Source organism: Odocoileus virginianus, chromosome 11 (assembly GCF_023699985.2).
Source record: "Odocoileus virginianus isolate 20LAN1187 ecotype Illinois chromosome 11, Ovbor_1.2, whole genome shotgun sequence".
NCBI lineage: Eukaryota > Metazoa > Chordata > Mammalia > Artiodactyla > Cervidae > Odocoileus > Odocoileus virginianus.
In genome coordinates, this window is record NC_069684.1 from 28168319 (window position 1) to 28399155 (window position 230837).

At 57.3% G+C, this 230837-nt stretch overlaps 21 protein-coding genes and 1 long non-coding RNA gene across 51 annotated transcripts; 8 read left to right on the top strand and 14 right to left on the bottom strand.

Annotated features, from left to right (window-relative positions):
* Window positions 1-11891: 11891 nt before the first annotated feature.
* LOC139037466 (uncharacterized) lies at window positions 11892-16838 on the bottom strand. The gene is made up of 3 exons (XR_011490311.1): window positions 15293-16838; window positions 13565-14542; window positions 11892-13447 (listed from the first exon to the last, which is right to left on the bottom strand). It is a non-coding gene; the product is annotated as an uncharacterized lncRNA (long non-coding RNA).
* Window positions 14085-31781, top strand: TTLL10 (tubulin tyrosine ligase like 10). Of its 5 annotated transcripts, XM_020873707.2 has the most exons (14): window positions 14086-14234; window positions 16227-16669; window positions 17164-17244; window positions 17324-17456; window positions 17562-17680; window positions 17760-17889; window positions 18521-18592; window positions 19054-19139; window positions 19486-19657; window positions 20597-20768; window positions 21279-21419; window positions 30928-31044; window positions 31440-31481; window positions 31738-31781. In XM_020873707.2, exons 1-13 carry the CDS (start codon window positions 14134-14136, stop codon window positions 31443-31445), a joined length of 1773 nt encoding a protein of 590 aa, XP_020729366.1. In that variant the 5' UTR covers window positions 14086-14133; the 3' UTR covers window positions 31446-31481; window positions 31738-31781. The 5 variants fall into 5 exon arrangements, 3 of the variants coding, with proteins under 3 accessions (XP_070330214.1, XP_020729366.1, XP_070330213.1); XM_070474112.1 differs by lacking the exons at window positions 31440-31481; window positions 31738-31781 and adding an exon at window positions 31325-31392; XR_002309923.2 differs by lacking the exons at window positions 31440-31481; window positions 31738-31781 and having other exon boundaries at window positions 14085-14234; window positions 21260-21419; window positions 30928-31017.
* Window positions 31782-36897: 5116 nt separating this feature from the next.
* Window positions 36898-39923, bottom strand: TNFRSF18 (TNF receptor superfamily member 18). The gene is made up of 5 exons (XM_070474114.1): window positions 39770-39923; window positions 38784-38906; window positions 37793-37880; window positions 37420-37622; window positions 36898-37356 (listed from the first exon to the last, which is right to left on the bottom strand). Exons 1-5 carry the CDS (start codon window positions 39921-39923, stop codon window positions 37232-37234), a joined length of 693 nt encoding a protein of 230 aa, XP_070330215.1. The 3' UTR covers window positions 36898-37231.
* Window positions 39924-44669: 4746 nt separating this feature from the next.
* On the bottom strand, window positions 44670-50025 carry TNFRSF4 (TNF receptor superfamily member 4). 3 transcript variants are annotated; one of them, XM_070474115.1, is made up of 7 exons: window positions 47339-50022; window positions 46961-47086; window positions 46443-46550; window positions 46121-46187; window positions 45356-45552; window positions 45058-45186; window positions 44670-44965 (listed from the first exon to the last, which is right to left on the bottom strand). In XM_070474115.1, the coding sequence occupies exons 1-7, from the start codon at window positions 47478-47480 to the stop codon at window positions 44895-44897; spliced, it is 840 nt and encodes a 279-aa protein (XP_070330216.1). In that variant the 5' UTR covers window positions 47481-50022; the 3' UTR covers window positions 44670-44894. The 3 variants fall into 3 exon arrangements, with proteins under 3 accessions (XP_070330216.1, XP_020729437.1, XP_070330217.1); XM_020873778.2 differs by having other exon boundaries at window positions 46961-47083; window positions 47339-50020; XM_070474116.1 differs by lacking the exon at window positions 46443-46550 and having other exon boundaries at window positions 47339-50025.
* A 387-nt stretch (window positions 50026-50412) lies between these two features.
* SDF4 (stromal cell derived factor 4) lies at window positions 50413-63042 on the bottom strand. Of its 4 annotated transcripts, none has more exons than XM_020873738.2 (8): window positions 62930-63017; window positions 61346-61402; window positions 59612-59963; window positions 57571-57707; window positions 57161-57274; window positions 52057-52215; window positions 51683-51858; window positions 50413-50954 (listed from the first exon to the last, which is right to left on the bottom strand). In XM_020873738.2, the coding sequence occupies exons 3-8, from the start codon at window positions 59914-59916 to the stop codon at window positions 50778-50780; spliced, it is 1068 nt and encodes a 355-aa protein (XP_020729397.1). In that variant the 5' UTR covers window positions 59917-59963; window positions 61346-61402; window positions 62930-63017; the 3' UTR covers window positions 50413-50777. The 4 variants fall into 4 exon arrangements, with proteins under 4 accessions (XP_020729397.1, XP_020729396.1, XP_020729398.1 ...); XM_020873737.2 differs by lacking the exon at window positions 61346-61402 and adding an exon at window positions 62094-62325; XM_020873739.2 differs by lacking the exon at window positions 61346-61402 and having other exon boundaries at window positions 62948-63042.
* Window positions 63043-63228: 186 nt separating this feature from the next.
* B3GALT6 (beta-1,3-galactosyltransferase 6) lies at window positions 63229-64953 on the top strand. The gene has a single exon (XM_020873741.2). The coding sequence runs from the start codon at window positions 63234-63236 to the stop codon at window positions 64221-64223; it is 990 nt and encodes a 329-aa protein (XP_020729400.2). The 5' UTR covers window positions 63229-63233; the 3' UTR covers window positions 64224-64953.
* A 9855-nt stretch (window positions 64954-74808) lies between these two features.
* Window positions 74809-78850, bottom strand: C1QTNF12 (C1q and TNF related 12). The gene is made up of 8 exons (XM_020873785.2): window positions 78513-78850; window positions 76624-76740; window positions 76459-76543; window positions 76221-76372; window positions 75800-75908; window positions 75461-75551; window positions 75180-75258; window positions 74809-75008 (listed from the first exon to the last, which is right to left on the bottom strand). The coding sequence occupies exons 1-8, from the start codon at window positions 78678-78680 to the stop codon at window positions 74910-74912; spliced, it is 900 nt and encodes a 299-aa protein (XP_020729444.2). The 5' UTR covers window positions 78681-78850; the 3' UTR covers window positions 74809-74909.
* A 2789-nt stretch (window positions 78851-81639) lies between these two features.
* On the bottom strand, window positions 81640-93524 carry UBE2J2 (ubiquitin conjugating enzyme E2 J2). Of its 4 annotated transcripts, none has more exons than XM_020873811.2 (7): window positions 93327-93524; window positions 89417-89547; window positions 86922-86962; window positions 83470-83572; window positions 83252-83390; window positions 82888-82968; window positions 81640-82294 (listed from the first exon to the last, which is right to left on the bottom strand). In XM_020873811.2, the coding sequence occupies exons 2-7, from the start codon at window positions 89545-89547 to the stop codon at window positions 82010-82012; spliced, it is 780 nt and encodes a 259-aa protein (XP_020729470.1). In that variant the 5' UTR covers window positions 93327-93524; the 3' UTR covers window positions 81640-82009. The 4 variants fall into 4 exon arrangements, with proteins under 4 accessions (XP_020729470.1, XP_070330222.1, XP_070330221.1 ...); XM_070474121.1 differs by lacking the exon at window positions 93327-93524 and adding an exon at window positions 93171-93194; XM_070474120.1 differs by lacking the exon at window positions 93327-93524 and adding an exon at window positions 93016-93106.
* A 61-nt stretch (window positions 93525-93585) lies between these two features.
* On the top strand, window positions 93586-102905 carry SCNN1D (sodium channel epithelial 1 subunit delta). Of its 2 annotated transcripts, XM_070474118.1 has the most exons (13): window positions 93587-93841; window positions 93968-94094; window positions 98793-99172; window positions 99716-99923; window positions 100000-100181; window positions 100352-100440; window positions 100513-100676; window positions 100783-100881; window positions 101088-101205; window positions 101309-101387; window positions 101464-101521; window positions 101683-101928; window positions 102010-102905. In XM_070474118.1, the coding sequence occupies exons 3-13, from the start codon at window positions 98793-98795 to the stop codon at window positions 102304-102306; spliced, it is 1920 nt and encodes a 639-aa protein (XP_070330219.1). In that variant the 5' UTR covers window positions 93587-93841; window positions 93968-94094; the 3' UTR covers window positions 102307-102905. The 2 variants fall into 2 exon arrangements, with proteins under 2 accessions (XP_070330218.1, XP_070330219.1); XM_070474117.1 differs by having other exon boundaries at window positions 93586-93841; window positions 93968-99172.
* Window positions 102906-103111: 206 nt separating this feature from the next.
* Window positions 103112-117408, bottom strand: ACAP3 (ArfGAP with coiled-coil, ankyrin repeat and PH domains 3). The gene is made up of 24 exons (XM_020873803.2): window positions 117281-117408; window positions 113644-113701; window positions 112879-112998; window positions 112628-112681; window positions 111465-111523; window positions 110702-110885; window positions 110285-110329; window positions 110103-110198; window positions 109948-110022; window positions 109514-109525; window positions 108791-108903; window positions 108645-108696; window positions 108307-108407; window positions 108121-108232; window positions 107676-107884; window positions 107534-107603; window positions 107318-107412; window positions 107034-107239; window positions 106770-106874; window positions 105655-105753; window positions 105350-105570; window positions 105062-105171; window positions 104841-104951; window positions 103112-104706 (listed from the first exon to the last, which is right to left on the bottom strand). The coding sequence occupies exons 1-24, from the start codon at window positions 117325-117327 to the stop codon at window positions 104559-104561; spliced, it is 2502 nt and encodes an 833-aa protein (XP_020729462.1). The 5' UTR covers window positions 117328-117408; the 3' UTR covers window positions 103112-104558.
* A 453-nt stretch (window positions 117409-117861) lies between these two features.
* Window positions 117862-120780, top strand: PUSL1 (pseudouridine synthase like 1). 2 transcript variants are annotated; one of them, XM_020873764.2, is made up of 8 exons: window positions 117862-118086; window positions 118351-118408; window positions 118484-118671; window positions 118808-118957; window positions 119041-119211; window positions 119830-119884; window positions 119965-120127; window positions 120499-120780. In XM_020873764.2, the coding sequence occupies exons 1-8, from the start codon at window positions 118022-118024 to the stop codon at window positions 120522-120524; spliced, it is 876 nt and encodes a 291-aa protein (XP_020729423.2). In that variant the 5' UTR covers window positions 117862-118021; the 3' UTR covers window positions 120525-120780. The 2 variants fall into 2 exon arrangements, with proteins under 2 accessions (XP_020729423.2, XP_020729426.2); XM_020873767.2 differs by having other exon boundaries at window positions 117867-118086; window positions 120440-120780.
* On the bottom strand, window positions 120687-131316 carry INTS11 (integrator complex subunit 11). Its single transcript, XM_020873763.2, has 17 exons — window positions 131165-131316; window positions 130236-130333; window positions 129751-129824; window positions 129236-129464; window positions 124231-124329; window positions 124112-124146; window positions 123704-123842; window positions 123200-123264; window positions 122850-123039; window positions 122602-122685; window positions 122141-122230; window positions 121873-122035; window positions 121674-121781; window positions 121519-121580; window positions 121307-121449; window positions 121093-121222; window positions 120687-121003 (listed from the first exon to the last, which is right to left on the bottom strand). The coding sequence occupies exons 1-17, from the start codon at window positions 131190-131192 to the stop codon at window positions 120941-120943; spliced, it is 1800 nt and encodes a 599-aa protein (XP_020729422.1). The 5' UTR covers window positions 131193-131316; the 3' UTR covers window positions 120687-120940.
* Window positions 131317-131364: 48 nt separating this feature from the next.
* On the top strand, window positions 131365-135305 carry CPTP (ceramide-1-phosphate transfer protein). Of its 5 annotated transcripts, none has more exons than XM_020873833.2 (3): window positions 131365-131490; window positions 133485-133618; window positions 133760-135305. In XM_020873833.2, the coding sequence occupies exons 2-3, from the start codon at window positions 133497-133499 to the stop codon at window positions 134280-134282; spliced, it is 645 nt and encodes a 214-aa protein (XP_020729492.1). In that variant the 5' UTR covers window positions 131365-131490; window positions 133485-133496; the 3' UTR covers window positions 134283-135305. The 5 variants fall into 5 exon arrangements, with proteins under 5 accessions (XP_020729492.1, XP_020729493.1, XP_070330227.1 ...); XM_020873834.2 differs by having other exon boundaries at window positions 131379-131471; XM_070474126.1 differs by having other exon boundaries at window positions 131431-131452.
* Window positions 135306-136998: 1693 nt separating this feature from the next.
* TAS1R3 (taste 1 receptor member 3) lies at window positions 136999-140957 on the top strand. Of its 2 annotated transcripts, XM_070474123.1 has the most exons (5): window positions 136999-137510; window positions 137586-138368; window positions 138530-138733; window positions 138828-138948; window positions 139079-140957. In XM_070474123.1, exons 1-5 carry the CDS (start codon window positions 137097-137099, stop codon window positions 140041-140043), a joined length of 2487 nt encoding a protein of 828 aa, XP_070330224.1. In that variant the 5' UTR covers window positions 136999-137096; the 3' UTR covers window positions 140044-140957. The 2 variants fall into 2 exon arrangements, with proteins under 2 accessions (XP_070330224.1, XP_070330223.1); XM_070474122.1 differs by having other exon boundaries at window positions 136999-138368.
* DVL1 (dishevelled segment polarity protein 1) lies at window positions 140919-153238 on the bottom strand. Of its 5 annotated transcripts, none has more exons than XM_020873702.2 (15): window positions 152730-153238; window positions 147492-147561; window positions 147246-147367; window positions 146865-146950; window positions 146480-146618; window positions 146175-146268; window positions 145816-145885; window positions 145599-145738; window positions 145447-145523; window positions 145290-145357; window positions 145002-145154; window positions 144288-144419; window positions 143901-144068; window positions 143608-143814; window positions 140919-142238 (listed from the first exon to the last, which is right to left on the bottom strand). In XM_020873702.2, exons 1-15 carry the CDS (start codon window positions 152897-152899, stop codon window positions 141850-141852), a joined length of 2085 nt encoding a protein of 694 aa, XP_020729361.1. In that variant the 5' UTR covers window positions 152900-153238; the 3' UTR covers window positions 140919-141849. The 5 variants fall into 5 exon arrangements, with proteins under 5 accessions (XP_020729361.1, XP_020729360.1, XP_020729362.1 ...); XM_020873701.2 differs by having other exon boundaries at window positions 146480-146615; window positions 146865-146968; XM_020873703.2 differs by having other exon boundaries at window positions 145077-145154; window positions 146865-146968; window positions 152730-153237.
* Window positions 153239-155726: 2488 nt separating this feature from the next.
* On the bottom strand, window positions 155727-160496 carry MXRA8 (matrix remodeling associated 8). The gene is made up of 10 exons (XM_020873706.2): window positions 160025-160496; window positions 158931-158954; window positions 158438-158743; window positions 158235-158336; window positions 157639-158124; window positions 157332-157490; window positions 157143-157179; window positions 156987-157063; window positions 156810-156890; window positions 155727-156599 (listed from the first exon to the last, which is right to left on the bottom strand). Exons 1-10 carry the CDS (start codon window positions 160071-160073, stop codon window positions 156574-156576), a joined length of 1347 nt encoding a protein of 448 aa, XP_020729365.1. The 5' UTR covers window positions 160074-160496; the 3' UTR covers window positions 155727-156573.
* A 20908-nt stretch (window positions 160497-181404) lies between these two features.
* On the bottom strand, window positions 181405-185965 carry AURKAIP1 (aurora kinase A interacting protein 1). Of its 3 annotated transcripts, none has more exons than XM_020873714.2 (4): window positions 185855-185965; window positions 185409-185498; window positions 181675-182120; window positions 181405-181581 (listed from the first exon to the last, which is right to left on the bottom strand). In XM_020873714.2, the coding sequence occupies exons 2-4, from the start codon at window positions 185458-185460 to the stop codon at window positions 181480-181482; spliced, it is 600 nt and encodes a 199-aa protein (XP_020729373.2). In that variant the 5' UTR covers window positions 185461-185498; window positions 185855-185965; the 3' UTR covers window positions 181405-181479. The 3 variants fall into 3 exon arrangements, with proteins under 3 accessions (XP_020729373.2, XP_020729374.2, XP_070330228.1); XM_020873715.2 differs by lacking the exon at window positions 185855-185965 and adding an exon at window positions 185713-185848; XM_070474127.1 differs by lacking the exon at window positions 185855-185965 and having other exon boundaries at window positions 185409-185848.
* Window positions 185966-187566: 1601 nt separating this feature from the next.
* On the bottom strand, window positions 187567-195708 carry CCNL2 (cyclin L2). 3 transcript variants are annotated; one of them, XM_020873768.2, is made up of 11 exons: window positions 195389-195703; window positions 194849-194923; window positions 194458-194567; window positions 193563-193683; window positions 192556-192620; window positions 190008-190107; window positions 189722-189826; window positions 189498-189639; window positions 188904-189015; window positions 188733-188825; window positions 187567-188588 (listed from the first exon to the last, which is right to left on the bottom strand). In XM_020873768.2, the coding sequence occupies exons 1-11, from the start codon at window positions 195671-195673 to the stop codon at window positions 188234-188236; spliced, it is 1563 nt and encodes a 520-aa protein (XP_020729427.1). In that variant the 5' UTR covers window positions 195674-195703; the 3' UTR covers window positions 187567-188233. The 3 variants fall into 3 exon arrangements, with proteins under 3 accessions (XP_020729427.1, XP_070330229.1, XP_020729429.1); XM_070474128.1 differs by lacking the exon at window positions 188733-188825 and having other exon boundaries at window positions 195389-195704; XM_020873770.2 differs by lacking the exons at window positions 187567-188588; window positions 188733-188825; window positions 188904-189015; ... (1 more) ...; window positions 189722-189826; window positions 190008-190107 and adding an exon at window positions 190814-191978 and having other exon boundaries at window positions 195389-195708.
* Window positions 195709-197957: 2249 nt separating this feature from the next.
* On the bottom strand, window positions 197958-201098 carry MRPL20 (mitochondrial ribosomal protein L20). Of its 2 annotated transcripts, none has more exons than XM_020873733.2 (4): window positions 200939-201093; window positions 200743-200853; window positions 199978-200055; window positions 197958-198356 (listed from the first exon to the last, which is right to left on the bottom strand). In XM_020873733.2, the coding sequence occupies exons 1-4, from the start codon at window positions 201023-201025 to the stop codon at window positions 198183-198185; spliced, it is 450 nt and encodes a 149-aa protein (XP_020729392.1). In that variant the 5' UTR covers window positions 201026-201093; the 3' UTR covers window positions 197958-198182. The 2 variants fall into 2 exon arrangements, with proteins under 2 accessions (XP_020729392.1, XP_070330232.1); XM_070474131.1 differs by having other exon boundaries at window positions 198266-199215; window positions 200939-201098.
* A 5513-nt stretch (window positions 201099-206611) lies between these two features.
* Window positions 206612-209438, bottom strand: ANKRD65 (ankyrin repeat domain 65). Its single transcript, XM_020873732.2, has 3 exons — window positions 209194-209438; window positions 208428-208962; window positions 206612-207654 (listed from the first exon to the last, which is right to left on the bottom strand). The coding sequence occupies exons 1-3, from the start codon at window positions 209436-209438 to the stop codon at window positions 207247-207249; spliced, it is 1188 nt and encodes a 395-aa protein (XP_020729391.1). The 3' UTR covers window positions 206612-207246.
* A 27-nt stretch (window positions 209439-209465) lies between these two features.
* On the top strand, window positions 209466-215504 carry TMEM88B (transmembrane protein 88B). Of its 2 annotated transcripts, none has more exons than XM_070474130.1 (3): window positions 209466-209551; window positions 211767-212728; window positions 213543-215504. In XM_070474130.1, the coding sequence occupies exons 2-3, from the start codon at window positions 212453-212455 to the stop codon at window positions 213765-213767; spliced, it is 501 nt and encodes a 166-aa protein (XP_070330231.1). In that variant the 5' UTR covers window positions 209466-209551; window positions 211767-212452; the 3' UTR covers window positions 213768-215504. The 2 variants fall into 2 exon arrangements, with proteins under 2 accessions (XP_070330231.1, XP_020729394.1); XM_020873735.2 differs by having other exon boundaries at window positions 209486-209573.
* Window positions 215505-217767: 2263 nt separating this feature from the next.
* On the top strand, window positions 217768-225543 carry VWA1 (von Willebrand factor A domain containing 1). Its single transcript, XM_020873743.2, has 4 exons — window positions 217768-220458; window positions 221551-222108; window positions 223743-224021; window positions 224132-225543. The coding sequence occupies exons 1-4, from the start codon at window positions 220155-220157 to the stop codon at window positions 224467-224469; spliced, it is 1479 nt and encodes a 492-aa protein (XP_020729402.2). The 5' UTR covers window positions 217768-220154; the 3' UTR covers window positions 224470-225543.
* Window positions 225544-230837: the final 5294 nt, after the last annotated feature.

Consider the following 230837-nt stretch of genomic DNA (forward strand, 5'->3'; position numbering starts at 1 on the left):
CTCCACAGTTCTGGGTCCTCCCCAGCTACAGACCCCGACAGGGTCGACCCCTGCTCCTCCATCCCCACAGCACCAGAACCTGACCCACAGGCTCTCAGAGATGGGCAAGGCCAGGGTACCTTGGTCTCTGGTAGCCCAGTTGGGCAGAGGCTCTGCAAGCAGAGTGACCAGCCGCCAACATGCTGAGCACAGGAGCCCAGAGGGCTGACCACTGGATTTGGCGCCCTAGAGGCCACTGGGGGCCTCGATGTGTCTAAGAATGATGGACACAGGGTTTCAGACTTCTGCCCAGTGTTTTCTGGACACCGTGACCAGGTGTGGCCCTCAGGGAGATGGGCTTGAAACAACACAGGTGCTTCTGGGTCTCAGGCACAGGGTCAAGGTCAAGGCTGAGTCAGGCTGCTGGAACACATTGCAGCACTGGCACAGCCTGCGGGTATTGCCACCAGGCCCTGCCTAAACAATGGGGTCTGAGAACAATGTGGCCCAGGGCAGGAAGGCGGGAACGAAACAGTCAGGACTCATCTAGGAGGGCCAGAGAGAAGTCCCAGCACTGGAGTAACCCCAGCCTGCCCGTGGGCACCAGCAAGCCTTCAGGGCAGCGTGTGGGGCTGTGAGGGACCTGGAGTGATAGTTGCTGAGCTTTCTGGATTGAACCCTTTGGCCCTGAGCTAGGGATAGCCAACAGGTCCTAGGTCCTTGGGTCAAGTGGGAGTAGCTGAGGCCAAAAGGAGTGGAAAGGTAGATCAAAGGGTGGAAGAAAGAGGGTCCCCTCTCAGTGCAGCAGTTGATTACGGCAGGGCCCAGCCTCCTATGCTCACCTGTCAGCTCGGTGGGAGGAAGCGGCCTCTGCGGGGAATACCTGGCCCCACAGATCAAGGACAGGAAGCCTCCGGAGAGCAGGTCCAGGGGTGCAGGCACTGCAGTCCCACCCCTACCCTGGAGCACAGCTCCCCAGCCTGGCCTTCCTAGGACGGGGTCTCCATGCTTCAGATAGCTCCAGGTGGGAAGAGGTGGCCGAGCCATGCCCCACGGGGAGCCCTGTTCCTGGGCAAAACCTCCAAGTCCAGACCCCAGACACTAGCACCTGCCCTACTGGACCAGCAACTAGACCTTTCTCCCAGTTCCTGGAGCCAAGCTGCCTGTCTTCCAAGGCAGTACCGGTTGCAGTGACTGAAAGCAAAGTTGGCCACAGCCCCTCCCCAATCCAGGTAGGTCAACACCACTGACTTGGTGGAGGGTCAGGGAGGAGTGAGTGACAGAGCTTGCCCCCTCTGTGGGGGTGCTGACCCCAGGGACAGCTGCCCAAGTGGGCCCACAAGGGGCTGCTTGGTGGCCCCCAGCATCTACCCACACCTGCCCCAGGTATTTGCTATGCTGAGGTAAGGAGGTGAGTCAGAGGAGTTTGCAGAGGAGAAAGAGCCCGTCCCAACCGGAAGTGCAGGGACTGGTAAGGCGACTCAGTAAGGTGTCCCCTGGGGAGCCCAGAGCTGGCTAAAAGCTGAGAGAGGTCCCATTCCCAAGTCCAACGCTCAGGGGCTCCAGGGCCCTGCCCTTGCCCCAGCACAGTCGCAGTGGGAAGGCCATCCCTTGGCACCCGAGGTGGGACCCTCTTGGGCCTGGCTTCCAGGCTGAGGCTGAGCCCTGGGGGGCACAGGGAGGCTGCAGCCATCTGTGGCTGGCCGCCATGCAGGAAGTAGCCGCAGCCACAGCACAATGGCCCTTTGTCCTGCCTGCCCTGCCCTGTGAGGCCTCAGCCCCAGAGAGAGGGCTGAGGGGCTGGGGGCCAGCCCAGAGCTCAACACCAGCTCTACCACCAGCCCAATTGTGTCCCCAAGTTGGAAGGGGGGGCTTTTGTCACCCCTCCCAGGTCAGGCTTCCCTGTCCCTGAAGAGCCTGTCTTGCTGGCCCCGCCCCCTCCTGCTGCCATGGCAACATCTGCACCCAGCAGGTAGGCTGGGCCAGAACATTTGTCTGGTGGCCACTGGTTTCTCCAGGGATCCCAGCACCCAGTATAGCTGCTGCCTACGGGCTGGGACAACGTGAGCCTAGTGTGCTATGGGGCAGCACCCTGCTGACCTTTCAGGGCCTGGGCACCTGGTTCTCGCTCTCCCCTTGGAGGAGGCCAGAGGCTCTGGGCCTGCCCACCCTTACTTCCTGGATACGCATCCTGACCATCCGGGAAGCACTGCCCTAGAGGGACCAGGGCCTCTGCACAGGGAGGAGCCAACTGCTGCTCCACTAGGAGTGATGACCCCAGCTCAGGCCTTGAGGTGGCCATCAGCAGAGCTCAGAGGTGCCTGGGACCTCCACCTGGGCTGGTTAGGGTTGCCTGCAACGGGAACATCTCAACTGAACTTTTGTTGAAAACCGAGGGATGAAATGCGTGCAAACCTGCCAAGACCTCCTCGGTCATCTTGCCAGAACAGGGCCCAGTCTCACTCGGGTCATTTTTCCTTCTCAAGACTTAGGCAGAACAGACAAGGAGAGCACTGAGCGGTCACTGCAAGGTCAAGGGTGGGCAGTCAGCCAGACCAGAATAGCCCTCTTCAAAGTGATGTGCTGGGGGATGTTCCAAGTGGCTTTCACCATGGGGGGTGGGGGCGGGCCTGGCTCCTGGGCCACAGGAATAGCTGAGCTGCTTTCTGACTTTTCTGACCCTGGGCTAAAAGCAGGCCTCAGTGGCACCACTGTGGCCAGCTAAGGTAGCCTCCATGATAGGAGCTCCCCTTGCTGCAGGGAAGCTGCCCAGTAGAGCAGCCTCGGGAAGCCATGTGTGTGCCAAGGTATCTTTGAGTCTGGAGGAGCCTCTGAGTTGGCAGGAAAGGGTCCCCGCCTGGTGATGACATGATCAGAGCTGCCAGGCAGGCCAGAAACTAAGAGGACGTTTACTTCTGCCTCTTATCAGGCCAAGTAACAAGTCGACCCTCAGATGCTCCCTTCCAGGGGCAGGGGCTCCTCCCATAACTGTCTCCCTTCCTGGACCCAACTCTGTGCTCCTTCCTTGCAGAGCTGAGCAGGCCCTTGGTCCCCACCACATCCTGGCCCTCAGGGCTTAATGGAGAGGAATTACCCCCTGGCAGGCAGCACCGGGGAGGGCAGGTTGTGAAACTGAGGAGGAAGTCAGTTCAAACAGCCCTTCTTCCCACTTCTGTCCATTGACAGTACCTCAATCTCCTCAAAAGATGGTACTTATGGGATGCCTATGTCCTGCCTCACCCCTACACAAACGCAGACACCCGAGTGGACATCAGGGCGGGTGGGCATCATGACAATCCCAAGGAGGGGCTGGGGCCCAAGGGTTGAGGATTAGAAGTCACTGCTGCTCCCAGAACTGCCTTCCAGACACCCCACACCAGGCCCGGGGGGCCAGACCAGCTCCAGGCCGCTCCACATCCAGAGTCAGGGAGTGGAGCGGCCTGGAGTGTCCAGATGGCAGTGAACTCAGAACCAGGCTTGAGGGGCCCATGGCAGATTTCTGGATCCCCCACCGTGACCCCACGATTGATTCTGGGGGCCGTACCCTCCTCTGCATCCCCCACGTGTGGGCACAGCACCCCTTGGAGTTGTGCAGCTGCCAGGGAGCCCTCTGGGGGTGACTCAGCCCTCTGGCCTCATCCATCCCTGGAGGACAGCCTCTGGGCCACAGAGCCCCTCCTGGGGTGGAGTAAGGCCAGGGCCAGCAGCCCAGGGACAGCCCTGTCACATGAGTTTCCAGCACCGTTGCTGGGTTCATTATGGAGAGTAGCTGGGCCTTTGGGATCTCTCTACTGTTGGGCTAATTACTGGAATCACTGTCCTTTCATTACAGGCCCTTCCCTGGGGGCACACAGCAAGCATGAAGTCCAGCTGGACTGGGGCCCTGTATTTCCCACCCTGTGAACCCCAACACAAAACCTTGTACCCCAGTCTAGGAGTCTAAAATGTGGGCCCCGGGGGCTGCCAAGGCCTTAGTCACCTGGCAGACCCCCCACCCTTCTCAGCAGCTGGCTCCCCTAGCATGTGGACCGGTATGACACACGGCCTGATCTGGGCCACCTGACCGTAGCGGTGGGCTGGGGGCAAACAGGAGAAGGGTTCTGAGAGACCCACGCAAAGCAGACCCTCCACTTCTGCCACAACTGGGGCTGGGGGCCTGGGACCAAGAGGTCATTTCCAGTCTCTGCCCTTGGTCAGCGGGAGGCCACCGCCCCAAGGGTCAGAGGCATCGCCAGAGCCATCTGGGGAAAAGCACAGGTGCGGAGCATGACGCCCCCTCCACTCCCACTCTGGTTCGGCAAGGCAGCCCCAGCGCCTGGACAGGAGCTGCTGCCCGGCCGCCCTGGCCACCGGCTCACACACTCCAGTGCAGTCCCTGCCGAAGCTCCTTGCCCTGGTTTTTGTTCAACCTGGCCGGCGGGTGAGTTGGGCGAGGCGGGGGCAGGAATGTGTGCAGGCCCCGCGCCCGCCCGGCCGCTGCGTCACTAGCTGCCTCCCTCCCGGCCTATGAGAGCCCGGGGGACACACCTGTCGGCCGCCGGGAGTGGAGATTGGTCGGCCTGGAGCAGGCACCTGCGTGGGGAGGGGGGGAGGCCCTACATGTAAGGCGAGCCGGGGCCTCGCCGCCTCTTCCCAGCCCTACCCGGCGCCGCCTCCATTGTTCCCAGTCGCTCTCAGAACTTCCCCCAAGGCCCAGCAAGCCATCCACTGCACACGCGTGGACCTCGAGTTCCTTTGTGCGGAGTTTCCACCGAAGGCGGTGGGCCTCGGGTCTGCCCAGGCGGCAGGCAGTTCTCTCGGTCGGGCCGAAGCCAGACCTGGGCGCCGGGGCCACGGACCAGGGGCTGACAGGTACTTGGGGAGACTGGCGCCAAGGCGACCCTGGTGTCCACACAGAGGCCTGGTGGGTCCCAGATACAGGGGCCCAGCTAGGCTCGGGCTGTGGGCAGAGGCGGGAGGGGCTCCTACCCTACTCCTCCAGGCCCAGAACTTGTTGGGGCAGGTTGGTGCGGGAGGTGGAGGAGCTGGAGGCAGCCACCCTGGGCCGAGAGCCTCCCTCAGGGCCCTCACCACTGACCTGGGGAGGATGGTGTGATGGTGGCGACAGCCGGTTGGCCACAGAGTCCAGTGGAGCCAGGACTCGGGGAAGGGTGGCCCTTCCTCTCCGAGGAGAAGGTGGGCCTCAGGGGTCGGGAGAGCAGGCTGGGGGCCCTGGAGCCACCCCACGGCCCAGGGCAGTCAGCGTACACAGGCCACGTCCATGGGACCAGTACTGGGTGGTGGGGGTCTTCCCTCCCAACCAGAGGGCCACGAGACCTTCAGAAAGCCCTTTGCTGAGTCGGCCACTGAAGTGCCGGTTCTGAGGTGTCTTTTCACCCAGAGCGGGCGCCAGGGAGGCCTGAGACGCCGGCAGCTCTAAGCCGTTTCTGGGTTTCTGGGCTTTGCTCCTGGGCAGGGCTCAGTTTTGCCACTGGCCACATTGGGCTGGAGCCGGTCTGGCCCGGATTCGCTGCTGTTTACTACCCGCCCCTGTCTGAGGCGCCAGTGGAGCCGGAACCACCTCAGAGGAGGTGCAGGCCGGGTTGCCAGCGACGCATTATGGGGTCAGGTCCAAAGTCTGTCCTAAAGATCCTCTACCTAAACTCAAAGTAGCACCCTCGGCCGCACCCCCACAAACACCCTGTCCGGCAGTGAGGCCGTGGTGCCTCGGCCCCACACACTGGCCCTGAGCAAGCTGGCCTGAAAGCCTCCTTCACAGCCCAGGCATTGGCCTTCATGGGAAGGTTTGAAGTTTAGGAAATGAAACCTTGACGTGACAGAGGTTAACCATCTTCGAGACATAGTATAGAATTTACTGTTCATGACGAACGGAAACTTCTAGGGCAGAAGCACAGGATGTTTAATTAATCCACTGGGAGAACTTTCGGCCCTTTTAGGCTGAGCATCTGCAAAAATAAGTCCGGTTGGTTTCATTTTCCTTTTTTTCTAGTAATTCAGATGAAATGCTTTAAAGTTAGAGCCATTGGCAGCAGATTGAAATAGGCAAAAGAAGTGTATTCATGAAAATGGATGCAATCTGCTGTGCATTTTCAGGCGTGTTGGTCATCTGCAAATACCTTACTTAAAAAAATCTGGTGGATTTAGGAGTAGGTAAAATAGCCCACAGAAACTGAAGGTCTCCTGAGGAGCCTGGTCTGTCCTCTGGTGTGGGGAGGGCACCCCAAAGGGCTCAGGGGGGATGGCGGCCAGGCCTCAGACGCACAGCTCCGACCATACCTGCGTGCAGATGGGCCAGCTTCGGGCCACCCCCACCCCAGCCTCCCTGCCCAGCTGGCTGATCCGGCCGCGCAGAGGGGTTGGGTTTCTGTGCTTTGTTCTCTGCTCGGCCTCACCATTGATTAAGGCCCGTCGGGCAGGTTAACCAGCCTGCTGGTTTTTCACGCTGGGCTCGTGTTCCCTACCCCACCCTGTCCTGTGCAGGTGGGACCCACCAGACCCGGCAGGCTGGGTGCCCTCCAGGTGGGCTATTTGCTCTGCAAACAGGAGATGCTCTGATTCCTAGATGTCCTCAACCGAGCCGCGTTGGAATGGTGATGGTTAACCAGACCCCGCACCCAGGGACCGCACGCTGGCTTCATTCCTACCAACAACTGGCCAAGAAAGTATCATTGGGGGCACTTGGAAACAGGGAACATTTATTTTCACTTTTCATGTCAACCAGTAAGACTCACCGGCCTGCCCCAAGCCAGGTGCACAGCAAGCCAGGCCCTCGGCCCATATGAGAGACAGACTGAGGCGCAGGCCAGGGCGTTAGTCTTTTCTTGTGGAATTCAGGTTCTGAGTTTAGGAGGAGAGTGAGATTCTGTCCTGGGGCTCAGAAGGGAGCACTCTGCTGCCCACCAGCCCCAGGTCTCTTCCTCCTAGTGAAAATGTAACAGTCAATGTGCTGGTAGGGAGCAGACAATGGGAGTAGCTCATCCATCCTCTTGTAGGTGGGCCGGCCAGGGCCTATGGGGTCTCCCAGGCCCTCATTGGCCCCCTAGCATGGTTGGCCATGAGTAGCTGAGTGCACTGGAGGTCAGACAAGGGAGGCACCTGGCCCAAGTGATGGCTGCAAGGAGGGATCCTGGGCCCAGTCCCAGCCCCCATGGCCTGACCACTGGGAGTGGAGCCGAAATTTAACTCAGCTCTGAAGGTGAAGTCTAAACAACTTTACTTAGCTCAGAAAAAAGTGAACTGACTTTACAGGTCTGGGGGATGGACAATGAAAGGCAAGGTTGGGGCCAGAAGGTTGAAGGCCTAGATCCCAGCCAAGGGCACCACTCTCTGAGCCTGGGCAAGGTCACCTGGAGGGTCCAGGCACCTGTGAAGCCCCATCACTGTGTGTGTCCCCCAAAGGTAAAAGAAAGGCAAAGTGTTGGTTGCTCAGTTGTGTCCAGCTCTTTGTGACCCCATGGACTGTAGCCCACCAGGCTCCTCTGTCCATGGGATTCTCCAGGCAAGAATACTGGAGTGAGTAGCCATTCCCTTCTCCAGGGGATCTTCCTGACCCAGGGATCAAACTGGGTCTCCTGCATTGCAGGCGGATTCTTTACCATCTGAGCCACCAGGAAAGCCCCATGTCCCCCAAGACTAGGCCTAAGTCTGGTCAGGCCCTCTGAGAAATGTCAGCCCTTCTGGAGCATGAAGCCAGAGAACCAGGTGAACCCAGCTGAAGCCGGGGACTAGGTGGACACAGTCTTTGTTGTGGTCAGCCCAGGGTGGGGGAATCAGCACAGGGCTCACACCCTCTCCCTGCAAACTCTGTGGGTAGAAGATGCCAGAAAACTTCAGAAGCTGCTCTGGCCAGCTCTCCAGGCCAGAATGCTGCCTGTGTGGTGACAGAAGAGAGGACAGGACTCTTCAGATCCTCAGAGCAGTGTTGTGGGGGTCTCTCAGCTCCCTACAGGGGCCCCACATGCAGACTCTGAGCAGGGTGGGACCCCAGAGATGCCCACTTTCTCACCCCCCACCCTGAAGAGACGTCCTGAGGTGCCTTCAAGATTGGCTCAGTCCCCACATGTACCTGGGGGTTGTTGCCCTGTATTCTGTGTTTGGGGGCTGCTGTTCCACGTGCTCTGTGGCTCAAGCCACAGTGATTTCCAGGCAGTTTGGACAGGCTGCCTCTCCTGCACCCCTCCTGCAGGCCCGGCACCACCTCACCCTGGACCTCAGAGCCAGCAGTGGCCAGAACCCCAGGGCTATGCCACAGTAGGGCGCTGGTGACAGGCTGCTCAGTGAATGGAGGGACCCCAGGCCCCGGGAACATCTGCTAGGCTCGGTGATGGGGCCAGAGGAGGGCCAGGTCTTGGGAGCCACCCTCCATCCTGGCCCCAACCCACATCTGCGCTCTTGACAAAGGCATGGGGAGGGGCATGGGAGATTGTGTTTGGGAGCCTCAGACACACACTCACCCAGGACCCCCAGGGGCTGGGCCTTTCCCTGGGACCACCCGGAAAGAGGGTCCTGCCCTGCTCCTGCCCCCTGAACTCCCACAGCCTGTGGGCAGGACACCCTGGCCCCCTAAGTTGCCCACCCCATGCCCAGAGCTGGTGGTCCCACCTGGCCAGCCAGAGCTGACTGCGCAGGGAGATCACCTTGTGGTCCTGGCCCCTGGGCGCTTCCAGGCACTGCAGGCCCGCCTCCCCTGAGTGGGGCCCCCACAGAGGGGATTACCTGGTGCTCTGGTCCCAGGGTACACACTTGCTCCAGCCCCGGCCATCCTGGCCCCTCCCCACCTCAGTGCATTAAGAAACCCTTGTTGTACCTCAGGCTGCTGGATGCCCTTTCATCGAGTCTCCTCTTGACCCCAGCTGGGCGGCCCCAAGACCCAATCCGGGGTGGCCATCGCCATCTTACTGGGCAGCATTGGATAGTGTCTGGTCTCTAATACTGCCTGGTAATGATGACGCTGGGGCCCTGCTCGCAGCGATGGGGGCCGCCCTCCCGCAACTTGGCCCGCCCTATCCTCTCTGCCCAAGGCCCCACACTGCCACAGCCCCTGACACCCACAGTCAGCTGGCCCACACAGTCCTGCCCCAGTGGCTTCCAGATGCAGCTCCAAGGCAGAAAGTTGACCTGGGGCAGGGCCCTCCCCCAAGTCCAGACATGTCTGCGCCCCTTCTTGGCCCCCAGAATCAAAGGCTTCCTGCAGCCGTACCAGGCCCGCCCCCAGTGATCAGCAGTAGGACAGGCGGGTGTCTGGGCCCTGCCCATGGCACCCAAGCAGGTGCTGCTGCCACCACACCTGACAGGTATGGGTGGGACAGAACGCAACAAAAGCTTTGGAGGGTGAAGGCCCAGCTGAGCCCAGCTGGGTAGGCCACCTTGCAGACCAACAACATCTCCAGCCTTGGCCCCAGGTCCTCACCCCCACGCCTGGCTCTGGGAAAGTGAGGGGCAGCAGGCAGGCCTCCCTGCCTCCACTGGGCCCTGCCTGCAGAGGGTGTGGCACCCACATCCATCCCACATCCTTGGGCCGAGGCGCACCGGGGCCTCTGTGGACATCTTACCGGACAGTGCTGGATTTCTCGGCTCAACTCTAACACTGTCTGGTAACGATGTTCAAAGGTGACCCACCACCCGCCGGAAAGTGGCCCGAGGACACGTGGTCCTGAGCTCCTGGACCCCAGAGCTGGGACAAGGCCTGGTCAACTGGCGGCAGGCAAACAGCCTGTCTCAACTCTGCAGGCCGGCCCAACCAGGGAGACCGCTGCCAAGTCCAGGTGCAGGGCCGGTTCTGCCACATTGGGGCCCTTGGGGCTCCCCAAGAAACCCAGGACACCTGGACCTGGGAAGGGCCACCAGCCCGCAGGGGGCCCTGGGGAGTCCTGGCCTCTCGCACACTCATAGGCTGTGACTGAGCCTAGGTTTTCCTCACAGAGCGGCCAGCAGGCACGTCAACGGCCACACAGGGAAATGGCCTTCTGGCTGGTACAGAGCTGGCAGCCCTCGCCTTCCCTTCCTGGCCCGGCCCATCTACCACACAGAGTCAGATGTTCACTACGGGTGTCCAGGGCCCCCAACACATTGCCACTGTCCAGGCCCTGCCCTCAGAGGTCCCAGGCAGCTGGGGCTGCGGGCAGTGGCCTCTTGCTCCACAAAGGAGGCTACACTCCCTCAGGCCACTGGGACCGCAGGGAGCACAGGGTGCATCCAGGCGCCCAGTGCAGTGAACATTCCGTGCTGCTCTCCCCCCATCCCCCGAAGCCTCGTAGGCGAGACTGGGAACATTGTCCCAAATCGCTGAAGCCAGGATGGCCCTTTATTTTATCGTTCTGATCTGAAGCCAGGACACCCGCCCCAGACCCACTCAGCACAGGCACTGTGGCGGCCCTTCTGCCCTGGACCCCAGTGGCTCTCACAGGGGGCGGAGGGTCTGCCCAGCCCTGCTGTTACTCATTAACTGGCTGAGAGCCATTCAGGAAGCCGCAGGGTGCCACAGCCACCTTGACTGGGGATCCAGAGCAGGGAAGCCAGACTGCTCCCCAGCTGTGCTCTCAAACATGTGTGCCTGTAGGGCCGCTCTGAAGACAGGTCTTCAGGAAAGCTCTCCTTGGGGTGATCCTGGGCTGGGCCACCGGGCCTCCTGGGGCCGCTCCACAGACTAGGAGGCTCCAGGGGTCCTACCATCCAGCTAAACCCTCCTGCTTTCTCAAGGTGACGCAGGGCCGGTGGTGGGCGAAGCCCAGCCCCTCCCAGAAGGGCCACCGGACGAGACTGCCTGCACCAAAGCCGGCCGATGGGCGTCTTACCAGACACGGTTAGATCTGGTCCTTCTGTCTAATACTGTCTGGTAATGCCGTCCATCCCTGGCCTCATCACCGCCGCAGGAGGGCCCTCACCAATGCTGGGTAGAGGGGGTCCAGGGTCCGTGGGTCCCAGCAGTGCTACACTCCCGCCCAGGCCCAGGCCACACCTGACGCCCCAGCCCTGGGGCTTTCTGTCGCAGACACAATGGACTGTTGGTGTAATAAAGCATGGGGGCTCCTGTTCAGCTCAGGTGCACCGGCGACAGGCTCATGCTGTTGGCACTTCCACTGGGCCATGAGAGACCTGGGCTGCAGCAGCCACACCCCGGAGCCCCCCAGGAGCCTCTCCAGGGAGGCACCCTAATCGCTATGCCAGGAGTAGTGGGGGATGAGCAGTACAGGATAGAAGCAACCCCAGCTCCCTGTGCCCCCAGAGACACCCCAGGCCACCCTCTCCCCCACCCCAGGTGGCATCAGGACCCTGAGGGTGCTGGCCTTCCTCCCCTGGGTCCCCATAGACCTGACTTGGCTCTTGGGTGGTAGGGGGCCTCTCCAGGTACCAGGCCATCACACCCCACACCCAGGTACTGCTGGAAGGCCTGGTGGTCCTGCCCCATCCCCTCGGCTCCACATCCAGACATCGTCTGTCTACAGTGGATGCACTGTAGACATCCCACTCACAGGCTCACGGCTGTGACCTCAGAGCCTCTTCCTTCCCTGAGAATTCTAAGCAGGCCCTAGGGTCCCTTTCCATGGCTGATGCCTCTGACCCAGGCTCTGCGGCCAAAGTCAGGGTAGAAGGGCCCCTCTCTCTCTCCCTCCCTCCCTCCTCAGCGCCCACTCTTTCCTGAGTGCCCTGGAAAGCCGGTGCAGCTCCAGACACACTGGGGATGGGGGGAGGAGTGTCCCTGAAAAGGAGCCACAGAGAGCGAGAAGGCTCTGTGCAGGACATGTGGTCTGCAGGGCTGCCGGTGCTGCAGCAACCGGAGCAGTAGAGGGGCTGCAGAGGTGGGGTGGGGGGCAGAAGTGGGGGTGCAGCAGAGGCAGGGGGGATGGGTGGAGGGGATGCAGAGGTGGGGGTGGGGGGTCAGGGGTGGGGGTGCAGCAGGGGTGGGGTGGGTGAGGGTGATCAGGAAGGCCTCTCTGAGCAGAGGGACCCAGAGACCAGAGGCTGCATGAGGGCCACTAAGGAGGACTTCCAGCCCTGGCAAAGGTGCCAGTTCCGCGTGGGAGGCCAGGAAGACCCTCAACTACTGCTGCAGGAGGGGCACTGGGCCTTTTCCCAGAGAGGGGCTGACTGTCCCCTGCTGCCCTCAGGGTACTCAGCCCTCAGGGTACTCAGCCCAAGCACAGCCAAGCCTGAGGAGAGGGGAGAGGCGTCTGCCCTGTGAGGCTAGCCAGTTCATGCTGGGCTGCCTTGCTCCAGGTTGTAGATGTGACCAATGGCCTGTTGTGGGAAAGGCTGCCTCCAGGCTGGCTTCCTCACCAGCTTCAGGTTATAAAGGAGTTTTTGAGTCTGAGCTCTCCGTGGTACCACATGGGCAGGGGGCTGCCTCCTGAGAACCCATGGGGAGCCACAAAAGGAACGGGGAGGTGGGCTGGCCCAGCTCCTAGGAGTCTGGATCTCTAGAAGTGAAGGGACAGGGGCATGGACTCCTGGGGAGGACAGACTTCCAAAAGTCTTTGCTTGGGCCAGTGGGAAGACTGAGCGGCCTGCAGATGACCAGGGGCCCCCCTGCACACTCAAGGGTGCTTGTCCCCTGCAGGCCCAGGCAGGGGCCCACCGCCCTGAGGTCAGGATGCCCCTCAGACAATAGCTTGGCTGGGGGAGCTCTCTCCCCTCTCACAGACTAACCCTCGGGCAAAGAGATTTCAGACCACAGTCCAGCAGAACTGAGCCCCGCAGGCCACCAGCCCCTGGCACAGGCAGCACACAGCTGAGGGTGCATCAGCCTCTCAGAGGAGTCAGAAGGAAGGGCTTTGGGGGCACATTAATTTCCTGAGGTGGCCACAGCAAACTGCACAAACTTGGTAGCTTAAAACAACAAAAGTGACTTCTCTCATGGTCCTAGAGGCCAGAAGTCAGAAGTCCAGGTATGACCAGGGTCCCTCCTGCCTCTTCTGGCCTCTAGGGCTCCAGGTGTACCTCCACAGAGCTTGTGGACCTCCGGCCACTATCCCACCTTCTGCTGGCTTCTCCCCTCTGTGTCTCCTGCTCTCTGCCTCCCTCTCACAAGGACACTGGTCGCTGGATTTAGGGCCCAGCAGATAATCACATCTGCCAAGACCATTTCTCCAAGTGAGGTCACACCCAGGTTCTGGGCCTTAGGATGTGGATACACACTGCAGGGGGCCACCATCCACCCTACAGGAAGCAAGCAAAGGCATCCTAAGGGGAGACATGCTGCTGACCCATGCAAGGCTCTGGAGGGTGGAGGAAGGGGCCATGCAGGGCAGCCATAAGCCCTCCCAACGTCCCTGGACTCCCAGACCTGGCTGTCAGCCCCACCCTTGGGGAGGCATGGGTCTGCAGAGCTCCACTTTCCGTTTTGTTAAGTGAGGGCTCCACATGCTGAGACTGTGGTGAGAGGAGGTGAAGGGTAGCAGCTGAAGCACAGTGGGTCAGGCCTGCGGTCTGGGCATAGACTTAGGGATCTTGAGAAGGCTCAGGAATGACCCTGGAGGATGGAGAATCTGGGTGGGAGCTGTGCATGTAACACCCCTCTTCCAACCTTAGTCATTCCCTGCCCCCGCCCCCAGGCCAGCCTCCAGCCCCTCCCCATCCACCTGCTCACCTCTGGGCCACTGGGTTGTGGTTGCTGGGAGACGGTTGCCTGGTCACCACTGTTGCTTCCCAGGCAGAGCTCACACCACCTTATGGGGCAGGTAAGAGGGACAGGCAGGCCACAGCGGGGTCCTGGCTGGGCATGAAGGCTGGAGCCAGCTGTGCCGTGGTCCTTACCTGGCCCCCCAGCCCCCAGGAGCCTTGTGGGTCCTCTAAGACTCTGTCCAAGAGTATAAGGGAGGGGAGGGAGAGGAGGGGAGGAGGGGCCTGGCTGGGCAGAGCCCCCTCTGAAGAGGGCCCAAGCACCCAGGGCCATAGGGTGAGGAGCAGAAACGCTCAGGCCAGGCTGAGCAGGGTAGGCCTCCCGGGGACGGCAGCCCCTTAGGACCAGCTGCTTTGCTCAAGACCAGGTCTGTCTCCCTGGACTGAACCCCAAAAGGATGACCACCTAAAATCCACGGGGACCCACATCCCCCCAAGACAGCTTAACCCTAGCCAGAAAGCGCCACCCGGATGAGCAAAGTCAGTACTCAGTGCCCGTGTGGCCACGCGTATATCTGGGGATGGGCCCAGTTGGACATGGTGTCATCTCGTTTCTCGGACATTTCCTTCAGCTTCATCAAGGTCTTCCACTCGTCACACCAGGGCGCCGTTTCCTGCCGGTCTTTTTACCTGACCAGGTAAACGGCTTCTTTAAAAGTTCATTATAAAGTTGGGTTTCCACTGATGGTCCCTGCTCTGCTGCAGCCCTCTCGGGAGCCCTGATGCCATCCTGCCTGTGGGGCCGCAGTTGCCCAAGCTGCATCTGCCAGTGATTACATTCCTTGAACATCTTCCAGCAAAAGCTTTCTATTTAGAATGAGTCTGTCAGAGAGATCCTGAGAAAGGCAATTGTGGACATCCCCCAGTGGTCCAGTGGTTAAGGTTTCACCTACCAATACAAGAGTTGTGGGTTTGATCCTTGGTCCGGGAACTAAGATCTCACATGCTGTGGGGTGAGGTCAAAAAAAAAAAAAGGCAATTGTTCAATAAAGGCTCTGGGAGCTGGAGCTGTGACCCCCCTGATCCCGCCCACAACCCCACCAGCCATGTCCTACAGGCCAGGGACACCACAGTCATCACACGTGTGCATGTCCAGGGTAGGGGTTTTTCTTAATCTTTGTTCATTTGAATGACAAGAAACTGTAATTCATGGCCTGTTTAATTCTTTGCGGAAGTAATAAAATATACAGGGTGAAGACAGGCCAGAGGCCCAGGCTTACAAGGCTTGTTCTGAAACCCACACCCTCACACCCAATTCTGGGCTCCTGTTTCTGGCAGCACCCACTGCTGTGTCCAGATGACAGGCAGAAGTTAGCCAGTGCTGGGCCGGGGACTCCTTCCACACCCCCATGCTCACATGATAACCCCCAACAGTGCCCCTGGGGGTGGCCACTAGCTGGCAACAGCCTGGCCTTCCCATCCTCACTGTTGTCAGGCCAGCCCTCCTGGAATACAGGTGACGAGGCAAGTGTCTGCACATGTCACATGTAGGGACCGTCTTCACAGCAACCCCCTCAACTCTCTCTCAGGTGGGGAAACTGAGGCACAGAGCAACAGCCCAGAGAGCCCCAGCACCTTGTCCCCAGACCTCCGGCCACACTGGGCTGGCCGCAGAGCGTTACCTCCTGATCTGAGACTTCTCAAGTCTCTTTCCTTGTGTTCTTCTTCCCAACCCATTCCCCCGCCTTGAACTTACCACAAGGCTATACCGCGTTTTTAATTCCTACGAGCTGGTCCACCTTATCTGTCCCCGTGTGCTAACCGTCCAGCCCTCTTCTCGGGTGATGATGGCAGTCCTACCCTGGCATGTCTCCAGGGCCACGTCCCTGCGCCTTCTGCCCGCCCTCGCCACCCAGCCACCCTCTCCTCTCTGAGTCCGACTGTGCAGCTGCTATCTCTGTGTGTTGACCTCCTGCTCACACCTAGGGGGGCCTCTGCCAGGTGTCCGGGAGTGCTGGGGGGTAGTACTGCCCGTTATCCTCTCGGGGGCCTCCATCCCCAGAAGGTTTGGGTCTCAGGCAACGTGGAGACATGTGCAGACCACATGCACCGCCCCCCCCCCCCCACCGCTGTCCTCAGCAGGCACCACTCCCAACCCCAGTCATGCTGGGCGGGGCCAGCCCCACTAAGACCTCTCATTCTGGGAGGGGCAGGGCTGGGAAGGGGGCTCAAGGTCGTCCACATGGCTTGGCCCACTCTTGGCAGAAGGCTGAGACCCTCCCTGCACCCAGCCACTGCCCAGCCCCCATCACTGGGTTGACAACTGTCTCCAGTTTACCCTCTTCTGTCCTAAATGGGGACAAAGGTCTTGGTCAGCATCTCTAGGGTGACCAGTTGGTTTGTTTGCAAAGCGACTGTCCTCTTTGGAGGAGCCTCTCTGTGCCTGCCCACACTCCAGGTTGCTGGCCTTTCCACTGCTTATGGCTCTTCAGTTTCGGAAAACCCTACCCTCCTGAGCAGCCCCCAAACTGGGAAGGACCTGTCAAGGAACAGCTAAAATTCCCTAAAATGTTCCCAACTCAGCCACTCAAGAAAGGTGCCCCAGGGAGGCATCGTTCTAGGGGCAGGGCCCACAGTCCCATTGACCCTGGGAGAGGCCCTCTGAAGGCCGTTCCCCCCCAACTCCACAGGCCTGACAGCAGCCCTCCTTACAGCTGGCCCCACGGCCGAGTACAGAGACACCGACCACCGACGAACCGTCCCTGCAGGGGAGGACTCGCCCCAGACAGACAGGATGCAGAGATGGCCCTGCCCCCAAGGGGCACCCAGCCCCAAAGTCACCACAGAGACCGGAACCAGACCAGAGTCCAGCACTCCAGGCAGCACCCCTCCCTGCACAGGGCAGGCCCGACCGGGTGCCCAGTTCAAGAGCTAGGACCACAGGTTGCCCGCAGGGCCCACAGAGGAGTGTCTTCCCAGAGGTACCCCTGCCCAGGTACCCCAGTGTCCGTGGCCCGCAGCCACACCCACTTTCTCCACCGCCGAGGACTACCCCCTCGGACCCAAGTCGGCACAAAGAGAGGCAAGCGGTCAAAGACGGCAGGGATCCGGCGGGGCCACGCCCAGGCACCAGGTGAATGCAGCCAGGACCTTCCTGGGGACAGGCACCCCACCCCCAAGAAAGCCTTCTCACAGGGGACAACACAGCTCTGTCCTGGGAGAGCGGCTGGGAGGCGGTCACGTGAGGGGTATGAGATCCAGGCTGGCCTAAGTAGGGCAGAGGCCAGCAGAGTCAGGGTCTGAACAGGCATAAACAGGGGTCTACCTTGACTGACATGGGTCACCCATGACATCATGATGGACATTGTGACCCCCACCCTCCTGGCCATGTCCCTGCCTCACATGTGCCCCCAGCTCCAGCCTCAACCTCAGCCTCTGCCCCCTACCCTGTTGGTAAGGAGGGACACTGCCCACTCCAGAGCTGGCCCTTGATGATGGTGACTCTCCCCTCTTTCCTGGGCCTGAGATGGGCAGAGATGGGCCGAGATGGCTGGGGGACTGCCCAAGGGCTCCGGCCAGATTCTGAGTGAACGCCCTCCCCTCCATTTGAACCTACCTTGTTCACAGGCTGGGCCCATGAGAGACCCATGGGGAGCCACAGAGAGGAGGGGCTCCTGCATCAACTAAGCCAGCTGGACCAAGATGCAGGTGGGTTTGGGCGGGGCCCATCAGGGGGCAGGAAAGCTGCTGGATGGGCCAGAGGCTCTGACTTCCCACTTGCCCACAGAGCTGGATGACTCTGAAGCCATCAGGCCCCAGGCCGCCCTCCTGGAGAAACACTTTCTGGAGGGGGAGAAGCAGCCACCCAGCACAGGGCAGGGCCCCTTCTTCTACATCGGAGGGACCAACGGGGCCTCCATGTGAGTGAGACCTCAAACCGGGCCCTGCCCCACCACCCCCAGGCCCTACCCACCTGTGCTCCCCGGCTCCGTGGCCCCCAGGTAAGCACTGCTCTTCCCCTACAGAATCAGCTCCTACTGCAAGAGCAAGGGCTGGCGGCGCATCCAGGATAACCGGCGGGAAGACTACAAGCTCAAGTGGTGTGAGGTCAAGTGCAGGGACACCTACTGCAACTTCCGGGAAGGTAGGGGTGGGGCCGGGCTCAGCGGGCGGCCCTCAAACACAGGGTGCCACCGTGTGCTGCCCGGGCTCTGTTTTGCCAGGCAAGCAGCTGCTGTACCAGCTCCCCAACAACAAGCTCCTCACCACCAAGATTGGGCTGCTCAGCGTCCTGAGGGAGCACTCGAGAATTCTGAGCAAGACCAGCAAACCAGCCCCCTGCGCACAGAGCAAGTGAGCCACCTTGCCCCCCAACCCTGGCACCCACTCACCCAGCTGCACACCCCCACCCGATGGGTCAGTCCCTGTTCCTGACCACCCTCCACTTAGTCCATCCACCCACCTGCTTTCCCACTGACCCAGTTAATCTGTCTCCCCTCACCGACACCTGCCACCATCCACCCCCCCACCCCACGGCCTCAGCAGTCCTCACACGCCCGCCACAGAGCCACCCGCTGGCCTCCTGTACTGTCTCCACTGCCCACCACACCCCTGCTGTCCACCCCACAGCCATTCCTGCCCCTGGGCCTGCCCACACCACGTGCCCACATCGTCACTCACCTGTCCACTCCACACCCACTCACTGCCCAGCCATTAACATGTCTTCCCACTCATCCAACCAACCAGCCACCATCTGGTCGTCCACAAGGCCATCTTTACATCCTCGTGTCCAGCTGTCCACCTCCACCATTTCTGTCAGCAGCCCTGGACCACTGCCCTGTAGGCATCTGTCTGTCCATCACACCACACACCACCAGGCTACCGTCAAAGCCTCCACCCATGCCCCACCTCTCGAAATCCCCCAGCCATTCTCCACACACCGAGCAGCCACTCAAGCCAGGTCCTATGTCCCCCTGGGGTGCAGATCTGGAAAGGACATGATACCCGCCCTGGAACAGCTCCTGTGGATCAGCTCAGGACAATCGGGGCCACAGAGGTAGACGCACTCAGCCACTATGCCCTAAACTGAAGGTCAGCCTGGAGGTCCATGAAAGGGCTGAAAGGCACCCCAGGCCAGGGGGATCCGTGCCAACAACTCACTGCAAGCTGGTCAGTGTCCTGGCCTGGAGACCCAGCTCTGAACTGACCACTCCTGAAGACCTAAAAGCTGGGAGGTGGGAGGGGTCAGAGGCAGGTGAGGCGGCCTGCAGAGAAGCCAGGTGTGCCTGAGTTGGCTAGGAAACAGAAGGTGCAAAGGTTCTGCAGAGGGAAGAGCTGGGGTGGCAGATATGTGTTAGAGGACGCCAGAGGCTGCAGGGTGCCTGGAGCCCAGCCCCACTGGAAACTCTCCCTTCAACTGCCACCCCCCCGACCCAGATCGGGACCCCTGGAATGGTCAGCCAAGCTGGGGGGAGGGGACAACCCTCCCCGTGACTTCCCCACTCCCTGCTTCCCCAGGGTCCTGAAAATGGAAGACTTTTTCCCAGAGACCTACCGTCTGGACATCAGGGACGAGAGAGAGGCTTTCTTCACCCTCTTTGATGGTGAGAAGTCACTGGACTCCAGGCCCACTCTGGGGAGACCAGTGCAGGAATGGACCAAGATGGGAGTGTGATTAGGGCAGGGCCAAGGTCCTGGCAAGATTGAGGGAGGGGCATGGTCAGGGAGGGAAAGGGTGGAGCCAGCCTGGGTGAGGACAGGGCTGGTACTAGAGGCATGCTAGGGAGGTGTCATGGCTGGACCTTAGTGGAGGTTAAAGCCTGGCAGGCTCCAGGCCATGGCTAGGAGGAGTGTGGGCAGGGCTATGACTGGGAGAGCAGTCAGGGCTGGGAGGGGTGGGGTGGGGCAGGGCAGAATCTAGCCCGCAGGCTCAGATGGCTCTCTCTGCAGAAACCGAAATGTGGATCTGCAAGCCCACAGCCTCCAACCAGGGCAAAGGCATCTTTCTGCTCCGGAACCAGGAGGAAGTCACCACCCTCCAGGCCAAGACCCAAAGCATCGAGGACGACCCCATCTACCGCAAGATGCCATGCCGGGCACCCCAGGCGCGGGTCGTGCAGAGGTTTTGTTCATGGGCCCCATGAGGGGCGTTGAATGGGTGGGGCTGACCCAAGCCCGCTGGTGCCTGTGAGGGTCCTTGGGGGTCGCAGGGCCCAAAGAGGAGTTCTTCATAGTGGAAGATTCAGTGCCCCAAGCTGGGCCTCTGTGTAGCTAGGAAGGGGTGGAGTTTCTCCTGCTGTCAGGGCTGGAAGGAGATGTCCTGCACATACCACCCCCCACAACACACCACAGGCTCATGGACAGTGTGGGGCAGGGGGCACTCAGTTAGCTGTGCCCTGACCTGGTGCCTGCACACTGGCCTGCACACTGACCTGCAGGCAGTCCAGCCTCTCCCCCATTCCCCCTCAGCCAGCTGCAGCCTTCAGGCCCTAGGGCAGAGCTGACCCCCCACTCCCGGGCTTCCTCTGCCTCTGAGTGAGGTCCAGACCCTCAGCCTCAAACCAGAGGCACAGTCCGGCCTCAGAAAGTTCCCTTTGGACTTCCCTCTCCACCAGCGGGACCTCATTCCTGCCACAACTGCTGTCAGTCACCGTAAGCAGCTGCTCCCAGCCTCTGGGTCTCCAGACCTCAGTGCTCTCCACTGGGATATCCCTCCTTGTCTCTCCAAAGGCACCCGCCCTTTAAGGCCCAAGGTCATCTCTGCCTCCTCCTCCAGACAACCTTCCCTGACCATGAGGGCCAACCAGCTTCTGCCTCCCCAACTAACAAGAGCTGTGCCCTGGGGTACCCCAGTCATACACCAGCAGGCTGAGCTCTAGGGGCCAGGCCCTCCTCCCCAGTTCCCTGACCTGTTCAGGCTCAGAAATGTCCCCTGATGAGGGGACTTTACACTCAACTGGAGTAGGGGACCTAGAGCTCACAGCTGAGGCAGGTGGCAGGGGTGCTGGGGAACTAAGAGGTCCAGGTGGGGGCCCGGGCCAGGCTGACCACACCTCCCCAGGTACATCAAGAACCCGCTGCTGCTGGACGGGAAGAAGTTTGATGTGCGCTCCTACCTGCTCATCGCCTGCGCCATGCCCTACATGGTCTTCTTCGGCCACGGCTATGCTCGCCTCACCCTCGGCCTTTATGATCCCCATTCCAGCGACCTCAGTGGCCATTTAACCAACCAGGTAAATGCGCTGCACAGATGCAGCCTTGGACAAAATCGCTGTTCAAGAATATAGACAAGAACCCAGCTGTAGACACGGCCCAGGCCTGGAGCTGGCTCTGCCAGTGGTCAGCAATGCCTCTCACCTTCAGCCACAGCAGGCACCCTGTGAAAGGACTGAGAGCCATGCCCCACCCCCCGCTCCAGTTTGTCTCCCTCTGGGTGTGGATCAGGCACCACAGGGGTGGGAGCAGAGGATGAGGGTCTTGGTGAGGACCTCAGTGCAGAGATGATAAGGGCAGCTGTCTCCAAGGAAGGATATCAATGGGATGCGTCTGGGCAGCGGCCCCCCAGGGGGGTCTGGGGGGGCTTCTCAAGGGTAGGAGTTGCTGGGGGAGGGTCTCAGGTGGCAGGGCCAGCCCAGGGCGTCTAGGAGAAGCAGGCCCCCGTGGGGGTATGGCAGCATCAGGGTGATGATCTCCATTGGGGCCTCCGTGGGGGACGGGCCTCCAGTTGCTGCACTTCCCCGCAGTCCATGCAAAAGAAGAGTCCCCTGTATGTGCTGCTCAAGGAGGACACAGTGTGGAGCATGGAGCACCTCAACCGTTACATCAATGACAAGTTCCACAAGACCAAGGGCCTCCCGCGAGACTGGGTCTTCACCACCTTCACGGTTTGTGTGTGCCCTGTCCACTCGGCGAGGGGAGGGGATGGGGGTCAGGACTGGGTTGTGGGGTGCTGGGCCACAGGCAGGTCCCTGGGCAGGGCTGCTTCTGGGTGTGCCCCCAGCAGTTGACTCTAGGAGTCCTCTGCTCTCCCTTTCTCAAATGGATCATTCACACAAAACAAAGGTCACCCTGTGAAAGTGCACAGTTCAGTGATTCTCAGTGGATTCACAGAGTTGAACAATGATCACCACCCTCTGATTCCAGAACACTGTCATCTCCCACTGCCCTCCCCAGCCCCTGGCAACCACTAGTCCATTCTCCGTCCCCATGCATCTCCCTGTTCAGGATATGTCACATCAATGCAATCACACAACATGTGGGTTTTCCGGCTTCTTTCATTGAGCATAACATTTTCAAGATTCATTTCATTCCTTTTTATGACTGAATAATATTTCATTGTGTAAATGGACCATGATTTGTTTGGATAAATGTTCATCAGTTGATAGACATTTGGGTTGTTTTTATTTTTTGTCAATCATGAGTAATGCTGCTATGAGTATTCACATACACGAACAGGTATTTCAGTTCTCTTGTATACAGGTCTCGGAAGGGAATTGCATGGTCGCATGGTCCCTCTTATGTTGACCTTTTTGAGGAACTGCCAACATTTTCCACAGTGGCTGCAATCACTCCCACTCCCACCAGGAATGTCTGATGGTTCCAGTTTCTCTGTATCTTTGCCCATACTTACTATCTTTCTGTTTAATAGTTTAATATTATCTCATTACAGGGTTGACTTGCATTTTTCTAATGATAATGATATTGAGCATCGTTTCATGTACTTAGCCTTATCTGTATCTCCTTTAGAAAAATTTCTGTTACCTCCGTTGTCCACTCTTTTTTTTAAATTTTTTTTTCACTCTTTCTTTGTTAGGCTGTGCATGCATGCTTGCCTAGTCACTTCAATCATATCTAACTCCTTGCCGCCCTATGGACTGAGCCGGCCAGGGTCTTCTGTCCATGGTATTCTCCAGGCAAGAATACTGGAGTGGGTTGCTGTGTCCTCCTCCAAGGGATCTTCCTGACTGAGGGATCAAACCCATATCTTTTGCATCTTCTGCATTGGCAGGTGGATTCTTTACCACTAACACCACCTGGGGAGTCCCTGTTAGGCTGTAGAGCTCTTTATATATTGATTGCTATACCCTTATCGGATTGTGATTTGCAAATATTTTCTCCTGTGAGTTCTCTTTTCACTTTCTTGATAATGTCCTTTTTCATTTGTTTCACAACTTGCAGGATCTTAGTTCCCAAACCAAGGGTTGAACCGATGCCCTCTGCAACGGAAGTACAGAATCCTAACCACCAGACCACCAGGGGATTCCTGATAAGGTCCTTTTTTGCACAAAAGTTTTAAATTTTTATGACGTGCAATTTATCTATTTTTCTTTGGTTATTCATGCTTTGATGTCATATTTAAGAATCCACTGCCAAATCCAAGTTGTAAAGATACATCTGCAGTTTCTTCTAAAAGTCCTATGTTTTAACTCTGAGTTAATTATTGTGTATGGCGTGAGGTAAATGCCCAGCTTCAGTCTCTTGTGTGTAGCTACTCCATTGTTCCAGGACCATCTGTCAGACTGTCCTTGGCAAATTTTTGAAAATCAATTGACCAGATATATATGTGTTTATTTCCAGACTCTTAATTCTATTTTATTGATGTGTGTGTCTGTCTTTAAGTCAGCACCACACTGTTTGAGTTGCTGTAACTTCATTCTCTTTCTCTTTTTTTGGGGGGGCGGGGGGTGGGTGCTGTGCTATGAGGCATACAGGAATCCTACTTCCCTGACAAAGGATCAAACCCATGTCCCCAGCATTGGAAACTTGGGAGTCTTAACCGCTGGACCTCCAGAGAAGTCCCTCATGTGTTAAATGAATCACTCTTGCATTTCTGGGATAGATCTCACTCAGACATAGCATATTGTCCTTTAAATATGCTGCTGAATTGGGTTTCTGAGTACTTCATTTAATATTTGTGTGTACCCTCATAAGCAACATTGGTCCACAGCATTATTGTCTATTTGGTTTTGAACATGTTCCCTTCTATTCTATATTTGTAGTTTGTGAAATGTGCCATGTTAGTTGCTCAGTTGTGTCTGACTCTTTGCAATCCCATGGACTGTAGCCCATCAAGATCCTCTGTCCATGGAATTCTCCAGGCAAGAATACTGGAGTTAGTAGCCATTCTCTTCTCCAGGAGATACTCCTGACCCAGGGATCAAACCCAGGTCTCTTGCTTTACAGGCAGATTCTTTACCATCTGAGCCACCAGGGAGCCCTTAAATATTTGGAAGAAATCACCAGTCAAGCCACCTTACTGTGGCCTTTTTTTGTGGGAAGGATTATTTTTATTATTATTACTAACTCAACCTTTTTTTTTTTAGGTGTTTTTTTTTTCCATTTATTTTTATTAGTTGGAGGCTAATTACTTTACATCATTACAGTAGTTTTTGTCATACATTGAAATGAATTAGCCATGGATTTACATGTATTCCCCATCCCGGTCCCCCCTCCCACCTCCCTCTCCACCCGATCCCTCTGGGTCTTCCCAGTGCACCAGGCCCGAGCACTTGTCTCATGCACCCAACCTGGGCTGGTGATCTGTTTCACCCTAGATAATATACATGTTTCAATGCTGTTCTCTTGAAACATCCCACCCTCGCCTTCTCCCAGAGTCCACAAGTCTGTTCTATACATCTGAGTCTCTTTTTCTGTTTTGCATATAGGGTTATCATTACCATCTTTCTAAATTCCATATATATGTGTTAGTATACTGTAATGGTCTTTATCTTTCTGGCTTACTTCGCTCTGTATAATGGGCTCCAGTTTCATCCATCTCATTAGAACTGATTCAAATGAATTCTTTTTAATGGCTGAGTAATATTCCATGGTGTATATGTACCACAGCTTCCTCATCCATTCGTCTGCTGATGGGCATCTGGGTTGCTTCCATGTCCTGGCTATTATAAACAGTGCTGCGATGAACACTGGGGTGCACGTGTCTCTTTCAGATCTGGTTTCCTTGGTGTGTATGCCCAGAAGTGGGATTGCTGGGTCATATGGCAGTTCTACTTCCAGCTTTTTAAGAAATCTCCACACTGTTTTCCATAGTGGCTGTACTAATTTGCATTCCCACCAACAGTGTAAGAGGGTTCCCTTTTCTCCACACCCTCTCCAGCATTTATTGCTTGTAGACTTTTGGATAGCAGCCATCCTGACTGGCGTATAATGGTACCTCATTGTGGTTTTGATTTGCATTTCTCTGATAATGAGTGATGTTGAGCATCTTTTCATGTGTTTGTTAGCCATCTGTATGTCTTCCTTGGAGAAATGTCTGTTGAGTTCTTTGGCCCATTTTTTGATTGGGTCATTTATTTTTCTGGAGTTGAGCTGGAGGAGTTGCTTGTATATTTTTGAGATTAATCCTTTGTCTGTTGCTTCGTTTGCTATTATTTTCTCCCAATCTGAGGGCTGTCTTTTCACCTTGCTTATAGTTTCCTTTGTTGTGCAAAAGCTTTTAAGTTTCATTAGGTCCCATTTGTTTATTTTTGCTTTTATTTCTAAAATTCTGGGATGTGGGTCATAGAGGATCCTGCTGTGATTTATGTCGGAGAGTGTTTTGCCTATGTTCTCCTCTAGGAGTTTTATAGTTTCTGGTCTTACATTTAGATCTTTAATCCATTTTGCTAACTCAACCTTTATTTGTTAGAGGTAACTAAGATTATCTATTTCTTCTTGGGTCAAGTTTATCAGTTTGTCTTTCTAGGAATTTTTCCATTCTTCTAAGTTACCTAATTTCTTTGGAATATAGGTTGCTTATGGTATTTTATGAACTATTATAATCCTTTTCATAACCATTTTCATCTTTATGTAAAGTCTTTCTTTTAAAAACAATTTTTTTTTACTCTTTTGGCCACACCACCTGGCATATTGTATCTTAGTTCCCTGACATTGAAAGTGAAAGTGTTAGTCACTCACTCATGTCCAACTCTTCGCAACCCCATGGACTGAAGCCCACCAGGCTCCTCTGTCCATGGAATTTTCCAGGCAAGAATACTGGAGTGGGTTGCCATTTCCTTCTCCAGGGGATCTTTCTGAGCCAGGGATCGAACCTGGATCTCCTGCATTGTGGGCAGACTACCGTCTGAGCCACCAGGGCCAGGTATCAAACCCATGCCCCCTGCACTGACAGCATAGAGTCTTAACCACTGGACCACCAGGAAAGCCCCAAGGTCTTTCTTTCTGGATTTTAGTAATTTAAATCTTCTTTCCTCTCTTTCTTGGTCAGTTTAGCTAAGGGTTTGTCAGTTTTGTTGATTTTTTCAAAGAGCCAGCTTTTGGTTTCATTGATTTTCTCTATTGCTTTCTATTCTCTAATTCCACTTATACTCACTCTAATTTTTATTATTGCCTTCCTTCTACTTGCTTTGGATTTAGTTTTCTTTTTTTTTTCCTTAAGGTTGAAGATTGGGTTATTGATTTGATTTGAGATCTTTCTTCCTGTTTAATATAGGCATTTACAGTCATAAATTTCCCTTTGAGTACTGCTTTTACTGCATCCCATGAGATTTTGTGCATTCTGCTTTCATTTGTTGCTTAAGAATGTGTTATCTTCCACACATTTGTGAATTTTCTAATTTTCTTTCTCCTACTGATTTCTAATTTCATTCCGTTGTGGTCAGAAAACATACTTTACATGAATTCAACCCTTTAAAAAGTATTGAAACTTGTTTCATGTTTTTTGTTTTGGCTGCACTGGGTCTTCGTTGCTGAGTGAGGACTTTCTCTACTTGCAGTGAGTGGGGACTACTCTTTGTTGTGATGCACAAGCTTCTCATTGTGGTGGCTTCTCTTGTTGCGGAGTACAGGCTCTAGAGCAGGGACTCAGTAGCTGTGGTGTATAGATTTAGTTGCCCCTTGGCATGTGGGATCTTCCTGGTTCAGAGATCAAACCCATGTCCTCTGCCTTGGCAGACAGATTCTTAACCACTGGACCACCAGTGAAGTCCCTATTTTATGTTTCAACATACTCTCTATCCTAAAAAATGTTCCATGCACACTGCAGAAGAATGTGTAGTCTGCTGTTGAGTGGAGAGTTCTATAGATATCTTTCAGGGTAGGTGATTTATAGTGTTGTTCAAGTCTTGTATTTACTTATTGATCTTCTGTATAGCTGTTCTATCATTGAAAATGGCATAATGAAGTCCCCAACTATTATTCTTGAATCGTCTATTTCTTTCAGTTCTGTCAGTTTTTGCTTCATATATTTTCAGGCTCTGTTGTTAGGTGAATGTATAATTATTACATATTCTTGATTTATCATTAGAAAATATTCTTTTTTTCTTAATGTCTTCAATTTTCATCTTAAACTCTATTTTCTCTGATATTTGTACAGATGTTCCATATCTCTTTTGGTTACTTTTTGCCTGATATATCTTTTTTTTTATTCTTTGACTTTCAATCTATCTTTGTCTTTGAATCTAAAGTGAGTCTCACAGAAAGCATCTGGGAGGTGAGGGGATGCATTCTGCCAATCTTTGTCTTTTATTGGAAAGCTTAATCCATTTACATTTAATATAATTACTGATAAGTTAGGATTTACATCTGATCTTTTGCCATTTTCTATATATCTTATATCTTTTTGTTTGTTTCTCCATTACTACCTACTTCTGTGTTAAATATTTTCTAATGTACCATTTCTAGTATACATTTCTAGTATACATTTCACTATACATTTTCGAGTTATTTTCCTATTGCTGCCCTTGGGATTACCATTAACATCTTAATTTAAAACTATCTAGTTTGGATTCAAACCAAGTTAATTTCAATAGTGGTTTTTTAAAATTTTTTCCTATATAGCTCTATCTCTTCATTTATGCTGTTACTGTCCATCAGCATAGATTCATAGTTATTGTTTTATGCAATTGTCTTTTAAATAAAACAGAAGGAAAAAGGCAATTACCAAAAAATAAATGTGTAGTGTCTTTTATATTTAACTATGTAGTTACTTATAAAACAATGGGAACAGTGACAGACTTTATTTTCTTGGGCTCCAAAATCACTGCAGATGGTGACTAAAGCCACGAAATTAAAAGATGCTTGCTCCTTGGAAGAAAAGCTATGATCAAACTAGACAGTATATTAAAGAGCAGAGACTTGACTTTGCTGACAAAGGTCCATCTAGTCAAAGCTATGGTTTTTCCAGCAGTCATATATGGATGTGAGAGTTGGACCATAAAGAAAGCTGAGCGCCGAAGAATTGAGGCTTTTGAACTGTGGTGTTGGAGAAGACTCTTCAGAGTCCCTTGGACTGCAAGGAGATACAACCAGTCAATCCTAAAGGAAATCAGTCCTGAATATTCATTGGAAGGACTGATGCTGAACCTCCAACACTTTGGCCAGCTGATGCGAAGAACAGACTCATCAGAAAAGACACTGACGCTAGGAAAGATTGAAGGCAGGAGGAGAAGGGGACAACAGAGGATGAGATGGTTGGAAGGTATCACTGACTTGATGGACACGAGTTTGAGCAAGCTCCAGGAGTTTGTGATGGACAGGGAAGCCTGGCATGCTGCGTGCAGTCCATGGACTTGCAGAGTTAGACACAACTGAGTAACTGAACTGAACTGATGTAGTTACTTCATGGATGCTCTTAATTTCTTAATGTGAATTCAAATTATTGTCTAGTGTCCTCTCATTTCAGTCCAAAGGACTGTAGAAATGTTCTACTACTGATAATCTATGTTTTTAAAATTTGGGAATGTCTTAATTTCTTTTTTATTTTTGAAGGATAATTTTGCTGTATATACAATTCTTGGTTGACAGTTTTATTTTTCTTTCAGTATTTTGAACATGTCAACCCACTGCCTTCTGGACTCCATGGTTTTTAATGGGAAATTGGTTGCTCGTCTTATTGAGGAGCCCTATGATAAGTCACTTCTATTTGCTGATTTCAACATCCTCTGTTTGTCTTTGTCTTTTAAAAGTTTGCTTATAATATCATGGATCTTTTTGAGCTTATCCTACTTGAAGCTCATTGGCCTTAAATGTGTAAATTATTTTTCATCAAATTTGAGAAGTCCCACTACCATTATTTCTTTAAATATTCTTCCTGCCTCTTCCTTTACTCTCTTTCTAGATCTCCTTCCATAGATCTCTGTAACTTCATTTTTCTTCATTCCTTTGACTTTCTGTTCCTTAGACTGGATAATCTCAACTGATCTATCTTCAAACAACTCAAATGTCTTGTTCAATTATTATACTTTTCAACTCCAGAATTTCTGTTCAGCTCTCGTTTATAATTTCTGTCTCTTCACTGATATTCTCTATTGGTAAGACATTGTTCCTGTATTTTCCTTTAGTTCAAGTGAGGTCTTCCAAGGAAACATCAGACATCACAACAAATGACTATACTCCTCTGCCAAACAGATTAATCCTGCTATCTCCAGTACCAAGAATGTAGGCTTTTTTCAAGGCATTGAGCTGGGATGCAGGGAATAGTACTAGAACAGGTTAAACTACTACAAAACTTGCTGTTCCTACCAAGATGTGAGATTCTATTTGAATAAACATTCTTCAGGTGGCTGAACACTTTTGGTTAATTTCCAGCATTCTAAGGTTAATTTTGACAAATTTGGCCCAGTTGTTTTTATGGAATGGCTTATCTCTGGACCCCTTCTTCTGCCCATTTTGTGATGCTCTCGTCTCTCTTGATCCTGCTCAGCAAGGCTTCTCCCTGTTGTCTCACTGAAACGCTCACCAGAGTGACCTCCATGTTGTCAAACTCAGGGGTCAGCCCTGGTCCTCTTCTCCCTGACCTGTCAGCCAACTTTGGACATAGCTCCTCACTCCCCAAGGCTTCCAGGACCTTGCTCACTTCCTCTTAGCCCCCTGTGGGGCTCCCCACCATGGCCCTCTGGAGCCCAGTGTCCAGCCTGGCTCTACTCTTTATCTGCTTTTATCTACTCTTTGTCTTTATCAGATATCACTTGACTTTATTTTTTTAAAAACTCCTTATTTTGTATTGGGGTAAAGCCAATTAACAAACAATGCTGTGATAGTTTCTGGTGAATAGCAAAGGAATTCAGCTGAATCTATACATGTATCCATTCTCCCCCAAATTCACCTCCCATCCATGCTGCCACATAATATTGGGCAGAGTTATTTGTGCTATACAGTAGGTCCTTGTTGGTTTTCCATTTTAAATATAACAGAGTGTACATGACCATCCTAAACTCCCTAACTACCCCTTCCCCGCTCCATTCCACCAGCAACCATGTTTGTTCTCTAAGTCTGTGGGTCTCTTTCTGTTTTGTAAGTTCGTCTGTATCATTGCTTATATACGGGATGTCATATGACATTTCTCTTTCTCAGACATCCCCTGACTTTAAATTCCATCTAGGTACTTAAGATTCCATATTAAACATGGACCCTAACCACTCTTCTAATCTTGAACTAAAGCCTATCAGCACCCTGTCTGCAAGCTCACAGAGGTCTCAGCCTCCAGGGCCTCCTCTCCTTCTCGGTTGATGAGGGCTCCATCCTCCCAGAGTCTCAGACCAAACATCTAGAGATAGCCCTTCATTCTTGTTTCACAGCTCACATCCTTTCATCAGTTGCATTGGCTTTACCCCAAAATAGACCTAGCATCCATCCTACCACCTCGGCTTCTACAAGCCAGCATATTTGTCACCTAGACCCTTGCAACAGGCCCCTTCAGTCTCTCTCAGCATAGCAACCTGAGGACCCTGTGAGGGCACAGGTCAGATACGCCCTCCTGTGCACCACCTTCCACAGCTCTGATCTCAGGGTGAAAGACAAGGTCTTCCCACACCCTGAGAAGTGACTGGTGCCACTCCGGTCTCATCTCCTGCTGCTCCCTAGCTTGCTCCAGCCACAGCAGCATCACCCTGGTCCTCTGACACCTTGGGCTGCTCGAACTTAGAGCTGTTGCTCCCGCCAGGTGTCCCATCCCCATCCCACAGCTCCCCTCTTCCATCTTCACCTGTTACTCACTCTCTTCTCAATGAGGCCCACCTGGATCATACCCCTTTCCCCACCACCCCGAACCCCCCACCTCTCACCCTGTTTAGCTTCCCCTGCTTTAGCATGTGTGGCTTTGTGCACCATACAAAGTGCATAATGATTTACACATCAAGTTTTTTGTCTCTCCGACAAGTGAAGTGCTCAAGGGCAGAGACTCCTCGGAAGCTCTCTCCACTCTCCTGCCACACCAGTCCAGTACCTGTCACACAATAGGAGGGCCATACGTTTGTTGGGTGCATAAAATGAGAGTGAAGGAGTTTCTGGCTGTAAGCCTGTGACCCTGAAAATGTGACAGTATGGGCACGGTGGGAGCACAGGTGAGGGATGGGCTGTGGCTGCTCAGGCTTGGAGGGTGTAATCAAGGCCCACAGGTGACGTCCTATCCCCGCCACCCCGCCCCACCCACAGAAGCGAATGCAGCAGATCATGGCCCACTGTTTCCTGGCCGTCAAAGCCAAGCTGGAGTGCAAGCTGGGCTACTTTGACCTCATTGGCTGTGACTTCTTGATCGATGAAAACTTTAAGGTGCTGCTGAGGCTTTCCAGGGGGGTGGGCCTGGCAGGTGCAGGAGGCAGGGGCCCTCTGTGCACTCCTGACCACTCAGGCAGGCCCCTGGGGTGGGCAGTCAGGTGCCCTCCCTAGCCCTGGGGGTGGTGTGCCCATAAGGTTTCACTCCTCCTACAGCTGGGGTGTCTCCTAAGGCCAGACTCTCAGACCCTCAAGAGTCTCAGCCCCTTGGGCAACTGGGGGAGTGAGGTCATGGAAAAGAAGTGACCTGATGGTCACCTGGCTTAATGGGGACCAGGGTCTCAGCTTTCTCCTGGCCAAGTGGTAGGTGGGGCGGGATGCTGAGCAGTGTTGGGCCCAGGTGTGGCTGCTGGAAATGAACTCCAACCCCGCCCTGCACACCAACTGTGAAGTCCTGAAAGAAGTGATTCCCGGCGTGGTCATGGAGACCCTGGGTGAGCCACCCCCCAGGACCCTCAAACTGCCCCCCTCTGCCTGCACATGCTCTCTGCAAGTTCAGACGCCCACAAACCCAGTTCTCCAGCACCCTGAGGGCTGCGTGGCAACCCCAGCCTCTGCTCATGCCCCCGCCTCCCCGCCAGCGTGGTGCCATCCCACCCCTCACCACCCTGTCACCTCCAGACGGGGTGGGGGGGTCCCCCCACCGCCCTTCCCCGCTCCGCATCCCGATCACCCCCGACTCCTCCTCAGACCTGGCGCTCGAGACCTTCCAGAAGAGCCTACGCAGCGAAAAGATGCTACCACTGCTGTCCCAGCGCCGCTTCGTGCTCCTGCACAACGGCGAGACGGACCTATGGCCGTGCCTGGGGGGCTCCCGCAACGTCCCCCGCCCGCCGCTGCCCCCACTTCGGCCCACCTGCGACGCCGCGCCCCTCGAGCCACCCCTGCTCCGCGCCACCGACAGACCGGGTGCGTGCAGGCCCGCGCCACACCGGGGCCTCGGCGGAGGGCCAGGGTGGCCCTCCTCCGCGCAGCGGCGCCCCAGGCCTCCCATCCCCGCCCCCGACGGCGCCCTGAGTGGAGGCCCCGAGGCCCAGGGCGGTGAGCAGCCGCGAGTGGGCGACGAGGACCGGCTACGGGAGCTTTCCCCGGGGCCGGCAGAAGAGGAGCGCAAGAACGCGGGCCATCGCGGCTCCTAGCGGGCCAGCTACCAGCTCTCTCCCAGGGACCTATAAAAGCTACTTTGTTACAAGCACAGCCTCTGCCCCGCACGCCCGGCCCCAAGACCCCCGCTGGCAGCCTCCCTGAACCCCGCGAGCCGCTACTTCACTGCTGGGACCCGTTCTTGGGGGAACATGGGGGTCGAGGGATGAGCCGCCGAATCTGAACCCCTTACTTTGCCCACCATGGGCTGCTTTCATCTAGTGAAGCTCTCCAGTTTCTGGGCCCCCACGCGTCACCTATAGCTGGCCTCAATCCGGACCCTGGGCCCCTGCAACCTCACAGGTCACCTACCCCGGCTGCCTAGTCTGCGGTCCCTGGGAAAGGCAGCCAGTGTCTCCCAGGCAAGGGTCTGAGTCCCCAGGGGCCCCTCCAGATCCCCATAGGAGTGTTTTTTCACACCAGGCCCCACCCTGCCCAGGCTCAGCTCCTCTCTGGGGCTTCAGAGCACCAGGGCCCTGAGCTCCCCAACGGTGCCACGGTGGGAGCTATACAGCAGGCAGAGCATCGCAGAGGCCTGTGGTGGCTGAGGCCCAAGGACTCAGGCTGTGGGCAACAGGTGCGTGGGCGTGCAGGAAGGCGCCCTGAGGGGTGTGCCAAGCCAGCATGTCCCCACGTTCCTTGTGGCCCCAACCTCGAGGCTGCTGGGAGAAACCCGCTACCACCAAGCATCCTGGACCAGCCATAATCCCCTCTCCACACCCACCATCCCACACCGACCCCAGTCCAGACCCACCCCTATGCCCACGGCAGCTGGCACGGCTCCTCCTGCACTGCCTTTCACATACCCCGCCCTCCCCTTTCCCATCAGTCATCACCAAGTCACATGCCCTCCCCCTGCCTGCCCAACCTCACTCGTGACCCCAGTGGGCTCCACCACAGGTGGGAGGGGCTGCTGGGACCCTTGTTCTGCTCTGCATTGGAGTGCGGGTAGGACCTAAGGAGCAATGGGGCTTGTCTTCCCCTCCCCCATTGCCCCTCCCACTCCTTTCCCAGGGGAGCAAGGGCCAGAGCAAGCTAGAGGGCAGCTGAGCCACTGGCCAGTCCACGGAGATGTGCAGTCAGTCAGGGAGTCAGGGAGAGAAGAGCCAAATGAAACCTGGGGCTGAGAGGTAGAGACAGTCCTCCCGGGTCACAGAGCCAGTGAGGGCCCAGGCCAGGACCAAGCTGCCCTGTCACTTACAGCTCACCCACGCATCCCCACCACTGCACTCCCTCCTCGTCCTGCTGCTGTGGCCACGAGTGTAGGGTCCCCAGGCCAGAAGCACGCTTGTCACCGTGTGACAAGCCCACCCAGGGTGTCTGATGGGCTCTCCATGAGGCATCAAGCTCAGCACTGCCACTTCCGCAACCCAGTGGCCAGCTCTGCACCCCCAGGCTGGGGAGGGTGAAAACTAGTCTCCATCAGGGAGAGGTGGCCCCCTGGGTGGGCAGAGCGCACCCACATCAGAATCTTCAGGGTCTGTACCAGTCTTTCCTTACTGGGGTGAAGGTCACTGCACAGCCATGTCACTGCAGGCTCAGCCCCTGGTCGCCCCTGAGGGGCCTCGATGTACCCCGTGTCTCAGCCTCCAGGCCTCTTCTGCCCCTTCCTCACATCCTGCCCACAGGGCCTTCGCCCACGCTGTCCTGGGGCTCATGACTTGGCCCATGGTAGAACAGTGCTGCCCCCTGGATGTTCCAGCTCTCCTCCAGCAGGACTGATCCCCAGCCGGTCAAGGCAGTATCTGCAGAGATGACCCAACACTCGAGGGGAAGCTTGCCTGAGGCCTCCACCCTGAGTGGGTGCAGTGGCCCCCAGGGACCATGGTGGGGTGAGACGCGCATGTCCTTACTGGGCCCCCATCCCCAGGCAACCCTAAACCCTGGACTGTCTGTAGCTCTTGGGCCCCTGGTACCCGGAGAACCTGGGTGACAATAAGTGAAGTTATCTTGCTGCTCGTTCATCCCCAGAGGTGATGGCCACACCCTTGCCCCCCTCTGGATCCTCCTGCAGTCCCTGGCAGGAATATGTTTCCACTAAAGAGCCCACAGGACTCAGAGGACCCCCTTCAAACCCCTCTTCCTGCAATGTGTCTCCAAATAGAGGGGTTGGAACAGCCATGGCCCAAATAAATGTCTCTGGAAAGACTCCTCTCCATGGAGCATGGCCACTTATTGGGAAGTGGAGCCCTGAAAACCACTGCAGAGCCAGAGCTCAGCCCAGTTGCAGAGGAGAGGCCATGGTGCTGAAACCATGGTGGGGACTGAGGGGAGTGATGGCCCCAGTTCCAGGTCAGGGCCCTTGAATGGCCAGACTTAGCATCATGGACCTATCTGATTGGTGAGGGGGCAGGCAGGGGCCACCTGCCCTTGGACAGCCCCCTGAAGCTGCCTTAGGACTGGGGCCGAGGGAGGGCAGACATCCGGTTCTGTCTAGGACAGGTTCCCTCCCTATGCCCACTGTGGGTGGGTGTGTCTGCTTGGGAGGGTGTCCCACACTGTCTGAGTCCAGATCTCAGGGAAGGAGGGGGTGGGCGGTCAGGGGCCTTTTCAAACAAGGTGAGGTGCTGTGGCTGGGTGGGACGCTGCTGTGGCCGGAAGCACTTCTGGGAACAGAGGATGGCCTCTGGGCCCTTATCTGAGGCTGCACACACACCCTGGAGCCTGACCAGGGAGGAGCTAAGCAGCTGGAGAGCCTCTCTGGTTGCGGTTGGGGAGTTCCCAGGGGGGAGCAGCAAGGGGCTGGAGCTGGCCTGGGCAGAATCTAATCTTCGGGTCATTCTTGGGCTTGGTGACCTATACCTGTGCCCATTCCAGCACACTGGGCTGAGCAGGAGGGGGTGGGAGCCCCTCAACACACCAGCCCCCTCCGTCCCCCACATATCAGCACTCTTGAGTCTCCTGTGCCTCCCGCTGCCCTGAGCTCTGCCTCCCAGGCCCACCCAGGGCCTCCCTCCTCCCAACCTGGACTTGCTCAAGCCTCCCCTGGGCACACCCGGCCCTGAGCAACCCACCTGAGCCTCCTGCCTCCCCTTAACCGAGCCCCTCCACACCCCTTCCTGCTCTAGGATTTCAGCTGGGGCGCCTCAGTTCAACTCAGGTCCAGCCTGCTATCAGCTCCCAGGAGGCTGCCAGGGAGGGATGTGAGTCCAGGAGTGGGGAGAACAGGGAGTGAGCGGAGGGAGCTGGGGTGACCAGTAGTGGGCAGGCCTGGTGGGGCAGAGGCACTCTGTAGGGAGGAGGGGAGCGTGGAGGGTGGCCCAGTCCAGTGGCAGGGGCTCCCTGAGTCGTCCTCGCCACCCACCCCCCCGCAAGCCTGGCCTCCCTCTTCCAGGCCCTGCACTGAGCTGGGCAAATCCCCCTGTCCCCTTCCCGCTGCAGAGCAGGAATCCCCCACTCGCTCCACATCACCCCACCACCTGGCGTCACCTCCCCGCCCACGGGCTGACTTTCCGGGCACTCCTCCCACGCCGGCTGGCTGCCCGTGAGGACTTTCCGCGCTGAGTCAGCGGAACATGCTCCCGCCTGCGAGGCTGTCTAGGACCTGACTCCTGGCCTCAGCAGGGGGCTGAACCAGGGTGGGGACCCCTTCCTCACAGGTGGGGGAGGGGCAGTCAAGGGACCCAGGTGACAGCGATGAGGAGGGCCTTCCTGGAGGCGGGTGGGCGAGGGTTGGTGGGGGACAGGAGATCTAGCTTGAGGGCAGAGGAGGAGCCTATGGGTGTGGCAGCTGGTTGGCTCCCTGGGCCCCCAGAGCTAGGACCCCAGGGGCAGGCAGGGAGAAGCGGCTGAGGGGGTTGTTCTCCCCCTGTGAGTGGTCATAAGCCGGCCATGCCCCTCCTTCCAGGCGGAAGCAGGCTGTGCCCCACAAGGGGTGGAATGCAGGGCATAGAGCCCCTCTCCCCTCCACTTCCTGCTCTGAGCTGGGCCCACCTGCACCCCTGGAACTAGGTGGGGGTGGGGACTAGTGAATCAAGGGGCTCTCCTGGCCGCGTGCAGGTGGGTGGGGAGGGCTCGGTGAGCAGGGGAGAGGGGGACAGTGCAAGAACACTTGGGGCCACAGACAGCAGGGGGGCCAGGTGTACTGACACCTGGAGAGGGCCGCTGCCAAGACCAGTCTCCACTGGCCCGCCAGCCACGCCCTGGATGCCATGGAGACCTTATCAGACTCCCCAGGTATCATGCTGTCAAGAGGCTGAAAAACACTGCTCGCCTCCACTGGCCAAGACCCCAGGACAGTGCCCCAAGAGCGAGGGCCCTGTGAGGTGGTGGAGGCCAACAGGAGGGCTTGGGACAGAGGGCTAGAACCAGGCCATTCTGAGGCTGCCCACATCCACCAGGAAGTGTGGGCAGAAACTTACCTTGCCCCAGATTGGGGCCCAATGACCCAAGGGCAGGTACCCCACAAGGACCAGCAAAACGTGAAGCCAGCCTGGAACCAGAGTCTGGAGCACCCATGGCACAGAGACCCACACACACCAAGGACCCGGCTGCCCGAGCAACTGCCTGGCCAACCATCGGAGACTGAGTTTGGACAGGGCAGCCAAGAGGCACAGAGGGCAGGGTCCAGCAAAACTTGCGCCGAGGACTGTAACGGTCCTGCTTCAGCCCCACCCCCACTCCCACCTCGGCTAGGAAGGGACTGTGAGCATTGGTGGGGGAAAATCCAGAACCTGTCCCTTCTCCCCCAGCACACATCCACTTAGGTCACTGGACAAGCTTTTATTGAGTGCTGCCTGTAGCCAGGTCCTTAGCCTCCTGTCCTGGGAACCAGGGGCCCACAGATGCGGCCCCAGTGGGGCAGCAAGAGAGGGAGGCAGCCACTGTGCATCTGGGTCTTCCACGGGATCCAGCCACAGCTGCTGCCTCTTTGGCATGATCCAGGGCACCAGTCACTGTCACCATCCCCCACCTGCTTCCACCATCGAGGGGAGCAGGGCCGGGCCCAGAGCTGGGGCCCCACCGCGGGGCCCAGAGCCCTTGCTCCTGAGGGCCAGCCTAGGCCAGCTCCAGGGAGAGCCAGGCATGGGCCCTCCGCACTTCACACCCACAGGTCCTCCTGGTGGCCCTTGTTTTCTGACAGCCGCTCGCCCCGCTCCTCCTCAGGGAACTGGCAACTGCAGGTGTCCTCGGGCGGGGGTGGCGGGGCCTCCAGGAGCTGGGTCTCTGCAGAGGGGCTGCGATCAGCAGGCAGGCAGGGGACCCCCCCCTGCCCAAGGCACAACTGACCTGGGGGCCACACTCTTTGCCTCCTCAGCTGACAGATGTGCAGGCTCAGCTGGGTCACGGTCAGGGCCAGGATGCAGGCAGCCAGGGCAAGGATGACGATGGTCAGCAGGCTGGGTGGTTCAGTGGGCGGCAGCCCCAGGCTGCACACAGCATTGTGCGTCTTGTTCCCGGGGAACAGGGTGGGAAATCCAAGCTGGACGCAGCTGGGACACATGGACAGAGCCCTCGGTCAGCCCTCGGCGACCAAGCACTCCTCCGCACTGCTGCAGTCCTCTGAGCTGCTGGGGGTCACTGCACCAGAAAGGACAGCAGAGGCCCCGCCTTCAAGCCTGCCTGGACCTCCCGGCCACCAGCAGGCCCCACCAGCACTCACTCTGCCCAAGGTTTGCAGCGGCCCTCATGGCCCCCAGAGAAGGTCCCCACGGCACAGTCAACACACTCAAAGCCGAATTTGAAGTTGCCTGGAGACAGACAAACATACACTGGCTGCAGGGGTGACTGGGGTGGGATCCTGCTGGTGTCCAGTTCCCCAGCAGAAGGACTCCCCTGCCAACTCATCCACTTGACAGGAGCCTCTGGTGCCCACAGGACCTGGGCCTGGGATAAATCAGGTCCCCAATGTGCCCCTTTCTGGGGCAGGCTGTGACTCAGGGCTGAGTGGAGGGTCCCTGAAGGGATATGGAGGAGGGGAGGGACCTGCTTGGATGGAGCCGGGCGGGGGGTGGGGGTTGGGTAGAAGCCTGGCAAGAGCCAGGCTGGGCCTTCACTTGCTCCAGGAGGCTGGGGGGCAGGAGGCTGGTGAGGGCCCTGGAGATTGGGGTAAGGCTGTGCACCAGTCACCCCTAGGCTCCCCTGCCCCAAAAACCTCACACAGTCCCCTGCCGCCCTCACTCCCCCAGCCCCCACGTGCTCAGGCAGGCCCCACTCCCCAGGTAAAGAGCCCCCTAAGAGGATGAGATGCTCCTTCCAGAAAAGGGGCTGAACTCCAGACTGGGCTCCACATGGAGCATCAGGGTGGGTATAGGACCTGGACATAGTCTGAGCCAGGGCCTAAGAGCCAGACAGTCCTGGACACCCCTCTGTTCCTCACAACTGGCCCTGAGGGCATCATCTCTGGACAAAAACACCTAGGCCAAGAGAGCCACGCACACAGTGGGTGCTGTGCCTCCAGAGAGGGCTGAGATGCCAGAACAAGAGAACCGCCTGCCTGCCCGGGTTCCATAGGACCCCACACTGGCGCCCATCTGCCCAGAGGGTGTCCATACCCCCACTTGCAAGCATTCTTCCACACCAGCTGCTATGAGCTCTGGCTGGGCCCTGTCAATGCCCCTGGCCTGCACAGGCCACCCCCATCGACCACTTACCTTCAGGTTGCACTCCCTGGCCAGGAGGACAGGAGTGGTACTTGCAGCTCTTACACTGTGGGTCTCCACAGTGGAACTCGGGTTGGATACACTGACAGTCCGGCTCAGGACAGGTCCCCTCATCTGGGCAGGGAACAAGCAGCTCTCTCAGAAGCTGGGGGGAGCCCCCTCCCCAGGGCACCCCCTGTTAACCCCCAGGGAAATGGGGGGCAGGGCAGGGTTACCTCAGCTGGGCAGAGTACTGTCTGGGAACCAGGACCCTGGCTTTGTCCAGCTGTGCCCCTCCTTCCTGGGTACCCAGCTCCTTCACCCACCTGGCCTGGCTGCAAACCCCATTGCCCTGAAGCTGCTCTCACCCAGGGTGACCATGACTCAGTGTGACCCGGAGCCATCCCAATGGACAAGGGAGTCGCCTGGGAGATCTACTCCCTGCCCGCTTTCCATCCTGCATGGCCCTCAGCTGCCAGGACCCTCCAGGCAGCCTGCCCATCCCTCCGACTGCTGTCCACAGTGCCCATGACACTGAGACCTGAACTCTAAGAGCCCCTTACCACCCCCCAGGTCCTGGCAGGGTGACACCCTGGGTGTTTTCCCCAGGGATATTTGTCCCCAAACTGACCCATTCCACTTTTCTCCCACCCAGATATGCAGGTCCGAGGCAGGCAGCTGGCAGAAAGAGGGGTGCAAACCCAAACTGAGCCTGAGTGATGGCCATGGGCTCACTACCCATTCAGAAGGAACAGGGACAGCCCTCCTCCACACTGGGACCCCTGACCTGTCTTGGGGAAGGTTCCCACACTCCCTGCCCCTGCCCCACCTCCCGGCCATCATCCCCCAACCCCCAGTCCCCAATCCCCAAGCCACTTCTGCCTCCGCCGCCGCCGGGTTGCTCTGGGATCAGGGCTTTGGACCCAGAAAGCTTGCCCTGAGCACAGGGAGGCGCGCCGCGCTGCCGCCCTCCGCGCAGGGGCTCCCGCCTGCCTTACCTGGGGCGCAGCGGCAGCAGCGTGCCTGTGTCCCCGTCCCATGCAGAACTTGGCCAGGGCTGCATCTCAGATCGCCGAGGGGGCGCTGGCCCAGGCCCAGTGCGCAGAGCAGCGCGACACCGCACAGGGTCACTCGCGCGCCCCTCGCCCCCATGGCGTCCCCCTGGCCGCGCGCCCTGCCGTTTTAGGAAGCAGGCCCCTCCCAGACACGCCCAGATCCCGCCCCGCGGGCCGCTCCGCCTCGGCCACGCCCCAAAGAGGCCAGAGGAACTGTTCCCATGCGTGACCCCCGAGACCCTGCGACTCAAAATCCAAGGCGTGGGTGGAGGTTTGGGGCAATGAGACTGCTCTGGAAACTTCAGCGGCGAGGACGCGTCATCATTCGTCTGTCCAGAGCACAGGAGGACCCACTGGATGTGAACTACAGACTCTGGGTTAGAATGAAGTGTCAGTGCAGGTTTGTCTTTTGTAACAAATACACTGTCCTCAGGGTTATTGAATTTTGCAGTAAGGAGTTCATGATCTGAGCCACAGTCAGCTCCCCCTCTTGAGCTTGCTCCTTGGAAGAAAAGCTATGACAAACCTAGACAGCATATTAAAAAGCAGAGACATTACTTTGCCAACAAAGGTCCATCTTAGCCCCCAAAACTATGGTTTTTACAGTAGTCATGTATGGATGTGAGAGTTGGACCATAAAGAAAGCTGAGCACTGAAGAATTGATGCTTTTGAACTGTGGTGTTGCAGAAGACTCCTGAGAGTTCCTTGGACTGCAAGGAGATCAAATGAGTCCATCCTAAAGGAAATCAGTCCTGAATATTCACTGGAAGGACTGATGCTGAAGCTGAAGCTCCAGTACTTTGACCACCTGATGTGAAGAGCTGATTCATTGGAAAAGACACTGATGCTGGGAAAGATTGAAGGCAGGAGAAGGGGATAGAGGATGAGATTGTTGGATGGCATCACCAATCATGGACATGAGTTTGAGCAAGCTCCAGGAGTTGGTGATGGACAGGGAAGCCAGGCGTGCTGCAGTCCACAGGGTCACAAAAAGTCGGACATAACTGAGCGACTGAAGAGGGGGTATTGATGGGGGGAAGGTTCCCCCTCACTTATTGAGAACCTAAAACTGCTATAAAAAATACTTTTTTTAAAAAAATTCAAGGGATGGGAATTCCCTGGAAGTCCAGTTAATAGGACTCAGTGCTTTCACTGCCTTAGGCAGGGTTAGGGTTAGGGTTCAATCTCTGATCAGGGAACTATGATCCCACAAGTTGTGTGCAACCAAAAAAAGAAAGAAGAGCAGCTATCATCGTAGGCCACAGAGCAACTGACCACAGAGGACAAGACACCCAGTAGACCCATGTGTGAAGGTGACCTTGGGGGATTCCTAAGTGATCATGCCCTTTGGCCCAGGAATTCTTTTCCGGAAACTAAATGTGACCTAAATGTGTGTGCCTTGTCAGGGGAAACACCACTCGTACCCCCAGCCACATCACAAGGAGGGTGGGCGGGGGTGGTCAGAAATATTTTCTATGTAAAACCTGCAGCCACCAGGCCTGAAAGAACTGGAGTGTGGGTTGGTGCTGGATGTGGGGTGGCAGACAGTATCCTGAGTCATTGGGGGTGGGGCACACCCCCAACAAGGATTGCTTCCTCACTGTGCCCCTTGGCTCCTGGCTGACTCCCTCTCCACCTCCAGCTTCCCCAAGGGGGCCCTGTGAGGCCCCTCCAACACCCAGAGCAGGTGGGATGAAATCCCTCATCCTCTGAAGCCTCCAGGCCAGGGATCCCACAACCTCCCAGAAGTCCTGGGTTGCCAGCACTGAGCAGCCTCAGAACCTATTCAGGGGTCAGAAGAGTCTCTGCTTTCTGAGGATTAGAACAAGCCCCCCACTTCGGGAAATTAGGACAAGACTTCCCCACCCCCCCCCACCCCCCACTCCCCACACCCCACCCCACCCCCACCCCCCACCCCTCAGCTTGGCCAAGTGGATCTGGCCAGGCTCCAGACATCACACATACTGGAGGCTACAGCTGTGCTGACACCTGAGAGGAGGAGCCAGCAAGGAGAAACCAGTCACTGGCTGAACCCTGCAGAGGGAGGAAGGGCCGTCCAGGCTGCAGCCCTGACAGCCCTGCAGACTTCAACCCAGCTCTCCCCACTGGAATCCCATCAGCCCGTGGGGATGTGCTGGCCCCTGATGGAGCGCTTGAGCTTGTGAGGCTGAGAACTCAGCCTCCAGAAACACCAAGTGAACCCCTGAAGTCGGGAGGAAGGGCTGTCCAGGCTGCAGCTCGCTGTGAGACTCTCCCTTGTCTCTATGAACCTTAATTTCTTCACCATAGTTTCTGGGGCCCTGCTTCCTTCAGGAAGCCTCCCCAGATTGCTTGGCCTTCCAGTGGAAGCTTGATACAGGGGAAATGGGCAGAGATCCCTGGGAATGCTGTAGGGTGGGCAATGGGGGTCCCAGGAGTGTGATTTTGGTGGCACCCACAGGTATGTTGAGGGCCATGACCTGGTGATCAGGGCAGACCTGTGAAACTTGGTTTGAGAATGACGGGGTTTGTGACTCAAGTCCCAGGATGTGCAAGGCCCTCCTCAGAGAAGCAACTGGGCCCTGCAGAAAAGGGAGGGTCTCTGCGGGGGCTGTGGCTCTGGTTGCTAGAGGGCAAGGTGAGGCCCCTAGGACTGGCCCTCTCTGAGGACCCCCAGATTGCAGCTCAACTCCTAGATTGGAGGAGGCTTTGAGCCATCGCTGGACCCCAGGGCAAGGTGCGGAGTGGAGAACTGGACCTTCTGCCACTGCTCACTTTAAAGACCTGAACAGTCACGTCTGTACCAGGTTGGCATCACCCCAATTCTGGTAAAAGCCCAAGAAAAAAATGATAAATCCCCTAAAATGATGCTTGTCCAACCAGGTCCTCTCTATTGGCCCTTCTGGAAGCTGACCAGCAGGCAGGCGCCAGGGGGTAGCTGTCTGTGCAAAGGGAACTGCCACCTGCAGCAGCAGGAAACCAGAGGGAGGGTCGTGTGTGACAAGAGGCAAGAGTGACATCAGGGGTGGGGACCTGCGTCGTCTTCTGGTCCCCAAGGCTCCGGAAGGCTCCTCCTACGCGGCCGCAAACTGCGGAGTTTCTGTGACCTGGCACTGCGGGGGAGATCTCTATCTGCCAGCTGTATTTTCCAATACTTTTTGAGCAGCTCATCACATTTTTCATCACTTGTCTCAGCTCACACAAGTGATGCTCACTCAAGGGGCAGAGGGTCCCACATGGGGTCCAGGTGTTAATCAGGAGGGCTGAGGGGGGAGGATGGGGAGCCAGGTAGGGGACCTAGAGCAGGGAGGGCCCAGTGTGGGCATATCAGGGGGGTGTCTGTGGGCCAGGGGGCAGCTCAGCAGGGTTTAGGAGGCTTGGCAGCAGAGACAGGAGTGGAGAGTGTGCTTAGCGGCAGCATCAAAGTAAACTAAAAGTGATCAACCTCCGTCCGTCCATCTGTCAGCTGTTCAGAGGTGGAGCTGCCATGCAAGGGGTCAGGTAGGGGGCTCATGGCTGAGGAAGCAGGTGGGAGGTTTGGGGAGGAAGCCCTTTCCCATGACCTTCGACCTTCCAGGCCCTAAGACCCTGGGCTCTCCCCTAGAACCCTCCGGCTTGTTCCGTAGCCTCTCTGCACAGTCTCTGCGCTGCCCAGGGACCACAGGCCCCTGACCGGTGGTGCCAATTTGTTGCCCGTTCCAAGGGCACAGGGTGTGTGCGTTCACTGCTGCATCCTGAGAGCCTTCCAAGAACACATGATGGTCCCATTGTCCATTTCCCCAGGAGGCCACCAGGGGTCAGAGGTTTGAGGAGAGATGGATGGGCCTCCAGGGCAGCTCTGGGGAAAAAGCCAGCCCAAGAAACTAGGGGTAGAGGGCAGGACGGCAGCCTGACACATGTGGCAGGAGGATCTTCAACTGCTGTAGGACCCTCTTGGTGCAGCGATGTCTGGGTCCTGGCCACCCGGCAGGGAAAGGTATGAGAGCAAGCCAGGCGCTCATTTGCCAAGTGCACCAGGCGAGGTCTCGGGCTCTTGCCCAGATTTTCTCTGCTCCTCCACACCCCCAACAGCAGCTAGGTAGTCTTTTATTTCGGTTCATTGTAGCTCTGCAATCTGTCTGAACACTCGGGGTGCAAATGTCTATGGGCTGTGGAGAGTTTCCATACTGACCTGGGTTCCCTGAGCTGTTTAACCTGCACACCTCAAGTGAGCCCTTGGCCACTCGCCCCAAGTCCACACCTCTGCCCAAGCCAGGGCCGTCCCCAGTGCTGACCAGCAGGACTGTCTGACCATGCGGGTTTTACAGCCCATTCTGCTGTCCATGGACACAGGTTTCCCACCTGGGAACCTTTTCACATAATGGTGCCTGTTCTGTTCCCGCCCAGGGTAGATGAAGGATCAGCCCTGTCAGAAGACTCCAGTTTCCCTGAGGGCATGGAGCTGGTCTCAGGGGGACTCAGGGGCCCTGCAGGTGTCATGGGGGTCATAGGATCACCATACACTTGGGTCTAGCAGGGCATGGGGTTTGAGAAGAAACAGACACTTGTGCCTTCTCCTGGGAGGAGCCCCAGCAACCCGAGGGGTGGCCCTAGATGACCTTTGGGGCCAGGGCCTCAGAGTTCCCATCAGTACTCAGCCCCTGCCAGCCCCTCCCAAGTGGCCTAGGCAAGGTCCCTGGGTTAGGGTCTCGCGTGGCTGACAGGTGCAGCACTGACTCCCCAGGGCACTTATTTTGGCTCCCCCACCGCCTACAGGTGCTGGGATGTGCCCAGGGAACAGGACAGCAGCCCTGGGATCTGTGAGGGATCCAGGGGAGCCCCTGCCCACCCCCCAGCCCCAGGCAGCCCAGTCAGAGGCCCACATCTGCCAACGTCATTTATTGGGGGCCCACCCTGGGCGGGGAGTATGCACAGCATACGTAGCAGAGCCCAGGGCCAGCCCAGGAGCACCTAAAACGGCACAGGGCAGGGGTCAGGGCGCCACGTGCAGGGGTGACACGGGGGCAGCCTGCACCTGGGGGCCCCCACTGCCCCTCTGGGGCCCCAGCCTGGGGAGGGGTCACCGGCTCCCACTCCAGCAGACGTTGCTCAGATCTTGGCCAGGCTGGAGTTGGCATCAGTGTGCTCCTCTTGGATAGGGGTCCGGAAGCTGTTTCCCCCTAGGGAAGAGGTACGGGCGAGAGGTGGGAGGTGGGCAGGGGTCCCAATCCTTGGGAGGCCATCTGGTCTGGGGCCCACCACAAGCACTCACCTGGGGGCTTGGGGGTGTTGGTCAGCAGCCTCCAGGCCCTGTGGTGGAGGAGCAGGGCCAGTGTGGCAGCCACAGGGGCAAGGAGGCCCAGGCCCAAGCCAAGGCCCAGGACAGCGGACAGCTCAGGGGCTACAAGGAGGCAGGGCCTGCTGGGTGAGGTCCCTCAGAGGAAGGGACCCACCATAGGGAGAGCCCCACCAAGTCCAGAGGGAGTCTCTACTCCCATCCTCCTCACCCATCCCACTCCCCATTTGGGTTGCAGGGAGGGCCCTGCTGGGGCAAGACCAGGTCCCCTTACCCTTGGGGGTCTCTGTGTGGGGCATGGATGGCCCCTGTGAGGCCCTAGACCAGGAGGTGGTGGGCTTCGCAGTAGTGGATTGGACTGGGGGGCCCTGGGTCTCCCACGGTGGTGTGGCCGGGGGGCTCCTGTCCTCACAGATGGCGTCCGAGCTGCTATTGGCCGCCCGCAGTGTTCGCTTTCCTAACAAGGTGCAGCTGAGGGGCCAAGGGTGTTGATCAAGCCAGAGTCCCCCTCCTCCTCCCCCGTCAGTGGGATGGGCCCAGAACTGGGGCAGTACCAGGGAGATGTGGGAAGCAATAGTGGTCCACACTGGTCACTCAGGCAGCATCAGAGTCCAGGCCAAAGGCAGCAAGGAGAGGAGCCATGGACTCTGCCGGGGCCTCCTGCGCTTACCCTGCTCCCACCTGCACCTTCCTCTCCCAAACCCTGCCTACTCTTCCTGCTTGCACCAGCTCAGCCCGACCAGGACAGGAACCTCTCCAATGTGAGTGAGTGAGGCTCTCACACTCCCAGGGCCTCGGCTGGGGTCTCACAGACTCCCTACTATGACCCAGCAGGAAGGCCAGTGGGAGGCTGGGCCAGGGCCGAGCAGGGGTCGTGGTGGGGGCAGGGCCATCGCAGGGTGGGGCGGGGCAAGGGCCATGGGGAGTCAGGCCCAGGAGCTCCCAGCCAGCAGCTTCCTACTCCCAGACCTGACCCGGCTCCCAGACCCGGCTCCCAGACCCCAGGCCACCCAAGCCCTCCGGCCACAGGGACACTCACTTGGTCCAGGGCTGGCAGGCCTGGTCATTGCCCGGGGAGAAGTGTCCTGGTGGGCACGGGGCACAGTCTGCAACAGAGTCAGCAGGCTCTGCCCATCTGCCAGCCCTGGGATGCCCAGAGGCTCACTCCCCAGGTTCTCCAAGAGCCCCTCCCCACCTGCCTGCCACCCATGGGTCCTGACCTGGAAGACCCCCACCCCCATCTTGGTGTGATCTGCTGGGGAAGGGGCATTCAGCTGAGGCTGGGGTGGGGGCTCTGGGAGGAGCAGTGACAGCGTGTGAGGGACATGCTCCTTCCACATGGCTCCCAAGGCCCCCCTCACCAACTCCACGCTTGTAGCCGTAGCTGTCCTGGGGCTGGCTGCCCGGCCTGCAGCCACAGACCGTGTCTCTGGTTGGTGTGCATCTCTGCTTGGGTTCACTCCCGCTTCCTGGGGGTTGGGTGGGTGGGTGCAGTCAGTGGGGAGGCCAGAGCTGCAGAGCAGGCTGAGGATGGGGCCAAGGGTCCATAGCCACCTTCCTGGCCAGCAGCCCCTCACGGCTGGGCAGCTTCTGGTTCTCTCTCACCGCGCACGCCACATCCCTCCTGGTCACACGGCCCCAGGGGTCACCCGTGGCAGCTCTGACCACCCTTCCAACACCCCTCCAGTCTGCTCAGGACCCTCCGAAGCCCTTGACTCTGGGTCTCACCCCACCCCCCTCAGAGCCACGTGGCCCTGGCCCCCTAGGAAGGGGAGGTGCCCTGTGGGTCGTTTCAGCTGGCTGTGGGGCCCCGGGGGGCAGGGCAGGCCCCCGCCACGGTCGAGTCTTGACGTGGGTGCCAGGCACCCGTGGTGCTCACTCTGGCTGCACTGGGTGCAGGGCTTGCAGGGCTCGTAGTTGACAGCCTCATTGTAGTAGCCGGGCTTACACGGGCGGCACACTGTGTCCCGGTCATGGGTACAGCGGCTTTCCATCCCATAACCTGCTGAGGGAGGCCGGGGTCAGAGCCCTGCACAGCCCGGCGATCCCCCAGGAGCCCCACCCGGCTTCTGGCTGGCCCGTCATCCCAGGTGTGGCTCCAGATCACCCATTAACCCAACTACACTTGCCTCACGACACCTGCAGCGCGTGACCCCATCTGCAGGTTCCCGCCGCCCCATCCGTGTCCTCCAATCCTATCTCCTGGTCCTAGGTCCCTGCAGGCACCTCTCCCCCACTCCATGTCCAGGCCACTCACCTGGCTGGCACTCTTTGCAGCACCTGTTGCCACTGGGGTAGGTGTCCCCAGGACAGCGGGCCTGGGCTGCAGCACCCAGCACGAGCCCGAGGAGCAGGAGCACTGAGCCCGGCACCCTGGGCGGCTGGGTCCCCACGCACATTCTCAGCTCCTCTCAGCTTCGAGGCTCTGGGAGTCTGGGGTTTTTCCTTGCAGGAAGTGGCTATAAGAGCTGCGGGGGAGGGGTGGGGAGGGCGAGGAGGGGACTAGGAGGGCCCCAGGAAGCGCTGGAAGGTAGCTAGTCTGGGAAGCCCACTCCCAGCCTTCTTTTCTGGCCCTGGGGCCCCGACCCCGCAACAATACCCACAGGCCCCAGCTCAGCCCAGCCAGCAGCTGTGGTGTGTAGACCCAGGGCCCGAGGGGGACCTGCAGCTCCCCCAGCCCTGCCAGGCCCAGGCCAGTTCTCCAGTCCAGCTGGTCTGCACCAACACAGGACACTCTCACTCCTGTCTCACGGTAAAGTGGAGCCGGAGCCCTTTCGGCCAGGCATCTTGGCTGCCCCCCTGCCCTGCCTGGCCTAGCCAAGCTGCCCGGACCAGAATGGTCTTGGGATGCCTTCACCTGGCTTGCTGCTTCTAGACTCCCACTTTCTCTGCAGGGCCGAACCCTCAGGAGAAATGGGGGGGGGGGGGCGGGTCACAGCCCCACTGATGCCAATTCTCACCCTCCACTTCGCCAAAGGGTGCCCAGAGTCCGTGGGTGAGCCAGGGCAGCACATGGGGTCAGGCATCAACTATGGGGGAGGGGAGGTGGTACTGGGGGCTCTGGAGCATGGTCACCGGCCCAAGGGTCCAAAAGTAGCCCAGACCAATGCCAGCAGTTCTGATGGACTGGGCCCCTCCTGACCAGTACCCACAGTGAGCGCCAACATGGGCACGGGTGTGCAGGCGTGTGCAGGTGGGGGAGAGCAGCTGCATGTCCCTGAGCACAGCAGGCGTCAGGGGCTGAATTCACAGGCCACAACCCGCACATGGAAGCCCGACCCTCATGAGGCTTATACTGGAAGAAGGGGCTTCTTAGGGGGCAAGGATGGCGTGGTGGGGACACAGGTGGGCTTGTGTCCATGTAAGAGAAGGTCAGAGCACAGACATGCACAAAGGACGACCACATGAGGACACAGAGAACACAGCTGGCTACACGGCAACACTGGCCGTGCCCACACCTGGGTCTCTGATGTCCAGCCTCCAGGACTGGAAGAGGATAAGCTGCCCACGCAGACCCAACACATGCTGCTGGTCAAGCACTGCCGGGTGTCCTAGGCGTGATGTGTGCCTGGGAGTGTGTGTCAACCACGCGTGGCACGCATGTGTGGTGCTAGCCCCACGTGCCCGGACGTGTGTGTGCTGCCCTCGTGAACCCCTGGGCTTGTGTCTGGAAGGGGTGGCCCATGAGGACAGACCCTCTGCTCTGCCCCCTGGCTGGACAAGCGCTGCCTGTCCCAACACTCTGGAGGCCATGCCAGGCTCTCCCTGACCCCACAGCCACCTGGGTTCGGGGGGGGGGGGGGTGGACAGGAAAGACAAGCCCCGGGGCCCTCGGGACAGCAGGACGGCCAGTATGCCGTCACTGTGGGGTGTGAGCGGAGATGAGCACAGACACGCATGCACACATGTGCACATGCTTCCTCCCACACAGAGCTCTCATCCTGGTGCCCCACGGCAGAGGCCTTTCGTGTCTTCGGTGCCTTTAAAATCTGAACCAAGAGACAGGATTCTCTGCTTAACGGTTAACCTGACGCTCCAGGCGGGGAGCCTCCCGCAGGGGCTGGAAATCCCCCTCCTCCTGGTGGTGACGGGCACAGGTAAGAAGTTCCCTCCCCACCTGCAGGAAATTCCACCAGCTGGCTCTGCCCGCAGGGGCCACCGCAGGTCGCTGGCCCAGCCTCCAGAGAGGGAGGGTCCACAGGGGAGGGGCAGAGCACCCAGGCAGCCTGCTATACACGCGTGTGTGTGCAAGTATTGTACCCCTCTCCCACTGAAGGTGAGAAAAACATTTTTAAGACAAACTATAGCTTCTGAGATGGCAATAACTCAGGGCCTGGCAGCACCCTACTCCTTACAGGACCACCCCGCCCTCTGCCCAAGGCCCTGACACCTGCCGCACACGGGGTCCACATGTGGCAGCCCATGGACCTAGCTGATTGACATCTCTGTCCCAGCTAAGTTACACCTGCTGGCGGCTGCCCGCCCACACGCTCAGCCCCAGCCACCGCCATGGGCCCCGCACTCTGTCTCAGTTCTGAAAACATTCTTTCCTCTTGTTTGTCTGGAAACCAGCTCGGTCGCCGCGCCCTGCTCCTCTGGGGCAGCCCCTCCCCACACTGCTCGGAAGCAGGTCACATGGGCAGCTCAGGCTGGCCCAAATGCCCACCTGGCCGGAGCCCCCACCCCAGCCGAGGCCCACGCACACCATCTGGCCAGGTGAGCCATCCACTGAGGCCCCATGGGCTCAGGCCTCCGACGGTGCCCGGCAGGGGCCAGCTGGGAGGCCGCGAGCTTGGTGGTTGACCCTCCCTCAGTCATCTGACCCCCAGTGTGTCACCTCCTCCACCCCACACGGCAGCCACGCACCGCACCACGCATGGCAGAACCTGGGAAGGGGCCAGTAGAGGACCTGTTGCCTCATCTCCCCCACTGCAGGCTCCCAACTCCCCAGCCTCACCACAGCCCCCTGAGCTGCTCCTCCCCATCCCCCGCAGTAAGCCCCAGGCCAGGACTCCTGTGCTTTCCAAACTCTGTGAGTGCCCCTAGTTCTCCACCCCCATCCCTGGGAGCGCTCATCCTCAGAGCCCCCCTCCATCCTGAAGTCCCACTTCCTCCTGGTCCCTCCCAGGTGGCCTCACCCAGGCCTGGACTCTTGCTCCTGACTTTAAATTGGCAGCTGAGGCCCCACCAGATCACAGGTGAACGTCAACGCTAGGAAGCCCCGGGTTTTAACCAAACCGCCCACCGCAAAGCTTCAAGGGGAAGCCGCATGGCCACAAACGTCCAAAGTAATCATCTACGTGGTTTTTTTTCCCATCAAAAAAATGAAGCTGAGAGAAAAAGGCAACTATATTTTGAAGTAAATTAATGTGATTCCTGTCACCAATATTCATGCTCCTCAGAGACTGAAGGCCATGGGCTGGCAGCTCTCACAGCCCTACCCAGCACCCCACCCCACCCTGGCCACTGGCTGCCGGTTTCCAGCAAAGCTTCACCTTTCAGTTTTCGAGGGAACAGCAGGAGCTTCGTCGTTTCCCACGGTGGGGGAGCCCGCCGCCCTGATGTGGTCAGTGTCTCCGGCAGCAGGGCTCTGAGTTCTCAGAAGCGAGATACAGCGATTACACTGGAATCAGAGTGCGGGCAGCCCGCGAGGTGCTGCGGGGGGTGGGGAGGGGGGCGGGGGATGCGGCGGTGGCTCAGAACTCCTCGTGCACACTGCGGGCGTAGTCCACCAGCTTGCTGCCTGTGAAGAACTCACTGTACTTCAGCACCTCCTCGGGCTCCAGGTAGTGATTCTGGTTCTCGTCAGCGATAGCGATCATCTGCTTGGCCTCATTGAGGGCGCTGAACTCGTTCATGGGGTCCATGTAGTCCTGCAAGGGCAGCAGCTCAGCCCCAATGTACCCCAAACCCTCCCTGGGTCAGGGGCATCTCCTTATGTTCAGGCCACACCCAGCTCCGCAGCCAAGGCCCCCCTGAGGACACCCTGCACTCATGGGGCACCTGCGCCTCGGCTACAGCAGGCAGAGCCTGGCCTGAAACACCCATCGGCTGGTAGGACAGAAACTGTGGAGCAAGGAGGTGGGCCTGTTCTGGAAGGCGGGCACCAGGCTGGAAGTGGCTCAGGGCCAGGCAGCCTCCACCTGTGTGGGCACCTCCCTGCCCATATCAGGGTGTCCAGCCACAGAAAGGCAGGGGGAAGGGAGGCCCTGGAGTGGGGCACATGCACACCAACCGCCAGGACAGCAGTGCTGACAGGCAGGGGTTCCCAAACCAGACATCCTGCCAGCTATAAGCAGGGATCAGGGGATTCTGGAATAAAATACAATGACTCATCCAGCCACGGGAGCAAACAAGCCCATGCAGCACCCACACACGACATCAGGGAAGACACAGATGGGCAGGCAATGGGTCTAGCCTGTGCACAGCCCTCCTGCCCGAGTCTGGCCAGACTGCCCATGGGGGACAGCATACCCGGGCCCAAGAAAGGGAGCCCATGACATCGGCTGCATAGCCCAGCTCAGAGGCTCCAGTTCCCGACCAGTGCCCAGCCACAGCCAGACCAACTCTGCCTCCCCGCACAGGATGGCCCCACACCCACCTCCAACTCCGCCATGGTCACGATCCCATCGTGGTTGGCGTCGATCAGCTCCTCAAACTCTCTCTTCCTATCCCGCACCCAGCCGTCATCAACATCCTGGCCCTGCTGGTTCTCCACGGTGCCCACGGGCAGAGAGATGAACTCAGACAGCGAGAGCTTCTTGTCACCGTCCTGGTCTGTGGGACAGGAGGGCAGATGTCAGACTTCAGTGGGCACAGGACCACCAAGGCCACTCGGGAGAAACAACCAATGGGGCTTTGCCACCAGGTTTTTAGTTTGTGTGGTTTCAGCGTGACCGAGAACAGCGACCACACAGTCCCCCAGGCCACCCAGTCTAGGACCGGCCCAGGCTGACCTCCGCGGCCAGGCCTCACCCAGGTCCCGGATGATCTCCTTGACCATGAACTGCAGCATGCCACGACTGTGCTCGGGGTGCAGGAACGATAGGAACTCGCTCTCTGTCAGCAGCAGGTCCGGGGGCGGGTTGTCCGCCTGATACCAGCGGTCTTTGAGGTTCTCCAGGACTTCCTGTGCTGAGAGAGATGTGTCCGTAAGGACCCAGGCACACATGACCGCTGTGGACATCTGCAAAGTTCTGAGATGCACAGCCCAAGAGAAGGGGGCAGCTCGGGACACAGAGGTGCCAGGACAAGGACCTGGCCCTCAGAGGGGAACTCAGCCCCCAGAGAACAGATGCCCAGGCCCCCAAGACGCAGATGCAAACTCTCAACTAAACAGGACCCCCAACCCAGACACAGGCCCCTTCAGACACAGACCCTCCCCCAACCCCAATGCAGCCCCACTCCTACTCGCTCCTGGGCAATGGAAAAAGTGCGGCCGGCCGGGGCCGCCAGCTCTGCAGGAACAAAGGCACAGCATGATTCCCTTCTGTTTCCTCCCATTCACTGGGTAGTGCTCTGAAGGAAAACCCAGTCTCCAGAGATAAGTCATGTGTCCCCCAAGCGACACTCACTCCCCCTGCCATGAGAAGGCCCAATGCAGGGAGAGGGGACGCTGGGGGCCAGTGGTCGGCAATGACCTACGTGTCCAGCGGGGGAGGGGGAAAAGCAAGCCCAGTACACCCAAAGCCTGCAAACGAGACCTGATTTGGAAAGAAGGTCTTTGCTGATATAATTGGTGAAAGGTCTTGAGGTAAGACCACTGGGATTCAGGTGGGCCCTCAGCTCAGGTGTCCTCGTGCAGGAGGAGAGACTGGAGAGCAGTGGCCACGACCAGGGACCTGGCAGCACCGGCTGGAGGCCTGGAAGGAGCCTGTCTGAGTGCACTGGGTGCCCGTCTGGGACAGTGGCCTTGGGGACCCACAGTGGCTCACCACTCAGCCCTCCCCCAATGCACTCTAGGGCCTCCGGGTGCCCCGACACTGCCCTTCACTTCTGATCCCAGATCTGCGCACCCCCAGCCCAGATGCATGAGCACAGGGGAGTCAGTTGAGGGCTGTGCAGACAGAGACTCCACAACCTCTAGATCCAGGAAGGACACATCCCGACCCACACACACCTCAGGGAAAGGGTGCTGAGGACAACCAGGCAGAGATAACTGGCAGCTGCCCGAGAAACCAGCGCCAAATCTCCAATGCTAGCAGGAGGACCAGGCCCCCAGCCACCTCTAAAGGACACCTTCAGGGGACTGTCTGAACCACAAGACAAACAATGAAAACACAAAATGGAGACATATAAAAATGGCCAATAGCCATTTTAGGAAGAAAATAAGGTTTAAAAACAACAGCAGAACCAAAATCCTGGGTGACATCACCTGCACAGGAAGGGGGCATCTATTCCACCCAGGAACAGACTGAAATGCTCTCAACTTGTACTCTGTTAAGTTAAACGGGTATCATCCATATGAGCAGGAAAAAGTAAAGCTATAAGATACAAACCCCTGCCCACAACAAGCAGCCCTCATGGGCACACCTGCAAAGCTGGGCACCCCCTTCACACCTGTCAGGCAGCCATGTGGGGTCATGTGACTGCTGAGAAAAGGAAAGTGGGGCATCTAAACCCCACATCAGCAGAGGGAAAGATGAAAGGGAAAAAAAGAAATAGAAACAGTAATGAGCTTATCTCATGGATTACAAAGACAGACTGGCTCACAAAATATAGCTAAACTTCATGTAGCCCATGAAAAAAGGAAATGCTTTGGAAAGACCAAGCCTCAAGGGCAGTTCACAGTTGAATTCTACACAACATGTGAGGAGGAGGCCACATCAATCTCCACAACCTCTTCCAAAAGAGAGCACAGGGAACACTTCTTGACTCACTCTATGAGGTCCTAACAACAAACATAGAAAGCACACAACAAGAAAAGAAATCTACAGACCAGTACCTCACATGAATACAAATGCAAAACACTCAACAAAATATTAGCAAATCAAACCCAACAACGTACACAAAGATTACAATCCAAGTAGGATTTATCCCAGAAAGGCAAGGTTGGTTCAACATCTGAAACTCAGTCTGATATTCACATCAACATGCTAATGAAGAAAAATCACATGATCCTACCAATAGATGCCAGCAAATTTGGAAAATTCACAGTGCCCACAGGACTGGAAAAGGTCAGTTTTCATTCCAATCCCAATGAAGGGCAATGCCAAAGAATGTTCAAACTACTGCACAATTACACTCATTTCACATGTTAGCAAGGTAACGCTCGAAATCCTTCAAGCTAGGCTTCAACAGTATGTGAACCAAGAATTTTCAGGTGTACAAGCTAAAGTTTAAAAAGGCAGAAGAACCAGAGATCAAATTGCCAACAGCCACTGGATCATAGAAAAACCAAAAGAATTCCAGAGAAATATCTACTTCTGCTTCATTGACTACACCAAAGCCTTTGACTGTGTGGATCACAATAAACTGGAAAATTCTTATAAAGATGAGAATACCAGACCACCTTACCTGACTGCTGAGAAAACTGGACACATGTCAAGAAGCAACAGTTAGAACCAGACATGGAACAACTGACTGGTTCCAAATTGGGAAAGGAGTACGTCAAGGCTGTATATTGTCACCCTGTTTATTTAACTTCTATGCAAGACACATCATGAGAAATGCCGGGCTGCATGAATCAAAAGCTGGAATCAAGATTGCCAAAAGAAATATCAACAACCTCCGATATGCAGATGATACCACTCTAAGGACAGAAAGTAAAAAGGAACTGAAGAGCCTCTTGATGAGAGTGAAAGAGGAGAGTGAAAAAGCTGGCTTAAAACTCAACATTCAAAAAACTAAGATCCTGGCATCCAGTCCTATCACTTCATGGCAAATAGCTGGGGAAAAAGTGGAAACAGTGGCAGATTTTGTTTTCCTGGACTTCAAAATCACTGTGGACAGTGACTGTAGCCACAAAATTAAAAGACGCTTGCTCCTTGGAAGAAAAACTATGACAAACCTAGACAGCATATTAAAAAGCAGAAACATTACTTTGCCAACAAAGGTCAATCTAGTCAAAGTTATGGTTTTTCCAGTAGTCATGTATGGATGTGAGAGCTGGGCCATGAAGAAGGCTGAGCACCAAAGAACTGATGCTTTTGAATTGTGATGTTGGAGAAGACTCTTAACAGTCCCTTGGACAGCAAGCAGATCAAACCAGTTAATCTTAAAGGAAATCAACCCTAAAAATTCATTGGAAGGACTGATGCTGAAGCTCCAATACTTTGACCACTTGATGCAAAGAGCTGACACACTGGGAAAGACCCTGATGCTGGGAAAGACTGAGGGCAAGAGAAGGAGGGTGACAGAGGATGAGTTGGTTGGATGGCATCATGGACTCTATGGACACGAGTTTAAGCAAGCTCTGGGAGATAGTGAAGCACAGGGAAGCCTGGTGTGCACCAATCTATGGGGTCGCAAAGAGTCAGACATGACTTAGCAACTGAACAACAATGACAATGCAAAAAGCATCTGACAAAATCCATTCATGAACACTCTCAGTAGACTAGGAACAGAGAGGACTCATCACCTTCATGAAGAACATCCACAAAAAATCTACAGCTAAGATCATACTAATAATTAATGGTGAGAAACTCAAAGCTTTCCCACTAAAATCAGATTTAAGGCAAGGATGCTCCTTTTCACCACTGCTTTTCAACATTGTATTGGAAGTCCTGATGCATTAGGACAAGAAAAGGAATAAAAGGGACAATGATTGGCAAAGAGAAAATACACCATCTTTGTTCAACAATGTCACAACTGCCTGTGTAGAAAACCCAAAAGAACAGACAAGAAACTCCTGGAACCACTGAGCAAGTACAGCAAGGCTGCAGGATGGAAGGCAGACATACAAAAGCCAGTCACTTTCCTGCACACCAGCAAGAACAAGTGAAACTGGGAATTAGAAACTAAAGAGGAACTTCTCTGGTCCAGTGGCTACGACTCCATGCTCCCAATGCAGGGGGCCTGGGATTGATCTCTGGTGGGGGAACCAAATCCCAGATGCTACAACAAAAGTCTTGCAAGTCACAGCAAAGATCAAACATCCCCATGTGCTGCAACCAAGACCCGGCACAGCCAAATAAGTATTTTAAAACAATAACAATAAACCTAAAAAAAAAAAGCAAGTGCAAACAGAAAGAAGGCATGGCTTGCCACTCAGCAGCAAAGAAGGGAGTCCAGTCCTAGAAACACCAACCCTGACAAAGAACAGTGGTGCCCACAGTGCATCTACAAATACACAACACAGCAGCAGCGGCCCTCACAAAGCAGAGGCAGGCAGGGCCACAGACACCTGCAGGAGGCCATGATACATTCAACCCTGATGGCCAGGTGGATACGAGACAAACAGGGAGCATCACAGGTACAGGGACATGCCAGAGAAAGTCCATCAAGAGAAGACAACACACTGGATGACAACGGCGGCGATGACATGCCGAGGAAAAGACTGAACAGGAGACCACAGGTGGCATGCTGCGCTCTGACAATGCCCATCGAGCCAAACCTGACACCTGGCTGCGAACAAACCCCCAGGGAGGGATGGGAGGGCGCAGAGCTGAAGACAGTAACCACTAAATGTCGTAAGAATTCTTCAGTGATGCTTTAGAACTCAGCTAACAGGTATCAAATTTTGTATCAGTGAGACAGGTTTTTAGAGGAACTTCTCTGAAAAGCTAAGGGGACAGTTACATCTGTTGCCATACTCGGTACCACAGTCACCAGGCACCGCGGGCAAGCACCCCCACAACCTCACTGACTCTCAGGGTCAGACCTCGTCCAGGGTTGAGGACCAGTCCCAGCCGAGACCTGCTTCCCAGTGCTCTGGTATGTTCTGCCACCTCCTCCCCAGAGCTCAAGCCACTAGAGACTGCCATCTGTCCCTGGGCCTCCCCCACATCATGCCTGAGGGTCCTGGAAGCTCTGCCTAAAGACCCTGCAGGAACACGGGCTGTGGCCATGTCTCACCCATGCTCCTCCCGGCACCTGCACTATCTCGGCGCCACACTGGCCATGGAAGCCAAGCACTCACTCTCCTCATCGATGTTCAGGTCCCACTTATTCTTTATCTTTTCAGCAACTTCTCTCTCATTGTGGCCTTTGGTCGCCAAAAACTTCACCTTGTACTCATCCCAAGATACGTGGCCTGAAAGAGCAGACCAACCTGTTAGGAACTTTAACAAGGAACCTTTTTTAAAAAGAGAATTTTAGTTATTTTAAGTCATCGGTCAAAAATCCTTGTGCCACAGGCAGCTACAGAGGCAGAAGCAGCAAATCACCAGCTTCAAGCTTCATCCCTGAGCCCAGCCGTGGGGTCCTCATTTGCACAGCCAGTGGGCCGCCCTCCTCTCCCTCCCTCGTCCTAGAGCCCCACTCCTGCCCATGAGCTGTCCTCTGCTGGCAGCCTCGGCCCCTCAGGGTCAGGCCGTGGGCTGCCCATACCGTCACCATCAGGGTCCACGGCTCGGAAGTGCGCCCTGCTCTCGGCAACAGCCTCCTGGAAGTGTTCAGCGGTCTTCTGCATGATCCAGTTCTGCATCTCCTTGGCGCTGATCCTCCTGTCGGTGTTCAAATCCACCCTGCGGGCCCACAGGCTGTATCAGTCAAGGCCTCCAGGACCCCGATAGACAGACAGAAGGACGGCCAGAGGGGCTCCACAGGAAGTATGAAACCACCAAAAACAGGGACACAGGAAAAGTTGAGTAGATATGGGGGAATCAGGGAGCACGCTGGGCAGTGTGCCTGGTCCTACACCATCAGTCTTGGGACCACCTTGCTACAGGATGGGGAGAACCATCAACCCAGTTCTTCGGACCACACACTTGGGACGCAAGCCTAATGAGCCCCAGTAACAGGACTGGATTTCAGACACCAGAGGAAAGTCGAGTTGACACACAGATACAGCCAGCGAGACAAAGAAACAGCTGTAGATGCAGGTGTGTCGAGAGGTGTGCAGATGTGAGTGTGTACATGGCTAGTGCACACCCATGGACATGGGTCAGAATGCACATGCATGTGTGAGTTGGTGCACACAAATGTACACACAGGTAAGTATGCATAGATATGTTATCAAGTCCATGGAGAGGACTACAAGCAATGACACCCCAGCAGCAATGCCCACACCCACTGCCTGGTTCCTTATCTCTAAATCCCACTCTCCAATGAAATAAACTAGCACTCCTTGGAGAACTGTGGCAGGAACATCACATAAGGAAGTGAAGCTGGAGTGGCTGACAGTGCAAGAAAGGGAGGAAGTGCTCAAAACAAGGAGCTGGGGGTTGATGATGTCCTGATGGCCAAGGCTGGAACGGATGAGCAGTGAAGGCTGGAACAGGGGAGTAGCCAGACAAACAGCACAGAGCTGGGTCCCCTCTAGGGTGCAGAAACACACCCACAAGTCCGTCGTCCTCACGGAATTCCAGACTACACGGTGGGTCTTCCCTGAGCTTAGCTCCCACCCCCAGCAGGGTGGGCTGCCTCTCCCTGAGTGGCTGCCAAAGAGATCAGAGAACATGACAAGGAGTAACTCTCCTTGGCAGATACCACCTGAGCCAGGTGACCAGGCCTACAGCCCCCGTGATGTCGTGCAAAGTCAGGTGCCCTGATGTGATGTGACAAGAGGGCACCTCACTTCTGGGGTCTTCTTTCCACAACCCCTGTCCAACCAGGAGAAAACACAGCAGACAAACCCCAAACAGGGACATGCTACAAACACCAGAGGAGGCCTCCTCATAGCTGTCAAGGCCACGAAAAGGTAGGATCCTGGATGGGATCCAGGGCAGAAAGAGGACCCTTGGGCAGCATGTGACCTGAAGTCTGGAGTGCCGGGAACAGTAATGGAACGCTGTTGTATTTTAATTTCCACAAATGTGCCTCGGTTTGCAACTTTTCTAAAAATCTAAAACTGCTCCCAAAATAAAAACCTTGCATAAGAAGTGCTGTGGCAACATTACTTCTGCTTGCTCAAAACTAGGTCCTGAGGCTTCTTGTTTGCTCTGGTCCGGGCGGGGACAGGTGAGGAGACAGCAGTTGGCATGTGGGAAAAACACGGGGCCCCACGTGGGAGAGACGGGTGTGTGGGGAATCTGAGCAAGAAGGTAAATGCAGGCTATACACCCCCAGCCCCACGAGAACCCCACCAGACACAGGATGTATAACAAAAATGTACAGTGTGGAGCACTGTAGAGCACATCTGGTCAGCCCCAGGACGCCCGGTCCTTTGGAGGCCAGTTTCTGCATTTCCCCACGACTTGGGGGGTTCCCCATGACCTGAACCCCACTGCCACCCCTGGGTGGGCACAGGGCACAGCTCAAGGCTGCACATCCATGGCTCAAATGCTGCCAACTTCCCAAGAGCACGTGTCAAGTCTCTACCTCCACAACACGACACCAAGCAGGGACTCGGTACAAAACCAGGGTGGGACCAACAGAGGGGCTGAGGCCAGCCACTCCCATGCCCCCCGCAGTCCCCACTGACACCTACTTGGAGAAGATGACCATCAGCTTCCTCCGGCTCTTCCGAGGCTCTGCGTCCTCCTCAAAGTCATCCATGTCCTTGCCCAGGAAGACCTCCTGGTGGAAATCTTTGTTGAGGTGCCCATCCATCTCCAGCTTCACCCCATTCAGGTGGTCCGGGGGCAGAATTTCATTTTCCTCCCTATTACCTGCTCTCTCTCGAGCAGACGAGTGGTTGGCAGGCCGGGCAGATGCATCCATCAGAAGGACAATGCCCAGGAGCCAGAGGCAGCAAGGAGCCAGGCCACAGAGGGGGACCTGCCTGGAGGCCATGGCCTCCGGGTCTGCACTGAGGGACAGGCTGCAAGTGTGGCCAGGAGCTGTGGAGAGAGAGGGGGGTGGGTAAAGAAGCGGGGAGGTGGCGACCACAGCCACCCACCACATCAGGCACTGCAGAAGGCCTTGCGGCTCATCCAGCACAGCTGCCCGCGGCCAACAGCTTGAGGCAGCCAGGCCCCGACTAGCCCTTAAATGTTTACAAGAGGATCCAGAGCCATCAGCCGATGGAGCCCCAGCAAATGCTTGGCTAAAGAGATGCTTACTTGGTAACACGAAATACAAGTCCTCAGTTTCCAGGGCCCATGCTGGACGTCCTGTTTTTGTTTTCGCCAGTTCTTACTCCCTCCCCAAGGTACACCCTGCATCGCTAGCCCTCTCCCCCTTCAGGCCCACAGCCCAGTGCCCAGCACAGTTAGTCTCAACTTGCTGGCAAAGAAGCTGACCCCAGAGTCACAACTCACACTCCAGATGCCAGCTCAGCACTCAAGCCCTGGGACCAGAACTAAGGCACCAGAGCTCCTCAGCCTCAGGCTCCTGCCCAAAGGCTCTGTGACACCTGGGGCCAACAGAGCCCAAACCACCAAGTAGGGAGCCACCCCTCCCACTCGCCATCTCCGTGACTCTCGTGTACACACATGTTCACACGTAAACACAGCATGTGCATGCACATGAGGCGTGCACAAGTGCACCTGTGCACATATACACATATACGTACCTACACACATAAACCCACATGTGCTCACATGCACACATAATACATGTCCTTGCTCCAGGGTCCCTCCCACCACAGGACCACATAATACACGTCCTTGCTCCAGGGTCCCTCCCACCACAGGACTCCTCAGAACCTACGTGCCCCTTAACGTGTTCCTCTTGGAGCCTGTTCACCAGGCAAACACCTTCTGACCCTTCCAGGTGCCTCAGAGGTCCCCTCCAGCAGGCCTGAGAGGGAGCAGCAGAGGGAAGCTCCTCAAGCCAGGGTGCCCGTTGGCAGCCAAGCTGAGGCACAAAGGGTTCCTGAACCACAGTGCCCATCACCAGACCAAGGAGACCCCTGTGCTGGCCGCAGCATGACAGAGGCCAGAGCCATGGGCTCTCCCTGGCCGGCAGACACTTGCTTCTCTGACGCCTCTTTTCTGTTCTACATGCTCCTGGCTAATATCTCCCCTGGCAGGGGCACACCTCTGCACGTCACTCTGATGAGGACAGAGTAAAGAAACAAAGCAAGTAATTAAATAGTTAACCCCACTAAGGTATCATAAGTAAAGGAAAAAGTATGGGAGACCCCTGTAAGTTAATGATCACTTAAGAGAACAGGTCTGCCTAACCACAAAACCAAGCAGTCTCGCGTAGCAACAAAACCATGCAACAGAAGCACAAGACATGCCCCAAAGCAATAAAACAATGGTGGAATAAGACCTACATCCTGCCTGCCAAGTCAGGAAGTTAATGATTCCTAGGACAAGCTCCTCTGGGCTCACTAAAAACAAAAATATAAGGAAAAGGTCACATTATACTGAAACCTGATACGATTTACCATACTTAAGTTACCACCTTTTTACTCAGTCCCACTGCACCAGGACAGCCCCAGTATGACCACATGGGGGCAGGGCAACATGACCACAAGGGACAGGGCAGCTTGACCACAAGGGGATAGGACAGTTTGATCACGGGGGGACAGGACAGCGTAACCACACAGGGACAAGACAGTTTGACCAGCCAAGAAAAAGAAGGTCCCCGCCCAACATGGAGGAGGAGCTGATGATGGAGGAGTGGCGTCTACTCAAGAACAAGGAAGAAGATGGTCTTCTCTCCCTCCCCACTGTCCTTTGGCTATAAAAACGGAGTAGCTTAATTCTCAGGGCAGAGTCCCCTTGTCTACCTGCTTGTATCTCTCATAAACGTCTTACACTATAAACTCTTTCCTCACCTGTCACCCTGGGGATCACTGAATTCTTTCTGCGCCAGACAAAAGAATCTCCACTTACTAAAGACACATCTGTCGGTTTCATGTTCTCTGGGCCCAGGTGCTACCTGGACCCCTGGACTAGATCCTGCTCTCCTGGCTCAGCTAGCTCATTCCTTAGAGGGGAAACTGTCTCACGGATGGGCAGCCTTGCGGCCCTCTTTCCATGTTTGAGAGCACCTGTACCCTCCTCACCAGAACCCACCTGCCGTGCACTCTGTGCTGCCACCGTCCCCTCAACCACGCCTGCTGGAACTCCAGTTTGTCCCCCTCTGAGAGCACTGTCCACGCAGCAGGCCTTTCCACTCCACCACCATGTGTATGTTTCCGGAGTTCCCGAGCAAAGCAAGACAACTTCCTCCTGATCTAAACACCGCCCTTGTGACTCATGGCCATAAACACACAGGTGTCCTGTCCAAACGGACTGAACTTCACTTCTGGAAAGAACGGTCAATGCCAGACTCTGCTTGTCTTGATGGTCGTACAGGGGGTGTTATTTACTTGATATTTTGCACAAAGAGTAAATGACCAGGTAGGTATCAGATTAGGTAGACTTCCTCTCCTTGGTTCACAAAACCTTGTTTCTGCACCTTGTTAAGCACAGGAGTCAGTCGCTCACTTCTCTCCCGTCCCAGCTGAAGGGATTTCAGAGCAGGGGCTGCCCTACAGACTGGGGGACCCTCCCTGGGCTCCTGAACACCCCTGGGGCCCACTCTGTGAAACAGGTAAGGCCACCGTCGTTAAAAAGCAAACGGTTTTTTAATAGATCCGTCCCCGGCTTCAGGAGTCGCACATGGCGTTGGCAACGACAGGCCCAGGCCGAGCTGGGTGTCCCGGGCCTCAGGCGGATCGGATGCTCCCCACCCCCAGCACGGCAGGGCCGCGACCCCTGACCCCGCTCCAGCGACCCCCGACCCAGGCACCCGAGGGGCCCTGTCGGCGGTAGCTGCGGGCCGTCCGAGGCCCAAGTCGGCTTGCGTGCCCCCTTCCCGCCGCCCCGGGGCCGGGCGGGAGCTGTCACGCCCCGCGGCCCTCACTCACCGGCCTCCCTCCCCTCACCCAGGATCCGCGAGCGCGGCCTGAGCGCCCGCTACGGCTCCAAAAGGCCTCCGCTTAGGCCGCAGCCATCTTTCTTCCGGGAAGAGGTGGGTCGGGTGGGGGCGGTGCGAACGGCGCGACCTCCCTACGCCGACGCCGGCGCAGCCATCTTTTCCCCGGGCGGAAGCGGCCTCACAGCTCTCCGGAGCGGCCAATGAGAACAGCGCGGGGATACACGTAGCCCGGCGGCGCGGCGCGGCCCCGGCCCTTCCCACGCGCGGCCTCGTTCCGCGGCGCTCCCCGCGCAATGAAGCTGCTGCGGCGCGCGTGGCGGCACCGGACGGCGCTGGGCCTGGGCGGCCTGGCACTGGGCGGTGTTGCGCTGCTCTACCTGGCGCGGTGCGCCGCGCCTCCCGACCCCGCGCTCGCCGGCCCCGCCGCACCGGCGCCCGTCGGCCCGGCGCGCGCCGCCGCCTTCCTGGCCGTGCTGGTGGCCAGCGCGCCGCGGGCGGCCGAGCGGCGCAGCGTAGTCCGCAGCACGTGGCTGGCGGCGCGGCGCGGCGGCCCCGGGGACGTGTGGGCGCGTTTCGCCGTGGGCACCAGTGGGCTGGGCGACGAGGAACGGCGCGCCCTGGAGCGGGAGCAGGCTCAGCATGGCGACCTGCTGCTGCTGCCCGGGGTGCGTGACGCGTACGAGAACCTCACGGCCAAGGTGCTGGCCATGCTGGCCTGGCTAGACGAGCACGTGGCCTTCGAATTCGTGCTCAAGGCGGACGACGACTCGTTCGCGCGCCTGGACGCAGTACTGGCCGAACTGCGCGCCCGCGACCCTGCCCGCCGCCGCCGCCTCTACTGGGGCTTCTTCTCGGGCCGTGGCCGTGTCCGGCCTGGGGGCCGCTGGCGTGAGGCCGCCTGGCAGCTGTGTGACTACTACCTACCCTACGCGCTTGGCGGTGGCTACGTGCTTTCTGCCGACCTGGTGCGCTACTTGCGCCTCAGCCGCGAGTACCTGCGTGCCTGGCACAGCGAGGACGTGTCGTTGGGCGCCTGGCTGGCGCCAGTGGACGTGCAGCGAGAGCACGACCCGCGGTTTGACACCGAGTACAAGTCCCGCGGCTGCAATAACCAGTACCTGGTGACGCACAAGCAGAGCCTGGAGGACATGCTGGAGAAACACCGGACACTGACGCACGAGGGCCGCCTGTGCAAGCGCGAGGTGCAGCTGCGCCTGTCCTACGTCTATGACTGGTCGGCACCGCCCTCGCAGTGCTGTCAGAGGAAAGAGGGCATCCCCTGACGGCCGAGCTGGCCCACGCGCCCACAGGACGCCAGGGTCTCGACCCCGCCAGAAGCGGTGCTGAAAGGCCTCCCATCGGCCTTCCGCTGGCAAAGCTGACAGCTTCTGCATGGTCCTTAGCATGAGGCTGGCTCTCGAGAGGACCCGGTTTACCTGGTGACAACAGGCTCCCAGAAGATGCCTAGCAGCGGTGGATGACTCTAAACCCAGGAACCAGTCCATGCCCACCCGAGGGCATCTTCTGTGTCTGGAACCAGCATCGTGTCCAGGCAGCCCCATGGGGCATGGGGCCTGTTCAGTTACCTTCCTCTCCCAGGCTGATGCCAAGGAGCCAGAGGGTGTAGCTGGCGGGACTTGCAGGACCTGACTCCAAAGAAAAATTCCCAACCCCATCGGGGCAGGGGACAGTGTCATGTCCTGCAGCCACTGTACTGACCGTCCACCTGCACCAAGGGCCATGACCGCATAAACTGGGCCCTGGCACTTGGACACTCGAGGTGTGATGCAACCCAACAGTTTTTATTGAAGTTACTTCACCTTGTGCAGTTAGGTCATCGCTTGCGTCTCCTGCTGGTATCGTTTGTCACGTGTCATCTAGTATTTAAGTCAGTTGCGTGTGAATCAGCTTTCATGGTATTTTGGTCTGTGTCTGGAGTGAATTCGTGGTACGTGTAATTCAGAGCTTGCCTGTGATTTATTTATAAATTTTGTAACTTTTGAATAGTTTTAAGTTGGGAGTGTATGGGTGTCTGTATGTTTTAAGTTATTTAAGAGAAGACTTTTCTATCAAAACTTGGAATTTATGGATTAATCTATTTTTCCAGCTTGCGTTGTAGACCCATTGCTGCTTGAGTGTTGAAACATGGAAGAATTCAAAAGTATCTGTCGCTCTTCCATTTTCATGGTAGGTGACCCCACTTCCTCTCTCTAAAAACACTTCCCTTTCAGCCTTCCTCATGGCCACACAGGGCAGGTGTTTCTGGAAGCACTGACAAGCTTTCCCAAAGTCTGTCTTGACACAGCCCTGCTGGGCTACATCCCCTTGGGGGCAGCGGGTGTTCACAGCACCTTTGCACATACCCGAAGGTTGTTTTCCAGTTGATCAGTTGTATCTAACTTTGTGACCCCATGGACTGCTGCACGCCAGGCTTCCATGTCCATCACCAACTCCCAAAGCTTGCTCAAACTCATGTCCATCAAGTCAGCGATACCATCCAACCATCTCATCCTCTGTCATCCCCCTCTCCCGCCTTCAGTCTTTCCCAGCATCAGGGTCTTTTCTAATGAGTCAGCTCTGTTCCTTGTTAAACGTGGAGAATGAGCTCTATAGTCATGACTGAAGTCAGATAAAGTGGCAATGGAGGCCTCTCCTCAGCTGGGTGGATTCTGCATTTTCTGTCTGTTAACCAGGCCCTGCTGCCCCCTGCCTGCAGCCTGCTCTGGGGCACTGGGAACCAGACGGAGGGCACACACCTCTGACCCGCCCCTTGGCTGCCATTCTCAGGCTGTGGATTTTAAGAATGGGTGTTTTGGCCCAGGCAGCTCACACAGTGGGTGGCTGTCTCATGGCTCTGAAGCCTGGGGTTCTGCAATCGGGTGCCGGCGTGGTCAGGTTCTGGTGATGCTTTCTTGCTGCTGTGCAGATGGCCACTTTCCCACCACACCGTGGTTACAAGGTGTAACTGATCCGGCTCTGGTTACAAGGTGTGGGCTTTGCTCCAGAACTGACCATGTGGCTAGACAAGGATTCAGGGAAGGATCCAGGTTTTGGGGACACCAGGGTGAGCAGGATGGGGCCCTGCCCCCTGCTAGGGGGGCGCTGGGGGATGCTGACCACAGCAGGATGCTGTTCCTACTGACCGTATGGGATGATGGTCCTGGGATGTCTTGTCTCCAACTCAGGATCATTGGAGGAGTTGGGAGACACACATGTCTGTTTCTCAGGACAGGACTCATGGAAGCCCACATGGCCAGCTCAGAGCCTCTGGACTCTCAGATCCCTGCCCAGCACCAATGTCTAAGTGCATGCATGCTCAGTTGTATCCAACTCTTTGCGACCCCATGGACTAGCCCACCAAGCTTCTTTGTCCATCAGATTCTCCAGGCAAGAATACTGGCGTGAGTAGCCATTTCCTCCTCCAGAGGATCTTCCCGACCCAGGGATCAAACATGTGTCTCCCAAATCTCCTGCATTGCAGGCAGAGTCTTTGCCGCTTGAACAAGACTGCTTAGTAAAAAGTCTACAATTCCCGGCATCTGTGTTGGGGGCAGGGCACTTGTGAGCTTTAGTATTTAGTTGAACCCCCTGAAAGTGCCAGTGTGTAGCCAGTTTTGACCTTCAAAAGTACAAATTTTGTATTCATCCTAGAACATTAAATTTCAGAACACACTCTGGGCTGATGGTTATTCTCCACACTGTGGCTGATGAGATGTCAGCATGCTGGAGCTGAAGGCCAGGACCCCTTCCTGGAGCCCACGGACAGGCTACATGTGAACATCACAGAGCCCAGCCTGTCACAGACCTGGAGGAGTCTCCTGTCCTCTGCCTCTGCTCCTGTCCGCTGTCTGAGCTGCAGATTCTCCCGGCTAAACGAGCCAAGCCCTCACCCTCTGTACCCCCTGGCTCTGTCCATTGCCTGTGGTCTGACCGCAGTGCCCCTCCCAGGCAGCCCTCCTGGTCTGCACCTCCCACCTGCTGAGGCACTTGCCATGAAGTCCATGCTCTCTAGGCGTGTGTGCCCTGTGGACCTGGGGCCAGACCAGGTTCAGAAGGCAGCAGACCTTCGGGAGTGGGAAGTCAGACCACCGAACTGGTTTCTACAGGGGAATTTAGGATACAAGACACCTCAACTGCACAGCACACAGAGCCAAAACTCAAAGCTTAACTTAAAAATATATACAATATCACTAATTAATAAAATAGAGAAACATGGGACCTGAGAGTCTGGAGGAGGCCATGTGCCCCAGGATGGTCCAGATCCAGGGAGCAGTCCTGGGGCACCCAACTGCTGGGTCACCACACAGCCTCGACTGGAACCCCCCATCCACCTCACCCCTCTAGACACCCCCAAAGCCTGACTTCCACCTGATGTGACTCAGCAAGACCAGGGATGTAGTGGGCCAGGAGTTCGCCCAGGACACAGCTGCCAGGAGAGACCCTAGGACAGAAAAGGGGTGAGGCTCCCCTCAAGTGAGGCTGGAGGTATGCCCACCCTCCGTATTTGCCTTCCCAGCTTCCAGGCCCTGCAGTGCAGGCCTGTGTGCAGCTTGGAGCTGGAGGAGCCAGCCACCCAGCGGCCCTCTTGTCCCTGTGCACTGGCCAGCCCCTGATTCATCCCAGTGTTGCTGAATATACCAGGAGTAGACAGTAAGCTCTGGCCTTGGGAACGTCCCCCAGCCTCATGTGCACATGATGAAAATAGATTCAAAGATCCCTGGTGTTTCAAGAGCTGCAACCCTGGAAGTCTGTACCCCCTTGCTGGAAGCCTGGAAGGGAGATGTGGGGAGGGGGCGATGCAGCCGACCCCAAGATGCTGACATCGTCATGTGGGGTGGGGGTCCTTCCCCGACTTCACCACCTCCAACCAGCCACTGAGCTGTGGGGCTGCTGGGGACCTGTCCGGAATGTGGGACCAGCCAAGCCAGCACTTGGGAGTAGTAGGAGCCAGCGCTGGGACTTCCCTGGTGGTCCAGTGTTTAAGACCACTTCCACTGCAGGGGGCACGGTTTCCATCACTAGTAGGGAAACTTAAGATCCTGCATGCTGTGCTGTGCACCCAGCACATGGAAAAAAATTTTGTAATAGAAGCCAGCAGGGCAGCTGGGGACCCACAGCCACTGCCCCGCAGCCTGAGCTGGCACATTGTGGGCTGTGTTTAGCCCTGCTGCCTGTCCCTCGGCAACCCCACACTCAGGCCCCTTTCCTGGGCTCCTGGCTGCAGCCTCCTCCGCCCTCCACACCAGACTCACTCCTGCCCCAAGCCCCCACCAGCCCTGGTTTACTTGAACGTCACTTCCTCATCCTCGTTTGGGGTTGGTGTGGGGGTTGCTGTCCAGGTCACCCACAACTGCTCTCACTGGTCTCAAGCCTTCCTCGGTCATCCTGGGAGTGAGCTGTCCTAGAAGTGAGCCATCCTGGGAACCTGGAGCTCTTCACCTGCTGCCTGCTGGGCCCTACTGTTCAAAAGACACCGGCAGAGCTGGTGCTGCCGGGCACGCTGGGTCCTTGGGAGGGGCCTGGGTGGCTGCCCTGGCCTCCCCAGTGGTCTTCCTAGGATGTGTCCCGCCCCCTCAGACCTTCTCCACCCGTCTGCTTCAGTGTGTGGTGGGCAGCAGGGGTTGGGGGGGTGCGATCCCACACTTGGCTGCGCTGCATCCACAGAAGATGGGTTCAAGTCCCAGCCCAAGGACCTGGGAGTGGCCTGAGTGGGAAGTAGGGTCTTTGCAGGTGTAACCAAGGTGAGGACGGCAGGGGGCCTACTGCAGAATGACTGTCCTCATAGGAAGAGGAAGCAGAGGCTAGGGAGGAGAAGGCAGAGTCCAAGAAGGCTTCCAGGAGCTCCACCCCCAGTCTGCTGAGCCGTGGATTTCATCAGCGCACTCCAGAGCAGACACCTCAGACCGCTCAGCTGCTGGCCGGGCCCAATCTCACCACCTCTCAGGGCTCAGCACAGACCCAGCTGTCTGGGGGCAGGCTTCCAATGTCCAGGCTTCAGGGTGGGAGCGCGTGGCCTATGGCGACCACACTGGGGTCCCCACGGACTATGCCTCCTCTGCCTGGTCCCACATTCCCTGCATCCCTTGGTCCCCCACCCAATATCTGCAGGTCTCACAGGGGCAGTCAACCCTCGTCTCAGGCCCCCTGCCCCCAGCACACATTCACGTCATGAGACCACTGACTCTTGCCCATCCAGGGCCCAGGGAGCCCACCGCAGCTGCTGCAGACAGACCTAAAGCATGGCAGGTGCCCAGTCCCCCACGGGGCCTCCAGCATCAGAGAACCCAGAGTCAAGATCGCGTTCAGTTGCTGCTTGATGCTTGCACTCTTGTCCAGGGTCATGGCGAGGGGTGTGGGCTGGTTTCCCTCCCTAGAAACACACTCTGGGCTGAGCTGACATCTCTCTCCCACTCTGAGTCTAGGAAGCAGGTGAAAAGCCACCATCCACCCAGCCTCCTAGGCCTGGGTCTCCCCTGGGGGTTGCTGTCCCCATAGCCCTGGGACCTGGAAGACTGCTCACCTATCACCTGGCCTCTGTGGGCACCCACCAAGGCCAGCCCGGGCCCCCCAGACCACACCCTCTGTTCTGCTCCCACAGAAAGTGTGCATCAACCTCCCTCCACGCACCCCCCAGCTCTCCCTGTCCCCTCCCCCCACTGGCCCCCAGCACCCTCCTCCATCTGTGGATGGCAGTACTGGCTCCCAGCCCTCCACTCCCCACCCGCCCAGACCTTCCCACCCTTACACAGCCTTACCCCCAGCAGAGGAGGCACTATTCACCACCGCCACACTGCAGCCAGGAGACCCCTCCTCAGCCCTGACACTGGCCACCCCCCCAGGGTCCCCGGGTTCCCTCCTCTGCCGGGGTTCCCTGGAACCTTCCCCACCCTTCCTGATGACCCTGAGCCTCCCCAGTCATGGAGCCCACCAGAAGGGTGACGGGAAGAGAACAGGAGGCAAGGGGGAGACTGCCAGCCTCAGGCCCCTGCTCGGGCCACGGTGACCAGTGAGACCCTCCTCGTGGCCTTGTGGCCATCCTGTGAATCGTGGCTGCGGCACCAGCTCTGCCCAGGGCCCAGTTCTGGCAGGAATGAGCCAACATCTGAATCTTCACTGATGCCCCTCCCAGCTGCTGGGGCACCCGAACAGGACTCAGGGAATGAGTGAAATCAGGAAAGGTAAGCAGTTCCTGTGAGGCTGGGGCAGGGACCCCAAGGACCCTCCAACCTAGGCTAGGATCCGATCCCCCTCTGGATGTCAGCGTTAGTCACCCAGGTCAGAAGACTGCACACAGGTACACCCCCCCAGTCCAAGCACTGGCAGGCATGCCCCGGTCCACCGAGCCCCACCTGACTGACGAGATCTGCCCTCGCTGCCCCCAGGAGAGCCAGCCTTGGCTGGGGGGAGGGGAGGGACCCTCCTCACCACACCGTGCCCTGGGCTCACAGCTGGTGCCCCGTCGCCCCTGACCCCAGGTCCCAGCACTTCCCCTGCCCACAGCCCCTGGGGCCGGCTATGTCCACCAGACAGGGCTCTGCTGGCCGCGGTGCTGGGCAATGCTCAAGGCTGGGGAGGAACCCGGAGCCATGGTGGCCGTGGGGGCCTAGACGGGGGGTGACTCGGTCCCTTAAACACTGAACCTCCATGGCCCTGCCCACAGGACGGGCGCCAGGGCAGGTCTCGGTCCAGCGCCCACCTCCCGCTGACCCAGGGCCTGACCCGGTCTGGTGACCCAAAAAGAAAGAAACCTGAGCTCTGCCCCTCCCTCCAGTGGCGTCTGAGGGTCTCAGCAGCCCAATCCCCAAGGGGCTCCTGCATCCCTGCCACCATCGCCCATGTGGTGCCCTGCAGAGTCCCAGGCAGATCCCAGTCTGCCCCTCTGGCCCCAGAGGAGGGACAGGGAAGCCTCCAGAGTGAAGTCCAGGCTGATTCCGCTGCAGGGCCTGGAGCAGGGTGGCTTCACTTCAGGTAACACCCCTTCCTGTTCAGTTCTGATCTCACACACCCAGGCCTCTGGAAGGGTGTGGGCACAGGTGGCCATCTAGGCTGGCCTGGCCACCACCCCAGGTGTGTGTGACATGTCGGCTGTTGCAACACCAATGTTATCACACCAGAGGAGTCTGTGAGTCACTGCCCTAGAGCAGGTTGCATCCAAATCCTCCAGAACAAAGGTCTTTTGTCCCCGTGCCCCCACCCTCCCATCCCCCTACACACCGTGGGCACCTTCAGACGTACCCACAGATGCCCCCATTCTCCCAGCCCCCCGACCCTGTGGGCACCATCTGACGCACCCTCAGATGCCCCCAGCCCCCAGCCCCCTGACACCATGGGCGCTATCCGACATACCGTCAGATGCACCGAGGGGCAGGCATGCTGATAGAGGTGGTGGGCATAGACATGGACACAGGTCAAGGGGGAGGGTGTGCCCAGTAGCCAGCCGGGTGGGTTCCCCAGCCTGACTTGACCCAGCTCCAGGGGCTGAACTGGGGGAGATCCCAGGCTGCTGGAGGCCTCAGCTCCTGTATCAGCTCCTGGATCAGTCAGGTCGAGACTGAGCACCTCCAGGACCTGGGGCAAGGTTGGGCGGCCTGAACGTGGAGCCCAGAGGGCACGTGGCCAAGCCCAGTCAGTGAACACAGCCCCCCAGCACCCCTGAGCGAGGGCCCCTGGGCACAGCCAGGTCCCAGGTCAGACCACTGAGTGCCGGCTGGGGGCCTCAGACAAGATAAGGCTCCCTGCGGCCCCTGAGGAGCTTCTGCCCCAGGTTGGGGGTCTGGAACCCCTCTCCCTTCACCCAGAGTTCCTGTTCGTCGGGGAGTCCAGCTTTCAGGTTCCAGGGAACTGATCCCTCCCCACCGGGATCAGTGATGGTGTGGTCACCAGCCCAAGTGTCCAGAACAACAGCTCCCAGAACTGGACAATGCCAGTAGTTCTCCCAGTGCCAGGGACCCCGACTGCACTGACCTGAGCCCAGGGACTGCCTGGGCATGGGCACAGGCCACCGGCGCCTGGACACCAACTCTGCATTCACCCCTGGGGGCCCAGTGATTCCAGTTCAGGAAAGCCTAAGCCCCAGGGCAGAGATGGAGGACACACAGAGGCCCCCAGACACACCACATAGACACCGGGGACTTTGACGGGGTTCCACCTGGACCACAGAGTCACCATCACCCCTACCCTGACCCATCTGTAGCCCCCAGAGGGGACCATGAGGGTGGGGCCTGGAACACCCAGCCTGCCCACCCCTGTCCTCCCCATTTCCTGCCACAGCTATTCCCAGCCCCCAAGATAACTTGCCACTTTCCTAAGCCAGAGGCCCATTTCCTGTCTGCACTCCAACCAGATAACAGCAGAGGGTGCTGGGAGCAGGTTCTCACCCGACTGGGAGACACGCCGGCCCCAGAACCTCAGGGACAGCCTCAGCCTCAGGGCCAGGAGGGATGGTCAAGGGAAGCTGGCTACAGCCCCAGGCCCAGGGCTCAGGGAGTGTCTTCCATCCCAGGAGCCCTGGCATGGCCAGTCTGCAGATCAGCTCTGGCTGCAGGCAGATCAACGGAGATTGAGGGCAGTGAGCCCTAGAAAAGCCAGGAAGGTCAGCCCAGCACCTCCTGCGGCTCCAGGGCAGGGCTTGATCAGGGCTCAAGCTGAGGCTGCCCAGTGCAGTGCTGGCCATCCCAAAGTCCAGCCTGGAAAGCAGAGTCTGGGCCAGAAACAAGCCCTGTCCCCAGGCCCCCCACCCCAGACCCCAGTGAGCCCCCTACCCTGAGCAGCAACAGCTCCTGCAACCCACCTGAGGAGCCCCTGCTCAGGCCGTGTGGGTGTGACCCAAAGGGCCCAGGGTCCAGGGTCCTGCAAACCCCTTCAAGGCTCGGAGGCTTAGCAAACATCCCAGTTTGGGTCTGGCTCCAGCAGATGGCAGAGCTGAGAGATGATGCAGCTGGGTCCAGGGTGGAGTCTCCTGGGGGCTTTACCCTGCATTGGCCCCTTATCTGCACTGGGGGGTCAGCCTACGTCCTCAAGGGCCAGTGTGGGCCTGAACCCCCTGCCACCGCACTCAGGCGCCTAGACCCGCCTATAACAGCCACTGGTGCCCACATCAGACCCCCATTTCTTTGCTCGTGCACCCCCAGCGCCATGCTGGGGGCTCAGTTGGAGACCGCACATTCCGGGGGAATTACAGCTAAGTGGTTAATGACCTCCCATTAGGGGCAGAAGCCGAGAGGAAGACGAGACAGACCAGGAGGCGATGAAGTCGGGCGCCAGCCCTGGCCACCTGCCCAAGGGAGCCCAGGCAGCTGGCTCATCTGTCCTGTCCGTCTCTCTTCTCTTCATCTCCTATCTCCCACCTGTCACCCCAGCAGGGCCTGGGCTGACCCCTGTCATCACAACTCCAGGACAGGACCAAGTGAGGAGGCAATCCCTGCCCCCTCTCAGGCCAGGTAGGGTAAGGGAACTGAGAGGCCTCCTAAGCCAGAGGCCCATCTTCTGTCTGCACTCCAACCAGATAACAGCAGAGGGTGCAGGCTCTGAGCTGACTGGCAGACACGCCGGCCCCAGAACCTTAGGGACATTCTCAGCCTCAGGGCCAGGCGGGATTGTCAAGGGCAGCTTGGTGCCAAAGGACTGTCAGCAGAGCCCTGGGAACAGGGAGGAGTCTGGCTGTGCGTCCTGCCAGGCACAGCCTCAGTATCTCCCGTACACGGGCAGCAACACTGACCGGTACCTGCAGCCAAGCAGGACTCGGACAGACGGCAGCCCCAGGAAGCCTGGGTTCTGGGGCCCACACAGGCCCTCAGTGATGTGGAGCAGCGGCCCTGGCCTCCCCCATTCTCCTCCCCCACCCAGCAGAGAGACCCCAGCTTGGCACTCACACATCCCCCTTGCAGGGGTGGATACACCCGTCTCAGATCATGCCGCCGTGAGGCTGAGAACCACCCCCATACCCCTGGCTCCTGTTGCCACTGGGTGGGAAGCAGGGGGACGGGTCAGAGGCCAAGCCCGCGGCTGCAGGGACTGGCGCCTGCCCGGCACCAGAGCTTTCCTGCCTCATTACCCAGCAGGCTGCAGGAGAGTCAGGGGAGCAGCTGGTAACCTGCCCACTATCCCCCCACCCCCCACCCCTGCCCCTGAGCCCCTGCTCTTCCCTGCAGCCTTAGAAATGGGTCTCTGGGCCCCGTTACTGCAGAGCTGAGCGCCCCCTCACCCCCCCTCCAGGCTTATACAGAGGGGTCACGTGGGGCCGCCCTCTGGGGGCCCGGGGGCCAAGCAGAGATGGTATCTCGGCAGGTCTGCAGAGGCCTGAACGACCCACCACAATTTACATTCTTTAGTCTGAGTTTGCTGGGGCCACGGCGGGGGGGGGCGGTGTTGGGAGCCAGACCTCAGGGTGGTAGCCGCCAAGAAGGTAGTGAGAAGTCAGCTCCCTTAGGGAATGAGGGGATTTGAGAACCCTGGGGTTCATACAGGGGGCTGGCGGCCCCGTTCACCCACAGGCCCAGGCACCCTGGAGCACCCTGCCTCGCCCTGCATGCCCTGATATGTACCATCCTGTACCCCAACCTCGAGTCCTCCATGGCCCTGCGAATGTCCTCAGACTGCTGCCCGCTGAGGTGGGACCGGCCCGGGATGGCTGAGGGGCAGCCCCAGGTCATGGGCAGGGCCAAGTAGCGGCTTGAATGGACAGCTGTCTTTGTCCTCAGAGTAAACGTGGCCCTTAATAGAAGCAGGGGCTGTGGGGGCCACACCCATGCTGCCAGGGTGATTAGCCTGAGCCTCCACCACCCTGGCCAAGCCCATACCCATACCCATGGCCACTCTGCCCCCCCTCCCCTGCCCCTTCCCCGTGATGACCCAGTGACCAGGCAACAGTGGGGGCTGGGGGACATTTATTTATTGCTATGATCACAGGTCTACCAGTGGGCAGAGGGGTGGGGGTGGCAGGGTGACTTCTTTGAGGCCCTGTCCATCCCTCATGGGCCCAGGAGCAGGCCGGAGAAGCTGGAGCTGCTCTGCACAGTGAGAGCTGCCCCAGAGCCATTGTCCACGAAGACAGATGTGTACTGTCCAGCCTGCAGACACCCACAATGGACGTCACCACCCACGGGGCCCAGCCGCTCTGCAGTCGACACCCAGCCCCACCAGGTGGCCCCTCCCCAGGCCTTGCAATGCCCAGGCTGAGGCTTAGAGGTCCAGGACCCCACCCCAGTGGTCCCGACCCCCACCCCAGTGGCCCCCCTCACCTGCAACTGCAACAGCCCCTGCACATGCATCGTGAAGACGCTGCCACTGTTCTCCAGGCTGGAGATGGCCTCCAGGGACCTGAACGTGGGGTCCGGGGATGAGGGGCCAGGGCACAGTGGCTGTGGGGGGAACACCCCTGTCGCTGCCCAGAGACCTGTGTGCTCCAGCCTCCGGGCTCACCACAGTACTCTGTGTTCGTGGCAGCCCCCCTCTGTGGGCAAGGCAGTAGGCGGTCCCCTGCCCCTCAGGACACCCCAGCGACCCCCAGGGGCCCACTCACGTGTGGCGATGGCACAGGGACTCAATGCAGACCAGCACCCGCACTGTGTCCCGGGCCCTCGGCCGGACCCTGCCCTGCAGCTCCTTGGGATCTGGGGAGACAGGCCGGGTCTGCAGTGCCCACGGGGAGGATGGAACAGAGGGGCAGGGGGCTGGGGGCCTTCGGGGCAGACTGGGCTGGGGAGGGTGGGCATGAGGGCTGTCCAGTCCCCAGTGGGTGCAGGGCTGAAGCAGGAGGTGTCTCTGCAATGGGACTGAGGCCTGAGGTCTGTGACATTGGGGCCCACCTGGAGGGCCAGCCCCCCCAACCACCACCCACACCCTGGCCAGATCCACTCACCCACATGCAGGCTGGCGGAAAACTGGAAGATGGCGGTCACCGGGGCTGTGAACCGACCGGAGGCCAGGCTCAGGCCAGACCCCCGCAGGAAGGCACCCTGGGCAGCAGGCTGGAGTGGGACAGCATGGGGATGCAGCTACAGTCTGGAGCCTCACCTCCCACACCCAGCCTGGGGCAGGGGGGTGCCTGCAACCAACAGCCCTCAGCTCAAGCAGACCCCAGGTGGGCAGGACAGAAGGGTGACCCATGCATCTGTCCCCACCAAGACTCTGAGCACCAAGAAGCCCCACAAGGAAGGCATCTCTGTCCTGGCTTCCTCATACCCTACCCCAAGCCTCGGCGCTGTGTGTGGAGGCCCAGGGTTGCCCCGGGGCCGCTGTGGCCCGCTCTCCTGTGGGGCCCACCCACCACGCCCACTCACGGCCTGGAAGCCCTGCAGTTCCACCAGTGTCTTCTTGTCCACCAGCAGCGGGCCCCTCAGTCGACAGTGGAAAGCCTCGGCCACCAGCTGCCTGCCTATCCCCTCAGGCAGCACAGGGCCCAGCAGCCCCAAGGACCGATGCTCGGTGGCCTCTGTGGGGACAACGGTGCAGGTGTGGCTCGCGTCAGCATGGGGTTCTCTTCCACACCCAGGAGGAGAGGGGGTGGAGGGGGCCTACCCTTCAGCATGTCCTGGAACTCCCGCAGTGCAGACTCCTGGGGGGCCTCCACACCCGGGTGGCCGGGGGAGCCAGAGAGGCCTCGCTGGGGGAAGCAGGAGAAAATGAGGCTCCTGAGGGGGCACTCACAGCCACCCCGACCTGGGCTCGGATCCTGGGGCTCACCGATTTCTTGTCCTGGCCTCGGCACCGCTTCTTTGAGGGCCCATGATCAGGGCGCCGGACAAAGTTCAGCCACGTCACATGGGCATCTGTGAACTCAGGCCCTGAGGCCTCGGGCAGCTGAAGGGTCAGAGGACAAGGCTGTACGCTGACCACCAGGCCCTGCTGGGTCCTGCCCCACTACCCCCGGAGAACAACAGGAATCTTAGAGCCCAGGCTGCTGGGGTGGGACTCAATGCAGACACAGGAAATAGAGCAACAGGGCACCGCAGGGCTCCCCTGGGGCTCAGGCCAGGGACCCGTGTCCAGAAGCCTCCAGTCTACTGCCATGTTGGGACCCACATGGCCCTTCCTGCTGCTTTCTGTTCCCAGGCAGACAGGTACAGCTGTGTGCACATGGTCCCAGCCCTGCCTGTCCCGACAGAGGTAGCCCTGTCCTGTCCTGGCTGAGGCAGGCAATGGTGGACAGGAGTGTTTTCCAGAGTTGTACAAGGCTGCGGAGAGTGGGCACAGGTCCTGCTCTGTGCTGGGCATGCAAGCTGGTGGCCCAGGATCAGATGCTCCAGACATCTCTTGTACACCCCATTTCTGCACCAGGGCAGTCAGAGGGATAGGAGCACACCCAGCCCCAAAGTCAGGGCTGAGTGAGGGGGTGCAAGCTGGGGGTTGGTCCCTCTCTGTATCCAAGTCTCACACAGGAGGTCCACAAAGTGACCAGGAGCGCAGAATACACTGGCCTGGAGGGGGAGAGCTACTGCCACGAGGCCAGTGGAGCCCAGCCACTTCTGGAGAGCCAACTGTCCAGGCAGACAGGCCAAGGGGTCCTGACCAGGTCTGGGGGGCTGGGAGGGCCAGGGTTTCTCCCTTCTGCAGTCCACCTGTTCCTCCAGTCACCACAGACCTGAGCCATGGTGTGGGGTCCAGAGGCAGGGGGGGCAGGAGCCCACTCTCAGCAGGAAGAGCGGGTGTCCTGACACCTGCAGAGGGCTATCCTGGGGTAGGGGTGGCATGGTCAGGGACAGCCCTTGTCTGCCCCCAGACTGCCTTGCCATGGCTCTGGAGGGGCAGCCCAGGCAGGTGGGGCCAGGCAGAGCAGGAACTGCCCCCCAGGATCCTCCCCCAAGCAGCTTTCCCAGAGCTTGCTGGCAGCCCACTCCCCTGGCAACAGGGCCAGAGGACTTACTCTCCTCAACCTGCCCAGCTGGAATATGGGGCCTCAGGCTCCAATGGGGCGCGTAGGCCGAGAGCAGCTGGGCTGGCCGCCATAGAGACGCCGGTGGGAGGCGAAGGCCAGGATCAAAGGCTCAAGGGCTGGCAGGGGGCCTGGCCCAGCAACCGCTGCATCACTCCAAATCCAGCAGCCACCAGGCCCTTGCTGACAGGGTCAGTTCCTAGACCCCCTCAGGGAGCCCCAGCCCAAGAGGGTGGAGACCGCAGGCTGAAGCAGGTGCGAGGCGCTCTCTTAGAGGGGACGCCAGGGGGGTAGGCTGGAGCTAAGGGCCTCCCAGGACCCGGCCTCCCTCCCCATGCCAGAGGCCATAAGGGGTGCTGGCTACTCAGCAGTGGGTCAGGGCAGGGCTAGCCTTGGCCACCCCGGAAGCCAGAGTTGGAGCACCAGATTCCAGCAGGGGGTCTGAGCCAGCTGCCCAAAGCACCTCCCGTTTGCAGTCTCACCGCAGGGCAGGAAGTTACTCAGGGCATGATGGTCCTTAGGCTTCAGTGGGTTCAATGTAGCCCCCACAGAAGCCCCTCCATCCCCAACTCCCTCCCCAGGCCCAGAGAGGGTCCCCTGATCCACACTGTTATGGTTCCTGCCCGAAGTCCCACCCCACTCTGACAGCGGAGGCGGGCTGAAGGATGGCCCACGTGGGCCCGTAACAGATCATGCATACCTTAGGGAAGCCCAGTAGCCCCTCGCTGCCCAGTGTGGTGGCGTTGGGGGCTATGGGGCGCTGGCTGGACTGCCGAGGCCTCTTGGGCTCCCGCCGGGCCCCGTTGCCCCCGAGGAACGTGAGCTGTGGCCAGAGGAGGACTGTGGCGGCCACCCAGGCCCAGCGCATGTTGGCTGCTAGCTGCCGGATCCGGAGCCCGCAGCGGCTCAATGCTGTTGAGTCCAGGCAACCGGAGGCACTCAGAGTCTGGGTGTGGGGGCGCAGTCCCGAGGGACGCCTGACCGCCACTGGTGCATGTCTGCACAGGATGAGCTGGGCTAGTGAGGGACGCACCCCCGATCCTGCAGACTCCCTTGTGAGCAGTGCCCTCCCCGCCCGCGCTCCCCTCCTCCCCAAGGCTGGCGGGCTCCAAGGGGGCGGGCTCACAAGGGAAGAACCTCAGCCTCCCAGGCTTGGGGGCCTGCCAGGGGGCGTGGATGGGGGCGGAACCCCACCGGCAGACCACCCACCTACCACACAGCTGCTGTCCAAGGGGAGAGGTTGTGCACTCCCCACCCCAGCCTCTTCACAGTGGGGCCCAGCGACTCCAGGCGGGACACACTCTGTCGGGGTTCACAGCCCCTTGCTATGACCTCACAGCCTGTCCCTCTGGCCCTGCTGCCCCAGGCCGCGGTCCTGCTTCTGTGAGGGCTCCCAGCTGGTCCCAGCCTAGGTAACCCTGGGGGGTTCCTCCACCAGGGGCCAGTGGGGCTAGCAGGGAAGAGACCAGTTAACCTCTAAGCAAAGGCATGGCACGCAGCTGCCCCTCCTCTTCTTGTGGTGCAGGCCCAAATCTCACTGAGGGGTTGCCTTCACCCAGCTGTGCCCCTTGGGCCCTCCAGTCCCCAGGCCTGTCCCCCCACTGGAGGTCAGCAGAAAGCTGAGCTCCCAGTGGCCGTGCCCCGCCAGACGATCCACTCTGGCAACGGAGAGCAAGTGACAGTGGACAGGTCCCCAGGAAGAGCTGGGGCCCTTCCCTACCTTCCTACGAGCTGCAGGCAGCATGAAGCTGTGGCCAAGTGGTGTTGACAGGCCCTGGTGGGGGCCCAACACCTAAGACAGGACCATCCCCCTTCACCAGCTGCCCCTCGGCTAGTGCCACCTGGGGCTAAGGGTGGTCAGAGCTGTGGCTGACCTGCTGCTTGCAACTCAGACTTGAAAAAGGTGGGGTTCCCTGTCCCAGGGGCAGCACGGAAGACCGCTCCAGACCAGCACCCGCCCCGCACTGGCAGAAGTCCAGCACGAACAATGTGGGCAGGAGACAGCCAGTCCTGGGCCACGTGCAGGGTTGGCAGCTTCAGGCAGAACCACCTCAGAGACAAGCTGGGGGGGACGATGTGAGGAGTGTCCGCCCAAGGACACCTGTCCCACTCCTTACTCAGGTAGATGTGGTCACCTCCCAGGACAACAGCAGCCAGTCTCAGTGAATCCTGAGCTCGCCACTGGAGCCTCAGCTCTCTCAAGTGTCCAGCTGGTGAGCCTGGTCTCAAGGAGGTCACGCCACAGAAGCCCCTCTGCACCTGCCCAGTTAAAGCCTTCACGTGACCCTGGCCAACGCCCAGCAGGAAGGGACTGCCAGACAGACTCCTCCCCTCCAGGCTGAGCACCTGCGTCCTGCTGGCCCAGAACATGTGGACACACCAACTGTGCCAGCCTCCAGCAGTCCCCACGGGCCCCAGCCCCCCGGCTGACTGGGGTCAGAACCAGAGGGAGCCTGCTCTTGAGTTGTCCACGCCTCCTGGCCATAGCCACCAACTGCCCCCTGGAAGAGGCTCACGTCAGCTGACCTTGACCCAACAGTGAACACCCCAACTCCACACAGGAGGACAGGACCTTGGGAGTCCCCATTACAGCCCCCATCAGGCTGCCCACCCACTGCCCAAGGGAAGTGTCCCAGCCTCTCAAACCAACGAGAGGACAAAGTCATCTCTTATTCGGGGTCACATCAGACAGCAAGCCGCCATGGGCACCGGGGAGTCTCTGTACAGCATGGACCTGCTCCCACCGCTGGCTGAGGGTTTTTGAAAGTTAAGATTTCACACACAGGAAAAACGCATCTGCTCAATGTTCTGCCTCCTGAGTCCCTCAGGCAACATGGCACACCTGGGAGGGGTAGAGACCTCCACAGAGATGCCCTTGGCTGGCAGTGGGTGGAGGGAGGCCCAGCAGAGCCACACACGCCGGCAGCTGGGCCCTGCAGCAAGCATAGGCAACAGGTCCACTGTTGGTCACAGGACGCCCAGCTCCTCAGCACACACAGCAGCTCTGGCCCCACAGGCCACCTCAGCACTGGGTGGAGATGGATTTGTGGTTCACAGACACCAAGAGCACAGAATTGAGGAACAAAGACAAAATGATTTTTTTCACAGGAGTGGGTCAAATACACAGAAGTGGTAAATCAAAGAGCAATTTTAAGTTGATCAAAAAACAAAGAACGCCGAAGATGCATCAGTGCCCAGCTACACACAGTGAAGTCACCACCTGCTGCCTGGTGGCCCCCAGGCACAGCACCTTCCAAACACTAACTATGCAGGTGACATCATTAAGCAGAGACATAGAGGAGGAAGATGTTGGCAATTTAGGGAGTCATTGATCCTAAGCCTGAGAGGGTGCTCACCAGCCTTGCCCCTGAACCCAGCCATCCATCCCTCCTTCCCAGGCAGCCAGCCTCTAGGAACCAGACATGGATCTGCTGTGAAAGGAACTTGGAGCCTGTCTCCAGGGCAAACAAAGTTCTGGACCACAAGTGCGGAGCCTGTGGAGCAGGTGAGACCCAGGGAATGGGCTGAGGCTCTCCTCCTGCCACCAGCGCAGCACATGGAAAGCTGCAGGTGTGAAGGGAAGAGGGCAGTGTGGCCAGCTGGGCAAGACACACAGCTCAGCCTCAGTGAGAAAGCAGATTTTCAACTTCAGCACAACAGCCCGTGTGCTTCCCCAAGAGAAACCTGCTCATTTCTAGTGAACACAAGCATGTCTTAAACACTAAGGCCAGACAGAGCCCACACCCCCTGACCCACCCTTGGCCACCTGCCAGGCCCCAGCCCTGCCTGCCGGGTCAGAGTTCTGCACTAAGAACACACGCAGAGTGTTGGATAGGCATCGAGTTTTATATTTTTAAGTGACCAAATCTAATAAAATGAAAAACAGGTTACTAAAACAGGTCCAAAAGACAATACGGGAGATTAGCTATAAAACCAAAGCGTGAGGCCTCCTCGTGGATATGGAGCCCCGCAGCCCCTGCCGGATGCCATGGCGAGCATGGGGGCTGGGGATCTCACGTTTCCTCCAAATCCAAACTACACGCTTTGGTTCTTGTTTTCCTTTTAAAGGTTTTTAAAAAGCTAACCCCAGGAGTCAGCCAGGCCCGCCCTGTGCTCAGCGGCACGTCCAGCTAGCCCACGTCGAGCTCGGGCCCAGCGTCCTGTGTGTCCGACCCCTCTGCTGGTCGTGGTGGTGGCTCACTCCTGCGCTATGCTCCTCAGCACGTACTTGACCGTGTAGGCGAAGGCCGCAAACCCAACTATAACAAACAAGTTCGCCAGGGCCCCGCCCAGGAGTCCATGGTGCCGGTTGGCCTGCTGGAGCCCCGCCAGGTGCGGCCCGGCCCCCGGCGCGTGCCCATTGAGGAGCGGGAGCCCGTGCTGGCCATGGTGCGTCTCCCCATCTGGAACCACGTCCGGTAAGGGGAGAGCCTGGGGTCTGCTACTGAGTTCGTCTTGTGCTTTCTGTTTTTGCTTAATTTCCTAAGAGAAAAACAGCAAGAAACAAGGGTTGGTTTAAACAAGCCAGTTCCTTCAGTGCCTAGGAGGGGACTACGGTATACCACAGAGACCCTGCAGGGTCAGTGGTCTCCAGCTGCACCCATTTCATCCTGACAACTGTCCTAGAAGGTTGAGCTGCTGCTAATCCTAACAGACACAAGGACCTATGGGAACAGCCAGAATCACCATGCCTGTGCCTCAGGGACTGGGACTGAGCCAGGTCCGAGCTGCTCTGACCCACCAGGGCCCCAGCGTCCATGCAGCCCAGCCTCCCCTGCTCACAGCCACATTCTCTGCTCTGGCACCAAGACCAGGGAGTATGCCCACCCCTCACTCTTGGCCACCTGTGACCTCAGCAGGCCTTTCCCTGACCTGCCCCTATCTCCGACTCACCCTTCAGCCCCAAGGTGCCCCAAGGAGAGGGGCAGGTCTGCAGCACCTGCCTGTTTGCACCTCAGTTCCCCTCTCCATATTTGTAGCACAAGAACACACAGGAATACATTCTTTTGGAAAAAATAGAATCAAAGTGTTCCTGACTTGGGAAAGCAAACCCAATGGCAAACTCACTTTCTTACCTCCACAACTTCAGGAAATAATTCACAAAACACTTTGTCTTTTAAATTAAACACTAAACTTTGTGCAGCCAGTTGTCTTTTCTAGGAAGAAAAAGAAGGAAAATGTCAGCCTGATGGCTAATTTCAGTTTCTTCATGTTCCAGAAGCAGACTAAGGGACAGCTGAGCGACTAGTGTCTTCATGTTGTGGAAAGCAGTCCACAGCGTGCTCCTCAGGACAGACTGACATGGAGTCTCCCAAGGTCGTTTTTACCTTTCTGTATCATCAACTGATTTTAGACTTGATGCCAACTAATAACGGAGGAGTCCCTGTCCTAACTGGGCTGAGGAGACCAAGCGTCCTCCCTTACCCCCGCCAAGCTCACCGTGAAGTCTGATGTCTCGATGCTGCCCAGGGTGGGGCCCTTCTCCACCATAAAGCTGAGAAGCCCCGTCAGGATGGTGGAGACGGACCAGGCTGGGTTCCATGTGTCTGGGTGGAAATCCGTGATAGAAAGACACAGCCTGAAAAAGGGACCCAGTCAACAGGGCACAGGTTCCTCAGGACCCCAGTCCGGCATCCAAACGCACAGGGATGTCTTACCTTGTATTGCACTTAAATCTTCCATTGGGAGTTATCATATAAATACTAGGAGGTTTAAAAGGAAATTCTCTGGGAAAAATTAGTTTTCCGTGATAATAGCCACCTGCAACAGAAGAGAGAAGCAGCCTTGTCATTGCCACAGTAGAGGCAGCCCTCACAGTCCTCAGTCTCCTGCCCACCCTGCTCCTGCCCACCAGCCCTGGAACACACATGTCGTGCTGGCCATCTCACTGCAGCTCACAGACTACCAACCTAGAGAGGCCTTACCACCCACCTCACCCCAAGCCGACCGCAAGCCCCTCTTCCCCCATTGCACACCTCTCTTCCCGAGAACAGAACATTAAGACAGAATCTGCACAGGCTCCTCACTGGCCCTACCCCATATTCTGGTCCCCTCATTCCTGCACCTCTTGCCTCCCTTTCTCCACCAAACCACACCCAGCAACAGGTGAAAAGCCATCATTCCCCGCCCCCCCAAAAAATGAGTAAACAACAAAACGCTGACCCCTCCCCCTCCCTAAGCCCTGTGAGCTGCTCCCTCCCCTGGAGAGCCTCGGGCCCACCCAGACTGGCAAGGCAGAAGAACGTCACTTGACAGGACTTCCAGTAACATGCACCTGTCTGTGCAAGTGTATGCATACACAATGAGGCTTGAGGGAGCTGCCATCTTCCCACTGGGGCTCCCTGCTGGCCCCCAGCTCCACAGGTCTCTGCCCAACTCTCTGACTGCCTGGGGCACTCTCCCATGGTGGAGTGATGGAGGCAGAAGAGTGATGGCGGTGGAGGGGTGATGAGCAAGTGCCACCTGAAGCCATGTCTGCATGTAGACAAGCCAGCCAGCGAGGGATTAACTCTAGAGACAACGCTGGAGCACACCCGCACCACAAGCACTGAGAAAAGCCAAACTGGAAAAAGCGCAGGAGAAGGAAACAGGCGTTCAGCTCAGAGGATCAGGAGCACCCACGCACATTAGTGGGGACCACTAAGTGGGCTCCCCCCCACCCACCAACCTTCCTGGCCAATCCAGAGAGGCCATTCAGCAGCACCCGCAGCCGCTGGTCCCCAGCAGGAAGGCCTCCGCACGCAGTCACACACACTGAGGGGCTGGGGCAGAGCCACGAGCAGGGCCTGCAATTCTCCCAGCACCCAGATGCCTGCTTTCCACCGCAGAGCATCTATCGCAGGCGGTGCATCTGAGGGTGTGAGAGGCCGGGGCCGGGGGTGGGGGCGGGGGCAGCGGGAGGGAGAGGTCTCTCCTCTGGCTTCATTTCAAGGGTCCTGGCCAAGCCCTAGGACAGACACCACTGAGAGTGCCCGGCTCCAGAGGAGGGAGGCCTAGGAGAAGCACACCAGGGGCCACAGCAGTGCTGCCCCTGACCCACTGTCGGGGAGCTGAACCCGCACCTCCCTCCAGGGCCAGCACACCATCCAGTCAACATGATACCACCACGAGTCTCAGAACCAGGCACAGTGACTACTTCCACTTTATGATTTCAAAAAACCACTTTAGCTTCTCTGAGTCCCTCACCTTTCCATGTAAGTTTTAGAACCAATTTTTAGAATAAGCCTGTGTGCATCTACAGAACAGGAATTTAGGAATTTAAAGGAATAAAACCTCTAACACAAATCAACACTCGTGTGTCAGGAAGCCCACTTGAACTGTGAGCCTTGCAGGTCTGGAGCAGCACTGACAGAGCTCAGAGCAAATACGGGGTCAGCGGGCAGCTGACATGGGACCAGTCAGATGTGGACGTGGGAGAGGGGCTAAGGAGTCTGGGAGGGAAGGGTCAGAACACTCAAAAGTCAGAGGAGCAAACGAGGAGGGAGCCAGAGTCTACTCATAAGAATCCACACAGGCCCAGACACTGAGGCCCGAGAGCCGTCCATCACGTGCGGCAGCTGAGGGTCCCTTGGAGATCCTGATGCAGCAGAGTCATTGGAGGATCGCAGTGTGGACAGCAGGGCCCTGAGCTGAGGAGGGGGACAGGCACCAGGAGGGGCACAACAAGTGCTAGGGGAAGGGGGAGGGTAGTGGCAAGGTGGGCAGCAGAGAAAGCCCTCGTCTCTGAAGGAACCCTCCCGAGGAGGAAGTGGACTGTCCCAGCCCAAGGACCAGGAACAGCAGGACACACAGGAGAGCAGACCAGATGCAGGAGAGCAGAGTGTCGGGGCTGGGCTGGGGAAGAAGAAACTTTTATCGTCAGTCAGAGCAGCTGGGGGATGGGGAGGTTCCTGCAGTCAAGCCCCACATCCCTCTTATATGGAAAACACTAAATCCACAAAGAATAAAAAACCTTTAAACCCAGGCATAACCCTACTTGCGAAAGAACACTGCTTGTTCTTAATGTCTCTTTAAGTTTGTTAAAAACACAGCGTGTATTTGATAAGTACGATCCACACAGGCTGTCCTGCAGCCCATCTTCTGCCCTGTGGTCTGGAACCCCACGCAAAGCCATCATCAAGTCTGATACCCTGTGGTAAAAATGACATGCCTTCTGCACTGTTTCCTCAGGACAGGGGATTCCCAAGCCAGCAGAGTCCCATGAGGCTAGTGACGTTTCTGCCAGCCTACCCACAAGGCTTGTGAGTGGCTTGTGGGTCACCCCACCCTTCCTCCCAGCAGCACAAGTACTCTAGGGAAATCGCATACAGAACCCCATGGCAAGAAGACGCAAGCGGGCTGCTCCAGCCACCAGAAGTCAGGACCCAGGCCTAGAGAGCAGCCTGTCTGGCCACAGCTCTCCCCTAGGCTCCGGCTTCACCTGGAGGCTGCCTCTAGGGCTCAACTTGAGCCCTGGAGACTCGCTGACTGCCAGCTCCAAGGCCTATTCACAAACACCGGAGGCCACTGGGTGGCAGCATCCAACCTTGCCAAGCCCTGCGGGCCCCCATGTTTTATGCCCCACCAATACAACGTGCAGCTCTTGAGCTCAGAGGACACTGCACAGAGCAAGCACTTGGGAAATGACTTCCTTTTCCCTCAACAACGCACACGCTGGTCTTCCTCTTCCCCATCTGCTCTCCCAGCTCTGACTCCACTGAGATAGGAGGCTGAGCAAACTTGATACTTGAGCAGTCCCTGAAGACAAAGAGGTGATATGAAGTGAAGTGAAAGTCGCTCAGTCGTGTCTGACTCTTTGCAACCCCATAGACCATACAGTCCATGGAATTCTCCAGGCCAGAATACTGGAGTGGGTAGCCATTCCCTTCTCCAGGGGATCTTCCCAACCCAGGGATTGAAGCTGAAGATGGAGACACATCAGCAAAACCAAACTGTGAGCAAACACCTCTAGGATTTGGAGGAAACCAGAACAAGCTCCAAATGTGTGCAGTCTACTTCCTGCACATCCAAACCAGAAAGAGCATCACTGACAAACAGGAGTTTCTCGGGTAAGGTCTCTTTGGAACACAGACACTGCCTCTTGTTCATCTAACTCAGAGCAAAGACTTACCTTCATAGGGAGTCATCTCAGGGCCTCGGACCACATAGTGCCTGAGGGAGGAGAGAAAATGAGTTGGCTTTGGGGATGGCATCACTCCAAGGTTGGGGTTTTTAGGGCCCACCTGAAACTAATACACTCACAGACATTCAACAGGTGACTAAACTCAGCCAGCTACACAGCTCCCTGCCTCTCCAACAGGATCAGAGGCTATGCCCTCCAAATTTTCTACAAAGTGCCTCTGAATCCACAACACAGTATACAAAAAGCTAACCCTCTCTGACCATTAACATCAACTGACAATTTAAAAACTCACTTGGACCTCCCTGGAGGTCCAGAGGTTCAAACTCGGCACTTCCAATGCAGGGGGTGCAGGTTTCAATCCTTGGTTAGGGAACTTAAGATCCCACATGCCATGCAATGTGGGGGCAAAAAACAAACAAAAAAAAACCCCAAAATTCACAATTTATAGTTGAGATGTACTTGAAATCTGATGTTTTTTAGTGTGCCCAAATATCATGCAGTAGCTCACCAGGAAAAGCTGGAGACACGGAGAGACTGTGCCCCTGGCCCTGCCACCCTGGAAGACTCGGACGTGACCTCGAGAGCAGCTATCTTCAAGCAGGAGGGACAGGGACAGTTCGTGATGGTCACCAAAGGCCTCACACAGAGGGACCACAGCCCCATGGACTCTGCTCTCCACACAAATAAACAACACTTCATCTCTATGGAAAGAAGCATTGGAATTGCTCGATTTTTTTTTTTTTTTTTTGGCTGCTCTGTGTGATTGATGGGATCTTAGTTCCCTGACCAGGGACGGAATCCAGGCCTTTGGCAGTGAGAGCTGAGTCCTAACCACTGGACCATCAGGGAAGTCCTGAACTTACGAATCTTCAAAGAAAACAGAAAAGCACAAAGAAGAATACAGAACTAACCAGAAACACAAGACCAGACACAACTGCGCACACATGACTAACCACCTCTCCAAACACTACTTCCCACCAGGACGCTTTGACAACCCCTGCTCTCTACTGGCTGATAGGTCAGATTCAAAAAATACTGTCATCTTATGTCAGCAGACCAAGAACACACTGGGAAAGGTGGCCTTCAATTGGGGAATGTGGCCTTAATTTGTCACTGTTCCCAATTCCTGTGTCCAATCTGAGGACAACAGGAAGAGCTAGGCAAGCAGTGCTCTGAGAATGCCTGACAGACCCAGGGCAGCAGAGTGAGGAAGGCTGAGAGTGCAGACCTCTCCAGAAGAGTGCTTTCTTCTCCAGTGGCAGGGACAGACACCCCGGCTGGGAAGAGCACACACAGCAGGCCCAACACGGCCGTCCTCAGTGTCTGGAACTGGATGTCAGGGGATCTCATCACCTTAACGGCACCTCGACCGTTTGGGCAAAAATGTGGTCAGTGCTGAAAGGAAGCCTACTGTCCTGGGAGTATGGAATACTAGGGGGCTCCAGGCGGAGGTTCCTGTGACCCACTCCCCCTGAAATCTCTGGTGCTCAGTCCCAAAGGGGCTTCCCTAAGGATGACCCGTCAGCATACAGCTTGTCACAGCTCGTGGCAAGGAAGGGAAGCCTGTGTCTGGTCTCCAATGGACTCTGCCTCGCACCTCTCCCTCTGCAGTGGGTCTTCCTGGTGAACAGTAGAACCTGGGACCTGACCCCCACTCAGGAGGGTTCCCCACACGACGAGGATGTCCCCTAGACTGCCACAGAGCTCATCTTCCATCTGCTAGCTACATCCTGGGGGGGCGAGTTCTGCTGTGACATTGATGTCTCCCACACACACCAAGGCTGGACTCTCTGAGACCCTCTGCCCACCTGCCAGCACTGACCCTTCTCTGCAAGCCAAGGAATGTGGATCCAAAATCCTTGAACACCTGTCCGACCTGGAAAAGACTTTTTATTAACTCAGATCTCTTTCTTCTAGGTCTAAAATTTTTTTACAGTATTTAAGATCAAAACATAAAATGTTAAATACCCTCCAAACAGAAAAAATGCTCCTTGATGTTTCAGCCCTACACTGTTTCTCACAAAATCACCAGCACACCTGATAAGGGCAGCGCCTCTGTGGCACGGCAAGTTCCATGAAATGCATGTCCACAGGCACAGAGCAGGGTTCAGGACCCATCCCCCATCACAAACTTGCCAACGTAGGACAGGCCAGCTCACAGCATCAAGAAGCAAAGAACAGAGAAGGAGAATCAAGACAAGGAGCTTCTCCAACAGGCGTTGAGTCTGCAGGCCCCAAAGTCACCCCTAGGATGGACCCTCTCTCTGGCTCCAGCGTGCAGAGCTCAAAGACAGCCTGCCACATCCCAGGTTGCGGTCCATTGTGAAGACAACCAGAGAGCATCTGCAGGCCTCACGGTCCACTCACACCTGATGAGGGTACAGGAACCCCCTTCCCAAGCTAAGAGGGCCCCTCCGGCCCTAAGCCCGTCAAGGAGAAGCCAGGTGGCAGGTGGTACAGGGAAGGAGGTGGCAGAGCCTTACCACTCAAGGATGTTGGAAGGGAGGGGCTCGGCACAGATGTAAGGCACGGGGTCTTTCTTAATCCGGAGATAGTCCTGCTTCAGGCGCTGGGTCGCTGTCGTCGGTGCTCTCTTACCACTGTTGCTGCTCATCTGTGGAGACAAGTCTACACTGACACAGGACAGAGCAAGGCAGCCCCCACTGCCCACACCTCTGCCACCCAGAATCAAGGCCCCTGGGCCGCTCCAACTTGCCCGCCCTCTCAGACACCCATGAGCCTTGCAGAGTCTCCTTCCCCGTGTGTCCCAGCAGGTCCTTCGCCAATGTGACTTTTGTCAGATACAAAGGTTAAGAGAGACCCTGCAAACTCACCTGCATCCTTGAAGAACCTTGAGAGGGAGAAAGCCCTTGAATTTGACGGTCATGAGTGGAGGCGAGCTAAAGCCAGCCCCAGCCACCTGCCACGTGCGTGTCTCCCCCAGTGCTACACAGTGTGGTGCCATGTCCCTCCCAGAGCTCCTTGTTAAACGTTTCCCAGGACATTTACCACTGGCCACAGGGTGGTGGGAGGAACAAGGGAATTGAGGAAGAGCCTCTTTCTGGGACTGGAGAGAGAGAGGGGACCCCGGAGAGACCCAGACACACGTGCAGGACAGAAGAGGAAGCAGGAGCAGCTGGACAGGCAAAGGTTAGGAAGTGTGCTGTGACCAGGGCACAGTACCGGGCCACCGCAGGAGCCAAAGCACTGTGAATGGCAGCTGACGAGGCCGACCAGGGACTAGAGGCCAGGCCGTCAGGTGGCACCCTACAAAGTTTTTAGGCCCAAGTCTTAAGGCAAATCAGATCTTCCGTTAGAAAGGGCACTCTGGAGACCCAGCAGAGGATGACTGGGACAGACAAGATGGCACAGGACAGTTCTGAAGGCTGGGATGGGAGGGAGGCAGCAGCCATCATTCAAGGGAAGAGATCTGGCCTGGGTCAGGGGACCTGGGACACCTCAGCTCTGCTCCAGAGACAGGAAGGCGGGTCAGGGAAGTGGAAGACGGGCTCCCCACTCTCAGGGGCACCAGAACAGCTCCAGCTCCATCTACTTAACAAACTAGAACATCTCAGAGATGGAAATTAGGTGCATAAGCAAAAAAGTTCTTCTGCTAAAAATAAAGCAAGAAAGCCACTGGTGTAAAACGCGGTGGAGATGGAGGACACACAAGGTGTGCAGCACAGGATGGAAAGAAGAGAGGGGAGGCTGACTAGACAGGGCAGCAAGTGAGGAATCACTCTGCCCAACCTGTGTTTCCAGCCTGTCCCACCACAGCAGGACGTCAGCAGCCAAACCTCCACGCACACCTCCCAGCCAGTACCCACCTGGCACTGCCCCCCGCACCAGGCCGGGCCCCCCGCACCTCACTTGCACCTTTCCTCCCATCAGTCTCTGCTCACAGTGCCTCATCAGAGGCTATAGACTCCTGCCCAGTGCCCACGGGATCCGCCTCAGAGCACCCGCCCCTGCAGATGACAACCAGGGCCTGCTGTCTCACCGTACCCCCAGGGTGCCACAGAGGTCCCTCCACATGCCCAGCCCTGCTTCCTGCTCTGGGGTCCCTAGACCTCAGATACCCATATACCCCAACTCTCTCCATCCCACCACACTCCCGATGCAGGGACCACTACGCTGCCCATCAGTTATCACGAGACGTCCGACCAGCCTCTGGCTTCCAATCTCCCCCCATTTCAGTCCATCCTGTTCACTGAAGTCAACTGACCCTTCTCATCACACAGTTCAGGTCACAACCTTCAGGACTCACTCAGAACTGAGCAAATAAATGTCAACACCTCTGCCACCTGCCAAGTCCTCAGCCCCAGGCCACCCTCTATCCCCCAATTCGGACTCTCACAGCCCCCGACACTCCCACAGCCTGAGCCAACCCCGCCTCACCCCAACCACGTGGCCACACCCCAGCCCAGCCTCTACCAGAGGATGCCTTGCCAAGGCCCTGCCCAGTCCAATGCCCAACTCCCCTGGTCAAGTGCCTCCACATTCTGCTCTTTGCTGGCCTTCCTGCCACCCAGTTGCATATCGCACAGGTGCCACCAGGCCCCAGCAGACACTGCTGGCTGGGTTGCCCACTGCAGGTGGTTAGGGTCTAGCCTTATAGGGGAGCGCTCCCCCAGCACTACCCCCAAGTTCCAGCCAGAGACAGCAAGAGGGCCAAGTGGTTCGCCATGGCCAACATCTAGTAACAAACACCATGACAAATCAAAACCAAGACCACCACCCAGGACTTGTTTCCTTTAACTGTTCACCCTAAGTCTGACATTCTGCCACACACAAACCAATTCACTGGATAATTCAAACACACCTGTGCTTGAACTCAATTAAGTGGCCAACTTCAATGCTTCATGAAGGTTAGAGCACAGCCACACAAAACAAATAAAATAGATCCTGCCTGGGTCCTCACAAATGAACTTTCCTCTCCCTCTTGCTTTCGAAGTCAAAATCTTTAGAAGCCTACTTACAATTCAACTGCTCCGTTTATTAAAGGAAAGGGTTCCCTCGGCCTCACTCAGAGCACTGCCCTCAGGCCCCTCCAGGTGACAGGTGAGCCAGTTTCTCCCTCTTCCCCGGGCACACAGGGTGCATCTCGGGTGCTTCTACAGACCCCGAAGTTCATCTCAAGGCCCCTTTAGGCCAAGTCCCCACAGACAGAGCACAAGTGTTTAGGGAGACATTCAAAAATAAAACAACCAGCACAGTCCACATACAATACTTCAGTGCAGACAGCTTGAAGGCCAGTAGCCTGAACCAACATCCCGGCAAGAGTCCCTTCAGTACCACGTGGACACAGACTCGCCCCTCACCCAGCACTGCCCGCCCAGGGACTCTGGCTCCTTTCTCTCCGCCCACAGACCTTGGTCTGACCCACCAGAGTGCATGTGACACCCCGGTGCCCAGGACTCGCATGGAAGTCTCTCCCTTCACCAGTGGGATTGCTTCACAGGCTGGGTGGAGGCCCGCTGCTGATGGGGGCCACCGCACCTGTCACTCCCGCACCTGCAGGGACCGGCTCGGCTAAGGTGTAGCAGATGACAGTGCACCAGTTCTAGGCACTGGCATCCAACTGTACCTGCAGAGAGGCTGGGCTTTTCAAGTAAGCAAGACCCTAAAGTTACACCGAGAGTCCCTCACCCAGAGAGAACAGAGCCCTGACCACTGCCCAGAGAACTCTCAGGCCCTCACTAACTCCCCGGGGGCTACCCCGGGACCTCTCAAAGCATTTCCGGGCCGGGCCGGCGTGAGTTTGAGAATGGATGTGAACTAAACACAGACCAGCTAAGTGGTGTTAACTGGGAAGGGGCTAGAAGCATACACCTGGCCAGGGGTGGACCGGGACAGGTAGCTGGCAGACGGGGAGAGCAGGCAGGCACAAGTGACGAGCCACCCAGCATGGAGTTTCCCAGTCTGACCGCCCGAACTTTCTGTTTCCACCCCAGACGTTCATTGCTCGGCTGACTTAAGAGGCGGTATGGGGTCTTAACCGATCGAGATGAAGCGGCGGCGGCGGCGGGCTCAACGGCAGCCAACCCACCCCGACACCGATTCCCAAGATACGTTTACAAACCAAGCTCTACGCCGGCTCGTCCTGGCGGCGCCCGCAAGTGTGCCACTAACGGGAGCCTTTCCATGGGACGTCAGCCGTGTGGCCACCCGAATCCCCAAGTTGACCGGAGGGAGGACGACCCGGCCAGGAGCCCCGGGCGCCCCGCTGTAACAGACCTCGGGTTCCGCGCACAGAAGCTCCGGGCCGGGCTCCGCGAGCGCGGACGCGGGGAGGACGGACCGTGCGGAGGCCCCACGCTCCCCGCTCCGGCCGGCTCCGGGGGGGCGGACGCGCGGAAGAGGCCCCGGTGGAGGCCCGCGGCGCGCGCTCACCTCTCCCCGTCGCCGCGCGTGGGCCGCCGCCGCGCTCAGGCTCGCCGTGGTCGAGGCCGGAGCAGGGAGCGGAGAGTGGGGCCCGCGCCGCAGAGCTGCACCGCGCCGGGAGCGAGCCCACCCGACCGCAGCCGCTACCGCTACCGCCGCCGCCGCCGCTTTTGCTGCCGCCTCAGCTTCCAAGATGGCCGCCCACGGGGCGGGGCAAGCCCCGCTTCCAGTTCCGGGGCGCGGTTAGCTGAGGCGGCCGCTCTAGACGGCCCGGCGGAGGTAGCCTGCACCTCGCTGTCGCCTTTAGTCCCGGGAGGCAAAAGCAGTCAGCGCATGCGCACTGGCAACAGCGCCGAGGGGCGGAGAACAAGCTCAGAGCAGGTCTGACCCAATCAGCCACGGCTGGCCCTCCTGTGGGTCTCTCGGCCACATCGCTGTCAGCGGCCGCAGGGGTCCGGGGCACCCTGCACGTTCCCCTTCTCAAGATCCCCTGCCTTCCGCGGGAAAACAGGCTCAGTTAGAGGGTAACCCCCGAGATGCCGGGATGAGCCCCGCCCAAGTTCCCTGGTACCTCGACCCTCCCACCGCCCCCTTCCAAAGGATCGGCCCAGTCCCGCCTGGAGGACCCAGTTCTTGTGCCCACTTAACAGGGAAGCGCTGGAGGCAGTCCGCGTCCCCGGTGACCGAACCACCCGGGTCCCTGAGAATCGAATCCTGGTTGACCTTTTGTGACCGCAGTGATTGTGGAGCCAGGAGCCCCACTGGAACCTGTGCCAGGTGGGGTCCGGCGTAAGAATCCTGCCCAGCCCCTGCCCAGGGGGAGAGCTGTCCTCATAAAAAGAGTTGCACTGTTTCCCGACTGAATTTTCCGCCCAGCTCATGAATAGGGTCATTATGCAGCAGTGGACGCTGCACTGAGGCTCACTTCTGCTCCCACGGTCCCCTCCCAGGCCCTGGGGAAGGGGGAGGCAGAGCAGAGAGGTGGGCTGGCCAGGGAGGTCCCTGGGGAGCAGAGAGTATGTCTCTGGGACAGCACTGGGGCAACAGTTTGGAGCAGGTGAGGATGGCATATGGGTGGGGGTCTGGATAAGGGAGGGCTGGGCAGTGGGCAGGCCAGCACGCTCCTCACCACCCTTCCTAGTGAGTGGGGGCTGGGGTGTGCCCCCACAGGGCTGTGCCAGGGCAGATGCTGCACTGACTCTGAGACAGGCCTTGGTCATCAGCTGGGACCAATCCAGAGAGGCTGTCACTAGGTAGATCTGGGGTTCAAACCCCAAAGTCTCACCCTTGACCACAACCCTGACTACCTCTCAGTATACACCACCGGTCAATGGGGTTACTAACCACATGACGATTGACAGTAGACTCCAAGCTCCAATGGGTCCAGCCATGGCCACTGGCAGAGGGCAGGCAGGGGGCCATGATCGCCACCAAATCTGGCCTACCCAGGGCACCTCAGACACGATATGAGCAGTCACTGCAGGGCTGGCCCAGGCCCAGGGGCAGAAACAGAAGTGCCCATCGCCCCTCAGGCCAGCACCAGGCCAGCCAGCCTGGGGGAAGCAGCCTGCTACCTCCCCCTGCTGCAAGTGAGCTTCGCTGGCCCTGGCCCACCTTCCTCATGGGGAGGCTGGCGGTCCCAGGCCCCACCTCCTGCTGCCACACTCAGAAAACATCTCAGGCTTCCTTCTCTCCCCTGCCTCCTCTGGGCTCTGCCATCCCCACGCAGGGCGGGCCCAGCTGTTTTTAGCTTGAGGAGAGTTATGTAAGGGAGGCTGCCCTGAGGCACTGGGTGTTTCAAGCGCAGGTGTGAGAGAGACACAAGACCAGACCCTGAGCCCCACATGGGCAACATCACACAGTCAGCCCATCTCCAGTGGCCAGTACCTCAAGGAGCCCCCTCCTTGGTGTCTGGAACCCCTGCTTGACACTGCAGTCAGCACCTGGGGGACAGGGAGTTGCTGCAATAGCACTGAGGAGGCCTCCTACCTGTCAGTGGGCAGGGACTCCAGATGGCCCAGCCCCCCAGGCTGGGGAGGATGCCCCCAGCCCCCAGAATCTGGGATACATGCAGAGCCCATTGGCTCAGACTTCATGGCTGCTGCACCAGAATCCTTCCAGGGCCAACTCTTAGCTGTCTCTGAGGGTGGAGACACCCACGGGTGTGAAAGTGGAGCCCAGGGGACCCGTGAAGTGCTGGGTGCCCACAGTCTGGAAGGAGGCACATTGGTGTCCCTAGGTCCAGCTTCAGGGAAGGCCACTGCTTGAAGGCTCAATGGGGCCATGCTCAGCAGGCTGGGGCCAGCCGTCCCTCTGGGAAGAGGGTGGGGGACATAGGGCCCTAAATAATTTCTCTAATTCTCTCAACACACAGCTGTCAAGGAGCAGCCACATGAGCCCCTGTTTTGTGAGGAGCTGGAGATGCCCTGTCTGGTCCCAGCCAGCTCCTTCTGCTCCTCAAGGCGCTGGAGGAGCCTGGGGAGGCAGGAGAGGGGTCAGGCAGGGAAGGGAGGAGGGCGCTGCTAGCCTTGCTGCCACTGGACACAGTCTCTGTGTCTCTGACCTCCCAAAGGTGGGTTTTGGGGCCTTCTCAGAAGCAGGAAGATGGGGCTCTGACGCTGGCCCCGTGACATCAGTTGGTCTCACCTTTGAGTCTCGAATCTCAAGAGGAAACTCAGCCCCACTTTGTGCTTGAGGAAACGGGCTCAGAGAGGTTGAGTAATTTGTTCAACGTCACACAGCTGATGACTGAGGAAGCTGTGATTCGCACTCACACCTAGATGAGTCCAGGGCCAGCTCTTCCCTGAGCGTGACTTCCCTCTCCAGAGGTCCCCAACTGCCATCTGCCCCTTCCAAAGGCAGGAGGCTGATGACCTCACCCCTCCTCAGAGCCAAGCCCCCACCAGAAGGGCCTAGCGAGGATGGGGGCTTCCTCCCTCATCTCAGTATCCATTTGGAGTGGTCCGTCAGGAACACAGAGCCTGTGTGGGAAGGGCAGAGGGCCAAGCGGAGGGTCTGGTCATTTGGGATGGCGAGGCCCTGGCCTCATGGGGCCCTGTTGAGTTCCCCGTGGGTCCTCCTGGGGGCTCTCCAGCCTTTCACACACTGTTTGGCCCCAGGCAAGCACTCTGGGGCCGAGGATTTCAGCCGTGCGGTGGTCGACTTGGACCCTGAGTGTGATGTGTGGTTGGTGCAGAATCTTTGGGCCTCCCGGGAGGCTGAGCTGTGGGCACCACCTGCCCACCCAGGCCCCAACTCACTCCCACAGTAGGTGCCTGTCCCAGGGGCTGGGCAGCCAGCACCAGGGGACACCTGTGTTCTGGGAGTGGAGGCCCCTGCCCAGGGACCCCTGGCCACAAACACCTGTGGTTAGAGCTGGGCAAGTGGAGGTGAGCAAGCATTCTCCAAGGCCAGGCAGGAGGAGAGTGGACGGGGAGGGGGCCAGGCACCCCAGGGTCTACCAGTGTGGGGTCCCTCCTCACCCTCCAGAAACCTGAAGCCCCTCACCCACTGCCAGGGCCAGGCCCCCAGACCTCACTTCCAGAAACACGAGCAAGAGAGCCTTACTGAGGTGAAGGACCCTCATCCCTGTCCCAAAGGCTTCCCCTTCCGGGACCAGAGCAGGTGTGGCTGTCCCTGCCAGGCTCCGCCCCACCACCTCGCCCCAAGCCCAGCCTGTTATAAACAGGAGGCTGCTTGGCCTGCCTTGGGCCACAGCCCGCTTTGTCACCTGCTAGAACTGGCACCAGCACTACCACAGTCACCGCTGTTGCAGCCACCAGCACCAGAGAATGGATGCCCATGCACAGGGAGGGTGCAGCCTCGAGGTACCAGGGCAGTCGGGGTGGGCCGTCAGCAGGGTCTCCCCGGCTTGAGGTGGAGGGGTCGTGTCTCCCATGTTATCTGGAGCACAGGCACAGGAGGGGTGAGGGCAGAGGCTCCCATCTGCGCCTTTGTCATGCACCCCTTCTGAGAGAGGGCCTGCTGTGTGAGAGGAGTGTGTGTGTCTGTGCACAGCTGTGTGCGTGTGTGTACTGCATGAAAGGGTGACACACCCCCACTCCTGCTGTGGCCGAGGTGTCGGGGACCCCGCCCCCCATCTCAGGAAGCCACCCTCCTCCTGCCTGGCAGCCCCAGCCAGGGTGGGAGGTGGCCAGTCTGGAAACATGGTTACTGGGGTCAGAAAGAACCTTCTGGAGGCCCTTATCCCTCACCTGTATCATGAAACTGAAGGTCCTGCTGCCTTGTGTGGGCTCCATGTGGTCACGGGACACCTGTGTAGGCAGCACTCTGTGCCATAGGGGGCCAATCAGCAGCACCCATGCTGGCACATTCTCCTGGCCTGGCTGCCTCCACAAACCTGAGGCCTGGGCTGACCACCGTCATCTCTTACCTGGGCCCCAGGCAGCTGGTGGGCACTGGGTGTCCAGGCCAGCATGTGCTGGATGAGACACACCAGGTCCTTCCTTGGCTCAGTCCCCTCCTCAGGTATCAGCCCAGGCCCGGTTGCCTAGAGGGGCCAGAACCCAGGAGGCTACACCCCAGGTGCGAGAGACCTAATGATTCAGACCAAGATGGGGACACTCTGGAAAGCCCGTAGGAAGCCCAGGCAGTGACTCAGTGTGTGTCCTGGGCCAGCCAGCCTGACCTGGTCTGGGCCCCACGGTCCTATGCAGTGAGGGACCAAGGTCCTGGGATGCTGGAGCCTCTGGGTGGGAGTAGGGCCAAGCAGGCCTCAGGTCAACCTCCCTGGGCCCCTCAGGTCCCCACCATGTCTGGCCAGACTGCTGCCTACTTTTCTGGAAGCCTGAGGCCCACAGACGGAGCATCCCTGGACTCAGCTCTGTGGACAACACCCCCACCCAGGCCCACAGTGCCCAACAGGCTATAGGCCTGACCCTCGGCCTTGATGTGGCCAGACCTGTGTGGCTCCATCGGCCCCAATCCAGCATGGCCATGCTGGCCACTGAGGCTTGTTGGAGGCTGTTGGGGCCCAAGTTTCAGTCAACCCCCAGTGCTGGGCCCCAGGCCCACTCAGAGCAGGTCACCTGGTTGCCCCTCACCAGAGGCCCCTGCCCACTTGGCAGATGGCAGCAGAGACCCACCCAAGCCTCCAGCCTCGAGCCACCTGCAGACAAGGCCTGGTGCAGCCTGGCGTCTATGTCCCCTGCTGACCCTGCCCCACCACCCAGGCTCGGCTCTGGCCATGATAAGACATGCCTGTGGAGGCTGCCTGGTGCCCCGCTTGTCACCATGGGAGTGGGGGCAACAAAGTTGGTCCCACGTTATGGACCAGCTTCCGATGGGGTTTTTATCAAGTGTCAGCAAGCCAGGCTAGGCCACTGGTGGCTGAGGGATGTGACAATTCCAGGAGTTCCAGGCAGGGAGAATGGAAGGCTGATGGCCCAGGTGGGGAGACCTGAGTGGGGTCAGGCCAAGTGGCAGGCTGGAGCATCGCTGAGTCTCACTTCTCAGATGCAGGCTGAAGGCACGGGCCAAACAGTGGGCGGGGGGCCAGGAACCTGGACGTGTTCCCAGGCACCCCCACCGACACTGCCCGAGGAAGAACGTGGAGAGAGGCTGGTAGAGCTGCACGCCTCCTTCAGGGAGCTGGTCACCTTCTTCTGCACCAACTCCACTATCCACGGCACCATCCGCCTTGTCTGCTCCAGCCAGAACCGCCTCAAGACGGCCTCCTGGGGGCTACTGCTGGCAGGAGCCCTGGGCCTACTCTACTGGCAGTTTGCACTCCTCTTCGAGCAGTACTGGCGTTACCCGGTCATCATGACAGTGTCCGTGCACTCGGAGCGCAAGCTCTTCCCATCAGTCACTCTGTGCGACATGAACCCACACCGGTGAGGGCTGGTCCAGCTTGGGGGCCCCTCCCCTGGTGCAGTCACAGCAGGACAACCCACCTCTTCCTGCTCTGTGCCCCAGGGGCAGGGCTAAAGGACAAGAAGAATAAGCTGAGTGTTACTGTGACCAGTGCCAGGCTGGAGGGACCTTCAGGAGTTAGGCAGCCCTGGAGGGGGAGGGGAGGAGAGCCAGGGGCTTTCCAGAAGAGCAGGTGCCCAGGAGAGGGGAGCAGGGTAACACTGCAGTGTAGAGTCAGCGGAGCAAAGACAGGGAAGGGCTGTGAATGAGCCAGAGGAGGATGGGGTCCCGGGGGTGGGAGGCAGGCCAGGTCCGGGGGTCTGACTTCCCTCTGAAGCCCCGGCTCTGTATTCAGAACCGCCTTCTAGGCTTCTGAGGATGGCAGGGGTTGGGGGGCTCCGGTCCTGTCCGTGATTTCAGGGTCAGTGCCTGGGGGCAAGCTTGGCTCTCTCCAAAGTGCTTGGCTCTCCAATGTGCTAAGGGGGCCTGGCTCTGACTCTCCCTTCTGCCCACCCTGCCCCTAGGCCACACTTAGCCCGTCACCATCTGCGGGTTCTGGATGACTTTGCCAGGGAGAACATCTACTCCCTGTATCAGTTCAACTTTAGCGACAGCAGGGACGCCCTGGGGGCCGAGGTCCCAGGTCCAGAGCCTGCCTTTCAGCTGGACCGTAGGATCCGCCTGCAGAGGCTGAGACCCTTGGATGGCCAGAACAGAGTGGGCTTCAAACTGGTGAGTGTCCAGCCCAGGGGGTCTGCATGGGGCTCGGGCAGGCCAGTCGCGCCCACACTGACCCCATGCCCCACAGTGTAACAGCACTGGAGGGGACTGTGTTCAGCGGGCCTACTCCTCTGGCATGGTAGCCGCCCAGGAGTGGTACCGCTTCCACTACATAAACATCTTGGCCCTGCTGCCCGCTGCCCATGAGGACAGCCACGGCAGCCACTTTGTCTTCTCCTGCCGCTACGACGACCGGGACTGCCATGCCCAGTGAGTACAGACCGGTGTTCGCTCCCCCCACCCCACCCAGTGGTCTGCCGGCCCCGCGGCTCCCTCCAGAGACAAGGCAGCTGTGCTCCCCTCCCCACAATCCCAGGCCACACACAGCAGGGTGATGGGTGGAGAGCGTGTGCTTGTCTGAACATGGCCCCTGGTTCCAGGCACTTCCAGACATCCCACCACCCCACCTATGGCAGCTGCTACACCTTCAACAGTGTCTGGGCCACACAACGGCCGGGCGTCACCCACAGTGAGTGCCAGCCGGGACTAGGTGCGGGCGGGGTGTCTGGGCTGACCTGGTCTCACCCCTGGCCTCCCCCAGGGATCAGCCTGGTCCTCAGGGCTGAGCAGCAGGACCACCTCCCTCTGCTGTCCACGAAGGCCGGCATCAAGGTCATGATCCATCCGCAAGACCACACTCCCTTCCTGGAGCATCAGGGCTTCAGCATCCGGCCAGGGACGGAGACCACCATCGACATTCGTGAGGTGGGTCGCCCCTGCCTCCAGACTCTCCGCCTCTGTTTCCAACCCTGGGTGGGGCGCAGGACCTCCAGCTCAAGGCAGCAGGACTGAGTAGCCCCCCTTCCCCCAGGATGAGGTGCACCGGCTCGGGAGCCCCTATGGGCAGTGCATGGACAGCACAGGCAGTGTGGACGTGCAGCTACTGTACAACACCTCCTATACCAGGCAGGTGAGTCTGGGCATGAGGGGCAGAAAGGCGGGGCAGGGACCCAGGGAGGGGCTGGGGAGTGGGTGGGGGAGACCAAGGCAAGGAGACCCTAAGGGACGCTGGCGGTGGGTGGGGGAACAGGCCAGTGGGAAGAAGGGGAAGCGGGCGGGCCAGGGAGAAAGGCGGCTGCCCCAGACCCCCAGCTTCAGCACCCTCTGTACCCCTAGGCCTGCCTGGTCTCCTGCTTTCAGCAGCTGATGGTGCAGACCTGCTCCTGCGGCTACTTCTTCTACCCTCTGCCGGCGGGGGCCGAGTACTGCAGCTACATGCGGCACCCAGCCTGGGGTGAGCTCCCCGCCCCGCCCCTACCAGCCTATTTGACCAACAGCAGACCTCCCCACCGCCCCTGGGTCGCTTCTCATAGGTTCACCCGTGACTATCTCCCCAGGTCACTGCTTCCACCACCTCTACCAGAAACTGAAGACCCACCAGCTTCCCTGCACCACCCGATGCCCGCAGCCTTGCAGGTGAGGGGGCGTGCTGGGCTCTGTTTGGTCTGCCAGGGGCCAGCACACAGGGGTGTGATGGGGCTGTCTCTCCCAGGGAGTCTTCGTACAAGCTCTCTGCCGGGACTTCCAGATGGCCTTCCTCCACATCAGCCGTGAGTCCCCAAAGCGGGGGTGAGGGATGGACAAGTAGGGAGATTATGGGCAAAGAGCCCTCCCGAGACTGGCCTCTGTCCCTGCAGTCCTGCCCTCACACCACCTTGCAGTGCCCGAGGGCCAGGAGAAGCTGCGGCCACAGCAAGTTTTGTGTGTGCAGGACTGGGTCCTGGCTGTGCTGGGTGAGCCAAGCCGACGGAACCCGTGGCCACCTTCTGCCTCCATCAAGTCCTGGCCGCTGCCCCTGCCCTCCTCGCCCTCCAGGGCCCACACAGAGGGCCCCACCAGTAGATCTGGGGCTCGGCCCCTCTCACCTGTGCCCTGCCCCAGGATCAGCCTGGCCAAGGTGAACATTTTCTATCAGGAGCTCAACTACCGCATGGTGAACGAGACACCTGTCTACTCGGTGAGCTGCCTCCTGGGCCAGGGCCGGGAGGGGGCTGGGGCCAGCGCCCGGGCCTCTGCTCACCACTGCCAACACCCACAGGTGTCACAGCTGCTCTCAGCCATGGGCAGCCTCTGGAGCCTATGGCTCGGCTCCTCCGTCCTCTCAGTCGTGGAGGTGCTAGAGCTGCTGCTGGACGCCATGGCTCTCACCCTGCTGCTGTGCTGCCGCTGGCTCCGTGGGTCTCAGGGCCAGCCCAGGGCGGCCACGAGGGTGCCCCCTCCAAGTCAGAGGCCAGCCAGTGGACCAGTGGCTGCAGGCACAACATCGAATGCCCCAGGACCTGGCTGCCTTCACCTCCCACGATGCTGCCGGGAATTTAGCAGGAGTCTTGGCTGAGTTCAGCCAAGAGTGGGCCCCAGAGACCCCTGACACCTGAACCAGTCTGAACCTGGCCTGATCCTGGGAGCAGCGGCAGCAGTGGGCTCTCCTGACTGCCCAGGGCAGGCCAGTCCAGCCCCGTGGGGCTTCCTGGGCCAACCAAACCAAACCCAAGGCCCAGGAAGCAGTAGCACCAGAGCTGGGGGGTGGCTTGCCGCCAGGTACAGAGCACAGAAGGATTTCTTGTTAGCCAAGCCACCCTGCCCTGCCCAGCAGTGGCCTCACAGGTCTCAAGGAGGCCCAGGGCAGGCAGGGAATAAGGGAGCATCCCCACCACTCTGGATTCTCGTGTTCTGGTCCTGATGGAGCATCTGCCCAACTGGAGGACTGTGTGCCCGTGTGTGGGGGGCACTCCACATGGGCATGTGTCTGTTTGGTGTCAGTGTCATATGTCCACGTGTTCCTGTGTCAACAGGTCTGTCTGCACCTACATGTAGATGTGTGCAGGCATCGGGCAGAGCCCCACTCAGCTCAGGGCCAATGGGAGGAAGGGCAGGGCCAGGCCCAGGTACTCAGTGACCTGGGGCCACTTTGCAATAAAATGATTTCACCTGGTGGCTACGGTGTTTTCTGCTGCCCTCCCCATCCCCTGAGTGAGCTGAAAACCTCCAACCAGATCGTACTGCCACATCCTCAGTCACAGATGCTGTGGGGGTTGTGGGGCAGGGGACTCGGGGCAGAGTTTGCCTAGGGGACAAGGCTAGGTCCAGACCATCCTCACCAGTTGGTGTCCATCCTAGAAAAGGGCGGGGCAGCCAGAGAGTCGAGTATCAAGAACTGATTTTAATCAATGGAGCCCAGGTTTCCACCAGGCAGGCCCCCAGTTTCCAGCTTACTGCACCCTTTGAGGGCACCACTGGTGCTGTCCCACACAGGGCCACCCCTTGGGGAAGGCAGGTGACCCCGTCCACCCCAGTTGAGACAGAGCAGAGTGAGACGGGTGAGGCGAGGCAGCGGGTGCAAGCGGCTGTTTATTAACTGTGATCTGGAGTGGAGGTGGATCCCGCCAGCTGAGGCCCTAGCAAAGGCCCTGGCGCAGGCAGTGGGGCAGGAGGTGGGGGCAGAGCTCAAGCAGGAAGAGAGGAAGGAGTTAATTCTGCTCTCTGGGGTTCACAGCCAGCAGGCGAGGGAGTTGGGGGCCCACCTTGCTGCCCATGGGGCCTCCCTGGGCAGCCTTTGCATAGTGACCAGCCAACTGGCCTTGGACTGGCTGAGGGTTCGAGTTGGGGAGAGGCCCAGCCACTGCCCCAGAGCTACAGGAAGGGGAATGCAGAAGGCATCAGAGGGCCCTGGGGGTGAGCTGAAGCCCCATGGGCTGAGCCAGGGGCAAGGCTGGTGAGGGGGCAGGGCTGAGCTGCAGAGCGCCCCCAGCAGCGGGCAGAGCTGGGGGTCAAGGTGGTCCTTGAGTCCAGAGAAAAGACGCGAGACAAAGTGAGAACGAGGTCATTGTAGAAAACCCCTCAGTCCGTGACAAAGGACATCAGATGCAGGGGTGGGAAGAGCGACGCACCTGCCACCCGCTCTGGGAAAAGGCAGGAACAGGTGGGGCTGCATGGCCAGCCACACGGCCTCAGGACGTCCGTGCCCAGTCAGGGCTGAGGCCCCAGGCCAGAGCCCCCAAGCACCCAAGAAGCCCAGCCTGGATGCTGGGGTCGCTAAGTGAGGTACACGGGTTGATTCCCTGGATGGGCGGTCCCTTCTGCCCTCACAAGGTGCCGGTGGCCAGCCACCAGCCCCAGGGCCCAGCGGAGGGGCTGGGGGCATGGGAGGGACCCAACTAGCAGGTCAGTGTCCTTGGGCAGTAAAGTGGGGGCACGAGGTGACACAGGCCCTGAGGGCAGAGTGGGGCACCAAGTGGCATGGGCCCAGGGATAGAGGGGCAGGAGGTGACACGGGCCTGGGGGAGTAGAGAGGAGCACAAGGTGACATGGGGCCTGGAGAGTGGTTTGTGACACGAGCAACTCAGGCCCCTTAGGGAGGTGTCACCTGAAGATACAGGGTCCCTGGAGGGGGGGAGTGATGCAACACCTCCTTTGGAAGACTGGAGCTTCAGAAGACTCAGTGCTGGTCCTGCTCTGGCCCGGGGTGGGGGCCGCTGGAGGAGAAAGGCAGAGCCGGCAGCAAGGGCTCCAGGAGCTCCAGAACACCAGTGCTCTCAGGAAACGGGCCTGTGGGGGGGCCTGTGGGGGGGTCCCGCCCACCCCGCTTCCCTAGCTCTCATCCAGGTGAAGGCTGATAAACTCCTGGATGCACCTGCGGTACTGGAGCTCAGTGGGGCTGCTGCCGGCCAGAGGACCCGGCTGGCCAGAAGGTGCCTCGGCCTCTCGCATCTCCTCGGCCATGCGCGCCAGACGGAGCCTGGAGGAGGGCGGGCCTTATGAAGAGCCTAGCCCGCCCCCAGCCCATTGAGTCCCAGACCTGAGGAGGGCGGGCCTTATGAAGTGCTCCGCCCTGCCCACAGGGTCCCCCACCCACACCGCCCTCCTGCTCACAGCGTGACGATGTCGGCGTTTGCTTCCTGCACCGCAATGCTCAATGGGTCCTGCTGAGCGTGGTCCAAGGCGTGCTGGTCCGCCCCCCTCTTCAAGAACAGGCAGACCTGGCTGAGAGCGGAGGGGGCAAGTCAGGTCAGGCCTTGGGTAGGTACTGGTGGGCGGGCGACCCGGGCCCATGGGGCGGGGGAAAGTGAGGGGATGACCAGCCCACGACTCACCCAGTACGGCCAAGGAGCGTGGCATGGTGGAGCGGAGCCCGGCCGTGGCTGTCTCTTTGGTTCACGTCCGCTCCGTTTTGCAGGAGGAATTCACAGACGATCAGGGAGCCCTGGGGGAGCCGGCGAGGGGAGGCGGTGTGGTTCAGATGGAGCCAAGCCGCGGGAACGGTTCCTTGCAGACCCCCCACCTCCCACCACGCCCCGACGCCTCTTCAAGCCTGCGCACCAAGGCAGAGCCGCTGTGAAGACGCTGTACCTGGGTCCGGGAGCAGCCGGGCGCCTACTTACCCCTAGCACGGCCTGCACCAGCGGTGTCTTTCCCTCGTCCTCCGCGTCAGCCCAGTTGACCTCCGCCCCGTGCGCCAGCGCCGCCGCCAGGGCGGGAAGGTCGCGGGTGCGCGCCGCGCGGTGCGCCAGCAGCCCCGGGTGCAGCTCACGCACGTCTGCCAGGCCCCAGGCCTCCGCCTCTCCGTCCGCCTCGCCGCTGGACTCCTCCGACTCTGCACCCTCTACGAGGACCGGGCGATAAGGGCCGGTAAGCCGTCCCGGAGCCGGGGAGGCGCAGGGCCGGGGATGGGGACCCGCGCACTCACCTTCCTCAGCGACGCGGTCCACCACAGAGCCCACGCCGAAGGCCAAGACATCTGAGCTGCCGTCAGAGCTGCCCCCTAAGCCGCTGTCGCTGCTCAGACCTGCAAAGTCCACAGCCAGAGGGGATCCTGAAAGCGTCTGGGGGAAGGCTGGAGGGCCGCCCACCCTCCCGGGGATGCTCCCTGGAGCAGGATCAGTCCCCACTCTGGGGGCAGAGGAGAGCCCTGCCCAGGATGGGAGGAAAGGAGAGAAAATCAAGTGACAGCTCAATGGAGTTAAGGATTAAGCGCCCCCTAGGAGCACAGTCGTGGATGTGATCCCCCCCTCGCTCAGGTGGGCCCTAGCAGGACGGATGGGCCGAAGCACCCCCATAATGCAAGCTGGGAGGTCTCCATCCAGACGCGGCCCCAGGCAGCAGGGAGCAGCACCCAAGAGCAGCCCTCACGAAGAGCCCGGAACAGCGAGGCAGCGCCCTCTGCTGCCCGAGGGCACCCACTCACCCCAGCAGCCCTACCAATTCTTGGCCCCCGTCTATGCCTTCTGTCCACACTGCCCAGAAAGGCAGCCCAGAGGCCCCGGGCCAGTGGATACTGATAGACACTTCACAGGCAGGCCCCGGGAGGGGACGGGGAGGGCCCCAACCTGCAGTATGTGACCCCCACCGCCACTCCAGGAGGAGCTGGAGAAGATGCACACAATTGTCTTTCAGGAGCTGGTCTGGCACACAGCTGTCCACGAACACACATGCATGTACACACACCCATGCATATACACACATGTACACACTCACATGTGTGTATCCATGTGCACAATCATGCCCCACACACATTCCTGTGTGCACACTGCACACGGCTCTCCCTGAGGGTCATGGCTCCAGCCTCCAAGTCAGTGGCTGAATTACCCCCAGCCCCTGGAGATACTGTCCCAGCCTTAGCCCTGCTTGACCCCCAGACTCTCCCCATCCCTATACCAGTCCCTCCTGCAAGGAATGCCCATCCCTCCGGTCCCTGGGTGAGTGGCCACAGCTGTCCCGTACTTGTCCACCCTCTAAGCGAGCGTGCCTGGTCCCTGCTCTGCTGCCCTGGATGAGCTGGGGGGTGGGCAGCAGGGGACTTACTGCGTGGGCCGGCCGCGGCAGCCCCTGCATCGAAGTAGGAGAAAAGGGAGTCCAGCTCATCCGGGCAGAAGAGTGAGTCCCTGCGGAACCTGGGCTCCACGGAGCCTGTGGCAGGGCAGTAACCGGGCCAGGCTGGGAGGTGGGCAGAGCTCAGGGCTCTGCTCCTTCCTCCCCCCGCCCCTGGCCTCCCTGGGGTTCATAGTCTGGAGGCTCACCCCCTGCCCAGGCCTGTGAGCTGGGGCGCACCTGCCAGCCCCCTCCCACCTGAGCACAGGGCAGCCACAGAGGGCAGAACGGGCTCCATCCGGACTTTGCTGCGGCGGGGGGCAGGGGCTCGGGGGGAGCTGTGGTGGCGCTGGCACTTCTGCACCCTCCAGCGCTGTGGGGCCTCCCGGGCTGGTGCCGAGGGTGGCCTCCGCACAAACTTCTTTTCCACATATTTGTCCTTGATCCAGGCCTCCTTGTCCTGTCTGGACCAGGACCAGACATGAGGCCGCACTTGTGGGCTGGGGCTCCCCAGGCCCTGCCTAGGCTACCCCACACCTCACCTGGGGCTGCTGGCTGTGGGCTTCTTGCTGCCCGGCCCCTCACACTGGGCCTCGTAGATCCGGTTCACGGTGCTGTTTCCAAGCTCACACATCAGCTGGCAGGAGATGGTGGGGCCAGCATCAGCCCAGCCCAGACCTCCCCTCAAGTGGGCAGACCTGGCTCCTGTCTCCCTCCCCCCACCAGTCTCCTGGCAGCCTGCAATGGCCCCCACACACCTTCAGCAGCTCCGGTTCCCATGAGTCCAGGGTCAGGGACCGCACCTTGGAGCAATGGACACCCAGGCTCCTGGATGATGAGAGAGGAAGAGTTAGGGTGTGGCTCCACCCCCACCCCCTCCGGGCCACCCAGGAGGCCCACCTGTGGATGCCTGAGCACTCGATGCAGAGCAGCACGCCCAGGTTGATGCTGGCCCAGCGTGGGTCGGGTTGGCCGCAGTCACCACACTGGCTGTTGCCGGCCACGTTCTGCACCCGCTGCAGCACGCTCTCACCCTTGACACTGCGTTCCCGAGAGTCCGTGGCAGAGTCAATGCTGCTTGTGGATGGGGACGCTGTGCGGTCCAGCCTCTGGTGACCGGGTGAGGGGTCACTCAGCCCTATGGGAGTCAGCTCCAACCCCAGTCTCCCCAGTGGAGGCCCCATCTTTCTCCCCAGATACAGGGGCCGACACAGGCCAGGGTCCCTGAGGCACGAGTCTGCACCCCCATGTATGCACACACACTCATGTGTGCATACACAGAATGCACATGTGTGCTGGTGTGTGGCCTGCGGGAGCTGTACACGCACGTGCAGGGAGGGCCCACCTCACTGTAGCAGCTGTCAGGGCTCTCCCGATAGGCAGAAGCAATGCTGGCTTGCACCGCCTGAACCCAGGCCTGCCGTAGTTTCTCTGAGTCGGCCTGCAGCATGCAGCTCCTGCAGGAAGGGGCCTGTCAGGCTGGGCAAGCAGAGGCTCCTGCCACATCACACCCTGGGCGGGACCTCCTTACTTGGTGGGCGACACGACCTCAAAGCAGAACCTCCGCTCGACGTCCTCACAGGGCTTCACAGAGCAGAGCCGGAGGTCGTCCACTACCACGGTCAGCACATCCTGCAGGCATGACCACCGTGGCCCTCGCACTCAGCACCCAGCTCAACCCCACCCTGACCACCCGTTCTCTGCTCTACCCAGGACACAGATTGCCTGGGGTTCAAGTGGTCTCTGTCCCTGGCCACTCAGGCTTTGGTGCCCATCCATGTCCTCAGCCCCATGATACCAACCCCCCCAACCGCCCACCCCCAGGCCAGGTGAGGAGGCCCAGGAGTCGCTGCCCTGGGCCCAGCGCACCTTGAGCTTCTTCTGGTAGACCAGCTGGCTGTTCTGGATGGAGAACCAGCGCCTAGGTGGGGAATGGGCCCGGAGGGGTCAGGCTGGGTAGGGCACCCTCCCTCACCTGTCTGCCCTGTAGTCCCCTGAGAAAGGGCCTCCCTTACCGGTTCCATGTCTTGAAGGCATTGCTGGCCCTCTTGAAGAGGTAGCCTTCCATCACTACCCCACTGGGTGCATCCACGTCAAACTCCACCTTGGGCTCATCGTAGGAGAAGTCCTGGGAGCAGTTGGAGCCCAGCCCTCCATGAGCACCCACCCACTGCTGTGTGGACACGGCTGCCCTCCCAGCCTCCCCACAGCCCAGGTTGAGAGGGTGGGTCTTCACAGCCACTTCCTGACCCAAACCCCATGGGGGCAGATGCCTCCCACCACAGCTGGGGGCCTGGAGCGCTCCGGCCCCACCCCCCAGCTCCCCCCGCCCGGCACAAACAGCAAGCTCTGGGTAGGATCAGGAAGGAAGCCGCCTCCCCTGTCCTCAGTCCCCCATTCATGTTGCCAGCTGGGCTGCTCCAGCCAGCCTGACAGAGCTCCATTCACACGGGCCGGGGAGACACTGAGCGTTGTCCTGTGTGTCCGGCAGTGGGAGAGGAGGCCCAGCCACCTGCTCCCCTGGCTGAGTGGGGGCGGGAAGGGACAGCTGCAGCTGCTCCCGAAGGGGACTCGGTCCCAGCTCAGCAGCCTCCGCTGGTGCTGGGCACGCCCCGGGAGGTGCTCAGGGTCGGAGTGCTGGGGCCGTGGAGGTGTCCTTGGTGCTGAAACGGGGCGGGGCGGACAGAGGCCCCACCCACCTGTCCCCCCACCCCACCCCCGGGTGGGCGCCCACTCACCTGCAGCAGCGTCTGAGGGCGGGAGCGGGAGGAGCGGGAGGAGGGAGAGAGAGAGCCAGTGAGTGAAGCCCTGCAGCCTCCTCCTGGGAACTAGCAGCTCCCACCAGCAGTCATCTCCGCCCAGGCCAGCGCCATGACAGCCGTCTGGCCAGGAGCAGAGAGGCCCCAGTAGGACCCTCCACCCAGCCCCAGCCCTAGCACCTGTGGGCTGAGGGGGCTGGTCCTGGCCTCTAAGTGACCTCTCACTGTGCTGAGACCCTGAGGGATGAGGACTCCCACCTCTGTCTGCTCTTCCAAGGAGGATCAGAATCAACCTGAGCATGGGCAGGCCTGGGGAGGGACGGGGAGTGTGTCTTTGTGGCGGGCTCCCAGGTCCACACTTGGAGAGGGCTGAAGGGCCCCTCCACAGGGAGGCCAGGGCTGCAGGGCCTCACCCGTTGTTGGATGGCGGCATGCTTGCGCTCCATCTCCCGCTTCTCCACTGCCGAGTCGATCACCAACTGGTCCAGCTGTGGGGAGGGGCACAGAGAGGGAAGTGGACCCCTTCCCCTGACACGCTGGCCCTGGCTTCCCCTCCCCGCAGGCTCACCTCGGCCGCGAGCTTCTTCATGTAGGGGTCCAGCTGGTGCAGCAGGCTGTACCCCTGCTGGAAGAAGCTGTACTGGGCATGCATGAAGGACAGCATCTGGGGGGGTAGGGACACAGGTGAGGCCCGGCCACCAGCCACAGCGGCCAGGGCCCCCACCGGGTGCACCCAACCCCAGCACTCACGGAATCCAGAATCTCAAACTTCTTCTTAGCCTGGAGGACATTGATCTGCCAAGGAAGGAGTGAACAGGTGAATATATCAGGGCTGAGCTAGGCCATGGCCTGGACCTTGCTCATGTCCACTCAGGGTGCTTGTGGCTCCCTGAGACCACCAGCTCATCTGATGCTCCCTACACTGGTACCCATATCTCCTCTCATGGTTTCTCCATGGACAAAGCCATGAACTCTACCCCCTGCTCCAAGCCCTCCTACAGCCTTCAGCCCTGGCTTGTCCCAAGCACGTCCCCACCTCTGAGCCTTTGCCCAGGGCATTCCCCAGTCCAGATCCCTCCCCAAGCATCTGAAGTTTTCTCAGGTCAGAGGGGCCCCTCCAGACACCAGGTCCGTGTCTGCAGCAACACCCAAGGCCCAGCGACTCACCTGGAGCACATAGTCCAGTGCCAGGTGGCGGAAACACTTTCGGGCGAGGATCAGGGCACCCGTAGCCTCCTCCACCTCGTGGGGCCGGTGCCTCGGGGCCTGAGCATTCCTCACCAGTGACAGCTCCATGTCCTCCCGAACTTTGTCAAACTGCTTCTTGGTCTCCTTGAACTTCCGCACATCCCTGGAGGCCGGCGGGTGTCAGGTCAGGGAGCCTGAGGAGGGGTGCACTGGGGTCTCCCCCCTTCAAAAAAGGCCCTCTTTCTGCTCCCAGCCCCTCTGTGCTCCACAACCTCCTTCCCCACCTCCCTGTCCTGGCCTCCCACCCCCCACAGCCAGCACTCCCTGCTGCCTCCTCCTCAGGTCCCTTTCCCAATCCAGGGCCCCCTTTCTCTTCACCACCTCACCCACAGGATTGATCCAGCTTGGGGTGACCCCTAGCCTTACCCTGGACTCCAGATGCTCCACTCGGGGGATCCCCAACTATACACACAGCACTGAGCTGAGACCCCCACCAAGTCCCCACCTCCTGCTCTGTGACCCCGACCCTGACCCTTCCATGGTCCTGCCTTCACCCCTGCCTGAGGGGCCCCTCACTGCCCTCTGTGGTCCCTGCCCTCCAGCACTGTTTCCTCAGCCCAGTCTTGGCCTACAATGAGCCCCCACCCAGAGCCTGCAGGCCTTGTGTCAGGGCCCCAGACTCTCTCAGCTCAAACACCCCAGCATGGGGGAGAGCAGCCAGGCCTCCTTTGGGGCCACTCACTCTTTGACGAAGTTGTGGAGCTGCTGCCGCACAGACCTCTGGGCCTGGTCAAACAGGATCTGGGAGCATAGAAAGGTGGAGGTATCAGGGACCTGCCCCCACATGACCCCAGAGGCCAGGCCCCTATCCCCTCAGGTAAGAACCAGAGAATGCCCTGTCCAGCCCCACTTAGGCCCCAGCTGGTCACCCTCACAGAGCCAGCCTCACAGGGTCCAAGGGACCAGGTGCAGCCCCCAGGCCTGGGTTGGTGCCCAGAGGCAACAGCTGTGACCACCTGCCCATCTCCCCCACTTGGCTCTCAGTCAGACTCGAGGCCCAAGCTGTCCCCCTCCCATGGCCCAGTCACAGCAGGCACACCCAGGGCCTCTAGTGACAGCCAGTGCCCTGGCCTGGGGAGAAGCCACCTTGAGGATGACCAGCCCTGCAGCTGGAAAGGTCCAGCTACGGCCGAAGCTCCTGAGTGATCTGGCCTGGGGGCAGGGTGAAGTGGTTGTTGGGGGCTGGAGGGGCCTCCCCCACAGCACTGACTGGACCCAGAATCAGATCCCCTCAACATGGGGAGAGGGCTGGGCCCTAACCAGAAGCAGACAGACACACAGACAGACTGCTGAGGCCGGACGAACTGTCCAGCACTGGTTTATTTCTGAACTTCCCCTGTGGGGGAGGGGCCCCTTGTTTAGTCTGAGGCTCTGGTTTCCAGGCCATGGTCTGACCACCCACATGGGCCTCATTCTGTTCTGTGTGTCCATGCAGGGGGCCCCTGAGAGGCTCAAGGTCAGGCAAACCCATCCCGGGAAGCCATGGGGTCAGCCTGGCCAATGACCCCTGTCTGATGGCCCTGGATAACCCTCTAAGGCATCTATGCCAAGCCCCCACCACACTCAGCCCCAGACGGGCAGGTTCCAGGCACCTCCCTGCTGGCTATCCAGCCCTCACCTGGGACACAGTAGAGTTTCAGCAATGTGGGCGCCCCCCGCCCCTAGACTGCAGGAGTAGAAACGTGGCCTCCCCCACAGCCCGCCCCTGCCAGCTCAGCTCTCCCAGAGCCAGCCCAGAGCCTTCCAGGCTGGGCGGGGCCTGCAGGAAGCCCAAGGGGTGGCTGCCTGGGAAGGGATGACAGTGATGATAAGCAGTGCCCCCCCACTACCCCCATCAGGGCTCACCATGTGGTAGGTGACCATCTCCTGCAGGCTGTCTCCAAACCTCTGCAGACATTCCTGGGGGTGGGTGGGGGAGACCCTTGCTTAAATGGGACTGCCATGCCCCCAGTGTCAGCACCTCCCACCCACTAGCCACAGAGTAACCCCCATGGCCCAGCACAAATGCCCACCTGCTCCCAGGGCAGGGGCACCCTCGAGGGGCTGCCTGCCTGTGCCTGCCCTGCCTAGAGGTCAGAGGTTAGCTGCCCCCTCACCGATATAACAGTGTCGCCCTGGCACTGCTGGGACAGGTCGCGGACGCCACTCACGAAGAGTCTGTTGGTGGTGACGTAGGCCTTGCCTGCCTCGATCATGCTGCTACATAACTTCACCAGCTGCAGACAGGACAGGACGGACGGGGGACACTCACGCCACCTGTGGCCCCAGCCCTCACCGCCACCAAGGCCAGACCACACAGGCTGGGACCCTGCCAGGGCAGCCAGAATTCAGCTCAGGGCCCATCAGTGCCCAGGACACAGCTGGGCAGCCCTAGGTGGAGAAGGAAGGCCACTGCCCGCCACCTGTCCTTCTGAGCCCACCTGGTGCTGGGGCAACAGATTGGCACTGCCCAGGCCTTGGCTCCACTGTGGGAGGTGGGAGCAAGAGAGGGAAGCCAGGAGCAGGGACCCCAGGGCCAGGGTGGGCATGCAGTCCTGGCCAAGGAACAGCAGGACCAGCCAGAAGGGGCTCAGGGATGCCACCCCTCCTCCCCTCCTGCCTGTGCCCCGGGCCCCTAACCCAGCTACTCAGAGGCACAGCCTCCCAGCAGCTGCCCCTGCCTCCCCCAAGACTCCCCTCCTTGGCTTGGCAAGAGGAAACCACACAGACACAGGTGTGTGCATGGCATATGCACCAGGACAGGCATGAAGGCCAGTGACAGCCAGGCCCACGTGCTACGCATAACACACACTTATGCTTGTATTGGTGGCTGTGAGTGAGCTGGACCGAGCCCTCTATGTGCCCCCAGGCCCTTCCCTCACCTTGTCCAGTTTGGCCTCGATCTCAACCACGTCCGTTTCCACCTCATCGATAGTTGCCCTGCGACGGGTACAGGGTGGCTGGAGACCCGCCTGCAGCGAGCCTCCCCCACCGACTTAGCTGGTCTTCGTCTCCCCAGGCACCTCCCCAAAGGGTCTGCAGTGGGAAGGGGCTGCTCTGTCGATAGCCACTGGCTCCCACAGGCCCACCTTCCTCCACGCCCCTCGGACAGACTAAGACATGAAGACTGGGGTAGGGGCATGGAAGAGGGAGGAGAGGGGCAGGACTAGGACCATGACTCCAGGGCTGCAGAGCCTCCAGGGCCCACCACCATCCCAGGCAGAGAGAGGCCTAGTCGGCTGTGATGCCCCCAAATGGGGTCTGTGGACAGGGGAGGGGGTGGTCCCTAGCACAGAGGGAGGGGCCAGGGCCCTGTGGAGGGGGACATGCAGGGCCTCGCTGGTCACTGCCCCCCGGCCCAGCCCATACACCTCTCCAAGGCTCTATACACCCCAGACCCCATCGGAGCCCCCAACCCTTAGCTTCAGCTGTAGCCCACTCTGGCCTGGGGCTGGCAGACCCTGGGGCAGACCTGTGTCAGCAGAGCCTGCAAACCTGGGGCTGCTCCCTAGCACAGTGAGACACCCAGCAGAGGCATGCCCCTACCTCCCGACTACTCCCGCAACCTCAAATACCAAGTTGGCCCTGTCTGCCTGGAGGGAGCAGTGGGTCAGACCTTGGAAGAGCCCACTTCCACTGGGGCGGCCTGACAATGGGGCTGCCTTGGGGAGGGAAGAGTTAACGATGACATCACCAGAGAAGCCAGTGGACAGAGAATCCCGGAAGGCGAGGCGAGAGGCAGATGGATCAGGCACGTGACTCCCCCCCCTCCAATGCTCTGGGAACAGGAAACTGGGAAAGAGGGCCAGGATCCCAGGGCTCCCCCCAACCCACTCAGCTAGTGAGCTGGGCCCATCTGGCTTCCTGGGGACAAGGGACAACGCGGAATGGAGCTCCGACCAGGGGCTGGAGGCAGCCTCTAGGGCCAGGACCAGGGTAGAGGAGGCTGTCCAGGTCTAGAGGCCCCTCGCTGCCCCGTGGCTGGTAGAAGAGGGCCATATTCCAGGGTTTCCCAGGCTTGGGGGAGAGGGACTTAGTCCCTCATGTGGGGGGCAGCTCGGTACTCCCTCAATTAGGAGCTGTGGGGGAGGGGGGGGTGCCAGGCTGCCTCGTCAGGGCCTTTGGAAGATCCCCTGTCCTCCTCCGCTCTGAGCAGCCCTTATCTCTGCCCCAGGGCTGAGGGGGTCTCTGAATTCCAGAGCAGGAAGGGGTCAGAGGGGACGTCTGCTTGGACCAGTGTTGGCCCACGCCCAGCAGGATGCCCAGCCTGAGACTACAGGATCCTGACCATCAGTGTAGCCTCTCCCCTCCCCCCAACCCAGGGGCCCAGGGCACAGAAGGACAACCCGTCAGGAGAGGATACTACAGAGCAGAGCAGAGACATGGCCCCTGGAGCCCCAGTTACCCCAACTGCCCTGGGCAGATGTGTGGAGGGCCATCACCCCCAAGCCAGGGGGGCAGGGAGGGTGACAATGTGCTCATGGGGGCGAGGTGGGCACTCAGCAGAGAGCACCAATGTGCTCATGGGGGCCCCATGCCCCTCATCTCTCTCCCCCCACCTCCATGGAACAAGGCCTCCTCTCCTGCCATCCCTCCAGGATTTCCTCAGCAGCTTGGACAGTAGGTAGGAGGGTGAGGCTGGTTTCCCCACCAGAGCCATGACTCAGCGCCTGAAGCCCCACCCAGGGGAGGGGGCACCATGAACAAGGGGTGGGCGGTGCCCCGGTGAGTCTGAGAGAGCCTGGAGCCCTCCAGCCATAGGCACCCAGGGCTGTGGGGCTCTGCCCAGGCCACAAGCATACAGACAGGGTCCCTCTTCCCCCGGGGCTGGGGTCACTTGGCCCTGTATCCTGATCACATTCTCCCACCCAGCTCTACCCTAACCCTGGCCCCCAAGCTGGCCTCCAGGAAGTCCGGGTTACATCCTCAGCAGCACCTGAGGGCACATGGACAAGGGAACCTCAAAAAGGCCTCAAAACCTGGTTAAATCTCAGCCCAACCCCGAAACCCACACAATGCAGCTTCTGTGGTCCAAGGTCAGGGACATCTCCCTGGCCCCCACCCTGGTGTCTTAGCTATGTACTTTCAAAGAAAACCTGGCAAAGCCCAGGCATCAGCTGCATCCACTGCCCCACTGTGGGTGCCCCCTGGCAAGCAGGCTAGTGTGGGAGGGAGGGCCTGGAGCTGCCCCACTGTGGGTGCCCCCAGCCTGGGATAATAGGTACCTGAGTTGCTCACATCCCACCCCGCCCCCCAACTGTCAGGAACATAAGATCAGAGAGCACAGAGGTGATCATTAGCCCTCTGCCCAGGGCCGGGGGCCACTCTCTGGTCCAGCCTCTACCCCTCATCCAGTCTTTTCTGGCCTTCATTGCTGACTCCCTGTGAAGCAGCTGGGCAAGGGGCTGACTCCAGGGACTCAGAGGTGAGAGCACTGATGCTGAGGCCCACCAGGCACCGCACACAGGCCCTCTTGCTAACACACCCCAAAGACCCAGCACACACACGTACACATGCACATGACCCAGCGCAAGTGTGCCAAGGCCCGACAGGCACATGTGCCATCAAACATGTAAGCACGCAGAAGCACAACACACACAAAGTGTGTACTCATGGATTTGCTGCATAAACATGCACCCTGTGCTAGGGTACACAGGAACAAACTAACATGTGCCTAGTGCCTTAACTCATCTATGCACGATAAACACCCACTCTATCTAGCAGCAGTCCAGGGGCGTAGCTCACCCACACATTCATGTCCAAGGTCTGGCACCTCAAGGGAGGGTGCAGAGGGGTAGAATTCACATGAGTGTACCCAAGCACAAGCATGAGCACCTGACACACAGGAGGTGCCCCGTTAAAGCAGATGCATGCACACCATGAACATGTCCACACGGATAAGCCCGCCTGCACTCGCAGGAAGGACTAAAAGCACAAACCCATGGCTGAGCACAGCCCAGAACCTCCACCAGTCTCTCGAATCCAGTCTGCTTAGGTAGCCCCCACCCTGCCAGGCATCTAGGTCACGTCTGCCAAGCAGCTGCCCCAAGCCCTAACTGTGGCTCCAGCTGCCCGCCCCCTTGACTACTCTGGGCACAGGAACCAAGACAGATTCCAGGGGCAGACACCCGACGCACCCAGACGACCCTAGCCAGAGTCGGGCTGCAGGGCCCGGCAAGGTCTCAGCCCTGTGCAGGTGGTCCGCAGAAGGTCTAGACACAAAGCGGGCGGACACTCCCACGGAGAGGTGGCCGCGCCGGAGGCCGCCCCGCCCCACGCGCGCACCCTTCGCGCGGGGCGACCAGAACAAGCGGCATCTTTTGTTCCGGGCTCCAGGGCCAGGGTTGCTGTGGGCTTTGTCCAAGGCGAGTCCTCCTGCTCTGGTCTCCAGCCCCGGCGCCGGGTACAAAGGCGGCACCGGCTCCCCCACCCTCGCCCCATCCCCCGGCGGTCCCGGGTGCCCCGAGGGGCTGCGAACCCGCCGTTCACAAAGGGCCGCGCCGCGCCCTGGGGGCGCACCTGAAGCGCGGCGAGTCCTTGATGCACTCCTCGAACTCCACCGTCATGGCTGCGGCGGCGCGCGGCGCTCACTGGCACGAGGACCACGGCGGCTCGAGCGGCATCCCCAGCCTGCCTGCCCGCCCGCCCGCCCGCCCGCGCCGCGATCGGCGCCCGCCCGCCCCGGAACGAGGCCGCTGCGCCACCGCCCCGCCCCGCCTGTCACCACCGGGGAGCGTCGCCAAAGTCCTCCGTCCGCGCGCGCCGCCCGCTGTCACCGCCGGGGAGCGTCGCCAAACGCTCCGACGTCCCGCCCCCTTAGTCCCGGCAGCGGGTCGGAAGAGTGGATGGGCCCAACAGCAGTCTCGGGAGCCGCCGGGCCGCGCGCGCTCCAGCGGTTCGGCCTTAGGCAACCTGGGGGATTGGCAATATGAGCTCATCCGGAGCGCGGCGGGAGGATTGGGGGGCTGCTAGTGGGGTGGGCGCGGGAGCTTGCGGGTCTGAGTGCAGCTGCGGCTGCGTTTTCCCTGGGTGGGCACTTTGCATCCGCTCCCTAAATCTAGCCCCGCCTCGGCTCCCCCGCCCTGGGCAGCCTTGCTAGGCTGCCTGGGCGGGGCGAGAGCGCAAGCGCAAGCGCCTGAGCGGCCAGGGGGCGTAGACAGACGGGGTTCGCGGGAGCGTAGCCCCACGTGCGGTCCCAATCCACCTGGCTCTCCGCCTCTCCCATTCGGTTACTGAGGCTCCACAGCATCCAGTCTGGCTATGGGCCCGGGCTCCGTGCGGGCGCGCTACCTCGTGTACTTCCAGTACTTGGGAACGGACTTTAAGTACGTCCTCTGGGCCTCCTACCCGTGCCCGCGACCCCCTCGTGGATACCGGCGCCGCGGGGAACACCCAAGCTCGAGCCGGAAAGCGGCCGTGGACTGGCGCCCGAGGGGATGGCGGAGGCTGAGTTTAGGGTCCTCACCTCCGGCCTCGGGCCCCGGTCGCCCAGGGCTGGAACAGCCGCCTTTGACCACAGAGGGCGGGGCGGGCGGGGCCCCGGGGCGAAGCAGCCTCCGCTCTCTAACTTCCACCTTCCCTACCTACAGCGGGGTCGCGGCCGTCAGGGGCGTCCAGCGCGCTGTCGGAGTCCAGAACTACCTGGAGGTGAGCTCCGCAGGCCCGTGCCCGGGAGGGAGGAGGGATGGGAGCCCGACCCATCTGTATCTTACACAACCCTAGGAGGCCGCAGAGCGGCTGAACTCGGTGGTACCGGTAAAGTTCACCATTTCCAGCCGCACGGATGCTGGGGTCCACGCTTTAAGCAACGCGGCGCACCTGGACATCCAGCGCCGCTCAGACCGGCCACCCTTCTCCCCTGAGGTCCTGACGGAAGCCCTCAACACCCACCTGAAGCACCCTGCGATCAGGTGAGCACCGCTCTCCTGGGATCGTACACTATGGGAGAGGTGGGAGGTGAGGACAGAACTCCTTGGGGTTGATGGGGGAGATGCCAAGGTGTCACATGACAGCGGCAGGGGGTCATTTCTGGTCTCGCTCCCACAGGGTACTACAGGCCTTCCGTGTACCCAGCCACTTCCATGCCCGCCATGCAGCCATATCCAGGACCTACCTGTACCGCCTAGCTACTGGCTGCCCCAGGCCTGACAGGCTGCCTGTATTTGAACGAAACCGGTGCTGGGCACTTCAGGCAGAGTGAGTGGTTTGAGTGAGCAGGGGGCTTGGCAGGCTTGCCTGGCCAGCCATTTGCTCCTGACCACTCATTTGGCTCCCTGCAGCTGCTTGGATGTGGCTGCCATGCAGGAAGCCGCCCAGCACTTCCTGGGGACACATGACTTCAGTGCCTTCCAGTCAGCCGGCAGCCCAGCCGCCAGCCCAGTGCGCACCGTGCGCCAGGCCTCTGTGTCCCCCGACCCCACCAGCCCCTTTATCCTCCCCGAGGAAAGCAGGTGAGAAGAGCAGCCCGCACTCTGGTCTGGAGGCTGCAAAGGCTGGATTTAGCTCCAGCACCTTCCCTAGTGCTGCACTTGGTGCTCCCTGGGTACCCACCCATCCAGCTTCTGGGGAGAAGAGGGTGCCTGTCAGCCATGGTGTGGGCCCTCTGGACCCATGAGCCTCAGTCCAGAAGGCAGAACACATTGCCTGCCCTGCCCAGAGCTCACCAACTCGTGGACGAATCCTGCTGGTCAAGGACAAGGTTCCCCTGGGGGAGAAACACCAAGCCGGTGGTTCTGGTCTAGGCTGACAAGGGTTGTTTCTACTGTCCCCCAACCCCAACCCCCCCACTGTCCCAGGGCTTCCAGCCATCCAGCAGCTACTGGATTCCAAAGCCCTCCCAGTTAGGCCCAGCCTCCAGCTCCTGCTTACGAGCCCAGGGCTGCCTTCCAGTTGCCCCTGCACCAGGACCTCGGCCCCGACAGCTCTACAGTCACCTCACAAGCACCAGTCATCTGGCTTTAGCCTCCCTTTCACTGGGCTCAATTACAGTAAAGCAGGGTGGGGTGGGGGGCGTTTGGACCCCAGGGTGGAAAGCCATAGGTCCCACTGTGAGGCGTCCGTGTCCCCAGGCGGTTGCAGTTCTGGAGCCTGGAGTTTGAGAGCCAGTCCTTCCTGTACAAACAGGTGGGCTCCGTCCTGGGGTCTTCCCTGGGGGTGGGGCCTGGGTCTCGAGCAGTTGCAGCAGTCTTTGCTTTGGGTCACAGGTGCGGAGGATGACTGCTGTACTTGTAGCCGTGGGGCTGGGGGCTTTGATGCCTGCTCAGGTGAAAGCCATTCTGGACAGCCGGGACCCCCTGGGGAAACACCAGAGCCGTGTGGCCCCTGCCCACGGCTTGTTCCTGAAGTCAGTGCTCTACGAAGGCCTTGGTAAGAGGAAGTGGCCTGAGGAGGTCCCTGCTTGTACCCTGAGCGGCTGACCCTGCCCAAGGCTAAGCCTTCACCAGGAGAAGGGTGCTTGGTGGCAGTGCCATACCCCAGGAAAGCCCAAAGGCAGCCTGGAGTGGGTGCCACAGCCCTTCAGCCAAGCCCCGTCCTGACCTGGCCCTGTGGGGAGAGACACCGAGAGGATGCAGACGGCAGCACTGGGTGGAGGGACATGAACTCTGGGGCAAAGGCAGGGGCTTGGCAGTTCCATGGAATGCTCTTGCCCAGCCCCTGCAGAGACCTTCTTGCCCCCAGGAGGACCTGGGGTCTGCCCATAGGTCCCACTTCGATGCAGCCTCCTTGCATGCCCTCAGAGACCCAGTACAGAAGTCACAGGTGACCCTCTGCTGCTCCGCTGCTTGACCCTGCCCTGCACCATGCAGCGACTACAGCAAGCCTGTACCTGCCACAAGTCCCCACCTCCCTGGGTGCCTGCCCAGCTGGGTTGCCACAGAGGAGTGGTGCAGGAGACAGGCGGAAGAATCAGAAAGGGAGACACCCAGACAGCCTGTGGTGGTTTTTATTGGAGATCAACACCCCAGGAGCCCCCACCCATCTCCTGGGAGGCCAGGAGGAGAAATAAAAGATGAAAAGCCTCTCAGATCCGTTTCTTTGGCCAAAAGCAACTTGAGCAGGTACGTGGCCCTGTGTTCTCTACACAGATGAGTGGTGAGATCTACACCCAAGGACACGGGGAAGACAGGGGCATAGACGGTCCTGGAGTGGAAACCAGGTCCCTCTACTGTCCACGGGGCTTCAGCTGGCCTGGGGCAGGCCCTTCTTGAGCAGAGATGTGAGGTAGCTTCCCAGCTCCTCGTCCTGCAGCCACAGGCAAGAACGGCTGTTGGTCTGTCCCCCTGACCCGCCCGCCCAGGGTGATAAGAAGACCCAATGAGTCCTGCCCTCACCTGGTAGGTCCAGGAGACCAGTAGCACCTTGGTGCCTGGGTCCTCAGAGTGGGCAGCAGCCTGGACTAAGATGGACTCCACGGTCACAGAGCCGTCAGGAAGGTGCTGCACGCAGTGGTCCTTGAGGACACTGCAAGGAGTCCCAGTGAGACCCGGCCTCGCACCCCCACATGTGCCCTGCACCCATGTCTGGAAGGGCAGCCATGGCATCTACCTCTTCAGGTGGCTGTACACGCGCATGGCCATCTCCTGCTCCTTGCGCGTGTCGTGCAGGTGCACACGGCAGGTGAAGCGCAGCTGGTGCTCGGCCAGGCCCAACTCCTTAAGGGCCTGCTCTGAGGACACGAGCCGGAAGTTCTGTGGGGCAAGAGTGGGTCAGAGCTGGCAGGGACAGCCCCCCAGCCCCACGGTGACTGCAGCACTCACGCTATCCTTCATGATCAGGGTGCCGTGCAAGAGCCGAGGCTTCTTGGCATCAGGGAGCAGCCCTGTGGGGACGGGGCACTGGTCAGTACTGTGAATGGGGCCACCTGCCCAGCAGCCGCCCCCCTACCCCTACCCCAGCTGGCCTTGCCGCTCACCCTGTGCCATCTCCCGCTTCAGCAGCCCCAGTGAGATGCCCACAGGGATGCTGGGGCTCGTGGGCAGTGTCACCGTCTCACCATTGGCCGGCATGTAGCAGTTGACCCCTGGCCGGGAGATGGAGAGAACCTCAGTCCAGGCTGGAGGGCCCCGCCTGCACTAGACCCCCACGCCCCTACCCTTGCCTGGACTGCCTACGGAATTCCTGCTCAATCTTCTGCTTCAGAAACTCCATCTTCTTGGCCTCGCCGTGCACCAGCAGCACATTCTCTGGCTCCGCCTGGCCCACCAGCTGCATGATGCCCTTGGCATCCGCGTGGGCGCTGAAGGACATGTACTCCACCTGCATCTTGACCTCCAGCTGCAACGTCACAGCATGTGGGCCATCAGCACAGGTGGTGGTTCCGAGGGCCTCCACCCACCCAAGTGGGATCCACAGGGCTGGTGGAGAGAGGTGAGGACTCACCACCTGCCGCCCCTCCATCTCCAGCTTGCGCTGCCCACTGAGGATCTTGTGACCCACGGTGCCCTGGACGCAGTAGCCAGGCATGATGACCTGTGGGAGGGATAGATGAGTGGCTCCCCTGCACCTCCTGCCTCGGGGCTTCCTCCTGGGATATTCCCCCCACCCACCCTTCTGCCCACCTGAACCCTTGAAGAAGGGCCCTCCCCTTCCAGGCGCACTGCAGACCCTGAAGAAGCAGGCTCAGTGGTCTCAGCACAAGCCCACCCAGGCCTGACCCCCATGACAGCACTCAGGAAACCAGGGGCCTTCCTGCCTGGTGCAGATGATCCAAGACACAGTTAGAGTCAGCCTGGGTCAGACCTCAGGCACCAGGATGCCAAGCCTGTCCCTAATGGCAGCAAGCCCCCAGCCAGGGCAGCCCCTGCACCCAAGGAGCCAGCCCTGGGGCCCAGACCCCTTACCATGTTCTTCTCATTCCCTGCCCACTTCCGGAAGATCTGTAGTGACTGGCCAGCATGCAGCATCCCCGGGGTGGCAAACACGACCTTCGGGGCAAATGTGGGGACAGTCAGGGCAGCAAATGCCCCCCTACCCTCAGAGCCTTCTGCCCTCCCATCTTCCTAGCACAGAGGCACACCGCACCCTGCAAGCGAGCCCGAGCCTGGTGGAACTCCCTGCCTGCCCCCCCACCAGCTGCACTGGGGCACACCATGGGTCCTGGGCTGTCGGCAAATGCCCGGTCAAAGGCCTTGATGTGCTTGAACTCAAACATGTTCCTCTGCACGAAGGTCTTCCGTATCTTCTGGTTGGTCCAGGGGATGAAGAGCTTGTAGTAGTGATTGGCCTTCTCTGTCAGGCCCGTGGAGAAGTAGATGGGGGCTTTCAGGTCCATGCGCTCCCTGTAGCCAGGACAGGGCATGGTGGGGAGACTGTGGGGCAGGGCCGGCCAGCGGCCCCCATGTGCCCTCAGTCTGGGTCAAGTCCAGTGCCAGGAAAGGTGTTCCCCCACCCACAGCTAGCAACACAGGGCTTAAAGCAACCATCCTGGGCTGCACCTACCAGAAGGTCTCGAGCAGGATGCAGAGCTCCTGAGCACGACCCAGCGCAAACACGGGGATCAGCACCTGTGGGGTGGGGCTGTGAGGCCAGCTCAGGCAGGAACCCCTGGCCATGCTGTCCCCCTCCAACTGTGTCAGGCCCAAACCTGCATACAGGTGCAGGCAGTTACTCCCTGTGGCCACCTTCTCAGAAGACCAGCCCTGCTGGCAGCTCTGGGGACTGGAGGCCCTGTGACAACTGTGTATAGCTCCTGTTCTGTCCCAGAAAAACTGACCAGTGGTCAGTGGACACTCTGACCACCCCTTCATTGGGATCTGAGGTATGAGGGGTGAATAAGCCCTGGCTGAAGGGTCTTCCCAGCACTGAGCAAACCTTCCTCCCTCTGTGCCCAGAACACACAACATCCCTGCCCTGATCACATGCCAGAAAGCCAAAAGACCTGTGCAGCATGGCCGGGGGACATGTGGCAAGTCCCACTGGGGCTCTTGTACCCTCGCCAGCTACCTTCCCACCACGCTCCACAGTCTCATGGACCTTCTTCAGGAAGTCTCGCTCCCGACAGCGCTTGGAGTCACGGATGGTGGTGGCGTAGGTGGACTCTGTGATGAGTAGGTTGGGGCGGCACTTATCAATCCAGGCGGCTCTAGAACACAGGTGGGCATGGCCAGAGGGAGACAGTCCACACGGTAGCTAGGCTATACATGGCCACGGCCCTCCTAGACCCTCTGGTGGGAAGCCTGCCTTCTCTGCACAGGCCCAGGCCATCAACTGTCACGGCAACGCTTGAAGGGAGATAGGAGGACACCCAGGGGACAGTGATACAGACCACTCAGGTACCCGACACACCCCCCGAGGGTCACTATACCCTTGCAGGGACTTCCATGAATGAAACAAATGCACAGGCCTACTTACCCCAAATGCCGGTCTGGGGTCATGTTGTAGTCCCCCTGGCAAAGAATGTGGTGATGAGGAGGGGCCTACTACCACTCCTCAACCAGGCAGCCCTCCCTGTGTCCTGAGTTTCCACTGACCGTGTACACCACAGACTCTGAGCCCACTTTAATCTGGAACATGGCCGCCCCCAGCACATGGCCCGCATAGTAAGCCTTGATTTCCAGCTCATCGTCCACCTGCAGAGAAGAGGGCTGACCTCAGGTCTGTGGGCTGCACTGGTCAGAGGGCAGGGAGGTGGAGTCTAGGGCAGCAGTGGGCATGAGTCGATGACATCATTCGAGCCTTTCACTATGCCTGTTTTTTTCCATATGCAACATCCAATTCTGGTCAGAAGCAACCGGACACTGGAAATGGGACAATAGGGACGGAAATAGGAGAAACAACAGTCTACAGAAGCAGACTCAGGGCACCTGGGGTTTTCAAGCACAGACTTTAAAAGAATTGTTTTTAACATTCAGAGAAAGAGAGAATTAAGAATATTAGCAAAAAAACTAGAAACTATTAAATACAAGGGAAATCTTAAAACCAGAAACTATAATCCAAATTAAGAATTCAATAGAGCCATACTACAAGGTAATCTACATAGTCAGTGCAATCCCTATCAAAATACTGGGGCCTTCCAGGTGGCTCAGTAGTAAAAAATCTGCCTGCCAATGCAGGAGATGCAAGAGATGGAGGTTTGATCCCTGGGTTGGGAAGATCCCTGGGAGGAGGAAATGGCAACTCATTCCAGTATTCTTGCCTGGAGAATCCCATGGACACAGAAGCCTGGTGGGCTGCAGTCCATAGGATCACACAGAGTCAGATATGACTGAGCAGCTGAGCACACAGCACATCAACATAACCATTTTTCACAGAACAAGAACAAATTTTTCACAGAACAAGAACAAATAATTTTAAAATTTGTGTGGAAACACAAAAGACCCTAAAAAGCCAAAACAATCTTGACAAAGAACATAGCTAAAGGAAACACTCCCCAATTTTAGACTATACTGAAAAGCTACAGTCATCAAAACTACGTGGTAAATGGAGAGAAAAATGGAGAAAAACAGAGCTGGAGTTATCAGGCTCCCTGAATTCAGACTACTACAAAGCTACAGTAATCAAAGCAATCTGGTACTGGCACAAAAACAGAAATACAGATCAATGGAGCAGGACAGAAAGTCCAAAAATAAACCCACACACTTATGGTCAATTAATCTATGACAAAGGAGGCAAGACCATACAATGGAGAAGAGAGAGTCTCTTCAATAAATGGTGCTATAAACACTGGACAGATACATGTAAAAGAACGACATTAAAACATTAACACCACATACAAAAATAAACTCAAAACAGATTAAAGGCCTAAATGTTAAAGAGCAGACACCATAAACCCTTAGAAGAAAACATGGACAGGATACTCTCCAGCATAAATAGCAGCAGTATCTTTTTGGGTCCATCTCCTAGAGTAATGGAAATAACAAAAGTAAACAAATGGGACCTAAATTAAACTCAGAAGCTTTTGCATAGCAAAGGAAACCATAAACAAAACAAAAAGACAACCTACAGCATGGGAGAAAATATTTGCTTATGATGAAACTGACAAGGTATTAATCTCCAAAATACACAAACAGCTCACACAGGTCAATTATCAGAAAAACAACTCGGACTTCTCTGGTTAGCCAGTGGTTAAGAATCTGCCTGCCATTGCAGGGGACATGAGTTCAATCCCTGATCCAAGAAGATTCCATCCACTACAGGGCAACTAAGCCCATGCACTACAACTCCTGAGCCCGTGTGCCACAACTACTGAAGCTCTTGTGCCCGAGAGCCCGTGCTTTGCAATGAGAAGCCACTGCAATGAGAAGCCAACACACTGCAACCAGAAAGCAGTCCCTGCTCACCACAACTAGCGAAAAGTCTATGCACAGCAACAAAGACCAGTGCAGCCAAAAACAAAAATTATTTTAAAAAATTAAAAAAAAAACCTTCCAAAATCCAAAAATGGGCAGAAGATCTAAACAGACATTTCTCCAAAGAAGACATACAGCTGGCCAACATGCTCATAAAAAGATACTTATCACTGCTAATTAATACAGAATTGCAAATCAAGAGTATAATAACGTACCACTTTATAAAAAAGTCTACAAATAATAAATGCTACAGAGGGTGTGGAGAAAAGTGAACCCTCCTACACTGTTGGTGGAAATGTAAATTGTTGCAGCCACTATAGAGAATGGTATGGAGGTTCCTTCAAAAAGCCAAAAATAAGAGTTGCCATATGATCCAGCAGTCCTACTCCTGGGCATACATACAGAGAAAACAATAATTCGAAAAGATAACATGCACCCAAATGTTTACTGTTTACTATTTACAATAGCCAGGATATGGAATCAACCTAAATGCCCCTCGACAGATGAATGGATAAAGATGTGGTATACACAGACACACAGGACTACTACTCATTTAAAAAATGAAATTTTGCCATTTATAGCAACGTGGATGGACTTGGAAGGCATTATGCTAAGTGAGATAAGTCAGATAGACAAATACTGTATTATATCACTTAATATGTGAAAAATAAAAAATACAACTAGTGAATGTAACAAAAATGAAACAGATTCACAGACATAGAGAACAAACTACTAGCAGGGAGAGGGAAGAGAGAAAAGGTGAGAAGCACGGGGGATTAAGAGGTACAGGCTCTTATGCATAAAATAAGCTACAAGGATATGTTGTACAGCACACAGAAGAGCGCCAATATTTTACAATAACCATACATGAAGTGTATATATATATATACATATATATACACACATACATATACACCTCATGAGAAGAGATGACTCACTGGAAAAGACACTGATGCTGGGAGGGATTGGGGGCAGGAGGAGAAGGGAACAACAGAGGATGAGATGGCTGGATGGCATCACCGACTCGATGGATGTGAATCTAAGTAAACTCCGGGAGCTGGTGATGGACAGGGAGGCCTGGCGTGCTGCGATTCATGGGGTCGCAAAGAGTCAGACACGACTGAGCAACTGAACTGAACTGAACTGATACATGAAGTATAGCCTTTACTGATTTCCGTCCTGAATATTCATTGGAAGGACTGATGCTGAAGCTGAAACTCCAATACTTTGGCCAACTGATGGGAAGAACTGCCTCATTGGAAAAGACCCTGATGCTGGGAAAGATTGAAGGCAGCAGGAGAAGGGGATGACAGAGGATGAGATGGTTGGATGGCATCACCGACTCAATGGACATGACTCTGAGCAAGCTCTGGGAGTTGGTGATGGACAGGGAAGCCTGGCATGCTGCAGTCTATGGGGTCGCAAAGAGTTGGACATGACTGAGCGACTGAACTGAACTGACTGATACATGAAGTATAGCCTTTACAAACTGTGAGTCACTATACTGCATATCTGCAACATATAATATTGTAAGTCAAGTACATTTCAACTTTAAAAACAAAATTCAACAAATGAATTTAACAGCACATTATATACAACCAAGAAGATAATTAATGAACTAAAATAAATAGAAAAGGCTATCCAGCATGAAATATAGACATGAGGACAATGGAGGGTCTGGAGGAGAAAGATCTCTATTCAGCCTGGAGGGAGCTGGGGGCAGCTCCAGGGCCTCACACCTGAGCAGGAAGGTAACAGGTAGAGCCAGCATGGCCACCTGCCAGAGTCTGCAGTAAAGGACAGAATCCCACAAGCCACCTGAGAGGATTCTCCTACAAACAGCAGATGGAAGATATGAATCCTGGTAGGACCTGCGGAAGATATGAATCCTGGTAGGACCTGCTGCCCTAGAATTCTGAACCTAAGGGAGAAAGTCTTTTGACAATAAAGGTGAAATAAACCCATCTGCAGACAAATAGAGTTGAGAGCATTCGTCACCAGCAGATCCATACTGATGTTCTTCATTGCAAATACAAAGTGAAGAACACGGGAAGGAGCAGGGACACAGCTAGGATAATGGAGATGGTACCTGGCAAATGGTGAGGGCCTTGGGGCCTCATAGGCTGACAAAATTAAAATCCTGCTAGGTGGAAATAAGAGCTGGTGAGTAGATGGGGGTAAGTGAATTTAAGATGCTCTGAGACGCTTTCATTGTCTAGGAAAGAGGCAAAAGTTCCAAGTACCTTAGAGCTGAGTTGTCATGGATGTGTTTTGTAATCTCTGCCACAAAAAGAATTACAAAAGAACATATAATTACTAACAAAATAAGAGGATAAGTGGAGTTTTAAAAACTCAGTCCGGAAAAAGACAATAAAGGAAATAAAACATAGAACAGGATGGACAAACTGAAAGTAAATGGAAAAAGATACACCTAAATCCCAAATTATTACACGTGGAGTACACACCTCTCCTACAGGACAGACCATCAGGTTGCATTAAACCCAAGCAGTGGAAAAGAGTCACATTTAAAATATGATGCAGAGGGACTTCCCTAGTGGTCCAGTGGTTAAGACTCTGCACTTCCACTGCAAGGGGAGTGGGTTTGATCCTTGGTCAAGAAACTAAGATCCCACATGCTACACAGTGCAGCCAAAAAAAAAAAAAAAAATATGCTGCAGAAAGGGTAAAAGTACTAAAAAGAGCAAGGATTCAAGGTGTGGGAGGGGTGAGCTTTCACCAGAAAGGCAAACTCGAAGATTAAAGCATTATTGAGGATACACAGAATGATTCAACTCAACAAAGGGTTCAACCTGAAAGATAAGATGACCCCAAATGTCAGACTCATGATAACAAGCAAAACCTAGACTCCTTAAAAGAAACAGACAAATCCATGATCCTTGTGATAAATTTTACATTTGATGTCACTCGCCTGCCTCAAGTCTTACCCCTCCAGCCTGAGTCAGTCCACTGCAACGAGCCCACACTCTGGTCTCCGACCAGCCCGGCCTGCCCCTATGTGCTCAGATGGCACAGTGGCCCTCTTTGGCCTCTTCCATGCTCTCAGGCAGAGCCAGGAAGTGGCAGGGGCCCTTCACAGTGCTGGATCTGAGCTGGGCCCCACGCTCACCTTCTGCCTCCAAGGGTCCCTGGGATGGCAGCAGAGTGAGTTGGGGGTGGGGGGGCTGACCTGCACCGTCTGGTGGAGGTGGACGGCCACCACTTTCTTCATGCAGTCCTTGATCATCTGGGACGTGAAGAAGTTGGCCTCGCCCTTCTTATCCACAGCGATCTTGCGGTAGTCTTCCAGCAGGATGGGGCAGATGGCCTGGGTGGGCTGGGTCATGTAGATGGGCCCATCGTAGCCCACCATCTCACTGAAGTAGGGGAGTGCCCCGCAGTGGTCCAGGTGGAAGTGGCTGCAGGCGCAGCACCAGTCAGCTGGATGCCCCCCAACCTCCCACCCAGCAACCCTACCCCCATTCCTCTGCTCACTGAGGGTCCACTGTGTCAGACATGGCCCTGAACACGGGAGAGGGAGAGGGCAAAAGGGACTCAGGCCCAAGTATCTAGCGACACCACCAGCAGGCAGTTACTGTGGGATCAGCTTCACATTTCAGAAAGGAACAAGAAGGGGCTCAGGGCAACATGAATCAGGATGCCACTTGGATGGGTGGTCGGTCCGGGGGTGGGGAGGGCACTCACCTGATGATCACGCAGTCCAGAAAGTCAGTCAGTCGGCCACTGCGGGTGATGTAGGAAAAGTCGGGGAAGCGCCTCTGTGGAGGGAGAAGTGGAAGTGTCAGGATGCCGCCTGCCCAGGGCTCAGGTGACTGTGGGGCAGCCGGGGCTATGGGGATGGTCCCTGGGTCTGGGTGCATTTGAGTCTGATAGCCACACCCACGCAGGCCACCAACTGCTCAGAACCCCTGAGCATGTAGGACAGGGGTCAGGCTGCTGAGCTAGTACCTGAGAGCTGAGACCCCACAACCGTGCCCTGGCTCCAGTACAGTCTGGCCCATGCAGGTGCTCCACCTGTCGGGTGACGGTGGGGGCTGCCCTCCTACCAGTGCCCACTTGCTCCCCTATTCCCCATCTGTAGTCAGAGCCTGAGACTCCGAGGCCCAGGTCCCTCGGTGATGACGCCAAGAAGCAGGCTGGATGCGAGGCTGCCCACCCTTGAGACTCACGTCGTCGCTGAAGCCCATGTGCATCCCACAGTCCAGCATGACGTTCTTGCCCGCAATGGACACCAAAATGCAGCTTCGGCCCACATCCTGGCCAGCCCCTGCATGGGAGGACCAGTCAGAGGCACGGGCATGCCCCCCTCTCCCCCACTGCCCAGCGAGGATTTGGGGTAAAAGCAGTAAAAAGACAGGACTGTTCAAGAGTGAGTGGTGAGAAAGGTGCCATAGGGGAAAAGAGGCTGGAAGGAGGACCCTGCAGAGGCCCCTGGGGAGGAACCAGGTGCGAGGAGAGCCTGGGGCTGAAGCGGCCAGAGGGGAACCGGAGCCAACAGGTATGAGAGGCGTGAGGACATCTATGGCGGGGCGGGATGCGTGCTGTGCCCCGGTCGGCCAAGGGCAGGCCACTGCAGCGGGAGGCTGGGTGGGCTATTCTGAGAGTGCACCACGGAAAAGAGCATGTGAAGCTGTGGGGGCAACCCTGCTAGAAGATGCTGCGGATACATGACCGTGGCAGGTTCCCGAAAAGCCCCCGGCACCTGTGCAGAGACCCTGGCTGTTCCGATTCTGAGTGACCTGCTGTAGCTCCTTCGCACTGCTGTACCGTTTGGGCCTTTAAACTATGCACTTGTATCTTTCGCAAAAGGCAAGCTGGGGGGCGGGGGACGACGTTGGTTTTTGTTTTTAACGCTGCGCGGGTCAAGCAAAACAAGGGCTGACTGACGTGGGGGGAACGGTCCACGGGTAAACGGATCGAGACATATGGAACAGGTGGAAGGCAGCGAGTGCGCGAACGCAGAGGCAGGAGGAAGGTGCACTAAACAGTGGCGCCGGGCGGGGGGCCGCGCGGCGAGGAAGACACGTTCAGGGGTCCCCGGACCTTCGAGCCCCCCACCAGCCTTTCTCGGCCGCTGCTCGCGCCGCCCAGCACTCACCCAGGGGCGTGACCCTGATCTCGGGCATCCTGTCGGGCAAGCCAAGCCAGCGGGCGGGACCCCCGCGGTCCCAGGAGACCCCGGTGCCCGAGACCCGGTCCCGGCCACGCGCGCCTGATTCGCGGCTACGCACTGCGCAGGTGCAATCCCAACGGCGCCAGCTTCCGGCGCGCCGGACGGAAACGCTGGCCCGCGCAACGGGCTTTCTGATTGGGCGGCCGGCGGCGAGGCGGTGGGACTGTGGCCGAGGGCCGGGCTGCCGGCCCCGCGGCTGCTGCGGCGGCACAGGTGAGCAGCGGCGGCACAGGTGAGCAGCGGCGGCGCAGGTGAGTGGAGCGCGACGGGCTCAAGGCGGCGCCAGGGAAACCCAGCCCAACCGAGCTGGGCCTGGGCCTTGCCGAGGGGTCGGAGCGGGACCCCCCAGATGTGGGAGGAGGCGGCCGAGGACCCGGCTCCAACGCTGGCTCGGACCCCGAGCCCCTGTCCCCTCCCTAGGGACTCAGCTGGAGCAGGACCCGCGCAGGACAGGGGCCATACCCTACCCGAATCCCGGGTCCCAGCGTGGCGCCACCTGGAGCCCCCTTCTCAGGCGAGATTTCCAGGACTTCCCCGCTCCCACCCGCTGGGCCTGGGGTGCCGGAGGGCCGCCCTCTTTTCCTGGGGACCTTCAGCTTGCCGTCAGCCTCAGGACGAGCCCTGACCTTGGGGCCATGGACTGCCCCAGGGGGAGCCTTGGCGATTCCCTGCATCACTCCCCCAGAGCTGGCAGCCTGCCCGACCCCGCTGCACCGCCACTGCCCTTCCTGTTGTTTCCAAGCTCTGAAAGGCTGCTGGCACTTCCCGTTGGCTGCTGGCTCAGGTTCCGGGCAGGAAAGCCAGGCCCACAGGATGGCTGGTGACCAGGAAGGTAGCCCTGAGGGCCTCAGAGGCCATCTGCTTGGTGGACAGAACACTGAGGCCCTGAGAGAGGGGAAGAGTATTCTGGAAGCCTCCCAATGTCTTCTTCCTGAGGCCAGGCACGGCTGTCCCACACACCTGAAGACGGGGTGAGCTCCCCACCTAGTGCCAGGCACGTGACACAGGCGTAGGGCCTGCAGGGCCTCAGCACCCACTGGGCCCCATCAGATGCTCCCAGCAACCTGGGTGGTGGGTAGGGCAAAGTGTGCTGGCCCATTTTCCCTAAAGCTGTGGGACAGGATCTTAGGTCAGTGCATGACTTGCCCATGGTATGGAAGGCACCCACATGTGTTCTCTTGGCTGGGCTCTCACCACAGCTCGAATGGCCTCCTCCCATGCGGGCTCTCACAAGACTTCCAGCACTGAGGGCCGAGGAACCCCTGTGCCCAAAGGGGTGAGAGCTTGCCCTGGACAATGAAATGAGACACAGCCTAGTCCCCAGGGCCCATCAGAGCCACACCACAGTGCCACCCTGGGCACCCAGGGAGACAGGGGCTGGGGTGTCCAGGGGCACCTGCTAACCTCGGGCACTTGGGTGTTTGTGGTGTGACTGTGGGAATGCCGGCAGAATCTAGAGGAGTTCTGTGGCCTGGGGCACTTCTGGAGTCCCTGGGGCCGGGGGAGGGCCTGTGTCCAGCCTTCCTTCTGTGTGGGACATGACATCTCCTTGCCCTCTTCCTACATTCTCACCAGGCTCCAGTTTCTGTAGGGGTAGAACATCTGGTGTCTGTCCTCTGGCAAACACTCACCCCCCACAGCCTCTGTTCTGGGTTTGGGGATATAGCTTCAAGCATGGAAGGGCATGACGCCCCCCCCCACCCCATTTCAGCCCAGTCTGTGTCTCCGTGGTTGTCATCCTTTTACTTGCTGTGTTGGACTTCCTGTCTTTGTTAAAAAACACACACACACACACCCACCACTAGGCTGTCACCCCAGTGGGCTGGGCTGTTGGTTGCACTCACAGTGCACCCAGGTGGCTGCCTGGCTCTGCGTGGGAACTCAGCAAATACTTCTCCAGTTAGTAGGAACAGACACACCCTGGAGAGACACAGGCTATAAACAAGCAAGAAAACCCAAGCAGAGATGCTCTCCACAAGTGAGATATATCAGGTTTGACAAGCCTGAGTTATGGGGGGCCATGCTAAAAGCAAAGGGCCCTGCTGTAGCCCAAGCAGAGCAAGGTTGCTTCTGGGGAGGAGGGGCTGACCTGGGGGTGGAAGTCCTCATGGGTTTTCACTGGAGAGCCATGGGATCCCAGCTGTTTCTTTCCAACTGCCTCCACTCCCCCTCCCCAAAATAATGACCCAAAGAGGAGCCTTCTCACCAGGAGACAACCCACAGCCCAACCCTCTGTGTGTTCCAGCTCCTGTTGAAAATGGATGACTTGGAGTCAGAGTTCAATCTGAAAGTCGTCCTGGTCTGTTTCAAGCAGTGTCTCAATGAAAAGGAGGAGGTGCTGCTGGAATACTACCTCGATGGCTGGAGGGGGCTGGTCAGGTGCGCGAGGGGCTTCCCCAGCCACATGTCCCACCTGTATCCCGTCGGTCCAGTGCAGATCGGCCATCCTCACTTGCGGCCCAGGAGGTGGGAGTGGTCTTGCCCACACCCATGCTGAGAGTGCCTGCTCTCTTCATGCAGGTTCCTGAATAGTCTGGGCACCATCTTCTCATTCATCTCCAAAGACGTGGTGACAAAGCTGCAGATTATGGACCAGCTGCGAAGCGGCCCCCAACAGGAGCACTACAGCAGCCTGCAGGCCATGGTTGCCTACGAAGTGGGCAACCAACTGGTGGACCTGGAGCGGCGCTCACGCCACCCCGACTCAGGCTGCCGGACGGTGCTACGGCTACACCGCGCGCTTCATTGGCTGCAGCTCTTCCTGGAGGGCGTCCGCACAAGCCCTGAGGACGCGCGCACTTCCGCACTCTGCACCGACTCCTACAATGCCTCGCTGGCCACCTACCACCCCTGGATCATCCGCCGGGCTGTCACCGTGGCCTTCTGTGCGCTGCCCACACGCAAGGTCTTCCTGGAGTCCATGAACGTTGGGTCCTCCCAACAGGCTGTGGAGATGCTAGACGAGGCCCTGCCCTTTATTGAGCGTGTCTACAACATCTCACAGAAGCTCTATGCCGAGCACGCCCTACTGGACCTGCCATAGGGGCTGGTGGGACCCAGGTTGGGTGGGCTTCCCCTGATCCAGAGGTGGGCAGGGCAGCCAGGACACATCAGTCCCACTATGGAACTTTCCGGGCTCCCCTGTGAGCTGAGCTTGTCAGGAGCCACTCAGATTGTGCGCACGGGCCACAGACGGGCTTCAACAGAGGAGGCAGACGTTGGCCATCTGCTCTGCGCCCGGCCTCTCCCTTGCCCAGGCATCTCATCTTTACCCTCTACCAAGTTACACCCGTGTAGTTAGGCCTCTCCTGGGTGGGTGAAGTGCTGGAGGCGGGGGCAGGCAGGATCAGTGTTCATGGAAAAGCTGCCCCTACTTGGGGGTCAAGTCTGTGGGCTGGGGGAGTCAGAGGGCCCGGGATGTAGTGTTTGCCCACCTGGGCTGCCTTGAGCCTTCTGTACCAGCTAGCTGACCCCAGGACAGGGAGAAAACCCCTGGGCAGGGGTCACCTTTGCGGGATTTCTCCCTGCCCCTGGCCTCCTTCTTAGCTAGGGGCGCACATGTCCTTGGCTGTGACAGCAGGACCTGAAGCCCCAAAGAAAGGCCTGCTCTGCCTCCACTGCCCTGCACGCACACAGCAGCCTTCTGCAGCCTCAAGTCTGCACAGCACAGCACAACCCTGGATGAGAATCCCTGGAACCCAGGACTCCTCTGCCCAGTGCTCGCTTCTCCCTCCTCAGTGTCTACACATCCAGATGCTGTGTCCCTTCTTCCTGGCCCCATACTGCTCTGTCCCCATGTACTCAGGAGACCTAGAATGACACAACATGGGAGGGAGCCTGGGCCACTTCGCCTCAGTGACAGGCTGACAGGTGACCACACCCAGCCTGGCCATCATCCAGTGATTGGGGGTCTGGTCCCCCCCACATCCTCTGTGAGCCCAGAATGTCAGGTGCCAAGGTGACAGTATCCACCAAGAGCAAATGTGTGTAAGTGAGCTTTCAGGGACCCTAGGCGCTGTAACACAGGTGATGGCTTTTCCAAAATAAAGAAATTGCACTTAGAAAATGAAGTATTGCGCTCCAGGACAAGGGTGCTGCCGGGCCATCGGCAGTGTCAACCACAGGAGCATGAGGCATGTCCTGGCCAGTGTTGGGGTCCTTCCCATCTTTGTGCAAGCTTGGTCCCTCAACCACTGCCAAGGTCTGAATTATCTTCATTGGACAGGTGAGAAGACTAAAGTCACAGAATCACCTGAGTGGCTGAGTTGGAAGCGCAGATCTGAGGTCAGCTACATACCCTGTACAGAGAGGAAAATCTGCCAAGTTGCAGCCAGGCCTGGACAGAAAGAGGACACGTGTCATGCAGGGTCCTCGCAGATGCTGCCTGATGGCCAGAGCTGAACAGCAGTGCCCAGCACAAGCCACCTCCTGGGATGCCGCTGCACCCTGTCCAGCTCTGGCCATATCCGTGGGGGCCAGAGCCTGGAATGTTACTGACAAAAGCCAGAGAGCAAGGGCTGCACGTGTGCCTGTGTGCATACATGTGTGCCGGTGTAGGCACTGTGTGTGTGTGTGGTGTGCATTCTGTGTGTGCTGTGCCTCGTGCGCCCTCCCCAAGGGTGTGTGATGTGTGTGTGTGTGTGTTTGTGGTGAGCGTGCCGTCCATGTGTGCCCTCCCCAAGGCCATAGGTACAGGCAAAGACCGGGTCCCTGGACCAATTCCATGAACGTCTGCCAGGCCCCACTGCACCCTCAAGGGCATCTCTAGCCTCCCCCAGCTCCCTTGGGTGCCTGTGGCCTGGTTTCAGTGAGGCCCCCAGCCCAGACTCAGGGAGACCAGTCCCCGGGTACCCAGTGGCTAAGCAGGAGCCACCAGCCTGTGGGTCTCAGGTCCATTGTCACACCTGGTGCTGGCATGACTGCTGCAGCCTATTTGGTTACAGCATTTCCTCCCTTGTTTGCATGCCTCCCCACCCAGGCCCAGCTGTGAGCTCTGTCCCTGAAGGAAGGCACCTGCCCTCTGAAGCTTTGGGGCCCCCAAAGCTTCTAGGCCACAGTCCCTCAAGGTGCACTGTTCCCAGGCAGGCTGAGGCCATGACCCCCACCTCGGGACCCTCCCCACACAGTTATGGGTGAGAGCCATGCTGGCCAGCTCTGTCCTTTTGGTTGCAGGGCTGCGTGATACCCCCCCTCAGGCTGCCCCTGGGCCTGCAGTCCACTCTGCTCCACCCCGACTATAGACAGTGCCTCTCTGGGCTGGGTGTGGGGTGGTGTGCTACCCCACTGGCACCTCCATTACTGTCTCACATCAGCTGGAGACTCCAGGCCCCTCTGTCAAGCAGATCCAGGGTGACCCCTCCATAACAGGTGGGTACCAGGGGTTTGGACACAGGTAGCAATGTCGTAGGCAGCAGCTGCTTAGAGCCTGCCTGCCCAGGTCACCATCACCTAGAGGGCCTGTTGGTGCCATCAGGATTAGAAGCCCAACATGAGCACACCTGAGGGGCCCAGGAGATGGGGGCAACTCCAGGGCCCCAAGGAGGCAGGTGAGCAGGCAAGCGCTTTGCTAAACAAATCCTGTGCCCCTCCCCACCTGACTCCCCATATCTGGGGCCCCATTCAGTCTGCCCACTTGCTACTGGAAGTGCAAGTGCAAGCAGTCTGTCCTGCTGCTGGAAGCTGCCACCTGCCATGCTGGGCCTGACTTTCCTGGGCCTCGTGGCTGCACTGGGTGTCAGGCTGGGGGCCCCATTGTGCCTGTCCCGGCAACTCAGCCTGCCGGGGGACTACGTTCTGGGCGGGCTTTTCCCTCTGGGCTCGGCCGAGGATACCGGGCTAGGTGACAGGATGCAGCCCAATGCCACCATGTGCACCAGGTAGGGAGGCCGGGAGTGAGGGCAGGGGAGGTGGGGCTGGGGGAGGTCGGTCAGGGGGAGAGGCGTCAGCCACCCGCAGTCCCTGTGGCCCCAGGTTGTCGGCCCCCGGCCTGCTCTGGGCACTAGCCATGATGATGGCTGTGGAGGAGATCAACAACGCGTCCACCCTGCTCCCTGGGCTGCGTCTGGGCTATGACCTGTTCGACACATGCTCGGAGCCCGTGGTCGCCATGAAGCCCAGCCTGGTGTTCATGGCCAAAGCGGGCAGCCGCAGCATCGGCGCCTACTGTGACTACACGCAATACCAACCCCGCGTGCTGGCTGTCATCGGGCCCCACTCATCCGAGGTTGCCCTGGTCACTGGCAAGTTCTTCAGCTTCTTCCTCATGCCCCAGGTGCGCCCCCTCCCCATGTCCCATCCTCCCACCCACCTCAGGAGCCTCAGTGTCAGGAGCCACCTTCGCCTGCAGGTCAGCTACGGCGCCACCACTGACCGGCTGAGCAACCGCGAGACGTTCCCATCCTTCTTCCGCACGGTGCCCAGCGACCGTGTGCAGGCAACGGCCATGGTAGAGCTGCTGCGGGGGCTACGCTGGAACTGGGTGGCCGCCGTGGGCAGCGATGATGAGTACGGCCGGCAGGGCCTGAGCCTCTTCTCCAGCCTGGCCAACGCCAAGGGCATCTGCATAGCTTATGAGGGCCTGATGCCACTGCCCCGTGCCGGCGGCACGCGGCTGGGCTCTGTGCAGAGCCTGTTGCACCAGGTGAACCACAGCAGCGTGCAGGTGGTGGTGGTGTTCTCCTCTGCACATGCCACCTACAGCCTCTTCAGCTATACCATCCACTACAAGCTCTCACCCAAGGTATGGGTGGCCAGTGAGGCCTGGCTGACCTCAAGCCTGGTTATGATGCTACCGGGCATGGAGCGGGTGGGCACGGTGCTTGGCTTCCTGCATCAGGGTGCCGAGATGCCCGAGTTCCGGTCCTATGTGCAGACCCGCCTGGCCCAGGCCGCCGAGCCCGCCTACTGCGCCTCACTAGAGGCAGGGCGGCTGGGTCTGGAGGAACACGTGGTGGGGCCACGCTGCCCGCAGTGTGACCGCGCCTCCCCGGAGAACGTGACCGATGGGCTGCTTTACCACCAAACCTTTGCCGCCTACGCAGCCGTGTATAGCGTGGCCCATGCGCTTCACAAAGCGCTGCTCTGCAACTCCTCGGGCTGCCCCACACAGGAGCCCGTGCGGCCCTGGCAGGTGAGGTCGCAGAAGCTGTGTCTCTTGGCTCATTCCCCAATCCACTGGTGCCCCTGAGGAGGAGGTGGGGGGCGGGGAGGGGGGGGTCTGGCCAGTGGCGACTCCCTGCCCAGCCCTACCATCCCGATTTCCCCACTGCCCCCTGATCCCCTCACTGCCAGCTCCTGGAGAACATGTACAACATGAGTTTCCGTGCATACAACCGGACCCTGCAGTTCGACACCAGCGGGAATGTGGACCTGGCTTATGACCTGAAGCTGTGGGTGTGGCGGGACCAGATGCCCACGCTGCGCACTGTGGGCAGCTACAATGGCAGCCTGGAGCTCCAGTTCTCCAACATGATCTGGCACACCCCGGGAAACCAAGTGAGCACCAGTCGTGTCCAGGGAGCGGGGGCGGCCCCCAGGGCTTAGGCCAGTGCAGCCAGCCATACAGAGCCTGAGCCCTGCTGCCCGCCAGGAGCCCGTGTCCCAGTGCTCGCGGCAGTGCAGGGAGGGCCAGGTGCGCCGCGTGAAGGGCTTCCACTCCTGCTGCTACGACTGTGTGGACTGCAAGGCAGGCAGCTACCAGCGCCACCCAGGTGAGCCCTCAGGGTCCAGCCCATGCTGAGGCCCAAGTGAGGGCGGGTACCACAGGGTCGGGTCTGGGGCAGAGGCAAGGCCAGGGAAGCCAGTGGCCCCCAGCATCCCCTCTCTCCTCCCTTGCCTCAGACGATGCCCTCTGCAGCAAGTGTGACCAGGACCAGTGGTCCCCAGACCGGAGTACCCGGTGCTTCCCCCGCAGGCCCAGGTTCCTGGCGTGGGGGGAGCCGGCAGTGCTTGGGCTGCTCCTGCTGCTGGGCATCGTTCTGGTTCTGGTGCTCATAGCCCTGGGACTCTTCACCTGGCACCGGGACAGCCCACTAGTTCAGGCCGCAGGGGGGCCCCGAGCCTGCTTTGGCCTGGCCTGCCTGGGCCTGGTCTGCCTCAGCGTCCTCCTGTTCCCTGGCCGGCCCAGCACTGCCAGCTGCGTGGGCCAGCAGCTGCTGCTTCACCTCCCACTCACCGGCTGCCTGAGCACACTATTCCTGCAGGCGGCCGAGATCTTTGTGGGCTCAGAGCTGCCACCCAGCTGGACAGACTGGCTCCACAGCCGCCTGCGGGGGCCCTGGGCCTGGCTGGTAGTGCTGCTTGCCATGCTGGCAGAGGCGGCGCTCTGCTCCTGGTACCTGGCAGTCTTCCCACCGGTGGTGGTAACAAACTGGCATGTGCTGCCCACGGAGGCACTGGTGCACTGTCGCGTGAGCTCCTGGATCAGCTTCGGAGTGGTGCATGCCACCAACGCCATGCTGGCCTTTCTCTGCTTCCTGGGCACCTTCCTGGTACAGAGCCGGCCTGGCCGCTACAACAGCGCCCGCAGCCTGACCTTCGCCATGCTGGCCTACTTCATCACCTGGGTCTCCTACATCCCACTCTTTGCCAATGTACACATGGTCTCCCACCCCCCTGTGCAGATGGGCACCATTCTCTTCTGTGTGCTGGGCATCCTGGCCACCTTCCACCTGCCTAAGTGCTACCTGCTGCTGTGGCGGCCAGACCTCAACACCCCTGAGTTCTTCTTGGGAGGGGGTCCCAGTGACGCCAGAGGGCAAGGCAGCAGTGGGGTCGGGGAGGAGACTCAGGGGAAAAACAAGTGACCCTTGAGTAGGTGACGTCACCCCAGTGAACTCAGACCTCGTTGAGTCACCCCCAAACCAAGTTTCCATGCAGCAACCTGCAGACTGTGCCTTAACTCCACTGAGACAGCCCTAGATTCTGCTCACTTTGACCCCAGAGTGACCTCCAGAGTGCATAAGCGGCCTCAGCCCAATGGGATCTCATCACCTGAGGCCCCAGAGTTAGGCTCTGTCTTGTCCTGACCGAGCCCTGGCCTACACAGGTGACCCAGCCCCCCTGTTCCGGTCAGAGGCCCATGGAGGGTTCTTGGGGCTCCATGAAGCTACACTGAGTGCTCAGGAAGACCCCAGGGGCCACATGAAGGCAAAGCTGGGTGTCACTTGCCTGCTTGGGCCCAGTGGGAGGCCCCCACCCAGCATCCTCTCCAAGCATCACAAGAGTGGGATGTTGGGAGGTGGATGGGGCTTTCTCAACCCCTCTGCAGGAGTGTGTACCTGACCTGGGCCCCAGCACAAGGCAGAGGCCTCCTCAGAAGGGAGGGGGCACCCATCTTCCTTCTCTCTCCCTGGCCAGTGAGCCAGCAGAATGGGGGCCAGTCACCTCCAGCACCACAGACAGAACCCAGGCAGGTGAGGGGGCGGGGTCAGCACTATGGCCAGCACCAGCCACAGGGACCCCTACCCCCCACCCCACCACTGCCCCAGAGCCAGGAGCCAGCACCACGGACAGAAGACTGCCTGCCAGGTCGGCTGTGGGCAGGGCCTTGGTGAGCTGGCACCCAGAGGACAGCACCAAGCCAGTCCTGGGTCAGTTCTCAGCTGGACCCTGGGGAAGCTGACCCAGCCCCTGCAGCCCAACCTCCTAAATTGGGGAAGAGACATAGGTCACACATCAGTCCCATAAAATTAAATGCTTTTTAGTGTTTAAAATAGCATTTACACAGAAGCAGCTCTATTAACTATCTGGACGACGCTCCCAACTGGATATAGTATCTACAGTGCAGACATGTGCAGGCCAGAGATGCCGGACGGAAGCGACGTGCATGTGTGCGGGCGTGGGTGGGTGGGAGGCCACCCCAAGATCGCGAGGAAGGCTGAGCTGGCCACGCCCTCTGCTCTAAACCCTGCCCCTGCAGCAGCTGTGCGCGTCTGTGGCCCTCACTCCTCAGGGTCCCCCATCCTGCCACCTCCCCCTCACTGTCCTCCCACACACCTCCAGACACAACCTGTGTCCCTGCAGGGGGGACACACGAAACTGTTCTGGTGGCTGGGGTAGGGGACAGCTGTCTTGGCTGCCACCCCACAGAGCACACAGGTCAGACAATAAATAAATAAATTAGATCCCTACCTTGGGCAGCCACAGAGGGACCTTGGGGCTATGATTCTAACCCCGAGAGGATCCCCCCCAATCCTGGCCTAGGCAAGATGGGTGGGGCCAAGGCCTAGTGGCCACCTCTCAGCTCAGTTTGAGGCCCCGTGCGCAGCTCTGTGGGCAAGCTGGGGTCCCTGAGGCATACGCCAAGAGGGGTGAGTCAGACCTGCCCGAGCACAGGGAGATGCCCCTCCTGCCCAGTGTCTGCACTGACAGCTCCAGCCAGGGGTGGATGAGCCGCCATCCAGATCACGGTGGTCTGGGCTGCCCTCAGCCCCTCCTCTCCAGCCTGCTGCCACTCTGTCCAGGCCCAGACCCCATGGCAGCAAGCACAGGTCTGACCTGGGATGGCTGCTAAGGCAAGCCCACACAAGCTCTAGGAGCAGGGCCCTCCTGCAAGAGCAGGACCCTGGGCCTCCCCACAGCAGGGCTGGGCTGAAGGCACTCTCGCCTGGTCACATGATATCCACGAAGAACTCACAGGGGTTCCCCATGGCTTTCTGGAAAGACTGGCGGCTGCCCGTCAGCTCTGGCGGGACAGCGGCCAGCTCCCGGACAGGTGGCCCCCCAGGTGGCCCACCCACCACCGAGTAGGCCTTTGTCAGGGGGTGCAGCGGGGGGAGCCCTGGGGCAGCAGCTGAGGCCTGGCTGCGCGGGCTGCTGCCACGGCTGAGCTGGCTAGGCGGACGCTCCCGCCAGCCACTGCTACCCGCCCCGCTTGGTGCCGTGTGGTCTGACTCGCTGCCACTGCCCCCAGCTCCAGCCGACCGGCTCTCCTTCTCACGGCCCAGGGCCCGACGGCTGCTCCCGCCAGCACTCCGGGTGGACCCACTGCTTTTGCTTCCTGAGGTCAAGAACAGGGTAGAGGAATGGTATGGTCAGTACTAGGCCTTCCCTCTTCCAAGACAGATGGCCATGGTCGGGACCGCCAGGGGCAGCACCAATGGTCCTGAGAGGGTACAGGTAGGGGTGGGCAGCCATGCAGACATGAGGGCCGGACTGGCCCAGCCCAGGGAAGCAGGAGCAGCTGCAGCAGGCAGAGGAGAAGAGATGCGGGGTGGGGCAGGGGCAGGGCAGTAGCAGACAGGCAGGGATGCTCCAGGGCCAGCTCGATCCCCACTCCTCACACCAGTGCCTGGACCGAGGGCCTGGTCTTGCAGCTGGGAAATGGAGGCCCAGAGGAGGCTGTGTGCCCGGGGCACTGCCAGCCATCATGGGCTCCCCACCCGAGACCCGCCTTTCATCTGCCCCCAGAGCCCTGGCCGGCTACTCAGCTCAGCCCCTCCTGGGCACTCAGGACATGTTGGGAACCTGAAGACGCCCACTGGCTGGGGACGTGCGGAGGGGGACGCCGAGCAGGACCCTGGCTTACCGGCCCCGAGGGTCCGCTCCGCTAGTCCTTCAGTCTAAGGCTTGCTCAGCACAAAGCAAGGGATAGAGGAGTTACACACCAGCGGCCAGGCACCCACACCACCAGCTGGGCCTGTGCAAGGTCCACCGGCACCCAACACGCTTCCCCTTGGACATTGCTGCCCCTGCTCCACTGTTCTCTCTCCCCCCATTCCCTCCTGTCCATCAAGCCACCCACCAGACCTTTCCCCAGATGCTGGGGGCATGTGCCCACTGGCCTCAGCACCCAACATGCTTCCCCTTGGAAACTGCTGCCCCTGATCCACTGTCCTCTCTCCCCATCCCCTTCTGGTTCCACCGAGTCACCCATAAGACCTCTCCCCTGATGCTTTTGGGGGCATGTGCCCATGGGCCTTGCTGTGCCCCCCACTCAGCCTCAGGACAGTGTCCCAACAGGTGCTCCTCTGTGACACCCCAACCCCACTGCTCAACTGCCCTTCACGGCCCAGCAGCAGGCTGCAGCTATCTGCGAAACTGTCACCTCTGCTCCCTGCTGTGCTACAGGTGCTGGGGGGAGGGTCTCAGGGCCCCTCTGCTGCTCCCCCACCCTGGGCCATCACATCCCATGCCCCCATTCCCACACCATCTCTCTCTGCCTCTGCCACATCTGGACCACCAACACACCCACACAACCCCTGAAGACTCTAGGCTCTTCTCTCCAGCCTCTGACCACTCACCCCTTTCAGAAGAAGCCACCCAGGGCCCGAGCACAGAGCAGATGGGAGTGCAGGGCAGGGGGCGGGCACGCAGGGCAGAGCCAGGCTGTGGGGGAGGGGGCTGGGCTTGAAGGTAGGGGCCCTCACCTTCACTCTGCTGACTCCCGGCACTGCCGCTGCCGTAGCCGAAGCCAGGGTCCTGATATGCGGGCGGGAAGCAGGGTGGGGGCCCCGGGTACTGGTAGGGGTAACCCTGACCCAGGGGCCAGGGGGCAGCCGGGTGGGGCAGCGGGGCCAGCGTGTCCTGATCGGAGGCCCCACTGGAGCCACTGTTGAGGTTCAGGGCGGCAAGATCTGCGAGAGGGGAGGGCAGAGGGAGTGCGGGTGAGGGTGGGGAGGGCGGCCTTCCCTCGGGGACTCCGCTCTGCAGCCCCACTCACTGCTGCACAGGTCCCCGAAGACGTAGTAGCACTGCTCTGAGAAGGTGACCTTGTTGACTGTGTGCCGCAGGAAGCCACGCTTCAGCATGCTGCTGGCGTACTTGCGCGCCTCCCGCCGCTCCCGGAAGCCCTCCAGGTGCGCGTACAGCCAGTCCACCACATCTGCCCCTGGGTGGCAGCAGGCGGCAGTCAGAGGCAGGGACCTGGTCCCACCCCCAACACCCTCCCCAACCCCCCACTAAACCCCCACCCCCACCCCGCCCACCACTTGCAGAAGCCCTCCAGGTGCACACACAGCCAGTCCACCACATCTGCGCCTGCGTGGCAGCGGGCAACAGTCGGGCAGGGACCCAGCCCCACCCCCACCCCCGGGTGCAGGAGCCTCACCGATGACAGCGTTGGCGATGGTGATCTTGAGCCACATGCGGTCCCGGATCTCCAAGCCCGAGTCCGGCAGCTGCATAACCCGGACGACAGCACCCATGTCGCTCTTCACAGTCAGCGGCGCCTCCTCCAGCTCTGCAAGGCACAGCCCCCCTCCTCAGCCCGAGTGGCTGACAGGTGGCACAGGGCCAGAACAGACCCCAGGCCCAGCCTGCTTCCCCACTTCAGAGGCCAGGCTCTGCTGGCCGAGCAACTGTGAGGCTCAGGGCCAGCGCTGAGTGGCCCCGCAGAGTCAGGGAGCAGGCACGGGGCGGGAGGGGTTTGGACCTTCATCTCCCACCCTGTCCGACCAGGAAAAGGCCCCCCTGGCCCTGCAGACCAGAGCCCCAGGGGCTGATATCAGGCGTCCTCTACCCCCTCCCCTGCGAGCTGGGGCTGTTAGTCATGTTAGTGGCAGGAAAGCAGGGTGAGTGCCCCACACAGGCACCTGCCTCTCCCTGCCCCCGCCACACAGACCCCAGGGCTCGCCGAGCCCCTCCAGGCATCTCCCACTCCCACTGCTAGGACAGAGAGCAGGGAGGAGGGCGGGAGCAGGCACCCTCGCATCCAATCATGAGGACCCGGCAGCACCGTGAACACTCAAGGCTGGCGTGGCAACCGCACCCAGTGTGTGCCTGGCCAGGGCCTTGGTTCCCAACCTTATGAGCTGCCACTTACGCGGAGCGCCAGGCACAGAGCTGGTTAGTGAGGAGGAGCTGGTGCGCGTGACGGCGCTGGAGCAGGGGCTCGTACCGTAGCGGGGCAGGGCTCCCGTCAACGCTGCCGTGTGGGACAGCCAGGCGGCTGGGTCGATGGGCCGAACTGGATCCGCTGGGCAGCCATAGCATGGCAACAGACGGACAGATGGACGGTGTGGGGGGAAGTGGAACACAGGACAGAGAAGAGGCCCTTCAGGCTGGGCTAGGTGCCCCACCCCCACCCCGCCGGCCCCAGGGGGTCACTCACCCCTCGGGATGGTGAAGTAGCTGCGGGGCGTTGGGTCCCAGCACTTGGCCACTGTAAGGCTGATGGGCCTGCAGGGTGGGCGGGTCACAAGGTGACCCAGGCAGCCCCCTCCCCTCCACTGTCCCACCCCTACACGCCTCACCCCCACACGCCTCACCCCGTCTGGGACACAATCTCCCGCAGGACCCGCACAGCATCATCGTTGCTCATGTTCTCGAAGTTGACATCATTCACCTGGGGGCAAGAGGTCAGCATGGTGGGTGGGGGTGCTGCTCTTCCCACCCCCCCAGAAGCTTTCCTGGCCCGCACCTGCAGCAGCATGTCTCCCGGCTCGATGCGGCCATCAGCAGCAACAGCCCCACCCTTCATGATGGAGCCGATGTAGATGCCACCGTCGCCCCGGTCATTGCTCTGGCCCACAATGCTGATGCCCAGGAAGTGATGCCTCTCTGCGGGGCAGGGGGGTGGTGAGCAGGTGTGCCCCCACCACCACTGTGCCCTGCCCAGCACCCCACAGAGGCCTCACCCATGTTGAGTGTGACGGTGATGATGTTGAGGGACATGGTGGAGTCCGTGATGCTGCTGAAAGAGGAGGCCTGCAGGGGGCGCCAGGTGAGGGGCTGTGAGTGGGACCCATCTGCCCACCCCAGCCTACACCTGTCCAGTCCACAGCTGCTCAGTCCACACCTGACTGGTTCACACCTGCCAGCCCACACCTGCAAGATTCACACCTGCCTGGCCCTAACCTGACTGATCTGGAACTACCTGGTTCACACCTGCCCAGTTCACACCTGCCTGGCCCACACCTGCAATATTCACACCTGCCTGGCCCACACTTGCCTGGTTCACACCTGCCCGGCCCACACCTGCCCAGTCTGCACCTACCCGGTCTGTCTGCCGCAGGCGCTGTTTCCGCCGCCGGCGCTTGTGTTTCCGGATGAGCCTGGAGGAGGTGCTCTGCTCCGTGGAGCTGCTCAGCCTGGGGGAGCCCAGAGTCAGGGTCTGGCCACCCCCCATATAGTTGAACTCAAAGGGGTAGAGGCAAGGCTGAACCTGAGGAAACCATCCCAACCCTGCAGGCAGTGAGCAGCCAGCAGGGTCTCCTGCCCAGGTGCACACGCCCATGCATACATATATGTGTGGTCCAGGGCACACATCCTGCCCCACCTTGCACCCTCACCCTCACCCACCGGCTTGTGTTGTCATCTTCATCCGAGTCGATGAAGCTGCTGGACTCAAGTTCACTGCTCAGCACGGTGGACGCACTGTCAGGGGGCAGCCCCAATTCCCGCCGCCGGTCCCCCCTTGGGTGCCCATTGGTCCGGGCTGCTGTGGGGACAGCAGGGATGGGGGCTGGCCATGAGATCCCCTGGAAGTCATGGGCAGCCCCTGCAACCTCAAGCACTCTTTCACCTGGGAGCTGGCAGGGTGACTGCAGGGCTGCTGAGGGGTCACTAGGATCCAGGGTATTTGGGTCTGGAACCTCTGCCAAGGGACCACCACTGGAAGGGGGGCCAGGAGGGGCTTGGGGTGCCCACGGGGGCCCCAGGGAGGTCCAGGGCATGGCCTCATTACCCTCTTCACGGTTCCGGCGTCGGGCTCGCTCCCGCCGGTGGCTGACCAATGACTCCGTGCCAGTCTCGTTGTCCATCCCATCGCGGCTGCCGGCCACATTCGGGCTGTGCCGAGGAGGGCTGGGCTGGGGCGGCCAGGCCACTCATGCCTCAAACACCCTCTCAGCTCCTCTCCTCCCAACGTCCAGTGGGACCTCGACTCCAGCAGAGCCCCCATCTACCCACTGGCCCACTCTGGGCCTCTCCACTTGCCCCTCCTCTGCTGACCAGCACCTACTGACCGTGGGTCCCTGCTCAGTTGCCCCTCCCCATTTCCAACAGGCTGGCAGGACGCAAGCCCTTCAGCTCCACTGGGCTCAGCACAGCCCCCCAGAATCCTTACTGGAAGGAGGGAGGCCGGGAGTCCCCGATGCCGCCTGTCCGCTCAAGAGGCGGGGGCAGGTCTGTGTGCCCATCAGTGCCCTGAGACCCTGCATCCGAGTGCGCACCCTCAGCCAGGACCAGCTGTGGACAAGAGCAGGGCTCAGGAGCCAGCATCCAGGCGACCCCGGCAGGGCACCAGGCATGGGCAGTACCTTCTTCCACTCCCACCAGCCCAGGGCCCTCCGCCAGCATCCCATGGACTCACCCAGGAGACCACACGGCCGTTGAAACAGGGTAGCTTGGCATTATCGTCAGAGATCTCCTCCTTTACAACCCTGCAGGCAGACACAGCTGTGAGGCAGCCACACTGGGGCCTGCTCCCACCTCTGGGCTCTGGACTAAGGCCCCCAGCTTGTCCGGGGTGTGGGTCACATGGGGCATCCGGCCACACACCCAGATGCCGGTCTGTGCGGATGCCCTCGCCCAGCACTTCCACTACTGGAGACTGTCACCATCCTTCCAAGGACCCCACCCAGGGCCCATGGGGCCCAGACACAAATGCAAGTATCCTCCTTGCTCTGTGTGACTCCCCCGGACTTCATATCGCGAGGGCAGGGCCCAGGTCACAGCAGGCTTCAGTACAAGTCAGGTGTGGGCAGACCCCCCGGGAGGTGCACAGCACACAGACCCGCAAGCTCACACTCCAGGAGCAGGCCACCACCCTCCTGACCTGTTGGCCCAGCCAAGGAGACAGAAACAGACCCCCACTCACAACACTGGCCCAACTTGAAGGGTGGCCAAGTGCAGGGCCAGCAGGGCCCATGGAGAAGCCTCAGGCCCTGAAGGTCAGCAAGTGTCACCAGCTCTACCACTGCCCAATGGCTAGCCTGGCCTGTCCCTTCATGCTGCCCCCAGCAGGTGGGCCTGGAAGGACAGGAGAGGCAGATGGCCGAGGCCCAGGGCAACTCTAACTGGGAAGGAAGCCAATGACCCTGGGGTCAGAAACAGGTTGGGGAGGTCCAGGAGTCAGGTTCAAAGGGGTGAGAAGGGCAGCAGGGAAGGGCCATGGGGCAGGGCAGACAGTGCTGTGGCCCAGACACATCCCACACTGTGGCCTCCCGGAGGCCCAGGGAGCAGGGTGGGCAGGGCAGGGCCGGCAGCAGGCCCCTGGGGCGCAGCCCTGCCCAGCACCGCAGATTTCCACACCTGGGATGAGGGCCCAGTGTAGAAACAGGAGTTGCAGACCAGGCAGGAAGTAGCCTCGTGGCCTATGGGCCCAGACACCTCAACTCAGCGTGTCCAAGGCAGCAGCAGGGGGCAGGAAGTCCCCAAGAGCAAGGCTCCAGTCCACCCCACCCACCAGGAGAGCCCCAAGACCTCAGGGCAGAGTGCAGAGAGGAGACAGGGCAGCCTGGAGGGGGCACTCTGCCAGGGTCCTATAGTGACTCCATCAGATGCCTCCCAGGCCAGCCACACAGGCACAGATGAGGTGGACAGAACAATGGACACGAGTCATTTCTCAGGACCCCCTCTCCCCAGTGAGGAACAGACAAAGTGTCTGCAGCCCCCATCACGCACCACAGAGCTGAGCTCTGGGGTGGCCGAGATCCAGCCCAAGAGTCAGTCCAGGAGACCACACAGAAGGAGTCACCACAGGAAGACCTGCAGTGGCCTGGGGACACCTGGGGTTCTGCCAGCTGCAGCCAGGAGATGGGGGGTTGCAGCAAGTCCTCCAGGGGGCCCAGCGGGCCCCGAGCACCACCTCTGAGTGATTGCAGCAAGAAACCCAAGGGGGAACCTGGTTCTCACTTCACAGTCCAGGTGGCCTGGCCAGCAGCCTCCCCTCCTTCCCTGCACTCATGACCCCGCCCTTTTGACTCATAGCACAAGGTCCATGGGGCTTCCCAGAGGTGGACACCTCAGGCGGCACCCTGAACCCCCACTGCCTGCACAGCCAGTGCCTCCAGGAAATTGGTCACCCAGAGCTGCCTGAGGCCCCCATGCAGCCCACCCACACATGAATGCCCCCCCCAGGGCCCAGAGGCCCTGCTTCCCCAGTCCTCCCCACCCTGAGAGATATACACCTTCTGGCTGGAACTAAAGGGCACCCAGCCTTCCCCCTGGGGGTCAGGGCATCGAGGAGCAGCTAGTCAGGATAGCCAGGAGGGAGGGGGAGGGGAAAGGCCTCGCCCTCCCCAGGGGCAAGCCCAGCATCAGGGGCACGGTGCTGCCCATCCCGAGTGATGGCCAGGAACAGGGACGAGGTTGGGGGTGGAGTTGGGGGAGGCCTCAACCAAGCCTGGGGAAATGCCCCCCAATCCAGAGCGCCTTCCCTGAGCCTGAGAGTACACCTCAGGAGCTGTGGTCAGCAAAGACATGAACCCTCAGGGTGGCCACCCAGGGGAACCTCTGTTGGCATATTGCCCCCAGCTCTGGGATTCCTGGTGAGACCCCTGATAACCTGGAACTTGGGCTGTCCAGCCCCACCCGCCACCCCCGCAGACGCACCCCAGCGAGGAATCTGCTCAGAGCAGGGCCCGTACAGAGCAGGGCTCCCTGCTCAGAGCGAGGAGCCCAGGAACTCCTGGGCTCCCAGAGACCCAGTGGGATGCCCCACCTATGTCCTCAGAGACACAGGGTTGCCCCAGGAATCAGGGTCCTCAGTTCCCACAGAGCCTTCATCTGTACCCCCACTGCCTCCTGACCAGGCTTGGGCTCTGCAGGCTCCAGGGTGAAGGGTCTAGACCCTAGACCCTCCATGCCTGACTACAAGCTCCAGGGGGTGAGGCATCTAGAACCTCCCAATACCAGGGGCACTGACTGCAGATGGCAGAGCTGCAAAGGGCAGAGTGGGAGCTCAGGCCACTTGGACCAGGCCAAGCGCAGCCCCCACCACAGCCCCCAGGGCCCACAGACAGATGGCCCTACAGACCAGAGCTCCTGGCCCAGAGATGCAGGGCCCAGGGCCACTGCCAAGTCCAGGGAGGCCTGGAGTCCACAAGGCAGTGGAAGCCTGTGAGCATGGCTGCACACCAAGCCCAAAGCTGAGCACCTCTGGGCCAGCCCAGCACAGGCTCTGAGAGCCTCCCCAGCTTCACTGGAACACACAGCTATGACCTGCATAGGAAGAGTGGGAGGGAGGCACAGGACTCTCTACCCATTTGCCAAAGATGCTCTACCCACTTGCCAAAGATGCTCATGGAGAGCGAGGCCTGGCCAAAGCAAGTGGCTATGACCACACCTTAGACTTAGGAAGATTTCCCTTCCTGGCCAGAGAGGCCAAGAACTGAGACGTCAGGAACAGAGGCCTTAGCAGGGTCAGGGACCTCACAATCACCAATCTGAGACCACCCCTCTCATAAGGGGGCCACTTCCCCAGCCCAGCCAGGACCTGCCCCCTCTTTCTCCAACCTCCAGCTATATCCATTAGGGAGCCAAGGTGAGGCTAACTCTCATTTATACTAAAGTGTGAGTGACTAATCAGACACTCCCAGAGGAAATTTATTCCACTGAGTAAATGATTCTACAGAATAAACAGAACCTGGAATTCTGTAGGTAGATCTCAAGAGAGGGAAGGAAGGAGGCAGATCCCCTCCAAGGGTCCCTGAGGCCAACAGGCCACCAATCACAGGTCTGGGGGTGGGGGTGGGGAATAAGATGAGCCTCCCCTGCCCTGTCCGCCCATGCCCACTGCACCTTCCAGAGTCACCCCAATCCCTCCCTCTGTCCCAGCCCAGCCTACCATCCTGGTCTTGTTCCCTCCCCCACATCTCAGTCATGCTCAGACAACCTGAAGAACTCCTACTCTTGCTTCAAGACCCAGATCTTGCCTGCCCACCATGACCTCCTGGGCCAGGGCATCCATGGGTCCTGAAAATCCTCTAGCAGGCACAGCCTCTGCTGGGAGTGTACCTCGAGTGGGGCAGGGGGTCTCTGCAGCTCAGTGGCTATTAGACACACGAGGAAGGTCAGGCCCCTCAGGCTGCACCCCAGATCATGGTCCGAGGGCAGCAACCTGGGGGGCTGGGCACACAGTGTGCCACACACTCCTCTCAGTGTGTAAAAGAGCACATGTGATTTCAGTAGTTTTTGTTAAAATGATAAACTAAGTTAAAAAACAAAAGCACCCTTTCACATACCTGATGCTCACAGCCAAAGCAGAGCAGGCTCAGAAAAGTGAGACTGTAGGCGACCAACCAGCTGAGGCGGGGTTTTGGGAGGGGGGGGGGCAGCCAGTGTCGAGGACCAGGCTCCCCAGTCTATGCCCTACCCTGTGAAGCCTGGCCTGGGGGCAGCTCCTAACCTGAGCCCAGCAGGGCTGGGGGCTGCCAAGGACCCATTCCCCGTTCTCTACCTCTCTCTGCAGAGAGACTAGACTGCATAAGACAGTCTAGTTGCCCCCATGTCCCTCAGGCCTCCCTGGGAGCCACAAAGTGGCCTCAGCCTGACCAGACCTGGGATTGCCCAGGGTCGGTGCAAACCACAGAATCCAGGAAATGGCCTCAATGTCAAAGTCCCAAGACGCAGCCACAGACAAGGACACGGGCTGCCTAAGGGCGCCCAAGCACACCTGCTCAGCCCAGGCGGCCTCTGGGTGCCCCCCCCCCCAGCACTGCCAAGCGGGGGACTCAGGTTACCCATGGTTGTGCTGGGTCAGGGCTCGAGAGTCCAGCCAGCCTCCAGTTCACCGCTCACCGTTTCAGAGGCCCAGCCCGGCACAAGCAGGAAGTCCCCTCAGCTGGGACAGCCACCACTAAGGGCAGACATGAGAACTCTGACCCAGAGGCTGCCCGAGTCAGCAGCTGGCCTGCACTGCTCTCAGGAACCCAAGTGGCATGTGGTTCAGCAGGGACACAGGCCCTGTGGCCAGCAACCCCAAGGCTGGGGTGGGTGGAATAAAGCCCCATGTTGCCCAGTGACCCTTGGCCCCTGCCCTGTCCTGAGGACCCTGGAGAAGGGGGCCAGGAGAATGCTGTTTTAAGCTTCCAGAAACTCCTGCAGACCCCTGCAGATAGATATGTGCCCTTGCCCAGATCACCTCATTTCCCCTGTGCTAACTAGGAGACCCACTGGATGGCTGGCACCCTATCCCCACCCTAACCCCTTCCCCCCAACGCTTGGAAACTCCTCCGACCCCAAGCCTCATGAATCCCACCCACCCTCCACATAAAGGGGGCAGCGGACTCTAAGTCTGACAGGTGCCAAGATGGGATTTCGGAGGTCCACTTCGACCACAGACCTCCACCGCAAGTCACACACTCAGAACAGGGCCCAGGGTGAATGGAGAAGCCAAGACCGCTCTCCGCCCACCGTCCAGCGCTCTCAGACCCCGGGGCAGGCAGTCAGGGGCCCAGGCGTCTTATGCTCAGAGCACAGACAGGTGGGACACACGCAGCAGGGCGCGCAGACACCGCCCAGGTCACAACCCCAGGATCCCCTGCCCTGCCTGGCCGGACAGGTGCCTACCGCGCGCACCCGCGCACAGGCCCTACGGCCCACTGACCCGAAGTCCTGGTCCATGGACTTGAAGAAGAATTTGTAGGTGTGCACGGGCCGGTTGCTGAGCACGTTCTTGAAGTCGGCCAGCGTGACGCGCTCGGGCGCCACTGGCAGCTTGACCAGGTACGGCGTCTCCTCCTCGTCCATGTGATAGATGATCTTGGTCTCCGCCATGGCGCGGCGCTCAGGCCCGGCTCGGGCCTCGGACGCGGGCGCCTCCCCGCTGCCGGCCCGCGCCCCGCCCGCGCGCCGCTCCCGGCCCGGCCGCGACCAGGCCCCCGCGTCCCCGCCCGGCCGCTCCGGCCCCGCCCGCCCTGCCGGCCTCAGCCCCGGCCCTGGCCCCTGTTCCGACCCCGCGCGCACCCCGGCTGCTATCCTGCCGCCCGCGGCCGCCCATGCGCCCCCGGCCCGGGACGCAGGCAGGGAGGGCGCGAGGCCCGCCGCGTCCGTGCGCCCCGCCGCCGCCCCCTCGGGCCGCGCGTTAAAGGGACCGCGGATCCAGCTACGAGCGGCCGCTGGGGGCGCCCGAGAGCGACGGGTCTGACGTCACCGGGCGGCCCGCGGCGTGGGGGCGGGGCTGCGCACGCGCGGGTGGGGAGGGCGGGGCGCGCTAGGGGGCGGGGCCTCCTGCCGTGTCCAGGCCCGGAGCCCAGGGCGCGCACGCCCGGCCTTCACCACGCGCATCGGTGGGCAGTACGCAGGGTCAGGCTCCAGGCCTGTGGGCTGCGGGGAGAAGGCGGGTGGGGGCCCTCAGGAAGCTCCGAGCCCGGCCTGGAGCCCTGAGGGTTTCTGCGCGGCCGGGCTCCGGTCTTCCACCTCTTCAGAGTCCGGCGGCGCCTAGGTCACAGCGACGGGCTGCGGCGGCTACGCGGGAAGCTGAGAATTCTTGATTTCGGACCGGAACCGATAACACTCGGTCACTTTGCCCCCCCCCCCCCACCCCCACCACGCCTCAGCTCCGAGTTGGTGCGCCCTCTGCCAGGTCGCACGGGGGCTCCAAGACACACGGGCCAAGCGTATGCGGGTCCCCGTGTGGACGCGACAGTAGGGTCAGCGCGAGCAGCTATGCGCAAGCAGGGGCACGGCCCTCCGGCAGCAGGTGTAGAATTTTTTTTTTTCCCCAGCCGCTGTCCATCAATCCTGCGTGGGGTCCTCCGTGGGGCAAAGGATACGAGGAGCAGCGCCCCCCTGGCTGTGAAGGGTCCAGCCACTGGGGAGAGCAGCTCTCCCTCTCCGACCAGGAGGAAAACTTGAGGCCACTAGAAGGAGGCCCACGCTGGCGAGAGTGAGATGGGAGAGGACCTAGGGTGGAGCCTGAGAGTGATGCGGGTGCTGCCCTCCTTGAAGTTGGCTTGGAGCCTGGACTCTCCCATCTGACCATCCTCACTCAGTGGACCAGCACAAGAAAAGGCCACATTAGTCCATCAATGACTGGAGGTGCCAGTTTTTCCATAAGTCCCTGAGTCCAGGCCAGGGACCACCCTCAGGTGAGCCTCGGCAGGGGGGTGTTGACATCCGTTTTCCTGGGCTCTGAGGGCTCTGTGAGGTTGGCCCACTCAACAAAGCCTGGGCCTTCTTCCCTTGGGTCTCAGCTTCCGCAGAGGTGATCTGAGGAAGCCAGGAAGGATGGCCTTGAAGGAGGGGTCACCATGGCTCTCTGCTGGGTGTTCAGGGAGGAAGACAGTCCCTACCCTGAGAGCTCACCAGGGACCAGATCCTCCAGGCCAGATACAAATGGCTGCTGGTCACACTGATGCAGGGGCTCTGGGGCCCCAGCTTGAACCTCTCTCTCCTACCTGATCACCTAACTCTCAGCCCAAGTCACAGGACAGAGGCTGGTAGCCAGAGGCCAGTCCCAGGACCGATGCTCATGTGGTCGAGCTGGGGCTCTGCAACGGACCTGAGTTTATGGCCAGAGCCTAAGCTCTGACAGAAAGGGCCTTGTCCAGTGGCAGTGTGGTCACTGTGAGTCGGGGGTCACTAGGCTGACAACTCCCTGCCCCAGCCTCCCTCCCTGCCTTTGCCACTGGGGGTGGGGGGATAGTTCTTGAGGGTTGTGAAGAGAAAACAGCTATTTTGAATTGTTGCCCAGGCATTTTACTGCATGACAACCCTGCTCGTGTACAGAATCTGGACAGTTAGGTGAGGACCCAAGCTCAGGATCCCCACCACAAGTTCTTGCCTTGCTTTTCCCCCAGTACCTTTTACAGTGACCAGAGTCAAGCCCCTGACAGTCAGTGACCACTGCCCCAAGCGCCTTATAAGTTCTAGGTGCTTGCTACCCTGGGCTATCCATCTCCAGCTTGCTGGTGACCTGATGGAGAGCTGCCCTTCCCCTGGCTCACAGAGCATGTCCATCCCCCAACCAAGAACTGTAAGGGACAGGCTTTGTGTGTCTCCTTTGTGTGACATCTTGAAACTGTGGCTTCATCAAAACGACCCCAGGGTTTCACCTTCGGCAAGTGAGAGTTCCAATGCTGGGAGAGCCACACACGGAGTCCATGTGGGTGGTTGTGCTTCCTCGCTCAGTGGGTCATGATTGGTGTGTTCTCAGTCCATCACTCTGGGTTTTCCAACTTAGGCTGACAGTTGCCCCTCCTGCCCCCAAGGGCCTTGGAAGACAGGGTCAGGGTTGGAGAAAGAGGCTTCTTTCTACCTCATACTCCTGTTCCTGTCCCACTCTGAGGGCTCTCCCACTCACTGCTTCCTCCTTTTTCCTCATGCACTGAAGCCCATCCTGGCACCTGCTTCTCTTTTCAGAGGACTGAACTAGTACAGCCCTCTGTCCTCTTATCCCCCAACATGCTCCCCTCCCCCATGTCCAGTAACCCTCTGAAGAGGACCTGAGACCCCTCCCCAGGACACTCAGACCTTCCACCCAAAGGAAGGGGTGATGACAGTGCAACTTCAGATGAAAGAAAGCACTTTGAGGTCCCCAAGGCGCAGACTCTGCCCCCGGGGAGACGGAGGGGAGCAGCACAGGCATCCTTGGGCCCAGGTCTAAAATCGATGTGGTCTTTATTGAGACTATAGCAATTCCCCAGGATGAGCAAGTGTGGGGTGTTGGGAGTGGCAGCACTGGCCACTCTAAGACCATCTTGACACCATCCTCCGGTCCTCAGCCAAAACAGAGTCAATGAGGCCTCGTCCCTGGACTCCAGCCCAGGGAAGGGCTGAGAGAAGGGGGTCAAGGTCAGAAGTCACGTGGAGCCCAGTGACTGTCAAGGCAGCTTGTTGGAAACGGGGCTGGAGCAGGGTAAGCAGAGAGGTGGCCCCAGGTGGCCAGACGCAGTGCAAAGAGACACTAGCCCCAGGCCTGGAATGCATAGGCTTTGGGTTGCCATGCAGAGCCCGCCACAGTCTGGCGGGGTAACGGGGGGTGCAGTCGAGGGGAGCCAGCAGGCAGCTCTCCTGAGGAAGGTAGGACTGCCAGCCCTGAGGCTGACCCAGACCCCAAGAGTCCCCACTGAGCCTTTCCTGCCCGCACCCCTGCAGAGGTGGGGCTCCCAGCCCCTGGTGTGCAGAGGCCAGGAGAGCCTGAGGAACTGGTGAACATCAGCAGGGTCTTGGCCACGTGAGGGGAGAAGGGCACCTGGTGAGGGCTGCTGAAGGGGCGGGCTGCAGCACTGGCAGATTCCAGGGAGCCCACAAGCGTGTCGGAAGACTATGTGGTCCTGAGGGCCTGGAGGCAGCCTCACTCTGCACCAGTCCAGGCCAAGTTCCTGGACAGCGGGACCAGCCGCTGGAAGGGGGGCCAGGTGAGCTGCATGGGGGTCAGGAAGAGTCCTCCAAGGCAGACAGACAAGAGTTGGCAGAGCTGCTGGCCCAGCCAGGAGCCTGGAGTCGCCTTATTTGCAGTACTCCTTCCTGAACTCTGGAAGCCAAAGGGACAGGTGTGTCTGCCCTCTGCCCTGGTGAAATGGGCCGACTTCCATCGGGACCATCCAGGGACTTCTGGAACCCCAAGGGGGCAGGGGACTGCTGCTCGCAAGGCTGGTGGGTGTCTTGGGGCTCTGAATGGATGGAAAGGGGGTACAGCCCAGCTCTGAGATGGGCAGGGGTCTCCTCCCTCCCCTCCACTAACCTTTGTCCAAGTCGATGTTCTTGGCAGGTGGGAGGCTGTGAGCCAGGTCAGCCCTCTCCTTCAGGATGTTGTTTTTGTAATCTGGAGCAGGAAGAGAGCAGGGTGAGGGCCCCCCAAAGACGTGCCTCCCTCATCCCAGGCCTGGGAACCACAGTCTTGCCCCTTGGGTCTCCTCACCTAGTCGAATGTCCTCACTCCTGTAAAGAGCCGGGTCCCCGGAGGCCACAGCAAACTCTGCCATGTTCATGTCTTTCCTGGAGGCAGGAGGATGATGGGAGGTCAGAGGGTGGGTGAGTCTGCTGGGTCCCCTGGGAAGCCAGAAGGGACACTCACCCCTTTGACTTGGACTTCTTGTCGGAGTATTCGTAGCCTGGGGAGGGAGACTTGTGTTGGGGACAGCCTTGCCCACTCCCCAGCTCCTCCAGCCTAGAGGATCCCTCTGCTTTGGTCACTGTGCCGTAAGTCCCGCCTCCGGCTGGGAAAGGCTTCCTGGCACTGACCCCAGCCAGGCAATCGACTCACCTCCACGGCGGCGCTGCCGGGTGGCCAGAACGACCGTGATGAGCAGCAGGATGAAGAGCAGCAGGGTGGCCAGCACATAACCCAGCTGCTGGAAGAAGTGGGCCCGGCCCTCGGGGACGATGACGTTGATGACGCTGCGGCCTCGCGTCAGCGTGGGATCTGCGGGGACCGTGCGCGGGACGATGTCAGGAAGCGCAATGTGCGCCCCGACCCAGCCGACCTCAGCCCGCTGGGGCCTCCTCCCAACACTGGAATCCCTGATTTGGGAAGGGAGGGGGCGAGGTGGGTTGCTGCCCTGCAGACATACCTCCTGCACCTGGGCCGGGCGCGCCGCTGTGGCTGGAGCCATTGCCCGGGGAGTCCCGCGGGGGCGGGGGCGGCCGGGCGGCTGGCTCGGTGACTCTCAGGTGGAAGACGCGGCGCTCATGCAGGCCGCAGTAGTGGTGGTGCAGGTGGCAGGAGTAAGTGCCCTCGTCTGCCGGCTCCAGCGGGTCGATGAGCAGCGAGAAGTCGCCGCGCGCGAACGCGTCCGCCTCCACCGCCACGCGATCGCGCAGGAAGGACGGCCCGTAGGCGCGACGCTCGCCGGACGCGTAAAGGTCGAGCAGGCGGTCCGCACGGTCGTGCGGCACCCCAGGCAGCTGGCGGTCCCAGTGCACAACCTGCTGCGCTTCCTCCACGTGTTTGTCGGTCCACACGTGCGCGCGGTTCACACACGTCAGCAGCGCAGGCGCGCCACGCTCCACAGCCAGCACCTCTTTCTCGCCGTCCCAGTGCGCGCCGGCGGCCCGGGCTGGAAGAGCATGGTAGTCAGGGATCCCGAGCCGGGAGGGAGCCGGGACGGGGCGTCCAGGGTGGGAGGGGTGGAAGTGCACGGGCGGGGTGTTGGGGGGGCACACTCACGGTCGTCGGTAACCTCGAGGCGCACGGCCAGGCTCTCGTAGAAGTGGCAGTAATGGTGGTGAAGATTACAAGTGTACAGCCCCTCGTCAGTCTCCTCCACCGCTACGCACCGGGGGATGGAGGGGGGGAACCCAGCCATAAGCCCCGCGGCCCCGCCAGCGCCCCGGGGCCCCCGCCCCCCGCCGCGGTACCCAGGCCAGTACCTCGGATGAACAGCGAGAAGTTGCCATCTTGGAAGGCGGAGGGAGGCAGCAGGAGACGGCCGCGGTCGCGCGGCTCGTACACGCGCTGCTTGCCCGCAGAGTACATATCCACCAGTCGGCGCGCGCGGCCGCCAGCCTGGCCGCCGCTGAGGTCCCAGTGGACGACGCGCTGGCGGTCGTGCAGCCGATCTTGGGTCCACACCATGCGCGGGCTCTGGCAGCGCAGCACCGCCCGGGCGCCTGCTGCCCAGCTTACTGCGGACTCGGACACCACGGAGCTGTCGGAGGTCGCGGGCCCAGATGGCCCTGGTGGGGAGGAGGAGTCACCGGGGAGGGATGAGGCTCCAGAGGAGTGTACAGGATGGGGCTAGCAAGAAGGCACGGAGGCTGACAGGTTCTTAGGGGAGGGATGAGGCTCCAGAGGAGTGTACAGGATGGGGCTAGCAAGAAGGCACGGAGGCTGACAGGTTCTTAGGGGAGGGTGGTCACTAACCTGAGGACAGAAGGACGGCAGAACCTAAAATGAGAGGAAGTGAGGGTCAAACTGGGGAGGGGGTGACCTGAGCCTTTATATGTGGGTCACTCGCCGAAATTGGCCCCCCACTTGGCCCCTGGGTCCCTTCTATAGTCCTAGTTGAGGTGGGTGCTAAGGACACCTTGTTAACAGGTAAGGGTAGGTCCAGAGAAGCCAGGAGGGCACAGTGGGGGGGGGGGGTCTCCTATGCCCCTACCTCTCCCAGGCCCCCACTTAATCTTTGTGGCCACCTGCCCGAGCTGCAGGGACAGCACCTGCCTTTCTTGGGGTGACTGGTGGGGCCAGCCCACCTCTGGATGTGTGCTTGTCACCAAGGGCCACCTTCAGGAATGATGGCTACCCTAACCATCACTGCAGCAAAGCCACAAGAGCACCAGTGCCTGACACCTCGGCTGGTTTGGGGGCTCCTGCACATACATATGCAGTGTGGCACCTGCCCAGAGCCATGCTGCACGAACCCTCCAGGGTCCTCAGGCTGCTGGCACCCCACCGGGAGCCCCTCAGCCTTCAGAAAGGACAAGAAGGCTGGATGTGGGGAGTGACCCCACTATCTGCCACCCCACACGCCAAATTCCTGCTCCAGGGATGTGGCCTGGCGCCCGGGCTGGACGGAGGAATGTGCCGGGTCAGCAGGCCACCCCTGGGGAGCAGGTTCGGGGGGCCCAGGAACAGACCCTGTGAACCCCATGCTTCCCCCTCAATCCTTCATCCATCCCCTCCTGACAACAGAGAAACACAGGCTGGAGGGGCGTCCCAGAGAAGTAGGGGGTGCAAGGGACCCCAGGAGGAAGCCCCATGCTCGGCCTCCCTGCCCTGTTCAGCCCTGTCTCTAGGGTCCAGTGAGGGGAAGTTCTGTAGGGATCTAACATCAGACCTCAGCCCCTCCGTGTCCTGGGGGCCTTCTCCTGGTGAGCAGCACCTCTGAGGCCCCCAGACCCATCCACTTCCTGGTGGGGTGTCCCCTCACCCCAGAGTTCAGACAGGCTTAGCCCCAAACACGGACTGGCTCAGACTAGGTGTGACTCCGGCCACCCCACCCCCCATGAACTCACTCTGCAGAAGCACAAGTCTCCAGAGCAGGACCCAGGCCCGCAGCTCCATGGCGCCCGCCTGGCCCGGCGCTTTGTCTCACTTGGTCTCAAACTCTGCAGAAAAACAGCCCGGCCCCCTCCTCCTCCCGCTCCTCAGCACCCGCCATGACATCACGGAGCCCTGGGCTGGCCGACAGTCTGCAGACCGCCCCCTCTGCTTCTGCCCGGCCCCTTGGCCTCCCCCAGTACTTGGCTGGCCTCGTGGGAGGGGTTGGGGCCTTGGCCACTGTGTCCCAGAGGGTGAGGGGAATCACTCTGGCTTGGGTCCTGGAGAAGGGGGCACCAGCCCAGCCCTGGAGGGGCGGGGACCTGAGGGCATGGCCTCAGATACCTTGTGGGTGTTTGTGACAGATCCCCACTGGGGCCACTGCAGGTCTAGGGTTCTGGGGGGAGCATCTCCTCACCTGCACTCTATAGGGGGACCCCAACCAAGACATTCCCCCCAACCCCCTGCAGGCCAGCAGAAAGGCCCAGGCTCCCTGGCCACCAGCTCTTCCTACTGGCTGTGTGGTGACCCTTGGGGCTCCATTTTTTCAGTTGTGAGGCGGGGACAAGAATAGTGCAGACCCTGGGGGTGCAGGGGCTCCCTCCTGGCAGCATGATGGGCACCACGGTCTATCAGTCAGCTTCAGCACCCAGAAAGCTGCCAGGGAGATGAGCGGCAGGGACCAGGGTCCCCTGTCCGGGTGCCCCCACCCTATCTGCCCGCCACCCAGACCCAGGTCCACTGCTCCCGGGAGCATCGCCCTCTCCTCCTGGAGGAGAGGGAAGGAAGGGGGGTATGGAAGCCTTCCCAACAGAAGGCACAAATTTGAAGCTCTGGGAAAACTTACAAAGTCACGTAAACAAATGTGAAATAACAGAGCATGCACTGTGTACCAAACCCACTCTTTCTAGTTAAGCAAACCTCAAGAAAAAGAAAGGAAAAATCCACTGAACAACCGCAAAACCCACGGTGCATTTTTGGACTGCCCATTTGGACTGAATTATGGTCACAGGTCCCAGGCCCTGGTGGGCTAGAGTCTCACTCTTGAACCCTGCCCTGGTCCCCAAGTTCTCAGACAAGCAAGGAGCCCAGCTCAGCCAGACTCCTGGGCTCCAGGCAAGGGGAGGAGGCTGCTGATGCGGCAGCAAGAAGGAATGAGGGGTGACAGCAGGTAGGACCGGCTGGGAGGAAACAGGACTGTGAGGACGCCCCACCCCCAATCTAACGGACCATTTCCTCAGCAGCAGGATCCAGGCTCTGGTAGGCGGAGCCCTCTTTCCAAACTGGAATCAGGACTTGTCTCCACACCCCACCCCCAGCTCCTCCTGGGCCTTTCATTCTGGAAAAACAAGCCCTGCCTGGCTGGCCTTGAGGCCTGGCCGCTCCTCCTGTTTTTCTAACTGGTTTATATTAGTGCCGGTGGCCTCCCTCCCAGTCCAACTCCCTCCTCTGCGCTCCCCCCACCCACCCACCCTGCCATGTGTCTGTCTCTCTCCATGTGCCTCCGCCGCTCTGTCCTCCATCTCAGCCCTCTGCCCCCGCCTCTGGCTGCCGGGCTGTCTTTCTTCCACAGAAGGAAGTTGTCCAGGCAGGGAGGCAGACACCCAGGTCTGGCCTCTCAATCTGGAAGAAGACAGGGTCAGCTCCCAGCACTGAGCTAGGAGCCTGGAGGTGCTGGGTCCACACCCTGAACTCCCTGCAGAGCCCCTCCACCCCTACCCGCGACCAGGCCTGCAAGGTGGTTGGTGGGTTCGTGGCACCGCAGATCCAGCCCTTGGCTCAGCCCCATTGCAGAAGCCTGAAGGAGGAAGCAAACCCTGTGGCACCACTGGGCAGGATGGACAGGGCATGGAAGGCGGCAACACCCTCCTCCCTGCTCCCTCCCTCTGCTTAAGCCCACCTCCCCTGTCCTTGGCAGGAAACACAAGTGAGAACAGAGGCCCAGGAGAGGACAGACGAGAACTAAATGACCACATCCCCTCTCCCAAAAGTCCAGGCTGGACAAGGCGGGTCAGCCAGGCAGCCCCATGGAGACTGAGACTCAGCCTCTGGCTCCAGTCCTGGGGACCCGGACATTCCAGGCCGCCAAGCTCATTGGGAGGAAAAACCACAGGCACTCAGAGGCACAACCCGACACAGACACGTGTTAACACGTGCTGTTCTGTCATCCAGCAGAGTTGAGCACCTACTGTGTGCCAGGCCCTGGGGTTCAGCACTTCACAGAGGCCAAGCTCCTGCCCTCTGGGAGTTGTTAGTGGGGAGGCAGCCGGCTCGCTGAGGAATGAGGTCATTTTAAAAGCAGCAAGGTTAAACCCTCCGCGAACTGACCTGGACAGCCTCCAAGGGACCCATTCCTCTGAGGACGGACCAGGACACCCTCTGAGGGACCCACACCCACAGTGAATGGCCAGGCAGGGGCTCAGGAAGCTGCCTGCCATAAGGGTTGTAGGGGGAGGCATGCTGGGTGCGGAGGTCTGCGGGCCACACCCAGGCTCTCACGTGGAGCACAGGGAGGCCTGAAGGGGCCTGGTGGTCTGGTGATGCAAGAAATGCCAAATGGTTAGTTTAGAGCTGTCAGGGTTTACAAGAGCACACCAGGAAAATGGACATCCGAGGACCAGGTGGTGGACGCAATCCGAGATGCTCCCCAGGGCACCCGGTCCTGAGGTAGCCTGTGGCCAGACAGCCCTTAGTGTCCAGATGACAGGTGCCTGCCAGTCACTCCTGAGGCAGAGTCTGCATTGCTGCCAAGGAGCCTCAGCTTCTTCTGAAACACTGAAACTCCCTCCCCCAAGAAGAAAACGGACCTCACACTGCTTTTCTGTTGGTCTGAGCAGTTCTCCTAAAAGCCATTTGTAGAACTTCCCTGGTGGTCCCGTGCCTAAGACTCAACTTTCCCAATGCAGGGGGCTTAGGTTTGATCCCCAGTCAGGGAACTAGATCCCACAGGCCACAATGAAGATCCAACTAAGATCTGGTACAGCCAAATAAATGAATACATTAAAAAAAAAAGTCACTTGAGACTGTGTTTGGCCCTTCTTCTTGGTTCCTGGTGGCCTGCCTGGCCCCAAGAGGCAAGGGGACTCTGCAGCCCTCATGTCTGAGGACCCATGAATCCCGTGGAGGCTCTCTTCTTTGGCTGAGAAGACAGGGCTGTCCTCCACCATCTCCTAAAGTTTGCCGTAATTCATGTCCAATGAGATGGTGATGCTATCTAACCACCTCATCCTCTGCTGCCTCCTTCTCTTCCTGCCTTCAATCTTTCCCAGAATCAAGGACTTTTCCAAAGAGTCGGCTCTTCACATCAGGTGGCCAAAGTATTGGAGCTTCAGCTTCAGCATCTGTCCTTCCAATGAATGCTCAGGGTTGATTTCCTTTAGGATGGACTGGTTTGATCTCCTTGCTATTCAAGAGACTCTCAGTAGTCTTCTCCAGCACTACAACTCAAAAACATCAATTGTTTAGTGCTCAGTCTTCTTTATGGTCCAACTCTCACATCTGTACATGACTGCCGGGGTCCAGCCCCGGTGGGTCCAGGAATACATAAGGGATGAGTGGCGTCAGCAAGAAGAAGTGCACGGGCTCTGGTTGCAATGCAAGAACTAGTCTACTATATTTTTTAACAGCTCAGATTATATAGAATTGTTTTTCTTGCCTCCCCCTTACCATCACCCCATGTTATATCAGATGTTGGTTTCATACTCCCATCAACATTTTCCCTCATATCTTTCCCAGTGATTTCATCTGGAACAATCCCGATTACAGGGTTTTTTCCTTGAATGTCCCATACATAGTCTTCTTGCCTCAACTGACTAACATTTTCACTCTGACAAAAACAATGTCCCATAGATTCCAGCTATAGTATGAATTCTTTGGACAAGAAAACAATACATGGGAAGGGTTATGAAAAACATGTTTGACATTTCTGAGAATAGTACCATGAGAAAACCTTGATATTTTTCCTTGTCTAAGACCACAAAACTTCAATCTAACTATAGTTACATAGTCTACAATCTAACTATGAAGCAGCAAAACACCTCTGAAGCAGCAAAACACCTCTAATAATAGTGAAGTAATGGCAGTGAGGCTGGTTAATATAAATCTTCTATTGAAATCCTATGTTACACATTTTCTAATTCTACAAAAATACCTGTAATATTCTATGTTTATTAAGGGAATGGAAACAGTGGGCAAATAGCAGCACTGAAACAACAACAATGAAAACCCTCTTGACCAAAGAACATTAACCTATCGTACATCTGCTTCTGAATCTAAATAGCTTTACTTTTTTTTTTTTTGCCTTTATTCTTTTTTAATCTAGAACATTATACTCTTCTAAGCAAGCAGCCAATTTATACCTGTGGCCTTTTCCTTTTTGGCTTGGTACGGTGCTTATGGTCATGTCCTGGGCCAAAGCAATCATGCGCATTTCTGATGCCCTCCCAAGCATAACACCACTTGCGTGGTGAATGGTCTGTCACAGACCTAAACAGGCCTTTCATTCCTGGTTGGTCATAAGGTTCCCAATGCTCAGGAGGCAGAGTAGGCCTTGGCCTTAGGGAATCTTTCTTAATAGCATTGGACTTTTCTGGGGTGGCCTGATCACTATATGTTACATTCCCAAGAATTAATAGAAAACCCAACAACCGTAAGACAGAAAGAGGAAGGGGACATACTGGGCCCCCGGGACGACCCCAAGGGGAAGAGCTGCCTTGCAGCTTCCTCTCTCATCCCTTGACCTTGTCACAGTCTGGGCCCGTCCCAGCGGCTCCCGACACATGACTACTGGAAAAACCATAGCTTTGACTATACAGACCTTCGTTGACAAAGTGGTCTCTGCTTTTTACCAAGTTTGTCATAGCTTTCCTTCCAAGGATTAAGCATCTTTTAATTTTGCAACTGCAATCATTGTCTGCAGTAATTTTGGAGGCCAAGAAAAATCTGTCACTGCTTCCACTTTTTCCACTTCTATTTGCCATGAAGTGATGGGACTGGGTGCCATGACCTTAGTTCTCTGAATGTTAAGTTTTAAGCCAGCTTTTTCACTCTCCTCTTTCACCTTCATCAAGAGGCTCTTTAGTTCCTCTTCACTTTCTGCTGTTAGAGTAGTATCATCTGCATATCTGAGGTTGTTGATATTTCTTCTGGCAGTCTTGATTCCAGCTTGTGATTCATCCTGCCTGGCATTTTGCATGATGTACTCTGCATATAAGTTAAATAAGCAAGGTGACAATATACAGCCTTGATGTATTCCTTTTCCAATTTTGAACCAGTTAGTTGTTCCATGTCTGGTTCTAACCATTGCTTCTTGACCCTCATACAGGTTTCTCAGGAGAGAGGTAAGGTGGTCTGGTACTCTCATCACTTTAAGAATTTTCCACAGCTCGTTGTGATCCACACAAAGGCTTTAGCATAGTCAAAGAAGCAGAAGTAGATGTTTTTCTGGAATGTCCTTGCTTTTTCCATGATCCAATAAATGTTGGCAATTTGATTTCTGGTTCCTCTGCCTCTTTGACACTCAGCTTGTACATCTGGAAGTTCTTGTTTCAGGGACTGCTGAAGCATAGCTTGAAGGATTCTGAGCATAACCTTGCTAGCATGTGAAATGAGCGCAATTGTGTGGTACATTCTTTGGCATTGCCGTTTTTGGGGATTGGCATGAAAACTAACCTTTTCCAGTCCTGTGGCCACTGCTGAGTTTTCCAAATTTGCTGACATGGGTGCAACACTTCAACAGCATCATCATTTAGGATTTCCATCGCCTCCACTAGCTTTGTCCACAGTAATGCATCTGAAGACCCATTTGACTTCCAGGATGTCTGACTCTAGGTGAGTTGACCACACCATTGTGGTTATCTGGGTCATTAAGACCTTTTTTGTACAGTTCTATGTATTCTTGCCACCCCTTCTTAATCTCTTCTGCTTCTTTACTGGTCCTTCTTTACTGGTCCTTACTCTTTCTGTCCTTTATCATGCCCATCTTTGCATGAAATGTTCCCTTGATATCTCCAATTTTCTTGAAGTGGTCTATTGTCTTTTCCATTTTATTGTTTTCCTCTATTTCTTTATATCATTCACTTAAGAAGGACTTCCTATCTCTCCTTGCTATTCTCTGGAACTCTACGTTCAGTTGGATGTATCTTTCCCTTTCTCCCTTGCCTTTTGCTTCTCTTCTTTTCTCAGCTATTTGTAAAGCCTCCTCAGATGACCACTTTGCCTTCTTGCATTTCTTTTTCTTTGGGATGGTTTTGGTCACTGTCTCCTGAACAATGCTACAAACATCTGTCCATAGTTCTTCAGGCAATCTGTCTACCAGATCTAATCCCTTGAATCTATTTGTCACCTCCACTGTATAATCATAAGGGATTTGATTTAGGTCATACCTGAATGGCGTAGTGGTTTTCCCTACTTTCTTCAATTTAAGCCTGAATTTTGCAATACAGAGCTCATGATCTGAGCCACAGTCAGCTTCAGGTCTTGTTTTTACTGACTGTAGAGTTTCTCCAACTTTGGCTGCGAAGAACATAATCAATCTGATTTCAGTATTGACCATTTGGTGATGTCCAGGTGTAGAGTCATCTCTTGGGTTGTTGGAAAGGGTGTTTGCTATGACCAGCATGTTCTCTTGACAAAACTGTTAGCCTTTGCCCTGCTTCATTTTGTACTCCAAGGCCAAACCTGCCAAGTATCTCGACTTCCTACTTTTGCATTCCAATCCCCTATGATGAAAAGGGTATCTATTTTTGGTGTTAGTTCTAGAAGGTGTTGTAGGTCTTCACAGAACCATTCAACTCCAGCTTCTTCGGCATCAGTGGTTGGGGTATAGACTTGGATTAAAATAATGTTGAACAGTTTGCCTTGGAAACTAACTGAGATCATTCTGTAATTTTTGAGAGTGCACCCAAGTAATGCATTTCAGACTCTTGTTGACTATGAGGGGGCTACTCCTCTTCTTCTAAGGGATTCTTGCCCACAGTAGTAGATATAATGGTCATCTAAATGGAATTCTCCCATGCCTATCCATTTTAGTTCACCAATTCCTAAGATGTTGATGCTCACTCTTGCTATTTTCTGCCTGACCATGTCCAATTTACCTTGATTCATGGAAAGGAGAGTGAGAAATCTGGCTTAAAACTAAGCATAAAAAAAAAAAAAAAAGACCGTGGCATCTGGTCCCATCACTTCATGGCAAATAGATGGGGAAGCAGTGGCAGATTTTATTTTCTTGGGCTCAAAATTCACTGCGGGTGATGACTACAGCCATTAAATTAAAAGACACTTGCTCCTTGGAACAAAAGCCATGACAAAAGATCCAGATATTTGCTGCATAAGCAACACAACCACAAGCTGGGGGAGGGATGAATGGTGGAGCACAGGAGGTTTCTCCAAGCAGGAGAACAGGGAACTGTTCTGCATGACCCACAATCAGGGGACACATGGCACCATGCATTTATCAAGATCCAATGAACTGCATGGCACAAGGAGAGAACCTTAACATGTGAAAAGTCTTAAAACACTCACACAGGTGATCAGGAAACCAAAATGTGGCCAAGAAACCTGCTAAGTCACACATGGAGTAACATCAAGTGAGCACCAGCCTGAGCAACCTCAGGAGTAAGCAGAGCCTGTGACTAAAGGAAGAGGGGCCTGCACACAGCACTGAGCTCAAGCTGCAAAGCTGTTTCCTGCTGGCTATGGTTTATCAGCTCCACTACTGCCTATAGGATGTGGGCTAAACGATTAGATGAGAGATTATGGAAAAGCAAGAGAGGGGCTGGGATGAACCACAAGGTCTGATCACAGCTGGAGACGCTGCTATGAACTCGTGTTCAGCCTAACAAAAACACTGGTGGATGCTTGTGGTAGCAGTTTCCTCTGTGTGAACACATGGTCAACTGCCATCTGAGAAGGGCCCACAGCTGTGTGCACACCCAGCTCCAGATCTTGGTTTCTAAGAAAGAACAGGAACCAGGGCTCCTTGGAGAAATGTCTGATTTTAGGGTTGTGTGAAAAAATACACAAAAGAAGTCTGTAGTGCCAAAAATAATGATGGGGGTGTCAAAGGTCACAGGGCCCAAAGCTAGAACCAGAGGAGCAATGAAGTCCAGGGGTACTGGACTGTGACCCAGAGCAGGAAGTGACCATCCATGCCCACACCCACAGGAACAAGTGACTAGACATAAACACAGCTTTTCCAGGCAGGAGAATCCCCAAGGTTGAGGTGGAGACAGAACAGGATCATGACTCTCACCCACACCAAGCACAGTGGGGTGCAGAGCTGATGTTGTCAACCTCTACCGCCCACGGTTCTGTGGGTCGGGAGTAGCTCCATATGGCATTGCTGGGATGGCTCGACGGGGCCTGGACGATCCATGTGCTTCTCTCCAGGGACTGGGGTCTTGGTGTGGCCATAGGCTGGGTCCTCTGTCCATGTGGCCCCTTGTCACTCAGCAGTTTAAACCAGGCTTCCTTCCTGACAGAAGCTGCTGGAGTCTTAAGGCCAAAGCTCAAAAGTATCTGCCACTTCCGACTGGTCAAAGCAGGTCACAGCCCAGATTCCTGGGGAGGGAGACAGCTCCTGGCTTTGGTGCGGGGTCCAATGCAGGACCACAAGGCCGAGGGGTTTGTGTACAGGGAGGGGTTCTGACATCCGTAGTAACCATGTACCAGAGGTGAGAGGCAGGTAGCACAATGAAACGCAAGCAGTTCAGAGCATGGCTCAGGTTTACCTGAACAAATCCTTTATAAACGAGATCAGCTCGGACTTCTCTGGTGGTGGAGTGGACAAGAATCCACCTGCCAAATCAGGGGACATGGATTTGACCCCTGGACTAAGGAAGATTCCACATGTGGTGGAGCAGCGAAGCCCATGTGGCACAATTACTGTGCCTGTGTTCTAGAGCCCCCAGCCACAAATACAGAACCCACGTGCTGCAACTACTGCAGCCCGAGAACTCTAGGGCCGGTAAGCCACAACAACTAAAGCCTGGGCGCCCAGAACCTATTCTCAGCAGCAAGAGAAGCCACCGAAATGGGAAGCCCCAACACCGCAACAAAGAGTAGTCCCTGCTCGCCGCACCTGCAGAAAGTCCACACAAAGCACCAAAGACTCAGTGCAGTCAAAAATAATAAGTAAAAGAGATCAGCTGTTTTTCTTTTTCTTTTTAAGGGGAAGGGGGTATAGGGACCTCATTGTTTTTCTTTTAAAAAAATATTTATTTATTGTTGGCTGTGCTGGGTCTTTGTTCCCTTCCGTGTGCTTTCTCTAGTTGTGGCAAGCGAGGGCTACTCTCTAGTCAGAATGCAAGTTTCTCATTGTGGTGGCTTCTCCTGTTGTGGAGCACAGGTTCTAGGGCGAGCGGGCTCAGTAGGTGTGGCATGTGGGTTCAGCTGCCCTGTGGCATGTAGGATCTTCCCGGAACAGGGACTGAACTTGTGACCCTTGCATTGTATGGTGGACTCTTAACCACTGGGCCACCAGGGAAGCCCAAGATCAGTTAATTTAATCAAATATAGTTAAACACAATACCAGACCACCTTATCTGCCTCCTGAGAAATCTGTATGCAGGTCAAGAAGCAAGAGTTTGAACCAGACACGGAACAATGAACTGGTTCAAAATTGGGAAAGGAGTACATCAAGGCTGTATATCGTCACCCTGCTTATTTAACTTATATGCAGAGTACATCATGCAAAATGCCAGGCTGGATGAAGCACAAGTTGGAATCAAGATTGCCAGGAGAAATATCAATAACCTCAGATATGCAAATGACACCATCCTCATAGCAGAAAGTGAAGAACTAAAGAGCCTCTTGATAAAAGTGAAAGAGGAGAGTGAAAAAGTTGACTTAAAACAACATTCAAAAAACTAAGATCATGGCATCTGGTCCCATCACTTCATGGCAGATAGATGGGGAAACAATGGAAACAGTGAAAGACTATTTTCTTGGGCTCCAAAATCACTGCAGATGGTGACTGCAGCCATGAAATTAAAAGATGCTTGCTCCTTAAAAGAAAAGCTATGACCAACCTAGGCAGTATATTAGAAAGCAGAGGCATTACTTTGCCGACAAAGGTCCATCCAGTCAAGGCTATGGTTTTTCCAGTAGTCATGTGTGGATGTGAGAGTTGGACTATAAAGAAAGTTGAGTGCCGAAGAATTGATGCTTTTGAACTATGGTGCTGGAAGAAGGCTCTTGAGAGTCCCTTGGATTGCAAGGAGATCCAACCAGTCCATCCTAAGGAAATCAGTTGGGGCTGGATAGAGAAGCTTGGCATGCTGCAGTCCATGGGGTCACAAAGAGACACGACTGAGCGAGTGAACTGAACTGAAACACATATGTTTACATTTTTATGATCTTAAATAGTTCTTGGAAAAAAATAACTTACCTGACCCATAAAAGCAGACTAAGAAATGTAGGAAAGTTTAATTAAGCTTTGCATATGTAAATAAACCTAATTCTTCCATAATGTTACATTATGTTTTCAGTGTTATGTATCAGGAGAAAGATATATAGTTGTTTAAGTCAAAATTATGGAATCAGTCTAATTTGGGGCTTTTCCTGGTGGCTCAGTAGTAAAGAATCTGCCTGCCAATGAAGGAGACACAGGTTCAGTCCCTGGTCCAGATGATCCCTTGGAGAAGGAAATGGCAATCCACTCCAGTATTCTTGCCTGGAAAATCCCATGGACAGAGGAGCCAGGTGGACTATGGTCCATGGAGTCGCAAACAGTCGGACACAACTTAGCCACTAAACAACAATAACAGTCTAATTTGTTCAAGGATTCATCCTGATTAAAAACACTACCTAAACTTTTTATAATATAGGTTGTTAAACTCCACATTTTTCCACCCTGACATTTAAACAATATTAAATCAATATTTCTATGCCATGAAGTCCTTGTCAATATTTGCTCTTTGGCAATATTTGCTCTCTGCCAGAATTCACATCTCTCTGCTTCTTATCCAATGATCAACCACTGTCTCAGGTGTTTTGTTTTTTTTTAAACTGTGGATTCTCCAGGAAAATGACTTTCTTTTAAAAGGTGAACACTTCTAAGGCATTGCTGTTTGCTCTTCAGTAGCTAGGTTGCATCCAACCCTGCGACCCCATGGATTATAGACCACCTGGCTCCTCTGTTCATGAGATTTCCCAGCAAGAAAACTGGAGTGGGTTGCCATTTCCTTCTCTAGGGACTCTTTCCAACCCAGGGATCAAACTCACATCTCCTGCTTGGCACACAGATTCTTTACCACTGAGCCACCTGGAAAGCTCTAAGCTGTTGTTAGAAATTCAGTTTCTCTTTTCTTTCTGGAATTCTCACATTCTCTAGCTTTTTTTTCTTTTCGCTTTTTAATCTGCTTTGGTTTCCAGGAAGATAGGGAGTTACACTAAAACACCCAGAGAATGCCTCTAGTCAGGCATCTGGAGACCCTGGGACTTGGGCCTCGTCCTCCATGGCTGCCCAGAGAACGGGCTTCAACACGTCATATGCTTCAGTCCAGTGTGGCTACTGCCCTCCTATGGTTCATCTTTGGCCAGCAAAGCCCTTTGCGCCCTCCCAACTCCTCCCATGGCCTCTGTCATGAAGAGACATGGTGGGCTCTCATGAATATCCTGCCACAGGTCTGGCGTTAGGGCTGCCAGGTAAATACCACACGGGACATACTTATACTGAGAAATTTGTTGTATATCTGATATTCAGATCTAACTGGGAGACATGTATTTTTATTTGCTGAAGTTGGCAACCTTCCTGGAATCAGCCATAGTCCCCAGAGTCCTAGCTTCCACCAGAAGTGGGGTGGAGGGCACTTAAGAGCCACTGCTGGGGGTCTCAGTTTGTAGACCCCACCCTCAAACATAAGCACACAGCCAAGTGCCACCAGAGGAAGCCCACTATCATGGGAAGCAGAGGCTACAGTCCACAGACAGAGGGATGAACTGGGAAGAAGTGGAAATGGGACTTGGTGGGGGAGGGGGATGGAGGAAATCTACAACATCAGTATCTTCACAGACCTGACCTGACCACACACACAAAACAGACACACAGAAAACAAAGGGGTCTTAGAAATGAAGAACAAAGTAACAGAAACAAAAAAATTCATTACATGTGTTAGAAGAAAATGTTGAGGGTGCCAATGAGATAGAATATAGAAAGTGACCCAAAAAACAGGAGTTTCAGAAGAAAAGACATAGAGGGAAGGAAGTGATGACAAAATGGTTCTAGAAAATGTCCTAGAACTGAAGGAGGGTTAGGCGTTTCCAGACAGAATTAGGCTCCCGTGGGGCAGGAACAGACCCACAACAAAGCACACATCATGGGAGAGTTCACACCAGTGAGGAAAGAGGAGTTTTGAAAAAGTCACAGAGGCTCTGGAGCCAAAACGGGTGCAGTTTTCTCAACAGCAACACTGGGAAAGGGAATAGGAGAGAATGACGTCTGCAGAGGTTGGCAGGAAATAATTTCCAGCCTAGAATTCTATATCCAGCCAAACTGTCAACCAAGAAATAGGATCCAATAAAGTCATGTACAGATTTACAAAGTTTCAGAATTTCTCCCATGTTTTTTTCTGCAGGAAACTATGGAGATGTGGGCTTCCCTCATAGCTCAGTTGGTAAAGAATTTGCCTGCAGTGCAGGAGACCCAGGTTCAATTCCTGGATTGGGAAGATCCCCTGGAGAAGGAAATGGCGACCCACTCCAGTATGCTTGCCTGGAGAATCCCATGGACAGAGAAGCCTGGTGGGCTACAGTCCATGGGGTCATAAGACTTGGACACAACTTAGCGACTAAACTACCACCCACCATGAAGGATATGCTCTTTCAAAGTGAAGGAAGGAAAAAGAATTTTAAAATGTAAGTGAACACGAGGGGTCAGGGGAGCAGAGAGTTTGAGAGAATCCCCAAGGTGAAAGCTGGGCCCAGAGGTGATGGGCAAGCAGCCAGCTGGACAGATGAGTGGTCCAGGAGAGACTTCACCTCAAGGTGAGTAAAGCTCAGCTGCTCTGAGAGGTGGGCTGAGAACTTGGTGTTGACATTGTGATGAGGGAACGGAAAACTAAAGCAACCAAAAAGAATAAAAATAAGACAATTAATGCTTCCAGGGAAAAGAAAAACAGGGAAGGAAGAGCAGTGAGTGTCTCCTTTTTGTGGTTACAGGGACATGAACACACTCACGGCCCCCAACTCACAAATCAGAGGAGGGGTGGGAGGGGAGAGCAGAGGACACCTACAAGGAAACGAACCAGAGAGACAAGCATGTTTAGTGCTGTATTTTCCAGAGTGAAAGTTGGGCCCCACGAGCGAGTGTGAATTCAATTTAGTGGCTCACAAACACCATTTCTTAATGAAGTTGACTACAATAGAAAATGTCTGAGATTACTGTGCTTCAGTTCAGTCACATGGTCATGTCAGACTCTTTGTGACCCCATGGACTGCAACTCCCAGAGTTTACTCAGACTCATGTCTATTGAGTCAGTGATGCCATCCAACCATCTCATCCTCTGTCATCCCCTTCTCCTCCCATCTTCAATCTTTCCCAGCATCAAGGTCTTTTCAAATGAGTCAATTCTTCACATCAAGTGGCCAAAGTACTGGAGTTTCAGTTTTAGCATCAGTCCTACTGAATATTCAGGACTGATTTCCTTTAGGATGGACTGGTTGGATTTCCTTGCTGTCCATGGGACTCTCAAGGGTCTTCTCCAACACCACACTTCAAAAGCATCAATTCTTCAGTGCTCAGCTTTCTTTATAGTCCAACTCTCACATCCACACATGACTACTGGGAAAAAAAATAGCTTTGACTAGATGGACCTTTGTTGGCAAAGTAATGTCTCTGCTTTTTAATATACTGTCTAGGTTGGTCATAGCTTTTCTTCCAAGGAGCAAGCATCTTTTAATTTCATGGCTGCAGTCACCATCTGCAGTAATTTTGGGCCCCCCAAAATAAAGTCTGTCACTGTTTCCATTGTTTCCCCATCTATTTGCCATGAAGTAATGGGACCAGATGCCATGATCTTCATTTTCTGAATGTTGAGTTTTAAGGGAACATTTCATTCTTCTCTTTCACTTTTATCAAGAGGCTCTTTAGTTCTTCTTTGATTTCTGCCATAAGGGTGGTGTCATCTGCATATCTGAGGTTATTGATATTTCTCCCGGCAATCTTGATTCCAGCTTGTGCTTCATCCAGCCCAGCATTTTACATGATGTACTCTGCATATAAGTTAAATAAGCAGGGTGACAATATAGAGCCTTGACACACTCCTTTCCCAATTTTGAATCGGTCTGTTGTTCCATGTCCAGTTCTAACTGTTGCTTCTTGACCTGCATACAGATTTCTCAGGAGCATGTCAGTTGGTCTGGTATTCCCATCTCTTTTAAGAATTTTCCAGTTTGTTATGATTCACACAGTCAAAAGCTTTGGCATAGTCAATAAAGCAGAAGTAGATGTTTTTCTAGAACTCTCTTGCTTTTTCGATGATCCAACAGATGTTGGCAATTTGATCTCTGGTTCCTCTGCTTTTTCTAAATCCAGCTTGAGCATCCATACTGCATTTAGGAGGGCTATGTATTTTTTTTCTAATTTTGCAGATGTGACTGTGTACCAGGTAGTGATATATAAAATATATCTGAGTTTTGCTCAAAAAAGTCCAAAACCCACCAAGTTAGAGAAATGACATTAAACACCAAAAGAATCATCTAAAAGGGCTGACGTGCTTCTGGGAAAGGTGGTGTGGGGAAAGGAAGAGAGACTGCTGTTCTCTTAAGCAGCACTGTTGAACTATTAAACTATTTACATATGTATACATGCACTGATGTGATTTTTATAAAAATTGTAGTTCAGCCCATTATACAGAGCGAAGTAAGCCAGAAAGATAAAGACCATTACAGTATACTAACACATATATATGGACTTTAGAAAGATGGTAACGATAACCCTATATGCAAAACAGAAAAAGAGACTCAGATGAATGGAACAGACTTGTGGACTCTGGGAGAAGGCGAGGGTGGGATGTTTCAGGAGAACAGCATTGAAACATGTATATTATCTAGGGTGAAACGGATAACCAGCTCAGGTTGGGTACATGAGACAAGTGCTCGGGCCTGGTGCACTGGGAAGACCCAGAGGGATCGGGTGGAGAGGGAGGTGGGAGGGGGGACTGGGATGAGGAATACATGTAAATCCATGGCTAATTCATATCAATGTATAACAAAAACTACTGTAATGATGTAAAGTAATTAGCCTCCAACTAATAAAAATTAAAAAAATAAATAAATAAATAAAATAAAATTAAAAAAAAAAATTGTAGTTCAGTCACTCAATCATGTCCGACTCTTTGAGACCCCATGGACTGCAGCACGCCAGGCTTCCCTGTCTTTCAGCATCTCCCAGAGCTTGCTCAAACTCCTGTCTATCAAGTCAGTGATGCCATCCAACCATCTCATCCTCTGTCGTCCCCTTCTCCTCCTGCCTTCAATCTTTCCCAGCAGGAGGGTCTTTTCCAGTGAGTCAATTCTTCACATAAGGTGGCCAAAGTATTGGAGCTTCAGCTTCAAAATCAGTCCTTCCAATGAATATTCAGGACTGATTTCCTTTAGGATGGACTGGTTGGATCTCCTTGCTGTCCAAGGGACTCTGAAGAGTCTTCTCCAACACCACACTTCAAAAGCATCAATTCTTCAGCACTTAACTTTCTTTACAGTCCAACTCTCACATCCACACATGACTACAGGAAAAACCATAGCTTTGACTTTGTCAGCAAAGTAATGTCTCTGCTTTTTAATATGCTGTCTAGGTTGGTCATAGCTTTTCTTTCTAGGAGCAAGCATCTTTTAATTTCATGGGTGCAGTCACCATCTGCAGTGATTTTGGAGCCCAAGAAAATAGTCTTTCACTGTTTCCATTGTTTCCCCATCTATTTGCCATGAAGTAATGGGACCAGATGCCATGATCTTAGTTTTTTGAATGTTGTTTTAAGTCAACTTTTTCACTCTCCTCTTTCACTTGTATCAAGAGGCTCTTTAGTTCTTCTTTGATTTCTGCCATAAGGGTGGTGTCATCTGCATATCTGAGGTTATTGATATTTCTCCCAGCAATCTTGATTCCAGCTTGTGCTTCATCCAGCCCAGCATTTTGCATGATGTACTCTGCATATAAGCTAAATAAGTAGGGTGATAATATACAGCCCTAATGTACTACTTTCCCAATTTGGAACCAATCGAATTGTTCCATGTCTGATTCTAACTGTTGCTTCTTGACCTCCAGGCTTCTCTGGAGACAGGTAATGTGGTCTGGTATTCCCATCTCTTTAAGAATTTTCCATAGTTTGTTGTGGTCCACACAGTCAAATGCTTTAGCATAGTCAATGAAGCAGAAGTAGATGTTTTTCTGGCACTCTCTTGCTTTTTCTGTGATACAATTTAAAAAAAAATAAGTTGTGGAGTCAAACAGTCTGAGAGCTAATTCATGGCTTCTCAGTCATGTGACTGTGGGCAAGTTCATCTGTGTATTTAAGGGTCCTTCCTTATCAGACAAAGCTCATTATAGATTTGTTGTGAAATGAGATAGTCCTGTGAAGAACCTAGCACTTTGTAGGGGAAGGAATCACATCTACATCAGTTATTAATTGTTTAAAAACATAATTCTTATTCTGCCAACTGTCTCTCGGACACCTACTCTTGGAAAGCTACTATAGGATGTGCTCCACGAAGAAAAGGAAATAAACCACAAAACTGGAACATGCAGCATTCCAGAAACAGAAGCTCCAGCTTATGAGGCCAAGGGTATCCCAGAGAGACCTTACTGGTGCCACTGAGGACCCAGGGCAGCCCAGACGTGGCTCAGGAGGGTGGCTCCACCTGAAGAAGGTACTCAAGGAGCTGGACTGGACTGAGAGTTTTCAACTTCTGTCAGCATGTTTGGGGCTGAGTCAGTGACACAGAAAAACTTGCAAAAGTAAAAGCAAAACAAGGCGAAAATGCTGGACAAAGGAAATATATGAACTTTGTTCAGCATAAGTTTTGAAGCCATTTACACTGCCATGATGACACTAGGAGGAGGCAGATGCTGAGGCCAGCATGCAGAGGTAGTGAAGTTGGTGCCTCTGGGACAGGCCCAGGGTAGGTGAGGTGAGTTGGGTGAGGTGAGCAGAAGCTAAGAACTCAACTGTATGCTGAGCCACATACAGTCCTACCTGCTCCATAAAATTAAGAAATAAGAATTCAACTGTAAATACACAGTAACAAAACCAACAAGGAAAAGGGAACAGGCTCTTCTTGGCAGGGTTCATGGGGAAGCACAGGTCTGAGTTCCAGAGAACCATGGGGTGATGCACCCCTTCCCCGTTCATGTGACAGCTTTGGTGTCGCAAGCCCTTGGTTGTAGTAGCTTCTGGGGCTTCCTCCACCCACAGAGGCGCCAGAGGGAGGCCAGGTTCACTCAGCAGGAAGCCAAGCTGAATCAGTTCCCTCCCCTACACTGCAGACCATCTACACTAGGGCAAGGTCAGCCCATGTGGGCAAGGGTGTACAGTATCAGGTCACAGGGTGACCCCTGTCCTACTTTCCCAAATTCACTGGGTCAACCTACACTCCACATGGCACGTGCATGATTCATGCCAGTGACCCGGTTCACCCTGATCTTGGGTCTTGGCCATTGCCAAGAGGCTCCTAAGGACTTGGCACAACTGCCCCCACCAGCCCAAGTATTGTCTCCCCTTCTCTTGGCCTCAAGAGGTCCTGACAGTCCTGTCGCTGCCACCGCTGAAATGAGGGGGCTGCAGGCCTGGTTCTACCCCACTGGGGCCTCCAGTGCTTCCCTCCCTACTCAGTCAGAAGGGGTCCTCAAAATACTCACAGGCCACCCCACACAGAGAACTCCAACCTCTGTGAGTGGCAAAGTCTCTGCAGAGGTTAACTCTAGCTCCAGGCCTACTGCTCAACTGACCCCCAAGTGAGGGGCCCAATGCCACAGCTCAGCCTCCTCATCCAAACACTGGCCCAGCAGTGCTCTGTGGGGCTGAGGTCAGTGCCAGGAAGATTCAACAGGGCATCTGGGTGCCCAACTAGGCAGCGGGGCTGTCACCCTCCAAACCCCACCCTCAGGCTACCTCCAGTCCCAGGTCTGGACTGTTTCACTCCATCCTAAGGGCTGCAGCTCCACAGCCCTTCAGGAAAGTGAAAGTTGCTCAGTTGTGTCCAACTCTGTGACCCCATGGACTATACAATCCATGGAATTCTCCAGGTCAGAATACTGGAGTGGGTAGCCTTTCCCTTCTCCATGGGATCTTTCTAACTCAGGGATCCAATCCAGGTCTCCTGCCCTGCAGGCAGATTCTTTACCAGCTGAGCCACAAGGGAAGCCCAAGAATACTGGAGTGAGTAGCCTATCCCTTCTCCAGTGGATCTTTCTGACCCAGGAATCAAACCAGGGTCTCCTACATTACAGGCAGATTCTTTACCAACTAAGCTATCAAGGAAGCCTCAGCCCTTCAAGGGCTTTCTCCAAATCTCAGTCCTAGAGAGGAACCTTCTCTACTTCCCTGTCCCCCAGGTTCCACTATTCTTGCAGCAAGTCCAGTGGGCATGGCCAGGCCAGGGGAGTGAGGCCTCCCTCTGCTCTATGCCTTGTCCCTCTGTCACCCTCGCCAGCCTGTGTGCTCCCCTGGGTGGCGGGGAGCACAGCCATTCACATGCAGGGTTTGAGAGGCACACACGTATGTGTGCACTGTGTCCGCCCCGTGCGTCCAGCCTCACATCTTCCCCCAGGACTTGAACCGCCTGGCTCCTTCCTTGGCCCATGGTGTGGGCACAAATGCCCAGGCCGGAAAAGCCTGGCCGTGCCCCAGGAGCAGCAGAGCGACAGGCGTGGAGCAGAGCTGACTGCAGTGCCTGCCCTGAGTCCAAAAGGCAGGCACTCCAGCCCTGGAGCCTCTCCTCTGGCTGTGCCCATGCAAAGCACTGCTCCGAGAGGCTGTGGGGGAACTGACTGCAGGCCGGAACCACGTCACACAGGCGGGCCCCTCACTCTGTGCCCCTCTCAGGGGTGCCCAGGGCTAAAACAGGAGCCAACACAGAGGAGCTGAGAGAGGGTGGAGGCCCCACAGGGAAGAAGCGAGAGGCAGCCTCCTGTGGTCTGGGAGGAGCTAAAGAGTAAAAATAAAACCCTCAAACCACCTCCTGAGGTCATGGTTGGGGCCCAGGGCACCCGAATCACAGGCGGGATGAGGTCTGCACGTGAGCCATGAGGGGCAGCGGCTGCCAGGTCCAGGCCCAACAGGGCAGGGGAGGGGAAGGGACTAAGGAGACCAGCAGTGCTGGGCCAGCTCAGGAGACAACCTGAAAGGATCAGTGACATCAGGAGCAGGGGCCTGGACAGCAGTCCCACTCACACGTCCAGGCTACCTGCTTTCAGTCAGGGGCTGCTCTGCTCTGCGCGCTGTAGGGCATTTCACAGCATCCCCAGCCTTGCCCACTGTGACCCCACCATGACAACCAAAACTGTCTCCAGACGCGGCCAAATGTCCACTTAAGAACCACTGCTCTGGAAGAATGGTGAGGCTGTGCAGTCTGGAGACCCTGGGCAGCCTTCCTTCTAGGGGTGCCCCAGCTGGCACCCCCCAGCATGGAGGAGGCAGGGGCCCTGCAGCACTCTACCAGGTGGCTGCCTCCTGGCATCTGGGTCCGTGCCTCTCTGTACAGGCAGCCGATTGCACCCCCGGCACTCACTGCCCCAGTCGAACTTTTGACGGACAGAGGCCTTGTCTCCAGACTCAGCATCTATTTCTCCCCTGCCAGTCAGGGAAGGGTGGAGTAAGCCGCAGGCCGCTCCGGAGCAGGACTGGAAGGAAACACCGGGAGCAGCTGCTCGGCAGCCATGGGTATCAGCCAAGGGCAGCACTGGCAGGCTGAGGCCCTGATGCACAGCCCAGTGGAGCTGGGGCCAGACTGACTACCAGGAGAGCATGGTCCGCTCCACCCCAGAGAGGCCGCACTGCAGAACCCTGGACCTTGGGAGCCCTGCCCCACCCACAGCTGAGGAAACTGAGACCGAAGGATGCTTTTGTCCCGGTCTCAGCAAAAACCCCTAGGGCTGCCAGGAGCCCAACCAGTGCCCCCTAGTGGTTGCTCGTGGAAGCAGTCCTGTGCCCCCAAAGGCCTCAGGTCCCCTCAAAGTCAGGGCCAGCTTCACTTTCCTGACATCCAACATGTACATTTGTTCCATGAGCCCATCCCACTGACGGGCAGGGACCGGAGATGGGCCCCTTGGCTAGAAGCCTGCTCACCTGGCCGGCGGGGCACACACAGGACAGGGCCCACCAGGCTCACCAAAACATTGGGGTCGTCAGCGCCCTTCCAGGGGAACTTCTGGGAAGCCTGTGTCCAAGCACACTCCCTCTCTCCACATCTGCAGGGAACCCACCCCAGGCCCCAGACACATCTCCACAGCCCAGTGTGAAGCAGGAAAGGGGCATCTCCAAGGCTCAGGAGAGGTGCACGTTCCCCTCCTTGCACACGGTGGTCAAGAGCAAGGCAGACACCGCATCTATGCTCACCTGAGCTCAGACTCTGACCAGGCTCCATGCCTGCAGCCCAATCCCCCAAGCCTGGATATGAGAGGCCCAGGCTCCCCACCTAATCCCCTACTATTAGACACAACACATTCCTCTCCACACAGACAAAATCTGGAATCCCTGGGGGCAACTGGCTCATGATAAGGCTCCAGGCTTCCCCAGATCCATAAAGGGCCCCCTCTCAGCCGGTCGCACCCTGAACCTGCCAGAGCAGGCCATCCCTTCCTGATGAGCCCCAGAAAGTGGCAGAGGCCAAGGAGCTCACAGCAGGCTAGGAGTCCCCTGCTGCAGCTGAGCAGGACCTGCCCACCATCCCTGAGGACAGGCGCCTTTGCTGCCTCCCTCCCGTCTGCCCAGTGAGGGCCTCCCTGACCCCCCAACTGTGTAGGTCCACTGTTTTTTTTTTTTAATCATCAGGTCCTATAGCAACACACGAGCCACAGCTGGTTGATCCCAAAACCAAAGAGCTGGAGTGCTGACTATAAGCTCTGCTCAGGTTTCCGACTGCAAGAAGGATCAACGGTATACTCACTCCCTAATCCCCAGATGGTCCCCGTGCCACGCTCCCCGACTGTGTGATCACCAGGGACAGGGCTGTGACTCTTCACAGATGTCCCACAGCACTGGCTTTCCCTCCTGCAGCCGCAGCACCAGGACAGGGCCTGCTGGGGAAAGGGGCTCTCAATCTGCCCCAGGAGCCTTGGGCTCCCGTAATACCATAAGCTGGCACCAGCCTTCATCCCAGAACAGCTCACACCAAGCAGAAGAGGGTCCAGGCCAGTAGGGACAGTCGAGTTCCCAGAGCATTTATTATCATCAGGCATCAGCAGTCACGGGGGCGGGAGACAGAGACTGGAGACTCATTTGCCCTTCAGGTAGATCTTGGGGGTCTGCCAGCCTGGGGGGGCTTCCTTCAGGCCTGCCTTCTGCCAGATGCGCCTCAGGTCTCTCTCGAACTTCATCTGTGAGGGCAGAGGGAGTGACCACAAATAGGTCCGTGGCATAGCCACGTGCCCCAGCCACCCCACGTAGCTGCAGCCAAGGGTCACACTCACCTGCTTCCGTTTCAGACGTGTTTCCCTGACTTTCCGCCGCAGGAACCGGGTCCTCTTGACCAGCTTGCGGTACTTATGATGATTCATCTTCCGCCGGCGGATCTTGAGCACGTTTCTGCACTGCATCCGGGGCACATCCCAGACCTCCTTACCACCCTGCTCGACCCCTTCGCCCACCTGACTGGGCGGACACTCATAGAGTTGGGCTGGAGACACAGTCCCTGGTGCCCCAGTGTCCAGTCTGGGTAGGAGGTAGCGAATGGTCAGCCAGCTCTCCAGGGGGCTGATGGACATCTTCCTTGGGACCAGCATCTCCTCAAGTTCCATGTGGACCCGCCTGCCAGGGAGAGAGGCAACCCCACTTGGGCCTGTTGGCTTCGTGCTATAGCAAGGCCTGCAGGCATGCCTGCTCAGCACCCCTAAGACAGGCCAGGGTCCATAGCAGCCTGTAGGAGACAAGAGAGCACAGTTAATTACTGCTTGTGGGGCTACACGACCTACACAGCCATGGGGCCTGTGGAGCAGAAACCCCTGAAGCCCTGCTGACATCCTCAGGCCAAGACTTGCCTTCTGTGACATCTGGATGTCTACAGGGTTGTCTGCTCTCATCCATCAGAGGGCAGACAGAATGAAAACTACAAGCACAGAAAACCAACCAAACTGATCACATGGATCACAGACTTGTCTAATTCAGTGAAACTAAGAGCCATGCCGTGTAGGGCCACCCAAGACAGATGGGTCATGGTGGAGAGTTCTGACAAAACGCGGCCACTGGAGAAGGGAATGGCAAACCACTTCAGTATTCTTATCTTGAGGACCCGATGAACAGTACGGAAAGACAAAAAGATATAACACTAAAAAAATGAACTCCCCAGGTCAGGAGGTGCCTGATATGTTACCGGAGAAGAGCAGAGAGAAAGCTCCAGAAAGAATGAAGAAGCTAATACAAAATGGAAACAACGCCCAGGTGTGGATATATCTGGTGATGAAAGTTAGAGTCCGATGCTATAGAGAACACTATTGCACAGGAACCTGGAATGTTAGGTCCACGAATCAAAGTAAACTGAAGTGGTCAAACAGGAGATGGCAAGAGTGAATGTCGACATTTTTGGAATCAGTGAACTAAAATGGACTGGAATAGGAGAATTTAATTCAGATGACCATTATTTCTACCACTGTGGGCAAGAATCCCTTAAAGGAAACGGAGTAGCCCTCACAGTCAACTAGAGAGTCCGAAATGCAGTACTTGGATGCAATCTCAAAGATGAAAGAATGATATCTGTTTGTTTCTAAGGCAAACCATTTAGTTTTACAGTAATCCAAGGCTATGCCCCAACCACTAATGCCAAAGAAGCTGAAGTTGAATGGTTCTACAAAGACCTACATGATCTTCTAGAACTAACAACAAAAAAAGATGTCCTTTTCATCATAGGGGACTGGAATACAAAAGTAGGAAGTCAAGAGATACCTGAAGTAACAGGCAAGTTTGGCCTTGGAGTACAAAATAAACCAGGGCAAAGGCTAATAGAGTTTTGCCAAGAGAACACACTGGTCATAGCAAACACCCTCATCCAACAACACAAGAAACGACTCTACATATGGACATCACCAGATGGTCTATACCGAAATCACACTTGATTATATTTTTTGCAGCTGAAGATGGAGAAGTTCTATACAGTCAGTAAAAACAAGACTGGGAACTGACTGTGGCTCAGATCACGAACTCCTTATTGCCAAATTCAGACTTAAATGGAAAAAAGTAGGGAAAACCACTAGACTATTCAGGTATGACCTAAATCAAATCCCTTATGATTATACAGTGGAAGTGACAAATAGATTCAAGGGATTAGAGTTGATAGAGCATCTGAAGAACTATGGACAGAGGTTTGTAACACTACAGAAAACAGTGATTAAGACCATTCCCAAGAAAATAAATGCAAAAAAGCAAATGGTTGTCTGAGGAGGCCTTGCAAATAGCTGAGAAAAGAAGAGAAGCAAAAGGCAAAGAAGAAAAGGAAAGATATACCCATCTGATAATGCAGAGTTCCAAAGAAGAGCAAGGAGATATAAAAAAACCTACCTCAGTGATCAATGCAAAGAAATAGAGGAAATCAATAGAATGGGAAAGACTAGAGAACTCTTCAAGAAAATTAGAGATACCAAAGGAAGATTTCATGCAAAGATAGGCACAATAAAGGACAGAAATGGTATGGACCTAACAAAAACATAAGGTATTAAGAAGAGGTGGCAAGAATACCCAGAAGAGACCTTCAGTCAGTTCAGTTCAGTCGCTCAGTCATGTTCGACTCTGCGACCCCATGGACTGCAGCACGCCAGGCTTCCCTGTCCATCACAAACTCCCGGAGCTTGCTCAAACTTATATCCATCAAGTCAGTGATGCCATCCAACCATCTCATCCTCTGTCATCCCCTTCTCTTCTTGCCTTCAATCTTTCCCAGCATCAGGGTCTTTTCCAATGAGGCAGATCTTCACATCAGGTGGTCAAAGTGTTGGGAGTTTCAGCTTCAGCATCAGTCCTTTCAATGAATATTCAGGACTGATTTCCTTTAGGATGGACTGGTTGGATCTCCTTGCTGTCCAAGGGACTCTGAAGAGTCTTCTCCAACACCACAGTTCAAATGCATCAATTCTTCAGCACTCAGTTTTCTTTATAGTCCAACTCTCATAGCCCTACATGACTACTGGAAAAACCACAGCTTTGACTAGATGGACCTTTGTCGGCAAAGTAATTGCCTCTGCTTTTTAAAATGCTGTCTAGGTTTGACATAGCTTTCATTTCAAGGAGCAAGTGTCTTTTAATTTCATGGGTGCAGTCACCATCTGCAGTGATTTTGGAGCCCCAAAAAATAAAGTCTGTCACTGTTTCCATTGTTTCCCCATCTATTTGCCATGAAGTAATGGGACCAGATGCCATGATCTTCGTTTTTTGAATGTTGAGTTTTAAGTGAACTTTTTATACTCTCCTCTTTCACTTTCATCAGGAGGCTCTTTAGTTCTTCTTTGATTTCTGCCATAAAAGTGGTGTCATTTGCATATCTGAAGTTATTGACATTTCTTCCAGGAATCTTGATTCCAGTTTGTGCTTCATCCAGCCCGGCATTCTGCATGATGTACTCTGCAAACCTTGACAGCGTATTAAAAAGCAGAGACATTACTTTATCAACAAAGGTTTGTCTAGTCAAAGCTATGGTTTTTCCAGTAGTAATGTATGGATGTGAGATTTGGACCATAAAGAAGGCTGAGTGCCAAAGAATTGATGCTATTGAACTGTGGTGCTGGAGAAGACTCTTGAGAGTCCCCTGGACTGCAAGATCAAACCAGTCAATCCTAAAGGAAATTCTGGAAGGACTGATGCTGAAGCACCAATATTTTGGCCACCTGACGTGAAAAGCTGACTCACTGGAAAAGACCTTGATGCTGGGACAGGTTGAAGGCAGAAGAGGATGACAGAGAAAGAGATGGTTGGATGGCACACCGACATGAGTTGGAGCAAGCTCGGGGAGATGGTGAAGGACAGGGAAGCCTGGCATGCTGCAGTCCACGGGGGTCAGAAAGAGTCCGACAGGACTGAGCGACTGAACAACAGGGCAGTTTGCGTGGCCTGGCCTCGCCTTCAGGTGGTGAGGAACAGCAGCGCAGGTAACAGAGTTGCTAACTCCATACTCCTAACCCAGGTGTGTATCCCGCCCATCTCCCCCCACAGGGCTTCTTACCTGCCCTGGGAACAGCCCTGAGCAGCTGGGAAGTCAGGCGCATCAAAAACATGGTCTATGCGTGGCTGTGGCCCCAGGCGATCAGCGGAGCTGGAACACAGGTGGGCGCAGAGGTCACTCTGGGGGTTCTGGTCTCGTTCCGATTCTCGCACCCGGTCTCCTTAGCCACCTTCTCCCACCACGAGGATGCCACTTCGAGTACAGCTTCCTCCCTCAAAACCTCTGCCTCCGAGAGTCTCCAGCAGCGCGACTCTGGGCAGGTACTGGCCCTCCCTGAGCCTCAGCTTCACCCCAAGTCTCCCACCTCGCAGGCTGTGTCTACGATCGGGTCTCGGGCCCCGAGCCCCAGCCAGCCGCGGCCTCCTGGGCTGTCCGCGGAGCCCGCTCGCCGGGTGCTCACACAGACCCTGCCCAGAACACCACAAGGGAAGTCCAATAACCCATACCTTCGCCTCGCTCAAGCACTTCCGGTCCGTTCCTAAGGCCGCCCCAGCCCGAGCGCAGCCGCCTGCGTGTTTTTACGCCCAGCTCCCCCTAGCGCCCCTCGGCACCCCACTCCCAGTCGGCGCAGGTCCTGCCGGACCCAGAAAGCGACGGTTTCCGGCCGAAGGGACCGCCCCCCCGTGCCCAGCCTCTCCCACAGCTCGCCGACTCCGCCTGTCCCTCGCGGAGGCTAGAAAACTACACTTACCACAATCCCAAGGGTGTTCCCCCTGCGCCTGCGTGGCTCGAATTCTGGTCGCTCCCCGACAGTCAAGAGTCAGTCGCCCCAGGAAGCCGGAAATGGCGTTTTCCCAGCGACGGAAGAAGAGTTTGCGGGGGCGACGGAAGTGGCCCTAACTACTGCAGATGCTGGGGCGGGAGCCGGACTCGGAGCTACTCTTCTTGAGGGACGTTGTCTTCACCCCTGAGCCCGCCTTTTGGGGCGGTAAAGGTGGTAGACAGGTGCCAGGCGTTGAGCTAGAGCCGGGGCGTCGTCAGGAGTGACTTGGGTGTCTCGGACCCGCCACCCCTCCGCTTTGGCTTGCAGTCTCAGCTCTGCCAGTCTGGATAAGCGAAGGACGTCCCGCATGTACCGTGGGATAGATAGTACGACGCTTTTTGCATGGGTGGAGTATATTCCTTCCTTAAAGCAAACAGGCTCCTATGTTGTGTCCATGAGAAGTTTTTGTCTGAAAACCAGAAGCAGCATGGGGCTGAGCTAAGACCCAGTGTTGTTCCTCCGGGTAAGGGGCTCAAAGGGCCCACATAACCCGTGTAACACAGAAAGGCTCTGTTGTCATAAGGTTGGCTAGGATGGACAGGATCCCCAGAATGGACCTGAAGGAGCTCCTGCTGGGACAAGGATGTAGGGAGTCTCTTTGGTCCTCCTCTGAGGCTTGCCCTGTATGAGGGTCTTCCAGTGAGTCTTAGTACGAAATGGCCAGGCCTAGCAACCCCCAGGCCCCAACTTGGCTAAGCAGGGAGTAGAGTATAGGCCAGTGGGAGGGCAAAACTGCAGGATCTGGGCCCAGCTCTATAACTTAGTCACCAGAGGATTTACCCTTCAGCCTGAGTCACAGCTTCTAGTTCCCAGGTTGAAAGATGTCTGAACACATCCAGGAGCCTACCTCTCAGCCTCCGCAGGTTTTTATGGTTTGGTTCTAAGAGTGAGCCACCTGGACCCTGGATGTTGACCTTGCTGCTTTCACACCTTGGCTGTACTGACTTCAGGCACCTTTCTCCAGGCCACTGTCACCAGGAAAGGTGTGCCTTCCACCCATGAAGTGCCAGTCTGGAGAGAGCCAACACGGGGCATAGACAGGCCCCCTGAGTGCCTTTGATCTACACAGAGTGTACGCAGCACTTGGAGACAGCCCTGACCCACCCTGCTCTCCAGGACCACCGAGCTGTCCTCACCTATTCCCACAGAGGACCCCTCCAGGGTGATGCTCTTTGTCCTCTGCAAACCCTCCATTTACCCTGCTGGCAGCAGACAGCTCAGAGCCCTCACAAACCCTCAGAGAGGAGCAGATGCACAGAATTCAGTACAAAACCCAACATTGTAATCAGATCAGAGAGGGGATCAGACCAGAGAGGGGAGCACAAGACACACTACTAGATCAGTGCTGCAGGCTCTGCAGGGGAGCAAACAATGAGAATGACAAACGACAAGCCCTTTTAACTTTCCAAATGTCCTGAGTAGAGAGAATTGTTTATTTAACAACGTAAAATACATATATAGGAAACTTCTCTAGGAGCTGGTGGCCTGCACTCAGCATCACACAGATAAAAATATACGACTTTCAACACAGATCTAAATACCTTCACATTTTAAAAATCAGAATTCTCTACACAAGTTTTAAGCTGACAGTTCAAGTTCTCAGTTTTCATATATAGCTTTAACTCGTATTAAACACATGTTTATTTACAACGCAGACAGATAAGGGGCTATTAAGGCCATTTTCTCATTGTGAAACACTGCAAAATACATACATAGTATAACCTAATATAGGCAAAGGTTTGAAAAGTCACTTTCTTGGTTTAACGTAATTAAGTATGGGTTCGGGGGTGAACAGACAGCCTGTCGTAGCACCAAACCCTGCTGCTGGGACACGTGCCCCGCCTTCACATCTAGCAGGGCTGCTGCTGAGGCGCTGGGCAAGAGCCGGGGGCTGGGCCCAGGCCAGACGAAAGGGCACCTTGCCAGCCTCTCCATGCCATCTCCAAATTCATCACACGGTCCAGAGTCGTCAACTATATCCAGAAAGGGTCACACCCCAGGGCCAGCAGCTGAGGTGTCCACACCGAGGGCCAAAGCACAGTCCTGCGGGGACCCCCACCCCTCACCTCCGGTGCCTGCTATGCCCAGGGTGGTCCCGCTCATAGCGATGGCCTGTTCGCTCGTAAGACCGGGAACGCTCCCGTCGCTGGTCTCTATAGTAATGGCTTTTTTTCTTGTATTTTCCAGAAGCATCTGCCCGCTCCCGTGAGCGGCTCCGAGAGCGGGAGGAACTCCGGCTCCGGGACTTGTGTGGCTTCTGGGCAGAGTACTTGCAGTCCTTGGGTCTCCGGTAGCTCCGCACCTTGGAGCCTTTATAGGGGGCGCCCCGGTGGGCCTGTCGTGGTGGGGAGTCACTCCGGCTCCGTGAGCGGCTCTGTGACTTGGATCCACCAGATGTGGAGCCACTGTCACTTTTCCTGTGAAGGAGACCACCAGGCAGGTGACAACCCATCCCGACCATCTCAGGGTCAGGAGCAACTGTCCCCAAGGAGAGGCCACACCACTTCCCCAGGAAACATCCCAGTGCCTGCTGCAGCCCCATGCACCCAAGCAGCACACACCTTCTCTTAGGGGACGCGGAATGTGACGGGGACCTTGAGTAGCTCTGCTCGTGACTCCCGCTCCGACTTTGACTCCCCTGCCCCTTGGGCAAGCTGAGAATAGGGCAGAGAACAGTTGAGACCTCAAGTCTCTAGCCAACCCCAGTGCCATCTGGGCACGTGGATACTCACCCATTCACCGGACTGTCCGCCTTGGTTTTCTTCACACCCTCCACTTTCCTCTTTGTGTTCTTCACAGAGAGTGGGGAAGGCTTGTTTCCTTTGCCTTCTTTGGGGGATTCCACTAGAATCAATCACAAGAAGTTACAACCCAACAACTGCTCTGGTATGAAACGGGAAAGCCGAGCAAGGTGAGGCCACTCCCCAAGGGACTGCTGCTGCCAACTCTGACTTCTGACTCCCAGCCCAGTTCAGGACCTCCAGATGCAGAAGACCACCTGTCTCACTCACCAGGCCTCTGGGACTGGGGACAGGCATAATGCTTAACTCTAGGATCTAACCAGGATCTACTCCTCCAGATTTATGAGACTTTCATCAAGACAAACTACTTGGGTGGGCTGGGTAAGGAGAGCCATTTCAGGAGCCTGTCCATACCCCTTATTAATGAAAACACAAGAACGGACTTCACAGGAGCCCCTGCCTCACACTTCAAAGATTATCTCCTGTTTGCTGAGGACTCTGGAGCCCAGGAGCGCTCAGACTAGCTGCAGATGTGATCCGAGAGAACTCAGGATGAGAGGGCCACCCCTGGGAGGAGACGCTTACCAGGCTTGGGGGCAGGCGAGAACCGCGATGCACTGTCCAGCACCTGGGTGCTGCTGGGCAGCAGGCCTTTGGCTTGTGCCTTCGCCTCGTCGAGGGCATGCCTGCGCTTCTCCACTTCACTCTCCAGGTGAGTCAGATCAACCTAGAAAAGCCAGAGTGCATGATTCAGACCAGATGCTTCCAGTCAAACACAGGTGCACACGTTACACGAAAAGACACAGAACCTTTTTCCGAGTATACAGCTGCAGGATTTTTAAGCAGATTTCTTGAATTTCTTCTTCAGTTGCTCCAAACAAAAGAAACCAATGGGGACGATTGGGTAAAGGGATCTGTGAACACAGAGGCCATCACCATTAACCATTCTTCATAACCAACAAGATTCTCAGGGCAATAAAAACAAGCCTGATGGTCACCAACAAGTAGGCTTTTTATTGACACCAGTGAAAATAACTTGAAGCACAGTACACAGTTTACTGAGGTTGGTGACTCCCCAGGTGGCCCCACACTGACCTCCAGCGTCCGGGCAGCAAGATAGATGCAGGCACAGGCGATGCTCTCAGGCTGGAACCTCACAAAAACATCTGTGCGAAGGCTGTCGTTCATGTAGTTCCTAAAAACCAAACACAGGGAGAACTGAAACCAGTGGGGCACACACATGACACCCATCTGCACTGTCGAGGTAAAGTCACTACTCCACTAACTAGTCTACGGCCAGGACTTAAGAGCTAGACAGTCCTGTGATTCTCACAAGTTCATGGAGAAACATCCCAACTGCTTTTTCTGAATACAGGATAGGAAGATAGGGAAACTACTGAAAAAAATCTTTTAAAGCTGGCTGAATGTCAGAGTACATGTTGCTATGAAAGAGAACCAACTTTAACTTTACTTTTCCCTCTCAACCTTTGGCCTGCTCTCATGCAAAACACAGTGCCTCAGAAAGATGTCTACTGTGGCAGTTCAACATATTTGATTAAGAAAATTTAAATGCTCAAAATCCATAGTGCAGAGAAACATGCAAACTCAAATGAACGGGCTGAGCACAAAGCCTGCGAGGGCCTTTCTGAGACAAGTCGTCCTCTTGCGCTCCTTTTCCGGGAAGAGGTACTCATGCCGTGGCTTCTTCCACACGGGAGTCCACTTGACAAGGGGGAAAAACTCCCTTGGGTACATGGGAACGTCATGCAGAGGGCTCAGTGCCCAAAGGGAAATCCTCTTCTCAGGTTTATCAAAGAACCATTTCCAAATTGTCCCATTTCAATAAGGAGTCTTAAAATGAACATTCATAAAATCAGATAAAAGCAACAAAACACTACAAGTTTCATCACAATCAGTACATTTTAAAAAACTATCGTATTAGAAGATATAAAAATACAAAACATCTGCATTTCTTAAAAGATTAGAATTCTACTGTTGGCTACATTTTCAGCAATTTCATTTAAATGTTTCTCTAAAATTTAAAAGACCAAAAATCAAACCTCACATTAATTTTATCAATACTGCAAAAACACAACAGAAAATATTGCAGAGATTCATTGCACAAGAGAACAGTTCATACATTCATTGCTTCTAACATACCCCAATGATAGCAGGCTACACCCACGGGGGCAGCCAAGTCATGCTGGGGCCTAACTGATGCACCCCCCACCCTGGTTATCTCTGCCCCAAATCCTGGAGAAGGTGACTTACAAACCCATGGAGAGCTTTCTCAGTGATAAATTCTACATCTGCCCACTAGGAGCACCTGGCTCTTAAGATCTTGCTCCAGGTACCCAGAAGGGACCAAAAAAACCTTGTGTGATGGAGCCAAGGCCATATGTCCCGAGAGTTGCAAGTAAACAGTTCATTTAATAAACACAACCATCAGTAACTATTTCATTCTAATAAAAAAGCATTTAGTACTCAGTTATAACATCATTAAACCATTAACTTTTATGTCCTTAAAAAAACAAATGTCCTCAAAACATATATTTAAAGTTACTATTTTTAAAATGTTACAATATAAACAGTGTCCATGGAATGATTTAAAGATGCACACCTTTTACAAAAATGTGTCAACCCTTAGCTGCTGAAAAAAGCAACTTCAGGACTTCCAGAAATAAATACCACCACCCCACACTACAGTCTCAACTCCCACCAGCCAGTTTTCACAGCATCCCCTAGTTTGCTTTTTTTAAGAGAAAGGTACTGCATCTTTATTGCACAAGTAGAGAGCAGTTTCAAATGGACAAAATTTAAGTCAAGACAGTTATCAACTCTAATCAATACAATTACCAAGCACGACAGAGGATTAACAAGAAGCACAACCGTCAGAGAACCACAGCAGCAGTGGGCCAGCACTAGACTATCGTGCGCATACCACCATCTAGAGCCAGCCTTCGGTGGAGAGCCTGCACGGGGTTGGCTGAGGACGGCCGCTGTCCCCGCACCGAAGCGCTTGGACAGGAGAGGAGAAGTCTTAGTCACTTACCCTCAGAGGCTACCCTTTGATTGAAAGAGTACAGAAAAGAAAAGTCAAAATAGGTTCTCCATTAGCACAGCACAGCACCAGACAATTCAGGCAGCAAAAACATGACCCTTACAGACCTAACTCTGTGGGAAAGCACCCAGCACTGAACTGTTACTTCAGGCTTCACTTCTAGTATATTAGCACATTGTTAAAATCAGTCCCCAAATTGTAGGAAGGCCCTACACCCCCTCTTCCTCCCATACGATTTGCTTAATTGAGGCAGTAAGAAGCAAGTTCACATTAGATATGAAACTACTAAATCCAAACTGCCAGCTGTGGGAAAGATCCCGATGTGCCTAGTCAACAGCCCCCAAAGGGAAGCCCGCTGACTGCTCTCCTGGGGGGTGGGGGGGATGGGTCACCTTACCGTTTCACCAGTGCCTGATATTTTGGGAATCTGGTTGGAATTTACATGGCAGGAACACTGGGCACTTGGACAACTCCAGCCCACAAGCAAGTTATGGGACCGACTACCCACTGCCCAGGTGTCTCAAAACAACATACTCCTGCACTGCCCTGGCTGGTCTCATATAACAAGGAAGGTCAACTCACCATGAAGTCTGGACCAGGTGTTGGTTACGCTCACACTCTAACACCTGAAGGTACATAACGATTATCTGGAAGATACGGGTCAGGCAGTTATTACCGAGAACCTTGAGAACCCAGAATTCAGATCTTGAGGGTGTCCATGCAGCAAACAAGAGCCTCGTGCTAGATCCCAGGGTTGGCTCCTGTCACACGCCCGGTGCACAGTTCAGCTGGAGGGGAGTTTTTGCTGATGTGCCTGCTCCCTGCTTTTGAGCCAGGCACCAGGGAAGCACAGGAGGACCTAGCTGCACTGAGCTTCTTGCGGCCAGGGCTCAGGCTCATTCTCATCTTCGACACATTCTCCGCCAGTGAGAGTAGCCTGCCTGGAACGCTTCTGTACCCCAGCCGCTAACTTATACAAAGCATGGCGTGAGAATACTTTCAGCAAATGAAGAAAAAGCTCTTAAATCTATGGTGAATAATTTACCAAGATTCTGAAATAATGCCAGAAAGTCACACAAGTGAGAAAGAAGCTATGAGGAAACCCCCAATAAAAAGGGGACAGAGAGAGATGAAAACAGCACTCTGCATTTGAGGGGAACATGGAAGATATGTGTGCTATCATGTGCTCAACTGATACATGCTGCAAAACTCTCCTCCTTCACTTCCAAGTAAATGGTTCAGAATTCTTCCAATCCCCCCATAAAACAAAATAAAGTTATTACTTAAGCAGCTTTAGAAAATCAGCTGTTGAGAAAGAAACAGTAAACTGACAGATTTCATTCTTACAAGTTCTCATCACTATTTCTGAAAGCTCAAACTAAAAAGAGATAACTTCCACCTCTAAAAAATATACTAGTAAAATTAACATAATATGAGCAGGCTGATGACAAAACAGTTATCTTTCAGAGTACAGGTATAAACTGGAAAACCAAATCAGGGACACATTTAATCCTTTGGAGTTCCCAATCTGGGTAGGTATGCAGCAGTCACTTTGGTGGGCCCACGTGGCAGCTGGGCCTCATACCCACCTTGTGAGGGTGCTTCACGTGGACGCAGAAACCCAGCTCCTTGAGAACTCGCCTTTCTGCCTTTATAATTTGATTCTTTAAGTTAACGTAATCTTGATCCAAGAGTAGAGGCACAGGTTTTCTACAAAGACAAAACACACACTCTGCATAAGAATCAAACAAAACAGTCTATCAAATCCCACAGTTACCTCCAGTAACAATCTACCATACACACAACACAGATGGAGTCAAGAAGTTCACTTCCTTTAACTAACAAAACCACAAAGTCTTCCTCAAACCCCATGCTAACCTATTTATGCCTCCTCAAAATAATCCTCTCCCTGTTTTCCTTACAGACGATAAACGTGGACTGAAGAGAGGAGGGTCTCACCATCTCATCGCACAAGGACTGCACATCCTTTGTTGGGCTCAAGACATAAGCAGATGCGCTGTGGGTGAATGGAAATCCAAAGAACCCACAGAAGCACGATGCTTAAACAGCCAGAACTGTGTTTCACAAAGGACCTCCATTACCTGGAGCATTGGAAACCCTGGGCCAAGAATGCTTCTAAATACCCTACAATACACATGCAAGTCCCCACAACAAAGCCTCATCCAGCCCAAAATGTAAACAGTGCTGAGGTTGAGAACCAGCTCCAGAGCATCCAGGCTGACCAAATAGCCTCGTGAGCAACCAGGAAACTGATGTCAGTCAGACAACAGCCACAGTCACCTTCCTGCTGACAATGGTTCCTTCACTAATTAACAGAATCTGAAGGGTACCTCCCAGCTGTCAGGCCTCCTTCTGGGCACAAATGTAAAACCTCACACCCTAAATTTTGTCCCCAAAACTAGTGTAACTGAATAACTGCGAAAACACAGAGGCAGATGTCTATGACAGCGCTGATGGACTCACTTTTTCTCTCGCAGATGTCGAAGGCGATGAAACACGTTGATAACGTCCCGTATTCGCCTTGGAGCCTCTTCTATCTTGGAGGCCAGGTGAACACAGGCCATTGACACGTGCTGAAATGTAAGCAACGGGACAGAGATTCCTTCTAAGGACCAGTCTCCAACAGCTGAAGAACGGCGGTTAAGAGCAGAGGAGATACACCCGGAGAAAAAGGCCACTTGGGAGAGAACCCTCTACAGCACAGGTGGCTTCCCAGCACACCCTACCCCAAATACAGCGAGCATTACAATTGCCAAAGCCAGTACTCCTTCCTCTGAGCGACCGGCAACACCACAAACCCAGGTTTCCTGTCAGCACGTTTCTGTGAGGAAGAAAGATGGGGAGGAAGTCTCACCTCCATGGAATGCTTCACAAAGGACTTGGTGTAGAAGAACCGCTGGAACAACACCTGCCCGGTAGCCATGGCCACCTGCACAAGAGAAAGATTCCATCCTTTTCAATTGCCCACTTCATGGGTCTCGAATTAAACCACTGGGTTTCGCCAAACTCCCGTTAAAGAACCAGAAGCTGAAACGTTTTCTGCATCCACAAAAGTTCTTTGCACCCCGCTGCCTCGCCTCCTTTATCACCTCTGGTGGGCTGCAGCAGGGGCTCTCCGGCCTTGGGTAGGCGCTGGGCCCGGGTCCCGAGTGGGGACCCGAACGGGGTGGGGGCTGGGTTGTCGGTGAGATTAAGGAGAATGATCTGAGCCGGGTACCCGACATCAGTAAGGAGTGGGGTTGGGATCCGGGTAGGGGGTCATTGCTGGGCCCGAATTCTGGGCAGGGACACGAAGCGAGCTCCGGGTCCGATTCCGGCCCCGCCGCCAACAAAGGGCCTGGCAGCCTTCTCGGAGCGGGCGCGGCGTTACCTCGGCCCGAGGCAGCTCCCTCACCTGCGGCAGGCGTAGCAGGATTCCGGCCGCCTGGATGAGCTCGCAGCCCACCACGCGGAGGTCGGTTTCCGTGTCGGTGTCGAGGCCACTCGACATGGACGGCGTGAAGCGGAGCTTGTCGTCGGGCAGAAGGCAGTTCTCCAGGGTGATGAGCACCCCAGAGTACAGCCGGTCCCCGATCAGCACCCCTTGTGAGCCGGGGGCTGTGCCTCCGGAGCCCGGCGTGCCAGCCGCTACCGCGGGGGCCGTCGACCCTGAAGCCCCGGCCCCGGCCGCCGCCGCCATTTTGTGCCGCCGACTCCCTCTCTGGCTCCTTCCCGGCAGGGCGGCTCCTCGCGACGCTCTGCGACCGCGACCGCCCCGCCCCGTCGCGTGCCATTGGTTCGACTGGCGGGCGGTTCGGGGTTTCCTTGCCCCGATTGGCTCCGCTGCCTGTCCGTCGGCGGCGCGACCGACGCCGGAACTCGGCGCGGGTGGGGGAAAGGCTCGTTACCCAGTAGACCCTGCGGCGTCCTGGAGATACCGTCATCTCGATCCCGACCCGGAAGTAGTAATCGCAGGGGCCAGCTCCCGGCGACTTTCCGGGTCTAACCGTTCCTGGCTGTCTGTAGGGTCCGCGCAGAGACCCGGGAACTCGCGGTTTCCACCGCAGCCCCAGGCTTCTTAGGGGTCAAGCGGGTGCCGAGGGAGTCTGAAGGGGCCCGCGGGCAGCCCCTGGTAAGTAGAGCCAGGCGAGACGCCCCTTGCCGCGAAGGCCCGCGGGGCGGGGGCGGGAGGGAGCTCTCCTTGAGTCTTTCGGGAGGGTGGTCCAGGACTTGAGTGGAGCTGTCAGACGTCTCCGAGGTCTCCGAACTTAAAGGATGGGCGCACGCGTGGTAAGTTTTCCCAGCCCGCGCCCAGCAGCAACTAGATGCTGTTTCCCCAGTTAATTTGTGGCTGCCAGCACGGTGTTTACTGAGTAGAGGTTTTGGAGTACAGGTATTAACGCCAGACTCCCGAAGATCTCGCTTTCAGAATTGAGTCTAGAGAGGAGAGAGATGGTAGCTGGGAACGTTTAATTCGATGTTTTACAAAGCACAGCAACTGCAAAGAGGCATGAAGCATGAGTTCCCCCGAGGTTGGCAGAAGAGCTAGGCTGCGATGCGGGGGTAGGAGGGCGCGGGCAGCACGGGAAGGGCTTGGACTTTTGTCTTAACAGCGGGGAGCCATCCAGGGGTTTGACCCTCCATTTTCTCATCGGTTGCACCAGGCGCTCTCAGGATTAATGACTGCCAGCTTCTGGTGGGAGGTGGGGGTGGGGGTGCGGGAATGTGTGCCAGGAACAGCCCACAGTTGTCTGCCACTTCCCCACCTTCCTTAATCAAGATGAACAAAGAGAAGGCAGCTCTTCCGTAACAGTGCTTGTTACACAGAACTTCGTCCCTACGCCAGAGAGCTCCCTGTATCCTCCACCCTGTTGTCTTTCAACAAGAGCCGTTTACTGACGAGGTATGGAGTCAGGCAACTGCATACGGTGTGGCAGAACAGGACTTAGCTCTCTGCCTTCCAGTGCTTAGTCTAGTGGCCATCACTGGATATAACGAGGGCTAGAGGAGGCTTCCTTTTAGGAAGCCAGTGCAGTAATTGCAGCTGGAAGAGATACTTGCCACATGAGGATGGAGGGAAGTGGGCAGACTGTAAAGGTTGCCAGGCAATCGGTGGCCAGGATTTGATTGGCTCCTTATCTAGTTGGAGGTGGGTGTGTCTGAGGAAGGAGTGACTTCCAGGGGTTGGCTGACAAAGGATGGTGTTGCACAGGACCCAGTGTGGGAATTTTGAGGTGAAGGCAGCTAAGTGTAGGAGTCCACAGACAGCGACTACTATAGTGGGTCTGAAGAGCTCTCTTAGAGCAGAGGGTGTGAGGGTGAGGTCAGAGTCCTGGAGGGTAGTGAGCCCGAGGTGGGAAGAGAGTGTATGTCACCCAGGGCTGACAGTGTCCCTAGATTGGGGGACTAGATGGTTTTGGTGAGAGCTGTCAGGGAGTGGTGGGGCTGATCAGAGACCCAGTTACAGGAGGCCAGAGCTAGAGGGCTCAGCAGATGAGGCTCCCGCAGAGGACCAGAGGAAGGCCCCATCACTGAGCAGGAGGGGAGACACCTCTGCATGGCTGTGGTCAGAAGAGGTGGATAGGGCTGACCTGTGAAGCAGCCTCCATCAGCAGAGATTTCTGGCTTGATTATGGAACTAATGAAGTCAAGTATTTGGGTGAGGAACCAGAAGCCTTACATTAAGGTTCCCCAGGTGACCTTTGGAGGCTAAAGTGAGTCAGGGATCAGGAGAACCACCCTGCCTGCTGCCACTGCTGGTCTACAGTGAGGGAAACCTGCTGCTGCTCAGTGGCTGAAGAGTTGAACCAGGAGTCCCTACTGAAAACCAAAATGGGGTGGGGCGGCACTAGCAAGGCCAGTGTAAGACCTGGTGCACACCCCCCAGCCTTCAGGAGAATCTAAGATTCCCAGGGGAAGCCGCGCCCTGGTAGCATCAATACCCAGTCAGGGCCCACCCAAGGCATTTGTTGATACCGAAGAACTTAATTCAAACACCACAGAAACTTTATTTACACAATCCATGTGAGATTTCTGAACCTGTGCCAATGAGGCAAGACAAGTCCTTTTCTCTCAGGCTTGTAACTGACATGTAAATTAACACAAGTGCAAGTCAAACCTACACACTGTTGACAAATAACTTGTAGTCCCTATTTCAGTATTATCATCACAGGGGGATGCTCAAAGGGCCGTTGGTATCAGCATCTCCCTCAGTGGCGCTGTGCCACCCTGGAAAAAATTCCTTCAGGCTCCTTCCCATCCCCCAAGGCAGCAACAAATCCTTCTTCTCGCCTTCTTTTGGACAAAGCAGCCAAAGATTTAAAAGTCTTTGGTTCATAGATGGCTAGATCTGCAAGTACTTTCCTGTTGAGCTCCACCTGGCACTGGGAAGAAAATCATAGTTAAATATTTTAGCATTTCAGTGAAACATTAAATGACGAGTGCAGCTAATCACCCTGTGATTTCAGTCACCAATACATACTGCTTGAGCACCAGTGGGGGAGAGGGCATGGTGAGTCTTGTCCAAGTAGGAGTAGGACAAGTGAGTAGAAGGGAAGGGCACAGTTCCCAATACCAGATTCCTGGCCTAAGTTATCCCTGTATGTCAGGTGGGAAGAGGGAAGTACAATTCCCATTATATAAATGGTGAAAAACGAGACATGGAAAAGGTATGTGAGGCACAGAAGAACAAGGACCAAAACTGGGCATTCTGGGCTTCCCAAGTGGCTCAGTGGTATAAAGAATCTGCCTGCCAGTGCAGAAGACATGGGTTTGATCCCTAATCCGGGGAGATCCCACATGGAGTGGAACAACTAAGCCTGTGTTGGCCTAGCGCCTGTGCCCTACGAAAGAAGCCACTGCAATGAGAAGCCCAAGTGCCACAACTAGAGACTAGACCCTGTTCACCACTACTAGAGAAAGCCCACACGCAGCAACAAAGACCAAGCACAGCCAGAAATAAAACTGGGCATTTCTAATTTCCACAAGAGAGCCAAAGTAAGTCACCTGTCGCATAAGATAATAGAAAACCAATGGACAATACCTGTGAGTCTGAGGTGCAGGAAAAAAGGGGGTGGTCTTGTGACATTAAATGCAGCTGTGCAGGAGTGCCTCCTGTTCTACTACGGGACCCCTGTGCACAGTCCCTCTCTCCTTTCTGAGCCAGTTCCCCATGAGTAAAATGGACGTGTCACACCTACACATGCCCTGAGGATCTCTGTGAAGTGCCAGGCCCACCTGGCACAGGAAGAAGCACGGGCACCAACTCACCTACTCCCCAAGCTTTTGAAGAAAAAATTTAACTGCATAAGAAAGCAGAGGGGGTAGGAACAAACTTCCTGATGGTCCAGGGTTAAGTCTTCACACTTCCACTGCAGGAGGTTCAGCTTTCATCCCTGGTTAGGGTTAGGAATTGAACCCTGGTTGGGGGGGAAGTTCCATATGTCATAGGGTGGAGCCAAAAAAATAGAGGAAGTGGCATACAGTCTAGATGTGAGTGACTGAGATCTCTGACACTCGCTTACTCTAACATTCCAAATGTTTCGCTCCATTTAATTATGTTTCAACTTGATCTGCCAACCTTGTCATAATTTATTCAACATGAAAAATTTGAAATTAAACTTCAGAGTTAAAGCCAAGTTTTTCTGCTTTTCACTCTTGATGGGGAAACAGCATGATTTTGTGTTGGTGCCACACACCCTATTACTAATTCTGCTACCAGCAGGGCAATGAAAGAGCAAGTGGGGTGATCCCCTCCCCAAGAGTGAAAGCAGTGGGCCTCAATGCCAACCCTTAAGTCCTCTGTAATCTTGGATTTCTCTAATATTAATAAAGACACCCCCCCCCTCAAAAAAAAAAAAAAAAAAAATGAATGAAAACAGTGTTAGCCTGCTAACACTCCACGGTGGAGCCTGCTAGAGCATGAAATCTGGACGGGTTATAAAGACGGTTAAAAAATAAATAAAGACGGTTAATGTCTCGCCAGGACCACATCCTCGACCATACCTTAATCAAATTGAGGATGAATGCTGGGTATTTCAGACCGTGTTCCTGGGAGGCAGCTGTAATTCGATTAATCCAGAGCTGAAATAAGGAAACGTCGAAATGTTTGAGAATAAGCTGTATGTCACGTCCACACCTCCCAGCAAAGGTTCGGAGTGAATTAAAAATTTTTTTCGTAAAAGCAGATACAAAAGTCAGTGTCCTATTCAGGCTGCACTGCAAACAACAGTGAGCAAAGCCTGATGCCCTCTGTCCAAATGCCAGCTGTTAAGCTCACATCTCGCACATTCGAGCCAGAATACAAAAATCAGCTGGGGCAGAGGTGCTGGGGCAGACACCGCTCCAGGTGCAGAAGAATCCATGTGTGGAGATTACGACGGCCACTGAGACGGGTGCTACCAGGCAGGGACGGAGCGCTCTCGGGTGGAAGCTTCAGGGAGGTGAGCAGCCTGGAGGGGAGGAAGCGGGGGCCCAGCGAATGGTCGGGGTGACGTGGACAGTGGCGTCCGCTCCAGGGGCACCGAGGGGTAGGCACTGCAGGAAACTGCGTCGGTAAAGCTGCGAGGGCGGGTGGGTGACGCGGGAGCTCTGAGTGCTCGACAGGCTCTGCGCGCACCGCTGACACCCACACATAGCGTCCTACACAGCCGGCCCCCACGGGCTGCGAGCAGACGGGTGCACGGGAGAGTTCGCCAGGTCGGGGCCACCCACGGCAGCAGGGCGCCGCGGGCTCGGAGGGCGGGGTGAGGCCGAGAGGGCCGCGCTTACCGTCCGCAGGTTCCTTTTCTTCAGACTGCGGGCTCGCGTGCATTGCACGAACGCTCGCGTCACAGCCCTGACGGCCAGCCGGTAACACCGATTCTTCCTCCCCCGGAAGTGCTGGTTAAGAAAAGGGAGAGGAGGCGGTCGGCGGGGCCCGCGTGCGCCGGGTCGGCCAGGGGAGCGGGGCGCGCGGCACACTCACCCGTGCGTGCTTCAGCACCTCCTGAACCCTCCAGTAGCGGTCGGTGATGCGGTTCCGCAGCCAGAGAGGCGCACTGAGGAAGACCATGACGCCCGCACTGCGGTTCACCAATGCGTGTGTTGCTCTTCCGCCACAACCCACGAGAGCTTCCGAGTCAACTCCGCCCTCCTCAAGGGAACTTCCGGGTCGTTGCGCGTGCGCTTCGGGCCCGCAGCGCCAACCCGCCTCTATACGCATGCTCAGGTTCGGGGGCGGGGCGGTGGAGGAAAGGGTTAGGGACCAGGTGGGACACACACCCCCACCCCCACCCCCGGGTAGCCCCCAGCAGCAGGGTAGCAGAGAGTGGTTCCTTCTGCGGAGCCGAGCAGCGCTACTTTTCACAGGGGGCCAGGGTCTACATTGGGCCACTGAGCTGCGCACTTTCAAATGATTGGAATGACAGGTTTTATCCCGTATGTATTTTGTCACTATTTTACCACAAGCCAATGCAAGAGACGTCGCGTTTGTTCCCTGGGTAGGAAAGATCCCCTGGAGAAGGAAATGCAACCCACTCCAGTATTCTTGCCTGGGAAATCCCATGGACAGAGGAGCCTGGCGGGCTACAGTTCACGAAGGTCACAGAGTTGGAGCCGACTTAGCGACTGAACAACAACCACTATATTACCATTATTATAGAAAAGAGTGAAGCGGGGCAAAGTGGGAGTGTGCAATTTCTTAGTAACTTTTCATGTAAATGTAGTTTTCAGTTCGGTTCAGTCGCTCAGTTGTGTCCGACTCTGTGACACCATGGACTGCAGCACGCCAGGCTTCCCTGTCCATCACCAACTCCCGGAGCTTGCTCAAACTCCTGTCCGTCCAGTAGGTGATGCCATCCAACTACCTCATCCTCTTCGTCCCCTTCTCCTCCTGCCTTCAATCTTTCCCAGCATCAGGGTCTTTTCCAATGAGTCAGTTCTTCGCATCAGGTGGCCAAATTATTGGAGTTTCAGCTTCAGCATCATCAGTCCTTCCAATGAATATTCAGGACTGATTTCCTTAAGGATGGACTGGTTGGATCTCCTTGCATTCCAAGGAGCCTTCTCCAACACCACAGTTCAAAAGCATCAATTCTTAAGTGCTCAACTTTCTTTATAGTCCAACTCTCACATCCATACATGACTACTAGAAAAACTATAGCTTTGACTAGATGGACCTTTGTCAGCAAAGTAATGTCTCTGCTTTTTAATGTGCTGTCTAGGTTGGTCATAACTTTTCTTCCAAGGCACGAATGTCTTTTAATTTCATGGCTGCAGTCACCATCTGCAGTGATTTTGGAACCCAAGAAAATGAACTCTGTCACAGTTTCCATTTTTCCCCATCTATTTGCCATGAAGTAATGGGACCAGATGACATGATCTTTGTTGTCTGAATGTTAAGTTTTAAGCCATCTTTTTCACTCTCTTTCGCTTTCATCAAGAGGCTCTTTAGTTTCTCTTCGCTTTCTGTCCTAAGGGTGGTGTCATCTGCATATCTGAGGTTATTGATATTTCTCTGGGCAATCTTTATTCTGGCTGTGCTTCATCCAGCCCTGCATTTCACATGATGTGCTCTGCATCTCAGTTAAATAGGCAGGGTGACAATATACAGCCTTGATATACTCCTTTCCCAATTTGGAACCTGTCCATTGTTCCATGTCTGGTTCTAACTTACACAAAAGTTGGAAGACTAGTCCCAGAAACTCCCCAATATGCACTACCCAAATGCACCAATTGTTTACATTTGCTGCATTTTTAATCACTCTCTCTATAATTGTTTATAAACACATTAGTGGAGTTTTCTTCTGGTCCATTCGAGAGGAAGTTGGAGACAGCTAAATACGTCATGGTGTGTTTCCTGAGAACAAGGACATTCTGTTACAAATCACAGCACAATGAAATTAGGATCTTTACCAGTAAAGCAATAATGCTTTCTAGTCCACACTCAGTTCTGTCTAAATTTCTTACCACTTTTTTTCTCTGTCCAGGATCACACTCTGCATTTTCAGTCTTAATCTGGAATAGTTCCTCAACCTTTCTTTGTCTTTCTTGACCTTGGCATTCTTGAAGAGTACAGGCTAGTTATTTTGCAGAGTGCCTTTCAACCAGAGTTTGTGTGATGTTTCTTCATGATTAGAATCAGGTTTTCAGCAGAATACTGCAGAAATTATACTGTGTCCTTGGTATGGGGTATCAGGGCCATGATGGCAGCCTGCCCCAACACAGGTAATGTCAGCTTTGACCACTTGGTTATGGTTGCCAGGTTTACATTTGAACTAATACATAGTTTGTAGGGAAATACTTCATGAGTCATCCCAAGCCTTCCTGTAAGCATGTGCAGAGGCTAGGTGGGAGCACAGAGGTGTACTGTGTCGTGCATGTGAGAGAGGGAGAATGCAGACTGGTCAGCATCTCGGCCAGCACAACAGTTCTGGAGCAAAGACTGCCTAGCAGGGAAGCCTTGTGTTGGGCAGAGATGGCCAGACCCCTGCACCTGTGCTGGGCTCACACAGCATTGGGGTCACTAGGAGAAGTATGCCTTCAGCTTAAATGCTGGCATGGACTTGAAGCTCCACAAGATGTGGGGAGTGGGGCTTGAATGGATGTGTGAGCAGCCTTTGTGGCCAGCAGGCTCTAAGACCACTTGCACTCACTCAGTTGGGTGTCCATCATTTGCCGGGGTCCAGCCTCAGCAAGCTCCAGGGGATACCCTCAGGATGAATGGCGTCAGCGAGAGAGAGAGAGAGAGAGAGAGAAGACACGTGAGACCAGCCTTGATAGGGCCAAGTCTGCGAGGGAGAGGGGGAGAGAGAGAGAGAGAAAGAATAACCAGACGGTGGTGTTTGCAGGGTCTGGCAGAGTCTGACAATGGTTTATTTTTTACCATAGCTTTTATACCCTAAGTTAGTACATTTCTAAGGGAAAGATAGTTTAACATTACGTCAGCTTGTCCTTCACAAAACCAGGGTGTTTTCTGCATACTTCTTTGTTTATGAGGGTCTTGTACATTATCTTCTGGCCTTGGGGCCTATTAGCATTTTATGCAGGTCAGGTGAATGTAAACCTATTTTCTGTTTCTATGGTGACCTTAACTGAAAGGTAGCAGTCTCATAGGACAACGGTACAGAGTGGAAGTATAACCTTGTTAACACAAAAAGTAATCCTTCTGCAGAAGTTGTCAGTTGCGTTTATCTAAGAAGTTTACCCCACACAGACTGCAGCTTCAGTGAGGCAGCTTCTGCCTAGCACTCCTGGCTGACAATTAACAACCATCTCATTGTTACCACACTAGGGTGGTATTTCTCTAGGCTCTTATTTCTCTAGCTCTTTAACTATATTAACAATGGTTTCTATAACACAACCTTAGCACATTAAAAGCAAAAACACAGCAAGCAAAACACAGCAAGCAAACGTCAACCCAATAACCACCTTTAGGATAATTTTTCTTATGTTTTCTAATAGGACTTCCTCACTCCCCAAAGGGCTCTATGTCTACTAAGGCCTTTATATGATCAGGTTCTTTATGCTATTTTATGATTAGGGTATTAATATAAGCAATCATGCATATTAGTACCAATGGCATAAATGCATTTGCCAAACAAACTAAAATACCAGCAAAGGAGTTTAAATTAAAACACTCCTTTCACCCTGGATAATCTCATAAAATACCACCACCTGGGAAACTTATTGATTAAAGTTCTAAATTGATTTTTATTTGGGAAGAGATGGGGGAAGGCCTTCTGCCTGTGTCACAGAAATTAGGGAGTAGTCTATTGAGGCAGGCATCAGAAAGACAGATATCATCTTTAAAGTGAGCGCCGGGGGCAGCTTTTCGAAATCCCTGAAAACCTGATCCACCTTACCTGTCAGGTTTTCTTCTCATGACCTTGTCATGGGTGGGATCTTGTGAGCTGGCCTTTTCGAAACCCCTGAAAACCTGATCCGCCTTGCCTGTCAGGTTTTCTCCCTCATGACCTTGTCATGGGTGGGATCTCGTGTGCTAGCTCCCGGCAATCATTGACTTTATAACTCTTTCCAAATTTATTGGCATTCTCTTTAAAGAAGAGCCTTCCCTTGGGGCTCTAGATAGTGTTGGAAGGATGCATCCAGAGAGTGGTGGTCCAGTGACAAGGAAAGTGTTGACTCAGCCAGAGGGTCAGCATGTGCCAGACCCAGTATGGGCAAGGTCAGCAAAAGGCCAGAGTGGTGGGAGCAGAGCCAGTGCAGGTCCAGGGCCAGTGAGCAAGTCAGCCGCTAGAGGCCAGCAACCGAGTCTGGTGAGGATGTAGGGGCCCTGGAGGTCGAGGAAGGACTCTGATGTCCTGGGTACCATGGGCTTCCTCATAGTATGGTGGCCACAGGGCAGGACCAGGCAGCCTGGTCACCTTCTCAGCCCACCCTGGAAGCATCACTTTGGCAGCGCTAGGGCACTGGACTAATCACAAAAGTCCGCTCAAAAGGAGACCCAGACTCCAGCTCTGGATGGGAGGAACAAGGGGATCCCACTGGAAGGAGTGCATTCAACAGCCAAGATCGCTGGGGTATCAACGAACACCATACACTATGTTTGGTCTACACGCCATGAGAGGGAGCCCCCTGGGGGATCATGCCATAGGATTATGGCTATTGTTCTGAGAAGAGCTCCCCAGGAGTCACAGGTTAAACCAGAAGATTGATTTAGGCTGGGGGCAGGCACAGCTGACTGTTGCTGGCCTGGACGTGGTGGATGCAGTGGGAGAGGTGAGTTAGTCAGGCTGGGGGTGTGCTCTGAGGTTGAGCCCACAGGCTGTGCTGGAGGTTGGTTCTGGGTCCATCCTGCAGCTTTAAAAACCATCCTGGGACTTCTCTGGTGGTCCAGTTGTTAAGACTCCATGCTTCCACTGCAGGGGGCAGAGGTTCCATCCCTGGTCAGGGAACTGAGATGCTATAGATCCTACATGCCATGCTATGCAGTCGAAAAAGCACAACCATCCTTACTTTGATGACTCCAGAGATGTAACTCGAGCCCCACCTTTCCTCGCATCTCATCTCCTGTGCATCTGCTCTCCCACCCACCCCTCCACCTAGCCCAGCCTCTCTAGGAGTCATTTTTATGTCTCCCTTTTCCTGGCCCCCCATGTTCAACCATCAGCAAGTCCAGAGGGCTATGCCCACAGAATCACCCCAATTCTGCCTGCCTCTCCCACCTCCACTGCTGTGCTGCCACCATTTCACTGGTCTCCAGGGTTTCCCCTTCCTAGATATGGTCCACTGGGCACTTGCAGGCCTAGAACCAAAGAGACCATGTCACAGGAACACAAACTCTCCAAAGGTTTACATTATCTTGTGAGTAAAATACAAGTGCTCCCAGGGCTGCCACACAGAGACGCTACTTTGGCACGACTCTCACTTTTGAAAGACAAAATCTGTCCTCTAGAGCTCTTCTAGAAAAATAGAATAAGAGCACTGATTTTCTCTGAGGATACAGCGGTGGGCAATCAGAGACAGCTGTCCCTCTATATCTGTTGTACTGCAGAGATGACTGAGTGACGACAGGGAGAGGCGAAAGCCATTGAAGACAGATTCTTATGCCTTATGTCACTGAAGGTGGGGGGCACACCACGCTGCAGAGGGACATGGGCAGGAGCACTGGTGTCGACCAGGAGGCAGAAGCAGGGGCTCTGGGAAGGCTCAGGCCTTTATTAGGGTTCCGGCAGGAATGGCAGGGCAGGGCAGGGTAACAGTTTGGGGCTAGTTTGTGTGATAATCCACTGGGCCTTGGTGCACAGAAGCATGTCTGGCTCTGAGTGATTCTGGGCAGGAGGACGTCAGCTGGTAACATGAGAGAAGGCAGTTTGGGGGTGGGTCAGGTGGCAGGGGAGAGGAGAACAGCTGGCCATTCATTCGGCCCCATCATTTGTGAGTGGGTGCCAGCAGACAAACACTGAATCTAAGGAGACACAGTAAGCGTGTCGGCGTGCACAGAGGGCACACCAGGGGTGACACACCCACGGTGGACAGACAAAGCGGAGACCATCGGGTTTCAGTCAGTTCTGTCATGACTCAGTCTCTCCACTGCAGAGAGTGGAGAAGGCGTGAGCTGCAGGGGTGAATGGCTCTGGGAGTCAGTGGAGCTGCTCCAGGTCCAGTGACACATTTGTTGCTCAGGCTCCAGCCACTGCCTCTGTCTCCTCCAGGAATCTCCGGGCTCTTCTCTCCTGCACCAGCGGAGAGAAGCCTGAGCGCGTCCTGAAGGCCATGGAAGCCCGGAGCCTTTCGTCCTGCTTTGGCCTGCCACCCCAGGGCCCTGTGCCCCTAGGACTCCTCCTGCTCTCCACAGAGGGCAGGCCACAGGTCCTGGGCCACATCCCCCCACCGTGTCCGCAGGGTGGGGCTGGCCCCTCGGCTCAGCAAAAGCTCTGTGGTGGGGCCATGGCCATGCTCCATGGCGAGATGCAGGGGGGTCTTCTGGAGCCAGCCAGCAGCATTGACCTCTGCACCCCTGTCCAGGAGGTGGCCAGTGACCTCTATGTGGCCTCCCCGGGCAGCATGGTGCAGGGGGGTGAGGCCCAACTTGTCCTGAGAATCCACCTTTGCTCCCCAGGCGGCCAGCAGCTGGACAGCAAGCAGATGTCCACCAGCAGCAGCCCTGTGGAGTGCAGAGCGGCCATGCCTGTCCTTGAGGCTTGGGTCTGCCCCGTGCTCAAGCAGCACCTCCATGTCCTGGAAGAGAAGGGGGCAGGGGCTAGGCTGCTGGCTGTGTTAACCATGTAGCACCCAGCTGCCCTTGGCCTCCCTTTCTTGACACTGCTCCCTTATTTGGTCACCCAGATGCTGAGAAAGATTGAAGGCAAAAGGAGAAGAGGGTGGCAGAGGATGAGGTGGTTGGATAGCATCACCAACTCAATGGACATCAACTTGGGCAAACTCCAGGAGATAGTGAGGAACAGGGAGCCCTGGCTTGCTGCAGTCCATGGGGTTGCAAAGAGTCAGACACAACTCAGTGACTGAACAACAACAACAACTGGCACCTATGTGGGCTTCCCAGATGGCACTGCAGTAAAGAACCTGCATGCCAATGCAAGAGACAGAAGAGATGCGGGTTCGATCCCTGGGTCAGGAAGATCCCCTGGAGGAGGGCATGGCAACCCACTCCAGTATTCTTGCCTGGAGAATCCCACTAACAGAGGAGCCTGGAGAGCTACGGTTCATAGGGTCACAAATAGTAGGACACAACTGAATCAGCTTAGCACTCAGGCGTGACACCTGCAGAGGCTCTACTTGGAGACTGCCACTGCCCCTAATGGTCCTGACTTGCCTGCCGCCCATCCTCCCTGCTGGCTGACACAGGCTTGCCCCTGGTGCCCAATAAATATTAGTGCTGCCGCAGGGCTCCCTCCCTGGGCTTCCAGGAGCCAATATCCAAGGGCAGCGGGGGTTGGTGGCTGGTCCCTCTCCGCCACCGTTCTATCACTCGGAGGCTGGGCCACGATTACCTGCCGGCGGCCCAGGCCGGCCGCGACGCCCAGCACAGTGGCCCCCACACCGTCCCGGGCGTCTACTGGAGCCCCTTGCGCCAGAAGGAGACGAAGCGCAGTTGCGCGCCCAGCCGCGGCCGCCACGAGCAGGACGCCGTCTAGACGCGCGCCACCGTTCGCCCCCAGCAGCTCGAGCACCGCTAGGTGGCCTCCCGCGGCCGCCCAGTGCGACGCCGTCCAGCCGCGCGCGTCTGCCGCTGTCGGGCCAGGGTCCGGCGCCGCCAGCAGGTGCCCAGCCATCAGCGTGCGGCCTAGAGCGGCGGCCCAGTGCAACGGCGTGAGGCCGGCCAGGCAGCATGCATTCGCCGGCGCCCCGCGCCGCAGCAGCAGCTCTGCCACCCGCGACGGCGCGTTCCAGGCGGCTTCGTGCAGCGGTGTGCGCCCCGCGCGGTCTGCGGCTCCGACCTGGGCCCCGCGCTGCAGCAGGAGACGCACCAGCGACACGTGGCCTCGCAACACCGCCAGATGGAGCGGAGTCCGGCCAGCGCGGTCCCTGTGGGGCAGGCCAGGGCGGTGAGGTTGGGGGCTGGATCTGGAGCCAGGCCACTGCCCCTGGCCCCTGCCCTCTGCCCCCTGCTGGGGAAAGAAACTCAAACTGGCCACCTTTGCCCAGGAAGGACCCCCTCTACCTGCTGGGAACCGCTGCCTCTCCCTACCACTGAAGGCACAGCAGCCACCACCCCACCAGATACCTGTGAAGATACCAAGCCACCGCGGGGCTCACCTCTCCTCCACACTGGCCCCTTGCCGCAGCAGCTGAGTCACCAGGCCCGTGTGACCCTTCCACACAGCCTGCAGCAAGTGCCCCCAGGCCCGTGGGGTGCTGGGCCCCTGTGTCCCAGCTCCCAGAGCCTCCTCAGAGCCCAGATCCAACCATCGCAGTTCCTGCTCCGCCCCTGCTTCTGTCAGGTCCTGCTCCCCAGGCTCTGAGACCCCAGAGTCCATCTGGAAAGAACATGAATCAGGCATGGTTGCTGGAGGCCCAGGCTGGCTCCCGTCGAGTCCTCTGGCTGGGGGTCCTCTGTATGCTGTCCTGGCCCAGTCATAGGCACTTTCATGAAACTCCTTCCGAAGGAGCTGAGGTGAGAGATCTGTTCCAGGAAGGTAGGTAGCTGAAACTGCATTTGTGGGGGTGGGGGAGAGGGGCGGGGCAGGGAAGGGAGGGCTTCTGGGGGCCAGGCGAAGGGCCAGCTCTCCACACTGTTTACCCAGCAACTTAGGGGGAGGCGGTACCTGCAGACCACAGCCTGTGTCCCAGCAGCCTTCAGCCCCTGCCAACCGCCAGGGCCTCTGACTTGTCCTCCCTCCCAGGAGATAAAGGCCAGGCAAGCAGGAACCTGCCCGTGGACTGTAGCTCCTCACAGAGCACAGCCTTTGATGTGCCACGATTTGCCCCCCAGGAGGCACCCACATGCCTTTCCTTGGGTCCCTCCCTCTGGCCCTGCCCCCCAGCCCCACTCCTGTCCCTGCTGGCTGAGACCAGGCCGAGTAGACCAGGTGCCAGCAGCTGGCAAAAGCCAGAAAAACAAGGGTGTCTGCACAGGATGACTGGGAAGATGCTGAAAGCAGCAGGGCCAGATGACAGGACACAAGGGCACAGGGTGGGGTGGGAAGGGCACCCTGTTGCTGAGAAGAAGCGCTCGTATCCTGGGGGCTGGGGGGACTATCCTATCCCTCATCAGAGCCAGGGAAGCTAAACACTGTCTCCTGGCGGCCTCTTCGCCGGCAGAAAGCAGCAACAGTGGGCTGTGAGGCCTGTCCCCACAGCCTCTGCCACAGCCAGGGCACTGCAGCTTGCTCAGGTGACCACTGGATGTCAGGGCGCCTACACGGAGCTGTCCCCCAGGGGCAGGGGCCTCTGTTGGTCTCAAGCACGCTGGGCCCACAGCCGGAACTCAGCTGTTTGTTGAATGAGTGAATGAATGAGTGGAGGACCACAGGAGAGGCTGGGGCTTAAAAGGAGATGAGACAGAGATCCTTGCTGTCTGAACTCTCTCCACCCAAAGGTTATCATCTGCAACATTTTTTTTTAACCCCAACTTCACTATCAGAAAGATCCCCTGGAGAAGGAAAAGGCTACCCACTCCAGTATCCTGCCCTGGAGGATGCCATGGACTGTATAGTCCATGGGGTCACAGAGAGTCGGACGGGACTGAGCAACTTTCACTTTCACTATCAGAATAAATAGTTACTGTGAGATCTTCCACATGTGCACCAGTGTAAATAGTTCAATTGCACACCTATGGGCAGCAGGGCTTGACAGGCACTGCTGGGGACCTCAGCAGATTTCCAGGCCGGAGTGTCTCCACTGATGCTGAAAGTTCAGCTTTCAGCTGAACTTGGTTCCAAATCGAATCTCAGAGGCAGAGTTTGGGTTGAAGTAGAAAAGGATAACTTTATTGCTTTATCAGGCAAAGGGGGTCACAGCGGGCTAATGCTCTCAAAGCCAAGTGTCCCAACTTGGGGAAAATAGTGACAAGTTTTATAGTAATTGTTTAAAGAGGACTTGATCAGCTTGTGGATGTTCTTCTGATGGGTTGGTGTTGAGGCAAGTAGGAGCCAGCATTTTTAACCTTCAGGTCCAACTGGTCTGGGGTCTACATGCTTGTGGGCAGTATTCCATTGTTAATTGTTAACTTCTCCCACCTGGATGGGGTTTCCTTATCTGCAAAATAACTCAAAGAAATTGTTGTGTGTATCCCTTGATGGGGAAACAGGACCTTGCCCCAAGGCTGCTCCTGATGGTTTCTCTCTGTTCTCTCATTCCCTCCCTTCTCTAATGAACAACGGCTTGAATCTGCCCATTAGAATTCAGGGAAGGTCATGGAAGCTGAGTGAAGGCTGTTCCCTATAATTAAAGAAATGGGGGACACAAAGGCTTTGTGCCCAAGAGCTCCACATGGTGTCACCACCAGTGTCCCTTGAACAAATTGTGCACTGTCACTCTCGTCTGCATCCCTGCCTGGTGAAAGGGTGCTGGTGAACTTGAGAGACCTGGAAAATGTTAGGAATGGAAGGGATGAGGCAGATTGTGTGGGAAGGGAAAGAGAAACTTTCCCATGTGGTATCACCCAGCCTCCTTCGTCCAGCTCCCAGACAACCTACTCAGTGTTTAAGTGTCAACTACTCACCTAAGTGCCCTTTAAAATGCTGTAGGTTGCACACAAAACCCCCAGGAGACTGTTAGGTGCTAACTATATTTGGTAACATTTGGAGAAGTTAGGGTTTTTGGAAGGGCTAGGCATGCTTTTCCCTTCTTACTTGAAATAATGGAGTACATGCTCCCCCTGTTTTCAGGATGGACTGGATTCTGACACAAAGGATGCCTGTGGTGGCAACTGCTGTTATTGAGCGCCTACTGTGTGTTGAGTCCCACACTAAGCATTTCACATGCACTGCTCATGTGCCTTCTCAACAGGCCTGCATCTTTTGGGGCTGTTTCTCTGATGCTGAGAGGGACCAGGTGTGGGGGATGAAGGGACCAGGGGGACTAGTGCTGAGAGGTGGGTCAGGTGTTGACCTCTCTGTGGCAGCTACTGATGGGGCAATTAATTGCTGGTTGAGACTGATGAAATGAAGTCATTGTGTGCAGGGGCTGGCAGCTGGGAGAGGGCGGGACCCAGAGGGAGGAGGGCCCAGTGCAGAGTTGTCAGGACAGCTGTGAAGGCTCTGACCAGAGCACGAAGGGGCCAGCAGAGAGACCAGCCAGGGCCAGAGCTGTAGGAACCTGGCAGAGAGAGAGGGTCAGCCTGGCAACAGGGACCTGCCGCTCACGTGTGGCCCTGGAGACAGATGGTCGGGGCTGGACGTACCTGGGCCAGGGTCCTGCCCTCCAGCTGCATTCACTCTTCGGTTGCTGGAGTCTGAGCAGAAACCTGACCTGGTGACCTAGGGTTAAAAGGTTGCTAATCTGACGGGGGTGAGGGGCTTCAGTCCTGCCACGTGACTGCTGCTGTGAGCCCACCAGGCCCACTGCTGAGGGCATGAATGATCAGGAGAGGGAGACAGAGGAGGATGAGGGGGGAGACCCTTCAGACACAGCACCCATGCTGCCCCGGAGGCTTCCTGACTGCCAGGCTTCAGACCTGATGTCCCCAGGGTGGCCAAGCCTGGCTGCCCAAGGCCTGGGGACTCTGCTGCTCCCAGGATGGGCCCTGGCCCGGCTCCTGCTCCACCTGCTGCTGCCTGCAGCTGTGTTCCTGCTGGTGCTGCTGCCTGCAGCTGCCGTCGTGTACCTGGGATTCCTGTGTCACTCGAGGGTGAGCTGAGCCTTCCCTGGGCAAGACTGGGGAACTGTCTGGGGTCTGTGGGGAGTGTGGGTGCTCCTCCCTGAAGGGCCCTTTCTTCTGCCAAGCCCCCCGCCCTGCCACCAGCCACAGCAAAAAAAAAAAAAGGCTTTTGTTTGCCATCAAGGGCTGTCTCCCTTCTTTGAGGCCTCCCAGCCTTGTACCAGGGGCCACCAGGGCCTGGACAGCTGGGCAGGGTGGGGAGAGGAGAAGGCTTCCAGGAAGAGGAGATAAAGATACTGTCGGATTTAGCCAGTCCACAGTCCCCATCCCTCAGGCCCCCCAACACAGCCCCTCTGAGGACCCCTCCTACCCGGGGATGGGTTTCCCCATCTGTGGAATGGGCTACGGCTAGGTCTGGGATGGGGAGGGTATAGGCAGGTGGGCCCCGTGTCCCTCTTCCTGTAGGCATACAGCAGGGGAGGGGGACCAAACGTTGGCTGCAGAAGAGAAGGCTGACACCAGCTGGCGGCACCCAGAGGCAGGGCTTCGGGGTCAGATGCCAGCGAAGGGAAGGACCGTGGAGAGCACAGAGGGAGGAAGGCGGAGGTCGGGGCGCCAGACAGCTATTCTCTGAGCCTCCCCTCAGGGGATTCCTACTCGGGTCATTTACCGCCTGGGTCCCCCATCTCCCATCCTCGGCTAGGAAATGTCTGGCCCACAGCCAGCCCCAGCCCCCGCACCCCACCCACTTCCCTCTGGGCTCTGGCCGACCTCGGGCCCCGCCCCGGAACTGAGACACCCCCCACCCCCTACCGCCCCGCCTGACCATCTTCCCGGTTCTCAGGTCCACCCGGCGCCCCGCCCCGCGTGCCGCGTGCTGCTGTCCGACAGCGGCTCCGCGGCTCTCATCGTGTTGGGCTTCCTCTCGCTGCCTCCGCTGCTGGTGCTCGCTTCGGCCGCTCGCGCCCGCCTGGCCCGACGCCTCCACTCGCTGCTGCCGACCCCCACTTGGAGCCCCGGACCCCGCCGCCAGCCTGACGGGGAGAAGCAGCTCTGCGCCTGGGTGTGACCCCACACGCCCCCTCAAATCCCGGAGGCCCCCGAACTACCCCGTGTCCCCCATCAGTGGCCCCAGGCTGGCGAGCTCAAGGGTCTGCGTTCAAGTCCTTGCCCGGCATGCGCGTGCGCAGTGCTCCGACGTGCCGCAAGGTGGCACCGGATTCCCCCGGAACTGGGCGGCCCTTCCCCACCCTCGCCCGCCCCCGCACTCCCCACAGCAGCCGAGGGGCTGGGACGCCCCCTAGGGAGCAGAGAAATGGCCCTCAGAGAAGGGGCGCGAGGCCAGACTCAGAAAGTGGCCTTCCTGGCTTTTGCCTCTGGGACTGCCTAAGGCTCCTGTGCCCCGACAACGGGCAGACCCTGCAGCCCGCCGTCTGGTCAGCGAATTGTAGAGCTGGGGAGACTCGCTCCGGAGACTTCCACACTCCACGATCCCAGAGGTTCAAGGGCCAGAGCAGACGGGTGTACAGGGCTCAGCCGGAGGCCTGCGTCAGCGTTAGAGCAAGGGCTCTGTCAGTTCCTCTGATTTTAAGATCTTTTCCGTCTTTTGTGTTTTTTTGCTTTCAAGCATGTTTCTGGTTTATTCCTTTGGTACACACTGTGTTTGTTTCCCGTTCCTAGGGGTTCACATCTTTCATCAATAATGGAGAATTCTCAACCATTATTTGTTCAGTTCTGCCTCATACATTCCACATATTCTTTATTGGGAAGCACCTATTACATTAATACTTCCTGTCGTCCTATTACTTCTCCTGTCAGTTCATCTCTCTTCTGTGTCTTCCTTCTCCTGTCTCCCTGCGCTGCCCGTGTTTTGGGCAATTTCCTCATCTTCCTCTTCTAGTTCACTAAGCACTGGTTTTGTCTAATCTGCTGATTGTCCTCCTATCCAAAAGGAGCCTGGCGGGCTACAGTCTATGGGGTCCGGAAGAGTCGGACACAGCCGAGTGACTAAGCACACATCTACAAGTTATACTGCATGTGTGCTAAATCGCGTCCAATTCTTTTCGACCCTAGGAACACTAGCCTGCCAGGCTCCTCTGTCTATGGGATTCTCCAGGCATGAATACTGTAGTGGGTTGCCATGCCCCCCTCCAGGGGATCTTCCCAACCCAGGGACTGAACCCTTGTCTCAGGTCTCCTGCATTGGCAGGTAGGTTGTTTACCACTAGCGCCACCTGGGAAGTTCAAAAGTTATACTGCTCACTTCTTATTCACATATGATCATTTTGATGATCATTTGGTCTCTTGGTGCGTGGTTGTGTTTTGGATTCCAGCAGGAACATTTCACACAAAGTTATTTTATAGTCTGCACTTAGCAACTACACTTCCTTTGCTTTGAGGTCTAAATCTGTTATTTGTTGTTTCTGCTGACTCAGTAATTGCATGTTGTTTCTTTGAGTGTTTGTACTTGGTAAGCGTCAGCCCACACCTGTGAAAATTCTGCGGCCATGTCCCTCCAGAGAGGATGTCTTTGTGAGGCGTGCCCAGCCTGTGTCCCTATTAGGGACCTGGTTGGTAGCCTACCTTGCACGTGGGCTGTGGCCCTCATGCGGTGTGGGTCTCCCTCCTGTGTTCAGGGAATTCTCTGCTTTCCTGTTTGTTTCACTTCAGCATCCTGGTTTCTGTTCACTATTCTTCTGTTTGTTTATTTATATACTTCTTTTTAGTGTTTCTTGGAGGGGACGGGGCCTGGAGAGGTCTACTTCCTTGTAAGCCCAGCAGTGTATTAAAGATGTGTTTGTTGTAATTTGTCCAGAATCTAGTAATAGCTGGAAGACCTTGGGAAGGTCCTAGCACACTGTCTTGCCAGCAGGACTCCACCTGTGACCAGGAGACCAGGGTCCAGATGTGTCCAAGGTTCAGGCTCAGCTGTGGCTTGAACAGGGCCTGGAGTGGGGCTGGCTCAGGTCCAGCAGGAGTCCTCGGGGTTTTCCAATTGTCTGTGACCAGTTACATGGGAGCCTGGCTGGCTGCCTCATGCCCAAGGAGAGCTTTCCCGGTCTGAGGCCGCCCTCCTTCCCCTCCTGCCTAGGGTCGGGCTGCTCTGGCCAAGCATTGAGGATAAGGGCTCTCCTGAGGATCCGTCTGGCCCTCGAGTCATCAAAACAACAGCTGGGCTTGGTGGGGGTGGGGAGGCCACCCGGGGGAGCTCAGCTGCTGAGCTGCCTTTCAGAAGGTGGATCCTGGCTTCCCAGGCCTACCCAAGCCCCACATGGCCTCCAGCTGGCTCCAGGGACAGCCTGCCTCAGCTCCAGCTACCACCCACTCACAAAAGGAACGCTTATGGGGGGCTGTGGAAGGTTGACGGAGGAGCCTAGTGGTCTGCTTTAGGGCGTTGGCTGTCAGGGTGGGGAAAGTAGAAGGTAGAGGCCATGAGCTCCTGGGTGGGCCAAGATAAGACCCTCACTTTGGGAAAAAAAGTCTCTGCAAGCACCCTGGCCCTTGCCCAGCCATTGTGCACCTGGCCATGGGTGCGTGTGTGTGTGCATTTTGTATGGGTATACGTATGTGTGCTTGTGAGGGCATGCCTGCATTCTGTCTGCCGGCCCTCACACCCCTGGCAGGGGTTTTCTCCAGACCCCACAGGTGTAGAGTCTGGGCTTTGCGAGGTTTCCTGATCTGCCCAGGGCCGTGTATTCATTCACAAAGCATTTCCTGGCAACTCAGGTGTCAGCAGGCACACCCTGAGTGGTGAGCAGCTAGGAGGGGCCCATTCTGTCCCCGTAGTCGGCACCCCAGTTGTGAGCCCTGCCCCCATGCAGGCATGTCAGCCAGAAACTGAGCTGTGGTGGGTGGGCTGGGGAGGACTAGGCAGAGCTCCCTGCTGGCTCTGGGGCCTGAGGTCCCTTCCCCTGCCCCAGGGCCTCACCCCCACCCCTGGGGAGCCCCCCCACCAAGGTGTGGACACAAATCTGTCCTTCCTTCCCTGCTCTCTCCTTCCCCACACAAGCCTGCCAGGACCCTGCTTGGGGCTGAGATAGGGCATGGTGGTCACTCCCTGTTGCAGAAGGGTCCAGCACAGGGAACCCAAACTAGGGAAGGGGTCTCACCTCTTGAAGAGCACCACTGTGCAGTCCTTACACAGGCTGAAAATCCAGGAACAACTGGATGCCCTCCTGCCTTTCTGCCTCCAAGCTCTGCCCTTCTGCCTGTAGTCTTCAAGGCCTAATATCACCCTCCCCCTGGGCCCTCGGCTCCCCAGTGAACACTGCCACTGCCCTTCTGCCTCCCAGGCCTCCTTACTGCCCTCATACATACTGGCAGGCCCTCATTCCAGATCCCTGGTACTTCCTCTAGCTCCTGCCCACCTGCTCTGACATGACCCCATCCTCCAAGAGGAAAATGAGTAGACAGGCACTTTTGCAAGATTGCCACTTCCCATCTCTCTTCTAGCTTGGCAGGGCTGGGAGGACATGGGCTGTGCCCAGGGCCTGCACGTCCCCAGGGCCTATGCATCCCCAGGGCAGAATTTGTCATGTGACTGGGCCCAGCACGGAGATGAAGGATAAATGCAGATGGATTGGCACCCACTCTGTGACCAGGCTGCCCACCTGCCACCCTGGGTGTCACTGGCTGAAAGATTGGGTAAGGGTTGTCTCTAGGGCCACAAGGGACAGGCTGGGGCACTTAGGAAGTGAAACAATGGGACAATCAGACCCCCAGGACTGGCCCTCAGGCCCTGGCATGTCCCTGACCACAAACAGGCAGGTTGAGTCTAAAAGAATGTGTGGGTGGGGCAGCGGGGCAAGTGGTGGTAGGCCACCCCCTCCCTCTGCTCTTCCGACTGCTGGGTGCAGTCAGGGGGCCTTGCACTTGGCCACCCACCCCAGGCCCGTAGGAGCTGCCCCCCACTTCCAGTTTCTGTGTCTCCCAGCCTGTGTGGGTGCCTGTGTGAGATACAACTGACATGAAAACCAGCAGCACAGGCACCCCCACGGGATGGGGTGGGGCCAGACCACTCTGCCCCTCGGGCTCTAGGCTGGGGTCAGGGGTGGGGTCAGAGGCCCCGGGAGCTGCCCTTTTCCCTGGGGTCAACATGACCACAGCTAGCTGGGGACAAAAGGCCCTTCTTCTCTGCGTAGGCGTGGATGGTGCGGAGGAGGGCGCATTCCCGTGGACTAGCTGGGGGCAGGGGCAGTGCCTTGGAGAGCATTGTTGTCCCTGGGTTTTGTGGATCCCCATCCATCTGCCTGTGGACTGACAGGCAGGGTGGGCGAGTTCTGGGAAGTGACTGGGGACTCCCTGTCCCTCCTCCTCTTTTCCAGGACACCTGTTTCAGGCAGGGGCTGGCTCCGGTGGAGGGAGAGGCATGGGACTGGGGCCAGCTGTTTCCTGGCTCCCTCCGGTCCTTCTCTGCCCCTCCTGCCCCCAGGCCTGTCTTCCTTCAGAGAGGAGGTTTCCAGGCCATTATATTTGTGCTTCCTCTGGTGTCTGCCTCAGGCCCAGCCCTGGCCTGGACTACTACACACCTTTGGCTGACCCCCACGTTCCCTAGAAACCTTTGTCTGCCCAGGTCTCCGCTCAGTGAGGGGCAGTATAAAGGAGACTCGCTGTGATGCTGGCAGCAGGGGTGGTGGAGCCGACTGAGCCACAGGGCAGATCAGGGGGCCTGAGGGGCAGAGCTGATCCAGTGAGGGTGAGATGGTCTTGGTCTCTCAGGAATCAAGTCAGAGCTCAGCATGAGCATCAGGAGGGACTCTCAGCCAAAGCAGGTGGCTGAGCTCAGCCAAGGCTGGAGAGAGGCCCTTGCCACCACTGCCGAGGCCAGGTCCCCTGTCCTTTCTCCCCCTGATGGAGAGCTGGAAGGAGGAGGACGCCTGCTTCCTCAAGGGCTTGAGTAGTGGCCAAGAAGAGCAGCTCAGTTTTTCCAGAAGGGAAACTTCCCTGTCAGCCCAGCAGCAGAGCCGAGGTGTGACTCGGCCCACCGCTGGCCAGGAGTGGGGAGGCCACAAGGCAGACCCAGCATGGCCCAGTGCCCTGCTAGTGGGTGCCCAGCAAGGTGAAAGATGAGCCAAGTTGTGTCTGCATGCGTGTACCTGGGTCAGTCCCCCCGGGCCCCCAGATTGTCTTCAGCTGCCTCCCCTCATGGCCCCATATCCAGAGCAGCCCTGCTCAGCGTCATCTGCTGGAGGGGCTGGGGGCCGGCCAGGAGCCATCCCTCTGGGCGGTACATCCTGAACTTTAGGGGTTCAAGCCCACCGTTGCCCCCCGGGGCCCAGGCGGAAACACCAGCAGTCTCTGGTCCTAGCTGAGGCCTGAGGTCTGTGGAGCTGAGCCAGCCCCGTCACTGCCAAGATTCCCGGCAAGGCGGGGCGGGGGTGTGTGTGTGTGTGTGTGTGGCAGGGACACAGTTCTCGCTTGTTCCTGCCCCAACTACTCAGGCTCAGCTGAGCTGCTTCCTTTTTTAGACAAAGTCAGAGCTCCGGCCTGTCTCACAGCCTGGCGTCTCACCTGACAGAAAGGGAGGAAGGAAAACCATTGAGTTTCATCCGTCCTCTGGGCTGAGCACCTCCTGGCAGGGGGGAAGGGAGGGGACATCCTGGTAGAGATGGCCTGCCGCCTCCCCATGCGGACCTGTGCCCCCCCACCCCCCACCAAGCTCCTCAGAGGGGAGTGGCTGGGACAGGGCAGTGGTGACCCCACAGGAAGGCATCTTAGGAGGGAGGAGGGCAGTCCTGCCCACAGGACTCTGCCTCCTGGCCTCACCTGAGGGCAAGGAATTTGCCCTGGAGTGGGTTGGGGGGGAGGGATGAGTGTCCCTCAGGATGCCCCCTGCAGGCGGCCACCTCTGCTCTGGTCCAGCCAAGATCCGAGATGCAAGGTTCCTGGTCACAGTGAGTCCCTGGAGGGCTTCCCCAGTGCACGGCTGGGGAGGGTCTATCCTCAGTCCTGGAGTTTGGCCTCAGCCCTGGCGTTTGGCCTCAGCCCTGGCCCTGGGCCTCTTATTGGGGACAGCTATAGGCCCAGCATGGTCACATAGGACAGGCCTGACTCAGCCATCCTCAGCTGTATGCCTCTTCCTCCAAGAAGCCTAGTGAGGTGGGGTCTTTGTGTCCCCTCAGAAACCCCTCCTTGAATGTCTGAGGTTTTATCCCCTCTCCCAGCGTTCTAAGTTCTGCTCTCCTGATCTTTGCTTTCATACACCTGCCCCTTCCCAAGCCTTGTTTTTGGTGTCACCCCCACACTCTCACACATTCTGGGGCTCTCTTGGACTTGGCTTCAGGGACTCCCAACGCTGAGGATATAAGGACAGCAAGCCGCGGGATGATCCAGCTTGGTGGCTCCCTGCTCTGCTCCTGGCTGGGGAAGGGGGCAGGGGGTAGAAGCAGGGCAGACTCCAAGGCCTTACAGCCTAAAGGGAGACCGAAGAGTTTATGTGTGTGCATGCCACGCGCGTATGAATGGAGCGTGTCGCCGCGCGCCTGGGCCCTGCGAACGTGCGCCTTCCCAGAGCCAGTGCTCCTCCGCACGCGGGGCAGCTCGCGAGCGCCTCGGAGGGACCTCTGGGCGGGCCGCGAGGGGCGGGGCCTCCGGGGGGCGGGGCCCGGGTCCGACCCGCGCGGCCGCGCGCCCCACAACCCAGGAGCGAGCTAAACACCAGTGCAGGGAGAGCGCTGCCGTCCCGTCGCGCGCGATGCTGCCCTGGACGGTGATCGGCCTGGCCCTGAGCCTGCGGCTGGCTCGGAGCGGCGCGGAACGTGGTGAGTGAGGCGGGCGGCTGGGTCAAGCTCGGCTCTCTGTGCCCGTCCACCCTCTGATGTCCGCGCTGAGCCACGCTCTCCTTCCGCTGCTGCGGGGCGGGGGCGGCTGGCAGGGGACCCCACCGACGTGGGGCGCAGGCCCCGCCGGCAACTCGGCGGGATTTTAGGGCCTGATCGGGGGAGTGGGCGGTGCCAATCTGGGAGGCTTGTTCCTGCCTCAGTTCTCCCTCTGCTTGGAATGACCCTTAGACGAGGGATGGTAAGAGGGTTGGTTGGCGTCGTTCAACTAGGTTGAGGGAAACTGAGGCCCCAAGGCTAGACCCGGCCCGAGACACCCCAGGCCGCTGTTTACTCGTGACCCAGGGGCCCATCTGCTCCCTGGGGTGCGGAGAGCAAGGCGTAGTCGCCTGAGGGGTGATCGGGCCCTCAGGCTGCTGCAGCAGGTAACCTGCTTCCTGGGTCCGAACAGAGCAGAGGATGGGGCCCAGGCAGGGATGACATCATCTGTAAGTGGGGTCAGGACTCCAACCCAGCCTTCTAGACTGTGGGAGAGGCTGCAGTCAGTGCTCTGTCTTCCCCATGCCTCCTCCTCTGTCCTCAGTCTCCTCAGCTGCCAAATGCCTCCACCCCAACCCGCACCGGTTGCCTTACCTGGAGGGTGAGCTGTGTAGACTGCTTCTAGGAAGCCAGGCCCGGGTGGCCCAGACCTATCCACCCACCACTCCTGGGGGCGGGGCCAGGACACTGAGTTCCAGCCCGCCTAGATTCCGCTGAAGACAGGGAGCGGGTGGGGGCTTGAAGGGTTCAGCTTTCCTTTGCAGAAGAGACACAAGCCCAGAGGGACCCCCTGGTATGTGGCCAGGGTGTAGAACTGGAATTGCTGAGGGTTCGGACCTCCTGTTGGCTTTAGGGCCCCTCTCCCTCTGGGGTGCCATCCCAGAACCTTTGAGCTGTAGCTGAGCTGGCCTTCTGGGCTTCCTTGGGTAAGGGCGAGTGCCAGCTTAGGGAAATTTCAGGCCCTGGGGGTTCTGCCCTGGGTGTGGGGCTGTCTGGGGGCCACCACCAGGGGCTGAACCCTCCCCTCTTCCCCAGGCCTTCCGGCATCTGCCCTTCAGGGAGACCTGCTGTTTCTGTTGGACAGTTCAGCCAGCGTGTCTCATTATGAGTTTTCCCGAGTTCGGGAGTTTTTGGGGCGACTGGCAGCCCTGCTTCCCGTGGGTCCTGGGGCCCTGCGTGCCAGCCTGGTGCACGTGGGCAGCCGACCGCACACCGAGTTTCCCTTCAGCCAGCACAGCTCAGGCTCAGCTGTCCAGGATGCCATACGGGCTGCAGCCCAGCGCATGGGTGACACCAACACTGGCCTAGCACTGGCATATGCCAAGGAGCAACTGTTTGCCAAGGCGGCAGGGGCCCGGCCGGGGGTGCCCAAGGTGCTGGTGTGGGTGACAGACGGCGGCTCCAGCGACCCCGTGGGGCCCCCCATGCAGGAGCTGAAGGACCTGGGGGTCACCGTCTTCATCGTCAGCACTGGCCGGGGCAACCTCCTGGAGCTGTCTGCTGCTGCCTCGGCCCCCGCTGAGAAACATCTGCACTTCGTGGATGTGGATGACCTGCACATCATCACCCAGGCACTGAGGGGCTCCATCCTTGGTAGGTGGGAGGGGGCCTGGGGAACCCCAGCTGGGAACTAGGGAAGAGGGCTGGGAAGACTCCAGGAGGAACTCTCATGCCTGGAGCAGAGGCCAGGGCTGCACACCCGCCTTCTCCAGGGACACACTCCACTGGTCACCACAGGGGTCCCACCACCTGGGCTGAGGTGGGACAGAGGACAGGTCTGAGGAAACACCTCCAGGTGAGGCTTCCTACTGGAGAGTGGGGGGCTTGGTGAGGGCTGAGGGACCCAGGGGCTGGATCTGAGCAGATGTGGCTTGTGGCTATGTGAAGAGGTAGAGAAGGAGGTTTCAAGCCTGAGAGCTCTGCCCATGGGCCCATCATGCCTGGAGGAAGGGGGAGGGCCAGGGCAGGAAGGGCAGAGAGTGCCCCCCCCCCACCAGAGCTGGGTCACTACTTCCCCCAGGGGAAGGGGGTTTGAGTGGGACTGCACTGCTGGGGATTGCTGGAAAGGAGGCTGGGCCTGGGAGAGCCTGCTGCAGGGGCTAGCAGCTCCCCACGGACTTTCTTCTGGATCCCTCTGACCCAGCTAGGGAGAGGGACAGGGAGGGGAGGGAGGTGGAGTTAAAGGGCCTGGTCACTGGCAGGGTTGCTGTAGCCACTGAAAAAATGCCAACAACTCCAGGGTCTTCCTGAATTTTGGCCTGCAGTTAATCATCCACCTGAAAGTGGAAGGAGCTGGACTGTGGGTTGGAGCGAGATAGAGGGTCTTTCTGAAGATCTGCTCCAGGGCACCTGGCCCTGGTGGCCCTTGGGTCTGCCGCTAGGGTTGAACCTTAAGGGGACAGCAGGAGAAAAGGCAAGCAGCTGGACAGGAAAAGCCCAAGGCTGCAGGGCAGTGAGGCAGTAGGGTGGCTCTCCTGGGATTGGGGGCAGGGTCTGTGTGTGGCGATGGGCAAGGGAAGTGCTAGCCAGGCAGCTGGGCACCAAGCATTCACAGCATCGGGTCCTGACTTAACCCTGTGTAGACATCTGTTAGCCTCACCCACCTGCCAGGTCACTGAGATGACCCTCTGGGGCTTGGCATCATAGCTCAGGAGTAACGTTTGGGGGTCCTATCCTCGAGTCCCCCACCACACTCTCCTCCAGGTTCAGCTGCCCTTGTGCTTGTCACATCTCTCCTACCCCTCAGGGCATTCTCCAGTGGCCTCTCATCTCCTGGCTGTACTGTGGGCCCTCTTTTTCTTGACTCTCCAGAGCAGAACTGATTCTAGACCCTGTGCTGCCCAGAGTGGTGGGGAGGGCATCCTCTGACATCATTTTGAACCCTGCCACCCTTGAGGGCCCTTTGTCCAGTCCACTGGACTGAGTGGTGAGTGAGAGGTGGCCGCTATAACTCTCCACTGCTCTGAGTTTGGAGCTGAGGTGGGGAGGGAAGCTCCTGAAGCGGCGAAGGCGGAGGGGGGGAGGGCCGACTGGTCGCACTCACGTCCTTCCTCCAGCCCGGCGCCAGAGCGCTTTGGCGGATCCTTAGCATCTGGTAGGCGTGGCCGAGGCTAGCCTTGCTCCCGGCGCTCCTGCTCCCCAGGCTCTGTGAGCATACCCCGAGTCGGCAGTCAGAGACCAGCGGGAAAAGCCACCTCTCTCCTCTGACCCTCTGCACCCCCCGTCAGATGCAATGTGGCCGCAGCAGCTCCATGCCTCCGAGGTTACGTCCAGCGGCTTCCGCCTGGCCTGGCCGTCCCTACTGACGGCAGACTCAGGCTATTATGTGTTGGAGCTGGCGCCCAGCACGGATCCGGGGGTCGCGCGCCGTCAGCAGCTGCCAGGGAACGCCACGGGCTGGGCCTGGACCGGTCTGGACCCAGACACGGACTACGACGTAGCCCTGGTGCCGGAGTCCAACGTGCGGCTCTTAAGATCACAGCACCTGCGGGTGCGCACGCTGCCAGGTGAGGCGGGGCACAGGGCCGGGCGGGCTAGGGGTACGGGTCCGACTGGGCGCCGCGGCCCCCTCCCGCTCACGGGCACTTCTCGCACTCCCACCCCCACGCCCGCGCAGAGGAGACCGGGCCGGAGCTCATCGTCGTCTCGCACGCCAGGCCGCGCAGCTTGCGCGTGAGCTGGGCCCCGGCGCTGGGCCCGGACGCCGCGCTCGGTTACCACGTGCTGGTCGGGCCCCTGCGGGGCGGGGCCGCGCAGAGCGTGGAGGTACCCGCGGGCGAGAACAGCACCACGCTTCAGGGCCTGGCGCCCGGCACCGCCTACCTGGTGACCGTGACCGCAGCCTTCCGCTCGGGCCGCGAGAGGGCGCTGTCAGCCAAGGCCTGCACGCCTGAAGGCGAGCGCAGCCGCGCCCCGCGTCCCCAGCCGCAGAGGACTGGGGGCCGGGAACCGTGAGCCGGCCGCGCCCGCGCACCCGAGGGCCCTCTTCTCCGAGCCCGGTGGGTCTTGCCCCGGGGATGGGATGCTGACCGGCCTTAGGCCCGCGGGACCGCCGCGCAGGAAGGGCGCCCCGCTCCGGCGCCCGCCCTCCAGGACGCAGCCTCGCCTCACCTTCCGCTGTACCTATGGCAGCAGCGCGTGCCGTTGCGACTCCCTCCCCTGCCCGGTCCAGACCTGGGCACTCGGTGGTGTCCTTTGGGCAGGATTTAGCGGGGAGATGGACAAGGCGTCAGGAGGCCCGTTGAGAACATCAGACTCCAAATGGCTCTGGACCCAGGGCCACAGGGCGTCTGGGCAGCCGGGCCTCCCACTTGTGTTAGAGGCCAGCCCGTCTGGTGGCAAAGGCTGGCATCTGTTTGAGGGAGCTTGGTCCAGATGGCAGTTCTGAGTTCCCACCAGCCACTCGGGTCCAGGGTGGGAAGGGAAGGAGCTGGCTCTGGCCAGGTCCCAAAGGTTCCCTGGAGGGGATAGTGTCAGGAAAGGGGGCAGGGAAGTGCTGGCAGTTGATCTGTGGTTAGCAGCTGGGTGGCTGGAGAGGCAGTCTTCACTGGCATGCTCAGCTGGCTTGGGCGCAGTGCTTTGCTTGCTGGGAACAGTGGCCCTGCCTTCCTACCCAGAACCCTCCTGGGCCCAGCCACAGCCTCTGGAACCCAGGTGGCACCTTTTGGGAAGAATGCGACAAGAGCCTGGCATTCAGGACCCTGGATACAGGAGAGCCTGTTCCTGCAGGGCCCCAAGGCTGGCACTTGCAGGTGGCTTTCCCTGTGCTGGGCCGAGGACCTCTGTGTTGGGGCAGGGACAAGCAAGGTGCCTCTGGGTGCTGCATCCCAGCCATCCCTGCAGTGTCCACCTCCTGTCACTCCTTCTGTGCTGGGGCCACCAGACAAGTCCCAAGGCGGGGCAGTGCTGCTGCCACTCGGCCCCACAGGCACCTCCTCCACACCTGTGCTGACTCAGTGCTCACTTTTCATCTTCCCCACTAATGATCCAGCCTTTGAAATAAAATGCAATAAATCAGATGTAAACTCAGCCCTGCAGTCTCCTGAGAGTGCTTTACTCCTTAAAACACGCCAGCCCCGTGAAAGGTTTCAAGAAAAAGAAAGGGCTCTGGTAGGAGAGGATGGTACCCCACCTGGTGTGGGGAGGAGGGGGAGTCGTCCCTTTGCAGCACTGGGTCGCAGGCCACTGTGGCCCCTCTGTGCACCTCCTCTTCAGAGAGCCCAGGCCCTGATTTCTGAGGGCATTGCTGGGATTCCCACCTCTGTTGGCATGGCTACTCCCTCAGCTGCAGTTTGGCTATGCTGCCCCCTGCTAATGGGAAGGAGAACCCCTAACCCAAACAACTGCAGGGCTGAGAAGTGGTCTTGGGGCCCCAGATGGCAACTCAGTCCGCCTGGCCTGGTGAATGTATTGGGGGCAGGGGGTGACTTCTAGCAAACTGATCTGCCACCATTTTCCCAAACACCTACCTCTGAGCATCCCGTGGCCCCCGCCCAGGCACCCAAGGCCCGCACCACCCACCAGTTCAGTGTGCTTGGCGTTCCTGTGCCACCCCCCCCCCCCGCCCCCACACACCACACATACACACTGCCTGTGTGAGCAGGGTGGGGAGCAGGGCTCAGGTGGTGAGTAGGGCTCAGGTGGTGAATTAACCCCAAGGCAGATGGTAGTGATTGTCCAGGCCAGGTTTGAGGGGCCTACTGGATAGATGTTGTTTCTCCTCCATGTCCCCCCATCCCCTTGAGGCAGGCCCAGGGAAGCCTGACACCCACAGTGGCCTGTGCCACTGAAGGTTTCTGCTTACATCCTGACTGGTGCTCAGTGGTCAGCTGAGGATCAGAGGCTCCTGTCATCTTAGCAGCTGGCCTGGTCCCATGGCTGGTGAGCCTGAACATCAGGGTCCCAAGGTCCCAGACAGCACTGACCAGGGCCTGAACCTGGGCCTGATCCCCCCCTGAGGGGCAGAATTTCCCCTGTGGAGGTCTGAGTTCCCCACCCTGATCCCTGGGTGCTCTGCAGGTGCCAGCCCACTAGACACCCAGAGAGGGCCTCCTTCCATGCTGCACCCACAAGCCCAGCTTGCAGTGCACTGCACAGGCGGCAGGAGAAAAAGCAGGAGTGCGGATGGGCAGTTTCCCAATGGTTCAGACACACGTTAAAGACGAGTGGTGAGTCCCTTCTCCCAAAACATGCTTCCATCCCTGAGAGAGGGCAGAATAGCTGGAAGATGCACTCCCACTCCCTGCCTTGCCTCATCTCTGCTGGACACTGAGGCCCAGAGAGAGGAGCCCCAGGTCATCTCCAGGCCTAGGAATGCCTCTCCTGGAAGCCCTTGTCTTGGAAGTGCGGCCCTTGCATCATCCCAGTCAGTTCTCAAAGGTCTTAGAGTCCAGGCCGCATCTGGAAAGCCTCCAGGAAACAGCTTTGTCCTGACCCCACCACTTCCCTCCACCTCCCCTGACCACTCTGGGTCAGGGCCCAGGCTGAGGCCTGCAGGGACTCACACGTGCCACTTCCTAAGGCAACTCTGAGCATGCCCATGCACCTGAAAGTCAGGGCTGGGCATGAGGTCGTGACCCACAGGCCCACAGGTCCACGCAGCAGGAGTGGGCTGGGCAGGGGAGGAGCTGCTGCTTCCAGGGGACCCTCAAACAGAGGCTCCTCGAGTGTACTGGGTGGGCACGGTTCTCACTCATGGGTGACTGCTGCTCCCTAACTTGACAAGGATTTCCTGTGTGGGGTCTTCGCTGCAGCCCAGGACTTGCCTGACGGCAGGGGTTTGTGAGAGCCAGGTAATGGACAAAGGCCATCTGTGAGGAGGCTGGATGGCCACTGGGTTTGGATCTAGGTCTCCGGGAGGTGGACGTCCAGGAGTGGGTGGTACGGCTGGCGGTGTCTCCTTGGAGCAGGAGCTGTTTCCACGGCAGCGGTAATAAACTCTGTCGGGCCAGGGCCGGAAGCCCAGCCGCCCTGAGAGACGTGTGAGTCCTCATAGCCTCCTGCTGGGGTGAGGGGGCAGTTCAGGAAGCTACAGGGCGACAGCTGTGTGTCTGTGCTTTTTTCCCGGGATGAAAATTTTTTTTTCAACGTTCATTAAAACAAAAATGTCAGTGGAAGTCATAGCTCTCCCTAGAGGTGAGTGTGGTAAGGTAGGGACCCTCTGGGAGACCCCACCCCACAAGTTCCAGCCCTTGGCGGGGAGGCCGACGCAGCCTCAGTAGCTCACCAGTTAGGGTGAGGTGTGCTTTTGACAGCAGGCAGGGGGCTCTTGGGACAGCCTCCTTCTCAAGGAGGGAGAGGGGCTGAGGTTTCCTGGGAAGGACCAGGTAGGGTAGATGTGACCTCTGCTCACTGACTAGGAATTAAAATCCCTGGTACTCATCACTCACATTTCAGAAGTGTCAAGGAACTCACCCACGACAAATTATGTTATCCTAGCCACAGACCCGAGAGCCTGGCAGGAAGGAAAGTCCCCACCACCACCGTTCCCCTCAGGTGTGTGCACAAGCGCAGGGACAGTGGGGGCGACCAGCAGCTTGCCTGAGCCCATGGTGGCAGTGTCCACAGGAGCTGAGGACTCAGCCACCCCACTCTGGTGCCCCACAGCGCGTGGGGTGCTGCCCAGAGGAGGGGGGTGAAAGCCAACACTGTATGCTCAGGGTCCCAGCCAGCTCCCATCTCCCTCCTTCCCCTGTTCCAGGGCCAGCCCCTGCTGGACGAGAGGGCACTCGAGGCCAAGCTGGGTGGCTCTTCCTCCAAGAATCACTCCCGCAGGTGCCACTCACCAACACCCCCCCCCAGATGATGCTGGGGCTCTGTCAGTGCCACCGGGATTGAAAACTTGCTTCCAAGTTCTGTCCAGATCATGCAGCTGACCCTGATCTTCTCCTGGGAAGGGGCAGGCCAGCCAGTGCTCATGGCATGTCTCCTGGCCTCAGCAGAGTGGACAGGCAGCTGTGTGCCTGTGCCGAAGGCCCCCCCACCCTCCATGCTTCTGGGGACAGCCTGGCTCTACGGACCTCTGTTGGATAAGCCTGTCGGTCCAGCTTTGGGGTGGAGGGCAGATGGGGCATGGCTCCACGGGGTGGGGGGACAGTGTCAGAGCATCTGAGTAGGTGGCCACTCACCAAGCTTCCCTGATGGCTCAGAGGGTAAAGCGTCTGCCCACAATGCGGGAGACCCGGCTTCGATCCCTGGGTCGGGAAGACCCCTGGAGAAGGACACGGCAACCCCACTCCAGTATTCCTGCCTGGAGAATCCCACGGATGGAGGAGCCTGGTGGGCTATATATATATTCCATGGGGTCACAGAGAGTCGGACACGACTGAGCAACCTCACTCACTCACTCACCAAGGGCAAACAATGCAGGAAGACAAGCCTGGGGGCAAAGAGCTTAGGCTTGGCCCCAGGACCCTCTCCAGACCTAAGCCCAAGACAGCCCGTCTGAGGGCTCAGTGCTCAGCTCTTGTTCACCCCAGAGCCAGAAGCAGGGGCTGCAGGGGCCAGAGATCCCAGCACTGCTTTGGTGGGTAGGGTGGGGACCAGCAGCCGGGGGCCCTGCCCTGGGGTCTCAGGCCCAGGAGGGCCTGACTGAGCAGCTTTCCTTTCAGGGGGGCTGGGGCCTGCCAGGTTGGGGGCAGGCATGGGGCACGCATGTAGAGGGGTTCTAGAGACTGAACTAGCAGCACATTTTTTGGAACCGAGGGAGAGACCAGGAGCCGGACGGGCCTGGCTGGATGAAAGGGAGAGACCAGCCCCTGCAGGCCCAACTGTCCTAGCTAGGAGAGCAAGCCAGAAGAGTGAGGGCCGAGGGCTCCAAGCTTAAGTGGACACGGGGCTTCTGTCCCTGGGAGATGCCAGGCAGATGGCACTGGGAAGCCCCGGGGCCTGACAGGAAGGCTCCCCAGAGGTCTGACCAGATGCACAGACTCAGAAGCCACACCTGCTGTGCAGGCTTTGGGGGCAGAGTCCTCTGCTCTGGGCCTGTGTGGGGCCCACTCTGCTCCTGCTGGTTTGGGCTCTCAGGGACAGCAGTGTCCCCCCTCTCTGACTCAAGGTCAGGTTAGAGGCCAAGCTGCACCTTTAATTTCTTCAGTCTCTCCTCCAGGTCTTCAAAGCTGGAAGACTCCCTCAGAGGGGGGAACAAAAAAGCCACAGGGAACTGGGTGTTGGGGGAATCCCATCAGCAAAACAGCGCAGCTTGGCAGCTGAGTGCCCTGAGTTTGTCAACTAAACATAAACGCAGAGGGAGTGGACATATGCATACTTACCGCTGATTCACATGGTATGGCAGAAACCAACACAGCATTGTAAAGCAATTATCTTCCAGTTTAAAAAAAAATGAACAGATCAGGTGGAAAGTGTCATCCTAATTTCCTTTTATTAACTTAGTGTCTTTAGGAAAGTTGTGTCTACTTCCAGCCTAAGACTTTAAGTGACAAACACAAGTGGACTGATGTTCTGCACGGTCCATTGGAAGTCAGAAAGTGTCAGCAGTACTACTCTGATGAGGGAAACTGGAGGGAAGCAGTTTCTTCCCTCGAAGAGAGGGCGTGTAACCACCTAAATCTTAAGATAGCAACCAATGCTTTCTGTTTTTTAATTTAGCCAAGTTAAGGAAAACTGACTTTTTTGTGAAGCTGACTTTATGTTTTTTTAAAATTTTTATGGAAAACTGACTTTTTAAATGCAGAGCTTTATTTTCAGTTATTCCTTGTCATATAAAACTACCAGGCTTCCTTGCTGGCTCAGATGGTAAAGAATCTGCTTGCAGTGCAGGAAACCTGGTTTTAATCTCTGGGTCAGGAAGAGCCCTGGAGAATGGAATGGCTACCTACTCCAGTATTCTTGCCTGGAGAATCCCTTGGGCAGAGGAGCCTGACAGGCTACAGTTCATGGGGTTGCAGAGTTGGACATGACTGAGTGACTAACACTATCATATAAAAGTCCACGTGCATGCGTGTGTGCTTAGTCATGTTCAACTCTGTGACCCTTGGACTGTAACCCGCCAGGCTCCTCTGTCCATGGGATTCTCCAGGCAAGGATACTGCAGTGGATTGCCATGCCCTCCTCCAGGGGATCTTCCTGACCCAGGAATGGAACCTGGGTTCTTAAGTCTCCTGCTTTGGTAGGCAGGTCCTTTACCACTAGCACCACCTGGGAAGCCCCATAAAAGTACACAAGCTTGCCAACTGCTGGCCTTTGGATGGAACTAAACAGTTTCCTGTGGACATGAACTTCAATTCCCTCCCCCATTTCCTCTTTATCCAGCGCAGCCTGCCAGGAGTGCTACTGGATGTATATTTTCTGGCTGGTTCATAAGG

Excerpts from the sequence above, each read along its gene's own strand:
- TTLL10 (XM_070474112.1), top strand. The coding sequence starts at position 14,134 with ATGGTGTCATCTCGTTTCTCGGACATTTCCTTCAGCTTCATCAAGGTC. Across the intron at positions 14,235-16,226 it reads CGGTCTTTTTACCTGACCAG|GCCTGACAGCAGCCCTCCTT; the intron begins GTAAACGGCTTC and ends CCAACTCCACAG. Across the intron at positions 17,681-17,759 it reads CTACTGCAACTTCCGGGAAG|GCAAGCAGCTGCTGTACCAG; the intron begins GTAGGGGTGGGG and ends CTGTTTTGCCAG.
- TNFRSF18 (XM_070474114.1), bottom strand. The coding sequence starts at position 39,923 with ATGGGGGCGAGGGGCGCGCGAGTGACCCTGTGCGGTGTCGCGCTGCTC. Across the intron at positions 38,907-39,769 it reads CTGCTGCCGCTGCGCCCCAG|ATGAGGGGACCTGTCCTGAG; the intron begins GTAAGGCAGGCG and ends TTCCCTGCCCAG. Across the intron at positions 37,623-37,792 it reads CGCTGCAAACCTTGGGCAGA|CTGCGTCCAGCTTGGATTTC; the intron begins GTGAGTGCTGGT and ends CATGTGTCCCAG.
- TNFRSF4 (XM_070474115.1), bottom strand. The coding sequence starts at position 47,480 with ATGTGCGTGGGGACCCAGCCGCCCAGGGTGCCGGGCTCAGTGCTCCTG. Across the intron at positions 46,551-46,960 it reads CTGCACCCAGTGCAGCCAGA|GAAGCGGGAGTGAACCCAAG; the intron begins GTGAGCACCACG and ends CCCAACCCCCAG. Across the intron at positions 44,966-45,057 it reads CAACACCCCCAAGCCCCCAG|GGGGAAACAGCTTCCGGACC; the intron begins GTGAGTGCTTGT and ends CCTCTTCCCTAG.
- SDF4 (XM_020873739.2), bottom strand. The coding sequence starts at position 59,916 with ATGGCCTCCAGGCAGGTCCCCCTCTGTGGCCTGGCTCCTTGCTGCCTC. Across the intron at positions 51,859-52,056 it reads GGAGATCATCCGGGACCTGG|ACCAGGACGGTGACAAGAAG; the intron begins GTGAGGCCTGGC and ends CCTGTCCCACAG. Across the intron at positions 50,955-51,682 it reads TGACCATGGCGGAGTTGGAG|GACTACATGGACCCCATGAA; the intron begins GTGGGTGTGGGG and ends CTGCCCTTGCAG.
- B3GALT6 (XM_020873741.2), top strand. The coding sequence starts at position 63,234 with ATGAAGCTGCTGCGGCGCGCGTGGCGGCACCGGACGGCGCTGGGCCTG.
- C1QTNF12 (XM_020873785.2), bottom strand. The coding sequence starts at position 78,680 with ATGCGCTGGGCCTGGGTGGCCGCCACAGTCCTCCTCTGGCCACAGCTC. Across the intron at positions 76,544-76,623 it reads GAGGCCAGGACAAGAAATCG|CGAGGCCTCTCTGGCTCCCC; the intron begins GTGAGCCCCAGG and ends TGCTTCCCCCAG. Across the intron at positions 75,009-75,179 it reads AGGGGCTGTTGCAGTTGCAG|GCTGGACAGTACACATCTGT; the intron begins GTGAGGGGGGCC and ends GGGTGTCTGCAG.
- UBE2J2 (XM_070474119.1), bottom strand. Across the intron at positions 83,573-86,921 it reads TGAGATGACTCCCTATGAAG|GTGGCTATTATCACGGAAAA; the intron begins GTAAGTCTTTGC and ends CTTCTGTTGCAG. Across the intron at positions 83,391-83,469 it reads AGATTTAAGTGCAATACAAG|GCTGTGTCTTTCTATCACGG; the intron begins GTAAGACATCCC and ends TCCCTTTTTCAG.
- SCNN1D (XM_070474117.1), top strand. The coding sequence starts at position 98,268 with ATGGCCATGCTGGCCACTGAGGCTTGTTGGAGGCTGTTGGGGCCCAAG. Across the intron at positions 99,173-99,715 it reads TGCGACATGAACCCACACCG|GCCACACTTAGCCCGTCACC; the intron begins GTGAGGGCTGGT and ends CCCTGCCCCTAG. Across the intron at positions 101,929-102,009 it reads ACGAGACACCTGTCTACTCG|GTGTCACAGCTGCTCTCAGC; the intron begins GTGAGCTGCCTC and ends CAACACCCACAG.
- ACAP3 (XM_020873803.2), bottom strand. The coding sequence starts at position 117,327 with ATGACGGTGGAGTTCGAGGAGTGCATCAAGGACTCGCCGCGCTTCAG. Across the intron at positions 112,682-112,878 it reads AGGGCGACACTGTTATATCG|GAATGTCTGCAGAGGTTTGG; the intron begins GTGAGGGGGCAG and ends ACCCACCCCCAG. Across the intron at positions 107,240-107,317 it reads CCCACAGCCAGCAGCCCCAG|ACAGGACAAGGAGGCCTGGA; the intron begins GTGAGGTGTGGG and ends GTCCTGGTCCAG.
- PUSL1 (XM_020873764.2), top strand. The coding sequence starts at position 118,022 with ATGGGCCCGGGCTCCGTGCGGGCGCGCTACCTCGTGTACTTCCAGTAC. Across the intron at positions 118,087-118,350 it reads TACTTGGGAACGGACTTTAA|CGGGGTCGCGGCCGTCAGGG; the intron begins GTACGTCCTCTG and ends CCCTACCTACAG. Across the intron at positions 119,212-119,829 it reads ATCCTCCCCGAGGAAAGCAG|GCGGTTGCAGTTCTGGAGCC; the intron begins GTGAGAAGAGCA and ends CCGTGTCCCCAG.
- INTS11 (XM_020873763.2), bottom strand. The coding sequence starts at position 131,192 with ATGCCCGAGATCAGGGTCACGCCCCTGG. Across the intron at positions 121,782-121,872 it reads GAAGATTGAGCAGGAATTCC|GGGTCAACTGCTACATGCCG; the intron begins GTAGGCAGTCCA and ends TCTCCCGGCCAG. Across the intron at positions 121,450-121,518 it reads CCCTGATCATGAAGGATAGC|AACTTCCGGCTCGTGTCCTC; the intron begins GTGAGTGCTGCA and ends CTTGCCCCACAG.
- CPTP (XM_070474125.1), top strand. The coding sequence starts at position 132,924 with ATGACGCCCCCCCCCACCCCATTTCAGCCCAGTCTGTGTCTCCGTGGT. Across the intron at positions 133,218-133,484 it reads AGCAGAGATGCTCTCCACAA|CTCCTGTTGAAAATGGATGA; the intron begins GTGAGATATATC and ends TGTGTGTTCCAG. Across the intron at positions 133,619-133,759 it reads GGCTGGAGGGGGCTGGTCAG|GTTCCTGAATAGTCTGGGCA; the intron begins GTGCGCGAGGGG and ends CTCTTCATGCAG.
- TAS1R3 (XM_070474122.1), top strand. The coding sequence starts at position 137,097 with ATGCCACCATGTGCACCAGGTAGGGAGGCCGGGAGTGAGGGCAGGGGA. Across the intron at positions 138,369-138,529 it reads AGCCCGTGCGGCCCTGGCAG|CTCCTGGAGAACATGTACAA; the intron begins GTGAGGTCGCAG and ends CCTCACTGCCAG. Across the intron at positions 138,949-139,078 it reads CAGCTACCAGCGCCACCCAG|ACGATGCCCTCTGCAGCAAG; the intron begins GTGAGCCCTCAG and ends CCCTTGCCTCAG.
- DVL1 (XM_020873700.2), bottom strand. The coding sequence starts at position 152,899 with ATGGCGGAGACCAAGATCATCTATCACATGGACGAGGAGGAGACGCCG. Across the intron at positions 145,739-145,815 it reads CACCGTCACACTCAACATGG|AGAGGCATCACTTCCTGGGC; the intron begins GTGAGGCCTCTG and ends CCTGCCCCGCAG. Across the intron at positions 145,358-145,446 it reads GAGATTGTGTCCCAGACGGG|GCCCATCAGCCTTACAGTGG; the intron begins GTGAGGCGTGTG and ends CCCACCCTGCAG.
- MXRA8 (XM_020873706.2), bottom strand. The coding sequence starts at position 160,073 with ATGGAGCTGCGGGCCTGGGTCCTGCTCTGGAGACTTGTGCTTCTGCAG. Across the intron at positions 158,337-158,437 it reads CTTCTCGCTGTTCATCCGAG|CGGTGGAGGAGACTGACGAG; the intron begins GTACTGGCCTGG and ends CCCGGTGCGTAG. Across the intron at positions 156,891-156,986 it reads GAGTGAGGACATTCGACTAG|ATTACAAAAACAACATCCTG; the intron begins GTGAGGAGACCC and ends TTCCTGCTCCAG.
- AURKAIP1 (XM_020873714.2), bottom strand. The coding sequence starts at position 185,460 with ATGTTTTTGATGCGCCTGACTTCCCAGCTGCTCAGGGCTGTTCCCAGG. Across the intron at positions 182,121-185,408 it reads CAGGGCTGTTCCCAGGGCAG|GCTGCTATGGACCCTGGCCT; the intron begins GTAAGAAGCCCT and ends TGTCTCCTACAG. Across the intron at positions 181,582-181,674 it reads CACGTCTGAAACGGAAGCAG|ATGAAGTTCGAGAGAGACCT; the intron begins GTGAGTGTGACC and ends CTGCCCTCACAG.
- CCNL2 (XM_020873768.2), bottom strand. The coding sequence starts at position 195,673 with ATGGCGGCGGCGGCCGGGGCCGGGGCTTCAGGGTCGACGGCCCCCGCG. Across the intron at positions 194,568-194,848 it reads TTGTGAAGCATTCCATGGAG|CACGTGTCAATGGCCTGTGT; the intron begins GTGAGACTTCCT and ends CTTACATTTCAG. Across the intron at positions 189,016-189,497 it reads CTCGCCTGCCCCCAAGCCTG|TGGAATCCCCCAAAGAAGGC; the intron begins GTAAGCGTCTCC and ends GATTGATTCTAG.
- MRPL20 (XM_020873733.2), bottom strand. The coding sequence starts at position 201,025 with ATGGTCTTCCTCAGTGCGCCTCTCTGGCTGCGGAACCGCATCACCGAC. Across the intron at positions 200,854-200,938 it reads AGGTGCTGAAGCACGCACGG|CACTTCCGGGGGAGGAAGAA; the intron begins GTGAGTGTGCCG and ends TTTCTTAACCAG. Across the intron at positions 198,357-199,977 it reads TCATCCTCAATTTGATTAAG|TGCCAGGTGGAGCTCAACAG; the intron begins GTATGGTCGAGG and ends TTTTCTTCCCAG.
- ANKRD65 (XM_020873732.2), bottom strand. The coding sequence starts at position 209,438 with ATGCCTGATTCATGTTCTTTCCAGATGGACTCTGGGGTCTCAGAGCCT. Across the intron at positions 208,963-209,193 it reads GGGGCCAGTGTGGAGGAGAG|GGACCGCGCTGGCCGGACTC; the intron begins GTGAGCCCCGCG and ends CCTGCCCCACAG. Across the intron at positions 207,655-208,427 it reads CCGGCCTGGGCCGCCGGCAG|GACATGGAGGTGCTGCTTGA; the intron begins GTAATCGTGGCC and ends CTTCTCTTCCAG.
- TMEM88B (XM_070474130.1), top strand. The coding sequence starts at position 212,453 with ATGAATGATCAGGAGAGGGAGACAGAGGAGGATGAGGGGGGAGACCCT. Across the intron at positions 212,729-213,542 it reads GATTCCTGTGTCACTCGAGG|GTCCACCCGGCGCCCCGCCC; the intron begins GTGAGCTGAGCC and ends CCCGGTTCTCAG.
- VWA1 (XM_020873743.2), top strand. The coding sequence starts at position 220,155 with ATGAATGGAGCGTGTCGCCGCGCGCCTGGGCCCTGCGAACGTGCGCCT. Across the intron at positions 220,459-221,550 it reads TCGGAGCGGCGCGGAACGTG|GCCTTCCGGCATCTGCCCTT; the intron begins GTGAGTGAGGCG and ends CCTCTTCCCCAG. Across the intron at positions 224,022-224,131 it reads GCGGGTGCGCACGCTGCCAG|AGGAGACCGGGCCGGAGCTC; the intron begins GTGAGGCGGGGC and ends ACGCCCGCGCAG.